This window comes from Cibotium barometz, chromosome 26 (genome assembly GCF_041138505.1).
Source record: "Cibotium barometz isolate CiBa-2024 chromosome 26, ASM4113850v1, whole genome shotgun sequence".
Classification (NCBI taxonomy): domain Eukaryota; kingdom Viridiplantae; phylum Streptophyta; class Polypodiopsida; order Cyatheales; family Cibotiaceae; genus Cibotium; species Cibotium barometz.
The window spans coordinates 28,134,647-28,423,004 of NC_141071.1; the positions used below are offsets into that span (position 1 = coordinate 28,134,647).

Here is a 288,358-nt window from a genome sequence, read left to right on the forward strand (position 1 = left end):
GGGCAATCAAAGCCTCGGGAGCCAAAAGTAAGAATAGGCCAAACCTTTACTCCACCTCTAGCTCGGTGGCCACGACGAGTACGAGAGACTCATCTATCAATCTCCTCTAGCTCTTTGTAGAGCTCCGCATATATGGCCACCTCCTCTGCATTACGCTCTGCATATATGGCCACCTCCTCTACATTACGCTCCCGGGCTTATTAGTAAATCCACAAGTTACAACATATTTCAGTTGTAAATAATAAAATATTGAAAGTTATGTAAGTCTAACATGACAATATACCTATCTAGCTTGAGCCATGTCATGCATTGCACGTGTCACCATTTGGCTCCCTAAACAATAAGGTATCCTCAAATAACTGCAAAGATAGATTCTTTCTGGATCTTTCTATAAATTTAGACACCAGTTTGACTGGTGAATCACCCTCGGGATGTCCAGTATTTGGGCTTTGCTGATATGATCAATAGTCCTATGACATGGACTGATATTTCCAAAGGGATGAGAGCTTTGCTGATATGATCAGTAGCACGTCTGGCAGTGCCAGTGTGACTAGTAGGCCTTGGAGGTGTGACCAGTATGACTAGGAACACTGGAGCTCGGGGTCATCTAGTATGACTAGACCCCTGAGTGAGATACATGGCTTGAGAACGGGGGATTTCCAATGTATATTTGCATATGCACTTCATTTTGTGTATGTGCGAAGATAAAAGATTTACTAGATGCATGACTTGTTTTCATGTCCTGCATGCTTGCTTATGTCTGGTCTCGTAGCGCTAGGCACACCCAGAACTACTGGCTACGAGACTGTGCGGATGCCTTTGTTTGTTGATTTGCAATAAGCTTTTTGCAGGCACCAAAACTGGTCGCCGAAAGGATCTAAAACCATGTAAAAGGCTCAGTTATATATTATAAGGTGGAGTGTTCACATCCACATTAATAATGTGTGTGAACACCCCAAGGGACACCCAAACTTTTAAGTCATTTGTATAAAAGAACTTGTATCATTTACAAAGGCTGGTTGTATTCAAAAGTATAATAATAATAATAAAGCATAGCTGGCCACGTGTAACTTGCCCTCTTCTCCTGCATGGTAGTCAACGTAAGGAAAAGAAGGTGGCCGGCTGGCAAAGAATTGGGAGCCGTTTTGACTCCTTCGCACACAGATAGGGAGAAGCGTGGAAAGCAGCCAGAAACATTCGAAAGGAAATCTTATCTCCCCGTCTCCTGCAGCAGTCGGTGACCGAAGCGAAAGGGATATCTTCTCTCTTCTTGTCTGATTCCGACCGGCAAAGGCGAAGACTCTGTATGCTCTCCTTTTCTCACCCTGGCGGACTGAAGGAAAACCTGTATGCTCTCCTTCTCTCTTTCCCACAGGACTGAAAACTGAACTATGCCTCTCTCTTTTCATAATGGTCAAGAAAAGTTTGGTCTCTCTTCCTATCATGTGGGGCTGAAGCAGAGTATCGTCTTTCTCTTTCATGGACTGAATGAGCGTAAAAATCTCTCTCTCTCTCACACCCCGGAACTGAACCAGCAGGTGTTCACACCCTGTTCCTCCCAAGACTAACATATGGATGGTTGGGAGCAGCTGGCTACAAAGTCCCCCTATACCCAACAAAACAGTATGCTGCACAGAACTGCATAAAAGTTATGAAAGGAGTGTTCCTCTACCACAGTACTGAGCTGCAAACAGGGAGGTACAGCAGGATAAAGTTCTACATCCCTCTCTACTCTTGATTCCACATCCATGTGTACCTTGAAGGCATAACTAATGGGAGGTATGTGCCCTGTAATTGATGTTGCAACAAATGATTCTATTTGAAATTGAAGACCAAGTGACCAAGGCTCTGTAGGAGCATCTGGTTTAGTGTGAGATTTGGAGTGCTTGAGGGATCCACATAGTAGACTACGTGAGACTGGGCTTCTCTTGTGAGATCCACACTAGGCTGGTGTGAAGCTGGAAACACCCCTTGCCTTGGGCTTGGGCGGAGGAACTTGTTTTATATTGTTTTCATCTTAGATACTTGGAAATCCGGTGCAGGAGCACCCTCTACATGTATCTGTAAATGGGAGAGTGCGGTTGTAATTGGTGAAGCTAACTGTACTTAGTGTCTTTAATGTGAAGTTTAATATTCTTAGAAATTTGGATTGTACTACCCACCTCGGTTTCATAGGTATCAGAGCCCGGTTTCTTTGCTCATACCTTGGTGGAATACTAATCCAGTTTCAAGGGATAGCTCCACATTAAGGTTACTAATTGAAGATGGATAATCGTTCACCCTCTTATGTGAGTACTTCTCAAGGGAGACACCTTACGGTTCAATTGGAATTTGACCTTGGGGAAGCACTTAGACTAAAAGAGAAGGAAGTGGCGGAACTTCGAGCCCGGCTTCACATGGAAGAAGAAAAGCTTGAGAAGAGCAAAGCTGATTCGGCAACAGATGGGTTAAAAATTTAAACAAGTTTTTGACACTTCTCATGTAGAGCAAGAGTCTTCTCTATTTGTGGATTTTGCAACTCAATTGCAAGTAAATCCCAAAGATTTATCCCTTTCCTACCTCATAAGGAAAGGTGAAGTGGTTTCAGAAAAGATACCAACCCTAGATTTGTAAAGCCTCCTTGAGAAGTGGAGCTACTGTCACTAATTGGCCGACCATTTGGTCCATCTCCAGATTTTGAGTCTCGTTCACTTGAGGCCAGGCCGGTGTCTCATGTGAAGAGGCCAGTATTTTGCTGACATGGACGGGAGCCAGATTGGTGCCACCCGTGTGTTAGCAGGATGGTGTCGTATGGACAGGAGCCAGACTGGTGCCACCCGTGTATGACCTGGACTGTGTTCGACCCATGGTGTTGTCACGCCATGGAAGAGCCAGTATTTGTGCCGTGTCTTACCTATGGGACTGTCACTCCATAGGAAGACCAGGTTTTTATGTTTTGCGTCGTGCCATTTTTGTGCCGACAGATATTTTGTACTTGTTCCATGAACGGGAGATATGTCCATGATACTATTTGCACATGCACTCATGCTTTGCATGTTTGAAACTCTTTTCCTGACTTGTATTTATGTGTTTGCCTGCTTGACGTGTCACTTACTGAGCGGGGACGCCTGCCAGTGAGTCGTGAAGTCTTCTCTGTCTTCTAACAAGTTTTGGTGCATGTGAACAGGTGGTAAGTGTATTGCCCATGTTGGTTTAACATTTTATATTTCTAACCCTTTTGTTTATAAGGTTTTATATTCACACTCACTTAAAAGTGGGCACCCCCTTTGGGCACCCACTTAGGGGCCAAGGTGGGGAGTCCCACTTAAGTGTGTGTGTGGGGGTGGGTGCATGGTCACCTACCCACACTGGTCACCCACATGCAAGCGTGGAAATCACTATTTGTTTACTCCACTCCAATACTCATAAAAAAAGGCGACCACCTTTCATAGGACTGAACCGGCGACCATCTCTTACGCCTCTGCTCCCAAGCGGCTGAGCTGGTTGCGCATGCTCTCCCAGGCGACTATTGAATTGCTGCGCATGCTTTTCCAGGCAGCTACTGAACAGGCTGCTCTATCCTCTGCACTATAAGGCGACTCCTTTTGTTTCTCTACAGGTTGCGCCTGCCATAACCAGCCGGCTGTTCTTTCTGCACTACAGACAGCGAAGGGTGCAGCCAGGCGCCTCCCCATCCTCACAGGCGGCTGCCACAATTCAGGCTACGTTTCTGCTCCTTCCTGGGCGGCTGCATATCTGTTTAACCAGGCAGCAACTGTATGCTGCGCAGGCTGCCTACTCTGCAGCAGGCAGCTTTGTACTTCTCCAGTCAGGCGCTGCAGGCAGTTGTGTACTTCTCTGCAGCCAGGCGCCCACTATTCATCGGGTGGCTACACCACAAACTGATGGCTGTGCTTGCTACAGGCGGCTGACTGCCTTCTCCTTCACACAACCAACCAGGTGCTTCATCTCCAGCAGGTTATTCTCTGTAGCCAGGCGGTTTCTCTTCAGAGTGGCGGTTATTACTCTATTTCCCTCCTCCACAAGAAGGTGGCTGTGTTCTACACAGCAAGTGGTTAATCTCCTTGGCTGCCGTGTCTCGGTGATTTTCTCAAGTAGCTGCACACAAATACCACGGGTATTTGTGTCTCGGTGATTCTCTCAAGTAGCTGCACACAAATACCACGGGTATTGGTCCTCCATCTATCATCCACAAGTAAGTGAATTTTCAGATTTAAGTAAAGTACTTTGTGATAAATCTGATAAGAAATTCTATCCACGGCAACACCCGTTCGGTGCCGGGTAGTCCAAGCTCTATTGGAGAACCTCGGGTCCAAAGGTGTTGAGATCGGGAGAGCCATGCGTTAGTACGAGAGCGCCTGTTTGTGCGTGGTCTCGAAACACCAGTGAGGCGCTCTCCGCGGAGTCCAGTGAAAGCACAAGACCGTAGAGACTGGACCACGCTAGTGGTCGTTCTGCTTCGAACTTCTACTTCGAACGTCGACTACGAGCCTATTTGTTTGGTACTGTATTCATATGTACATGGACATCATCTGGTTCTTGGAACCCATGGAGCATTGTATTTGTTAAATACTCCCACTAAATATATCATATATTGGGGGGGGGGGGGGAGGTCAGCCCGTTCCGGCCCCAGTGCTGGTGTCCATCTTTCCATTTCTTTTCATTTCAATTTCAAGTTGAATTAAGTTGTCCATTTCAAATTGTGGTTTTAAAGTTTGTGCTATTACGCGTGTGGGTGTCCAACGGAGTCTTCCCACTTGACGGGATCGGTTTCATTGGTATCAGAGCACGTTTGTTTCCCTCTTCCTAGTGGGGAAACGAACCTGTGTACTGGACACCCCACTTTTAGCACACTTAAACACAATGGACAGCCAAGGCAACCCTTTGGAAGTGCCGAATTCGAGGGGTCCATCTAGTGCCTCTCGTGGGTCTGATGCCCTGCAAGGAAGGCACAAGCCCCTTGAAAGGGTTAATGATAGTGAATCAAAGGGTCAACTGTCTCCAGGAAAGACAGTTATGCTTGAACAAGAGCCTAATGTAATGAGGGCTGAAATGGAACATATGAAAAAACTTTTGCAGGCACAAGAGCAAGAAGTAAAATTTTTGCATGAAGATCCCCATGTGCAAAGTGCCATTGAAGCTAGGAAAGCTGATGCAATGGTAGATGTAACTTTTGAGTCTATGGCACGGGAAGTGGGCAAGAAGCCAAGGCTGTTGGCACTTGCCTACCTCCTCCGCAAAGGTGATATCAAAGAGGGGGACGACGGAGAGCTGAAATTCAGAAATCCACCTCGTTTGAAGCATGGAGATCCCGCATCTCAAAGGCTGAAATCTTTTATGCAAAAGGAAGAGGTGACAGTCACCTCTCGACATGCATCTTCTCCACAAGGTACAAAGCCTGACAGATATATGTATGCTAGTGCTCATGGAAGGCATGAAAGTCACATGCATTCAAGATATGTATCCCATGGTAAGGGTGACAGGTCTGCTACTAGAAAAATTTTGCCTTCTGAGCTGTCTCATGGAGAAACATTGCCTTATGCAGGTAAGTCACATGCATCTGAGTTTCAAGTTCATGGAGCACATGCCACCGTGCCTCATGAAACTGCTATGACGGCCCATGGAGCCCATGCAAATAGGGCTGTCCCCTTGGATAAGGGGAAAAGAAAAAGAGAAGACCATGAGCCTCATGCCAGAAAGCTCAAAGAATTTAAAGCAGGTGACAAATCTGTCAAGTTTGATGTCTTTCATGGAGAACATGATGCTTCTAAAGTGTTAGCATTTGTGGCACAGTTCGACATTGCTTTTAGCGATGAGGACTTTACTAAAAAGTCTAAAGTACGCCATGCTAGCATGTTTTTGAAAGGGACTGCTGCTCATTGGTGGATCACTGAAAAGATCACCAAGGATCCCATTTGCACCTGGAAAGAATTTAAAGACAAATTCTATGCTCAGTTTTTGCCACCAAATGCGGAGCAAACTCTCACTCAAAAGTGGGACAAGCTGGAGCAAAGAGATAATGAAAGCGTGCACCAGTATGTTAACAAGTTCTGGAAAGAGTTGCTGGAAGTAACTCCCTTTATGCAAATCACTGAGGATGAAAGAAAGAGGAAGTTTCGCTCTGGACTGCAACCAGCATATCGTTCGGACATTGAATTGCACCCGAAACATACTTTGCAACAGCTCACAGCTTCTGCTCTTGCTACGGAGCAATTGGTGCTCAAGATTAAACAGGATCAAGGAGGTTCAAAGGGGAAAGACAAGGCTGTCCCAAATCTGCAAAAGGGTGGACAGCCACCTAAAAAGAACTTCCGGGTACAAGGGTGGTAAAGCTGAAAATAACACATCTAAAGATCAGGGCCCAAGGAAAAACAAATTCGGCTTAACCCCGAAGCAAAGAGAGCAATATGCCAAGGATGGAAAATGCTTTTCTTGTGGTAGCAAAGACCACATGTTTCGACAATGCCCTGACCGCAAACCTAAGCACGAGGACAAACAGACCAAGGCTAATAATGTACATGCAGTTCTTGATGTGCAAGGAAATACATGTCATGATGCAAAAGAGCGAATGGTTTGCAAGGCTTGGGGACAAATCAAGGATCAGCCGGCACTATTCATGTTTGATGACTGTGCAACCGATAGCTGCATTGGTAAAGAGGTGCAGGTTAACCCATTGATAGGGAAGTTGCGCATCCATATCCAGGGCTACCTTGATAATGAACATTTCCTAGTTGCTCCACTAAATGGATGTGATGTATTGTTGGGCAAGCCGTGGCACCATAGGCTTGAGCCCCGCAAAGACTACAAGTCCAATATGATTTCTTTTATGCATAAAGGCCGCATGCATTTTATTGATGCTCGCAAAGAAGGGGATTCTATCCCACTTGTATCACACATCCAAATTAATAAAGCAATGAAAAAGAGTCTTTCTGCGTACTTGGTTTTTGTGCGTGATAGCCTTGTGCCAAATCATCAAAATGTGGATACTATGTCTAATGATAGGCTGAATTTTCTTTATGCATTCAACGACTGTTTTGCTGATTCATTCCCAGGTGAATTACCTCCCCAAAGGCCCGAAGATCATCGCATAGATCTTGTGCCAGGTAGTTCTCCTCCCAACAAACCCGCATATCGAGTGAGTGCCGCACAAGAAGAAGAAATCATGAAGCAGGTAAACGAGCTATTAGAGAAAGGTTTGGTTCAGCCCAGTTCCTCACCTTACTGCTCTCCTGTGCTTCTTGTTCAAAAGAAGGACGGATCATTCCGCATGTGCGTGGACTATAGAGCTTTAAACAAGCTTACCATCAAGAACAGATTCCCAATTCCGCGTATTGATGACATCTTGGATAAGCTTGATGGTTCGGCTTGCTTTAGCCGACTTGATTTGAAGAGTGGTTATCACCAGATACGAGTGGTGCCACAAGATGTCCATAAAACTGCATTCAGGACAGCCTTCGGATTATATGAATTTTTAGTAATGCCTTTTGGTCTCACCAATGCTCCTGCTACGTTTAATCGTATGATGGATAGGATATTCCGACCCCATCGCAAATTTACAGGAGTATTCTTTGATGATATCTTGGTTTTCTCCAAGAATGAGCAGGAACACAGAACTCATTTGGTCACAGTGTTCGAAGAGTTGCGGAAACATAAACTTTTCATTAATTCCAAGAAAAGTGAGTTCTTCCTTTCAGAGATTCATTATCTAGGACATATTGAATCCAAAGATGGAGTTACAATGGATCCTGCAAAGATAGAGACCATTCGGAATTGGCCCGAATTGCAAAACGTACATCAAGTACGTAGTTTTCTGGGATTATGTTCGTATTGCAGGCGTTTCATAAGGCATTTTGCTATGATTGCCACTCCTCTACATGATCTCACAAAGAAGAAAATTATTTTCAAATGGACTCCAAAGGAACAGGATGCTTTCTTGCAGCTCAAGCATGCTATTATATGTGGTCCAGTATTGATTGTTCCTGACTTGCACAAGTCATTCGTAGTTGAATGTGATGCTTGTGGTGATTGCATAGGAGCTGTCCTAAATCAAGAAGGGCATGCGGAATCTTAACCAATTATGCCACGGTTGAACGGGCGGGCATCCACTACTGGCTTTGACCCCAACGCAGTGAAATGGGAATAGCCTAAACCGTGAAAACGGGGTTGTGGGAGAGCGATGAAGGCTTTGTTTTCTCTACTTACAAGGAGATTTATTCAAAATTATGCGATGATTCGGATATTACCCCTAGATTATGTGCAGGTCCGGATACAGAGATTCCCCCAGCAGGGACCAAACCGATGTTCCCAGCCAACAGTGGTCTTCGCGTTGTCCTATCAATCACAAATTGAATCAATTCTACAAAAGTGGGTTCGGATAAATTCGTATCCTCATCTGGATACGAACCCGATTAGTAATACCCGCTCCTAGTGGGTTGCATACGAGAGCTGTCGTTTGCATGATGCTGAGCTTCATATGGATATCTATGAGAAAGAGCTCTTGGCTGTAATTCATGCTTTAAAGATATGGAAACATTATCTTCTTGGGGCTGAATTTGTAGTCAAGACAGATCATCAAAGCTTGAGATACTTTCTATATCAAACAAAGCTTTCAGAGAAGCAGATGAGAATGGCAAACTTTCTTTCCATGTTTCATTTTCAGATTGTGCATACTCCAGGAAAGAAAAATGTGGTGGCCGATGCACTATCCAGGAGGCCTTATGTAGCTGCAGTCTCAGTGGCCTCTCATGGGGACTTATCTGCTATGCGAGATTTGTACCATTTGGATGCTGATTTTTGCCATGTATGGACTGGTTTGATGGCTGGTGAAGGATTTGCGTCCAAAGGTTATGGACGAATGTCATGCTCCACCTTATGCTGGTCATAGAGGTATTATGCCCACTACTCGCATGATTCAGAGATATTTCTTTTGGCCAAACATGCGTAAAGACATTGAGGCTTATGTACGTGCATGTATTACTTGCCAAAAGGTGAAATTTGATAGGCAAAAACCTCCAGGTTTGCTTCAGCCATTGCCTATTCCCTCGCAACCTTGGGAAAGTATTACTATGGATTTTATTATGGATTTGCCTAGATCCCAGCATGGGAATGATGCTATTTGGACCATTGTGGACAGGTTTAGCAAGCAAGCTCATTTCTTGCCTTGCCTCCACGGGAAAGGCTCCCTTTGAGATTATTTATGGCCGAGTGGTTTTGCCACCCATCCTTCGTACAAAGGATGAGATTTTTGCACCTGATAAATATGTTCGTGACTTGGATGTCGCCTTTGGTCAGGTGCGGACAGCCATTGCCAGATCTCAGGATAAGCATAAAATGGCTGCTGACAAGCATAGAAGGGACATGGAAGTCAAAGAAGGTGATTGGGTTTTACTGAAATTTAAGAAAGCCAGGCTTCGGAAGAGGCCAGGACGCGAAGAATCATATCCTAAGCTTTCTCCTCGCTATTAAGGACCCTTCAAGGTGATTCAGAAGATCAATAAAGTGTCATACAGGCTTACTTTGCCTAGTCACTGGAAGATTCACAATGCTTTTCATGTGAGTCTATTTCGGAAATATGTGGGGCCAGATCCTGATGAGCCTGTCTCACAGAAGATCCACCAGAGATTGAAGAGCTTGAGGAGATCCTCCAGCCAGAACAGATTGTTTTTCACAAGGGGAGAAAGCTACCTGGAGGAAAGCTTTCCAGGAGATACCTTGAGAAGTTTAAAAATTATTTGCCTATTGATGCCAAGTGGATAAATGAGGACTATTTTGTTGATTATCCACAGTTGTTGCAGGCATATCTTGAGGCTTTTCAATTGAGGACAACTCTTTAGAAGCCCGGGGGGATGTCACTAATTGGGATGTCACTAATTGGCCGACCATTTGGTCCATCTCCAGATTTTGAGTCTCGTTCACTTGAGGCCAGGCCGGTGTCTCATGTGAAGAGGCCAGTATTTTGCTGACATGGACGGGAGCCAGATTGGTGCCACCCGTGTGTTAGCAGGATGGTGTCGTATGGACGGGAGCCAGACTAGTGCCACCTGTGTATGACTTGGACTGTGTTCGACCCATGGGATTGTCACGCCATGGAAGAGCCAGTATTTGTGCCGTGTCTTACCTATGGGACTGTCACTCCATAGGAAGACCAGGTTTTTATGTTTTACGTCGTGCCATTTTTGTGCCGACAGATATTTTGTACTTGTTCCATGAACGGGAGATATGTCCATGATACTATTTGCACATGCACTCATGCTTTGCATGTTTGAAACTGTTTTCGCATGACTTGTATTTATGTGTTTGCCTGCTTGACGTGTCACTTACTGAGCGGGGACGCCTGCCAATAAGTCGTGAAGTCTGCTCTGTCTTCTGACAAGTTTTGGTGCATGTGAACAGGTGGTAAGTGTATTGCCCATGTTGGTTTAACATTTTATATTTCTAACCCTTTTGTTTATAAGGTTTTATGTTCACACTCACTTAAAAGTGGGCACCCCCTTTGGGCACCCACTTAGGGGCCAAGGTGGGGAGCCCCACTTAAGTGTGTGTGTGGGGGTGGGTGCATGGTCACCTACCCACACTGGTCACCCACATGCAAGCGTGGAAATCACTATTTGTTTACTCCACTCCAATACTCATAAAAAAAGGCAACCACCTTTCATAGGACTGAACCGGCGACCATCTCTTACGCCTCTGCTCCCAAGCGGCTGAGCTAGTTGCGCATGCTCTCCCAGGCGACTATTGAATTGCTGCGCATGCTTTTCCAGGCAGCTACTGAACAGACTGCTCTATCCTCTGCACTATAAGGCGACTCCTTTTGTTTCTCTACAGGTTGCACCTGCCATAACCAGCCGGCTGTTCTTTCTGCACTACAGACAGCGAAGGGTGCAGCCAGGCGCCTCCCCATCCTCACAGGCGACAGGCTACGTTTCTGCTCCTTCTTGGGCGGCTGCATATCTGTTTAACCAGGCATCAACTGTATGCTGCGCAGGCTGCCTACTCTGCAGGCAGCTTTGTACTTCTCCAGTCAGGCGCTGCAGGCAGTTGTGTACTTCTCTGCAGCCAGGCGCCCACTGTTCATCGGGTGGCTACACCACAAACTGACGGCTGTGCTTGCTACAGGCGGCTGACTTCCTTCTCCATACAAGCTGTGTTGACTCTTCACACAACCAACAGGGTGCTTCATCTCCAACAGGTTATACTCTGTAGCCAGGCGGTTTCTCTTCAGAGTGGCGGTTATTACTCTATTTCCCTCCTCCACAAGAAGGTGGTTGTGTTCTACACAGCAAGTGGTTAATCTCCTTGGCTGCCGTGTCTCGGTGATTCTCTCAAGTAGCTGCACACAAATACCACGGGTATTGGTCCTCCATCTATCATCCACAAGTAAGTGAATTTTCAGATTTAAGTAAAGTACTTTGTGATAAATCTGATAAGGAATTCTATCCACGGCAACACCCGTTCGGTGCCGGGTAGTCCAAGCTCTATTGGAGAACCTCGGGTTCAAAGGTGCTGAGATCGGGAGAGCTAGGCGTTAGTACGAGAGCGCCTGTTTGTGCGTGGTCTCGGAACACCAGTGAGGCGCTCTCCGCGGAGTCCAGTGAAAGCACAAGACCGTAGAGACCGGACCACGCTAGTGGTCGTTCTGCTTCGAACTTCTACTTCGAACGTCGACTACGAGCCTATTTGTTTGGTACTGTATTCATATGTACATGGACATCATCTGGTTCTTGGAACCCATGGAGCATTGTATTTGTTAAATACTCCCAATAAATATATCATATATTGAGGGGGGGGGGGGTCGGCCTGTTCCGGCCCCAGTGCTGGTGTCCATCTTTCCATTTCTTTTCATTTCAATTTCAAGTTGAATTAAGTTGTCCATTTCAAATTGTGGTTTTAAAGTTGTGCTATTACGTGTGTGGGTGTCCAACGGAGTCTTTCCACTTGACGGGATCGGTTTCAGCTACCCGGACAGCTCATACACATGCACAAGAGGACACTCGCACTCTATCTGTGCATCTTTTTGGTGAACCTCGTGGAGGCATGCAAATGCAAAAAGAGTCATGGTGACTCGCAGCCCAAAGCCTATGCATGGAACCCCAAAAGCCACATTTATGCATGATAAAGGCGAGGTGCCTAATTTAAAAGCTAAGAAGAACAAAGGGGAAATGTGGGTGGTGATGCAAGGCCTAAGGATGCAGGAAAACGGAAAGAAAAGTTGGATGTATGTATTGTGGAAGATGCCTTATCTGAGGACTCCACTCCTAAGCATCAAGAAAGTGTAGAATTTAAAACAGGTAATACACGGGTAAAAATTTGATGACTATCATGGGGATTTGCATGTAGACAAGGCATTGGCTTTTATATCTTAATTTGAGATGGCCTTTATGGAAGAAAACTATACAAAGAAGTCAAAGCTTCGACAAGTGGGTCATCATCTTAAAGGAACTGCGAGTTCATGCTGGTTAGCTGAAAAGCTTTTGGGCATTGCACCAAAGACTTGGAAAGAATTTAAAGAGACCTTCCGCACGCAGTTTCTACCTCCCCATTGAGAGAGAGAGAGAGAGAGAGAGAGAGAGAGATCATTAAGGAGTGGGATTCAGTTGGGAAAAAAGAGCATGAAAAGGTACAATCATATCATGCACGCTTTTGGAAAGTTTTCCTTTTCTACATATCTCTAAGGCAGAGAAGTTGAGAAAGTTTGAAGCTGGCTTACAAGCCATCATTCAGGACAGCCTAGACCTCTATCCTCGTGTTAATTTTCAAGAGGTATTTGCTTCAGCCATGGCAGCTGAAAAAGTGCATGTGAAGCATCTCACAGAAAGGATAAATGCATGTTTGGGTAAGGACCATAAAGCTGGTCCGAAATTGCACAAGTCGGGACAACAAAAGAAGTCCGAATTTCGTGATGCAAAGGGACAAAAGAGGGCTGCAAATGCTGAATCAAATCAGCCCCCTAAAAAGAGGGAAAAAAGAGACAATCTGGGCCTCTCTAGGCAGGACAAAATTGAATACATGAAGGAGGGTAAGTGTTTCAAATGTGGCAGTAAAGAGCATGTGCTTAGACATTGTCCACAGTGGAAAAATGAGAAGGAAAAGAAGCCGCAAGTTAATACTATACAGGATGTACAAGGGAAGACTTCTCATGCTCCCGTTGAAAGACAGTTATTTAAAGCATGGGGTCAATCAGCCTGCCCTCTTCATGTTTGACAACTCCTCCACAGACAACTTCATCCATCACACATGGCTGCTTCTTTAAGCCTTAGCATGGATGATATGGGAATAGAGATTGATGCATGTTCCGCATTTGCAAATACGACCATGAAGGTCACCCCTGTGATTGGGAAACTAGGCATTCATATATAGGGTTATGTGGATCATGTGGACTTTTTGATTGCTCAATTGTAGGGATGTGATGTGTGTTATTGTGGATGCTTTGGCATGTACATTTGAATCCAAAGCCAAATTATAAGCAGAAGAACAAAAGTGATAACTCACAAGCATAAGAAGCATATCATTGATGCAAGAGTAGCTGGGGACACTATTCCAGTTGTATCACATATACAGATAAATAAAGCAATGAAAAAGGGCAATCCCTCATACTTGATTTTTGTTCGTGATCTTGTAGAACATAATAATGTACATGTGAATGCTCTAGATGAAAGTAGGCTGAATTTTCTTCGTGGCAGGAAAGCAAATTTTGAATGAAGCCCATGACAGCCTTATACCAGGACATCCAGGTTTCATCAAAACCTACATGTCTGTAAAGAAAAGCTTCTTTTGGCTTGGTCTGAAAACCTTTAAAAGCAGGAGGAAGTATGCGCATGAAGAGAGGGTGGCGGGCAGCAAATAAAAACGTTTTCTTCTCTCTTTATGCTCGGCTTGTGCAGTGGTACAGCAGCTGGGCCATTTTTTTCTCCTCTCTTCACCACTCCCTCCTAGGTATTGGTTCAGGGGATGTGTTTGGAGGTACCAGGGACTGTTTTTTAGAGCTTTTCCAGGATTGTTTTTGGAGAGACCTGGTACTGTTTTGAGAGCCTTTTCACGGCAATTTAGGCACAGAGTTCGGCGTTGGGTTTGACACCACGCCGGGCTGTTGATTCGTATTGGTTCTTGGAGCGGTTTTTGCTTTGATTCCTATGAAAGTGTTTGCTAAGGAAGCTTTGTGGAAAATCCGGTGCAAGATTGCACCCGCACCTTGGTTTGTTTGTAATCCTTTATTCAGTGGAATAAAGATGTTCCTACGAGGGGCCGGCCGTTCTTGCTAAGTGTAGTGTTTTGATATTGTTTATGGTTATTTCCGCTGTGTTTTCATATCTTTGTTGGCATCTGAAATGTCTATCCATTGCATCAAAAGATCATCGATATTCACCCTCTAGGGCAAGGATACCACCAGATGGAGTTCGACTCACCATCGGCGTCAAACCAAGTCACGTAGCTGAGTCCCCTTGCACTGCGTTCGGCACAAGCCTTCTTTGCACGGTGGTAGCACGGCTTCGATCTTGCGTCTAACCCATTGGCTAGCATTTCGGGCTTCCTAGTGACAATTTGCTTCCCAGGCCTTAAGGAGTACCTTCCTCTTCTCCCGGTGATTAGTGGTGCCATCGAGAGAGTGATGGAGTCCCCCCCACCGCCGCCTCGGCCCTCGCGAGTGCAGTTGGGATTCTGTGTGGCCTCACTGGAGTTAGTACCCCATTGTATTTCTATACCTAGCCTCCGTGGAGACCCCATACTACTATTATGGCCTCCCAGGCCAATGCTTCATTTGCAGACAGATGGGTCACTTAGCTAGAGCTTGCCCTCGGCGGCAGTCCAGGAGACCGCCTCTGGTGGTTCCTCCCTCCACTTCTCGTGTTGACCCTCACCAGGGGGTAGAGAGTGGGGCAGGCCCTCACTCAGCAGAGCACCAGGACCCGACTTCGGGTGACCCAACAGATGGTGAGTGGTGGACGGTTGGACCACACCCGGGCCACCAGACGACCACCAAAGCCAAGCGCGCCGCCGAGCGCACCAGGCTGGTAGATCTCAAGAGGATTCAATTCTGTCAGAGAACCATTTCAAGCATTTATCCGAGCACGTTCCCATTGGTGACGCACCCTCTTCAGTCCCAGAGCGGGCCCCACCAGCTTGGAGGCCGAACCCTCGCCGAGATTCCCCCCGACCCTCAGTGTTCTGAGAGGCCGGCTAGCCTCTCTAAGCCCTCGGCGGGCCCCTCCCCCCAATTTTCCTCTACAATGGATCCCCCTCAGCAACACCCCTCCCCAGCCTCTCCACCCCTCCGACCTCTCTCGCCACCGCCTCCCCCATCTCCTCCCCCAACCTCGTCACCGACTTTACCCGCAGCAACGCACTCCGCCCCACCTTTATCATCCGAGCCCTAACCCCACCCACCCCACCCCCCCCCCCTTCTGCCTCTCTAGAGCATGCTCATTGCCCCCCAACAGCCCCTGACCGGTGCGGAGGTAGCCGGCTGGACCAGTCCACTTGATTCACCGATTCTCTGATCCGGTAGAGATGACCATCGTTGCCTCCCCGGTGAGGGCTCTCCCCCCAGAGTCCCCAAGTGGGGCCCCCAGGATCCTGGGACAGTCTGTGGACTACAGTTTCTTCCAGTGTCTGCTCACAAAAGGGACCGACATATTTGAGGAGACAGTAGCCCCTGTTCGGGTATGTGTGGTTTTTCACCACTCCAAGTCCTCTATGCCAGATAATGGCGCGATGATCTTCTCTTTCCCCTTTGGTGCAGCCCCAGGGACAAAGTGGGATCCTGAGTTAGTGGCAACTGCTCTAGCTAGAATGGAGCTTGGAGGTTGAGCCCATCGAGGCCAGGACGGAGAGATGGTAGTATCCAGTCTGAAGGTGCAGCTCTTTGTGTTCATGCATACCTCTGTTGGCGATACCTCTTCCCCCCTCTTACAAATACCTATACTGTGATTGATGGAGTCCGGAGCATGCATATGCACGTGCTCGTACCCTGTGGCGTCACATGGAGGACAGGATTAGTGTCCACCTGGCGCGCCTTCGCCCCCGCATGGATTGTGATTATTCCCCATCTAAACCCTCGCCCAAGACTCTTCGAGTGGAGGGCAGTTCCGCTAGTGCCCAATCACACCGAGATTGATATGTGGATTATTTCATGGAACATTCAGGGTTTAGGGGGGAGCCTTAGTGCTTTTAGAGACGAGGGGGGTTGCAACCGAGAAGGTATGATTGGTATTTTGGCAGGTACTTCCTTTCCTCATCACGCCCCAGTTATTTGGTCCTTAGAGGACACCTGGAAGCATGACAAGCACGTGAGCTCGAGGATTCCAGATAGCCTCATTTAGGACCCTAAGATATGCAGCAAGATAGAACAAATTTGGGCGAGATTGGATTTTCTTTCAGGCTCTACTGCGTGCACATTGGATGAGGGCTTAGGGAAGATCAATGGTTTTTGCAGGAGGCAGCCCTGAGCAGATTACATGGTTTTCGAGAGCAGGAAAGGAGTTTGAGGAGGAGTCTTGCCTCTTTACAGCGACTTCAGGAGAGGTCCCCGAATAGCCAATGGATTGAGAGTCAGCTCATCGCCGCTCGTACAGAGATTAGATCCATAGAGGAGAGGAGGGTGGAGTATAGGTATCATGCTAGGGCCTCTTTCTGGAGACAGGAAGGCGACAGAGTCACATGGGATTTCTTTGAGATAGCTGGATCCCACAGGAGGAGAGATGGTATTTGCAAGTTGCGTGGCCAGGATGGAGCTATTGTTTCAGATCCCCTCCCAGGCGAGAGCCATCGCCACAGACTTTTTTCGATCCCTCCTCACTCGTGCCCCAGCATCTTCACAAGTGGAAGACGCACGCGAGAGGGTCTGGCGGCATACAAGGGAGGTGGTTCCCCCTTCTCTTCGGTCATTTTTATTGACACCATTTACTGCTGAGGAGTTGGTGGAGGCATTGACGACACTTTCCAGGGGTAAATGCCCAAGGGCAGACAACCTTCCAATCTCCTCCTTTCTTCGCCATTGGAAGGTGGTCTTCGAGCTGCCTTCAATGAGATTATGGTTACAGATGCCATGCCAGAGGCTCTCAGAGGGCTTGATTCACTTGATTCCCAAGGAGGGTGGTGAGAGATTGGAGATCCAGTGGAGACCCATCGCTCTCCTTGGGAGAGCCTATAAGATATTGGCCAAGGCCATCAGCAGGAGACTCCAGCCTTTTCTCCCATACTTGATCCATGACACTCAGATTGGCTTTGTTCAGGATAGGAGCATCTTGGGGACAACATTTTTACCTTCTGGGAGGTGACAGCTTTGGCCAGGATGCGGCACCAGGACCTCATTGTCCTTCTCCTAGATTTCGAGAAAGCATATGATAGGGTGGATTGGAGCTTTCAGGAGGGCAAGATGAGCCAGATGGGATTCCCAGAGGAGTGGATTCATGGGGTTTTAGGACTCTACTCAACCTCGCATAACCAGGTCCTCATTCAGGGGGCCCGAGGTGACAGATTTCCCCTTTCCCACTCCGTTCGGCCAAGCTGTCCACGGGCACCTTACGTCTTTCTTTTCGTTGCCGAGGCCATGAGTAGTTTTCTCTCTGCCCAGGAGACCAGGCTCCAGGGATTGCATCTCCCCCTCCGTACGCAAGAGGAGTTGCTGGATTCAGAGTTTGCAGATAGAGATTCGCGGAGGAGATTGAGATTTTATGCCGCGCATCAGGAGCAAAGATCAACTAGCACAAGTCATGTAACTCGCGGCGGTGAGTGCCCGGAGGACTAGGGCCTTTGACACACTTGTTGAAACCATCAATGCATATTAAAACATTTAAACATGGCCACAGCCTTAACACACATCCATCATCACTTTGCATAAAACAGAAAGCTGGACAAACATCCACAAATGCTGAAAATGGAGCTTGCATGTGTGACACCGCATAGAGGCCGGAATGGGCCGACCCCCCCCCCCCCCCTTGGAGTATTTTATTACCCAAGGAGAATAATATCGAAGGTCTCATCGAAGTCGACTCCAAGGCATTGAGCATAACCCTTGGCAACCAACCTCGCCTTGTGCTTGTGCAAGCTGCCATCAGCTCGGAACTTCGATTTGAAGATCCAGCACACACCAATCACCTTACGCTACAGTGGCCTAGGCACCAAAATCCAAGTGCCATTCCGTTCAATAGCATCCAGCTCTACCTGCATAGCACGACGCCAAGGCTCATGTGAAAGAGCCTCGTCCACAGAAGTGGGATCAGGAGGACCATGAATGATGGGACATAAGAGCACCCAAAATCACGAACTATCTGAAAATACCATCCAAGCACAGATCTGCTTGAACTCGCTGGAGGAGGAGCAGAGTCATCATCATCTGGCTGAGAATCCACAACTGGAGGTGTAACAAAAGCAAAGGGGGGAGGAGGAGGAGGAGGAGGAGGCGGAGGCGGAGGCGGAGGAAGAAGAAGCTCACCACCCCCCTCTGAAGATGTACGGGTCACATCAAACAACACATCACTGCTCACAACTTTGCTGGCCTGCTAATCATATAGACGATATGCCTTGGACACAGTGCTGTATCTGAGAAAAAGTCATGCGCTGAGACTTGGAGTCCAACGTGGAGCAATGCTCCTTAGGCACATGTACATACACCAAACAACCAAAGACCCGGAAATAAACAACAGAGAGCTTCTCATCATGGAAAGCCTCATATGGAGTTTTATCTAGAAGAGCAGCAATAAGAGACCTGTTCTGAATGTAGACAACAGTAGAAGCCACCTCAGTCCAGAAACGTCGAGGTAATGAAGAATGCTCAAGCATAGCACGGGTCATCTCCATAATGGTCCTATTCCTCCTCTCTACAACTCCATTTTGTGATGGAGTATATGCTGTAGTAAGCTGTCTCCGAATGCCATGAGCCTTGCAATATTGCTGAAACTCCTCGGATGTAAACTCACCCCCTCTGTCGGTCCTAAGAGCCTTGACCGAGGAACCGGTCTCTTTCTTCACCTCAACTCTCCAATCACAAAAGTGCTGAAAAGCCTCATCCTTGGACTTCAAAAAGAAGACCCAAGTATATTTGGAGAAGTCATCCACCATCACGAGCATGTACAACGCCTTACTCAAAGACGCAGTACTCATAGGACCACATAAGTCCGCATGAACAAGAGCAAGTGATGCCGAAGATCTGTGTGTCGCCTCCTTTGGAAAGGCTCATTGTTGCTTCCCTTGTAAACAAGAGGAACAAACAGAAGATGGAGCCCTGATGGTCAGTAAACCCTCAACCAACCCATCCTTCGAAGCTCGCTGTAGAAGTTGATAGCTCAAATGGCCAAACCAAGCATGCCAAAGAGCAGAAGAAGAACCAGAAGAAAGCAAAGCGGTCAACTTGTATAGACCACTATCTTGGACTCCCTCAGGCAAGATGCTACCAGTCTCCTTATCACGAATGGTAATCTCATAAACGAGAGAAGATCACCTCCGCACCCTAAGCTGTAAGAGCACTCACTGACAAAAGATTAAATGCCAAATCTGGAATATATAGAACGTCAGAGAAGTACCTCTTGTCCTTGGAGAAGCGAAAGATGGAGATGGTGCCATGTCCATGCACTAGCACGGAAGAAGAATCACCCAAGGTGATCTCACTTGTCGTGGCAGTGAAGTCCTCAAACCAATCTCGATGGGGTGTCATGTGAGCAGTAGCACTACTATCCACAATCCACAACCGCGACTGAGAAGTCACAAGAGCAAATACACGACGAGTATCTGCTAATAGAAGAATACCATCATCCTTCTTGGTCTGAGACACCGCTGTAGAGGAAGAGTTCTTTGCTTCTTCATCCCGCTTCTTCTTGTGACATTGGGGCGATTTATGACCCTTCTTGCCACAATAATGACACTCAATGTTCTTGTTTTTTTTTTTTTCAGAAAGGAGACTTCTATTAAGTATGAAAAAAAATTACAAAATGGAGATTTCACACCAAGCAAGGTGGAGATCTCAACCAATCAAGAGCCCTATGCTGCCAATAGAGTCCCGAATGAGAGGATGTGAAAAAGATACCAATGTCCCACTCTCTCATAAACTGGCCGCGCTTCCTCTCCACAGCTCTCGAAGATCCCTGGATTCTGGCCCAGGTAGCCATAATGGTGTGAATAATATCACTCCAAATCCTGCAAAGACACTGAGAAACAAGAACGGGAGTACCCTCAATGGCCTCAGTGCCTCTAGCCTTCTAGATATTCCAGGCTGAGATGCTAGCAATAATCTCCCAAGAACTGTCTAACGGACAAAGTGTGAAAGTGGCAAATCCTAAAGCAACACTGCTGAGCAACTCCTTGCCTAACCATAATGGCCAAGCTTCTATCAGTTCCCTCGAATCTCAGCTGAGGCCAAGACTGTGTCAACCAAATGATAGAACCAAAAGAAATAATAGCATCCCTCTTAATCCTACCAAAGAGGTGTCGCAGACCAAACCCTCTGTGTTTCCCTACATTCCCATAAACAATGGTAAACTGACTTTGAAACTCCTGCACATCTAGGACATGCTGGGCAAGCACCAGTAACAGACCTCCACTGATTGGTGGCCAGACCACCATGAAGGGAAACCCAGATAAAGAAGGAAATCTGTGGCTTCCTATAAGAATGCCACAATCTCCGCCAAAATAACCTCTGAATGTCAATCGAAATGCCATAAGACTCCCAATGGGGTCTAAGAGTAGGGACACTCTGAATGTGTCCCAAGATAAGATGTCTGGCATTTCACACCATATAACTGAAAAAAGGCATGCTTTTCAAAGGGTTACAAGCATCCTTCCACTCCCACTCACCGGGGTCCCAATGCAAATGTCTGATAGGCCAGCCACCATACAACCAAAGGCTAACACTCTCTGTGATTATCCCCGGGGGGGGGGGGGTGTCAACAAAGATGTGCTTCCGTAACCTGCCAACAACTCTGACTAGACGAACCTGGGGGCCCTCAATAAGGTCCTGCACATCACATCTCTCTAGCTGCCATCCATCCTGTACAAAAAAAAAGACCGGTACATCATCCTCCCTAGGCAAGGAGATACCCATAACCTGAAGAGGAACACCTATCCCAGAGAAAACCCCAAACCAAGAATGATGACAACCTTTCAAAAAAGATCCAGTAATCCGGTGGTTGGGAATGGCTGCATCAATCTATGCAATCCTCCAGCTAAAGCCTCTCAAATGTTGCGTGAAATCCAATCTCTGCATCTCAGTGAGGCTCTGAAAACCTCTTCCAAGCCAGCACTGGGGGACATAGGGTCTCTCAGCCAACCTAAAGAATATGCATAGCTGCCCCAAGAGGCCTACCATGCTCATCTAAGATCAAATCATTTCACAGAATGGGTTGCCGGTTAGCTTCCTCCGCCAAACGCGGAGGGATGTGTACCAAAAAACTCCTCAGGCAGTCCCAGGCCCGTAGGAGGGCCCTAACCAAGAGGGACAAAGGAGAGCGGTGACCTGCATCCGAAAAAATAAAGCGTGAGTTAAGAGTCCAGTCGCCTCCGCGAACAGGGACACACCGTGATCTGCTGCATGAGAAAGTCCTTCCACAGCTCAGTGCCTGGAAGAAAGCCCCTAACAACAACCTGACAGAGCAAAGCCTTACATTGCACCTCAAGGTCAATGTCCTTGTTTTTAGAAGATCTACTTTTGTCTATCTTTATCCTTGGAGTTCTTGTCAAAACCCCCTTTCCCTTTCTTCTGTTGATTCTTCCCTTTATCTCGTGCAGCCAAAGCTCCATCAGAACCACTAGAGGTGCCAGTCCACTCCTCAAAGCCAGACTCAATCTGCATAATGGAGGGGAGAACTTTCTCCCAAGTAGCGGGAACCGGACGAGGAGAAGAAACAAGAGACGGAAATTAAGCATCAAACCTCTCTGGAAGCTTGGAGGGAAGCCGAATAGCCATATCTTCTGTAGAGAGATCCTTGCCACAAACAATAAGCTCGTCTAGGAGATCTTTCATCTTAGAGATAAAAGTAAATAAAGATGGAAAGGCAGAAACTGACAAGTTCATAAGCTGCTTTTCCAAAGCCAAAATCCGTCCCGGAGACTTAATCTCATAAAGATCTGCAAATGCCTTCCAAACTTCAAGTGCAGCGTCTGCTGTACGCACATGAGAGAGAATAGAATCCTGACAATTCAACATTAGAAAAGAGAAAACACGACGATCATTTACCTGTCAAATATCAATCTGTGCCTGAGTCACACCATCAAAAGCAAGAGTGGGACGGGTGGCATTGGCAGGTGTAACAAGCTAATCCCAGAGATCCACGCCACGCAAGGCTGATTTCACCTTCACCTTCCACAAAGTGTAGTTGGAACCATCCAGCTTTGCAGACTCAGAGAACATATGAAGCGTAGTCGGGGCAGCCATCACAAGAGCTTCAGCTCAATCTCAGAAGAATGCATAATCTCAGAAGGAGTGTCCACCACAAGTACCAGAAGCCACCAATACTCAACTCAAAACACCAAAAACTGCAAGCGCCATTTGCAGGGAAGAAAACGCAGCAAGGTAGATACTGCAGCCCTGAAAAGGAGCAGCCGACAGGTGAAGAAGGGAATCTCAGAGATCAAACCAATGAGGGAAGACCTGAATCTGTAGTGGAGAGGTGCCGAAAGAAGCCAGCCGACCAGCAGCAGAACTGAGAAGAAAACGCAGATTTGAAGGTGCTGAAAACTCAGGCAAATCTGGGGCAGAAAGTTAACGTTGACTGGGGCAGCAAATTAACACTGAACCGGGAGCGATGGTACCATGAATGAGTGCACAGAGCGGAAGCAAACAAGCACTAGAGTGTGCTGAGCAGAGAGTGCAAGAGAGAGAGAGAGAGATGGAGCAACTATGCTGAATATACTGAAATGATACAGTCCCAAGCAAGAGACAGGAAGAGTCTTGTATCTCATAAGTGAGGGAGCAAAAGGAAAGACTAGACTATGAGAAAAGTGAGAGGCCAGCCCACCTATTTATAGGTAAGAGGGGCTGGCCGACTGGACAAGAAAACCTGGCCGACTGGACATGGATATGCTGGCCAACTGGGAAAAAGGTACCCGACATTGGAAAAATCCCAAAAAAATGTGCAAAAATAGGGTGGCCTGCCCACAATCAAGGGCCATGAAAAGGGACCAAAAGGGACACCAACCATGAACTGGGGATGAATGTACTAACAAACGTTGCCACAATGACCAAAAGAAAATAGGCAGCATCGTGCAACAGCTTGTCGTTGCAATTGTCAGCCAGCAGAAGACAGCATAAATGCTCATAAAATGCAAAACTTCTTGAATATGCCCTCCAGCTCCTTCTGACTACCTTGGGTAAAATCCCTAGCATAAACCCTAGATGTACAATGCCTAAAAAGGTTCCTAATCATAGCCAAAACTAGGGATTAAGCATGTCCACATGCTGTGCATGTGGCATCCTCTCCTGCGAAGTTTAATGACGGAATCCACCTTCCTTCTAGATGATTGTCATCATCCCTTTACTGCATGTGGACTCCATCCTTGGCATCCTGCTTCCAAAACTTGAGGCACTCTTGACCACTTGGATCTTGTCTTGAAAACCTTCTGCCGCAACCTTGGATTGCTCCAATCTCTAATGCTCTGTTCCACGTTGAGAAACGTGAACCTGTTCTTCTTGTCCTCTCCTTCAGCTGAAGACCTGTACCTTTCTTGGGCTGAGAACTTGATCCCTTCTTGAAAACCTGCAACCCCTGTTTCTTCTCCTCATCCTTGTACCATGGCGACCGAGCTGAGCATTAGGGGGCTTCATACCCCATGATACCCACCTGGATGCTCCATACCCCATTGCTGCCATCAATCTGGCTCCACCAGGATACTTGATGTTGAAGAACCGCATGTCTCGACCAAAAACGACCACCGTTATACTATGCGTTTTCAAAATCTACATCAATTCAGCACCTCTAGGTCTTTTGCCAAGCTCTGATACCAATGTCACATGCGGAAGAATTGCATGTACTAAGAACTGTGCAAGTGCAGAAGTAACGTGGTTTTAAGCATATTCATGACAAATGCAAGGGCTTGCTTGTGTGAGAGAATTATATGTGCTGCCAAATATAAAATATTATGAACAAAGGTTTTCCAGCAAGGTGGTTCCAAACATAGTGAACGATACGTTTAGTACGTTTGGAAAACGTGCTGAAAAGATTCCAAACGTAGTGAACGTTGCCCCCGATATATATATATACACAAAATTTATAGTTTACTTATAGAATTTTGAAATATGAAGTTTGAAGATTCATCAATGAACATTAAAGCACTTACTAATACTATACAACCTTTAGTTTCAATTTTGCAAGAGAGAGAGAGAGAGAGAGAGAGAGACTTGAGCAAAGCATAGAGATGCCCGCAGGAGAAGACTTGAGCGCCGCACAGAGGCTGCCGCACACATGTAAGGAAAAGCGAGAAAAAAAAATGACATTGACTTGCGTCCGTTTTTTTAACCTATAAAATCAAAAGTGCACGTTCACTACGTTTCCAAACGTAGGTGAACATTCTAAACGTTTGGAATGTTTGGATTCCATCCAAACGTAGTTTGGATGCAACTATGTTTTCCAGCATGCACTAATGAAGCAGGCTGCAAAACAAAGCCACATAATCAAGAAGACATGGATCTGGGAAACAAACGGAAGTACCAAAAATGTGAAGCATGACCCTAATTTAAAACATGAAATATGAAACCACAAAAGAAAGCTTGGAACATGAGCCAAATATAGGAGCTACTCAAAGGCCCAAAAGTATAGCACCACTCAAAAGATGCAAAGAGGTCATACCTATTTGCTGTTTTGCATTCTCAACAAGCATGTTGCTGCTCATCTGCATGTGCATTCCAAGACTTTGCATTCCTGGTATGGACCCACACGTCTTGGAATGACAGTCACCCAAATTTCTCTTGTCAAAGTCTTGAACTGTAAGCTGATTGTTGCCCCCATCCTTATACAACGGTAAAGGATCACTTGTGTTTTTATTTGAGTTTGTAAAGTATGCTATTGAAAATGCTTCAAAAGAAGTTGCTTTACTAGAACTACATGCAGAGGGGATATTATTCACAGCTCCCGGGGAAGGCTCTCTCGAAGTGCTTGCTGCTGAGAGTGCCTTGCAAGCATCCTCCCACTATAATTCACAAAACAAGGGATATAACAAGTTGAGAAAGCACTGTGAGAACATGACATCCAAACCATGTTAGCATCCAAATCATCTACGAACCTTAGCAGCTAGGTCAAAAAATAATCTTTGAGCCGATCTATGGAATGCCATCAAAGCCTAAAATCACTTAAAATCTTTTGTACGAGTTCCTATCAATAAATTTCAAAGAATACCTTAGCAAGTTCTTCAATTCGAAATGCGTACAAATGCCTTTTTTCGACATCGGCTCCATTCTCGTACCAGAATTTCTTGAGAGTTGCTAAATGCGTGGGGCTTGCAAGGTGCCTTATTGTGTTTGAGCTTTGTTTTTCACCACCCAAGGAAAAGAAAAAAACAGAAGAACTATTATAACATTGAAATCTGGTCCAAAACTAAAAAAGCAATGAGCCATCTAGGAAATCCTAACTTGATTGAGATTAACGCACACCCAATCTACAAGGAGATTAGGGCAGACCTAATTCGTCTTCATCACAAGTTGGTAGTGAGGAATTTAATTGGAGAGTACTCTTTTTTTAGAGAACACAATGGTAGTGAAGGCAAGGAACGGCAGGAAAGAAGACATCACTTTCAATTACACTCACTTTAATAATATTTTTGCTGACCTTCTTCAGCTACAGAAAGCGATGGTCAAGTTCTGTAATGTCACTGCTGGTGTGTTCAAAGAAGAAAACCTCTGCACAATACATGCAAAGAGAATTGGGCTACGATAACGGATAAGGACCTGTGGGATTGGCCATCAGGCTCTGAAATGATCAATCGCGACACAAAGACACTAGAGGTGCCTGAGGTGACCCAACAAGTTTGTGAAGCTTGTAATGTCTTTTTTTGTGAACTATGAGCAGAATTCCCAACGACGTCTATTTGTAATTCCATTGATGTATAGTTAAGAAGTTTACTTTGAATGAAAGATGGAGTAGACCCTAGCTAGATTGATGTAAGGTCCTAGCTAAATTAAGGTAACCCCTAGCTGGATTAAGGTTGGGTCAGACTCTAGCTGGAGTAAACCCTGGCTAGAATGAAGATTTAAAGCAAACCCTATCCTGGATTGAATGTTAGGCTAATTAAGATTAGAGCAGTCTAAGTAACCCTCACCATATTCATTACAGTGCAAATTAAGGCAACCAAGGTTAAGGCAATCTGATGTAACCCTTACTGCTGTGTTAATCAAGTGATATAATCCTATCCGTAATAATTCTGACTTCAATCCATCGATTAAAATATCCATCCAATCATCCCCGAGAACCCAAATGATGAGAAAAGCAGATGATGGAGGGATGCATACATACCATACAAAGACGCTGTTGTCTTCGGAGATCTTCTCTTCACAGAAGGTGCACCAGAAGGCGTTGAGAGGCCTGTCGCATTCTCGCAGGCGTGCGGGGTTGTTGAGGAAGAAGGAGACATCCTTTATCTTGAGGAGAGCCTTAGAGAGAAGAGGCGCGAGGCGCTGCTTGTGGCGGACCGAGTATCTGTGGCCTCTGCCCTGATTGTGGTTCAGCCTGCACACCTTGCAGAGCTCGAACTGTTTGTTGGGCATCTCTCTCTCGATCAACAAAAGAAGCTACATCGGTGCATGAACATAATCCCAGAAACTAGTGGAAATCGGGCGACCATATTAGTAATTTTCACAACATTTTAATTATTTTTTTTGCCCTTCCCATGGCAAAGGCCTTAGTGGTGGGTATGAGGGGTTGCCTTCCTGCCCACCTCCACCATGTGGGCCTGTGCATGGTCATTATGTCACGTGCACATGTTAGTGAGGCTACAAGTGCTTCTCTACATCTTAGTGTGTGGGCCTAGTGCGAGATGTAGGGTTTCGGCTGGGTATGCTGAGTGGTTCTGCGCGCCAATTCTTAGCGTGTGGGCTTTGGCAGCGTGCAGTGCGGTGCCCCTAGTGTGTGGGCCATGCTTGGCCTACTGGAAGCTTCACCTTCTGCAGGCGGTACTATAGGTGCTACGCCTTTTATTACATGGGGCATGGTTTTTGAGCCGTATTTGGTGCATTTCGAGTGTGTAGTTGCAGGTTCTTGGGCAACAGGTATTTCTACCTTGGACTTGCTATTTCATTGCATAACGTTTTATGGGTGTGTGACAGATGTGCGTCGCCTATGCAGAGTTTTGGCTTGTGCCTGCAAGAATGTGGCGCCGTCTGTGCAGACTATTATTTTGTGGTTGTGATGGGTTGTTGTATGTTGTATGAGAGAGGGAAAGTGAGAGAGGAAGACCTGCAGGTACACGAGTCCCTACATATCTGTGTTGCTGAATGAGAGAGAGAGAGAGAGAGGGAGAGAGAGAGAGAGCTCTGCATGCTTTGGAGGGATTGAGATACTGTATGAGAGAGAAAAAGAGAGAGAGCAAGCCCTGTAGGTAGGCGAGTCCCTCCACACTCGTTTTAATATTGTACGAGAGAGAGAAAGAGAGAAAGAGAGTTGCATACTTGTGTGACCTACATGCTTTTGCATGCATGTGCTTTCAACTGTATAAGTAACGTGTGCAGTATGTGGTCACATGTGTGTGTGTGTGTGTGTGATTAGGTGAATGCATGCAGTGCTTGCTTTCAACGTATAAGTAACGTGTGCAGTATGTGGTCATATGTGTGTGTGTGTGTGTGTGTGTGTGTGTGTGTGTGATTAGGTGAATGCATGCAGTGCTTGCAAACTTTTATTAATGTTGTATGAGAGAGAGAGAGAGAGAGAGAGAGGTGGATGCTTTGCATTTGCTCTACACATGCATGCATGTGTTTTTGGTATGTGGCATGTATGAATGTGGTCACATGTGTATGAATTTACTAACTTCTTTTATATTTTATTGATATGCAGCTTGTTTCGAGTGCATGTGAGCAGGTTTTTTACGTTGCTTGCTTGTTGTCTTGGCAGTTTGAGTCGGTTTTACTTGTGCGGTGGAGCCATCGTTGCTTTTTAGCCTGCTCCATGTTGGCGATGTTCGCGGGTGAAGGAATCAGGTCACTGTTGTGTTAGATCTCACTTGGCATCTTTTGCTTTAGGCCTCGCGTGGTGGGTTAGTCTCAAAAGTTACCTATGCCTTGTGCGTGTGCTTTGTCTATTTTCGAGTTTGACCACTTGGCCTCTTTCAGGTGCCACCTGCGTTTCAGATTTACCTACTTTGAAAAGTGAAATCTTGTAATTTGTTGTGATAGTGTGTAGCTTCACGTTGGTCTCAGTCTTTTGAAATTTTGGTATTCTCATGTTGGTGACATTTATATCAAAGCTCTTACATTGTAATTACATCCATCATGAGCTCTTTTGTGAAAGACATGTCAATATTTGAAATATAGTTTAGGGTTCTTTATGTATCTTGTTGTGACCTAAAGGGTAACCATCTTGCGCTCAAGCCAACAGTGTTGAAGCAAACCAGCACAGAGTTTGATGTGATATTCTGCTGCTAGAATAATCATAGTTGAACTTGTTGTGATGTTTTGCTGTGAAGTCAACATGTAAATTATTGCTGTTGTGATGTTTTGTGATGTTTTGCTCCTTAAGCTTTTACATTAGAGTTTTGTGTAATTGCTTGTTGTGATGTTATTGTCTGAAGCTATGCTACTGTGATTTTTTTAAAGGAAATTAGAAGTGGAGCTTGTTGCAATATGTGTTGAAGTATTGTTGTTGTGCATTTTCGTGATCATTTGTTGTTGCTGCCAAAGTTATTATAGCGCAGCTTCTTGCAATAGCTTGTGGTGAAGTTGCTGTTGTTATATGATTGCTTTAAAGCAAATTAGCAGTGTAGTATATTGACATTGGACTTGTTGCTTTTTTTAGGGGTGTAGACAAAAGGTTTTAGATTAGGGAGAGTGTATCTTGTATCTTGCAGCTCTAGCTTTGGTGATTGTTTTTCCTTCAACATGTCGCATGAAAATGATGCAGAGAGCATGGATTTTGAGCAAGGTAGTTAGCATCTTGTTGCTTTCTTGCTAAAGCAACTTTACACTTTAGTTTTTACTTTTAAATCGTTGATTGTGTTGCATCTTATAGAGCTCAACAAGATTGTTGATAACGACTGTGCCACCTCTTCGGTAAACCCAAGGTCGGCGTGGGGAGGACCCCATTGCTTTTGGGCTTATCTTCACCACCTAAGCTATGCAAGCACACTCAAGCTCAAAGTTCTATTGCCAGGGCTCTTTTTACGTTGCGGAATCAAAAGCCAAAGCAAGGTTACTTCGTCAGTAAAAACGACCGTGCCACCTCGTCATCGCGGTCGGCGTGGAGGACCCCATTGCTTTTGGGCTTATCTTCACCGCCTAAGCTATGCAAGCGCACTCAAGCTTAAAGTTCTATTGCCAAGGCTCTTTTTACGCTGCGGAATCAAAAGCCAAAGCAAGTTTACTTCTTGTAGCTTGCATTTTGCTTGTTATTACTTTATGAAGTTCTTTTACTCTTGGTTTCAGATTAGCCTCAAGTTTATAGCTTGCTTTGTGTTAATGTACTCTTTAAGTCATGCTAACATTTAGTGTTGCTTTTTAATCTTGATTTCGCAGTTGGCACATCCTCAACTCCAACTAAGGTCATAACTAAAACCTGTAGCCCTACATTACTTACTAATTTACCTCTTCCTGAGGCAAAACCTAACCTTTCTTTAGTGCCATTTTCCCATGCTGCACCACCTCTATTGCTTATTTCTAATATTTTAGAAAGCAACTCTCACTTTGTTTTTGAAGGAAAGGTGCTAAACCACTATGGCACGTACAAGCAAAACACTCAAGAAGCTAAGTATACTCGCTACCTTAACCTTGACCTTGTAGACAAGGCTAGTGTAGACACTATCACGCTCATAATACCAGATCCCTACATCTCGCACTACATAGATAAGATTTGGTTAGGTGACTATATTAGAGTTGAAGGTGCATCCAGTTCTCATTGCATGGATTAGCCAACTAGATGACTATTTCTCTGACGAAAAGTTCTCAGAAAAGGAAAGAGTTCCAAAAACTCTTAAAGAAACATTTTCTACCATCATAATACAAAGCTAAATCACGTCAACGATGGGACACTCTACACCACATTGAGAAAGAGAATGTCCAAGCTTATATTGATAAATTTTGGGATATTCTTTTACAAGTTCAAGTAATTGAAAAAGTCAAGGAAAAGGAAAAACGTATAAAACTCATTTGCTGGACTTAAGACTACCATTAGGGCTGACGTTAACATGTTTCATCCACATGACCTTAGCATTTCTATGGACCTTGCCTTAAATTTAGAATGTAAAACCTCTATATCTAGAGACTTCAGGATGTAGGATAATTCTTTTACAAAGTCTACTAAATCTTCTAGTACTTTTGATAAATCCAAGATGCAAAAGGGTAAAGATGTGACTAAAGGAGATACTCAGAAGGACAACAACAACAACAAACCTTCAAATGGTCAACCAAAGAATCGGATCTTCAGATGTTACAAATGTCACAAGGGAGGACACCTTGTGCAAGACTGCCCTGACAAAAAGAAGAATTTTGCATCGATGGCTCGACTCAACGTTATTGAAGAAGATGACGAAGATTCTTTCAAGCAAGAGGGTAACTCTGATCCTGACTATTCAGTTAGATGTAAGTTTTCAATTCTTACTTTATTGAGAATTCAAGGCAAAATTAAAGAAAAATCAATTTCTATATTGCATGATGATGATAGTTCGCATGATTTCATTTATGAAAAAGCATTAAGGGAAAGCACTTAACCTAGATGCATCGTACTCTAGTTATAAAGTAAAAGTTGCATTTCAAGGTACTGAAAACAACTGCACAAAGGAGGTTAAGGATTTAGAATTACAAATGGGTTCACTAAAAGAAAAGAGAACATTCCTAGTGGCACCTTTGCAAGGTGTGGATGTCATCTTAGGTATGCCATGGAGACATGACCATAATTCCCAGATTGACTATGATACCCATACCATGTGGTTAATAAAAGGTGACCAAGAAATTTGTCTTCAATGTCAAACCAAAGGTGAATTAGGCTCATTCTTAACTCATACTTAAGCAAAAAGAGCTGTACAGAAAAAGGAGAAGACATTTTTTATTTTTGTCAACCAGCTTACTGCCTAGGATGACTCCATATCAAATGTGTCTCATGACCCTTTCATCTCTAAGTTCTCTAATTGCTTCATAGTTGATTTACCACCTAGTTTACCCAAGCCTAATCCAGAAGACCATAGAATTGAGAAAATTTCTGGTAGCTCATCGCCATGTAAATCTCCTTATAGAGTCAACATGCTTGAGCAAAAGGAGATCCAAAGGCCAGTCGAAGAACTATTAGATAAAGGATCGATTAGACCTAGTAGTTCTCCATTTGGTGCTCTAGTTCTTCTCGTTAAAATGAAGAATGAAACATATTGATTGTGTATCGATTATTGTGCACTAAACAAGATTACTGTTAAGAATCGATATCCGATACCTCAAGTGGATGACTTTCTAGATAAGCTTAAAGGAGCCCAAATCTTTAGCACGATTGACCTAAAGTTCGGTTATCATTAGATTCGAATGGACGAAGGAGATATCTTCAAGACTTCCTTTAGAACCCAAACTGGTCATTATGACTTTTTAGCTATGCCATTCGGTTTAACTAATGCTCCGGCTACTTTCAACAAAATGATAAATAAAATATTCTTGAAATATCAAAATTTGTTGTAGTGTTTTTCGATGATATCTTAGTTTTCAGTAAGAATCATCAAGATCACGAACAATATTTAGAAAAAGTGTTCACTTCTTCAAGAGAATCAACTCTATGTCAATTTTGAAAAGAGCAAATTCTTTCAAGAAGAAATTGAATACCTAGGATAAATTGTTTTGCTAATGGTATTCGAGTAGATCCCAAAAAGATCTAAAGTATTGCTAATTGGCCTAGACCATGTGATATTCACGAACTCCAATCTTTACTTAGACTATGCAGCTACTACAAGAAGTTCGTTAGAAATTTTGCATACATTTCATATCCTTTGACTGAACTTCTTAAGAAAGCTAGACATTTTGATTGGACTAGGAGACATGATCATTCCTTTGAACTTAAGAAAGCATTAACCCATGCACCACTTCTAACACTACCAGATTTTCAACGACCATTCTTTGTTGTAGTTACTGATGCAAGTGGGCAACGCTTTGGTGCTGTTCTTATGCAAGATGGACATCGCATTGCTTATGAAAGTCATAAGCTTAAACCAATAGAAAGAAATTATAGTACATATGACAAAGAATTAGCTACAGTTGTTCATGCTTTAAGACTTTGGAAATATTATTTAATGGGATCTGAATTCTTAATCAAGACAGACTAACAAAGCATTCATCATTTGTTGACCCAATCATTGATCTCTAATCGACATGTTAAATGGGCTTAATTTATTCAAAGTTTTCAACCCATGATTCAACATCAACCAAGAAAAGAAAGTGTTATGGTAGATGCTTTAAGTAGACGTCCTAATGTTCACAACATTTATGTTATTCAAAGTCAACCATTGAGTCCTATGAGAGAATCATATGATACAGACCCAAATTTTACTGAAGTTTGGATTAAACTTAGAGACAATAGTTGGAACCCTATTGGTGATTATTCATACCATGATGGTTATCTTTTCTTCCAAAAGAGATTGTGTATTACACAACCTTTCAGACAATTCATAGTAGAGGAAATGGATCAACCACCATATATGGGTCATCGAGGTGTTCCAGCTACTCTACAATTGGTCTCAAGAGAATTCTTTTGGCCTCATCTTAAATAAGATGTAGCAAAGTTTATGGCTGAATTTTCTGTTTGTTAGAAAATAAAAAGCTACAAAGGTAAAACCCAAGGACTCCTTACTCCTCTACCAATTCCTAATAATGATACTTGGGAACAAATATCCATGGACTTCATCACAGGTTTACCTACTACATTGAGTCATAATTATATGATTTGAACTATAGTTGACCGTTTAAGTAAGCAAGCATATTTCTTACCTTGTAAGAAAACTTTAACTTCTCAGCAAGCCGTGAATAAGCAACACTTTTTTTCTCGCCAATGAACGATTGCAAGCAATCAAACAAGTTTATGACAAACCGTTCAGAGGTCTAGACATGATTCTATGCCAAGATTTACGTGTCAGGCTACCCCAGTTTGTGACCATTGGATCTTCATAAAGAAAATTGAACTTTTAGAAGCATTAACACCTTCCTACTGGCATACCTATCCACGCTGCTATGAACTAAAAGAAATAATGCGGTGGGGAAATCAAAGATTCATAAGCGTTCTTAATAGCATTAAAATTGGGTCACAAACAAATGACGATCTTGAATACTTAAATAGAATGTATTGTCAATCACCAACACCACAACAAAAAATTACGTACCTATATTATGCCAATAAAGATAAACATAATTAAGAGGTATATAACCACACTCCTAGTGACCCCTTTGAATTAAATGCTATAGACAAACGCCACAAAAGCTATAGTAAAACCACCAAAATTCCTAAAGACCCAAAACTAACATCGAGCTTCCACACAACAATACATTTAAAACTAAATACGATTGTAGAGTTATGTGTTGGAAACCTAGATATAGGTGATGGACTTGTAAATGGTGCAGATGCTATATTTAAAGATGCAAACCTGAATCACCCATGCCCATATACTTGGCCCGATTTTAATAATCCAAAAATAGGCCAAAAACAAGATATAGCAATGCTCATTTATACTCTAACACCACTAAACATATTTAGACAACAATACACAAGATTACAAAAGAGTTTCAAATAGGCAAGAACTTATTGATTGAACACAATAACTAGAACACAATTTCTAATACAACCACACTTCAGCAAGAACAATACATTTATCTCAAGGACTAGCCATGCAAACCTTGGCATTCAGCCCCAAAAACATAAGAACACATGACCTCATTTACACGGTGCTCTCTCGTATACGAGATCCTCAAAACCTTTACTTGTTAGAAACCTTAGAACAAAGACATATTAAAGTAGACAATGATGTGATCCAAGAAAATAAATGACTTCAGCTACTACAAGCTAAATGGCAAACGATAAATAGATCTTTCAAAAGTCACGATTTAAAATATCTTCTACTACAATCTCTAAATACTGTATCATTACAAGCACACTTTGAAGATATAACCATGGACCCAAACCTCCTAGTCTCAGACATTCTTTGCCTACAAGAAACAAAACATAAACCACACAAACAATACAACTTACCAAATATTTCTTAAATTAACTCTTTTGGGCTGAATGGCATTTCCACTTGTTACAAAGCATCACTTCCACTCATACAAAAGCACATTACTCCTTAGCAATCAATTAAAATAATTAGCACTCACTTTAAAACATCACATAATTTTTTAATTTACGTAATTAACCTATACAAACCACCATTAGCTCCACTTTTAGCATTGATAAATGCACTAGATAGAACACTTGAATCTACTCATACCAATACCCCAACATTGCTAGTAGGTGACTTCAACATTGATGCAAAAATAGAAAATAGAAACATCTACTTGCCAAAAACTAACTAATTTTCTAAACAAGTGGGGAATTAACCAACAAGTCAATCAAACAACTACAATATATGGGTCTACCCTTGATCATGTTTGGACTAACACTCATATTAAAAAATCCATAACTAGAACAAATTATTGCTATTGGTCAGACCATTTAATTACCTACATACTTATTTCTACAAAATAATAAGGCAGGCCATCTTGATTCCTCACCTTGTTTCAATTATTAATTAATTAGAAAATTTTAATAAAGTGTGTAAAAAGCAATAAATCAATAGATTCATTCAATTTTTTGTTGGTTATAAGGTTTTTAGCAAACTTTATTTAACCTTGTAAAAAATAAAACATAATATATATTAAATCTTTATAGTTACAACGTTTCGCTCGTATCTCTCTCTCCATTTCACTCTTACCAAATGCAAATCTCGTTGCAGATGTGAGTTTCTCTCTTGCAAATGTCTCAACCATCACTTCTCACTTTCAAAAAATGCTCCCTCTCATAGTTTCAGGAAAAAAATGAACAAGGAGAAGACATGGCTTTTCATTTTTTACACACTGCAAACATTCACACATGAATGGGAAAGATTGCTACAATGTTCTAAATTTATAGGTTGCTGATGGAGAGGAAAGCACCCAATGTGAGAACATTTACTCCTCATTCTAGTCATATTACACTATTTCAACCATTTGTTGTTTTCTTTGCTCCATGCTCAAGTTAAATTGGGGGTAGGTGAGATCTTCCTTTGCTAGTAGTCTGATAAATGGTCCTCTACTTTATTAATATTCTTTTTTTTCCTTCTCGGATCATAAAAAGAATTAAATGACAACATTAATCCGGGTGTGGTTCACCACCTTACCTTTTGATAATGAATCTATTTTGGATGTGGGTCACCACCAAAAGGTCAGGTGGTCTCACCACCTTACCTTTTGATAATGAATCTATTTTGGATGTGGGTCACCACCAAAAGGTCAGGTGGTCTCACCACTTGGCATTTCAATAATTAATCTACCTACATTATTGGTAGCTTTGAACTTGTTCTTCAAACTCATTGTGGCAATGGTGTATTCCACTGCCAACGAGGGGCCATGGAGCCTTAGTACATCCTACTATAATGCAACAACAAAATAAAAGACCACGAAGTTTAAATTTTCCTTCATCTCAACAAACCGTGAAGGGCCATGGAGTCCTAGTACATCCTATTGTAATGCAACAAAAAAAATAAAGACCATGGAGTTTAAATCACTAAGATACTTATTATCTAGAGTGTGCTTGGCACCACACTAGTGCCTAGATCTCTGTGTTATCTTAAACTCTCTCTCTCTCTCTCTCTCTCTCTCTCTCTCTCTCTCTCTCTCTCTCACATGAGCTTCTCCTCTCATTCCACCTCTTGCATGATTGATCCATAGTGTAGGAAACCTTCTTCTCACCTTCATCAAAGTGGTTTAAGCTCTTCCATCACACCCTATGGTTATGGAGATCTCCAGTGTGACAATGGAGTGAGAAACTAGACACTAGGTTGGGGAGTTGCATTTCGTAGCTCTAAGGGCAAAGCTCCCAAGTTTTGACATACTAGGTAAGATTTCTTGAACATATATGGTGCATGAGGAGTAGCCTAAGGACTTAGCTCCAAATTCGATCTTAGCTCCAAGTTCGATCCATTTCTAGCTATTGGGATTTCCCAATATTGCCATGTATCGATTAGGAGGTCACACCGTGAAAGGCATATGGTTTTGGAGCCTTAAATCTATTTGTTGTGTTGTTTTCAATCTTGTTGGCATTAGGTTTTAAGACATTCTCAATTTGCATGTTTAAAGGGAAAACCCTAATTTTTCTTGGCCATTTGCATGATTTTAGGTCCAAAAGGCTTGGATTTCATTGCATTATATGAAGGGGTTGCTTAGGCTTAGAGATTTACGAGTGAGATCCACTCTAAAAACCTTGGCTAAAAGCTTCAATCTTGTGTATTAGAGTGTGAAAAGTTGTGTTTTTTTTATTGTTCTTGCATTGCATGCATTCTTTAGCAATAGAGAAGTATTCACACATTCCATACATCTAAAATATGGTCATGGGACCAATGATGTAACAAAAGCCATCCATACGCTTTATATATATGAGTAGAGAAAAGCAATGGGCACCCACTTAAGTTAGGAGGTTGGGCAAGGCCCTTACGTATATATACAACTTTTCATAATGTGAATGGGGAGAATCAATCATTTCTCAAGTGTAAAGATTTCTTCTTCTCAACTTACTTCATTGTTGCAATGTGCATGCTTGTGTGAGTAATTGAAGTGTGTTGAGTGTGCATGCTTGCTAGCTTGAGTGAGAGTGTGATTGAGCAGAGGAGAGTGTGATCAAGCAGTGTGATCAAGCAAGAGGAGAGAGGAGAGTTGTTTAAGCTTTCTAGATTAACCATTGCCTTTTGGAGTGATTACTTAGAGGATTAACAGTAGAGGAAATGCTCAAATAAGAGGGACTGGCACACCTCTTGGCCTCTTTTGCCTCCCTAATTGGGACTTCCACAAGAGTTATAACCACTAACACTATGGTTCCTTGCTAGAGAGGAAGAAAATTCTTGACACCGTCGGGTGTTGAATTATTCTTGGATGAGGGAAGAAAGTAGATCTATCATTTACTCAAAAATCTTTTATTTTTTTCACTCTATCTTATCCTTAGATGCAAATCCTTGGTTAAATGTTAGGGAGATGTGTTATAGAGTAGGATTTAAGTTGATTTAAGTGATTATGTGTGTTATTTATATGTTTGGGAGTGGTTTTGTGTGATCAGAGTAGGATTTCTTTGTTATGAGAATTACTCTTAGTTATTGGGAATTATATTTCTTATTTTATATCGGGGACGCCTGTGTGTGTCGTGCCTATTGGTACGTGTAATTTGATATTATGGTTCCCTATATCTCAGTGGCACATTTCGGTACCCATACTCATAAATACAATCCATGTTAGTTAAACAATCAATTGAACACATCAATTAATCCCAACATTGTCATGAGATATAGGCAACCATAATATCAAATTACACATATCAATAGGCATGGCACACACGGGCATCCATGATATAAAATAAGAAATATAATTCCCAATTACCAAGAGTAATTCTCATAACATTCTTTCTAACTTAACCTCTTTGTGTTTTCTCTCCATTTGGTTGATTTTATCATTACCATGAGCATTAGTCTTAGATTAACTATAAAATCAATATACATTAGCATTTTTTATATTTTTAAACCAAGGTTAGCTTAATCAAGGCACTAATCTTTGTAGTTGTTCTTTTTAGTAAAATTTTGTGAAATCGCGACAATGGAGTGTTGCTAAGCACCCGGATCCTATTTAAAAACCCCAAAACATAAAAAAAAACCCTGAGAAAATCTAAAATCCTTTAAAAACTATGTTTTTTACTCTTTCGAAATTTCAAAGCTTGTCAACCAATATCCTAATTGGCTAGCTTCTTAATTGTTGAATCCACATCTAGATCATTGATTTTCATTTCCATACACTTGAGCTGTAAAAGAGGGGGTTTAGAAGGTACAAAATCAAATATTCTATTGTAAAAGAGTATAAAGTTGTGTAAAGTCTCCTATTGTACCTAAAAAGTTGTATAAAGATTCTTATTGTGCTTGGAAAGTACATATGAACCAATGCCAACAACCACCGTCTTTAATGCACAATTGGATCGTCATTAAAAAAAAGAAGAAGCAAGCAACTACAAGATGCGGTGTATACTAAGAGGCATACGCTAGTGTAGTGTTGCTTGGATGCATAGACTTTGATGATAACTTTATAAGCATCCCATATAGATAGTGGTCTAAAATCGAAATCATTGACCAAAACTAAGAGACATGGGAACCATGAATCAACCAACTGCTACCATGCCTAGAGAGTGATGAGAATGATAGGAGTGCCAGCTTTGCCACACAACCTCCTTAGTAATTAGTTTTGCCAGCACTATCTCCCAGTGGTGCATATGCAGCTTACACCATCCCTATAGGAACAAAGAGATTCCATCTCGAGTGTTAAATCCTCAAGCCTTGCTACTACTATTAGATATATAGTATTACTACACTATGAGGTCGTGCACTTATGCCATGGACACTTTTAAACCAAGGGGTTTTTTCCCATGACCATCCAAGTGTGAACGGGCACCTTAAGATTAGCTAGTATATATGCAACCTCATCTTTGGTTTGGGGTTGTTGTTCATTTTGTACTTCATTGTACATTGAGCTCTTACTCCTAGTGAACTAGCCTTCTACACCCCTTCTCTCTCCCTTGTGTTCTTTTTGATCGGTGAACATTGAGTAAGTGAGTATTTGTAACTTTGCTTCCATTCAAAGCTAACACTAGTAAGAGCAAGGCTTTTCATAACTTGCTTTTTGGTGTTTTTCTCTACACTTGTCCAATCTTCCAAGCGTCCATTACACTTGGTTTCCATTTTAGTGTAGATCGTAGCATACAGTCATGTAAACACGCTCTAAGGTGACAATCTTTTCAAAGACTATAGTCCAATTGTGCACATGCCCAGGTGCAGTCGTGTGCAGGAGGCAACCTATCTACATGCGGCTCAATTTAACTCTACATGCGGCTCAATTTAACTCTACATGCGGCCCAATTTAACTCTACATGCAGCCCAATTGAACTCTACATGCGGCCCAGGTGCAGTCATGTGCAGGAGGCAACCTATCTACATGCGGCTCAATTTAACTCCATTTATAGGTGGTAGCTATACACACAATCGTGCTAACAGTGTCGATATTTCATCAATTGATTGATGGTTTTTTGTCAGATTTTGACATCTAGCCAGTTTCATCCCTCGCTCCCACCACTTCACCACAATGCATCACAGATAAGATAACAATTTGCAATTGTTGGACCCGCTCCATCGATTATCCAACTGTACAATAGTAGATTTTACAATTGCACACCTCTTTAATCATATGTAGGTCTACAAAATCGTTCGTGATCTTCTTCAACCTCGTTACTTGACTGAGCAATCGTATAGTGGAATTGTCTGGCTTCTCCAATTGTAGGGTTTTCTACTAATAATAAAAAATTTTCCAATCACTGTGATTACATTGGTTCACCAATCGCCAACTTCTCCAACCTTTAGCTTCTCCAATTTGTTATGCACAGAGCAATCACTCTAATTTTCTAATTGTGGCTTCTTTAATTGGTCACTCCAATCAATGACTGTACTTTTTCAATTGCTCAATTTTTTCCAACCACTATGGCTACACACTGGTTCACCATCGTCAGCTTCTCCAATTGCTGGCTTCTCTAATTGTCAGTTGCACATAGCAATCGCTCTGATTTTCTAATACTGGCTTCTTTACGGTCCAATCGACCATGACTGTGCTTTTTCAATATTTTTTGATCATGTAATTCTTGTTTTTCAATCGTTTGATTATCTCCAATTATCCACGATTGATGTTCTGTAATCATTCTTCAATCGGATTGATGGTGTCCAATTGTCCGATTATACCTCTCCAATCGTCCATTTCTACAATTGTCTTATTTCACCTTCTGCAATCTCCCCCGTAGCGATTCTTTGTCTCATATCATCCGAATCTTAATTTCCAATCGTTCAATTGAAGCCTCCACCAATCGTTTGATCGGAGACTCCAATCGACGATTTGACTGATATTTTCTAGTACCTTTCTAGAGAGTTCACAATTGTTGACACTCGTTCAAGCTTTATTTTAGCATCTTTCCTTCTCAACTTCTCACAATTAGGTATGGCCAATAACTTTGCATTGGTATTCTTTCCAAAGAGGATAAATTGGATGGGCTGAATTACTTCCTATGGAGTTTTATGGCCATAAATGTCGTTGCCAAGGGTTTATGGGGTCATATCGGGTGACGATCTCCGCCCTAGCACAACTGCTCCTTCTTACTCCTCAAAGAAGACAAGGCAAACAGACCTAGTCAAAAATACTTTTAATAATAAGATTATGCAGTAAATGACTGAAATCCTAGTGTTATTACCTCTAATGACTCCAAACTTTCTTTCATTGGCAAGAATCTTCGTGAGTAGCAAGCTCTTCAAATTACTATTGACCAAAGAAGATGGGGTTTACATAATGCTCAAGCTTTGGCATTGGTTGTCTTGTCACTTAAAAGGTCTATTGTTTCACATTCACTCTTGTAAAAAAACCATGCTTACTTGGAACACTTCAGAAGTTATGTATCAAGCCAAAAATGATCAAAGGATTGTCCTTCTCAAAAGGCAACTTGATAATGAAAATATACAAGAAAAGGGATCCATGAATGAACATTTAGTAAAACTACAGAAATTGAGAGAACATCTTTTAAATATTAATGAAGTCATTCCTAGAAAGGACATGATTAACATCACCCTTAATTTGTTGTATGAATCTTACTTATATGGGTTTCAATACTATCCTCCGACTTTCTTCGAGAGGCGATGCAACCCCTCTTATCTATTAAGAGCTTGTTAGCTTATTGTTGTAAGGGGAACACTCTGCAAAAATAATGTCTCTTAGAAGAGTTCTAACAATGATTAAGCTCTAGCAGCCAAGGACAAGGGCAAGAAATTTCAACAGAAGTCCGATTTTAACAAAACTTATGAGGCTAAGGGTGATTCTGAAAAGCCAAAGAAGGTTACTTTCGAGTATTACAAAAAGCTCGACCATTGAAAATTACTTTAAACTTCAAAATAAGAAAAATAAGAAAAGGAGGATTCCATTAGTTCTACCTTAAATAATCATAGTTCTAAGAAAGAGGACTTTGCTAATGTTGTTGTTATCCATGGAGACTTATCACTAATGGCTATTTGGAGTTATAATCTTGAACAAGATTCATGTCTTAGTGTAACTATTGCTGAGTTGGTTTCTTGACAGTGGTGCTTCTAAGAACATAAATTCTTAAAGAATTGTGCTCAAACATATAGAGACTATGCAAAGTGGTCACATTGTTTTCTGTGCCAATAATGGCTCATACCCAGTGAAGGTATTGGTAAGACATTTCTCGCTACTCCAAGTGGTGCGGATCTTTGTTTTCAAAATGTATTTTTTACTCCAATAATTAAAAAGAACCTACTTTTTATGCCCACTCTAGCAAATGTTTAATTTGTAGATAATAAATGCATTGTTTACGAGCGATAGAGAACATGACAAAATAGATTGTGCTTAACTAGATTTTTAGCCCATCAGTGGTTTGTACAAATTGGACATGACAAGCGTGATGTTTGCTTGTCTAGCAAACACTTCTAATGAAATATGTGAAAGATTCCTAATTGTGGAATGCTAGGTTGGCCACACTTCTATTGGTGGTTTGATGCTTTTGCAACAACATGGGATGTTAAAGGATCTTCCTCAACTTGATCCACCACCAAAATATGTTTGGCAAAGGATGCATCCTCGGAAACTTGCTCACCAACCTTTCCCAAAGAATGTAGTAGATAGAGCCAATCACAAGTTGTAGCTCATACATAGTGATGTGTATGGTCCAATGGGGACTTCTTCTTTGGGAGAAAACTTATATTTTTGTTACATTCATTGATGATTACAATAAGTATGGCTAGCTTTACCCTATGAAGAAAAAATTAGAGGATGTTTCTCTTTTTCAACACTTTGTTGCTATGGCTAAAAATAAAATTGGCTTAACAATTTAAACTCTTAGTTTAGACACGGAGGGCATTAATGTTATGGGCTACCACACCTCCAAGAGGGAACTCTACACATTCACCTAAAGGATGAGCGCAATAGATCACAATTGTCATGGGGCACTTACCAATGCTTTGAACTTGAGTCCCTTGAGGCCTCCAAGCTCACTTGTTAAGCTCCAACCTCCAACCTCCACCTCCATGCTGTCACTGTAGAGTCGCTCGCACCATAGCATAAGGCAATCACTCTCACTCTCTCACACAAGCATGAATCACACAAGCATAAAAGAGGAACAATGCTACAATACTCTCTCTCTTTCAATCTCTCTCAAGACACAAGGGAGAGCTCTCTATAGCACAAAGGGGATTGTGTCTTTTCATTATGAGAAAATGACTTATATACATTTGGCCCTTATTCACACTTGGGTGCCCAAAACTTACTTACTAGGGTTTGGGTGGCCAATATCTCATAATGTATAACTTTTATAGTGCCGTTTCATGACACTTATTAATGTCCTCAATTGGAGGATCATGTTTGTTAATCCAAAATGGGATTAACATCCCTCCCCTTCCTAATGTAGGTTCTGTCTGCTCTACAGAACCTGCTACCGAGGTCTTAAGACCTGGTCACACCGAACTCATGTCGGTAGAAGTTCCTCCTAGATTGGAGCTTCTTGAGTGTGTGTCGGAATGTTGAAAATGATCTCCAGAATCATGTATCCACCATGTCTTCGAAAGTGATATGTATGTAGCTTGGAAGACATCAGACTCGGTGGTAGTAAAGCATGATTCCCTCATCTAATGGTCCTTGGTTCATGTCGAACTTCAGGTTTTCTGCTTCATAGATCATAGGGCTCCTTTGGTTGGTCTATCAGCACCACCACTAATTTTAAAAATCTGACGCTAGCTATAATAGCGGGGTCTGGAATTTTGTGCCATTCCTTGACATACATGTAAGTATATGATGTCTTTGTTCTTGAATGGTTGCAAATGTTACTAATATAAAAATAGGGAAGTTGTAGCACACATGCGATTCGCACCTCTTGGCTTCCTAAAATTCTAACGGTGTCCATCTTCTTTTAATTGGCATGTATAATGGATCAACCCGCAGTGTTAGTGGTGGCAAGCTCATATACACGTGGCTGTATTTCGGAATTGCCAGGTACTCCTTCCTCCAATCTGGCTGTATTCCAAAATCTTGCAGTTGTGGGTGCTCTTCATTGGTGATTATGGTGGTGTAGCCACCTCTCATTCTGCACAGGATTTGCTTTCCTCCATCTTCTAAAATAATAGCTGATCATGAATGTAATAATCTGTATCTCGAGCAAATCAGCTAAGTGAGGATTTGCCAGCTTCGTATGCTTTGCCACATTCACCCATAATGTACCCTCTCCGGCCAATGGAAGTAGTTCTTCTACGTTAGGGCATGGGGCGCGGAGAGGGTATGAAACATTATGCTATTTTGTTGGAGTGATTTGTGAATATGCATATGGCATGATTTGGCATGTGGTCTCAAATGGAATGATCTACATGAGTACCTTGAACATTAACTTTGGCTTCAAAAGAGGATTGCCCGCACGGATGAACCCCTCATACTCTGCAGTTGACAAAGAATCCAAGATGGTATCATCAGTAAATGCTTCAAGACCAGTGTGCGGGATGGTGGTTCGTACCTCTTGAGGAATGCCGTGTTGGAGATGGGTGAGGTGCCAGTACCTCCTAGGGGGCGAGAGGGTTAGTGGGAAAATCTATCTCAGGAGGATAGAAAGATGAGAAAATGCAGTCAGCCGCCTGAGAGGTGTTAGTAGGTGGCGTGTTAGGATATGGGTTAAGTAGCTTACTAGCGACATTAGAATAGACAGGGTGGGTTGATTTTGAAAATGAAGTAGATTCTTCTTGACCCTGACATGTGCTAGGGGGTGGGTGGCTAGGCTTATGAGACTTAATAAAGTCTTGTAAATCTAGAATTTCTTTGGCATTGATAGCGGGATATTCTATGTGGGTAGCATCAAAATTATATTGCACATTGGTTAGCATGGCTTCTAAATGTTTGTAAATATTAGTATAGAGTTCTAGAATGCCAGCCAGCCATGACTTATAACCCATTGGTAACTATGTGCTACTACTTCATAGTTGGCGGGCGTATCTGGAATGTCATCTGGGGCGGCGAACAGGTCTAATTTTTCAACACTGCTGTCCATAATTTCTGAGTTTTGGAGAATGCGACACCAACTATAAAGGTTTAGCATGATAGGATGTAGAGGGTAGAAAAAGATGTCATGGGGATTAGTAAATACTAAGTCTCCCCTCAAAATTCCTATGATTACGGTAGGATAAGCGTCTCTTTCCGTATTTTGTTTGATTAATGTTAGTTCTCCTAGGCCTATATCTTCAGATAGAATTATGTCATATTGAAGTAGAGAGAGGGTTAGTGTAGACAAAAACAAAGAAAGAGTTTAAGGAGGGGCCCGAGGAGTTACTGGCAGCCGTCCCAACTCGGAGGCGCGCTTAAGGAGGAGATGAAGATCATCACTAGGTTCCAGCCGCCGCTGACTTCTTTCTTGGATTGCTACAACTGATGCTCTAATGCTTGTAGGCGGTGACAGTCTATGTTGCTAAGGAGGTTTGAAATGGAAATTTCTCTGACCATCCTTGCAGCATCTAATTCTTCAAATCTTCGTGTTGCATCTTCTTGGGCACGTCGGGCGGTTGCTTCCCTTTCCTGAGCTTCGGTAATCTGTTGAAGTCTTTGGATCGCTAGCCTCTGAGTGTCTTGTAGTTGTTGTATAATTTGTGTCACTGTCTCTTGGTGTGCCAACTCTTTTCTGTGTGCTTTTGCCTGGCTTACACTTATTGTTTCATTAAGATCTCTAATTTTTCTGCATGAGCCTTGTTGGTTTGTTCCCTTTCATGTTGTAGATGGTTTGCCCTCTCCTCCTCTGCTTTGAGTTGTGCTGTTAGCTGCATGATTTGGTATTGCAATGCTTCTTCCTTGGCCCTGGCATTGGCTTGGAACTCCTGTACTTGTTGTGCATGAAGTGTCATGAGTTCCTGTGTGTGGGTGACTCCTTTCTAGAGCTACTCCTTTGCTTGTTCCAATTTGGCGTTGAGGTCAACATTCTCCTTGATCATTGTACTATTGTTTGGCTTAAGACCATGTTATTATTCTGCAAGGTGTTGTACCTCTTCTCTTGCTCCTCTATAGCTTTCAAACTCTTCATGTGATGACCTCTTTATGGGTAGTCTCAGCTGCTGCTGCCAAGTTAGCTTTCAACTTTTGTACCTGTGTGGATGCATCTTTTACCTGCTTCCATAGGGCAGTGTTACGGTCGTGGAGCATATGTGTTGTCAGGAGGTGACATTGCCAAACCTTTTTCTCTTGCTCCCAAATTGCATTTGTGCTTGATTCTATCTCTAGCCCCGTTTGTGGGGTTGGTTGAGCAGCTCGTCAAGTCCTTCCATGGTCTCCTGCAAGAATTGCTGATAGTCAATGTTCTGCAGGGACTCCAGCTGGGGCAGTCTTTCTTCATCTCCCAATCTTCTCCTCTTTCTTGGACTTGATGGCTCTAGAGTTCTTTGTCTTTTACTTGCCTCCATGGGGGCCTCTGGTTCCTATGTACTAGGGCTGTGGCCGTCTCCACATCTTGTCTTTCCTCAGCTTGTATTAGCATTGCTTGTTCTAGAGCTATCTTTGTTGGCGTGTATGCTAGAGTTGATTCTTTGAAGGGCCTCTTGGGGTAAGTGCGGATTTCTGTGGCCACTTCCTCCTTTAGTCTTTGTGACTCAGCAGCAACATTTGTAATAAGCACTCTCCTTATCTTCTTATCTGTTTTCTTTTTGCGACCTTTCTTCATCTGCTTTGTTATATCCATGGTCTCCATCAAGATAGCTTGTACTTCTTGCACATCTTTAGCTGTTATCATGGGTTAATCTGGTAGCAGTGCCAACTGCATATGTTCCTCTGGTTCGGGCTCCTTTGAGAGGTCTCTTTGCTACATGATTGAGAACCTGTGTGAGAAGGTATGGGTTACATATTTTAGATTGGTGTGCTTTCAAGTAGTTCTCCATCCTTATTATGTATATAGTATGCCCAATCTTCTTCTTTCTCTTCATGTACTTTTGCAATCCTGTTAAGACCGACTTTGTTATATCCGTGTACTGGCTTTATTTGCATCATCAAAGACATGGCCCTGCAAGCTTTCTCTGTAGCCTCATCTTGGATATTCTCGTACTCGGCACCATTCGAATTGTATGAATTCTTCTTGAGCATGGCCTCCAAATGGCATCTTGTTAATGATGTGTTGGTGGACCCTGATTGTGGTTGGAAGTTGTAGAGCCTCCTCCCTAATGCGTTGGTGGACCTTGATAGTCGAAGGACGAGAGCTGAGCAAAAGGAAACAGGTGGTTTTAACCCACTCCAGTCACGAGGGAAGAAACCAAAAATAGTTATGGGAAGAAGTGAGGGAGAAATTCCAAACTTGGAACCCATAAATGAGGAATCTAGAATGGAGGAGGGGTTTACAACCATAGAAGAGGAGGGTAACCTAGCAAGCATGGCAGGTGAAGTAGAGGACTGTCTATACACCAAAAAAGATATTGAGCAGATGATCAATCACCCTACATTCCTCCTACAAGACATGGAACTCCTGATTTTGCAAAGACATATGGAGGCGACTAATGAGGAGTCACTCCAAGGTACAGCGGCTGCAAAGACATACGGAGTCACTCCAAGGTACAGCCGGCTGGACCATCCCATGGGCCAGAAATACCTAGAAGAGCTAATACAGGAAGGGGGCCTTAGTCAAAGAGTGCCAATGACTTCATGAAGCCAAGCTAAGGGCCAACCGTGTAAGGGATACAGTTTATTAACGAAACGAGCCAACCCAGGATAGGAAATTGGGCATGCCAACCCCAATTCCAAAAGAAACAAAAGAGGAGTCCCAAGCAAACACATTGTCTAGAATGTTTGAGGAAAATGGGTTGGGGGAGACCATCCATTCCTTCCCTATGGAGGAATACAAGACACATACATGGGAAGAACCCTCTATCTCCAAAGAACCCAGAGACATAGGAAGTCTCTGTCCACGCCTGTATAAATGCCATTAGGACAACTGTTATGCAATTCAACTCTATATGGACATACGTAAAAGAATGGGTAGAAGGCGAGACTAAAGCCAACCGATACTATAGATGAGGTCTGCCATCTCGGCAGAAAGGACCTTGAGGCATACAAGGAAAACCTGAGTCGTTATACCAGTTAATCAACTGGGACACTACTACGCGAAAGCGAAGACACAAATGCTACAATCCCGATTCATCATAATGGGTACCAGGCACTGGCTATCCTGGATGGTGGTGAGGGGTTTAGCATCATCACAAAACGTTACTGGGAAAACTGGGGAAAATCTGATCTGAAAAACGTAGATCTAATCGTTTTAAAATGGCTGACGGAACGTCTTCGAGGCCCATTGGGCTTCTGGAGAATGTTAAATTCAAACTCTTTACATTTTGCTACCGTCATACATTTGTGGTCATGGACTTCCTACGCCAACCTGATTCATATGACATAATATTGGGGAGACCCATCATCATGAGGGAATCCAAATTGGTGCATGATTGGGCCTTGGATCACGTGTATGTACGTAGGGATTCACAAATCTTAAAGATTGATCTGAGAACATGGAAAGCACATCCCATGGAGGGGCAATTGCTTGGTAACGATTCGGTCACAACGAAAGGGACCACACCTCTGTACAGATTTGCCAGCCCTTGGTGGGGGGGGATCCCAAGGATGAAGAGGAAATGAAAATGTATGTCTCACTTCCTCCTCCGGACTTCAGTGAAAACTGGATGCATGTGTTGGCCACCATTGATGTGATGCAGCCCAGGGGGGACCCAGTATTTGGAATCTGGAACCGTCCCCATGACCTCTATCTGTATGGTTAACTGGCAGACCATCGATGAGGAATCAGAAGAGGAGACATCAAGTACAGAAGGTACCATAGTACAAAGCCGTACCAGTGCTCATCAACACCTCAGACTGTAGTGAAAACAAAAACGAAATATAGCGTGATGAAATGCCCTATTACTATGAGTTCTCAAAGGAGTGGGGCGAGGAGTTAAGATATCGTTGGAGAGAAGGCATAAAGAGAAAATCGTCCTTCAAGAGCTAGAAACACCCAAGCTTACAAAAGTTGGGCGCCAAAAATACAATAAAGCCTTGGAAGAAGCAGAACGTGAGGCTAGAAAGATCATGGCTAAAACCAAAAGTGAAAATGAGGACAAACCAGACTTGCTCTCAATACCCAACCACTTCAAAACCTATACTGTTGGCGAATGAAAAGTGGTCCGACTGACGGCAACAAGGATGAAAGAGGATGGGCTATCCACATCATACGATGGCCTCATACGATGGCTCGGCAGAAGTCAAGGAAGTGGATATTGCGGGACCAAGGGAAGAAGCTTGACCTGTATACATTGCTAAGGACTTGAATTCGGCTGAAGAAGATGAGCTCATTGCTCTACTACCTCAAGTGGTACCTCCTTCATCACTTTGTAATTTCAAGTGAAACAATCCTTAAATTCCTTAAGGTAAGGACGACCTCGGCTGAAGAAGATAAGCTCATTGCTCTCCTTAAGGAATTTAAGGATTTTTTCACTTGGAATTACAAAGAGATGAAGGGGGTACCACCTCTGAGGTAGTGGAGTATACGATTCCAATCATGGAAGGGTCGAGACCAACCAGGCAAAAACCATACCAAATGAATCTTAAGTATGAGACAATTTCAAAGGAGGAAATTGACAAGCTCATTACTGCGGATTTCATCTATGAAATTGAACATACGGTTTGGTTGTCACCAATCGTGATAGTGCCAAAAAAGAATGGAAAACTTAGGGTATGTGTTGATCTTAAAAAAGTCAATAGCCACTAGGAAAGACCATTATCCACTACCTTATACAGAATATGTTTTGGAAAGAGTGGTTGGGAGAGAAGCTTATAGCTTCTTGGATGGATTCTCCGGTTACAATCGGGTGTCCATAGCACCAGGGGACCAGCACAAGATAGCTTTCAATACAATGTGGGGGACATTTGCATACAAGGTTATGCCGTTCGGCCTCATAAACACCCTAGCAACCTTTCAACAGTTGATGTGCACATTCAAGGACTACTTACAAAAGTGGTTAAAGGTATTCACTAACGATCTGTGTGCACACTCTCGATGGGCAAACCATCTGGCCTGCTTGAGGAAAGTGTTCGAGCAATGTCGATTGTATCGTATATCCCTGAACCCCTTGAAGTGTTAGTTTTGGGTCAAGCATGGAGTGATATTAGGACAAATTGTCTTAAAGAATGGTATATCCAATAGACGAAAGCAAGGTCAAGCTGATATTGGAGCTACCACTGCCTACCACAACTACAAGGGTGTGCAAAGATTTATGGGCCATGTGGGGTATTATCGCCGCTTCATAATTTTTTATGCTGAAATAGCCAGACCCTTGTACATGCTCCTCATTGTCTTTAAGTGGACTGAGGAATGTCATGAAGCATATGATTGACTGAAGCAAGCATTGGCAAGTGTGCCAATTCCACGGCCCCCCAATTGGGATCTCATATTTCACATGCATATTGATGCATCAAATTTTGCTATTGGTTGCATACTAGCCCAGCCTGGTGAGTTCAAAATGGATTATCTAGTCTACTTCGCTAGTCACGTCAGCTAAATGATGCAGAGGTGAATTACACCACCATAGAGCGAGAAGGATTGGCCATGGTTTACGTCGTCAAGAAATATCGACATTACCTCTTGGCCAACAAATTCGTCTTTTTCATGGACCATCAAGTCTTACTATACCTAGTAAATAAACCTTGCACCACGGGGAGAATCACACGATTGTTGCTAGTGTTGTTAGAAATCGATTGTACAGTCACGGTATGAAAGGGAACACATGTGTTAGCCGATCACATGTCAATTGTTGTTAGAAATCGATTGTACAATCATGGTATGAAAGGGAACACAACATGTGTTAGCCGATCACATGTCAATAATTCCAAATGGGGAACCAACAATTGGTGTTGATGATGATCACCCTAATGCTTGTTTATTCAAGTTGGACATGGTACCTGAACATGGAGTGAAGAAATCTCAGAGTATCTAGCTTATGGTTTTCCCGCAGAAAATACCTTTGAACAAAGATAAGATGCGGCGGCTTATCAAGCTTGCTGCACCTTATCAACTGATTGCGGGGGAGCTATATAATCTAGGAAATGATAATGTGCTCAGAAGATGCGTTAGAGAAGATGAGTTCGTCTCCATATTGGAAGAAGCTCATTCAAGGACAGCAAGCGAGCATTTTGCTAGAGAAATCACAGCTCGAAAAGTGCTTCAAGCAGGACTATGGTGGCCTATGTTATTCAGAGATGCCATAGAATTTGTCAAAAGATGCGAAGAATGTCAACGTTTTGCTAATCCACAACAAAAGGACAAGATGCCGCTCACCCCTATTATTGTAAGACAACCATTCGAGAAATGGGTGGCACATCCATCTCATGCCCAATACGTGATCGTGGCCACGGACTATTTCACAAAATGGGTAGAAGCCAGAGCCTTAAAGAGAGCTTATGCACACGAACAACTGTAAAAATTTTATACGAGTAAATCATCTCAAGGTTCGGCTGCCCATTAGGATTGGTTGGTGATCATGGCTCACATTTTATCAATGAGGTGATTGATCATTTACTTACGGGATTCTTAGTGATCCATTGAAAGTCATCACCTTATTATCCACGCCAATGGTCAAGCAAAGTGTACAAACAAGATTTTGTGTACTATCTTAACAAAAACCTTGGAAGTAAGTCGAACAGACAGGGAACATAAGCTAACAACCCTATGGGCCTATCGAACATCATATAAGGTAGCGACGGGTTACACTCCCTTCCATCTAGCTTATGATGTGGAAGCAGTTATGCTCATGGAATACCTAGTCCCAAGCTTAAGGATTGCTATACAAGAGCATCTAATAGAGAATGAATTAGCGAAAGGCTAATTGACTTAGAGAAGCTTGATAAGACCAGACTGATAGCATCACATGGACTTATGGTTGAAAAACTATGCAGGAAACATTGGTTCGACAAAAACCTTAAGCAAAGAGAACTGGAAACGGGGGACCTTGTCCTCATGTATGGTATCAGAAAAAGAAACTCAAATACCGAGGCCTGGGACCATTCCGAGTATGGGACATGACACCTCAGGGGTCTGTTCGAATTGAGACAATTGACAGCATACAGATGGAGGGCAGTGTCAATGGAAGTAAATTAAAAAAATACTTTGGACCACTAACCCAAAAGATACTCTTGAAAGAACATCTCTTAAAATAGGAAAAATAGCTTGCAAAAGAAAAAATCTAGCAGGCTCAAGAAGAGGCTAAGGCTAGGAAGGCCAAAGCCCAACAATTACGACACAAAAGACTAATACATGTCAACATGGCTTCTGTGACTCTTTTGGATGAAGGGGAATCAAACATTAAGCCAGCATGACTCAAGGTGGGTCTTACTACAGCTAAAGGCCATGCAATAAGCATTACATTAATAGATATGGGGTATATAACTTGATCTCATATGAAATTTGGCTAGCATTAGATAAACCACACCTTGAATCCACTAATGCGCAAGTTCGTAGTGTTCACTTGTTGATAACCACAAAAGCCGAGGGATATTTAAATGTTAACATTTCCATCAGACTCTTGTTTCCTTAAGCTCAATTCTCTTAGTAGGCTGTTGTTTTACCTCATTTTGTTTGAGGTCTAACTCTACTTCCTCAGTGGTGGGGAAGAATATTTGACCTGTCCTGGCCACACTTTCTATGTCCCGCCTTATTTGGGGGGGTGCCGATATTCGTCGATAACCTAGACTTCGGCGTTTGGATGGCCACTTCTTGCCGTGGATTGAGTCCAGCGTTGGTTGATGGACCCATGCCCGCAGATTGTGCTTCTTCATTATTATGACTGGTTTGGAGACCAAAAGATCCCCCGGCGATATCAATGATACCACTGGACCTGGTTGGGGAGGGTGGTTTCTCCTCTTCCCCAAACCCAACGTATCTCAGCCCTTCTTCCATGGACTCTTCGCTACTAGTTTCAGTGGTGGTCAGGTTTCTTAAAACACTCAGGTGTATGCTTGCGGAATGTCATGATTCCACACTTATTTGATAGGAAGATCCTGGGTGATTTGATGCACTATCATCAGGTGTAAGATCGTCTCCGATGAGTTTTCCAGATCTTAAGTGTATGTATGTACGGTTTGATAAGCTATTTGTCGATCCAATTTGATTTTGCTTCCGATTCTATCGCTCTATTTTTAAATCCGTGAAACTGCAGAGAATGGTTAGAATGGTTCACGGGCGTGAAAAAGAAAAGGTTCACAGCGTGAATGTTTTTTTGCACTTTCACGTGCTCAAAGTTTTTTTGCCTTTCGGGTCAGATCCCCTCTCTTTAATATAGGCTGCCCTCCTTTACTGACCTTTGTGGCCAGGTCTAACTAATCATTGGATTTGGCCAACCCGTGAATTTGCAGAGAAGGTTTCAGGTCGTCAAAACAAGAAAGGGTTTCACGCCGTGAACAATTTCAAAAGGTTTCACGTCGTGAACCATAAAGGGTTTCATGTCGTGAACAACTTTAAAAGGTTTTACGTCATGAATGCTTTGCTGAACTTTCATGTGCTCAAAAATTTTGGCAGACTTTGTGGTGTCAGAGGTGTCAGGATAAGGTTGCCTATTTTTGGCAAGGCAATACCGTGAATTCCAACGTTAATTTTACGGCACTGATATTGCGAGCGATTCGCGGCATGAATTTGTAGAAAATGGTTCACGGTGTGAACATTTTTCTGTAGTTTCACGTGGAACTTCCTGCATCAAAAATTTAAGATTTTGGGTGCATAATACTTATCCAATTGATACCAAATTGATTGTGCCACTCCTAAGAAATGGAATGCAAGTTCCTGGCACAGTCAATGGTTCCTTATGTTTTTGATTTTTTTGAAATTTTTAAAAAGAAAAAAAATCGAACACCAACTTGCTCATTCATCGCCACATGTCTTTGGTGGCTATACTAGCTCTTGCTCCCCCTTCCATAATCGCAATTGAATTGGGTTACACCATCCAATTTGATTGGAATTGTAGCATTCATGGCATCACTTTGAAATACTTACCCACCACTACACTGACTAACAATCTTTGTACAATTTGATTGGAATTGTAGCATTCATGGCATCACTTTGAAATACTTACCCACCACTACACTGACTAACAATCTTTGTACAATTTTCATGGGTTTTTCTCATTTTCCTAGCCAGTCCCCTAATGGTTTGGGTCCATTTTTCATCCATTGATGGACTTAATTCTAGGCTTCTAGCTTCCATCATGATAGTGACATGGGAAGAGATAATTACTCTCAAGGCTCATGTTTCTTCTTTCTGCTTTGGCCTTATTAAAGGCACATTTGCTATGATCACGGACTTGTCACATCAGAGCCAATGTATAAAGACATGGTCATATCTTCTTCTGTTTCTCTCTCCTCCTTTTTGCTCCTTCTTTATGGCATGCTTTCTCGTCTTCCTTTGTTCCCTCTCCTACTTTTCTACATCTCTTAGCTTTCATTTCTTTACCTCTCTTTCTTTTTCTTTGCTTTCTTCCCTCCTTTATCTTTGCTTTTCTTTTTCTATCTTTCCTTTTCTTTGCTTTTGTTTCTTTCTCACCTCTCTTTCTTTTTCTTTGCTTTCATTTCTTTATAACCTGTGTTTCTTTTTCTTTTCTTTCTTCCCCCCTTTGTCTTTTTCTTTTCTTTCTTCCCCCCTTTGTCTTTGCTTTTCTATGTCTCTTAGCTTTCATTTCTTTCTCACTTCTCTTTCTTTTTCTTTGCTTTCTTCCCCCTTTGTCTTTGCTTTTATTTTTTTGTCTTATGCTCTCTCTCTCTCTCTCTCTCTCTCTCTCTCTCTCTCTCTCTCTCTCTCTCTCTCTCTCTCTCTCTCTCTCTCCTCTCTCTCTCGATTTTTCCAAATTACCTTGGCCCGCATTTTGTAATAAAATTTATCGATTTTCACTAATGTTCTTTTATTTTTTTGTCTTATGCTCTCTCTCTCTCTCTCTCTCTCTCTCTCTCTCTCTCTCTCTCTCTCTCTCTCTCTCTCTCTCTTATTTTTTTGCTGTGATCGTCAATTTAGTGTGGTGGATCCAAAGGAGTCTTGTCTATTGAGTACTGGACGTTTACTGGGATGGACAGCTTGGTAGGTTTGAGAAAGTGTGGTTTAGTACGCTACAGTCAACTATATTTTCATTTCCAACAATAAGTCAAGATCGGGGGTTCGCATCAAAGGTATGTAGTGCTCTTGAAGCATACCTAAAACCAATTTTAGACACGTTTATTTTGCTCAAGCAACAAAAGTATGGTTTTTTTCAAAAAATAAGGTTTTTTTTCTTTTCTTTCTTTAGGCTTACATCTCTAGGTTCACGTGTGTTGACTTAGGTATGTCGACTCATGTTTCCAGACTTAGGTACATTGACTCACATTCATAGACTCACGCCTTTTTTGTATGAACTACGCTCACATTCTTTATTTTTATGAAATAGGTCTACCTAGGGGGTATCGAATTTCATGCAATAGGCCTATGACAAGGTTGGTGTGCAACTATTAGATAAATTATCTTTTAATTATCCACTTTAATTCCATAATAATTATAAAAAGGACAAGGGTTTTCCTTAAAAATTGTAGCTCGTACAGATTATATAACAAGAAAATAACACATAAGTTGGGATGTCCTTACAAGTCTTTAAGGCAGTAATAATTGTTAGATATGATAACTAAGCTATGAAGATTGATCAAAACGTACTCAAGGTGGATCAGAGATTGTACAAGACATCATGAATATGAGAGACAAAAATTGGTATATGCAGAAAATTGATATGAGATTAACACAAGAAGACACTAATTGTGATTAGACATGAACCAAACTTACATAATCACTTGATCATGACGTACCTTATTTAGAGACTCCTCTATACCCTATTTTTAGTTACATGAGTTACATGAACAACATGCACCAACCATTTGTAGGCTTTACACACCAACCACTGACCACTAGCCTATCAACCACCACATATTAAATTGGACTAAGGAGTTGGGATTACATTTATCCAACAATACCCCCTTAAGACCAACTTCTTACAAAACATGAATCAAGTCTAACAAACCTCATTGACAGAATGAGTAAGAGTCCCCCCTTAACAACAACATAGGGTAGTGTACTCTCATCTACAACTCGTCAAGTTGGAACAACAGAAGTCTTGACTCAACCACATACATGACATAATCTAAAAAGCATACTCCTCATCTACATCTTTTATACTGAGACTAGAATAAAGATTTGTTTCTTCTTGTTGGTTGACTTCTTCAACCACATGTGCCTTTGCTTGCTTTTGATCTTTTTGGTAGCACTTTGAGGATGGATGATTCGTCTTTCCACAATACTCACAAGGATGTTTGGAGAAACAATCCTTAGTAAGATGATTTGTACGACCACAAATAGTACACTTCTTCTTTGTCGATGTCGTAGTAACAGTATATGCATAAGGAGGATCTATCACATCCTTTGTAATCTTCTTGTCTTCTTCCTGCAAAGAATTTATGATACTTTTCAAAGAAGGAACTGGCTCCTCCTCTTTAAGTACCATCACAATTTGTCTAAAACTTGAAGGTAAGCTTTTAAGCAGGATAGCAATAGCATCTTCTTCAGGAATAGGAGATATAACATAAACCAACTGTGTCATTAAGCTCTTCAACTTGTTAATCAAAGCTGCTAAATTTTCATTACTCTCCATGGTTAGATCAAAGAGTTGCATCTTCAAACTGATCTTGGAATGCTTTGCCTTTGCACCAAAAGTACGTTCTAATAATTCCCAAGCTTCCATAGCTGACTCAACATCATCAATATAATGAATAAAATCATCTTCTAAAGCAGTAATGATAATACCAAGTGCTTGTTCATCTTTTGCTTGAAGTGCAGCCATTGTAGCTCTTGTAACTGCAGCAGAAATACCTGCTTCATCTTCAGTAAGTGGCTTGACCATACTCCACAGATTTTTCTTCATGAGGTAGCCCTTCACCTTGATTTGCCAGGTATGGAACCCAGTTCCGTTGAATTTGTCGGGGAATTCGGAACTCATGATGATGAAATATTATGATTAATGTTGAGAACTTGCTCACATAGATGATTTAATCCCAAATAGAAAAAATATCATCAATATAAATCAAAATAGGTATCACCATGTAGTTGGAGCAGAAACTGCAGAAAAGGGGCGACTGGAAAAATTATGCGTGCAGCTGCTACTAAAGTGGACCATATGCCTCCAAATTTTATGTGCTGAATCTCCACATAATAGACTTGCATCACCTTAAAGAAATTGACTCAATTCGAAGCGACGTAGGTGAATTTCTGCGCTGAACAGGAAACGGGATGCGTTGATGGCGATTCAAAATTCGCTGAGCTGCGTCAAAATTAGGCGACGAGCTTGGAGTTGTAGCATGCGTGGGAGCTAAGCTAAGATCCTATATCAAAAGATTAGGGTTTCATCCACTCAGGTGCACACATGGAATCAAACTACAGCATGTGGGTCAAACTGAGAAAAACTGGCTATGGTGATTAAGAAATTGATTAGGATTTTTGCTAATAAACTAACCCTAATTGAGTCAAGCTCTGATACCAAATGTTAGATATGATAACTAAGCTATGAAGATTGATCAAAACATACTCAAGGTGGATCAAAGATTGTACAAGACATCATGAATATGAGGGACAAAAATTAGTATATGCAGAAAATTGATATGAGATTAACACAAGAAGACACTAATTGTGATTAGATATGAACCAAACTTACATAATCACTTGATCATGACTTGTACCTTATTTAGAGACTCCTCTATCCTATTTTTAGTTGCATGAGTTGCATGAACAACATGCACCAACCATTTGTAGGCTTTACACACCAACCACTGACCACTAGCCTATCAACCACATATTAAATTGGACTAAGGAGTTGGGATTATATTTATCCAACAATAAACAATGTATCAAATACATCCCGTGAGCTCACACCTGTCTCTTTGGTACATGATAACAAAGGCTGCACAGCATCTTCCACAAAAACAACATCTCGACTAATCAAGATACGCTTTGACTGTGGATGATACAATCTGTAACCCTTGCTCTCAGCACTATAACCAACAAAAATGCATTTGACAGCCTTATCATCCAATTTTTTGCGTTGTTGCACAGGCACTAAAGCATAGGCCAAGCAACCAAAGACACGCAAGTGACCAATAGAAGGCTTCTTGCCATGCCAAGCTTCGTATGGAGTAATAGACTGCAAGGCCTTAGTGGGACACCTATTGAGTACATATGCAGCACACATGACAGCCTCAAGCCAAAACGCATGTGGCAAAGCTTGGCTCTTGACCATACATCGTGCCATCTCCATAAGTGACCTATTCTTCCTCTCAGCAATACCATTTTGATGAGGGGTATACGGCACTGTACATTGGTGTTTTATCCCAGGATTAGCCAGAAATGCATCAAACTCTTTAGACATGTACTCCCCCCCTCGATCAGAACGGAGGGTGCCCACAGTACAATTGGATACATTTTCAACCATAAGCATAAACTGTTTGAAGCACAAAAACACTTCGGACTTTGCCTTCAGTGGATATACCCATGCATGCCTTGAGTAATCATCAATGAAAGTCACGAAGTACAAGTGTTTACCAAATGACGGAGTTTGCATAGGCCCACATACATCACTATGTACAAGCTGCAATTTGCGAGTGGCCCGCACAGAACCATCCTTTGGAAATGCAGAACGCTACATTTTGCCCAAAATACAGCCTTCACAAACGTGTTTCAATGGTGCCTCAAGAGGGGGCAATGAAGCAACCATATCAAATTTCTGCAAACGCAGCAAACTAGCAAAGTTCAGATGACCAAAACGAGCATGCCATAGTTTTGCATCTGAAACTGCCTTTTCATTAGAAACTGCATTTGCTGAATCTTCCACACACTTGTCATAAGAATTGAGCCTATACAACCCACGAAACAAGGTGCCAGATACAATAATCGTATCACCAGAAGTCAAATCATGAACAGTACATCTGTCATCCACAAATTTGACTACAAGTCCAAGTCTAGCAAGCGCAGAGATAGACAATAGATTCTTCTTTATCCCTGGCACATACAAAGCATCTGAAAGTGTGAAAGCGCTGCCATTTGTAGCAGTAAGCATAATTTTACCAATGCCCTTCAGTGGGTAAGAAGCATTATTGGCACATATGACAGTATTCCCATTAGGGACAGCCTCAAGAGAAGTGAACATATCACGATGCGAGGTAATGTGCTTTCTAGCACCACTGTCAAAATACCATACATGAGAGTCAACAGAAACTGCCAAACATGCATCATGTACAGATGGGTCATACTGACAATACACGCTAAACGCCCATTCTGTATCCTGCACAACATTTGCAGAATCTGCATTTGTAGAAGCATCTACTATTGTGGCTGCATTTGACTCTTTTTTCTTTGCGTCTTTAGCCTTTACCTTAGGGCAATTCTTAATGACATGATCATTTGCCTTACAATAGTTGCACCTGGTCTTTTTCTTGCCTTTATCAAGAGCCTTCTCAGACTTATTGTTGCTACCTGTGGAAGGAGAAGAAGTTGCAGACCTACTAATAGGAGAAGAAACAGTGGAAGGGGCTGCCTTACCACTTCTTCTCTGCTCTGCTGGGCAGCAATAAATGCTTGATCAACTGCACGCTGCCTGGCCCTGTTTTGCCTGGACTGCGCCTCTTGCAAGAGCTTGTTGACTAAAGTATCATACTTGACAGCATCAGGTCTGTCCTCATTAAAAAGTCTCCACGTGGAAGTCTGATATGTCTCAGATATGTCTCAGGTAAAGCATCAAGAACAGTCTGCACAAGAGAATGATCAGGAATAATCTCACCTGCAGAAATCAACTGTTCTTTGAGATCTTTAATCTCAGCAAGAAAAACATTCATGTCATCATCTTCTTGCATAATCTTCAATTCTAGATCTTTACGCAGGTAAGCGATTTTTGCCTCATTATTACGACCTGCATACAAACCAGCTAGAATATCCCAAGCCTGTTTTGCTGTTTTAGCTGAACGAATATGTGGGGTGATGTTACGTTTGACAGAAAGTGCAATCAAGGCATGAGCCTGCGCATCTTTACCATCCCAACGAGCTTGTTCAGCAGTGGGTAAAACAGCAACAACAGTAGAGCTGCTAGAACCTGCAACATCCTCAACAGATCCTACATCCACAGAACTTGGACGTACATCCGTATCCTGCACAATGTTCCACACTCCTTTTGCAACCAAAACATGCTGCATCATGTATGCCCAAAGTGGATAGTTGCTGTCTCTATCCAGTTTGTCTTCTCAGCAGACAACATGCGAAATATATCATTGTTGTTATCAGCCATGGCCACTGACTGAAACTGATGCAAAAGCTACCTGTAATGAAGCAAAGACTGAACAGAAGACAACTTGTGCTATGTAGCACGGTCCACAATAGAACACGTATGCCTGTTTTGCAGAAAACTGCACTGTCGAAATTTTTGCAGAAAATGACGAAAACACCTATGCAGAACTCAATCGGAGAACATGAGTCGGAGGGTGCTGGTAGCGTAGTCCTGGGAGCCGATGCCTGCTCTGATACCAATTGTTGGAATTAGGGTTGCAGGAAAGCACACAAAGCTTGGAGAAGAAGAAGCAAGAATGCACACAACACAAAGCTTGGAGAAGAAGAAGCAAGAATGCACACAACACAAAGTGTATTAGATTGTGTCGATGTACAAAAGATAAGTTAGCCCTAGAAGGATGGGTGTATATACAAGCCGGGGTAAAAAACCTCCTAAAGAGGGAAAAAGTGCCCCGACAGTCCTAAGTGTGTTCACACACATCACTGCCTATATATATGGCAACACTATGATAGTGATGGTGATACGGCTCCGGATTGGCGGAAGATAAACTCAACAATGAAGAAGTGGGTACGCAAAGTGAATCGGCAAGGACTTCAATCACTCCTCACTCTGTGCTTCATATGAAAGGATCTATTAATGGAAACGATATCACTATTTTGCATGATGATGGTAGTACGAATGATTTTAATTCTGAAAAGACAATTTGTAGGTTGCATTTGGAGACTCATCCTTCGTGTTATAAGGTTAAATTTGCATTTCAAGGCACACGCTACACGAGAACTCGTGAAGTACGTGACCTTAAGATACAAATTGGACCTTATAAACAAAAACGGAACTTTCTCATTACACCTTTGCATTCTAGTGACATCATACTTGGTATGCCCTTTATACATGAATTCAATCCACATATTGATTATTCAATGCATACTATAGATTTCACATATAATGGTACTCTTGCAATTAGTTGGTGATCGTTGTCTTGAGATGTATCCATTATTATCCCATACCCAAGCTAAACGTGCACTTCGAAAAAGCAATCACGTGCATACATGATTTTAGTTAATGAAGTGCAAGAATATGAAAATAATCTCACTCCTTCTCAGCAAGCATTCATGGCTAAGTTTCAAGATTATTTTGCAGACAATTTACCTCTTACCTTACCTCTTTCACATCCTGAAGACCATACTATAGAGATTATTCCGGGTAGCCAACTACCTCATAGAGCTCCTTATCGTACAAATCCTCTTCAACAAAAAGAAATAGAACGCCAAATTAGAGAATTATTAGACAAGAAACTTATTCAACCTAGTAGTTCTTCTTTTGGTGCACCTATTCTTCTTGTTGAAAAGAAAAATAAGACTTACTGCATGTGTATTGATTATAGAGCTCTCAATAAGGTCATAGTTAAGAATAGATATCCCATCCCTCGTGTTGTTGATGATTTGCTAGAGACAAGCTTAAAGGTGCATCTACCTTTAGTAAATTGAAATCTAGATATCATCAAGTTCGAATGACTAGTTCTAACATTTATAAAACTGCTTTTCATACTCAAATTGGTCATTATGAATTTTTGGTTATGCCTTTTGGTCTAACCAATGCACCTACTACTTTTGCACATGATGAATCGTATATTTCTTGACCATCAGAATTTCGTCATTGTTTTCTTTGTGATTTGCTTGTCTTTAGTAAGAATCATGCCGAACATGAAGAGCATCTTGCATTAGTGTTTAATCTTCTTAAAGAAAATCAACTTTATGCTAATCCGGATAAAAGTCTCTTTTTTCAAGATCAAATTGAGTGCTTAGGCTACATTGTTTCAGGTGAAGATATCAAATTTGATCCAAAAAAGGTAAAAGTCGTTGAGACTTCGCCTACTCCAACATGTGTTAAAGAAGTTAGATCTTTTCTTGGTTGGCTGGTTTTTATAGGAATTTTATTCATAATTTCTCATTGATAGCACTTCCTTTGACAATGTTACTTAAGAAAGGTCTAGTTTTTCGATGGGGTGAAAGCCAACCAAAATCATTTAATAGACAAAATATTTGTTGACTCATGCCCCTATCCTCCAACTTTCAGACTTTACTCGATCGTTCTTCCTCATGGTCACTGATGCTAGTGGCTTCATGCAGGATGGACATCCTTTGGCTTATGAGAGTTGAAAATTGACACCTTCTCAACTTTCGTACATATGATAAGAAGTTATTAGCAGTTGTCCATGCCTTACGCATGTGGAAACATTATCTTATGGGTTCTGAGTTTATGATTAAGATGGACCAACAAAGTATTAGATATCTTCTTAATTAACCTCTTTTCTCAGACCACCATATTAAATGAGCATCTTTTATTTAGAGTTTTTATCCTCTTATCCACTATCAACCTGGTAAAGAGAATATAGTGGCTGATGCACTTAGTCAACGACCTTCTATTTCTAACATTTTAGTGCTTGACATTCATTCTTTGCATGATATATGTGACTCATATGTTACAGATCCTAATTTTTCTAATGTTTGGCACAAGTTAGAAACTAATAATTGGTTGCCTCTTCATTATTATGCATATAATGATGGTTTCATTTTCTTTCAAAAGCATTTATGCATTACACTTTCTTATAGATCTTTTATTCTTGAAGAGATGCATCGTCCCCCATATGTTGGTCATCATGGCATTCTCACTACTCTTTGCACCATAGAAGAATATTTTTTATTGGCCACAATTAAAACATGATGTTACTTCTTTTGTATCAAAATGTGTGACATGTCAATGAGTTAAAAGACGCCAAGGAAAACAGTATAGGATACTCATGCCTTTACCTATTCCCCCGGCACCATGGAAAGAAATTTCTATGGACTTTATAACTCATTTACCTACCACATCTTCTCGAAATGATATGATATCAAAAATTGTGGATAGGTTTAGTAAGCAAGCTTATTTCATTGCATGTCGTAAAACATTGAATGCTTCACATGCTACACAATTCTTTATCAAAATTGTCTCCACAAATCATAGATTACCTACAATCATTATTTCAGATCGTGATTCTTGTTTTTGTTATCATTTTTGGATGGCATTGTTTTCAAACTTAGACACAAAGATTGATTTTAGTTATGCATATCATCCAGAAAGTAATGGACAAACTGAGGCCACAAACAACACTATTTTAGATCTTTTAAGGTGTTACACTATCTCATCTCCTGCAAATTGGGATCAGTATTTGCATCTTTTGCAATTTGCACATAATAACACACCTCATACAACCACTGGAAAAGCTCCTTTTGAGATTGTCTATGGTAAGAAACTTCCAACTCCAATTACTAGACTTTCTCATGAAGTTCCAACGGCGGCCGATGATTTTGTCATGACTCATAATCGTATTTTGGTCGAAGCTCTTGAGTCTATTCTTAAGGCTCAACAAGCTTACAATAGACAGGCTAACAAGCATAGAAGACGAAAATGATTTAGTTTGGCTTTGCATAGAAAAGCGCAGACTAAAGTCTGTTGAGAAACATCCAGCCATTATCTCCACGATTTTATGGGCCTTTTAGAATTACTGCTAAGATCAATGACAATGCTTATCGTTTGTCCCTTCCTGACCATTGGAATATTCATAATTCCTTTCACATTAGTCTACTTCCTTCTACCCCTGTTCATGAGGGATGACCAACCTCGCCTAGAGGCTGATATAGAAGTTTTAGTTCCTGAAGCAATTCTTGATCGTGAGCAAACTATAACTCGCAATGGTAATGTTTATGTTAGATATTTGGTTAAGTACAAGAATCATCCTGTAGAAGAATCTCAGTGGATTCTAGACCATGCCCTTGCTACACACTATGCCCCGATCGACTCCTTTCACAGACAGTTGTAGTGAATTTTACACTTGGTATTGAGATCGGTGTAATCGTGTGAAGGTCACCGATTTGAGGTATCACACGGTTGGCAGTTTTTTTTGTATTTGATATTGATGTGTGAAAGTCACCGATTTGAGGTATCACACGATTGGCAGCTTATTTTGGTATTTGATATTGATATGTATGAAGGTCACCAATTTGAGGTATCACATGATTGGTAGTTTATTTTGGTATTTGTATGTGTGAAGATCACCGATTTGAGGTATCACACGGTTATTTTTCTGTGCAAAGGTCACCGAATTGAGGTATTGCACGTAGTTGTTTAAATATGCAAAGGTACCAAATTTGAGGTATTGCATGTTTAGCAACTGAGGACAGTTGCTTTTTCACCAGGGAGGAATGTTGGAATTATCCGAATTATTTAGAATTTATGGATTTATTTGATGGTTATTTATTTTATGTGCAAGCGAGACTGATCACCTCTAACTTGTCATATATTTTGAGCTTATATTGTGAATGTCAGTGTAGATCAGTGGTGAATGGATCCATTGGGCTTGCTTCGACAGAGATCTATTGACGCATGGCACGTGGGCGATTATTTATTCGGCAGTGGCAACAGTGATATTTTATGTGCACATTAGTGTGCAACATTTTGATATACATTAGTTCTATTACATGAGTGCACCTTAGAGTGTTCACATTTTTGTATTTAGGCTTATGCAAGCCCAATGTAGAGATCCATATTTTTTACTGCATGTATTTTTGGCTCTTGCTTTTTGTACAAGGAAATATATTTAAATACACCATGAAGAGAACATGAGCCACTCTCATGGTAGGGGAGATTTAACCCATTCTTGTGTCGTGTGCATAAGCTTTTATCTATTTTGAGCTTGAGTATTTGTTTCAAATTGATTTTTTTAGAGGGCCAATTGTGAGCTTCCAATAGTCCAGACTCATGACTCACGTCTCACAGCGCATGTCTCCACCTCAGGTGTGTTGATTCACGTGTTTAATTCATGTCTTTTTTTGCAAGATTGTGGGCTCACGTCTCCCAACACGAGAGCTAGTTTTGGCCTGGTTTTTATAGTTTTTAAAAGAGTTTTAAGAGTTCTTTGAGTTTTTTTAAGGATCCTAATATTAGTTAACATTAGTTATGCAAGTAATTAAATATTTTTTTAATTATTTTTGGTTCATTTTGTATGCTTCTACTCTACCAATTTGAACAATATATGAAAAATATAAAATGCATGAACAAAAATTACCTATCTCACTCTAATCCACACCTAATGGAGCTTAATGTTTTTGGAGTGGATTATTCTACTCTAATCTACACCTAATAGAGGATGATGCTTATATTTTTGAAGTGGATTCCACTCCTAATCACTATTACTAAGCTATTCCCTCAATGCAACAAGATCAAAGCCTTATGGGGGCTTCAAAATCATGCAAATCACCAAGAAACCAAGGTTTTTTTTTTCTTCCAAGATATGAAAATGTACTAATGCAATAAGCTTCAAATCAAAATCAAAAGCAACAAAATTAACACATCCAAGGCTCCAAAACCATATTATGGAGTCCTAATCAACACCAGGAAATATTGGTTGATCCTAATAGCCTAGAATAGATGGAAGACTGGAGCTAAGTCCTATGATAGTCTCCAATAGAAATGCCAAATATGTTTAAGTAAAGAGCTTAATCTTAGCCTTTGGCAAATCATGTGTCATTGTGCCTTGCCTTAGAGCCGTAAATATAACTTCCCAATGTGGGTGTGCTAGCTCATCTTACATGTCCTCACTCCATTGTCACACCAGAATGCTCCATTGCCAATGGGGTGAATGAAGAGCTCTCTATACCTAGATGGAGACAAAAAGAGATCTGACTTTATAGTGGTTCTTTCTCACAAAAGATAGGGGGAAAAGAATAAGCTAATGCAAGAGGAAAACCTACAAACAAACATATCTAGCATGTTTCCATCAAGCAAGTAAGATTCAATAGCATACAAGCAAGCAAGAGTAGTGAAGAAGGGGAGCTCACAAGTATTCTATTGCAAGAAGAAATTATTGTTCATGGCTTAGTGTCAAAAATGACTTATATACAAGAAACTAGTTTTCACACTAGGTCGGCCAAACTTAAAAATGGACCAGCCTTTATTACTAGTCTTAAGTTAGTATACATACAAAGTCCTTAGACTTTCCCTATTTGACATTAAGCTCAAGGTAAGGCTACTTTAAATATTCCAGTGATATCTTACAAAAGGTAAGTTCCTAGTCAAATGGGTAAGATGGCAAAGTGCCTTATGGTAGTAGGTTGGGCCAGTGAAACCATGTTAACCTACGGAGTGGTTAATAGCAATATAGGATTCTTGTTTATATAGATCCTATTCTAGGATTGGGTTCATTTGTTGACATAGCCTCTCTTCAATGCATGATTTCTTTTGCCCTTCTCTTTCATCCTTTTTCTTCTTCTTCGCCTTCTTTGCTTTGTTATGTTCTTGCCTTTTCTTTTCCATCAATCATGCCTACTTCTTCTCTTTCTTCTTCCAATTATTTCCAATGAACTTTCTTAGCTCTCTTCACCTCAAGCTTCCCAATTATATCATCTTTTTGGTGCACAAAGTAGCTCCTTGTTTACTTCCTCTTCTTCTTCTTTTTCTTCTTTTCTCTTTTTTCTTTTTCCTTTTATAACTTCCACCCTTATACTTTTTGGTAGAGGATATTTCGGGCTTCTTTTGATTGCCACCACTTGTGAGTGTGCAAGGAGATCCTTATGCTCTTCTTTCCCCCCAATGACTTGATTGGCATAGCTTATCTAGATTCTTCACATTGCAATCCACACTATGGTGTCCAATTTCTATGCAATAAGCAGAGTGCTTTCTCGTCTTTGACCTCTTCGGTCCTTTCCAATACTCACTATTTTTCTATATGAGATGCAACAAAGTTTCATTCTCAAATTCTTGGCCTCCTTTTCACCGCATTCCTCACATCTTCCATAAAAATTTCTCTCTTTTTGCAGTATATCTTTCACACTTTGCTATCACACTTTGCAACAATAGGGATTTTGCCGTGATCAATTGATCTAATTCTTCTTACTACATAACTCAATTTTATTCTTGATAAAATCACAATCAAGGTAACCATGCCCTTGCTTTTTGCAAAATTCACGTGTATAGGGGTAAATTTTGGAGTGTGGGTATGCTTTGTTAAACCCTAAAATCATGCCCTCCCAATCCAACTGCCCCTTCATCCTCTTCTCCTTCACGATTTCCATGGTGTTGTCTGCTTCATGCTTTTCGCGCTCTTCTCCCTACGAAGACCTAGCTCTAAACCGACGCCAATGGGGCTCTAGCAAGCTGTAGAGCTGTTCTTGCTGAGAGAGAGAAGCTCACGCTACTCTGTGTATAGCCGCCTTGCCATTGGGTGAAGCTCTCTACTTTGTGAAAACTCTGTGGCTATGGCTGTTCCTTGTGCTCCCTTCTCTTCGGGCCCTAGCAGGTCTTGAGCTGATCTATTGCTAGAGATTCACTTAGCCTAGCTTAGAAGCATAACAAAGCCTCACTTAGCTTAAGCTTAGAAGCTTAGCAATCCTTTGAGTTGGCCCAAAAATTCGTTGCTCTGCTAATGATGGGCTTCATTTCTTTCATTTGAAATCATTTTCCTACCAAACTCTTGAGCAAGCAAACTAGTGCAATACTAAATGTACAGATTTCTTGTTTCAAAGTCGCCACCTTTATAGGATTGCTCTTGCACAGCTCCTTGCTTGCACTTTCTCGAAATTACTGCAGCTTTCCAGTCTTACTGGATCTTCCACTTAGCTTTCCCCAAAATTGTATGATCTAAGTGGCTATTTGGTCCCAAAGGACTGCTTCAATTTGCCGCCTTTTCTTCTTGCAAATTTTGTAATCCTAATTTCTTGTCTGTCTTGCATCTTTATCTTCCACACAACCATTTTTCTATTATCTGTCCATAGCCTCCACATATCATTCCTCAAATTCAGCTTACAAATCTCCATTGAAAAAGAAGAAATTAGCTTTGAAAGTCTCATCTTTTACTCAAAAACAGCACAGCAGCTTATCTTAAACTAATAATTCAACAATCCTGCAACAACTAAATTAAGAAAGTAACTTTTACTATGCATTTTGCTCTAAAACAGTATACAAATCCCAAAACAACTCTGAATCTTTTCTTTAATCAACAATTTAACAGAATTGATGTAGCTGTATTAGGAAATTAACTCTACAGAATTGTATTTCTTCAAACAGCATGACAGCCTCCAAGGTTTCACTTTCACAAAGCAACCTACAAATAACGTATATATCAAGGGACTGACCAAAAATACAAAACAGGAAATGTACAATATTCTAACCCACTTCCTCTAATTCTGCCCCCTTTTTGCCTTAGTACAGTACTGAGTGTGAGTGCCTTCGTTATCGGTTTATCTCTATATACAGTGGGCTGTATGGCAAAGCTGAATCATTAGAGGCTGTGCATCATGGTAAGAAGGGTGCATATAGAAGAGAGTGTTCGATGCCACATGAACAAGCGAGAAGCTAGGGTAGCAATCCTTCGACAAAAGACTTTGAAAGGTACAAGGATCTGAATATCTCAGGGTAAGTACCATGCCACCACCCTCCGGTAGACCCCAATATGCAAGTTCTAGAGAGCAATCTCTCTCTCTCTCTCTCTCTCAAGGCTACAAGCCAAGACACAACCTCTATTACATGTAGAGGTTGGGTCTTGGCTTGTAGCCTTGCAAGCCAGAGAGAGAGAGAGAGAGAGAGAGAGAGAGAGAGAGAGAGAGAGTACACACCCTCCATAGAGCAAGACGCCAACAAACAACGAGATCTGGGGCTTCCTCCCGCCAGACAGAGCAGCCCTGCCTTGGGTGGTGAAACATTTCCTCCAGGTATAATGTGGTAGAGGAGGAGGTCGTCTAATGTATTCATTAACATCTCTACTAAAGACAAAAGGGCTTGTGAGACCAAAAAGTGCTACAGAAATTTGGAGTGTAAACTAAAGATCTTAAACATGGAAACTAAAAGTGCCAAAATAAACTTGCATACTACACAGCCCTACACGTACAATGAATACATTAGACCACACACACACACACACACACACACACACATGCGCGCGCGCTCTGTTCTTTCTAAGACAGCTACCCTGTGAATCCACCAGCATTCATGCATGCCTTCACAAATCCTAACGCTACATGTAAAGAGATCCACCAGTCTGGCTACAAAAATCATCTGTACGGCTTGGGCATGGGACACGTTTAAAGACTTTAAATTGACATTATATTATGTATAACGGCAAGCCACTGATTAACATGAATCATAGCAGGCTGCAAAATTTCTCTTTTTATATTGATATCAAGATGTGTTTACATGAATGTTGCAAGCATCATTCGATTGCCCTAACATAGAGCTGGAAACATGACCCTCATCTTAATGTTGACTATCTCCATTTGCAAAATCGCCCAAAGGAATGACCACTTAGTTGCAAAAGCACGAGCTTGCTCTCTGAATATTTAGCCCCTTCTATCCACCCAGTGTTTCCTACTGTGAAGCTGAGGCAGAGATGGTGGTGGCAGCAGCTGCAGATCACAGAAAAAAAGGGGCACCAATTGATCTCCGGAGGCAAAAGCAAATCGAATATCAACTTATCCTAATGAGAAGGCCCTCGGCAATATGGTATGCACCATCTCTCCTCTCTGCTTTGGAAAGCCCAAAGGTCATCATGTACTCTAAAAGTCTCTTTACTTACAGACTAATTGGCCCTGTGAGGTCTCTTCAATTTTTTACACATCAATGCCACAGCCACACCCACTTACGCTGGAGCTTTCTTTAGAAAAACAATTGGATTTCCCTGTACCACTCTGTCTGGAGGTTGTGCACCTGAATGAATCTCTTGGAATCAGCTGACGGGATATGGCAGTTGTCCCCTTGCATGTAGTGGAGCTTATACATAGAAATTTCTTTGTACAAATCAAGCCATCTTATAAAGATAAAGCATCAACTCACTGGCATAAAAGGTCCTTGTGTCTCTTCCATTATAACATTTCGAGCAACTTGATGTTGCCCATTGAGTTTGCTGCTACGAGTGTTTGTGACTTGGGTCTCCAACAAACACTCGAAACAAACTTACCAGTATCATCTTCCATGTTCTTTCCGGATATCGGATCCAAGCAGCCAAATTTATGGGATGCAATTGGCATAGGCAATGACTTGTGGTAGGCAAAAACCTGAAAAATTTGAGCACAAAATATGCACCTCAACATGTCGATTCTGCAGTTCACAGAATAAAGCTAAACACAAGAAACCTGGTCGGGTCAAGAATTACCGCGTTAGTTTCTGAACCGCAAGCAATGTATCCATCTATCACAGAAAGTCCAACAAAATTCTGTGCAAAATAAAAGGCATCACACTCATTAATACAGTACACGTGCTGATGCATCTTCACTTAGGCCCATGTGTGTTTCCTTACAGACATGTGGAAAGAGCAGACAGATAAGTCCAACATCCACGGCTGTACTAAATTTTGTAGGACGGACATGGATATGTGTGGGTACCCCTTTACAGATATATGCATAAAGAGTGCATGTGGGAGACCATATACGAGCAGACAAGAAAGAGTTGGACCTTTTCATTTGTATGCCCAGTGTATGTCAGTGTCGACGTCCTACAAGCACCTCCAACTAAGTTTGTCCTCGATATATCCCAAAGCTTCAATGTGTTATCCGTGGATGCAGATACAATAGTATCAGAATCCAGAAACTTCACATAACTGACAGCTCTGCTGTGATTTGCCAGGACACACCATGGAAGTCTAATATTGCGTAGATCATAGCAGTATACTTTGTAGTCAGCTGAGCCGAATGCTAGCAGGTGCGCAGAATCTCCTGGGAACTGCACACAGCAAACATTTGCCTCCGTCTTGATTGTTCCAATGCTTCCTTCCTTAAAACCAGCAACAAGATGACATGAGTTGTCTTAATCTGAGTCCTCGAAAACCCATTCAAAAACAATATATAAACGTACAGCTAAAGCACCCAGAAGTACCTGATTTATGCTCCAAAGCTTGACAGAACCATCATCACTGCCACTAGCTAACTTTGTCGGATCGGCTTGGGAAAAATCAACCGACCATGCACGCTTGTTGTGTTCCTTATATTGCATTAGAGCCTGGGCAGTGCTGGCATCCCAAAGCTGCATACGCGCATTGAATCAATTCAAACTGGATAAGAAATGCAAAATTTCTAAAAAAGTAAAAGAGATAAAGTGTCTTGCATTACAACATGCACCATAATTAGTTTACAAAATTCAAGTTATTCACTCTTACCTAAACATAACTAGAAAAAGAAAATGTCCCCAATATCCAACAGATTTTATCAAGGATGAGATAGCAAATGTTTCTTAGTCAAAGAAGCTAAGACATATGATCAATCTTTGGATGGCGATCCAATTAAAAGGTGGCCAAATCATTCCATGTGTATGTAATTAGGCCAGATCCAATTAAGCCAGAAACAAGAGAAGAAGGGAAAGGGGGGGGGGGGGGGGGGGGGGGCGCACAAGTTTGGCTAATTATCCACGTGAGTATTCACCATTTTGGATAATTATGCGAGTGAATCCCATGTTTGGCTAATTATCCACGTGATGTATCCACCACTATGGATAATTGTGTGCATAACTCTTATGAATAATGACCAAGTGGCAAGAGTCATTTAGTCAGACTCCAAAGCAAGGTTTTATACCCGAGGAGCTGGATTACAAGTGTGCAATTGTTGAAGACAGGTGGATTATCCAAGGTACAATTGCATTGTGCATGAGCATGCTCCTTACCATATGATTTGCACACGTTGTTAGGCATTTTTTTGTAATGTTTTTCTTGGCATGTGTACATACTCATGCATGGCATTTACAAATAAGGGATGTCCATCTCCGAGGGCTTGAAAGCTAGTGGGACCCACGTGGGTTCAGAGTATGTGTGTGGTATGGTTTTTTGTTTTTATGCACTAGTGGAAATAAGATGGCTTTTCATGCATGGGTAGCGTCACGGAGAAGCCTTATGAATGGTATCTTGTAGAGGAAGGCATGCGGAAAGCAATGACATCAATGACATCAGGATGATAGTGGGGCCCACTAGGCGTGCCTTTGCAGACGGGGTTTGTGATGTCATGTGCAGCGTCAATTGGATGAATTATGCAGAGAGGTTATCAATCGAGACAAGATGGACCCATTTCACATGATGATGCATGCGTAGCATTAGAAGAAATGGAATCGTGGCGGTGACACGGCAAGGGCCGATTGTGCAAAAGGACATGCAAGATGCGATAGTCGATTATCTATGCAGTGTGGGCTCCTCGGAGGTCAACCATGGACAAAAAGGGTGCCCAAGGGTGGCCACAAGGGAGGACCAAGTGTAAAACCTGAAAAAAAGTAAGAAAAGAGCAGAAAATAGTGTGTGAGAGGCGGGGAAGAGGGCGTGAAGAAGTCGCTATCTAGAAAGCTTGTGTAAGGAGTGTAATTTGCCTCTAATTCTCTCATTCGGAGTCAGATAAGGGCAAAGTAAAGTAGTAGGTGGGGGTTTTCCGCCATTCCGGACGCAATGGTGCTGTCAATTTAGCCAAAAAATGAACCCAATTGCTGCTGTCATCAGGGATTTTCACGTGTGTGTGTAAGTGCTCCGTCTGTTTAATTGGCCTCTCTTGTGGCAAAAACTGATTGTGTATGAGCCAGCCCTTCTATTGGGCCCATGTTTCATCTATTTGCTGAGCAATATAAGGGTTTCCTCTCCCCTATGTGTTGATTGGATGAGTGTGTATGTGTGTGGATGTGAGTTGGTTATTTCATTCAGGGTGGTTATTTGAGCGTTTAGTTGCCCGAACCCTTCCTTCTGTGGGTTTCTCGTGACTTTGATGGTAATTGTTGGGCTGAGTTGGAGTTGATTCTAGTGTCTTTAGTGTGTGTGTGTTTGCCAAGGGTGTGGGTAGAGGAACTATAGAGGCCTTGTGTGTATTCTTCTCTCGAGCTCACATTCTTTTGGTGCCCCCACTGAGGAGCTTCTTGGAGTACCTTCAGATTTGACGGTTACAGGTTACAGGTACACGGCTCCGGCCCCGCATTCATTTGCTTCTGCTCTTCCAGGTTGCAGGGTGAGTGTAGCCATTCAGCGGCTGCACTCAGCGGCATGCAGTAAGCAGATTCACATGTATTGTGATTGTGGGTTCGTGGGTTGTGAGTCACGCCTACGGACATACCGCCGTTGCGGTTGTCAGATCTACCTGGTTATTGTGGATGTATTAGACTGTGGTCATTTTTATGTATTTGGGCAGTTTGCATAGCCTTTGTGAGGGCCCTGTGTGAGGTTTGGTGAAGCCGGTGTGTTCTGAGCGTGGCGTAGGAACACATTGGTGGATTAGGTTGCTGGAGCATAACCCTCGAGCACCCCTATTCGGCATCGACATTAGATGTATTTGACTGTGGTTAGTCAGTGGATTGCATCACGTGCTTGTTGACGCCGTTGAGGCATTGTTTTGGTATATGCACAGTTGGTCGGAAAACTCAGTTTTTGAGATAGTTTTTTGGTTTTCCAGAGCCGGTTTACAGGGAAGACTCTGCCGAATTTTTCCCAAAGTTTTCCATAAATCCTTGGTCTCGTTTGGTTGGCTGGTTGTTTGGACTTTTATGCACTGTACAGCCGTTATGCTGCCAAAATTTTGGCAAAAATCAGCAGGTTTCTAGGCATTTATGAATAACCAGCAAAGACCGCCATTCTTGCCCTTTCATGCTACACAGAGGATCAGTGTGAATGTGCATGTGGACAGGAAGATATTTTATCATCAGGGTATTGTGTACATGTTCGGCCCAAAGAGGTTGAGGGATATACTGGAATCTCCCTTGCCAGTCATCATTCCCATTATCTATTACGAGAAATCCTTCGATGTGCATATCTTTATTCTCTTCTAGGGATTGAAGTGGCTGGTGTTATCTTGCAGAGTCTTCTCTCTGGAGTTTGCATTAGAAAGTGTTTTCAGGTGGTCTTGAGAGCAAGTGGCCATGGCATTTGCATACCCAGAGGTCCATGGGAGAAAGGATGAGAATGTAGAGGATTTTATGGAGAGGATGGAGGTTGCTTGGGATAAGCAACCATATACAGGAACCCCCTCAGATCTTGAAGCTTTTGCAGATTTGCTTAAAAGGTGAAGCAAGGGCATGGCTTAAAGGGTATGAAGAGCAATTGCGAGCTAGTGACCCCCCAGTTGCGTTGGAGTTGCAGGCCCTCAAGCAAGCTTTGCTAGTAGAGTTTGTGAAAGAGGAAGATCCTGACAAGGTTTGGCATGAGGTGCAGGGTTTGGCGCAAAAGGAAGATGAACCAGTGGAGGAGTACATTAAGAAGTTTTCAGCCTTGTGGGAGAGTTTGTGCAGGGCATTACATCCACAGGTGCCCCCCCCCCCCCCCCCCCCCCCCCCCCCCCCCCAAGATATGATGAAGAAAGACAGGTTTTTGGCCGGTCTTAGAGAGGGTTTACGTTGGGAGGAATTGAAGAAACCGAGGACATTTGAGGATAGCTTGGAGGTAGCTAGAAACAAGGAGTGGAAGTTAAAGAGGATGAGCCAATTGGGAGTGGAGCCATTGCCTAGGAGGCCAGAATTTAAACCAGTTGAGGTTGTACAGAGGCGGGTTCCAGAAGAGGGACATCATCATATGCATACGGTAGCTCCAGTTGTTTCTCCAATAATGCCAGTGGTTCCCATTGCTCTTGTGCAAGAGGATGGGTTGAGACAGGAAATGAGACGAGTAGTTGACTTAATGAAAAATCTCAGCCTTAACCTTCTAAATAATCAGGGGAATAGTCGCCCTCGTGCAAGGCAGAATAGTGGTGAAGGTGGGCAGCCCAAAAATGGAAATGGCCAAGGTGAAGGTAGAAAGTGGAGGTGGACGCCTACATGTTACAACTGTGGGGAGTTGGGTCACATTAGCCCTCAATGTGATAAGCCACCAAGAATGGGGGGAGACATGTATCCATTGCCCGCATAGCTCCCAAACAGATCAAATGATTTTGGCATTGAAGTAAAAGGTGAAGCAGGTCCTAGTGGTTTGACTGCATCAGAAAAAGGGAAGACAAAGGTTATAAGTGTGGTCTCTTTAGAGAAAGCAGCAATGCCCGAAGATACCTTGGTGATGCCTATTGGGAAGAGGACTACAGAAGAGAAAGAGGGAAGAGGTGTTGCAGGTCCAAGTAAAAAGAAGGGAAGGGCTTATGAAGGTGAAGATGTCAAGGCAAAACGAAAGAGAGGAGCACGCAGGAGGTTTCATGTGTCAGACTTTCCACTAGGGAATGGGCAATCGAGTTACAGCCTCAAAGAAGATCTTTCGAGTAGAAAGGCGGATGTGACGTTTGGGCAGTCGGTGGAAATGGTGCCTAAGCTTAAGCGCCAATGGAAGAAGTTGGTTAGTCCAGCAGAGAGGGAGCCTGAAAATGGCTCAGTAAAGGTTTTCTCAATTGATGAATTGGCGGACATATGTCCAGTGGTGGAAGTCTGGCACAAGCGAAAGAACCTTGGAGAAGGTTATGTAGATGGTGGAGCTCAGATTTGTGTTATTACACAGACATGTGTAGAGAGAATGGGACTCAAAGTTGCGGAAGTGTCAGGGTTCCGCATACGGATGGCTAATCACCAAAAAGTCAAATGCTTAGGGGTGGTCAAGGATCTAGAAATTGAGGCTTATCATGTTAAAACAATGGTAGACTTTCATGTTATGCCAGCAGGGTTGGGAGCCTATCCCATCATTCTTGGAAGGCCATGGCTACGAGCAGTAAGGGCAGTGCAGGACTAGAGAAGTGGCACAATATCTCTCTATGGCAAGGCAGGTGTAAAAAAATCGTTTAATATGGATGGCAGGAAGCCTATGAATGAAGATTTTGAAGATGAAGATGAGTCAAGTGATGAAGAATCATCCACCACGTCAGATGTTGATAGTGACAGCACGACCACTTGTGAAGAGGATATGGAAGTGGCTTTTCTTCTTGTGGATGGGGAGCATAAGAAAAATGAGGTGATGGCATTGGTGAATAAAGAAGAAGAAGAACCTGCAGCAGGGTCATATGAAGTGATTGAGGAATTGATGCAATCAAAAATGGATATGGCAGAAAAGCAAGAGCTTGTTATGAAGATGCTAAGTCCAGATCTCTCAGCCATGGAAAAGGATAGGTATTTGGAGATGTTGTCTGGTTTCCCAAATCTTTTTATCACCTCTTATGAAGAAATTAGGGGGTTCAAGGGAGAAAGTTTACGCATAGAGCTGAAGGATGGGGCAAAACCAATTAGGCAAAGGCTACGAAGAATGGGTGTAGAGCAGATGCAAGCCTTACGTGAAGAGGTGGACAAACTGTTAAATGCGGTTTCATTTATCCAGTGGAGACTGCAGAGTGGATAAGCCCGGTGGTGGTCACGCCAAAGAAGGATGGGAGATGGAGAGTTGTGTTGATTTCAAGCCGTTAAATGCAGCCACCAAAAAGGACCTGTATCCTCTTCCTTTCATTGATCAGATATTGAATTCTGTGGCTGGTCATGAGCGTTATAGTGTTTGTGACGGATTCTCAGGCTATTTTCAACTGAAGATCGCTCCAGAAGATCAGAAGAAGACCACCTTTATTACACCATGGGGCTGTTTTTGTTATAAGGTTTTGCCATATGGGCTCACTAATGGACCAACCCACTTTCAAAAGAGAGCAAACTGGGTTTTGTCTCCATTCATTGGCAGTTTTGTGAAGGATTTTATTGATGATTTCTGCATCTATAGTAGCAGGGCTGAACACTGTCAGAAACTACAGATAGTTTTGGCTCGTTCTGGAAGATGCTATTGGGCCTATGTTACTACAAAAAGGGAAGGAAAGTCAATTCATGAGACCGGTGTATTGTGCTAGTAGAGTGAAAACAATGGCTGAAAGAGCCTTGTCAGAAGTGGAATTGGTAATGGTCAGTGTTGTTTTCGCATGTCGACGTTTTCGCCATTATCTTTTGCCGCGACCATTTGTTTTCTTGACAAGCTATGCTTTCTTACCTCAGCTTGTTACTGGAGTGAACATGTCAAATGCAGTGAAGAAGTGGGTGATAGAGCTGCAGGAGTTTGAATTTTCATTCTTGGTGGAAGAAAGTACAAGGGCAACACTCGCAGATTTGCTGACATATAAGAAGAGTCCTCAACTATTCAAAGAAGATGCTGTCAAGAAAGTAGCGGAAGATGGGAGAGAGATCAGCAATGCACATGTTTTATTCTTTGATGGTTCATATAGGAAAAGTCATGATGCAACCTTTGGTGGCATAGTGTTGTATGACCCACAGGGCAAGCTAGTTTGCAAGCAAGGTTTCAAAGTCAATGCTCATACTAATAATGAAGCGGAGTATTCTACATTGGAGGCAGGGCTACATATTTGCATTAAGCATGGTGTAAGGAGACTATGCATAAGAGGTGATGCTCTACTGGTGGTAAAGCAAGTACTGGAGTATGGAAGAGCAAAAACCCTGCATTAAGGGACAGGTGTTTCAAGATTAAGAGCTTGTTGAAGAAGTTTGAAGCATGGAGCATTCGGCATGTGGAGCGTTCTCTTAATGTAGAAGCACATGAAGCAGCCCAGGGAATGATTGGCGAGTTATATGTGTTAAAGGCCGATCCGCCACGGGTCGTGAATGTTTGATACTAGAGGAGTTTTTGTTGACAGGAGTCATTCCCAAGAGTATTGAGAAGGCAAAGAAGTATGGTTTTGTACGCAGAGCTTCCAAGTACAAGCTCATTGGTGACACCTTATACATGCAAGGGGCTGATTTGGTGTTAAGGCGTGTGCTGTGGAAGGAAGAGTTGTACCGAGTGCTCGAGGAGAATCATGAAGGAGCATGCCGTGGCCACTTTGCATTGAAAATTACATTGCACAAAATTTTACAGGAAGGTTACATATGGCCAAGTATACAAAAAGATGTACATCACTGGTGTAGCTCATGCGAGAGGTGCCAGGCATATGGTAAACGAGTTCTGAAGCCAGAGTTGTGCAAGACAATTTTGGCCTTTGACATTTTTGAGAAGTGGGGAATTGATGCAGTGGGACCGCTACCCATTACTAGCAGAGGGAGGAGTTATATTTTGACAGCAGTGGATTATCTTTCTAGGTGGGCAGAGGCTAGAGCAGTGAAGCAAATCACTGCAAAAGATGTTGCAAAATTTGTTTATGAAGACATCTGCTGCAAATTTGGGGTGCCTTTGGAGCTTCTTTCTGATCAGGGCCTGGTTTTAGAGCTGACTTGCTAGAATACTTGTGTGCCAAAATGCGGATTAAGCATAATTTTACTACTACTCATTACCCGCAGTGCAATGGTTTGAATGAAAGATTCAATGGTGAACTTGTAAAGATTCTTGCATCAGGGCAAGAATTGGGATCTGGAGCTGTCTAGTGCTTTATGGGCTTATCGCACATCAGTGAAGACAAGCACAGGTTTTACGCCTTTTCACTTAGTGTATGGCAAAGAAGCTTTGTTGCCTGTGGAGGTAGAGTTTCCTGCAGTAAAGATGTTAGAAAAGTTACCGGGGCATTCCAGTGATGCGTTCAAAGAGAGACTCTTACATTTGCAAGAGGTTCAGCTGGACAGGATGAGTGCCTTAGAACATTATGAGAAGATGCAAGATAGAGCATTGGCGAAGATAAATGAGAAGATCAAAAAGAAGGGTATTGAGCAGGGTGATTTAGTGCTACGCTATAATAGCAAGTTGGATAAAACTTTCCAAAAGAAGTTCCAAGTGAAGTGGGAAGGTCCCTTCAGAGTGAGATTGCTCCCATGGAGATTCGGTCCATTGAGGAGACGAAGGTTGAGTATAGATACCATGCCAAGGCTTTCATTCTGGACTCACGCTGGTGATAGAGTTACTGGAGACTTCTTTGAGATAGTTGGCCAACAAAGGAGGAGAGACCGTATTCGAAGGCTATGTCGCCAAGATGGAGCTATTGTTTATGATCCCCCGCATGTGACAGCCATCGCCACTGATTTCTTCCGATCTCTTCTCTCCGGTGTCCCATTATCCCCCCAGGTGATGGATGCGTGCGAGAGAGTCTGGAGGCACATGACAGAGGTGATTCCCCCCTCCCTTCGGGCTTTCTTATTGACCCCTTTCACTTCAGAGGAGTTGGCACAGGCAGTGAAGGCAATACCCAAGGGAAAATACCCAGGGACGGATGGGCTTCCTATTTTTCTTTCTTTCTTCGCCATTGGGACCTCATGGAAGGTGGCCTTCGCGCTGCCTTCAATGAGATTATGCTCACATGTGCCATGCCAGAGAGGCTCATAGAGGGCTTGATACATTTGATTCCCAAGGAGGGTAGTGATAGATTGGAGATCCAACAGTGGAGACCCATCACCCTTCTAGGGACGGCCTATAAGATTTTGGCCAAGGCCATCAACGGGCGACCTCAGCCTTCTCTCCTAGACTTGATCCACAACACCTCAGACTGGTTTTGTTCAGGATCAGAGCATTCTGGACAACATCTTTACCTTTTGGGAGGCGACAGCTTCGGCCAAGATGTGGCAGCAGGACCGCATTGTGCTACTCCTAGACTTTGAGAAAGCTTATGACAGGGTGGATTGGAGCTTTCTAGAGGGCACTATGAGCCGGATGGGATTCCCCATGGAGTGGATTCGTGGAGTCTCAGGACTTTATTCAGCATCTCACAGCCAAGTTCTCATTCAAGGAGCCCGAGGCGACAGATTCTCCCTTTCCCACTCGGTTCAACAGGGCTGTTCTCTGGTGCGCATGTCCCAACCACCCACCCTCGCACCCATCCATCCACTCAGCCACTGTAACATGCAGCGGAAGTATTCGTATTGGCGGATCCTGTCACACAAATGCTCACACCATCTTCTGTATCCTGAGTTTCGCGATAATAACTTCAAACTTCACCGTACCTCTTTCTATTTGTCACCGAGGCCATGAGTAGTCTTCTCTCCGCCCAAGAGACCGGACTTCAAGGATTGCGCCTTCCCCTCCACATGCAAGAGGAGCTGCTGGACTCAGAGTTTGCAAACGACACATCGCCTACCTTGCTGGAGATGTTGGGAATCTCCAGAGATTCACGAAGGCGATAGAGATTTTCTGTCATGCATCAAGAGCGCAGATCAACTGGCACAAGTCATGTGGTTTTGGGTAGGCTCAGCACCCACCCCGACTTGGTGACCAATTGAGGCTTTCCGGTGTGGATCCCGAGGGGCACTCTAGTCCGATACCTCGATTGCCAGGTTGGCATTGATCTCTCCCGAGCAGCAGCTCGCTCCACTTCTTCTAAGTATTCGGAAGAAGCTTTTACGCGAGCTCGGCGAGGCTATCCCTAGCAGACAAAGTGGTGGTGGCGAACCACGTACAACTTGCCACCATGTGGTACATCACCTCATGTTGGGACTTTTCTCAAGCATGTATTGGCCAGGTACAACGTTTGATCCGGAACTTCTGGGCCGGAAGTGATGGGAGGCTAGCCAGGGCCAAGGTGGCATGGAGAGTGATCATTCAACCACGTAGCAGAGGGGGGCTTGGCCTCATTGATCCAACTATAAAGAGCCGTGCCTTGCTGGGCAAGTTGATCATCGATCAACTATAAGAGCCGTGCCTTGCTGGGCAAGTTGATTGTCAGGGGACTCCTACCCGATGGTGATCCTTGAAGATTTCCTCTTGGCCCGGATTTCAGCCCGCACTCCGAGCCTTAGAGGCCCGTGGCCGCAAAGTACTAGATGGATCTTCACAAAGATGCGAGCCCATGGTTTTAGTCCTGCCTTTGAGGATAGATTCACAGCCAATCTACTTCGTGCTTGGGATCATCTCAGGCCAGACTTAGACAGATTGTTCCAGTGGCCTCAGATGAGAAGCTTTGGCAGATTTGTTCCAGTGGCCACATGCAAGGGACCCAACCGCATATATCCTGGGGTGCCTTGAGCATGGGACCAGCCAGGTCTCTCGAAGATTGGATTACACATAGGCAGTTACCTCAGGCAGAGCAGAGAGAGGCCTAACCGGGATTCAGGGTAGAGATATGCTCAACATCGACATTGACTAAGCTATTCCTCAGGAGTGGCCGACTCCTATTCTAGACCCGACCCCCCTAGTGTGGCTAGGTGTGTTCACCAGACACAATATCCTCGTGGCGGTCCATGGAGCAGATGAGGACCGTGCTCTGCTCACTTTTTCTATTGGATCCCATGGAAGACTAGAGAGATCAGAGCAGCCCTTTGGAGGATTTCAAAGGCTGCACCTTGCAGTGGGTGAGGGTGATTGGTTTTCAGGCACGGGCATGGCACATAGATCCAGCACCGGGGTCCCAATGCAAATGTCTGATAGGGCAGCCACCATACAACCAAAGGCTAACACTCTCTGTGATCATCCCTTGGGGGGGGGGGTCAACAAAGACGTGCTTCCCTAACCTGCCAACAACTCTGACTGGCGAATCTAGGGGCCCTCAATAAGGTCCTCCACGTCACATCTCTCCAACTGCCATCCATCCTGTACAGAAAAAAAGACCAGTACATCAAGGGGAGACCCATAACCTGAAGAGAACACCTGTCCCAAAAAAACCTCAAACCAAGAATGATGACGGCCTTCCAAGAAAGATCCACTAATCCAGTGGTTGGGAATGGCTGCATCAATCTGTGCAATCCCCCGGCTAGAGCCTCTCAAATGCTGCGTGAAATCCAATCTCTGTACCTCGGTGAGGCTCTGAACCTCTCCAAGCCAGCACTGTGGGGCATAGGGTCTCCCAGCCAGCCCAAAGAATATGCATAGCTGCCCCGAGAGGCCTACCATGCACATCTAAGATCAAATCATTCCACAGAATCGACTGCCGGTTCCTTCGCTGAACGCAGGGGGATGTGTACCAAAAACTCCTCAGGCAGTCCTAGGCCCGTAGGAGGGACCTAACCGGGGGGATGAAGGGGAGCGGTGAGCTGCATCCGAAAAAATAAAGCGTGAGCTGAGAGTCCAATCACCTCCACGAACAGGGACACACTTCGTGATCTGCTGCATGAGAAAGTCCTTCCACGGCTCAGTAGTGCCTGGAAGAAAGCCCCTAACAACGAGCTTACAAAGCAAAGCCTTACATTGCACCTCAGGGTCAATGATATTCAATCCCCCTTCCTGCTTAGGCCTGATAATGGTTTCCCAAGCAACTCTAGCCTTGGTGTGTGCATTCCTGACCAAAGAAAGTTCCGAATAAGGCGACAAAGCTGGCCAATACAGCCCTTATGAAAAATCCAGCATGAAGCGATAAACCAAGTCGTGGCTAAGAAAACTTGGTTAACCACCAAAAGCTCTAGAGGCCAAGTCGAGCTTCCTCCTACTCCAATGATGAAGTTTGCTCTAGAGGCTCAGTAGATTTGGCAGCGGATTCTCCGCTTCTTCGCTATGGACAAGACACCGACCCGGATCATCACTTGGGATACTTGTCGCTTGGGCCACCGAGGCTAGAGTGGTCAAGACTTACGAGGAGGATAAGGGAGGACTAGCCCTTCAAGTCTCCCACCATCGTATTGCAGCAATACTAGTCACAGCCCCACCGCAGGTGTCTGGCGACCAAGCTCATGCCAGCGATGGAGATTTGCAGTAGCATAGCAGCCCGGCACATCTGGCGTGCTAGATGTAGCGAGGCCATCGAGGGTACCCACACTCCGTCAGTTGAGACCATCAGGAGCATATGACTCGATATCATTCACACCCTCCGCAGTCAGTGGGGGAAGCTGCAGGGAGGTTTTGACTGCATGCGGAAGCGGCGGGAAGCCTTCTTGAGACTTTGGAGGCCTAGCCCTTTCCTCACAGATAGAGGCGGTGACCCCATTTGGCATTACAGACCACCTGTATGGTTGTTCTCCTCCCCCCCTCCTCCCCCCCCCCCCCCTTGTATGAGATAGCCTTCTCCTCACTGAGCGGCCAACCAAAGGAGAAGCATCTCTCTCTTTGATCATTTGTCTCCCGTCCCTATATGAGGTGAGGCAGTATTTCGCCCGTCATGGTTGTACTTAGCCCTTGGCGTCTGTTTTTCTTTAACTAATTTAAGGATCTTTTTTCCCAGAAAAAAAAAAAGAATAGACCTTGTTTGAGAGACAGCTTACAACCCCAAATTATTCGAAGTCTTTGTTTCCACCATTTAGTAGTCATATGCAAGTCCCATAAAGCAGCAAAATGAGGCTGAATCCAAGGTGAAGGAAGCAACACTTTGTACACATTACTTGCCAAAAGCGCATTCAATTGAAGAGAGTTGGTATGACCAACAAGTTGCCAATCATGAAGTCTGTCTTGATCATCCAAGGGTGGGATGGGTTCAAAAGGCCGCAACAACATAGTAATAGTTTTCCAAACTCGCCTGTGATGCAAACCCAAGTTAAGCTTGTAGGAAAGTCATCACAAATCCACCATCTGTGACAACATCCGCCACAGTGGTAACTCCAATAGAGGCCAAAAAGCATGCCTTTCGTGGTTCATGTACTGCAAGTGGTCGAGGAAACACCGAAGACCAATGGATGCTCTTTCCATACGAAAAGAATTTCCAATCGCCACATCTCTTCCATGCCAACAAACAAAAGACAAAGCTAATTTCAATCATGATTGCCATAAGCTCTAGTTTCGATAGAAGCACACATGCCTCCAACCATTATGGTCCATGCTGCCAAAGTTGAAAGAAAGTGGAAATCATGGTGGCCTTTCTTGCCAAGAGATGATAATGCAAATGAAGTATACTTAATCCACCATGCATTTTAGGTGTGCAGACCAAAGATCGTCTCAAAAGATGTAGCGCTCTCATATGATACTTGGTTTTCTACAACAATTCCAGGGCATTAGACATAAAAGAATCAATATCGATTTTACGCCAAATCTCCATGGCCAGTACGCATTCCTGTGCGTAGCCTATACTCTGCAAAAGGCTGTGTCGCCATCTGTACTGCCCTTCTGTTCCAGTGCATAGTGTACTTGCTACAGTACAGCCATCCCTTGCTACCGCCCCTCGCAACACCCGCTCATCTGCCACTTTTCAAATAAGCCAACTTTTAGAAAGCCCACCCTTGTTAGGAGGCAGTGTCATTAACAACCCCCCCCCCCCCCCCCCCCCCCCGGCGTGTGGAGAGACTTACAACAGTACCCCTCTTCCCTCATCAAAACGTTTTTGCCTTCTCCTTAAGGACATCTCAAAATCCCCCCCCCCCCTCCCCATTTGCGTGGACTTTAGCAAGAGGTTTTTTTACCTTAGAGAGGGTTCGTGTGCTATGGATTTTTGCTCATATAGTGAGCAAACAATCTCGGAGAATCGAGATCTGACTGAAGCATTACGACCGTGGAAGCGAGCACTACAAGGCGACGTCCAAGGTTACAACGGCAAGTAAAATTACACATAGGCCATAATGATTGATCTGAGACGCACATGTAAAGGCCATGTAGGAAAGCTTCGAATATGCTAGCTTGGCCATCAATCACGAGAAGTCAACAGAAGCAGTTTAGACTTAGAAAAGTTGATATAAAGTCCAACCGCTTTACCAAACAATTTCAAAGGTCTCATGATGCACTTGAGATCATTTGGATCATTTTTAGGCAAGACCAAAGAAGGCTTGGGCCACAAAATGCAAACCATCGGGTAATCGCAAACCATATAATTACCCCTGTGCAATTAAGAGATCCATTACATCAAAAGTGGATGCGTAGCAATCGCATAGTGCAATGACTAAGAGAGCATTCTTGACGCACAGATTTTTCCAATGTCCACTTCGATAAAAGATCACGACAAAAACACAATAGGCAGTACTATCTCTATATAACCAAAAATAGCTTGTTGCATTTTACAACCAAAGTCCATTGCAGCCATAATCTCAGCTATGTAATCCCATTGAGCTATATCAAAAGCTTTTGCTACATCCACCTCTAGAACAAGAACATCCTGAGAAGTATATTTCGCATATTCCATCACCAGGTATACATTAAAGGATTGTCCCTAAACTTTTTTAAGTACCAAAGTCACAAGGCCTTCTTTCCAAGAATTAGGCATATATCCTGTTTCCCATGCAACATTAATCATGTTCAAAATCGGAAGCTTAAGCTCATTCCAAAAGGCAACAAAGAATTCAACCGTCAAACCATCCCAACCAAGTGACTTCCAACGTCCCATACCATATAACGCATGTGTCAAGTCTTCCTCAGTGAAGGGGAGATTTATGCCTCAAAGCAAATTCATTGTCAACAATGGAATGCACACAATTTAAGAAAAAATTTCAAGCATCAAGGACATCAAAATCCACGTGAGATGATCTCTGAAATATGTGTTGATAATGATGACACATTCAATTGCAAACTTGCAAGCTCCCTACACACACACACACACATATATATATATATAGAGAGAGAGAGAGAAAGATGTATGGATTTTCTTTTCACAATGATTTCTTGTGTTCATGCTTTTTCTAGCCACTACCAGTCATGCACATACTTTTTCCCAAATTTGCTAGGCTAAGGTCAATGACGTTTATGAGTGTAATGTCCAAGATTCCAGGCACCGAAAATAATGAAGAGGTGTAAAAGCTTTACTCATAGGGAGACCAAAATAAACTTGTCCACCAATCTAATAACGGTGTAAACAAACACAAATAACGTGTTTTAGCCTATTTCTCACACACGTGTCCATCCCGTCATTCCGAAGACCTGTCGACGGGCATCCATCCAGTGGAAACCAGGCCTAAATACTATGCTGGAGCACCCACGAGTATGTGCAGAGTGATCAGAACCCAATCCTGGATAATCTCTCCTTCCCAAAGCTTGTCCAAAAGTTCATAAATCCCTAAACTCTTGATAATCTTTGGTTGTATTAATATTTGTTAGTGCTCTTTCATGCAATCAATAGGACCAAACACACCACCACCTTAAGTTTCTGTAAAGCCCGTTTCAACATACATTCAGTTACCATGTAAGCTTTTTGCTTCAACAGCTACATACTCATGGTGCAGCCTACTTCCTTTCCATACACGTGATTTGTGTTCTCTCAAACACACATACAGACTCTACAATATGTACAACCATATAGCTCTCTTAGTACAAGGGAGACAGTGGCTAGTGTGGATCATGTGCACTGAGCTTCTCCTTGATACAAGTGTGAAGTGGTGGTTCAAAAGGTAGTTTATTCTGCGTACTTATGGACTTCACCAAACATTGTTTTTGTTAATCATTAAATTTATCACACAGTCAAAGATGGATCAACCCCTCCTTATGGCATTTAATTACCAAAAGAGAAGCTTGGAATGACCGGAAGCCATCGCCACCACTTCGATAGCCAACATGCTAATTGACATGTGCCAAAGACCATGAGACAATTCAACAGGGAAAACATCAATCTACATGAGTCTGCCTTGATGCTTTCTAAAGCAAATCTCCCAAGCATCTAATTTAATCGTATTTAATTCATAGTTACATCAGATGAAAGGGAATCAAGAACACGCTGAAACACTTCACACTCAAAATGTCATTATATTATGAAGCTCTATTGAATTTACAAGAGTAGAGGATGATGGGAAAGCAAAATCACACTCTTAAGACAAACTGAAGCATCATCCATTACAAAGGACAAAATATAACGACCCCATCTACATGGACATCATGGCTAAAATCAATTCCTTTTCTAGAATAAACATCGACTCTATCTAGATTCATTAAAAAATCTAGACTCTGTATAATCTTGGATAAATATTAGTAACTCAAACACAAGCCGGTCGCAGATCTATCCATGTTCCGCCGCTAGGTTCACACAATACGCACAATCACTTGGCTACATCTCCACTCCTCGGGTGGGCTTAATTGCGCTACGTGCTTGGTGGAATTTCTTACTACTCTCTGAACTGAGGATTGGACATCATTCAAGCGACCTTTCTCTTGACCGCCGCTCGAACCTCGTCAGTATCTCACGAGAAATTTGCGGATTGAAGACATGCTTATATGTTTCAAGGATTTCATGGATTCACATATGTCCCATCTTGGATGTCCCAAATCGCTTTGTAGTAACATTCTCAAGGGTGTCAAAGAAATAGTGTCATATTACATTATGGAGAACTTATGTGTGAAAATAAAGCAGTATGATACGTGGATATCTTTTGGGACTTTGAGCTTGGTTTCTTGGATAACTTGGTGAGAGGCCCCCAAAGCTTGTAATAGATTAATACTCCTTGTAAAAATGACATAAATTCCTACGGAGCCATTCGTGCCACATGGAAAGATATCATTCATACCTTCTGCCGCAGCCAGTGTGTGGGGGAAGCTACAAGGAGGTTCCGACCGCATGCGGAAACATCAAGAGGCCTTCCAACACATATAGCACCCCCCCCCCCCCTTCTCTCCAAACCCCGCTGGCACATATGAGGTAGTTCCCTCCGAGAGGAGCCAGCCATGGAGGGGACTATCCTCTCTCCCGTGTTTTTTCCTCTTTTAGAGATTATGTACTTGTAATTCAATCTATTCGCTCGTTTTTCATATAACTAATAGAAGGATCTAAAATTGCTCCTTGATTGCATCCCTAACCCATGTGAAAGTAGAGATTATGTACTTGTAATTCAATCTATTCGCTCGTTTTTCATATAACTAATAGAAGGATCAAAATTGCTCCTTGATTGCATCCCTAACCCATGTGAAAGTTCTAACTCATAGCTAATTAAGCATGTTAATCAAGATTAAATAAGAGACAAGAGTTTAATCAAATGCAAAACATGAAGAGCCAAAAGTGAAGGCCAACGAGTGATTGTTCATTCCATTCCATAATGCCTTTTTTATACAAAAAGATAGGACTAAGGCTATCTCCCACCTAGCACTAACCCTAATCCACCAAAGCCTACACTTAAGCACCCTATTTGGTCCTTTTTAGTGAAACCGGCCTCTGGTAGAAACCAAAGTGCGGTAGACTAGTTAGTAGTCACCTATCCAATTGTAGTCTAGACAATTAAACAAATAAACCAAAGCTAGAGTGCTCCAAAAACAAAAAGGAGAACGACACCTATTGGTCCCAAAGCTTGGCATCCCTTTCAGTATTTCTTTATTCAATTTCAATGGAAACGCTTAACTGAGTACAACAAAGCCAGTCAAGGAAAGAAACCTGCATGTCCAATCTGGCAACCCTCAAGACCTCTTAGCATAGAGGATACATATACAGATCTGTGTCCCACAAAAGCAACACACTGTTGTCTCCTTTAATCAACCAAGACAATGCAACAGGGAAGCCTTGAGCATGCATCTGGCTGTTCCATGATCATAGCCTCAAACTCAGCCAAAGAACAAATCCACCATCTAACTCTGTTTCCACCCTTCAAACTGCCACACCCCTCCTCTTACAAAGGGCCAGAAGAAACAACTCCGAAGCAATCGTAAGCCAGTGGAAAGAGGGAGAAAGATATTCAGCAGATTCACTGTGGTCCCTCAGTCCAATCCTCCCTCAAAAACCCCAGCCCTGAGAGTATAGAGTATGCTGTTCTGAAATTGCAGCCACCCGCCTTTGCCTTCCAGAGCTCACACGAGGGGAAGAGAAAGAGAGAGAGAGAGAAAGAAAGAAAGAAAGAAAGAAAGATTTTATTAACGTCTTCCAAAAGACCGAACTCGGCCTATGAGACAAATCAGAGTACCTGTATGGGGTATCCTCTGTCATCCCAACAAAATGAAAAAGTACTGAACAAAAAAAGCTGAATCTAGGTGTGCAGGGGATGGAGCTCTACTACTAGGAGAATGTAAAGCTACATGCATGGAGTATACAATCATGATATGCAACCTAGCTAGCTCCATCCTGTACCATACTGGGGGTATAAAATGGTATACATCAGTGAAGGGGGTGTCCACAGCTCCCTGAAGAACATGCCTGAGAGAGAGAGAGAGACACAGAGAGAGAGACAAAGAAGGATTCACGCTGTGCCTGCTGTCCTGTCACCCGCTTCTACTAGTTATCCCGCACCAGCTGTCCTGTACAAACCTGCACCAGCCCACCTGCGCCAGTTGCCCTGTACAGATCTGCACCAGCCGACCTATACCAACTGTCCAGCAACCGCCTGTCAGCAGCCGCCTGTACCTGCTGGCCTGCACCGCCTGTACCAGTCGCCCTGCAGCCGGCCTGCGCCAGATTACCTGCAACAGCCACCTGTACCAGCTAACATGCAGCAGCCGCCTGTATGAAACGCCGCCTGTACCAATTGGCCTGCACCGACCTGCACCAGCCTGTACCTGCCAGCCTGTACCAGCCGGCCTGCAGCTGCTGTTCTGTACGGCTCCCCTTCAGGCAACCTGTACCAGCCGACCTGCATGTCCTCTTCTCCACGCAGCCAGCTGCCTTTCCCTTTTCCAAAAAGCAAGAGAGAGAGAGAGGGGAGAGAGGCGTGTATCTCCAAAAATGGAGTAGCCTCTCCCCAAATTTATCCATAAGAATATCTAAGGCCCTAAGGCCCTTTTAAGTTTATTAAAACTTATGCGTCGGGGCCACCCAAGGTTAAAACATTAGAATATTAAATCCCTCGGTCGCCCTTCACACTTGGGGATGTCCACACATGTTACCATTTGTCCGGGCACCCAAGTATGAATCGTGAAATATTTATCTTGCTCACCGACCACCATGCCCACACTTGTGCTGTTCCAATTTCACAGGCTCATGACATACCCCCCTCTTGAAAAATGGCAAGCGTCCTCGATTGCAACCTGGTGATACAACAAGACATGCAAAGTGAAAAGTACAATATGGCAAGATCAACGTCCCAATCTCTCTAAGCCATGCATATGTAGCAACATTCACTGCAAACCAATGGTGTGTAGAAATAGTCCAAGTTGTATACCACTGTGAACCATACACAACCACAACATCCAATGTGACTAGTACACATATATCATAGAAGTCCCATAAACAGATGTACTGTCAGCCATCAGTACCTTCAGGTGAGACAAAAGCTGCACCAAGCGACCTCTAGATGTCATCTGAGCCTGTCTGTATCAAGGGAGTGGAGGTGCTCCCCCCTCTTGAGCATCAGGCAATGCTCCAGACCCATGCTCTGCTGAACTTGAATGAGCCGTAACAAGAGTCGGCTCCAACTCAAAGGCATCGAGATAAAGCTGCAAAACCTGAGGTGAATCTGCAAGGTCACCCTCCTCCATTCACTTCGCATCCATCGGTGAATAGTTCTTGAACTTCACAAGATAGCGACCAGAAACTTTACCTCGTACCTTTCTTTCCTTATGTGCCAGTATCTGCTCTGGAATAAGAACCTCATCAAGTTCCTCAACTTCTGGCTGAGCCTCATCTGATACATCCTCATGCACATCCCCACGGAAAGGTCTATTTAGACTCACATGAAATGCATTGTGAATCCTCCAGTGGTCTGGTAGCTTCAAACGATAGGCCACCTCACCAATCTTTTCCAATACCTGAAAAGGTCCATAATAGCGCTGCTCAATTTAGGGAATAAGCACTCTTTACCCTTCATCTTTTTGAGCCTAGCTTTCTCAGATAGCAAAAGAACCCAAGCACCCAATGCAAACTCTAATGCACGTCTGTGACGGTCTACTGCTTTCTTTTGCTTTTGCTGAGTTTTCTGGAATGCCAACTTAACTCTCCAATAAGCTTCATCCATGTTCTCCACATACTAGTCAGCCTCAAAGATCTTATCCTTTGTGTGCAAAATAGGTGGTACCTTCTTCCCTCCTTCCACAATCTTAAAAGACGCCTTGCCCGTCGAGGTATAGACGGTGTTGTTATAAGCAAACTCCACCAAAGGAATTTACTTTTCCCATTGTTGCGTGTGCTCTGACACATAACACTTAAGAAGATATAACACTGTAGAATTAGCCTCTTCCGATTGACCATCTGTCTGTGGATGAAATGATGATGAAAACTTGAGAGTTGTACCCATGTTGTCAAAAAACCCTCTCCAAAATAAACTCGTCATCCGTGGATCACGGTCACTAATGATAGACGAAGGCATGCCATGATACTTGAAGATGTTCGCGATGAACAACTTCACCATGTGATCAACTTTGATCGTCTTACGCACGGGAATGAAATGGGCCTGCTTACTGAACCTGCATATGATAGTCCAAATGCCATCATTCCCCGTTTGTGTCCTCGGATGATCAAATATAAAATCCATGGCAATGCTCTCCCATGGTCTATCTGGAATAGGTAAAGGCTGAAGTAACACTGGTGTCTTTTGACAGTCAAACTTTACCTTCTGACATACGATGCATTGCCTAACAAAAGCATCAACATCTCTTCTTAAGGTCAACCAATAAAATAAAGCCTCAACTGCCTTTACTGTGGCGTCAATACCTCTATGACCTGCATACGGTGGAGCATGACTTTCAATCATAACCTTGAGTCGTAACTGCGTGGTAACACACAGTCTACCATGCATCAACAAAAAGCCATCCCTGAGAGTATAATGATCATGCCACTGACCCTCAGACATCTGATCATAGAGCCTTCCAAAATCCTCATCTTGGGCATACTGCTCTTTCATCTCATCAAGCTCATGATGATAAGCAAGTGAAACTGCTGAGACCTGTGGCTTGCGTGACAAAGCATCTGCCACAATATTCTTTTTGCCTTCCACATGTACAATCTGAAAGTGGAACATAGACAAAAAGTTGGCCCATCTCATATGCTTCTCAGAAAGTTTAGTTTGCGTGAGGAAATAACGCAAGGTATGATGATCTGTCTGCAGAGTGAAATCAGCCCCAAGCAAATAGTGTTTCCATGTAGAAAGAGCATGAATTACAGCCAACATCTCTTTCTCATAAACCTGTAAATGCTTCTCGGCATTCTATAATATATGACTCTCATAGGCTATCACATGTCCTTCCTACACGAGAACTGCCCCAATGCTGTTCCCACATGCATCACACTGGACAACAAAAGCCTTTCGGAGATCCAGTAATACCAATACGGGATCCGAAGTAAGCTTTTCTTTAAGCTTTTTAAAGGCTGCAATTTCCCGATCAGCCCATCGAAACGGAGTTCCCTTCTTAGTTAACGCATGAAGGGGCGAAGCAATCTCAGCAAAATACCGTATGTACCGCCTGTAATAGAAACACAATCCTAAAAAGCTGCGTACATCATGCACGGTCCTCAAATCTGGCCAATTGAGAATTGCTTCCACTTTCGAAGGATCTATACAGACTCCATTTTTAGACACGATATGCCCCAAGAAGTGTATCTGTTCCAAGAAGAACTCGCTCTTCTTGCCATTAATGACCAACCTATGCTTTCGGAGTTCTTCAAACACAATGGCAAGTGCTTCCTATGCTCCTTCTCTGTGCGTGAATGCACAATCATATCATCAAAGAATGTGCCCACAAATGCTCTATGAGGCCGGAAAATCCTGTCCATCATCCTGTTAAATGTGGCAGGAGCATTCCTCAAACCAAAGGGGGCATAACCAAGAACTCGCATAGCCCAAAAGTGATTCGAAATGCTGTCTTATGCACATCCTCTGGTCTAATGCGTATCTGATGATACCCGCTTTTCAAGTCTATCCGACTAAAGACTGTGGGGCCCTGTAAGCGGTCCAATATGTCATCGATCCTCGAAATAGGGAATCGATTCTTGATGGTGTTCTTGTTTAGCGCCCTCTTGTAATCTATACACATGCGCCAAGAACCATCTTTCTTTTGCACTAAGAGCACAAGTGAGCAAAAGGGTGATAAGCTAGGCTGGATCAACCCCTTTTTTAACAACTCCTATACCTGGCTCATAATTCCCTCTTGTTGGGCTGCACTAACACGGTATGGCAGTCTATTTGGTGGGGTACTCCCCGGGATTAGATCAATAGCATGATCTTCTGGCCTTTCCGAAGGAAGTTCTCCTGGCAATGACTCGGAAAAACAATCCTGGAACTCACGTAAGAAATCAGTCCTATCTTTATCTAACATAGACAAATTAGATTTAGACTCATCATCTTTTGCATCCTTTACAAAAACCAAGTACGCGGAAAGATGCTTTTTCATTACTGATGAAATGGCCGAAGCTGATACAATAGGAACAGATTCCCCTTTAAGCTTTACATCCAAAATATGCTCTTTCTCTCTATGAGTCAAACTAATCTTCCTGTTGTACGTATCCACCACTGCATGTACTCTATGGCACCATGGCATACCCAACAAAACATCACACCCATCAAGTGGCATGATAAAGAACTCCTCACTGTCCACATGACCCTGCACATGAAGCCTGAGCTTCCCAATAATAGGGGTAATGGGTTCTGCATACCCAGGACAAGCCATATTTTCCTCATACAAAGGCCCCATCTCCTCTGCGCGGATCCCCAATCGGCCAGTCAAATCCGGTGAGATAAAGTTGGCTCTAGCACCTGTGTCAAAGAAAATCAAGGCATTCTCATCTCTCACTTTGCCCCATGCCCTGCACAACTCAGTCTCTTTACCACCTCGCTGTTCCCCAACAAGATCAGGAACTAACCCTGCAAAAAGCTTTGGTTTCTTAGACTTGGACTCCCCTTTAGTGTCAGAGTCCTTTTGGGACTTACGCTTGGGACAACTAAAAGACATATGTCCCTCCTCAGTACAGAAAAAGCACTTCCTAGCATCCATCAAAGCCCGTCTCTCCTCAGGAGTTCTCTTGGGCATTGGTAACTTCTTATACCGCTTCTCTGTAGACCCTTTTGCATCACGCGAAGCATGCCCTGACTTTCCAGATTTCTTGCTTGAGCTTTTACTTCCTTTAAATCCAAATGAGACTCCAGTGAGTAATGCATTTGCCGTCATAGCATTCTCTATCGTCTGCGATATATTTGTTACTCGAGTCTTTATGCAATAGTCACGCACTTCCTTAGGCAGCCCACAACAATACTTCTCAACCTGCTCAGACAAAGGCACTGCACGATAAGAAGTAACTGGGAGTAAAGCTTCCCAAAACTTCTTATTATAATCCTCAAGATTTTCACACTTCGATGCATCCAACTTGTGCCATGCTATCATTACATCCACCTCAAAAGTAGATGTGAGCCACACGGAAGAGAACACCTATTTAAACTGTATCCAAGTAGATGTGAGCCACACGGAAGAGAACACCTGTTTAAACTGTATCCAAGTAGATGGTGCTATGCCCTGCAAAAGAAGAGTGGACCACCACTGCAATGCATTGCCCTTGAGAAAAGTCGCAGCTTTTCTCACCTTAGAGGATTCAGTGTAATTTCCACCAGAAAAAGCAGCATCAAACTGCTGTAAAAAGGTAAGTGCCTTTAGCTTGTCTTTGGTCCCACTGAACGTGTCAAATTTCACTGCAGCTCTCCCTTCCTTATAATCCTTCACCTTACCCATAGGCGTTAGATTATCGTAAGGAAGTGGCTTCACAAGATTGCTACCCCAGAATTCATGCCCATCATAGGGTCAACATTGCGAGTTCCCACACCTAGCATACCATACATTCCTGCTGATCCCCCCATGTTTCCAAACATACCACTATGCATACCGGGCTGCATGCCCCCATACATGTTTCCTTGCATTCCGGGCTGCATGCCCCCATACATGTTCCTTGTATTCCGGGCTGCATACCACCATACATATTCCCCTGCATACCAAGCTCAAAATTAGCTCCAAAATTCCCTTGCATTCCCATGCCTCCCTGAGGGTATCCCCCAGTCATTGATTGGAACACGAAACCACCGCCAAAATAGCCTAGATGCATAGACTGTTGCGGAATAGGTGGCTGTCCGAAAAAGGAACTCTGTGGGTTTGCACCAAAAGTGTTATGCATGTTGGGAAACGGTCCAAAAGCAAGATCCTGTGGGAAGGCACCACTATTGCCCTAAGGTGGGTTCCTAGAACGCTCTTTCTTCTTCTTCTTAGGTTCAGAAGGGGCTCTCATAAATTCAGCAAACTTCATTCACTTTGTGTGAGCTGCATAAACACATCCGCTGCGCCTGCCAAACGAGCTTTAAACATGGCATCATCTTCCTCTTGACTTGGCATGTCTTCTGGCTGCGTTACATCCTCATAATGTGCATCTTCTGAAGCCTATTCTCCTTCATTTGGTTTAGTTGGGGACATGCATACCATGCTAGTTATTTGAGACAGGTTTCATGAGGTGACACCACAATAAATACTTGCGATGTTGGTATTATATCTTGTCTACCATGCTATTTCAATGCTAGTGTTATTGGTATTAGATCTTATCTACCATGCTAGCGCGATGCTAGTGTTATTGGTAGTATGCCATGCTAGATGATTGGTCTTGTGGGTGATCTCCATGCTGATACTAATGTCACCAAGTAAACCAGAGCTAGAGTGCTCCAAAAACAAAAAGGAGAACGACACCTGTTGGCCCCAAAGCTTGGCACCCCTTTCGGTATTTCTTTATTCAATTTCAATGGAAAAGCTTCACTGAGTACAACAAAGCCAGTCAAGGAAAAGAAACCTGCATGTCCAATTTGGCAACCCTCAAGACCTCTTAGCATAGAGGATACACATACAGATCTGTGTCCCACAAAAGCAACACACCGCTATCTCCTCTAATCAACCAAGACAATGCAACAGGGAAGCCTTGAGCACGCATCTGGCTGTTCCATGATTATAGCCTCAAACTCAGCCAAAGAACAAATCCACCATCTAACTCTGTTTCCACCCTTCAAACTACCACACCCCTCCTCTCACAAAGGGCCAGAAGAAACAACTCTGAAGCAGTCGTAAGCCAGTGGAAAGAGAGAGAAAGATATTCAGCAGATTCACTGCAGTCCCTAGTCCAATCCTCCTCAAAAACACCAGCCCTGAGAGTATAGAGTATGCTGTCTTGAAATTGCAACCACCTGCCTTTGCCCTCCAGAGCTCACACGAGGGGAAGAGAAGAAGAGAGAGAGAGAAGAGAGAGAGAGAGAGAGAGAGAGAGAGAGAGACAAAGAAGGATTCAGGCTGCGCTTGCTGTCCTGTTAACCGCTTGTACTAGTTGTCCCGCACCACCTGTCCTGTAAAGACCTGCACCAGCAGACCTGCACTAGCAGACCTACGCCAGCTGCCCTGTACAGATCTTCACCAGCCGACCTGCGCCAGCTGCCCTGTACAGATCTTCACCAGCCGACCTGCGCCAGCTATATGCACCAGCCGACCTGCGTCGCCTATACCTGCTAGCGTGCACCGCCTGTACCAGTCGCCCTGCAGCCGCTTGCTCCAGATAACCTGCAACAGCCACTTGTACCAGCTAACCTGCAGGGCAGCCGCCTGTATGAAACGCCGCCTGTACCAGTTGGCCTGCACCGACCTGTACCAGCTGACCTGCAGCTGCTGTTCTGTACGGCTCCTCTTTAGGCAACCTGTACCAGCCGACCTGCACGTCCTCTTCTCCACGCAGCCAGCCGCCTTTCCCTTTTCCAAAAAGCAAGAGAGAGAGAGGGGAGAGAGGCGTGTACCTCCAAAAATGGAGTAGCCTCTCCCCAAATTTATCCATAAGAATATCTAAGGCCCTAAGGCCCTTTTAAATTTATTAAAACTTATGCCTAGGGACCACCCAAGGTTGAAACATTAGAATATTAAATCCCTTGGTCCCCCTTCACACTTGGGGATGTCCACACATGTTACCATTTGTCCGGGCACCCAAGTATGAATCGTGAAATATTTATCTTGCTCACCGACCACCATGCCCACACTTGTGTTGTTCAAATTTCACAGGGTCATGACATTTAGAGCCCCTTATGCCCAAAGATCCTTTCTAGCCATCTACAAGTACCCCGGGACTTAAAGTGTTTCACCGCCTCCCGTGAAGAGACACAACAACACATGCTTCCATGAGCATTACAATACATTTGATGTTTACATGACCACCATCTAATAAGCATGATAAACTTATGGAAGTATGCATATAACGACAAGTATCCTAATGGGCCCTCACACCAACACACCTGGTCGGGTGGCACCAAGCTCCCATCTGATCTAGATGTGATCCACGGAGCTCTTACAACTAAACTCCACCCATCATCATAAACATCCCAAGCATGGTTTTATACACACCAACTGGCGGGAATCATAAACAACAAAGAAATGAATTACAATTTTCTTTGAAACGATGTTCAATTTCCCGATGTCAAGGATGAAGCACCACCAAAAATCTCAAAGTCCATGGAAAGGCTTACAACAAGGAAAATTGGTTAAAAATAATAGTTTTTTGAAAATATTGAGAGAGAGAAAGAGAGAGGCAATAGTTAATGCAACAAAGAAGGGGGACAATGTCATTTTTGAGAGAGAGAGAGAGAGAGAGAGAGAGAGAGAGAGGCAATAGTTAATAAAGATATACTAAACGTCTTCAAAAGGACCAAAGGGTCTATGAAACCAAAAGTGATTTTTGAGAGAGAGAGAGAGAGAGGGGGGGGGGGGGGGGGGGGGGGGGGGGGGACAAAGGGAGGCGGTAAATTTTGAAAACGGAGGAAAGAGAAAGGATTAAGATTTTAATTTTTCAAAAGTGAAGAGGGGGGTGGTAACGTTGGGTTTAGGGTTATCAAGAAAACCTATTTGTTTAATAATTTTGTTTCTTCTTCTTCGCTTGTAGGCGCGATGACGGCTACAACTGTCTCTCCGCTCGACGATGACAGCGGAGGAAAGAGAAAGGGTTAAGATATTAATTTTTCAACACTAAAGAGGGGGTTAATAAGATTAGGTTTAGGGCTATTAAGAAAACTTATTTTTTTAAATAATTTCGTTTCTTTTTCTTCGCTTGAAGGCTCGACGACGAATGCAATTGTCTCTACGCTTGACGATCTGCCTGCATTGATGACACCCACCAAGCTGTACACTCTGCACCAACAACCGCCACCACCAAAGCTTTGTTGCACTTGAGAATGGCCAAGGCCTACTCTGCTCTCTGACGACCATGCTCCTGGTCTTCTAGTCGCTTCTGCTACACTTGATGGTGGATGTCCACACCAAGGAGGGGAAAGTAGTGCCGGTGCCCATGGTGGCCATCGTGGTTGGCATGCAACACGCAGAGCACTTCTACACTCTGCACCAACGACGGCCACCACCAGAGCTTTGTTGCACTTGAGAATGGCCAACGCCTGCTCTACTCTCTGACGACCATGCTCCTGGTCTTTTGGTCGCTTCTGCTACACTTGATGGTGGATGACCACACCAAGGAGGTGGTGCCCATGGTGGCCAACGTGGTTGGCATGCAACACGCAGAGAGGACATCACACACATGAATGATGGAGGCTGGCCCCTTTTCCAAAAACAGCTCGTCCTCAAAGGGTGGGAGCCCGCCGACACAACAAAGCCAGTGGGCAAAGGCACATTCGCAGAAGATGGGTCCGAGCAATTGCTCCAAAATGGTGATGAAGGCTTTGCAACAATAGTGGGTCACTAAATGGTCTGCAACTTCCACGGATAGTGGCCGTCAACGCTAAATAAATAGTTATGCTTGCTTCAAGCAAACCTGGTGTTGGTGCAACCACGATGTGTAGGGCTGCCACAAGAGCCCAAGGATATGTGCTAGTAGCAGCACGGCAAGTCATTAGGCACGGCAAGTCATTAGGCACTGCAAGGGAGCCAGCTCAAAGGCGGCAGCTAGCTAGTTGGAATGCTGCCAGGTGGCATGTGGCAACACCGGCGGCTGGGTATGTGACTTTGAAGATGGGTGTGGTGTGGCTCCTGAAGGCACCGCACACAAGTAGAAACCAGTGGTCCATGACTCCAATAGTGCAACAATGGGAAACGCTAGCATCCCCCGTGAGGTACATAGCCGCTAGCATGGTCCTCTCTTGGTTGGACTTCTTAATAACCAAAAAACTTGCAATGTATTGATGTAAAACATTAGCATCACACTTACCAATGTGGATTTCTCAAGAAGTACCGATATACTTGCTGACGCTGGTTGAGGGACCAATTGTATTGTGAGGAGCAAGGCTTTGAACTCTTGTTGTCGTCGATCCGCCAATGCGTTAAGATGCTCGTCCCATGGGTTCCACGTCCTAGCCACACTACGGATGACATGAGGCTTGGCCTCCCGTAGGTGACGCGAGTCCTAGGCCTCAATACAAGCAACGCGAATCTGCCTCGCCTCCTATACCTTGGCACGAAATAGGGGAAGACCACTCGGGCAGCCAAATGGTGACAAGCGCAACATGACTCAACCCTAATGACCTAGATGGTGCCTCATGACCTGTCCCTGGACTAGGGCTCACAACATGCTCTTGACCCATGCCCTGAGACCTAGCTAGTGCCTAGTGACCTATCCCTAAACTAGGGCTCACAACATGCCCTTGGCCCATGAAAAAGGTTGCTACTATGTCTTAGATGAAGAAGAATGTCCACGTGGCACCCTGGGGCAGATGGTGCACGTAACACATGGCACATCTACCCCTCCCCTCTCAAGGTTGCAGACAACCCCTCGTGGTATCCCTAGCTCTCAGAGAACCGCACTCTTACTCTTACTTGGCTACAGTGAGACCCAGGAGAGTGGCATCGCAGAGACCCCACCATAAGGTGGCCAAGCATCCCTTCTTTCACTATCTGACCAAACTCAGCCGCTGCATTCTGCTCCAAGAGATTAGACGGCACACCCGTTGTCATCGCCGCTAGAGAGTCCAAGACCTCTCTACCTTGTTCCTCAGTTTTTTGGCATAGGCAATTGCAAGTCGCCCTACCTGCATCCGATGTGGCACTCCCCGGCAGTCACAACATCACTACCTTAGGATTGCTGGTCCACAGATGGCTTTACGTTACGAGGAGGATGGCATGGGCATTGAACTCCAACTTGCTTGCTTTCGGATTTTGGCCATTCTTACCTCTTCAATCCCGGTGCCTCCTTGGATAGCAGAGGCCAAGTGGACCCAAGATGGGAGCTCATCTGTAGCATCACCGTCTGGCACATTTGGCGGATGAAACAACACAATCGATGGTTCCGTAATCCCAGCTGCAGAGGGAGACCATCCACTCCATTTGGACTAACTTCACTTGCACACTTGGAGCCTGGGTCCCTTTTTTAATCAAAGGGACTCCAAAACCCTTTGGCCATTCAAGCCCCCAATGTGAATCTTTCCCCCCACACCTGGAGCCTGGGTCCCTTTTTCACTCAAAGGGGACTCCAAAACCGTTTGACTATACACCGTGCCAGTGTGGCTCTTCTGCCCTTCCCCCTCCGATGTAGCCTCCTGGCCGGACACAGAGAGAGCCTTCCCTTTCCTTTCTTCTTTGGTTCTTTGACCTCGTACAAGGGTTTTTCTTGTAGCATGTACCGCTTTTCAGGGTTGTCGTCTACATTGAGCAGACACCATTTTGGACTAATAGAAGGAGTTTTTCTCGGGGATTTGTTTTGCCATTCTCAGAATGTATGTAGTTGTATTTGATCATATACACGAATACATTACTTTCTTATGAAAAAAGAAACTGCAGTTTGAGCTGGCTTAGAAGAAAAAGATCTCATAACCTATGGATCACCACGAAAGTAACATTCAGGTAAATGTTTGTTAGTACTAGATTTGCGCAACCACAAACTGGATTTAAATTATATTTCATTACACTATATCTGAGATCTGTTGAAATCTTTTGAATAAATAGAAGCAACTCCTACCACATGCAAAGTTACATTCACGGGGGAGAAGACCAAAAAAAAAAAAAACGACAACATCGATTGATGCAAAAAAGAACCTGTTGACAAGATTTTACCTGCACTACACCATCGTAATCGCTAGACGCAATGTGGCTTTTGATATAACTGTTCCAGCAAATGCTGCTAAGCTTTGAGTTGGCCATCATCTCAACAACAGGATAGTGTATATCCACATTCTCATTCAATACAGCATCACAATCAAATACTCTGATCCGCTTGCATATACCAGCTGTTGCAAAGTACTCTTGATCACGATCAAAGCTTAGCGAGCAGACCATGTTGGAAGTGTTCAACAAGTTGCCATGTAGAAGGGTGGCTTTTACCTCAAACCTGCTGTACCTTGCATACTTACATATGCTATCGAAGAAACACCCAAGTGAGTCCTTTCCTTGAGTACTACCAGATCCGGCCTCAGACATTTTATTGACCTCCAAAACAGCATTTCCAGCCCCCATGGGCACACTGGCACTGCTGACTTCCTGTGTGGTTTGGCTTCCCAAGCCTTGAGGCTGAACTTTCCAGCGCATAGCAAAATAGGCTTCCTCAAACTTATCGAAATTACTCATCATTCGAGCAGATTTCGTGCGTATTTGTTCTCGCCTTTGCTTGGTATCACAGCCCCCATAGCTCTGCTTGTCTATAGAATCAACAGCAATCTCATTGTCTTGCCCTTCACTGAGGAAATCTGTGTCCTCCTCGTGTGTCTCCAAGCCCCTTGACAATAAGGCTTTTGTGTTCCATTGACCTCCTCCAGAGGCTGTTATCTTGCTTGAAGGGTCTTGATCATCAATGGGCATGCAGGACTGCTGCGAATAAGATTGCCTTCTTTTCACTTCCATTATATCTGAAGTGAGACAAGAGATCTCCTCCGCCAATTTGCTGACAAGAGTTTTCTTTTGCTGCTGCATACGCAGAAGAAAGTCCAAGAGTATCTCTGCTTCTGCTTCCTTTTCCTCTATATTCATGGCATCCTGTCTCTCTGCAAGTGCCTCACCAGCATCATTAAGAATCTCTGATTGCAAGACATCCCTGTATAGCTCAACCAAAAGAAATAGGTGTTCTCAAATAAATGCTCTCATCGAAGTAAGAAGGTTCCAACACAAACACTTAAGACATTGAATAAATCCTCTTTTCAATCAAATTAAATGAAAGACAAGGTACTTATTTAAGAAACGGCAAAATGCCGGCACTTTCTTAGCCAGTAACACACCACCATATGGTAGAGCAAAAACGAAGATTTCTCCTGTCAAGGAAAACACCTCAGAGGTACACAAAAGCGTTCAATATTTCCAATGTAGAGAAGCTCTGTTCCCCACACTTCACCACAATCCTTATCTCCACCCTTAAGCAGTGAACTAAGCTAAGATTATGCACCTTAGACTAGGCAAGCATCCTCTCTAAAAGAAATCTGCGAGTCCACAAATGTTTCGATTAGCAAAGAACGGTTTTATAAATATGAATCCTGAGGTACATCATATGGGATGTACATTGCCTCATAGGTCAGCAACCATGCGTTTGGTAGTGAGCATGATGCAGTTTTTGCCTTGTTTCAACCCCTACGGTGTTAATAAACAAGGTCTTTTTCTCATCCCTAGACTAACTATGTTCGATATGTCCTTCCTTCCGTGCAACATTAAGACAGTTACTTAAAACCCACCCCCCCCCCCCTTTTTTTTTTTAAAATCCAGTGGGTACGGTTGAGGAATTATAAAATTCCACAAACAGAAAAATATTGCCTTTCCTTCTCTTTTTCCCTTCTCCTGGTGGGATTTGTGAAGTATCCTAGTCTAAAGCCTGTTTCAACATCATACAGATTGCATAAGTGGCATAATTTTACATGTATGCCACATAAAAAACATTTCTCAAGAAGGGAAAAGAGGAGGGATTTTTTTCTTTCTTTTGGGGGGGGGGGGGGGAGAGAGAGAGAGAGAGAGAGAGAGAGAGAGAGAGAGAAAGGAAGATTTTATTAACGTCTACAGAAGACCCAATGGGTCTATAAGACCAATGTAAACCGGCCTTCAGAAAGCAAAGGGCGGTGAAACAAACACTCGCACATAAAACACTTCAACACCATTGAGGACCTAGAAAAGGAAAACAAACAGGGGGAGCTAGAGTGCTCCTGCAAATAGTACACGGACACCGATTGGCCCCAAATCGCAGTGGCGCCCCTTGCGGTATTTCTTTAATTGATTATAAGAGCTTTGATTACAGTATAGGGCTGAGAACTCAGCCGTCCCAGTAGAACTCCTGAAGCCTGCAAAGAACCTGCATCTGGCTTCTTGTCCACACGGCATCCACAAACAAGTCCAGCCATTGTTCATATCAAAAGGCTCTCTCACATTGAGTCTGCATACAGAAGCTTTCTCCCATGATCAAGGCTGCCACAACCATCCATAGCCTCTCACACTATGAACAGCATCACACCCTGACACATCCAGTGCTCCTGCATCACAACACAGACTCCCAAACTGTCTCTCAAAAGAGAACTCGTATCACAGCACAGCATAACATACAGTCGACACACCTGTACAAACCCTCTCTACCATCCAAGGGTACTATCCATCTCTGTCATGGATTCCCTGACCCCTGTCTTGTCAGTAGCAAGGCTGTACCAAACATGTGTCCATTCCTGTACCCTTTGCCTGCATGTGACCTATCTCCTGGAGAAACCCAAAAACATGTTTCCTCGCCAACAACGGCATACATCTAGTTACCTGTTCCCTCATGAAACATCTGGCAACATAGAGATGCCCATAGCTGTAGTTCCCACTGTTCCTTACTAGCAAGAGAAAACAATCTGCTCCATGAGCACGCAGCCATGCGAGCTTGCATCACTCCCATGCCAAGAAACATAACCACATGACCTTGTACTTGCAGCCAAAGACCCAAGCACATAGCTGAATTTGCTACCAAACAAAATCAGCCCATAAACTGTCCCAAAACAGTCCCGAATCAAAGCATAGAAAGCTGAAAGTTCCATCAGTTGAACGCCATCGTCATGATGTCTATGTTCATGGAAAAACAGCCCTTGTCCACCTTTGTGTCACGAGAAAACCAACCCTTGTCTACTCTTCAGCAGAGGGAGAGAGAGAGAGAGAGAGAGAGAGAAAGGAGAGCATGTGCCGCAGCTTCCGCCCTTCTACTATTTCTCCTGCAGCTTGCCACCCTCTGGAAGAGATCTTGTCGGCCAATAGTCCTGACCACATGGAATCCAAGGCTGTACTTTTCTGCAGACCAGCCAGCCGCCTTGTACCTGCAGTTCAGCCCACGTGCATCATCCATGCAGCCGACTAGGCCCTGCAGTCCAGACCCTTGTGCATAAACAAAAACATGCGCTGCTCTATCCAGCGCTGCCTGTACACGCCTGCAGCAGAACTGTCCTGCGCCAGAATCTGTCCTGTCCGTACAGTCGTACAGACCAGCCTGAACTCTCCTATGTGCAGCCCACGTGTCCCTTCAGGCGACCAGCCCTCCTCCGAAAAGCACACCCGCCTGCTGTAGGGATAGGCGCCTCTTTTGCCTGCTAGCCCTCCTTTTACCCAAAAAGCACACGTGGCCCCAAATATAGCATAAGGGCCACGTTTCTTTAATAAAGGGCTTAATAAATGATTTTAATGGCTTTTAAACCTTCAAAGCTAAAATCTCTTTGCCCCCTTCCACACATGGGGTTATCCACACATGGGCTTCCATCTTCACTCCCACCTGATGCCATTTCACACTGTCCACCATGTCCCCGTGCACATCTGCATCTTGTCCAGAGAAAAACACAGGTTCATGACATACCCCCCTCTTGAAAAATGGCAAGCGTCCTCGATTGCACTGAATGGCACAGTAAAGCATCTCATGAGCAAAGACACCCCATATGGCAAATACAATGGCCTTCCAATGCATCTGGATGATAGAACAATCATCCTGCACAATAAGCCACACTGTCCTCTTGCTTGTTCCTTCAGAACCTACAGCAAAAGTCTAAAACCAAATGGAAACACGTTAACTGTGTTAGCCAAAAACAAAACCATGCATCATTCTACATATGACAAGCATATGCATGACACGCATATGCATTCGCAAACAATATGCTCCTCAAAATGCTCTACCTACTCCAAAGTAACAGTCTAAGGGCTGCTCGCAAGTCTTACGCCCATGGGCATCCCGCAGGACCCACGACTGATGGTACAACATGAGCATATGTAAGCACTCAATGCATCCAAACACTACATCCAGTAAGTACTTTCCCACATATGTTCGCATGGCCATCCCGCAGGAGTTACACCCAGTGGTGCATCCATGAACATAATAAAGCACTTGATGTATCATACCAACATACATGCAGCACATGACACAATGCAGAGTATTTCCCAATGTATTCTCAATGGTACCAGGATCCAATGGCACCAGAATACAAAAATACCTCTACCTCAAAAAGTGTATGCATACATGCACAAACAGAGTTCGATCCATATTTCCATGAACCAAACCAACTCTAGGACTGCTCGCAAGACTTATGTCCTCCATAGAGTTATCCATAGTTGCAGTTAGAGTTCCAGGTGCGCGCGACTGTGAACCTTACTCAACCACCATCTCCTGTGACTAGTACACAATATCATAGAAGTCCCATAAGCAGATGTACTGTCAGCCTCAGTACCTTCGGGTGAATACAAAGATGTCACCAAGCGACTCCTAGATAACAAATGAGCCTGTCTGTAACAAAAAGGGAGCGGAGGTGCTACCCCCCTCTTGAGCATCAGGCAATGCTCCAGACCCATGCTCTGCTGAACCTGAATGAGCCGTAACAAGAGTCGACTCCAACTCAAAGGCATCAAGATAAAGCTGCAACTCCTGAGGTGAATCTGCTAAGTCACCCTCCTCCATCCACTTCGCATCCATCAATGAACCTCCTCCATCCACTTCGTATCCATCAGTGAACAGCTCTTGAACTTCACAGGATAGCGACGGAAACTTTACCCTGTACCTAATGTGCCAGAATATGCTCAGGAATAAGAACCTCGTCAAGTTCCTCCACTTCCATCTGAGCCTCATCTGATACATCCTCAGGCACCCAAAACCTGCTTGCACTCCACCCAAGTGATAAGCACAAGTCCTCGATGAAGCATAGTAGATCACCACTAACATAGAAAGAAACCATGAAGCCTCTATGAAGATACCACCGGTGACAAACTGTCGAAAGCCATAGCCTTCAACGCATCTCCTGCACCATAACACTTCAACTGCTTCTTGTTCCCGGCCGACTACTTCTTGTCCTTGGTGTCTTTTCTCCTGAGCTTCATCTTCAGCTCTTGCTCTTCACCTCATATAGGCAAAGAAACAAAATCCTGTACTGTGTCCTGCACTTCCTTTTCACTTTCCTCATGTTGAAGCTTTTGATGTGACTCTCATGAGACAACCACGAGCTCGCCCCCTTAGGAAAGTTGGCGATTGTCCCGACCAAAGCAACCACGGACTCGCCTCCTTGAGAAAGTCGACGATGTGTCCCGGCAACGGAACCTTGTAAACCGGCCTTCAGAAAGCAAAGGGCGGTGAAACAAACACTCGCACATAAAACACTTCAACACCATTGAGGACCTAGAAAAGGAAAACAAACAGGGGGAGCTAGAGTGCTCCTGCAAATAGTACACGGACACCGATTGGCCCCAAATCGCAGTGGCGCCCCTTGCGGTATTTCTTTAATTGATTATAAGAGCTTTGATTACAGTATAGGGCTGAGAACTCAGCCGTCCCAGTAGAACTCCTGAAGCCTGCAAAGAACCTGCATCTGGCTTCTTGTCCACACGGCATCCACAAACAAGTCCAGCCATTGTTCATATCAAAAGGCTCTCTCACATTGAGTCTGCATACAGAAGCTTTCTCCCATGATCAAGGCTGCCACAACCATCCATAGCCTCTCACACTATGAACAGCATCACACCCTGACACATCCAGTGCTCCTGCATCACAACACAGACTCCCAAACTGTCTCTCAAAAGAGAACTCGTATCACAGCACAGCATAACATACAGTCGACACACCTGTACAAACCCTCTCTACCATCCAAGGGTACTATCCATCTCTGTCATGGATTCCCTGACCCCTGTCTTGTCAGTAGCAAGGCTGTACCAAACATGTGTCCATTCCTGTACCCTTTGCCTGCATGTGACCTATCTCCTGGAGAAACCCAAAAACATGTTTCCTCGCCAACAACGGCATACATCTAGTTACCTGTTCCCTCATGAAACATCTGGCAACATAGAGATGCCCATAGCTGTAGTTCCCACTGTTCCTTTCTAGCAAGAGAAAACAATCTGCTCCATGAGCACGCAGCCATGCGAGCTTGCATCACTCCCATGCCAAGAAACATAACCACATGACCTTGTACTTGCAGCCAAAGACCCAAGCACATAGCTGAATTTGCTACCAAACAAAATCAGCCCATAAACTGTCCCAAAACAGTCCCGAATCAAAGCATAGAAAGCTGAAAGTTCCATCAGTTGAACGCCATCGTCATGATGTCTATGTTCATGGAAAAACAGCCCTTGTCCACCTTTGTGTCACGAGAAAACCAACCCTTGTCTACTCTTCAGCAGAGGGAGAGAGAGAGAGAGAGAGAGAGAAAGGAGAGCATGTGCCGCAGCTTCCGCCCTTCTACTATTTCTCCTGCAGCTTGCCACCCTCTGGAAGAGATCTTGTCGGCCAATAGTCCTGACCACATGGAATCCAAGGCTGTACTTTTCTGCAGACCAGCCAGCCGCCTTGTACCTGCAGTTCAGCCCACGTGCATCATCCATGCAGCCGACTAGGCCCTGCAGTCCAGACCCTTGTGCATAAACAAAAACATGCGCTGCTCTATCCAGCGCTGCCTGTACACGCCTGCAGCAGAACTGTCCTGCGCCAGAATCTGTCCTGTCCGTACAGCTGTCCGTACAGTCGTACAGACCAGCCTGAACTCTCCTATGTGCAGCCCACGTGTCCCTTCAGGCGACCAGCCCTCCTCCGAAAAGCACACCCGCCTGCTGTAGGGATAGGCGCCTCTTTTGCCTGCTAGCCCTCCTTTTACCCAAAAAGCACACGTGGCCCCAAATATAGCATAAGGGCCACGTTTCTTTAATAAAGGGCTTAATAAATGATTTTAAAGGCTTTTAAACCTTCAAAGCTAAAATCTCTTTGCCCCCTTCCACACATGGGGTTATCCACACATGGGCTTCCATCTTCACTCCCACCTGATGCCATTTCACACTGTCCACCATGTCCCCGTGCACATCTGCATCTTGTCCAGAGAAAAACACAGGTTCATGACATACCCCCCTCTTGAAAAATGGCAAGCGTCCTCGATTGCACTGAATGGCACAGTAAAGCATCTCATGAGCAAAGACACCCCATATGGCAAATACAATGGCCTTCCAATGCATCTGGATGATAGAACAATCATCCTGCACAATAAGCCACACTGTCCTCTTGCTTGTTCCTTCAGAACCTACAGCAAAAGTCTAAAACCAAATGGAAACACGTTAACTGTGTTAGCCAAAAACAAAACCATGCATCATTCTACATATGACAAGCATATGCATGACACGCATATGCATTCGCAAACAATATGCTCCTCAAAATGCTCTACCTACTCCAAAGTAACAGTCTAAGGGCTGCTCGCAAGTCTTACGCCCATGGGCATCCCGCAGGACCCACGACTGATGGTACAACATGAGCATATGTAAGCACTCAATGCATCCAAACACTACATCCAGTAAGTACTTTCCCACATATGTTCGCATGGCCATCCCGCAGGAGTTACACCCAGTGGTGCATCCATGAACATAATAAAGCACTTGATGTATCATACCAACATACATGCAGCACATGACACAATGCAGAGTATTTCCCAATGTATTCTCAATGGTACCAGGATCCAATGGCACCAGAATACAAAAATACCTCTACCTCAAAAAGTGTATGCATACATGCACAAACAGAGTTCGATCCATATTTCCATGAACCAAACCAACTCTAGGACTGCTCGCAAGACTTATGTCCTCCATAGAGTTATCCATAGTTGCAGTTAGAGTTCCAGGTGCGCGCGACTGTGAACCTTACTCAACCACCATCTCCTGTGACTAGTACACAATATCATAGAAGTCCCATAAGCAGATGTACTGTCAGCCTCAGTACCTTCGGGTGAATACAAAGATGTCACCAAGCGACTCCTAGATAACAAATGAGCCTGTCTGTAACAACAAGGGAGCGGAGGTGCTACCCCCCTCTTGAGCATCAGGCAATGCTCCAGACCCATGCTCTGCTGAACCTGAATGAGCCGTAACAAGAGTCGACTCCAACTCAAAGGCATCAAGATAAAGCTGCAACTCCTGAGGTGAATCTGCTAAGTCACCCTCCTCCATCCACTTCGCATCCATCAATGAACCTCCTCCATCCACTTCGTATCCATCAGTGAACAGCTCTTGAACTTCACAGGATAGCGACGGAAACTTTACCCTGTACCTAATGTGCCAGAATATGCTCAGGAATAAGAACCTCGTCAAGTTCCTCCACTTCCATCTGAGCCTCATCTGATACATCCTCAGGCACCCAAAACCTGCTTGCACTCCACCCCAGTGATAAGCACAAGTCCTCGATGAAGCATAGTAGATCACCACTAACATAGAAAGAAACTGTCTTCCGAACCCATGAAGCCTCTATGAAGATACCACCGGTGACAAACTGTCGAAAGCCATAGCCTTCAACGCATCTCCTGCACCATAACACTTCAACTGCTTCTTGTTCCCGGCCGACTACTTCTTGTCCTTGGTGTCTTTTCTCCTGAGCTTCATCTTCAGCTCTTGCTCTTCACCTCATATAGGCAAAGAAACAAAATCCTGTACTGTGTCCTGCACTTCCTTTTCACTTTCCTCATGTTGAAGCTTTTGATGTGACTCTCATGAGACAACCACGAGCTCGCCCCCTTAGGAAAGTTGGCGATTGTCCCGACCAAAGCAACCACGGACTCGCCTCCTTGAGAAAGTCGACGATGTGTCCCGGCAACACGGAACCTTGTAAACCGGCCTTCAGAAAGCAAAGGGCGGTGAAACAAACACTCGCACATAAAACACTTCAACACCATTGAGGACCTAGAAAAGGAAAACAAACAGGGGGAGCTAGAGTGCTCCTGCAAATAGTACACGGACACCGATTGGCCCCAAATCGCAGTGGCGCCCCTTGCGGTATTTCTTTAATTGATTATAAGAGCTTTGATTACAGTATAGGGCTGAGAACTCAGCCGTCCCAGTAGAACTCCTGAAGCCTGCAAAGAACCTGCATCTGGCTTCTTGTCCACACGGCATCCACAAACAAGTCCAGCCATTGTTCATATCAAAAGGCTCTCTCACATTGAGTCTGCATACAGAAGCTTTCTCCCATGATCAAGGCTGCCACAACCATCCATAGCCTCTCACACTATGAACAGCATCACACCCTGACACATCCAGTGCTCCTGCATCACAACACAGACTCCCAAACTGTCTCTCAAAAGAGAACTCGTATCACAGCACAGCATAACATACAGTCGACACACCTGTACAAACCCTCTCTACCATCCAAGGGTACTATCCATCTCTGTCATGGATTCCCTGACCCCTGTCTTGTCAGTAGCAAGGCTGTACCAAACATGTGTCCATTCCTGTACCCTTTGCCTGCATGTGACCTATCTCCTGGAGAAACCCAAAAACATGTTTCCTCGCCAACAACGGCATACATCTAGTTACCTGTTCCCTCATGAAACATCTGGCAACATAGAGATGCCCATAGCTGTAGTTCCCACTGTTCCTTTCTAGCAAGAGAAAACAATCTGCTCCATGAGCACGCAGCCATGCGAGCTTGCATCACTCCCATGCCAAGAAACATAACCACATGACCTTGTACTTGCAGCCAAAGACCCAAGCACATAGCTGAATTTGCTACCAAACAAAATCAGCCCATAAACTGTCCCAAAACAGTCCCGAATCAAAGCATAGAAAGCTGAAAGTTCCATCAGTTGAACGCCATCGTCATGATGTCTATGTTCATGGAAAAACAGCCCTTGTCCACCTTTGTGTCACGAGAAAACCAACCCTTGTCTACTCTTCAGCAGAGGGAGAGAGAGAGAGAGAGAGAGAGAGAAAGGAGAGCATGTGCCGCAGCTTCCGCCCTTCTACTATTTCTCCTGCAGCTTGCCACCCTCTGGAAGAGATCTTGTCGGCCAATAGTCCTGACCACATGGAATCCAAGGCTGTACTTTTCTGCAGACCAGCCAGCCGCCTTGTACCTGCAGTTCAGCCCACGTGCATCATCCATGCAGCCGACTAGGCCCTGCAGTCCAGACCCTTGTGCATAAACAAAAACATGCGCTGCTCTATCCAGCGCTGCCTGTACACGCCTGCAGCAGAACTGTCCTGCGCCAGAATCTGTCCTGTCCGTACAGCTGTCCGTACAGTCGTACAGACCAGCCTGAACTCTCCTATGTGCAGCCCACGTGTCCCTTCAGGCGACCAGCCCTCCTCCGAAAAGCACACCCGCCTGCTGTAGGGATAGGCGCCTCTTTTGCCTGCTAGCCCTCCTTTTACCCAAAAAGCACACGTGGCCCCAAATATAGCATAAGGGCCACGTTTCTTTAATAAAGGGCTTAATAAATGATTTTAATGGCTTTTAAACCTTCAAAGCTAAAATCTCTTTGCCCCCTTCCACACATGGGGTTATCCACACATGGGCTTCCATCTTCACTCCCACCTGATGCCATTTCACACTGTCCACCATGTCCCCGTGCACATCTGCATCTTGTCCAGAGAAAAACACAGGTTCATGACATACCCCCCTCTTGAAAAATGGCAAGCGTCCTCGATTGCACTGAATGGCACAGTAAAGCATCTCATGAGCAAAGACACCCCATATGGCAAATACAATGGCCTTCCAATGCATCTGGATGATAGAACAATCATCCTGCACAATAAGCCACACTGTCCTCTTGCTTGTTCCTTCAGAACCTACAGCAAAAGTCTAAAACCAAATGGAAACACGTTAACTGTGTTAGCCAAAAACAAAACCATGCATCATTCTACATATGACAAGCATATGCATGACACGCATATGCATTCGCAAACAATATGCTCCTCAAAATGCTCTACCTACTCCAAAGTAACAGTCTAAGGGCTGCTCGCAAGTCTTACGCCCATGGGCATCCCGCAGGACCCACGACTGATGGTACAACATGAGCATATGTAAGCACTCAATGCATCCAAACACTACATCCAGTAAGTACTTTCCCACATATGTTCGCATGGCCATCCCGCAGGAGTTACACCCAGTGGTGCATCCATGAACATAATAAAGCACTTGATGTATCATACCAACATACATGCAGCACATGACACAATGCAGAGTATTTCCCAATGTATTCTCAATGGTACCAGGATCCAATGGCACCAGAATACAAAAATACCTCTACCTCAAAAAGTGTATGCATACATGCACAAACAGAGTTCGATCCATATTTCCATGAACCAAACCAACTCTAGGACTGCTCGCAAGACTTATGTCCTCCATAGAGTTATCCATAGTTGCAGTTAGAGTTCCAGGTGCGCGCGACTGTGAACCTTACTCAACCACCATCTCCTGTGACTAGTACACAATATCATAGAAGTCCCATAAGCAGATGTACTGTCAGCCTCAGTACCTTCGGGTGAATACAAAGATGTCACCAAGCGACTCCTAGATAACAAATGAGCCTGTCTGTAACAAAAAGGGAGCGGAGGTGCTACCCCCCTCTTGAGCATCAGGCAATGCTCCAGACCCATGCTCTGCTGAACCTGAATGAGCCGTAACAAGAGTCGACTCCAACTCAAAGGCATCAAGATAAAGCTGCAACTCCTGAGGTGAATCTGCTAAGTCACCCTCCTCCATCCACTTCGCATCCATCAATGAACCTCCTCCATCCACTTCGTATCCATCAGTGAACAGCTCTTGAACTTCACAGGATAGCGACGGAAACTTTACCCTGTACCTAATGTGCCAGAATATGCTCAGGAATAAGAACCTCGTCAAGTTCCTCCACTTCCATCTGAGCCTCATCTGATACATCCTCAGGCACCCAAAACCTGCTTGCACTCCACCCAAGTGATAAGCACAAGTCCTCGATGAAGCATAGTAGATCACCACTAACATAGAAAGAAACCATGAAGCCTCTATGAAGATACCACCGGTGACAAACTGTCGAAAGCCATAGCCTTCAACGCATCTCCTGCACCATAACACTTCAACTGCTTCTTGTTCCCGGCCGACTACTTCTTGTCCTTGGTGTCTTTTCTCCTGAGCTTCATCTTCAGCTCTTGCTCTTCACCTCATATAGGCAAAGAAACAAAATCCTGTACTGTGTCCTGCACTTCCTTTTCACTTTCCTCATGTTGAAGCTTTTGATGTGACTCTCATGAGACAACCACGAGCTCGCCCCCTTAGGAAAGTTGGCGATTGTCCCGACCAAAGCAACCACGGACTCGCCTCCTTGAGAAAGTCGACGATGTGTCCCGGCAACGGAACCTTGTAAACCGGCCTTCAGAAAGCAAAGGGCGGTGAAACAAACACTCGCACATAAAACACTTCAACACCATTGAGGACCTAGAAAAGGAAAACAAACAGGGGGAGCTAGAGTGCTCCTGCAAATAGTACACGGACACCGATTGGCCCCAAATCGCAGTGGCGCCCCTTGCGGTATTTCTTTAATTGATTATAAGAGCTTTGATTACAGTATAGGGCTGAGAACTCAGCCGTCCCAGTAGAACTCCTGAAGCCTGCAAAGAACCTGCATCTGGCTTCTTGTCCACACGGCATCCACAAACAAGTCCAGCCATTGTTCATATCAAAAGGCTCTCTCACATTGAGTCTGCATACAGAAGCTTTCTCCCATGATCAAGGCTGCCACAACCATCCATAGCCTCTCACACTATGAACAGCATCACACCCTGACACATCCAGTGCTCCTGCATCACAACACAGACTCCCAAACTGTCTCTCAAAAGAGAACTCGTATCACAGCACAGCATAACATACAGTCGACACACCTGTACAAACCCTCTCTACCATCCAAGGGTACTATCCATCTCTGTCATGGATTCCCTGACCCCTGTCTTGTCAGTAGCAAGGCTGTACCAAACATGTGTCCATTCCTGTACCCTTTGCCTGCATGTGACCTATCTCCTGGAGAAACCCAAAAACATGTTTCCTCGCCAACAACGGCATACATCTAGTTACCTGTTCCCTCATGAAACATCTGGCAACATAGAGATGCCCATAGCTGTAGTTCCCACTGTTCCTTTCTAGCAAGAGAAAACAATCTGCTCCATGAGCACGCAGCCATGCGAGCTTGCATCACTCCCATGCCAAGAAACATAACCACATGACCTTGTACTTGCAGCCAAAGACCCAAGCACATAGCTGAATTTGCTACCAAACAAAATCAGCCCATAAACTGTCCCAAAACAGTCCCGAATCAAAGCATAGAAAGCTGAAAGTTCCATCAGTTGAACGCCATCGTCATGATGTCTATGTTCATGGAAAAACAGCCCTTGTCCACCTTTGTGTCACGAGAAAACCAACCCTTGTCTACCCTTCAGCAGAGGGAGAGAGAGAGAGAGAGAGAGAGAAAGGAGAGCATGTGCCGCAGCTTCCGCCCTTCTACTATTTCTCCTGCAGCTTGCCACCCTCTGGAAGAGATCTTGTCGGCCAATAGTCCTGACCACATGGAATCCAAGGCTGTACTTTTCTGCAGACCAGCCAGCCGCCTTGTACCTGCAGTTCAGCCCACGTGCATCATCCATGCAGCCGACTAGGCCCTGCAGTCCAGACCCTTGTGCATAAACAAAAACATGCGCTGCTCTATCCAGCGCTGCCTGTACACGCCTGCAGCAGAACTGTCCTGCGCCAGAATCTGTCCTGTCCGTACAGCTGTCCGTACAGTCGTACAGACCAGCCTGAACTCTCCTATGTGCAGCCCACGTGTCCCTTCAGGCGACCAGCCCTCCTCCGAAAAGCACACCCGCCTGCTGTAGGGATAGGCGCCTCTTTTGCCTGCTAGCCCTCCTTTTACCCAAAAAGCACACGTGGCCCCAAATATAGCATAAGGGCCACGTTTCTTTAATAAAGGGCTTAATAAATGATTTTAAAGGCTTTTAAACCTTCAAAGCTAAAATCTCTTTGCCCCCTTCCACACATGGGGTTATCCACACATGGGCTTCCATCTTCACTCCCACCTGATGCCATTTCACACTGTCCACCATGTCCCCGTGCACATCTGCATCTTGTCCAGAGAAAAACACAGGTTCATGACATACCCCCCTCTTGAAAAATGGCAAGCGTCCTCGATTGCACTGAATGGCACAGTAAAGCATCTCATGAGCAAAGACACCCCATATGGCAAATACAATGGCCTTCCAATGCATCTGGATGATAGAACAATCATCCTGCACAATAAGCCACACTGTCCTCTTGCTTGTTCCTTCAGAACCTACAGCAAAAGTCTAAAACCAAATGGAAACACGTTAACTGTGTTAGCCAAAAACAAAACCATGCATCATTCTACATATGACAAGCATATGCATGACACGCATATGCATTCGCAAACAATATGCTCCTCAAAATGCTCTACCTACTCCAAAGTAACAGTCTAAGGGCTGCTCGCAAGTCTTACGCCCATGGGCATCCCGCAGGACCCACGACTGATGGTACAACATGAGCATATGTAAGCACTCAATGCATCCAAACACTACATCCAGTAAGTACTTTCCCACATATGTTCGCATGGCCATCCCGCAGGAGTTACACCCAGTGGTGCATCCATGAACATAATAAAGCACTTGATGTATCATACCAACATACATGCAGCACATGACACAATGCAGAGTATTTCCCAATGTATTCTCAATGGTACCAGGATCCAATGGCACCAGAATACAAAAATACCTCTACCTCAAAAAGTGTATGCATACATGCACAAACAGAGTTCGATCCATATTTCCATGAACCAAACCAACTCTAGGACTGCTCGCAAGACTTATGTCCTCCATAGAGTTATCCATAGTTGCAGTTAGAGTTCCAGGTGCGCGCGACTGTGAACCTTACTCAACCACCATCTCCTGTGACTAGTACACAATATCATAGAAGTCCCATAAGCAGATGTACTGTCAGCCTCAGTACCTTCGGGTGAATACAAAGATGTCACCAAGCGACTCCTAGATAACAAATGAGCCTGTCTGTAACAACAAGGGAGCGGAGGTGCTACCCCCCTCTTGAGCATCAGGCAATGCTCCAGACCCATGCTCTGCTGAACCTGAATGAGCCGTAACAAGAGTCGACTCCAACTCAAAGGCATCAAGATAAAGCTGCAACTCCTGAGGTGAATCTGCTAAGTCACCCTCCTCCATCCACTTCGCATCCATCAATGAACCTCCTCCATCCACTTCGTATCCATCAGTGAACAGCTCTTGAACTTCACAGGATAGCGACGGAAACTTTACCCTGTACCTAATGTGCCAGAATATGCTCAGGAATAAGAACCTCGTCAAGTTCCTCCACTTCCATCTGAGCCTCATCTGATACATCCTCAGGCACCCAAAACCTGCTTGCACTCCACCCCAGTGATAAGCACAAGTCCTCGATGAAGCATAGTAGATCACCACTAACATAGAAAGAAACTGTCTTCCGAACCCATGAAGCCTCTATGAAGATACCACCGGTGACAAACTGTCGAAAGCCATAGCCTTCAACGCATCTCCTGCACCATAACACTTCAACTGCTTCTTGTTCCCGGCCGACTACTTCTTGTCCTTGGTGTCTTTTCTCCTGAGCTTCATCTTCAGCTCTTGCTCTTCACCTCATATAGGCAAAGAAACAAAATCCTGTACTGTGTCCTGCACTTCCTTTTCACTTTCCTCATGTTGAAGCTTTTGATGTGACTCTCATGAGACAACCACGAGCTCGCCCCCTTAGGAAAGTTGGCGATTGTCCCGACCAAAGCAACCACGGACTCGCCTCCTTGAGAAAGTCGACGATGTGTCCCGGCAACACGGAACCTTGTAAACCGGCCTTCAGAAAGCAAAGGGCGGTGAAACAAACACTCGCACATAAAACACTTCAACACCATTGAGGACCTAGAAAAGGAAAACAAACAGGGGGAGCTAGAGTGCTCCTGCAAATAGTACACGGACACCGATTGGCCCCAAATCGCAGTGGCGCCCCTTGCGGTATTTCTTTAATTGATTATAAGAGCTTTGATTACAGTATAGGGCTGAGAACTCAGCCGTCCCAGTAGAACTCCTGAAGCCTGCAAAGAACCTGCATCTGGCTTCTTGTCCACACGGCATCCACAAACAAGTCCAGCCATTGTTCATATCAAAAGGCTCTCTCACATTGAGTCTGCATACAGAAGCTTTCTCCCATGATCAAGGCTGCCACAACCATCCATAGCCTCTCACACTATGAACAGCATCACACCCTGACACATCCAGTGCTCCTGCATCACAACACAGACTCCCAAACTGTCTCTCAAAAGAGAACTCGTATCACAGCACAGCATAACATACAGTCGACACACCTGTACAAACCCTCTCTACCATCCAAGGGTACTATCCATCTCTGTCATGGATTCCCTGACCCCTGTCTTGTCAGTAGCAAGGCTGTACCAAACATGTGTCCATTCCTGTACCCTTTGCCTGCATGTGACCTATCTCCTGGAGAAACCCAAAAACATGTTTCCTCGCCAACAACGGCATACATCTAGTTACCTGTTCCCTCATGAAACATCTGGCAACATAGAGATGCCCATAGCTGTAGTTCCCACTGTTCCTTTCTAGCAAGAGAAAACAATCTGCTCCATGAGCACGCAGCCATGCGAGCTTGCATCACTCCCATGCCAAGAAACATAACCACATGACCTTGTACTTGCAGCCAAAGACCCAAGCACATAGCTGAATTTGCTACCAAACAAAATCAGCCCATAAACTGTCCCAAAACAGTCCCGAATCAAAGCATAGAAAGCTGAAAGTTCCATCAGTTGAACGCCATCGTCATGATGTCTATGTTCATGGAAAAACAGCCCTTGTCCACCTTTGTGTCACGAGAAAACCAACCCTTGTCTACTCTTCAGCAGAGGGAGAGAGAGAGAGAGAGAGAGAGAGAAAGGAGAGCATGTGCCGCAGCTTCCGCCCTTCTACTATTTCTCCTGCAGCTTGCCACCCTCTGGAAGAGATCTTGTCGGCCAATAGTCCTGACCACATGGAATCCAAGGCTGTACTTTTCTGCAGACCAGCCAGCCGCCTTGTACCTGCAGTTCAGCCCACGTGCATCATCCATGCAGCCGACTAGGCCCTGCAGTCCAGACCCTTGTGCATAAACAAAAACATGCGCTGCTCTATCCAGCGCTGCCTGTACACGCCTGCAGCAGAACTGTCCTGCGCCAGAATCTGTCCTGTCCGTACAGCTGTCCGTACAGTCGTACAGACCAGCCTGAACTCTCCTATGTGCAGCCCACGTGTCCCTTCAGGCGACCAGCCCTCCTCCGAAAAGCACACCCGCCTGCTGTAGGGATAGGCGCCTCTTTTGCCTGCTAGCCCTCCTTTTACCCAAAAAGCACACGTGGCCCCAAATATAGCATAAGGGCCACGTTTCTTTAATAAAGGGCTTAATAAATGATTTTAAAGGCTTTTAAACCTTCAAAGCTAAAATCTCTTTGCCCCCTTCCACACATGGGGTTATCCACACATGGGCTTCCATCTTCACTCCCACCTGATGCCATTTCACACTGTCCACCATGTCCCCGTGCACATCTGCATCTTGTCCAGAGAAAAACACAGGTTCATGACATACCCCCCTCTTGAAAAATGGCAAGCGTCCTCGATTGCACTGAATGGCACAGTAAAGCATCTCATGAGCAAAGACACCCCATATGGCAAATACAATGGCCTTCCAATGCATCTGGATGATAGAACAATCATCCTGCACAATAAGCCACACTGTCCTCTTGCTTGTTCCTTCAGAACCTACAGCAAAAGTCTAAAACCAAATGGAAACACGTTAACTGTGTTAGCCAAAAACAAAACCATGCATCATTCTACATATGACAAGCATATGCATGACACGCATATGCATTCGCAAACAATATGCTCCTCAAAATGCTCTACCTACTCCAAAGTAACAGTCTAAGGGCTGCTCGCAAGTCTTACGCCCATGGGCATCCCGCAGGACCCACGACTGATGGTACAACATGAGCATATGTAAGCACTCAATGCATCCAAACACTACATCCAGTAAGTACTTTCCCACATATGTTCGCATGGCCATCCCGCAGGAGTTACACCCAGTGGTGCATCCATGAACATAATAAAGCACTTGATGTATCATACCATTATACATGCAGCACATGACACAATGCAGAGTATTTCCCAATGTATTCTCAATGGTACCAGGATCCAATGGCACCAGAATACAAAAATACCTCTACCTCAAAAAGTGTATGCATACATGCACAAACAGAGTTCGATCCATATTTCCATGAACCAAACCAACTCTAGGACTGCTCGCAAGACTTATGTCCTCCATAGAGTTATCCATAGTTGCAGTTAGAGTTCCAGGTGCGCGCGACTGTGAACCTTACTCAACCACCATCTCCTGTGACTAGTACACAATATCATAGAAGTCCCATAAGCAGATGTACTGTCAGCCTCAGTACCTTCGGGTGAATACAAAGATGTCACCAAGCGACTCCTAGATAACAAATGAGCCTGTCTGTAACAACAAGGGAGCGGAGGTGCTACCCCCCTCTTGAGCATCAGGCAATGCTCCAGACCCATGCTCTGCTGAACCTGAATGAGCCGTAACAAGAGTCGACTCCAACTCAAAGGCATCAAGATAAAGCTGCAACTCCTGAGGTGAATCTGCTAAGTCACCCTCCTCCATCCACTTCGCATCCATCAATGAACCTCCTCCATCCACTTCGTATCCATCAGTGAACAGCTCTTGAACTTCACAGGATAGCGACGGAAACTTTACCCTGTACCTAATGTGCCAGAATATGCTCAGGAATAAGAACCTCGTCAAGTTCCTCCACTTCCATCTGAGCCTCATCTGATACATCCTCAGGCACCCAAAACCTGCTTGCACTCCACCCCAGTGATAAGCACAAGTCCTCGATGAAGCATAGTAGATCACCACTAACATAGAAAGAAACTGTCTTCCGAACCCATGAAGCCTCTATGAAGATACCACCGGTGACAAACTGTCGAAAGCCATAGCCTTCAACGCATCTCCTGCACCATAACACTTCAACTGCTTCTTGTTCCCGGCCGACTACTTCTTGTCCTTGGTGTCTTTTCTCCTGAGCTTCATCTTCAGCTCTTGCTCTTCACCTCATATAGGCAAAGAAACAAAATCCTGTACTGTGTCCTGCACTTCCTTTTCACTTTCCTCATGTTGAAGCTTTTGATGTGACTCTCATGAGACAACCACGAGCTCGCCCCCTTAGGAAAGTTGGCGATTGTCCCGACCAAAGCAACCACGGACTCGCCTCCTTGAGAAAGTCGACGATGTGTCCCGGCAACGGAACCTTGTAAACCGGCCTTCAGAAAGCAAAGGGCGGTGAAACAAACACTCGCACATAAAACACTTCAACACCATTGAGGACCTAGAAAAGGAAAACAAACAGGGGGAGCTAGAGTGCTCCTGCAAATAGTACACGGACACCGATTGGCCCCAAATCGCAGTGGCGCCCCTTGCGGTATTTCTTTAATTGATTATAAGAGCTTTGATTACAGTATAGGGCTGAGAACTCAGCCGTCCCAGTAGAACTCCTGAAGCCTGCAAAGAACCTGCATCTGGCTTCTTGTCCACACGGCATCCACAAACAAGTCCAGCCATTGTTCATATCAAAAGGCTCTCTCACATTGAGTCTGCATACAGAAGCTTTCTCCCATGATCAAGGCTGCCACAACCATCCATAGCCTCTCACACTATGAACAGCATCACACCCTGACACATCCAGTGCTCCTGCATCACAACACAGACTCCCAAACTGTCTCTCAAAAGAGAACTCGTATCACAGCACAGCATAACATACAGTCGACACACCTGTACAAACCCTCTCTACCATCCAAGGGTACTATCCATCTCTGTCATGGATTCCCTGACCCCTGTCTTGTCAGTAGCAAGGCTGTACCAAACATGTGTCCATTCCTGTACCCTTTGCCTGCATGTGACCTATCTCCTGGAGAAACCCAAAAACATGTTTCCTCGCCAACAACGGCATACATCTAGTTACCTGTTCCCTCATGAAACATCTGGCAACATAGAGATGCCCATAGCTGTAGTTCCCACTGTTCCTTTCTAGCAAGAGAAAACAATCTGCTCCATGAGCACGCAGCCATGCGAGCTTGCATCACTCCCATGCCAAGAAACATAACCACATGACCTTGTACTTGCAGCCAAAGACCCAAGCACATAGCTGAATTTGCTACCAAACAAAATCAGCCCATAAACTGTCCCAAAACAGTCCCGAATCAAAGCATAGAAAGCTGAAAGTTCCATCAGTTGAACGCCATCGTCATGATGTCTATGTTCATGGAAAAACAGCCCTTGTCCACCTTTGTGTCACGAGAAAACCAACCCTTGTCTACTCTTCAGCAGAGGGAGAGAGAGAGAGAGAGAGAGAGAAAGGAGAGCATGTGCCGCAGCTTCCGCCCTTCTACTATTTCTCCTGCAGCTTGCCACCCTCTGGAAGAGATCTTGTCGGCCAATAGTCCTGACCACATGGAATCCAAGGCTGTACTTTTCTGCAGACCAGCCAGCCGCCTTGTACCTGCAGTTCAGCCCACGTGCATCATCCATGCAGCTGACTAGGCCCTGCAGTCCAGACCCTTGTGCATAAACAAAAACATGCGCTGCTCTATCCAGCGCTGCCTGTACACGCCTGCAGCAGAACTGTCCTGCGCCAGAATCTGTCCTGTCCGTACAGCTGTCCGTACAGTCGTACAGACCAGCCTGAACTCTCCTATGTGCAGCCCACGTGTCCCTTCAGGCGACCAGCCCTCCTCCGAAAAGCACACCCGCCTGCTGTAGGGATAGGCGCCTCTTTTGCCTGCTAGCCCTCCTTTTACCCAAAAAGCACACGTGGCCCCAAATATAGCATAAGGGCCACGTTTCTTTAATAAAGGGCTTAATAAATGATTTTAAAGGCTTTTAAACCTTCAAAGCTAAAATCTCTTTGCCCCCTTCCACACATGGGGTTATCCACACATGGGCTTCCATCTTCACTCCCACCTGATGCCATTTCACACTGTCCACCATGTCCCCGTGCACATCTGCATCTTGTCCAGAGAAAAACACAGGTTCATGACATACCCCCCTCTTGAAAAATGGCAAGCGTCCTCGATTGCACTGAATGGCACAGTAAAGCATCTCATGAGCAAAGACACCCCATATGGCAAATACAATGGCCTTCCAATGCATCTGGATGATAGAACAATCATCCTGCACAATAAGCCACACTGTCCTCTTGCTTGTTCCTTCAGAACCTACAGCAAAAGTCTAAAACCAAATGGAAACACGTTAACTGTGTTAGCCAAAAACAAAACCATGCATCATTCTACATATGACAAGCATATGCATGACACGCATATGCATTCGCAAACAATATGCTCCTCAAAATGCTCTACCTACTCCAAAGTAACAGTCTAAGGGCTGCTCGCAAGTCTTACGCCCATGGGCATCCCGCAGGACCCACGACTGATGGTACAACATGAGCATATGTAAGCACTCAATGCATCCAAACACTACATCCAGTAAGTACTTTCCCACATATGTTTGCATGGCCATCCCGCAGGAGTTACACCCAGTGGTGCATCCATGAACATAATAAAGCACTTGATGTATCATACCATTATACATGCAGCACATGACACAATGCAGAGTATTTCCCAATGTATTCTCAATGGTACCAGGATCCAATGGCACCAGAATACAAAAATACCTCTACCTCAAAAAGTGTATGCATACATGCACAAACAGAGTTCGATCCATATTTCCATGAACCAAACCAACTCTAGGACTGCTCGCAAGACTTATGTCCTCCATAGAGTTATCCATAGTTGCAGTTAGAGTTCCAGGTGCGCGCGACTGTGAACCTTACTCAACCACCATCTCCTGTGACTAGTACACAATATCATAGAAGTCCCATAAGCAGATGTACTGTCAGCCTCAGTACCTTCGGGTGAATACAAAGATGTCACCAAGCGACTCCTAGATAACAAATGAGCCTGTCTGTAACAACAAGGGAGCGGAGGTGCTACCCCCCTCTTGAGCATCAGGCAATGCTCCAGACCCATGCTCTGCTGAACCTGAATGAGCCGTAACAAGAGTCGACTCCAACTCAAAGGCATCAAGATAAAGCTGCAACTCCTGAGGTGAATCTGCTAAGTCACCCTCCTCCATCCACTTCGCATCCATCAATGAACCTCCTCCATCCACTTCGTATCCATCAGTGAACAGCTCTTGAACTTCACAGGATAGCGACGGAAACTTTACCCTGTACCTAATGTGCCAGAATATGCTCAGGAATAAGAACCTCGTCAAGTTCCTCCACTTCCATCTGAGCCTCATCTGATACATCCTCAAGCACCCAAAACCTGCTTGCACTCCACCCCAGTGATAAGCAAAAGTCCTCGATGAAGCATAGTAGATCACCACTAACATAGAAAGAAACTGTCTTCCGAACCCATGAAGCCTCTATGAAGATACCACCGGTGACAAACTGTCGAAAGCCATAGCCTTCAACGCATCTCCTGCACCATAACACTTCAACTGCTTCTTGTTCCCGGCCGACTACTTCTTGTCCTTGGTGTCTTTTCTCCTGAGCTTCATCTTCAGCTCTTGCTCTTCACCTCATATAGGCAAAGAAACAAAATCCTGTACTGTGTCCTGCACTTCCTTTTCACTTTCCTCATGTTGAAGCTTTTGATGTGACTCTCATGAGACAACCACGAGCTCGCCCCCTTAGGAAAGTTGGCGATTGTCCCGACCAAAGCAACCACGGACTCGCCTCCTTGAGAAAGTCGACGATGTGTCCCGGCAACGGAACCTTGTAAACCGGCCTTCAGAAAGCAAAGGGCGGTGAAACAAACACTCGCACATAAAACACTTCAACACCATTGAGGACCTAGAAAAGGAAAACAAACAGGGGGAGCTAGAGTGCTCCTGCAAATAGTACACGGACACCGATTGGCCCCAAATCGCAGTGGCGCCCCTTGCGGTATTTCTTTAATTGATTATAAGAGCTTTGATTACAGTATAGGGCTGAGAACTCAGCCGTCCCAGTAGAACTCCTGAAGCCTGCAAAGAACCTGCATCTGGCTTCTTGTCCACACGGCATCCACAAACAAGTCCAGCCATTGTTCATATCAAAAGGCTCTCTCACATTGAGTCTGCATACAGAAGCTTTCTCCCATGATCAAGGCTGCCACAACCATCCATAGCCTCTCACACTATGAACAGCATCACACCCTGACACATCCAGTGCTCCTGCATCACAACACAGACTCCCAAACTGTCTCTCAAAAGAGAACTCGTATCACAGCACAGCATAACATACAGTCGACACACCTGTACAAACCCTCTCTACCATCCAAGGGTACTATCCATCTCTGTCATGGATTCCCTGACCCCTGTCTTGTCAGTAGCAAGGCTGTACCAAACATGTGTCCATTCCTGTACCCTTTGCCTGCATGTGACCTATCTCCTGGAGAAACCCAAAAACATGTTTCCTCGCCAACAACGGCATACATCTAGTTACCTGTTCCCTCATGAAACATCTGGCAACATAGAGATGCCCATAGCTGTAGTTCCCACTGTTCCTTTCTAGCAAGAGAAAACAATCTGCTCCATGAGCACGCAGCCATGCGAGCTTGCATCACTCCCATGCCAAGAAACATAACCACATGACCTTGTACTTGCAGCCAAAGACCCAAGCACATAGCTGAATTTGCTACCAAACAAAATCAGCCCATAAACTGTCCCAAAACAGTCCCGAATCAAAGCATAGAAAGCTGAAAGTTCCATCAGTTGAACGCCATCGTCATGATGTCTATGTTCATGGAAAAACAGCCCTTGTCCACCTTTGTGTCACGAGAAAACCAACCCTTGTCTACTCTTCAGCAGAGGGAGAGAGAGAGAGAGAGAGAGAGAGAGAAAGGAGAGCATGTGCCGCAGCTTCCGCCCTTCTACTATTTCTCCTGCAGCTTGCCACCCTCTGGAAGAGATCTTGTCGGCCAATAGTCCTGACCACATGGAATGCAAGGCTGTACTTTTCTGCAGACCAGCCAGCCGCCTTGTACCTGCAGTTCAGCCCACGTGCATCATCCATGCAGCCGACTAGGCCCTGCAGTCCAGACCCTTGTGCATAAACAAAAACATGCGCTGCTCTATCCAGCGCTGCCTGTACACGCCTGCAGCAGAACTGTCCTGCGCCAGAATCTGTCCTGTCCGTACAGCTGTCCATACAGTCGTACAGACCAGCCTGAACTCTCCTATGTGCAGCCCACGTGTCCCTTCAGGCGACCAGCCCTCCTCCGAAAAGCACACCCGCCTGCTGTAGGGATAGGCGCCTCTTTTGCCTGCTAGCCCTCCTTTTACCCAAAAAGCACACGTGGCCCCAAATATAGCATAAGGGCCACGTTTCTTTAATAAAGGGCTTAATAAATGATTTTAAAGGCTTTTAAACCTTCAAAGCTAAAATCTCTTTGCCCCCTTCCACACATGGGGTTATCCACACATGGGCTTCCATCTTCACTCCCACCTGATGCCATTTCACACTGTCCACCATGTCCCCGTGCACATCTGCATCTTGTCCAGAGAAAAACACAGGTTCATGACATACCCCCCTCTTGAAAAATGGCAAGCGTCCTCGATTGCACTGAATGGCACAGTAAAGCATCTCATGAGCAAAGACACCCCATATGGCAAATACAATGGCCTTCCAATGCATCTGGATGATAGAACAATCATCCTGCACAATAAGCCACACTGTCCTCTTGCTTGTTCCTTCAGAACCTACAGCAAAAGTCTAAAACCAAATGGAAACACGTTAACTGTGTTAGCCAAAAACAAAACCATGCATCATTCTACATATGACAAGCATATGCATGACACGCATATGCATTCGCAAACAATATGCTCCTCAAAATGCTCTACCTACTCCAAAGTAACAGTCTAAGGGCTGCTCGCAAGTCTTACGCCCATGGGCATCCCGCAGGACCCACGACTGATGGTACAACATGAGCATATGTAAGCACTCAATGCATCCAAACACTACATCCAGTAAGTACTTTCCCACATATGTTCGCATGGCCATCCCGCAGGAGTTACACCCAGTGGTGCATCCATGAACATAATAAAGCACTTGATGTATCATACCAACATACATGCAGCACATGACACAATGCAGAGTATTTCCCAATGTATTCTCAATGGTACCAGGATCCAATGGCACCAAAATACAAAAATACCTCTACCTCAAAAAGTGTATGCATACATGCACAAACAGAGTTCGATCCATATTTCCATGAACCAAACCAACTCTAGGACTGCTCGCAAGACTTATGTCCTCCATAGAGTTATCCATAGTTGCAGTTAGAGTTCCAGGTGCGCGCGACTGTGAACCTTACTCAACCACCATCTCCTGTGACTAGTACACAATATCATAGAAGTCCCATAAGCAGATGTACTGTCAGCCTCAGTACCTTCGGGTGAATACAAAGATGTCACCAAGCGACTCCTAGATAACAAATGAGCCTGTCTGTAACAACAAGGGAGCGGAGGTGCTACCCCCCTCTTGAGCATCAGGCAATGCTCCAGACCCATGCTCTGCTGAACCTGAATGAGCCGTAACAAGAGTCGACTCCAACTCAAAGGCATCAAGATAAAGCTGCAACTCCTGAGGTGAATCTGCTAAGTCACCCTCCTCCATCCACTTCGCATCCATCAATGAACCTCCTCCATCCACTTCGTATCCATCAGTGAACAGCTCTTGAACTTCACAGGATAGCGACGGAAACTTTACCCTGTACCTAATGTGCCAGAATATGCTCAGGAATAAGAACCTCGTCAAGTTCCTCCACTTCCATCTGAGCCTCATCTGATACATCCTCAGGCACCCAAAACCTGCTTGCACTCCACCCCAGTGATAAGCATAAGTCCTCGATGAAGCATAGTAGATCACCACTAACATAGAAAGAAACTGTCTTCCGAACCCATGAAGCCTCTATGAAGATACCACCGGTGACAAACTGTCGAAAGCCATAGCCTTCAACGCATCTCCTGCACCATAACACTTCAACTGCTTCTTGTTCCCGGCCGACTACTTCTTGTCCTTGGTGTCTTTTCTCCTGAGCTTCATCTTCAGCTCTTGCTCTTCACCTCATATAGGCAAAGAAACAAAATCCTGTACTGTGTCCTGCACTTCCTTTTCACTTTCCTCATGTTGAAGCTTTTGATGTGACTCTCATGAGACAACCACGAGCTCGCCCCCTTAGGAAAGTTGGCGATTGTCCCGACCAAAGCAACCACGGACTCGCCTCCTTGAGAAAGTCGACGATGTGTCCCGGCAACGGAACCTTGTAAACCGGCCTTCAGAAAGCAAAGGGCGGTGAAACAAACACTCGCACATAAAACACTTCAACACCATTGAGGACCTAGAAAAGGAAAACAAACAGGGGGAGCTAGAGTGCTCCTGCAAATAGTACACGGACACCGATTGGCCCCAAATCGCAGTGGCGCCCCTTGCGGTATTTCTTTAATTGATTATAAGAGCTTTGATTACAGTATAGGGCTGAGAACTCAGCCGTCCCAGTAGAACTCCTGAAGCCTGCAAAGAACCTGCATCTGGCTTCTTGTCCACACGGCATCCACAAACAAGTCCAGCCATTGTTCATATCAAAAGGCTCTCTCACATTGAGTCTGCATACAGAAGCTTTCTCCCATGATCAAGGCTGCCACAACCATCCATAGCCTCTCACACTATGAACAGCATCACACCCTGACACATCCAGTGCTCCTGCATCACAACACAGACTCCCAAACTGTCTCTCAAAAGAGAACTCGTATCACAGCACAGCATAACATACAGTCGACACACCTGTACAAACCCTCTCTACCATCCAAGGGTACTATCCATCTCTGTCATGGATTCCCTGACCCCTGTCTTGTCAGTAGCAAGGCTGTACCAAACATGTGTCCATTCTTGTACCCTTTGCCTGCATGTGACCTATCTCCTGGAGAAACCCAAAAACATGTTTCCTCGCCAACAACGGCATACATCTAGTTACCTGTTCCCTCATGAAACATCTGGCAACATAGAGATGCCCATAGCTGTAGTTCCCACTGTTCCTTTCTAGCAAGAGAAAACAATCTGCTCCATGAGCACGCAGCCATGCGAGCTTGCATCACTCCCATGCCAAGAAACATAACCACATGACCTTGTACTTGCAGCCAAAGACCCAAGCACATAGCTGAATTTGCTACCAAACAAAATCAGCCCATAAACTGTCCCAAAACAGTCCCGAATCAAAGCATAGAAAGCTGAAAGTTCCATCAGTTGAACGCCATCGTCATGATGTCTATGTTCATGGAAAAACAGCCCTTGTCCACCTTTGTGTCACGAGAAAACCAACCCTTGTCTACTCTTCAGCAGAGGGAGAGAGAGAGAGAGAGAAAGGAGAGCATATGCCGCAGCTTCCGCCCTTCTACTATTTCTCCTGCAGCTTGCCACCCTCTGGAAGAGATCTTGTCAGCCAATAGTCCTGACCACATGGAATCCAAGGCTGTACTTTTCTGCAGACCAGCCAGCCGCCTTGTACCTGCAGTTCAGCCCACGTGCATCATCCATGCAGCCGACTAGGCCCTGCAGTCCAGACCCTTGCGCATAAACAAAAACATGCGCTGCTCTATCCAGCGCTGCCTGTACACGCCTGCAGCAGAACTGTCCTGCGCCAGAATCTGTCCTGTCCGTACAGTCGTACAGACCAGCCTGAACTCTCCTGTGTGCAGCCCACGTGTCCCTTCAGGCGACCAGCCCTCCTCCGAAAAGCACACCCGCCTGCTGTAGGGATAGGCGCCTCTTTTGCCTGCTAGCCCTCCTTTTACCCAAAAAGCACACGTGGCCCCAAATATAGCATAAGGGCCACGTTTCTTTAATAAAGGGCTTAATAAATGATTTTAAAGGCTTTTAAACCTTCAAAGCTAAAATCTCTTTGCCCCCTTCCACACATGGGGTTATCCACACATGGGCTTCCATCTTCACTCCCACCTGATGCCATTTCACACTGTCCACCATGTCCCCGTGCACATCTGCATCTTGTCCAGAGAAAAACACAGGTTCATGACAACCAACATGTGTTACAAAAGTTGCATGTGTAAACTTTGATCTCCTCATCCAATACTAGTACCATCCTCCTCCAAAATCAACCATAGAGCTGCGATGGCATCCCCTGCCCGTGGTGTAAGCCCAACGGGTCCTGCCGTGACAGACTCATCCACGTATCCAAGATATAGAGAGAGGGGGAGTGAGAGAAGAGGTTGGGGAACTTTGCACGGTACACCACAATGAGCGGGGAACAAGCCCCACCCTCTTTCAAGAATTTATTCAGGAACAATCTACAGGCACGATGGCCAGGATTAATACAACAATGAATACAAAAGCAAACAAATATGCCGATGTAGAATCCCAAGTTGAAGTCGGTGTCGAGGCACGAGCTCTCTAATGCCGAGCACACCACGGGGGTCCGGGTCCGGGTCCAAGTCCGAGTTACATCATCCTTCTTTCTACAACAGATCTCTCCGAATTAACCTTGAACCATAAAAGCAATCTGCTTTTCAAGATAGAACTCTCTGAAGTAACATGTGGATATGGAAAACACCCTTGGTCCACAGAAGCATACTGCTTTCCACGACCAAACTGTCCAAAACATCTCTAAATCCACTTGTCCAATAGCAGGCAACCCCTATATAAGTTCTAGGATGGAAAGCACCATAAAAGCACGGGATAAACCTCCTTGCTTTTCTTATATACCTGCTGTCCAGTCCTGTATTCCCTGTTTTAAGCACCTAGGTAGCCCATAGAATCAACGATGATGTTTGGAAAGTTCTACAAACATGCGAACAACCTATATTTGCACACTGCCATAGGCAGCTGTTTACGATTCTGTCCAGCCCTGTGGGTCAGTGCTTCAGTCAAAAACAGCATGTAAAAAGGATGATTTTCAGCCCGGGAGCCTCAGATATCAACGATCAGCACATGTGTGCTTTCCTTGCACGCGCTCAACCTTGTGGAGCTCCTGCACGTATACAAACAGCCTTGAGAGAGTCTAGGTGGCGCAAACGGGTGGCTGAAGGTGGCTGAATCAGGGCGGTTGTAAACGGAAGGGCAACCGTACACGGAAAATCTAATCAATCATGAAATTTGAAAATACACATAAGCATGCCAAATAAAACAAGATGACAAATCTGCACAGTACACCACACTAGGGGCCAGAAGATGGGCTGACAATTCTCAGCACAAGTGAGCATTCCCGGCATAAAGCATATGTAGGACAACCATGGAAAGCCCATAGCACTCCCACATTGGCCTGGGACAGCTCTGCATCTTCATCTTCCTCCTGTCTGGCTCATAGAACTAGTCGACCAGCCTTATAGGGCTGTTAGCAACAGTCGACCAGCTCTCAGAAGCCACAGAAGGGGTCACCGGCAGTAACATACATTCAAGGAAAACTCCGACCTGCAAAAGATGACTCTCCCTCCAATCGGCCAGCTTTCTCCCCTCTTTTTTGTGCCCTGACCAGCAGCCTTTTAAGAGCTGTAAACAGGCGGCCAGCAGCAAGAAAGGCTCCCGGGAGTAGTTGACCAACTTCTACCATACACCTGGATGGTTTCCATCACGATGGATGGTGAGCAAAGGCTGTTCACAGCTGCAAAAACTGCTCGAGCAGCTCCCATGCACCCAGAAAAGCAAGCGCATGCTCCAAATCTGAGTTTTCTGCCAGTGATAAGGGCTCCCCGCCAGAAATAGCTCAAATGTGTGCTTTTTGGGTCCAAAAAGGGGGCGCCTACTAGAAGTGGGTATGAATGAAGTCCGGTGCCCACCTTATGACTGCCACATGTATTGAATAAGTCTTGCCAAGTGTGAATACCTTATAAGTTGTCCGGCCACTTATAAGTGTGTGTGAACCGGCACCCATAATTATTAGTATATGAAACCATAAAGCTGTAAATTGGGTTTTTGGGTACACTTACCACCTGCAAAACACATGTAGACCACCTATCAGTCCCAATCAGGTGTGCACATACACGTCCACAGGATTCCCAGGCGTCCCCGGCCCCATGGACAACGCAGGCAGAAATCTCAGGCATTGTCCAAGCATACAAGACAAGTCATCCAAAGATAAAATCAAAGTCATGCACACACATGTGTAGGTAGACTGGAAGAAACACCCATCTGCTCAGTTATATCCGATAAAATGTCCAGGGCTCATGATCCTTTAGGAACCTTCCCGGAACATAAATACAAAAGATCTCCAAGATAGCTAGTCCCAGAGAATTTCATCATGTCAAGCTCCATGGGCCATACATGTACACCATGTCAGGCCCCACAAGCCACACACGTACTATCATCATGTCAGGCTCCATGGGCCATACATGTACACCATGTCAGGCCCCACAAGCCACACATATACTATCATGTCAGGCTACACCTGCCATACATGTACTGTCATGTCTGGCTCCATATGCCACACAAACACACCATGTCAAGCTACACCAACCATACATGTATGTCATGTCAGGCTCCACATGCCACACATGAACAGTAGAAAAAAATAGAAGCTGTAAGGAATTTTGTGACATTCCCCCCAGCTTGTAAGCAGTTGACCGCAACTGAAAAGCTTCCAAGTAGGCCTTCAGAAGTTCCGGATAATCCGCAAAATAATCCTCGTCCATCCATTTTGCATCCATAGCCGAATAGTTTTTAAACTTCACAAGATACCTACGCACTAGCTTGCCACTTGCATGCTTGCGCTCTTTATGAAAAACTATCTGCTCAAGTTGCAATACCTCCTCAAGTTCATCCACTTCTGGTGGATCTTCCAGAACTGGTTCCATAGGAGGTGGTCCCACATAAGGCCTCAACAAACTGACATGAAAGGCATTGTGTATTTTCCAGTGATCGGACAATACCAATCTATATACCACTTCATTTATTTTCTGCGAAATTTGGAATGTCCCGTAATATCTATTTGAAAGCTTAGGAAATCGGCCTTTCTTACCTGGCCGCATCCGAAGACGTGCTTTCTCAAACTTAAGTAAGAACCAATCACCTTCCTTGAAAACCACCTCTCGCCTGTGTTTATCAGCTGACTTTTTTTACTTAGCTTGAGATCTTTCTATGGCTGTCCGAACCTGTGCAAACGTAGTATCGAAATCACGGACATACTCATCTGCTGCAAAGATTTCATCTTTTGTTCATAAGATAGGTGAAAGCACCACCTTGCCATAGACTATCTCAAATGTGTTATTGTATGCAAACTCAACCAATGGCACAAGGTTGCATCCAAATGCCGTTTGGATATGATCCAAACATTTGGAACGATTGAAATGTTCACTAACGTTTGGAAACGTTAGTGAACATGGGATTTTGATTATTGTAGGTTAAAAAATGAACGCACGTCAACATCAAGTTTTTTTTCCTTCTGTTTCTTACGTGCGTGCGGCTCTCTCTCTCTTCGGGAGCGAGCGCTCGTGGGCTAGTCGTGTTGGACTTCGCCGCTTCTCCGGTCGTGCTGCGCTCATCGCAAGTCAGCCTATCACTCTCTCTCTCTCTCTCTCTCTCCCAGTATGGTACAGGATGGAGCTAGCTAGGTTGCATATCATGATTGTATACTCCATGCATATAGCTTTGCATTCTCCTAGTAATAGAGCTCCATCCCCTACACACCCAAATTCAGCTTTTTTATTCAGTACTTTTTCATTTTGTTGGGATGACAGAGAATACCCCATACATGTACTCCGATTTGTCTCATAGGCCGAGTTCGGTCTTTTGGAAGACGTTAATAAAATCTTTCTTTCTTTCTTTCTTTCTCTCTCTCTCTCTCTCCCCCACACAGGCCGTCAGGCTCAAGAGTCCACGACTACACTCTCTCTCTTTCTCCCTCCTGCACACGCTCAACTCTCTCTCCCCCCCTCCCCCTCCCCCCGCCACTCTCTCTCTCTCTCTCTCTCTCTCTCTCTCTCTCCCCCCCCTCCCGCAAGTCTCTCTCTCCCGCAAGTCTCTCTCTCTCTCTCTCTCTCTCTCTCTCTCTCCCCCCCCCCCCCCCACAAGGCTCTCTCTGCTGCACCTCCCCGGACCCCTACACAGGCTGAAATTTTATTCGTATTGTGCTTGAATTTTGAAATATATATTATAACTCTCGAGTCATGACTCGTCTTGACACATTTCTCCATTTTCTTGATTACTTTTTGTGCATGTCATAGATGCCTCGTGTACCGAGTTCCGTATGGGAAAAGCACACCCAACACCCCAGGTGTCGGTCGCTCCAACACGCGTGTGTGGAAGTGCAAATATTGTGGAGGAATATTTACTAGCACATCCACTCGTGTTATTTATCATGTTGGCCAAGGTACGGGAGGCAGCATTGGACCATGTGCAAATGCACCATAGGAGGCGGTTGATGAGATTCGGCGGGAGAACCCACAGATCTTCATTGGATCACAGCTTGGTAGGGATAGTAGAGTCATCATTGAGGATGAGCAGCTAGATACACCTGCGCATATGGGCCCATCAACTGTTGGGGGCCAACATGTTCATATGTGGGTGGACAGATGTTACAGTCATAGTTTTTTCATACGGCAAACACATACAGGTATGGAAGTACGAAAAAAGTACAGTTCACACCCCCAAGAAATTCCATACGTTGGATACCATACGGCACCCTAAATTTAAGGAAAAACATGCTACATATGACACAAAAAACCAAAGAAACTTCAAATTACAAAGATTTTGGGATTAGAAAAAACATAAATGATCTAGAGCCAAAATCCAAACTCCAGACTTTATATTACTGTAGCTTGTTTACATCATACATGTATGATCAATGATGTATCATGTAACATGTTACATAAGTAGGACTAGGGAGTGTGGAGTGGGCAAATGCCAAAACCTGTCACCTGTAGGCATAGTTTTTTCATACGGAAACCATACGACATACGTGTATGAGTCTGGAACTATGGAATAAGTATGGTTCAAACCTTGGAGAAATGATGTATCATGTAACATGTTACATAAGTAGGGACTAGGGAGTGTGGAGTGGGCAAATGCCAAAATCTGTCACCTGTAGGCATAGTTTTTTCATACGGTAACCATACGACATATGTGTATGAGTCTGGAACTATGAAATAAGTATGGTTCAAACCTTGGAGAAATTCCATATGTGGGATTTCATACTGGATTCTTAAATTTAAGGGTAGACATGCCATTTTCAAAGAAGTGAACCATGAGAGACTTAAAATATGTGAAAGCCATGATAGATGGTCTATCATGGTTTTCACAAATTGACCATGTTTCATCTGTCATGACTTTCACACATTGACAATTAATCTCTATGTCTAGAAAAGATGCAAAACATTTTCTTTTTTGGCTTGAGTATGAAAAGTTTTTCCATACTTGACCTTACGCATACGGGCATGGAAGTATGGAATATTTTCCATACGAGTATGAAAAAAACTATGGTAACAGTCAGGCTCAGTGGAAGGGCCATCCACAGATTCAGGTGCACGTCCTAGCCGAAAGAGGGCTAGAGTAGATGATGGACAGTCTCATGTGGAGAATATTGCAAGTGGTAGTGCAGGACGACACCATCAGACCACTCTACGTGGTACATTGAACCAATCCTCATGGGTGAAGGAGAGGCAGCGGAAGGCAAAGATAGAGATAGAGCGCACTCTCATTGAGTGCAATATCTCTTTCAATGTCCTTCGCAAAGATCAGTGGAAGAGAATGATTAAAGCCATCTCCGATGTAGGTCCATGTGAGAACTAGACTGGATTAGACTACCAGAAGATGCGGACAACCATGCTAGAGGATGAGAAACAGCACATAGAGAATTCACTAGAGCCAATAAGATCATCTTGGAAGAAGCATGGTTGTAGATTCATTTCAGATGGATGGAGTGATGTGCGGAGAAGACATATCATCAACATCCTTGTTTCTAGTTGCATGGGCACATATTTCTTGCGTGCAGTGGATGCAGAGGATCACTACAGCATTCATCTTCCAGCACATCAGGCGGGCTATTATTGATATTGGCCCAGAGAATGTGGTGCAAGTCATTACGGTCAATGCGTCCAACTGCAAGAGCATGGGAGAGATGATTGAGGCAAAGTTACCATCCATTGTGTGGACTCCATGTGCTGCACACTGCTTGGACCTCATGGAGGACGTAGGGAAGCTTCATTGGGTGAAGCCAGTTGTGGATGCCATAGGTCAGACACATACCTAGATGGTATTTGAGGACATTACAGGACAGCCATTTAGAGGGTCCTCTTGCTGGTCGTACTCGTAGGGAGACAAAAACCAATGAGCATGCACACATCATGGATTTGAATCTGGTTATGGCAGCCAGTTTACAGGATGATGATGAGCCTGATTCATTTGTGGATGCACGAGATAATGTGCATTGGAACAAAGCCATGCACGATGAGCTTGATTCTATTAAAAGGAATCAAACATGGGATTTGGTTGATCTGCCCAAAGGCAAGAAAGCAATTGGTACTAAGTGGGTCTATAAGTTGAAAAGACATGCAGATGGATCCATTGACAGGTACAAAGCCCGTCTAGTTGCAAAGGGCTATGCACAGAAGAAGGGCATTGATTATGAGGAGACATTTGCTCCTACATCCCGTATGTCGACACTTAGGTGTGTCATTCCATTGGCTGCACATCGTGGTTGGGTTGTTCACCAGTTGGACATAAAGACTGCATTCCTACATGGGGACCTCGAGGAGAAAGTTTATGTATTTCAGCCCATGGGATTTGCAGAACATGGTCATGAGGGGAAAGTTTGCAGGCTGAAAAAGGCCTTGTATGGTTTGAAACAAGCTCCACGAGCTTGGTATGCAAAAATAGATGCTTTTCTACTCACTCAGGGATTTGTGAACAGTCCATCAGAAGCCACTCTGTATGTAAAGAAAGAAGAGACAGATCTGCTGGTCATCAGTCTTTATGTGGATGATCTCTTGCTCATGGGATCAAATGATGACAAAATTGCAGCTTTTAAGGAGATACTGCAACAGACATTTGACATGTCTGACTTGGGGCTTGTACATTACTATTTGGGCATACAGTTTGTGCAGGATAACAGAGGCATTGGGTTGTTGCAATCACGGTATGTTGCTAAACTTCTGGAGAAGTTTAAATTTCAGGATTGCAAGCCTATTAGTACTCCGATGGAGCCTGGGATGAAACTGTCACTACAAGATGACAGTATTTCCTTTGATGCCACTACATATGCTCAGGCTGTTGGGTGCCTCATTTACTTGTGTAATACAAGGCCAGATATTCAGTATGCAGTCTCTCAGTTGAGCAGATTTATGCACAGCCCGCCGTTGTCACATTGGCAAGCTGTGAAGCGTGTATTCCGTTATTTGCAGGGTACCTTGTCTCTTGGATTGCTTTATCCTGGGGGGGGGGGGGGGGTGACATGCAGTTATACGTACAGTGATTCAGATTGGGCTGGTGATTTTGATACCAGACATTCCACTAGTGGAAATTGTTTCTTTCTTGGCTCTTCATGCATTTCTTGGCTAAGCAAGAAACAGACCACAGTGGCCACTTCGTCTTGTGAGGCAGAGTACAGAGCAGCCTACACTACTACTGTTGAGTGTGTTTGGCTGCGTCGTCTCATGACTGATATGGATATTTCAGTGGAGGAGCCTACACCTATCTATACTGATAGTCAGAGTGCCATTGCTGTGGCCAGGAATCCTGTGTTTCATGCTCGCACGAAACACATTGAGATTCACTATCATTTTGTTCGGGAAAAGACTCCAGGCAGGAGATATCAGTCTAATCTACTGTCCTACAGATCAGAATGTGGCAGACATCTTCACCAAGGCATTACCACGTCCGAAATTTGAAGCATTCCGCAGTGCTTTGAATTTGTTTCCTTTTGGTGGATGATGTACAGTGATCACATATCACTCCAAGGGGGTTTGTTGGGTTTTACGCTGTGTATGCACCCAGAGGAGTGCTAGTGATCATCAGTAGATTACTGGGGCACTTTTTACTTCAGTTAGTGGAGGTTTTTTCCCCCAGTTTAGCCTAGTTTCACTTATATTCAGTTTATAGGTGTTTTGGTCCACCCGGCACATTTTATGGCCGGACAAGTGAACACATATCTTTAGGGTCACTATTATGTGGCTATTGTACTTCACTTTTCAATCAAGCATAATACTGAAGTCGTGTTCTCCCTCTCTGTTGCTCTCCACGCTTGTTTGCAGCATCTCCAAACCCTAACCCTAACACCTTCATTGCCTTCATCTCTCTATGCATTTGGACACCAATTTGACTGGCGAATCACCCTCGTAATGTCCACTATTTGGGCTTAGTTGATATGATCAGTAGTCCTACGACATGGACTGATATTTCCAGAGGGATGAGAACTTTGCTGATATGATCACTAGTACGTCTCGCAGTGCTAGTGTGACTAGTAGGACTGGGGGTGTGGCCAGTATGACTGGGAACACTGCAGCTCGGGTCATCTAGTACGACTAGATCCCTGGGTGAGATACATGGCTTTAGAACGAGGGATTTCCAATGTATATTTGCATATGCACTTCACTTTGTGTATGTACGAACATAAAAGATTTACTAGATACATGACTTGTTTTCGCATCCTGCATGCTTGCCTATGGTCAGTCTCGTAGCGCTTAGTGCTAGGGACGCCAAGAACTACTGGCTACGAGACTGTGTGGATGCCTTTGCTTTTGTTGATTTGCGATGGGCTTTTGCAGGCACCAAAACTGGCCGTTGAAAGGTTCAAAAACCATGTCTAATGCTTAGTTACATTTCATAAGGTGGAGTGTTCACACCCACATTAAAAATGGGTGTGAACACCCCAAGGGACACCGAAACTTTTAAATCATTTGTATAGAAGGACTGGTGTCATTTACAAAGGCTAGTGGTATTTTAGAATTAAATAAATAAAAAGGACATCAATGGCCAAGCGGGTAACTTCTAGAGCCCTCACACGCTTATAGTATGGTAGTCGACGTGGAGGAAAGAAGGATGGCTGGCCAACGATTGACGGGTTCTCTCACCGACGGGCTTAATGATGCGATGCTATTTTCTCTTCTCTCACCGATTGGGCTGAACCGGCTACACAAAAACGTCCGATTATTGCTCCATCTCACAACAGACCAAGCGAAAGCAAATCACTCTCTCGGCCAAAAGAGTTCAATATTTTCTCTCTTACACGCCAACCGACTGAAGTGATTGAAGCTCTCTCTCTCTCTCACATAGAGGCAGAATGCAAGACATCTATATGCTCGCTGGCTAGAATGCACCACAAGTATCTCTCCTTCCCTTCTTTCTAAACTGAACCAGAGGGATACTCCATCATTTCTATTCTTGGCTTTTCCAAGGCTGCGCACAAAGACGAGAAGAGGGACAGCTTGTCAAAAACTCTTTCTTTGTTCCCCATTGGGTAGTTACTGCATACAGGGCTGCATACAAAGTGTATCACTCTCTCAGCATTCCAAACACAGTATTACAGCAGGTTACTGTTTCCCTCCATTCCTACTCATATACTAAGGCTGAATACAGGGAGGGACAGTTAATTGTCAACATAAATCTATCACATACACACAAATGGGTGCAGAACCATTGATAAAATTCAAATGTAGAATCAGCTGAAGGCTCTTCATCGAATACTTCACTTAATACAAGTACTTTGAAGGAGAATCCAAAAGGAAGGTATGTGTTAGAAAGTGATGTTGTAAAAATGTTTCAACTTCAGTTTGAAGACTAGATGAGCAAAGCTCTCTAGGAGCATCCGGCATAGTGTGAGACTAGGAGTGCTTGTGAGATCCACATAGCTGACTATGTGAGACTTGGCTTCTCCTACGAGATCCACGCTAGGCTGGTGTGAAACTAGAGAGAGAGAGAGAAGAAAGATATATTAACATCTGCAAGAGGCCAAAGTGGCCTATGAGACAAAAGTACCAATATATCCAAAACTCAAGGAAACTAAATGTCCCGAGTTGAAAATGAAAAGCATAAACTGAAAAAAAACTAGCTATAACATGTGGCCAAAGAGGAACTAGTGGCCTGATACAACTGCCAAAAAAAGGCATATCTGATAAAAGTGTGGAACTGGAAAAATGGTAGGCTATGGGAAGCGGCTAAGATAGACTCATCCCATAATGTCTCGCATAGGTCGATGAAAGACCCAAAGGGTCTATGAGACCAAAATTAATACATGTGAATTATGAGTAATTGTATGCCAGCAAAACATGAAAGGAAAACAACTAGCTACCCAAAGAACAGGACCCATGTATTGCGTGAGTCCTACATGTACAATGTTCAATGTGATTAACCAAACTAGCCATGTTATATCCTCATCCAATACCACCCTCCTCCATTACAGAGGAGGATGTGATAATCATTCACAAAAAAAAAAGCGCATTTCGAGCAACTGAAACGCCTGATACGTTTTTCTATGGCAAAACATGTTGAAACAAATACCAATCCTGTGCGTTCGTCGCTGGCAACATTTCGTCTCTTTTAGCCCCTTCACGCTACCTATCGTTCGCTGGCCAAATCTGCAACATTTCGCCTCTTTTCACCCCTTCATGCTACCTGTTTGTCGCCCTCTATTGCCCAAGAACAGCCACCACGAGCTTCTCTTCTTCCTCTATTCTCTTCTCCCTGTCTCTTCTTCTCCCCTCTTATTTCCCCTTTCTCTTCTTTCCTCATTCTTCAATGTCTTGAATCTTTCCCAACTTCTTCTTTCTCTTCTTAGATTTCTTAAGAGTCTTCCTTTCTTAAGAGTCCTCCTTTCTTAGATTTCTTAAGAGTCCTCCTTTCTTCTAAGAGGAGCACCCCATTGGCTCCGACCCTGGGTGTTGTCTAAGCAGGTGTCCCGATGACTACGGAGCTCCATTAGGTAGATACCCAATCATCATTGATCTGCGTACTGCGTACCCCATGAGAGGGCCAAATCCATCTGGAAGAGACAATGAAATCTCTCGCAAATCTCATTATAAGGAGGACATCCACACACAAAGCGTTCCTCTCTCTCCAATTCCTCGATCATGCACACCCTACATGTCATGGATTTGCAACTGATGGATGGAAGGTCTAGATCTGTTGGGGCGGGGTCGTTTCGGGCTCTATCTCAATGACTCCACAGGTCCATGGGGCCAGAGGATCACGCGCTCTAGCATAGCGATGGAATGTGTAATCCCTTTGTCCATGTGGGGCTTTTGTGGCCTCCTCTATGGTAAGCTGAGGCACACTAAAGAAGTTTGTATAATCCCGCTGGTTGTGACCTCTTGGACATTGTGTGTGAGCAAGGTGTCCTGATAATAACCGAGCTCCAGTAGGTACATACCCAAGCAACATTGATCCGCATACTGCATGACCCATGAGAGGGGGCCGAATCCATCTCGAAAAAGGCGACGAGACCTCCCGGTAATCTCATTATATAGTGAGCATCTACACAAAAAGTGTTCCTTTGTCTCCACTTCCCTGGTCGTGCATACCCTGCATATCCATGCTTCTCAGAAGATGCCCTTTGCTCTGCCAGACTCAACCCATAGACGGTGTGACGGTGTGATGATACTCTCAACTGGCTAAACACCAAGATCAGGTCTATCTCTCTTCTGTAAGCTGTATGGAAGATTCAAGGTAGGCAGGCCGCATCCAAAGTGTACACGTGATGGTAGGTGATGGTCTGAAAAAGTGCATCTGTAACTGTGGAGGAGACTCCTAACTCAGCCCAAATAATCTCATGCGGCACTTATAGCTTCCTCCAGATCATGCGTAAGAGCATCATCACCTGTAGTTTCTCCATCTCCCTCCAATCCTCCTCTGCTAGATCGTTCCCCCAAAAAGAGGCACCGTATATCACTACCGAGCACACCAGTGTCGAAAGGCCAAGACTTGGTGAGAGGCTCCTGGAAGTGGGCCTGCAAGCACTACCTCTCCAAGCAAGCCAGGCTATCCTCTCATCATGCGAGAGTGGGCAGCCTTGTTTGACCCCAATCGTGCTACTGATAGTCCTTGAGAGCCCTCCTGGTGCCCCAACCTTGCCAGTCAGGGCCTTGTATAAGGCCATCACTCCCCATATCATGTCCGATGGCAACTCAAGTGCCTGAAGGCAATCTACAAGTCAGGAGCGAGGACCTTCCAAAAATGCATGAAACCGCAATGTACCTTTTGCTTCTGTGCCCTCGTCTCCTCTATAATGGCATGAAGAGTACATATATGATCGAGAGTAAAGTAATCCCTCCTAAAGCATGCTTGGCCCTATCTAAGCTGCCCCATATATCTTGGCCATTGTATGGCCTATCATGATGGTCCAATAGTTATTGGGTTCAGTGGAGTCTCCTACTTTATGGATGGGGACAATAGTGTTGGTGGTCCAGGAGGGGGGGGGGGGGGGGGGGGGGCCTCACACAAGGCCCTATAAAAGAGATCTGCAAGAATGGGGGCCAAGGTGCTATGCCCATGTGCAAAATGGTTGGCACAAAGATCCCCATGCCACATGGTCCTTAGCCCGACCCTTATGCAACTTTAACAGGCCAAGTGACATTGGCAATGTTAAAAGAGGATGACCGAGGTAGGGTGTGGCATGTGCGCTTGTGGTGTGGGCTGGTGTGTGTGTGTGTGTGTGTGTGAGAGAGAGAGAGAGAGAAGAAAGAAAGAAAGTTATATTAACATTTTCAAAAGACCCAAAGGGTCTATGAAACCAAAATGATATATATACAGTGTTCATGAAATCTCGTCATGGATGAAAAAGAAAAAGCAAGAGTAAACTAAAACTGAAAACTGAAAGCTAAGATCTCAGACTCTAAGATTATACAAGACGAAAAGTCTAGATCCTACTATGCCAGGTATAGAGTACAATAAGTGATGACTCAGGTGTTTGATCTCATAGACACTGCGTCCCTACTTACGTCTACAAAAGGCCAAAATGGCCCACTAGACTCAGGTAATACAATGTGTGGAGAGAGAGACTCATTAACATCTAAACAAGGCCAAAAACCCTATTAGACACAGGTAATACAATGTGTGTCACATTTTTTGAAAAACGGTGCTTGTTATGATATATGAGCATTCATCACAACCAACTCCAAATTATTGAGTTCATCACAGCCAACTCCAAATTATTGAGATAATAGTTATACCTGGTTTTGGGCCGCGAAACTGGCTCTGGATGAAGCAGCCAGAGACAAAATGCAGCTTCTTTGGGCCGATCGGAAAGCAAGTGAGGTGGTAGTATTCTATGGCGAAGATCTAACATTAACCTTGAGTGTTCCTCCCAAGAGCTAAAAGGGCAAAAAAGCTGTCACAAAGAAAAGCTGTTGTGTGTTACCATTTGCCTTCAAAACAAAACAGCACGCATGACCTTCACAAAGTTGACACATCTTCATGTTCGATAGAAATGCAGTACAGGCAACCAAAAAAACTATTTTTGATTATGATTATCTAAATAGGATTATTTTAACTCAATTTTAAAAAACTTAAAAGGGAAAGCATATAAAAATATGTTCAAAAGATTGAGGAGAAAAACTTGGCAGCCAATGTTTGCCCTTGGACAGCATCACAACAGCGATCATTTGCAACTTGGGCTGGAATTGGCAGTCTGATCATTTTTTGTATTTTGTGTAACAGGTTGGTACTTCTCATGATCATGAGACACAGTCAATCACATACGTGTCTTTACATTCTAACATCACAAAGTTTGCTAGGTTAGGGGACATCCTCCTACAGGAAAAAGAAAAAATTGTCACTGGAAAAAAGCAAGGAGGGTATCACTGGAGGTTACCTCCAGCCTTACCTCCAGTCGGATGAACAGACACGGTTCAAGGCAAAGAACCGTTGTTTCTTCTGACACACTGTGGGCCACGGGAAGAAAGATTGCACTGAGTTTCACTCCCAAGGCATCCCCTTCCGCAATAGCGACCGTAGCAGCCCCATCCACACCTCCGCCATCAGCCTCTAATGCCGATCAGCTATTGCCCGATTTGGATTCGGTGCCACCAGTGGTATTCCATGATATGCAGGAGGGTGAGGCGGAGGGATAGAAGAAGGCTCTCATCCGTGCCTATGGCACTGCAAGGGGACAGCAGTTCATTGTCCTCTTCGACATGGGCAACTCTGAGGATGCCATCTCTCCGCAATTGGCAAAACAAATGAGCTGCACCTTGGTTCCTTATCATCTAGATGTGGATGGTTTACACCTGGTCTACATACACACCACTCAGAAAGCTCAGCAGGACAGCTCAACAGTTTGAGTTTCACATTCAGAAGGCAACACTCCAGCGGGATTTCATTGCTTCCCCTCTTTTAGGGTGTGACAAGATCCTCAAGATCCAGTAGTTCAGATAGTATGCACCTGTTACGACCCTGTGTTTTTCCCTCTGGACAACAAGCAGGTGGGCACGGGCACGGGATGGACAGTGTGAACAAGCATCAGTTGGATATGAAAGGAAATTCATAAGTGTGGCCAGCCCAAGTGTGAAAGGGAACATAAAGGATTTTAAAAGTTATAAGGTTTAATAACCTTTGATGACTTAAAAATAATATTATTATTATTATTGGAGGCATGCGTTTTTGCTCATCGCTTTTGGCATTTTTAGAGAAAGCGAATTGTCTCTTTATAAGGTGAAGGGTGGCGCATGGAATATTCAGCATGGCGTATCCCTTTGAGGTGGTCGCCGTGTGATCAGCAGCGAGTGGCGGGTGGTGAGCATCGTTGGGCAGGTCACCGTATGGAGTGGAGGCTGCTGCGCGTACATGTGGAAGACCCGGGTGCTGTTGTGCATGGGCTATTACAGGCTGCTGTGCGCATGGTCTACAACCGGCAGGTGCTGTTGTGCATGGGTTTCAGGAGGGCACTACTGTGCGCATGGGCTGCAGCCAGCAAGCAGCGCCAGCAGGCAGGCTGCACATGGGCTACAGCCAGGCGGGCTGCAGCCAGCAGAGGGCGCCAGGCAGGTTGCGCATATGGATACCAGGTAGGTGACTAGGCAGCTACAGGGTGACTGCTGCATGGGCTACAGGGTGCTGCGCACATGGGCTCCAGGGCGGCTGCTGCGCGTATGAGCTACCACCAGGCGGGCTACAGTCAGCTACCGGGCGCGAGGTGGGCTACAGCCAGTCAGGGCAGTCAGGCGGGTATCAGGTGAAGGCTCTCCTCGCCAGGTAGTTGCACGTATGGCACGTATGGGCTTCGGCCAGCAACGGGCGCAAGGCGGGAGACTCTCTACAGCCAATCAGGCATCCAGAAGGACTGCAGGAGACCATAGAGACGCAAGGGCTGAACAGCATGCTTGACTCTCTCTCTCTCGTCGTGGATTGCAAGCCTTGTTTACAGGATTGGGACACAGAGGATCAAGTTAAGATGCACAGGATCATGTTCTTGGAAGAGATGTGTTGTTGCTCTTCATCTTGGACTTATGTGTATTCAGGGATGGCTTGACACATCCTCTATCTTTCTCTCTCTAGGTTTTTGGCACATTGGATGGTGCATATGTGGATTTATCTGTCATGGAAACAGGACATTGGTCTTTCGAGAAGAAACTGGACTTTGGTATCGAGGAAACAAGCCTATGATTTATGGATACACGTCTATGGTTTATCACATACAGGTCTTTGGTTTCGTGTGGAAAGCATGTCTTTGGATTCATGTGAACAGGTTCTAGTCTTCTCGAGGTTACATGCAAGCTGTGACTATAGGAAGGGACATGAGGTTTGGTACAGCCCTACTGCTGTTTGGGAAAGGGTTGTGGGATCCATGATAGAGATGGAGAAGACCTTTTCAAGCAGGGAGGTGTCGTACAGGTGTGCCTTCTCTATGGAATGCTTTGCTGTAATAACGAGAGTTCCACCAATGACGTTTAACAAGATGATGTATCAAGTTTTTTGAGATCTCACTTGTAAATGCGCTAGATGTTATCCTTATCTTCTTAGGGACTACAAAGCAACATGAGCAAGATGTGGCAAAAGTTTTCAAACTCTTGTAGGACAATGAGTTGTTTATCAATGCCAAGAAGAGTGAGTTTGGAGTACTGGAAATACATGACTTGGGATACATCATTAGCTCGTCAGGTACTAGCCTCAATCCTGAAAAGATACAAGCCATTCTCAATTGGGATATTCCCAAGACAGCCCAAGAAGAAAAGTCGTGCAAATCCAACAGCTCTCCCCCATGCCCCGAGCACCCTTCCTCACCATTGCCTCTGCTCGACCCCCCCCCCCCCTTCACTTTCCCCCCGCCTCACCTGCTCTGCCCTTGTTCTCCCCCTTTGCCTGCAGCCCTCGCCCCCGTCCTCCTTTCCGCCTCCCCCTGTGGCACCCACCTAAGTCCCACCTCTACCCATCCCTTCGCGCCCCCCCCCCAAACCCCGTGGTGCCTCCCCCCCCCCCCCCCCCCCCCCCCCCCCCCTTTTTTCTTCCTCTCACGTTGCCCCACCCTCCTGTCCACCTCCTCGGCGCCGCCTCTTTCTCTTGTTTGTGCCTGCCCATCGCCCTTACTCCCCCTTTTTCGCAGCCTTTTCAGCCCTCTCCTTCCACGCTTCACCCAACTCAAACCCCCCTCTTCTCCCTAGTTTGGTGCTTAGAGCTCTCGGGGTTAGTTTTATCGGTGGCAAGTTTTGGCATTCTCTGGTCCTATCCCCCCTAGGAGGACTCCATGCCAGCCGCTCTGTCATTTCCGACCAAGGCCGCAGTTACTTTTGCTTATCCTTTTCGGAAGCGAATCTTCAACTTCTCACTACACTGTTGCATCACTAGAGGCCTCCACTCTGGTATGTAGGATTGTCAATAGCCGCCCAACACGCGGACAACTCAGAGATCTTTTGCAGGCGAGCCTCATCAGTGGCATGCAAAGATCACAGACATTCATCCTCTAGGACGTGGCTACTATCAGGTTGAGTTCGACTCGCCAACGACGTCAAATCAAGTCATGAAATTGAGCCCTGTTGCATTGCGTACGGCCCACCATGCCTTCTTTGCACGATGGCAGCATGGCTTCGACTCCACTTCCGACCCACTAGTTGGCATGTCGTGCTTCCCAGTGACAATCTACTTTCCAGGCCATAGGAAGGAATACATTCCTCTTCTCCCGGTGACCGGTCAAGAGTGATGGAATCCCCCCCCCCGCTACCTCATCTCTTGTACGGGCGGCCGAGATTCCATCCCTTCACATTTGTATTGCCTCGCTAGAGACACTGTCTCACGTCATATCTATACCATGTCTTCGGGGCGACCCCATCATCCAGTGAGTGGAGTACTCAGGCCTCCCAGGTCAGTGTTTTACTTGCATGCAGATGGGCCACCTCGCCAGAGCTTGCCCCCGACGACACGCCAGGAGACCGCCTCCGGTGGTTCCCTATGTCCTCATGAGGGACAGGCTCTCAAACAACGGAGCACCAAGACCCGGCCGTGGATGACCCTACTGCCTGCCGTCGGAGGGTGGCAGACCCCCCCCCCAAGCCGGTCACGAAGAGTGTCCCCACCCGACCCCTCCGGTATGGAGGCTGTTTTTCCCCCGAGATTCCTCCTCCGGTTCTCAGATCCTAGTGAGGCCAGCTAACTACACTAAAGTCCCGACAAGGCCCCCTCAGCAGCCTACGGATCACCCCCAACCACTCCCTTCTCCTTCCTCTCCGCCTCCCCACCCCCCTCCTCCTCCTCCCTCCCCCTCCTCTGACTTTCCCCCCTGCAACAGTTCCCTCTGCCTCGTCCTCTTCCTCCAAGCCAGCACCCCCCTCCCTCCACCTCTCCATAGCGTTCCCGCCGCCCGGGCGAAGAAGAGTATGACGGTTGGGCCGGCCTCAACGGCGCCCGACCCAGAGCGGAGGCAACCGATGTGTTCCGTTTGCCAACTGATCCATAGATTCTCGGAGCCGGTAGAGATGACCATCACCGCTTCCCCGGTGAGGACTCTCCCGCCAGAGTCCCCTGGTGGGCCCCCAGGATCTTGGGGCTTCCAGTGGATTACAATTTGTTCCGCTCCCTTCCGGTGGAAGGGACATCTTTTTGAGAAGACCGTATCGCCCATTCGGATATGTGTGGTGTTCCATCATTCCAAACCTTCTACGCCTGAGTGTGGCGCAATAATGTTCTCCGTTCCTTTGAGTGCAACCGAGACATATGTGGGAAGTACTTAGTGGATGTATTGTTTGGATGCATTGAGAGCTTTGATATGCTCAGGTTGTACCACCAGTCGTGGGTCCTACGAGATGCCCATGGGCGTAAGGCTTGCGAGCACCCCTTAGACTGTTACTTTAGAGTAGGTAGAGCATTTTGAGGAGCATATTGTTTGCAAATGCATATATGTGTCATGCATATGTGTGTCATCTGTAGAATGATGCATGGTTCTGTTTTTGGCTAACACATGTTACGTGCTTCCACTTGGTTTTAGACTTTTGCTGCAAGTTCTGAAGAAACAAGCAAGAGTTGTTTGTCACTTTGACGTGACAGTGTGGCCATATTGTGCAAGATGATTTTTTTTTTTCATCACCCAGATGCACTTGAGGGCCATTGCTTTTGTCATATGGGGAGTCTTTGCTCATAGGATGCCTTACTGTGCCATTGAGTGCAATCGAGGACGCTTGCTATTTTTCAAGAGGGGGGTATGTTACGACCCTGTGTTTTTCTCTGGACAATATGCAGGTGGGCACGAGGACAGAATGGACAGTGTGAATGGCATTAGTTTGGAATTGAGAAGGAAACCCATGTGTGGACAGCCCCAAGTGTGAAGGGCATAAAAAGAATTCAAGTATAAAGGTTTTATAACCTTTGGGACAAAAGGATTTAAGTTTATAAGGTTTTATAACCTTTGATGATTTAAAATAATAATATCTTTGGGAGGCTGCGCTTTTTGGCTATTGCTTTTAGTTTTGCTTTTTGAGAAAAGCGGGCTGAGGCGCCTCCTTATTAAGGGGAAGGGTGGTGGAGGCGCACAGAGGACTGCAACGCGAGCCTTTATGGAGACGAAAACCTATTCGTCTGGAGTGCTTCAGTGTTTGGTTCAAAAGACACTCCATGGGAAGGCCACGATGGAGGCTGTGACGAAGGAGATAGTGGTTGAGAGCAAGAAAGCTGTGTCAGGAAAGCTCTGGTGACATGAAGCTTGGAAAGAAGAGTTTTTGGGATTGTTTCAGAGGCATGAGCCGCTATGGATAGAGTGGGAGCATGAGGCTATGATTCCCAAACACGAACGCGCGCACTCTTGGAAGGAAAAAGCTGCAGATCAGTTTGTATCTTGGGCTGCTTTCTCTTTGTCTTGGGTCACGATATTTTGGGTGGGTTAGAAGTGCTCTCTAGTGCCAACCCTGTGTGAGCAAGGGTGCTATGAAAAGTGCTCGCTAGGAAGTGTTAGGACTTGGAACATGGGACGCATCCAAGGTAGACTTGCAAGAAAGCAAGGGCGCCATGAGAGGTGCCAGCTAGCCAGACTTGAGCCTTGAGTGTGTACGAGGCCCTCGAGCACTTAACTTGAAGGTTTTTTAAGACAAAGATCAAGGGTTAAGGCTTTGAGAAGGGCTCTTGATGAAGAAGACATGGGGTAAGGCTTGCTAAGCACTCATTTGGAAGACCTAGGTGAAACTTCAAGGGATCCTGTTGGTGGAGAATTCTACAAGTTGTACTTTGTACTCAAATTTGAATAAATTCAAGAAATACCGCAAGGGGCGCCACTGCGATTTGGGGCCAATTGGTGTTCATGTACTATTTGCAGGAGCACTCTAGCTCCCCCTGTTTGTTTTCCTTTTCCAGGTCCTCAAAGGTGTTGAAGTGTTTTCTGTGCAAGTGTGTCACGATTGTGACGTATGTATGTATTAGATCCTCTCTTCATTGTTGATTCCTGTTGCAGATGCAAAGAGTAACCAGCCAAGGGAACTCCTACCCTCGACTGGTTGCGACTCTTCGCCAAAGGATGTACCTCTTCATCGAATAGCCACATCCCTTCGACGAATGGTTGTATCCCTTGATGAAAGGTTGTGCCTCTACATCGAATAGACACATCCCTTAGCCTAAAGCTGTATCCTTTCGTCTATGGTCATGTCCTTTCATCAAAGGACATGCCTCTTCAAATGTGTCTCTTCATCTCCTATATAAGAGACCTATTGTACTCAGTTTAATCAATTCAATTCAATCTTCTCTCAAGTGTTCTTCTGAAGTCTCTTGTTCTCTAAGTTAAGTACTTAAGTAGTAATTCAATATGAGGGATTAACAACATAATCCTCACATTGGTATTAGAGCAAAATTTTTTCCTACCCGTGGGTTGTGAAGCCCTCACCCTCTCCGCGGCACTCCCTCGTCCACCCCTCTTCTCGGTGTTGTATGGAAGCAACAGAGCGATGGTGGACTTGGCGTAAATCTTTGCCCATGGTGATGTTTTAAAAAAAAAATCCGCATCCATACACACGCACCGTGTGTGTTTCAGAGAGGGAACCCTTGCTGCATACCTGGATTACCCCCCTCCCTGCTGTCGGTGGTGGTAGTCGTTCGCTGCATGTCAGGAACCCCCCCCCTCTCTGCTGAGTATAGAGCACCCCCCCCCCCCTCTCTGCTGAGTATAGAGCACCCCCCCCCTCCTTGCTTCGTTCGCTACCGGCTGTGAGCCCCTTGCTCGCTTCGTGCAGCTACCGGCCCTGAGCCCCCCTCGCCACTGAATCTCGACCGCCCTCCCCCTCTTCGCATAGTAGCTGGCGGCGCCCTTTCGAAGCAACGCACCCCCTCTTCCGGTCCGATACGTGATCCAAGCCACCGCCACCTTTAAGCCATTTAAAAATAAATAAATAAATAAAAATTGGCACGCTACGTGGCATTTGAGCCTCTAATCAATTTTTTTTTTTGTTTTAACGTGTGCGCGAGTGTGAAGCGCCCCCCCCCCCCCCCCCCCCCCCCCTTTCCCCCTCTTCCGTTGGCGATTCAACGCAAGTGTGAAGCGCCCCCCCCCCCTTCCGTTGGCGACCCCCCCCCCCCCCCCCCCCCCCCCGCGACTGTCATGATGCCACCAACTGCACATTCCTTCATTCTCTCTCCCGGCTGTGCCCACGCCACACTGCGTGTGCGCTCTCGCCATCCACGTGCATGCTTCATGGACAATTTTTCGGAGGAGCCCTACATGCACATCTCCTACCTGAGTGACATCGACGAGATCCCCAAGGCTCTCCTTCCCGAACACAGCCCTCCTCGTGCCCCCACTCCGGAACCGGTGCCACTTTCTGCCGATGCTAGGTGGATTCCAAGTCTCCCGGACTCTCCTATCCCAGTAGCCCCGGCTTCAGAGGTGTACCGCATACATGTCAGCAGCCCGCATGTAACCGAACCCGACACTTGGGCGATCTGGACTATTTTCCTCACCTACGAGCCACTGCACCTTGCTCATTTCGAGTACTTTCTGTCACGGTACCCTTAGTTGGCACACTTTCTTCCAGAGTGCAGTGTGGATGGCCTCCGCAATATCTCCTCCACGCGCCCTCCTGCAACATTCTACTTCGAGATCTTCGTCCTCGATTATACTCCATTATCTCCGGTGCCCAGCTCTTTGGCGGAACCAAACGAAGAAGTGGAAGCAGACGAAGTAACCTCCGAGGACGATCCCGAGGAAGTGGAGGACCCCGACTTCGAGTACGAGGATCCCGTTACTGCCTCTCCAGCAGCTCTTACTTCCATCCTACATTTCGGGTACACCTTTCCTGCTTCACCTCAGTACTCTCTCTGAGTTCTTCAGATGTCGACTTCGCACGACAACGTGCCACCCGCCGATCCTCAGATGGAGGCCTTGCGGATGACCACTCTTCAACAACAGATGGAGGACTTGCAAAGGGCCCTTTTCGACGGTATGGCATCAATGCGATCACAAATGGAAGCCATGCAACAACAGCACCAACACCAGCGCGAGGGATCCACGAAGTCACAGCGAGCGCGCCGATCGCGTTCACCGACTTCATCATCATCCTCGGTGGGCCAGCAGGACGATCCCTCAACTCCTCCCGATCCAACCGCCGAGGTAGACAATGTTGAACTCAAACTTTTGTGCAATGATCACTGAATGTACGTGGGGTTTCCTAGATAGAGCATCTACAACCACACTCTTCTTACCAGGTGTATGAATAATCTTGAAACAAAACATGGACAAAAATTTTGCCCACCTCATATGCTTCTTGGAAAGCTTAGTTTGGGTTGGAAAAATGTCTCAAACTTTGATGATCCGTCTTCACCATGAAATCAGTCCAAAGCAAATAAAGCTTCCATGAAGTAAGGACATGAATTGCGGTGAGAAGTTCTTTCTCATAAACCTGCAAGTGTTTCTCGGCATGTTGCAACCTTCGGCTCTCAAAGGTGATGTCACCATTTGGTCCCTTCACCAATCTTGACCAGTGTTTCACACACTGAGTGGAGCCAAGGTGTGAATGGGGATTTTCCACAAAACAAAGCTGAAGCATTAATTGGCAAAGTTTGGCCTGAAAGATGGCTATGCAGCATGAGCACCATGGGATATTTATCAATAAAGTGACTTAAAATGTTTATAAGTTGGTGTGTTCACACATCATTAAAGACGGGCTGGATTTATTATTATTTCGGGCATGTATATGTGGACAGAAGAAGGCGCCTAGAGCAAGCTTGGGTTATAGGCGTGGGAAAAGCATAAAGTTGATATTTTTGGGCAAGTTCAGCTATTTTGGGCAAAAAGGAAGAGCACAACTATTTTAGAGTTGGTCGGCTCTATTAAAGCAAGGCAAGGGGGGCTGATTTTATCAGAAAGCGTTCATCTCTCTTGGCCGACTACAGCTCTCTCTCTCTCTCTCTCTCTCTCTCTCCTTGCGCTGGCCGTACAACATCTCTCCATCTCCCTTGAACGTTGGCTGTACAACTGGTACAGCAGTCGGCAGTTCTTTCGGCTGTACAGCAGTTAGGGCTGGCTGTACACAGCAGCCACACGTGTGATTGACATCTTCTGTTCTTCACTCATAGTTTTGGCCTTGTCATGGGCAGATTTGGGGATGTTTTGGAGGAATCTGGGGGAGTTTTTTAGAGCTCTTGTAGAGCTGATTTGAGCCTCTGTTTTGGGGTTGTCTTGGTGCAGAGTTCAGGGTTGTTTTGGGCTCCGTATCGGGCTGTTTTATGGACTGTTGGAGAGCATTGTTCGTAATATGGGGATGAAATTGGATTTTTCTTCCTCGTATCATCCACAGACGGATGGCAAGAGTGAGATAGCAAATTCAGCCATATTGGATTTGGTAAAGTGCTATGTGGCAAAATAGAAAACAGAGTGGGAGAAGTATCTTCCACTAGTAGAGTTCACCTACAACAATACACCGCATAGTTCCACAAGAAAGGCACCGTTCGAGGTTGTTTATGGCAAAGTTATACTACCACCATTTCTAAGGACTAAGGATGAGATCTTTGGAGCAGATAAGTATGTCAGAGATTTGGATACGGCTTTTGCACAGGCGTGGACAGCCATAGAGAGATCAAGGGCTAAGCAGAAAAAGGTTGCAGAGCATAGAAGGGTGGTGGTGTACAAGAAAGGTGATTGGGTATTGTTGAAGTTTGAGAAAGCAAGGCTTTGCAAGAAGAAGAGCAAAGAAAAGGTTTATCCTAAGTTGTCAACAGGTACTATGGACCTTTCCAAATATTGGAAAAGATCAGCAATGTGGCTTTCAGACTAGCATTACCCGATCATTGGAGGATTCACAATGCTTTTCGTGTTAGTCTCCTATCTCCTAAGGGCTTACAAGGGTTCCGAACCTTTGGAACCAGTGAACGAGGATCCACCGGAAGTTGAAGAGCTAGCCTCACTACAAAGATAAGAGATGCCTAGGACTATACTTACTAAATCTGAGTCATCATTGAGATAAAACTACTGAGGCAAAAGGGTTGACGTACATCTTCATCAAAAAACACCTCTTTCAAAAGTCATGTGTCCCTTCATAAAAAGTTGTGACCTTTCGTCATGTCCAGTTATGGAAGGATGTCTCTTCATGAAAGACTCTTGATGAAAGGTGTGTCTTTCTGCAAAAGGGCCCTTCATAAAAGGTCTTATCTTTTCATGTGACCCTTTATGCAAGATTGCGTCTTTTCATGATTTCTTTTCAATTAAATGGAGTTTTAGTTGTTAATGGAGAGTATTATCCTGAAAACAGGATTTTCATCTCTGTCAGCCTTAATGCACTGCATCACGTCGTCGTGTCCATCACTTGAAGTGCAGAGAAGATCACTGATTAGAATTAGGCTGACCAAGTGAGTTTTCTTAGCATCTACGCACAAATAGATTACACAAGGCCTTCCTCCAGCCGACAACTGCATTGTAAGAGGGGATCTCAACACGTTGGAAGCACCTCTAAACAAAGAGGGAAGGGTGGCCTCTGGGTTTTGGAAGAATACCTGCTGCTGAAACGGTCTTCAGTCAACAATAACAATGAGCAGCATATGCATGCAATATGCACAAAGAAAGTGCAATAAAACTCAGTACCTCAAAGAACAAAACTCCTAAACTGTAGATATCTGACGCGTAGGAGCATGTCCCATCCTGAACTTCTTCAGGACTTGTATACCATGTATCCTCCATAAGCCGTGTAGAGCGTACAGCAAAACAATCCTTCTGTTGCAGCTTATCATTCAAAAGACTCTGCAAACAGTCCATGGAGTTCCCTTGCATTCCTGATTTCCCTGCACCAAAGGCATACCAGCTTAGCTTCTCAGACTGGACAAACCACAAGCAAGAGCTAACAAGTTTCTAGTAATTACCTACCTGATTCCCAAGCCTCAAAATCAGAGCCATAGTGTCTTCTGCTGTCGGCTGAAGTCTCATTTTGAGCTGGGGATATGGGTACCTGCTCCAGATCAATCATACTCCTCCATCCAGCCGTGTGAGAGTGCTCCTTTGAATCTCGACTTTGAGGTGCTAACGAGTTTGCCATTGAGAAACTCCTCTCCACACTCTGGGAAGTAATCTCATCCCTCATAGTTGCTGTATCTGCCAAAAGAAAAGCTTGGACAGATGCTGCACCTGTAGATGGTTCAGATGAACCAGAACTAGAGCTTGAACTTGCAGAATCTAGAAAAGAGACCCGATGCAATGAAGAGAGAAGAAATGACGATGGGCGGACATTTTTCAGCACAACACCCTGCATGTGAGCAAGATCCACAAATTGCAGAATTTGTTTGAATATATTTAAGGACTCAAAGCAATCCACGGCACGTCCAGGCCTACTCAGCCACTGACGCAAAGTCACCTCGGTCCCACTACCTCCGTCCCTGAAATCTAATCGTTCCGAAAATGCTGCTGCATTTAGCTGTTCTGCTGCTACAGCTTCATTTGGAAACTCTTGGTCTGTCCCAGCTTTCAAGTCAGCCAGTTTTCGTTTCCTTAAAGAAACCCCTTCAGATGCATGCAAACTGCCTGAGTCATCAATAATGGCATCACTAGAAACAAAGTGAACCTGCTTCTTAGTGGACTCCACATAACCTACATTGGAAGGATCTTTGTGAAAAAACTGCTGCTGCCCTACAAGTTGGCCAGTATCCAACCCCTGACCACTTCCAAGTATCTTAACTGAGCCTGAAGTTTCTGGCCCACCAACAGCTCCTCTTGGTTGAGGAAACACACCAAGCCAATGATCTTTTGGTAGACTTTCGTGAATATAGCTGTGCTTTGAGACCCACTGTTGTATGTGATGTTCACGAAACTCTTGCCTGTAGTTCTCAGCCTGCTTACTAAAAACCCTTGAGTCAGGGATCCTATCTGAGAGATCTCTTTTGCAAGAGGAAATATTGCAAGCATTGACAGATGAGGCTTTCAATGTTGAGTTGTAAGGTTGATCAGGTTGTATGTTGTGTGCAACCATGCCTTCAAGCATTCCCCGAGAGCGTGAACCTTCTGCTGCACAAGTTTCTGAATGTTGAAATACCTGTTGCACATCAGAAATGAGTTTTGTGCAATCAGTATCAGCTTCGCCACATTCACCCTCAGCTGTTATCCTAGTGCTGCGATTAGCCTTGGAATTCCAAACACGACCGGCACCACATTTCTCCATTGAAGGCATCCAGTAAGGGTGTGCATGCCTGCGAGGGATTTCAAACAAGACTGACCACTAAAGAAGAGAGCGATGCTGTCACAAAGGTGATGTCAAACAATTTTCCTGTTATCTCCATCATTAGGAAGCTGTAGGCACCACAAGTGCCTCATGATCAATGGATTATTGTACACATTCATCATCTTTGTGCTGAGATTTCAAATGACTGCAGAATTCCGACATCAAAAATCTCTATGGAACATGGTACATTTACCAGCTAGGCATAACATACAAACCAATGAAGAAGTTGGCAAGCCAATCTGAGACATCGATTTCTGTAAAACAAAACAATGTTGAGAAAAAGAAAACTTTAGATTGCCACTCATCCAAAACAAAAAGTAGTGCCCAAGTACCAAACAAGAAAATTAGTTCATCTAATGTCACACAGTCGACCATATCAAGAGAGGTTGCCCAAAAAAAGGCAATCAAATGATGGCACAAGCTTCATTGTTCCACTATCTTTGTCAAAGCCTTCTTTCCACCCACCTACATCTGCGTTGAGAACATAGTTTCCGGGGAATGCCATTCCCCCTCTAGGGAACAGGGGAACGCCGTTCCCAATCCTTGACATTCCGTAAAGTTCCCCCACAAGAAACGGCCAGGGGGAAACGTCCCGTTCCAAAACATTCCCCCACGTTCCGCAATGTTCCCCTTGGTAACAGGCCCAAAAACCCTTTTAAAAAAGGGCAAAATGTTTTTAAAAAAACAATTTTCCTCTATTTTTTCCACTCAACTATGCATATATAACATGAATTTTCAAAGTTTTAGCCTATCCTACTTAAAATTCATCATTTAAAATGACATTTTCAGAATTCTATTAGTTTTGTTTGCTGACGTGGCGTTCCCTTGTTCCTGTTCTCGTTTTGGAGGTTCAAAACGTTCCCATTCCCAAGGACCAAAACGTTCCCTTGTTCCCGTTTCCTCGTAACTATGGTTGAGACGTTGAAGGTAAGGATGAACAAACAAGAAGAGGGTGCAAGGTACGTGAACTGGAGAACACAGAATGTGGTTTCAATAGGGTGAAGAATGTCATAGAAGAAGGACACTCACTGTGGGGAAGCACTTAGTAGATTTGGGCGGCCATGTACCACTCCGATGTCCATGAGGCAATTGCTAATTGCCTACAAGGGTGTGGTCCCAAGAACAGATGGAGACTGAAGGGCGTGACATTGGACCCCACCGGCCTAATTTCAAAGCAAGCAAACACGTAAGTGCTATCAGATGCTCTAACCAAAGCCATTAATCTTCGAAAGCATACAAGCATAAACTGAGAGATATGTAGTACTAGGGCTCCAAATATATCCTTATTGGTTCTAGATCAACGTGCTAAATGGTCTAGAAACACAAGTCAAGAAACAAGGCTACTTGGGAATGCACAGGTTTTGAAGAGTCAGTTCCCTAGTTTCATTGTTGAGGACATCAATGATTCTTAAAAGGGGGAAGTACATTACATCTCTGGCCTACGACAACTTAACATGAGGGCCTGAGAATAGTTAGTAATTGGATTAAGGCATCTAAATGGGAGGGCTAGTGGTTAATAGAAGCACTACGCTAAATATAGTACGTGGTTATTCAGTCGTCGTATCCGTCAAATCAAGGCTCAATTATAAAAAAATTGAACATCCCATCTTGGGCTCATGACCTGGCAAAGACTACTCCATTCAACAACACCCTCAAGATGTGTCTTGGCAGTATCGACCACTAGGGCTTCCTGCACCTGAGTCATGTTTCTAGACACTAAAAGTGTTTGTAGCAACTCACTGGCCCTACATAAGGCTGGCTAGATCCTGATTATGCTACCACATGTAAACCCTATGAACATGAGTTCGAAATTTGAGAGGGGGTCTTGTACTGAGTGTATCCTCGTGGTATGGGACACTAGGATCCACTATATGCAAGGTTTCTAGATACATCTATATTCCTATTTGAAGTATCGAGAAACTTTTCAAGTCCCAACGCAGTCTACTGTGTTAAGCGCAATCTGCCAACATCAACACTCTACTAGAACTAGGTTGATGTAGAATAACCCCACTAGCCAATACCTTACTACATAGCCCTAGATATCAGCCATAAAAAAAATGGACGATCTGGATATCTGCCTCGCCAAAGGCTAGTGCACTCACCCCATGAACTTGTATCTTGCAATCTTGAGTTCTGGATAACTACCCCATCAGAAGCTAAAACATTTGCCTTGGTGGAACCATGTAAACCCGCACATGTGATACATCCTAGCGTCCCATACCACTAGAACATATCGGTTTGAATCTAGATCTCTACAAAATATACGTGCACACGCAAGGATCCATTAGAACCGTGTCTGCGAAGCAAAGAAGATTCACCTCACATCTGGCAGGGCATAGGCGCTTTACCCAAAACATATATAGACCCATCATAGTTGCAAATACCAAGCCACAACATAACACTCTCCGATCATCTGCAATCCACCGTCTCATTCTTCCTTCCTTCCTTTAATTGATTTCTCAAATCAGTTGTCGCTTCCTCTTAGTCTAGAAATCCATATGTGCCCAAGAAAGTGAATCTCTTGCATGGAAAATTCACTCTTCTTTCCGTTGACAACCATTCTATGCTTTCTGAGTTCCTCAAACACTTTGGTCAAATGCTCCCGATGATCCTTCTCTGAATGACAAAACACAATCATATCATCAAAGAAGGTGCCCACAAAAGCACGGTGTGGTCGAAAAATTCGATCCATCATCCTGTTGAAAGTCGTTCGATTCAGTCTCCTAGCAATTAACTTAGTGCCATATTCAACTAATTTTGAAGGAAGTGGAGCCTCCACAAGCGTCATGGTAGTCATGAGGGTGCAACGTCCAGTAATTGATGAAGAAAATTAGGATCAACCAAGGACAAAGGATAAACCCCAGAATTTGGAGGGGCACCGATGATGGGTCCACAACCGCCAAGTTGGTGCAAGAAGCATAGGACAAGGTTTGGAACATGCATATCGCTCCGCGGCCAATCACGGGATGTCCATAGAAGACAAGGTGCAAAGAAGAGACAGAAAGTGCCAAAGCAACAAAATTAAGAGGAAAGGGTGCGAAAAAGAGCTAGAAAGTGTCGGAAGCAAAATAAGCAAGTAAAAACGGTGTGAAAAGGAGCCAGAAAGTGCTAGAAGCACCAGAAGGATGTAGGAAAGGCGTACAATAAGTCCAAGAAGGGTTGGAAGTATCATTACTGAGTTAGGGAACCTATAAGATAGCAAGAGTGAACTCCAAGTAGAATCTGGAGGGATGTAGCAAAACGAGGGATGCAAAGAGTCACGTGCACCCTACACTACGGTGCACAATGACACAATGGCATCATCATCAATGAAACATTTGTCCAGAAGTAATACCTTTTCGAGGAATATTTGTCACACGCCGTGAGCCCTCAATCTAGGGACAATCAGGCACGAGTTACATAGGTCAGTCTTCAAGCCATAGAGGTTAGTCTGGAGTCGGTCCTCTTAACCCGCTTGGAGAATTAATCCTATAGGTGCATGTAGCAGTCAGCCTTAGCAATAGGGTTGCATTACGAGCATACCACAGCATATATGTCAGGATGGCATGCCCATGGGCTAGCCAAAGGCCAGCCCATGGCTAGTGGACTTGTCGGCAGCCCGGTCAAGGGCTGTTTACAGCCCCGAACCCCTATTAGAGGCAGCCAACAGCAAAAAGGGAACTCTATGTCCCTATCGGCCAGCAGAAGGGGCTGCCTTAGGGGCTCCAGTAGCAAGTCGTGGGCCCATGTGCACTCGGCCAGCAGGCTGGCAGCAGCAAACATTATCCGCCAACGTTAAATGTTAGTTTAAAGCTTTTTTGTCCAATCAGGAACTGGCCAACAGCATCTTCTAGCCGACCAGCTCCTCCTAGGGCTATATAAGCAAGCGCATAAATTCAGCATAAATCATTCAATCATCAGCAAGTCTCAAGAAGATTTCATGCAATAAAATCAGAGATAGTCTTCCTCCTCTCAAGGCTAACAATGAAGCTCCTCTTCCATTCTCAGCCAGCATATGTGCAGTCCTACAGCTATTCTGGACTTGCATAAGTGGCCCAAAGAGTCTTCTGCAGAGCCCTTGGACTCGTGGATACTCAGCCGACATACGGTCTTCCACGTCCTTGCGTTGGGTAGTCATATCGCTTGTTCTCAAGCATTGTGCAGCAGTTCTCCAAAGAGTTAATACAAGCAAATACTCTTATTTGCAAGAGAGAAGGAGGGGGAGGGGGGGTTGTGGGGGTGCTTTCAGTGGGTAATTGGAACCCAATACTGTGTCATCTACTTCTCTTCTATTCTCTTCTCTCTCTCTCTACTCTGTGAATTAGATGGTAAAGATCTCACCACATAAAGGTATAAAGAAGACCCTCTTGTGCGTTACCACCATGCATGTAACAGTGTGAGACTGAATAGGTTCTTACTCATGATGATTGTTCTCAGTCAGGACCTATGATAATATTGAACAAGTTATGCTTGGTATGGGTGTCAACCCAAGTTTCCCTTGAGGATTAGAACTTGAAGATGGACTTCAAGTTCTAATTCTCAAGATGTAGTTCCAATTTTCCATGTTTATTTCCAAGATTGGGAATGTCTTCAACTTGAGAGATGGTAGCTTTCTTAGATGGATTTTGTTTCCAAGAGTGGAAACATCTAAGGAGAGGAAGTATGTTACGTACCTAGTGCTAATCGTCGAGATTAGTAGCCTAATCCGACAAGGTTAGGAAAGCCCTCAGATTAGGAGTCAGCAAGTTAATACGGGCGGCTAAGATTGTTATTAATAAATCCATATGTACTAACAATTATGTTATTTATAACAACAGTGTGGGCACTATATAAGTGAAACATGGGTTATTGTTGTCATAACCTCACTATTGGTCAGAGTTCGATCAAGACTCCGGCTACGCGTGTGACAAAGCATAGGTCGGCTTGCCGAAGGTGTTCACACATATGGACTCCAATTTCCCATCATCCCTATAATCAAAAGAATGAACCAGGTCTCCATGAAGCTTGGACTTCCGCCTAGTTGACCATGCATGACATGATCCATGTCAGTTGGTTGAAGCACTACACAGATCCACCTCCGATTGAAGTTCACAACAAACCCAAGGCAAACTTAATCAACAACGCTGAAGTCATGATACCATAACAGATTATACTCCACGATTTGAAGCATCGCTCCAGCCATAAGGAGTGTAAGCACCTCACCAAATTCCAAAACCGAGGGACACACAAAGCGGTTTGGGTTGACAAGGACTTCTTTGAAGATTATCAAACTTTGTTGATGGTTTACCAAGAGGCTATGCAAGTGTGTCCAAGTCAAATGTGCATGTTCCACATAGGTTGTTGATCATGCTAGTCCCACACACAAATGTAACCTCTTGAATGATGTATAGTCTCAAGACTCCCCGTTTAGTTGCTAGGCTACTTTGACAATGAGGCGGGCACCTCCAGAGTCAAGTCGTCGTTAGAAGTCGTGCCTAGGTGTGTGTATAAACCCATTAAAAATGATACTAGTAACATCATGATTTGGGGATGAATGAGCTATGGAAGCTCAGCTGAAACACAGTTAGGGTTTCATGTGGGAGACATACATAGAGAGAAGGAGAGAGAGAGAGAGAGAGAGAGAGACATGTGGGGATAAGTCAACTCATAGTATGAGTGTGTGACTCCCCTATCACACATGTATATTTGCTCTAGTACACATAGTGCACTTAGTACATTAAAAGTACTAAGTGTACTATGTACTATAAAACTTATGGGCTAGTACACACTATAAGGGTGGGCATAATGCCTTTACCCCAACAACCTCCCACTTAAAGGCAAAGTGCCCTTAAATGAAGGAAAAGAAAAAAACAGCATGTACATGATAATATACAAGGCCATATCAAGGCTGAAACTGGCCTCATCCAATGCCCATCAAGTGTCTGCAATGAGCAAACCGCTCTGGAGGCAAACTCTTTGTCAACAGATCAGCCAGGTTGTCATCCGTATGAATCTTGACAAGCTGAATCTGCTTGTTCTCTATCACCTCTCTGATGAAGTGATACTTCACATCCACATGCTTCGTCTTTGCATGAAAGACACGGTTCTTTGCCAACTGGATGGCACTCTGACTGTCACAATGCAACAATGGAATATCCCCTGTATAACCTAAATCAACCACTAACCGAGATAGCCATAATGCCTCCTTGCAAGCCTCTGTGGCTGCAATATACTCGGCCTCTGTGGTAGATAAGACAGTGCACTTCTGCATCCTGGATATCCATCACACAACACCTCCTGTGAATGTAAACACATAACCGGTAGTAGACTTCCGGTTATCTGGATAACCGGCATAATCCGAATCCGTGTAACCATGCACTAATGCATCCTGTTTGCCAAAGCATATGCACATATCATGTGTGCCCTTCAGGTATCTCATGACACCTTTCACTGCTTCCCAATGCTTCTTGCCAGGTTTGGCCATGTATCTAGAAACCACTCCCACTACAAATGCAATGTCCGGCCTGGTAGCAACCATGGCATACATGAGACAGCCACAAGCTGAAGCTTACGGAATCTTGGCCATATCAGCCCTGTCACTATCCGACTGTGGGCTGTCCATAGCACTGAGTTTCACATATGGAGGCAAAGGAGTACTAGTCTTCTTCCCCCCGTCCATATTGAACCTCTGCAAAACTTTGCCAATGTATTCCTTCTGAGACAAATACAACACATGCTGATTTCTGTCCCGAAGTATCCGCATACCCAAAATGTGATTTGCATCACCCAAATCTTTCATATCAAAGGTTTGATGCAGCCTCTTCTTCAAGGCATCCATCTCTTTACGAGATTTCCCGACAATCAACATGTCATCAACATACAAGATGAGGATCAATAGACTGCCATCCAAAGCTTTCTTGGTGTATAAGCAGTGATCTATGTCACTCCTCCTGAAATCCTGGGATTTCATGAATGTATCAAATTTATGATACCATTCCCTTGGTGCCTGTTTGAGCCCATAAAGACTCTTTTTCAGCTTGCATACAAGCTTCTCCTTTCCATTCACTGCATAACCTTCTGGCTGTTGCATATATATCTCCTCATGGAGATCACCGTGAAGAAAAGCAGTCTTCACATCCATCTGAATCAAATCCAGATCATCATGAGCAACCAAAGCTAATACAGCTCTAAGTGTGGTCATTTTGACCACTGGAGAGAAGATCTCATCAAAGTCCACACCATATTCCTGCTTGAAGCCCTTAGCCACTACCCTGGCTTTGTATCTTGGCTTTGCATCAGGTGCAACTTTGAGCCTGTAAACCCACTTGCATGGCAAAACCTTCTTGCCTGTAGGCAAATGCACCAACTTCCATGTTCCATTTTTGTGCAGAGAATCCATCTCTGACTTCATAGCACGTTCCCAAAGAGCCTTGTCTGCCCTCTGTAAAGCCTCCTTATAACATGAGGGCTCCCCATAGTCAGTGAGCATCAAGTAGTCAACCCCTGGAACAAACCTGTCAGGGGGTCTGGAGGGTCTTGTGGACCTCCGTACCCAATGACCATCATTTGCAGGTTGCTGTCCAGCCTGCATATCACCTATTGGTGGCTCCTGTTCCATGCCATAAGGTTGAAAGATCATGCCCGGTATCTCCTCTAACTATGGGATATCCATAGGGATATCTTCTGCCATCTCTGGCTGTCCATTTGGACCATTTTCAGCACCATTTAAGGGCTGGTTTTGCTGCTGTAATGGCTGATTTACAACCCTTGGTTGTTGTCCATGATGTCCATCATCATCAAAGATGACTCTGCCAAGCTCTTGTTGCCTTGCAGGCTCCTTATACATGCATGTTTCATCAAAAATGACATCATTGCTACGTATAATCTTTCTATTAACTGGATCCCAAAGTCTATACCCCATTTCACCTCTGTCACCATATCCTAGGAATATGCATTTGTGAGACTTAGGATCAAGTTTGGTGCGTATTTCCCTGCGTATGTGCACGTACGCAACGCAACCAAACACTCTCAACTGCTTGTATGACGGAGGCTTCCCTGTCCATACTTCCTCTGGCACTTTCCCACCAAGCCTCGTGTTAGGTGACCTATTTATAAGATGAACGGCTGTCATAACAGCTTCAGCCCAAAAACCATGAGGTAACGCAGCATGTGACAACATAGAACGGACCTTCTCCTGAATGGTCCTGTTCATCCTCTCTGCTGTCCCGTTTTGTGGAGGATCATAAGGAGTAGAGAGCTCCCTCTTGATGCCTTTAGCATCACAAAAGTCCTGAAACTGTTTGGACATATACTCTCCACCATTGTCGGAACGCAAAGCCTTCAGTGTTTTGCCAGTTTGATTCTCAACATGAGCAACAAACTTCTCAAACACTGAGAATGTATCACAAACGGAGAGGATAAACCCACACCTTGCGTGTGGCATCATCTATAAAAGACACAAAATATTTTGCCCCTCCCAAAGAAAGCTGAGGCATCTCACATACATCTGTATGCACAAGCTCTAACTGAGCATCTTTCTGTCCAAAAGCTTTCTTGTGGGGGCACTCGAGTTGCCTGCCATATATACAATGCTCACAAAACTGAAAACTTGAAAACTTTAGAGAAGGCAAGTAACCATAACGAGACAATTGCTCCATTCCTTTGACACTCATGTGTCCCAACCGGCTATGCCACATAGAGATTTCCGGCAGCTCGGTTGCATTTACATTAGCATGGTGACAAACACCAGCATGCATGAAGTAAAGAATGTCCACCTTAGAGCCTCTGGCAACAACCAGTGAGCCCTTACTAATCTTCCACTTTCCACGACCAAATGTGGTAACATAATCAGCATCATCAAGCTATCCAGTAGAAAGCAGGTTCTTCTTGATCTCAGGCACATGCCTGACATCATGGAGCATAAGCCGTGAGCCATCTGAAAACACAAGCCTCACATCACCTCTGCCAAGAATCTTGCATGCATGGTTGTCACCCAAATAAACTACTCCTTCATTGCCAGCAGTATACCTGACAAACAAGTCTCTGCAACCTGTGACATGAAAGGAGGCACCTAAATCAATGATCCATGAGTGCATACCATGACCATCTCCTGCAAGTAGTGAATGGGCATCAAGTGAAGACGTGAATAGGACCTCATCCTCACTGTCACTTGCATGTGACACATTGACTTCTTCAATCTTGACTCCACTTTTGCCCTTTGGCTTTGCATCTTTGGCTTCATCTTTGTCTTTGTCTTTTCCTTTGCCCTTTTCCTTTTGATCATTCTTCCATTTGTAGCATTGCTTTTTTATATGTCCCTTCTTGCCACAATAATGGCATTCCAAGTCCTTTTTGGAGCGGGACTTGCTCCTTCCCCGTTCTTGGCTTTTACCCCTTTGCTGGGATCTCCCACGTGCATTCATTGCATTGGACTTTCCAACAGAGTTGTTCTTCCTGTTCATCTCCTCTTGAAGGAGAGCACCCTCCACATCTGCATATGACAGCATAGCATTTGAATTGCTAGTGGCTGTCCTAAATGTGTCCCAACTCTCTGGCAAACTGCATAAGAGAAAGGTGGCTTTGAACTCATCGTCCATTGCCAACTTTTGATTGATGACCTGGCCTGACAACACCATTAAACTCATTTAGATGGGCTGTCATAGACGCCCCTTCCTGCATTTGAAGACCTATGAGTTTCTTCAACCAATACACTTTGCTTGAGGCACTTTGCTAGGCATACAAGTCCTGCAATCTTTGCCACATTCCCCAAGCTGTCTTCTCTTCACGTATGCTGAAAAGTAAAGAGTCTGACACAGACAACATGATGGTGGATCTTGCTAGCTCATCCATATCTTCCCATTCTTCAGTACTAAGAGAAGCGGCCATTACACCCCTTTCTTTGCTGGGCTTGTGCTGCTTCTTCTGGAGCAACACATTATAGCACTGGGTTTGCCAAATGTCATAATTATGCGAGCCTTCAAGCTTCTTGATGTGAAGCAGTGAAGAGCTCTCACCTGTGGTTGCCATAGCAATATGCAACCTTTGTCAATGCCCGACTCCCTGCAAGATGTGCAAACACTGCACCAAAGCACACAAAGTGCTCACAGTTGTTCTCCCAAAGTTTATCTCCCACTGCGGAAGCACGAATGCAATTCTACTCCCACTGAATGTGATAAAATCACCAAAATCTGGTTGCTGCAGATTTAGGACAGCACCTTAGATGTGCTCTGTTCCCCTTCCAAAGTATTGTACAACAGTACTAAGTGCTCACCAATGATGTACCAAATCTATACCTGCAAGTACAGCAACTGAAAATGAGCCTTTTCTTCACTCAAATCAATGTACAGCCATACCAAAACTTGTACAATGTTGTACCAAATCTGTACCAACAAGTACAACAGCAATAAATGCTCTCCTGGCTGTCCAAATGAGTGAAAATCAGACCTTGACAGTCCTCACCACTGCATACAACAGTCCCGGACAGAAATTGAGCAAAAGCCCCTTGACTGCAAGTGGATTTCTGAGTGTTCAAGGCATAAAAGTCTTCCCTGCTGCTTTGCCAAGCTCAACAAGCATAAAATCTTGAAAAGCCCCTTGATTCAAGATCAATTTCTGATCATACATGGTACATTAACGCACATGAAGGCATCCAGAGTCTTCACAATGCTTCCCCCTGGCCACATATACATCCAATAAATAAAAGCCCCTTGATTTACAATTGAGTGCTTGACAGGCATCAACACATTGCCCAAAGCATCAAATGCCCGTGCCTACATGCAAATCAACCCAATCGGCACAAAAGCCCTTTGATCTGCACTCCAATTTCCTGCAATTTTGCCCCAAATGTGAGATTGCTCACATCATACAGCATGTATGAATGCCCAATGGCACAATTACATCAAAAGCCCCAAATTTTGACATCCAATTTCCTGCAAATTGACGCGGAATGTGACCAATGTCACCTAATTGTTGCCAATTTTGCTGACCTGTACCTGCTCAATTGATGATTGTACCTGCTCAATTGATGATTGGACATGCAAATTCCAAAATTGAAGCAAATACCTCAGGCAATTTCTGATTAATGTTACAGAAAGGGAGGAGTCAAATTTGCTGCTTCGTATTTGCTGACTCTGCAGGTACGGATGGTTGCTGATGTGTTCGTAGGCGGTAGCGGAGGAGCTCTGGTCGTATGCCTGGTCGCTTCTTCTCCAGGCTCGAAACTCCAGTAGAAGCTCGCGGGTGAATCTCCCGAGAAGCAGGCGTATGCGTGCAATGTTGGCGTTGGTGTGTAGCTCTCCTCGTGGGCGACAGGACCTCCACGGGGACACGTAAGCGTGCCCTTTGTTACGCCTTGGCCAGCGCTACACACAACGGGACCTCCACGGGGACACGTAAGCGTGCCCTTTGTTACGCCTTGTGGCTAGGCGTCTGACGCCCAACGGCTTGCTGCAGCTCGTGGCTAGTTCTGCACACAGACGACTAGCGACCAGTCCTGCACACGCAGCACACCCAGGCGACTCCACACGCAGCTCGTTGACCAGCGACTAGTTCTTCTACAGTCGACGTGCTGACACCAACGTTCTCAACGGCCAGCGTAGAGAGTCGTGCAGCAAAGCAGCTGCTAGAGAGTCGTGCTGTCAAGGGAGTGCAGGCGAGGCAGAGTTGCAGAGGCCATATGGCATGAACTGTGTTGTAGGCTCTGATACCAGTTGAATGAGCTATGGAAGCTCAGCTGAAACACAGTTAGGGTTTCATGTGGGAGACATACACAGAGAGAAGGAGAGAGAGAGAGAGAAATGAAATGAAATGAAATGAAATGATATATTAACGTCTTCAAAAGGCCAAAATGACCTATGAGACCAAAAAGGTTACAACAATTGGTGGATCTGATACAATGTCTGTGTAAGAAAAGCTAAAAACAACTAACTGAAACTGAAATAACTATGAGGAAAAGTACTGTACTAGGAGCTCCTAATGGATAACATCTGGGAGGAAAACTCCAGCAACAAAGGTAAGCATCATACACATCACTATCCAAAGAGAGAGAGAGACATGTGGGGATAAGTCAACTCATAGTATGAGTGTGTGACTCTCCTATCACACATGTATATTTGCTCTAGTACACATAGTGCACTTAGTACATTAAAAGTACTAAGTGTACTATGTACTATAAAACTTATGGGCTAGTACGCACTATAAGGGTGGGCATAATACCTTTACCCCAACAGGGGACACAAAATAATATAATTTTTTTTAAGGTTTTACATAGGTAGTTTGGGAGGCTATGGACCCATAGGGGGCCCATGCCCAAGGCATCTGCCTAGAGTGTCATGTGCAAGCCCGTGCCATGGCTAAACCTCTGCATAAACAGTCTTAATCATTGATTAGTCAACAGTTAAGTCAGCATCTAGGTCACCATCAGTAGCCTCCCATCATCAGTATCAAATCATTAGCATCATCATCAACAGCACATCATCATTACCATGAGCATTGGAGTATGAAGAAGACCAATCGACAGCCAACCCTCGAACCGTAGCAGTAGGCGGTAACAGTATGTCAAAGACCAACATCATTTCGGACACAATATGCATGAAGCGCAGTAGTTAACAGGAGGAAAACAAATATATGCATGTCCAAAGCTGGCCGACAATAGTTTTGCTAGCCGACCAGCACTCCAACAGTATATATAAGCACAATTCATAGTCATTCCATCAAGTTCATTCAAATCATTCGAGTCAATCATCAATAGAAGTCATGTAGAAAAGGCCATGGGTCACTCCTCTACGACTAACCAAGAGCCTGACCATGTACATACTACATACATTTAGTCACTTTTTGTACCAGATAAATACAAAGAAAAACCCTGACACCAATCTCTCTCCTCTGTCTTAATCATGTTTAAATCAGCATCTTGTTCTTAAACAAGCTTAGGGCTGTGGATCAATACAGCAAAGGCTTCCGTGCATGCAACCTAGAGGGTGCCTCTGGCCTAGAGGGTGCCGAAGTGTAGAAGTAAAGGTAATAAACGATTATGCTTAATCGTGGAAGCCCTATGTATGAAGGAAAAACATTTTCCTTAGTCGCATGCAAATCAGCCAGCACACGCACTCCCCTCTACGCAATATAAGAATGTGCTCAGCCCCCATACAAGCATCTTTCAACCTTGCAAGAACCCATTGCTATACGCAGGCCAGAGGCCGCTCCCAAACAAGAAAACAGAAGGTAGAAAGCCCACGAATCTCACAACTAGTAGCTGTAGAGAAAAACACAGCCAGCCTGGTGCCTACAGAGGTCAACGCAAGCACCTATATGGTTGTCTAGGTCAGAGGCCGCCAAAAGGGTGTCTCCACAAGTCATATCAAATTCACGGCAGAGACAGTCCCTGCAAGTCAGTCTTTACTCATTCAGCAATAAAATAAATACACCTTCACCGTGGGGGGCCTTGAAAGGATTAATTGGGACCCAATCTAGTGTGCTATCTCTGTCTCTCTCTCATTTACTCATGTGAAATCTGTATTTTGGAATGCTAAATTTTTGTTCTTACCAAGTTAGCCAACCCTACTCCAAGGTTTAAGGAAATTCCCAACTTTGAAGAGACTTATCCGATTGAATGAATGGGAATTTAAGAGCCCACATAGCTGAGCGAGCCAGGCCACATTGAGCGCTCTCCTTCCATATCCAAGAACAAGGACTGTCGAAGGTGTCCATGAATAAACTAGGAGACTATTTTGAAAGCGATAAAATGAATGTTGTATTATCTCGTGTTTAAGGGAAAGATGGTCTCCCCAATCTTGGATGGTAGTGTTGGTGTCCGCATGATCACCAAGGATTGTTAGGAGGCCTGAAAAAGCCTACCACTTGTAAACATTAGTCGCGTGGGCAAGCTTGCCAATGAGAACACAACAAAACCATTGGGCGTCCTTCACAATGTGAAAATCAAGACCTTCGCATTAGGCTTCCACCATCATTTGTGGTGATGGATTTCAAGCAACAGGGTCTCTGGAGCCCCCAATCAAGAGCAACTACTTGACGGCTGATTGGGGGATCTACAACAGGGCATTCGGCTGAGCACTGGGATCTAACAACAGCGTTTGGGCTGAGATCAAGGATCACATTTTGGCGTACTTGGAGAATACTCTTGTATCTCATTTTCTTGACCATAAATCTACATTAGTTTAGATAGTTGTATGTTGTGCATGTGTCTCTCTATTGGTCGTTGGGGTAGCAAGCAACAGTGATGGGCGGCAGCAACAAGCAATGGCGACAAATGGCATCAACAGTCGTCGAGCAAGAGCCTTAGAAGGCAACGACAAACTATTGGGCGACGATGGAGCTGTTGATGCAACACTGTCGCACAAAGGGTAGCTCAGGGTGTTACATGCACTGAGGTTGATCGTGGTAACTGTCACATGCATCCCGCACTTGGATGCCACGTGGACATATCTGAACAAGAAGGTGCAAGACCTGGAGTGGAAACTAGTCCCATGTGAGCCCAGTCCGAGACAAGTCAGCCAGGGTTCCACTGTATGCGTCCAAGGTCAAGTTTGCATTGTCTGCATTGTCCTGCACATGCGCCGTGCCAATCCGCGTTGTGAGTCTCCCTCTGGAATGATGTCAAATGTTCTGTGTATCTGGTTTGCAACTGGATGCCAGACTTCTGTTTAGGTGCATTTAGGTTGCATATAGAAGAGGGGGCAACCCTTATGGCTCCCCCAGAAAAGGAGGTAAGACTCCTTGCATATCTCATGGGAAGGCTTGGAGGCCATCCTAGAGGGGGCCAAGAGGCCCATGCTTGGGCCAACATGCTGTCGGCCAGCCCCAGGGGGGCTTGGACAACAAGGCGGTGAGCCTTAGGGCCTGGCCAGCCTGTCGACCAGCATGGCAAGCCTAGGCAGCCCAGTCGACCAGCCCCAAAGGCTAGGCCAGACTGTGGGCCAGACCAACAGACAGCCTGCGTAGGCTGTGGACAGAAGGAAAGGAAGGCCAGTAACCCACAGTGTGAAACGAATACATAAAAGAGCATTAAATACAATTTACACAAGTCGTGGGAGTTTTAGTTGCTAGCCAACTAGAAGCTTTTGGGAGGATAAATACTCCAGCCAAGAAACGATGAAGGCATCTCATATTTTCACAACAGGTGGACGTGTTCCAAGGGCCAGGACAGCCAAGGGAGTGCTCTACCAGGTGAACATTGCAGGTCAAGATTTCAGCCTTTATTTTCAGATTTTAATCATTCAAATACACCATTTGTGGTGGGGACCCTATAGAGGGTGTATTTGGGACCCAATAATGTGTCTCTCTATTTTCTACACATCTACTTCAGTTTTGTGCGTTATATTCGTCATGAAAGATTGCTGAATTCTGAGCATTAAAGTCACCGATTTGACCCCGAAGCTTCCGCATGTTACATTGGTATCAGAGCATTCTTCAAGTGTGAAGATTCAACCAGAAAAACCAAAAAAAAAAATCACTCATGTGGTTGGTTTTGTGTGGTACGTGTACGGTATGAGTACGTAAAGTACGCAGCAAGATAAGTACTTTAAGTAGGTTCGCGATTTTTACTATATATATATATGTATATATATATATATATATATATATATATATATATATATATATATATACCTAGATGAATCCAAGAACATGCCCAAATTCACCTTTTAGGATCATATACATATACATATATATACATACATATATATATATATATATACCTAGATGAATCCAAGAACATGCCCAAATTCACCTTTTAGGAACGTGCATGTTCTATACTCATGGTAGTCAACCCACAAGACTATATAACTATCAACTCCATTATGCATAGTATGGACTATATACTATGACATCCCCACTAATGTCATCAGTGCCCAATAGTGGGTGTAGAACTCTGTATCAAGATAAGCTCTCACACACGCACTCCACACACACACATAAGAGCATATATACACACAAAGCCCTTCGTACTGAGTTTTTGTCAAACCTCCGGAAATGCAAGGTAGACTCAACCATAATGAAGCCTAGCACTAAGGGAAGTAGCAAATAGAAAGAATTAGTACAGCAAATAAGTAGTTGATAGGGCAAATGCACCGCTAAAGATAGAAAGAATAAGCACAATATCAACTGGCTGCAACTCGGACGAAAACTTCACAATGTGAAATCTGCATGTTCGCTAAAACCGGCTGAATTATATACCTAGATGAATCCAAGAATATATATGTGTGTGTGTGTGTGTGTGTGTGTGTGTGTGTGTGTGTGTACCTAGATGAATCCAAGAACATGCCCAAATTCATACAGTATATATAGATATATATGTATGTATGTATGTATATATGTATATATATGTATATGTATACATGTATATATATGTATATGTATACATACATACATACATACATACATGTATGTATATAAAATAAGAAATATCTAGCATCCATACAAAAATAGCATGAGAGACAATGGTAATACTGAAATGAAAACTAATCTATTAACTATTGAGCCATGATCACTGACTAAAATAATTATAAAACGGGCAAATAAGTGTTGTACATTGAACCTCATATTTGGTACGAAGACCTTATCCGTACGAGGTGCGGTACGTATGGAGTGGTACGGAAAGTGCTGAAGGTACACAACGGATGAGTACGGGTACGGAATGCAACTATGGATTGTGGCTTTGGTGGCAGTTTGGTACTTGAGGAGGACACTGAATTTCTTATTTCAAGTCAACGTTTTGCTGATTTTGGAGCATCTATACCTGTGTTTTGTTCTTAGCCTACACAGTTACCTGGTTTCTTCATGTTCCTTGCCTTTTGTTGGCGGTGAAGTGCTATTTTTTGCTGGATAACAGTATTTTTTGTTGCGTTTTGCTTCCCACAGGAGTTTTCTACACTCGGAGGGGGGCCATCTCCAGCTACTTCCCTTGAGGATCAGTTTCGGGAGCTGTTTTGTATCTGGGGAGACTTTCTTCTGTGACAAGAGTTTACAGATTTTGGAGGAGAGTAGTGATCTTTTCAAAGATCCTGAGCAGAGTTTATTTTGTCCGAGCTTGTGTTCTTTGCAGTGTTCGCAAAGAAAGGAGGGTGTTTTGCCTGTGAGGTGTGATCCTTTCACATAGATCATTTGTTCGTTTGCTGATTCTTGGGATCTGATTCTACTTATGAAACAGTCTTCTGCTATTAGTGATGCTCTTGAGGACTTTGTTACCACTGCAGTTTATATTCCTGCTTCCCTTCCTCATTGGGAGGAGTCTACCTCTGTGTCTCTTTGTGATGCTTCTGAGGATGCCCCTCCCCCTGCCGGTTCTGCATTTGGTTTGCTGCGGTGTGAAAGTTTGTTGTTTTGGAGGTTGGACTTTTGGACCCAGTGGGATGCTTTGGATCTGTGGTTGCCAACCATGCCTGGGGTACAGTGGTAATTCTAGAGTTTTTTGGATTTGGATCAGAATCAGGTTGGGCTTGTAACAATCCGACTTCTTCTTTTTTCAGAGGGGAATGTGGAGTCCTTTCATCTGGCGATGCCCACCTCAGTGGAGTGTGCTTATGGACAACATTGGGCAACTCATGGTACGGAGTTTCGGCAGATGGACCCCATCTTTTCTATAGAGTCTTTACATCTTGCGATGCCGACTTTTTCAAAGGATGCTTCTTTTCAGCGTGGCAACAGAGTTTGAGCAGATAGACTCGGAGGGTTCCAATGAGGAGCACCTTGCTTCTCCCGGGATTGATTATCTACAAGATCTGATCTTGGTTGGTTTAGAGGTTTTTCATACCTTCTCGAGGCTGGAAACACGACATTCGACTTCAAGGAGTGTTCTTACACTTGGGTTTGGAACCATTTTTTGGAGAAACACGTCACAGCCTACATGTTTGTTTTCTTCAAGAGGAGCGGTGTACCTAGTAGCTTGTTCTGTTGCTTTTGTAGCTGAGTTGCCGAGGAGATTGCTTGTGGAGCTTTCCTAGTACCTGTTTCAGCAATCTTTCATCTTTGATCGAAGACGGCGTCTCTGGCTTCTTGGAGTTCACTCAGCATCCGGTGCTGAGAGGGGGTGTTCGACATCATCCTCCCCTTACTGTTGGCTTCTTGTGTGGGGTCCTATTTTAGCCTTTAGGGCTAACCATGTTAGCTACAGAGGCTGGTCACCCCTCACATCTTTTCCCATATTTTATCCCCATTTTGTGGAGTCTTGGACATTTATCCTAGTCGTCGACGTCTAGTCGGCTGCCTCTACATGGGCATATATATAGCCGGTCCTCCCCTCACTCACTTAGCATTGTTTGCTGCAGTCCCTCACATACGAGGCCTTCTCCCCTCTTGCTCAAGACTTGTATTCCTGGTTGATGATATTGAGAGCAGGTCTATACCCATGTTTCCTCTCTCTCTCTCTCTCTCTCTCTCTCTCTCTCTCTCTCTCTCTCTCTCTCTCTCTCCTGTGTTTTCACTTTCCCTTCTTCTGCTGTGCATTCTATCAAGTTGGTTCCCAGCCTTCGGAAGTCTCCCACACTGTAAGCCTAACGCAGCATGCAGTCACAAATTCAACTACGTGTACAAGAGAGATAGATAGAGAGAGGGAAGGGGGAGAGAAAGATGGGTATAGGGGTTTCACACAGTACACCATGCTGAGTGCCCCACCCCCTCTTCAAGAATTTATTTCAAGAACAATCCACGAGCTTTTCCAAGCCAAGACCAATACAACAAATGAATACAATATCAAACAAAGTGCCAATGTCGAGGTTGAAGTGGATATCGAGGCACAAGATATCTGAAGGAAAGCTCACCACGAGGATGACCCACAAGAGTCTTACACCGAGCTAGTACCAATATCCAAGATCTGAAACAAATCTAATGCTCCTAAATATCCACAAGGTTCTTTCACCCAATCCGGACAAAGACAATTCCCAAGAGACTCACACCACGGTGGTGGTAGAACAACAACGAAGTTTTTAGGGAAGCAACGCTCTGAGATGGGACAGTCGGCACTGCTAGAGGCGTGAGCGACAGCTTTTGTTGGTGGCAGCGCTGGCGGCGCTGGAGGTTCTGCACAGAGGTGGCTGGCAACGCTTGTACTAGCGCCACTGGCTTTGCTAGCACTACTAGTTCTGGCGACGACATGAGGCAGCAGGCGGTGCAACTGGCAACGAAGGCACTACAAGGCAGAGGCACCACACAAGGCAGTAGATGGAGGCTCAGGTGACGGCACTTCTCACTGGGTGGTGCAGAGGTGGCGACAGGAGGCGGAGCAACCAAGAAGTGGGCGCTGCAGAGGTGATGCCGCCAACAGAAGTGGAGGAGCTAGGTGTCGTATGGAAGTGGAGAGGGAAAATGATGATGCTCAAAGATTAGTCTTGCTTTCCCCAGAGTTAAGCTCCAAGAATTTTCTAAGCTCCGTCATGAGGATACAAGCTTCTTATATACTTGATGGAAGGTCCATACTTTTGCCTTGCCTTGCTGTTGCTTTGCCTCTTTGATTTTGTTTTATTTTCTTGGATTTGTTTTGCCTTTATGCTTTTGTTTTGCCTTTATGCTTTTGTTTTATTAAATATTAATAATAGTCAAAGTTCTTGATTTGTGCTTTTACAAAATCCAATTCGATGTCTTCTTTCCAATGGTGCCCTTAGCTTTTGGTCAACATAGTTTTGACTTTTTGCTTTTTTTTGCTTTTTGACCAAGAATGGTGCTTTTTCCTATGCCAACCTGAGAATCCCTATTCCATGTGTCCATCAAGTAGTCCAAGTGTTCACACATGAGTTCCATCATGTGAAAAGAGCTTGGAGGACCAAATAGTTACATTCCCTCCCTCTTATATCATAGTTGTCCTCAACTGTGGGGTTCAAATATTCCATATGTTCGTGGTACTAGCCCCATATGGTGCTCTTGTGCATCTGATCTTTCCTCATATATGTAGTGCCTTCTGCTCCTTTAGCAACATCTTTATGCCTTTCTTTGACTGATGTCCTTGTTCTTGATGGTACATGTTCTTCATAGCCTGTCACATGTTAAATATAATAAATGCACTCACCTTCTACAAAAACTAGACACAAGCTAGTCAACAAACAAGTATGAATCATTCGCGTCTACTAAGTATTCTAGGTACTAGCCAGGTAGTCTAGAGCCCAGTGAACTATCACATGTCATAAATCCAAGGATTGTCCACACATCAAAAAAAAAAAAACACAAAGTCAAAGAAATTCAAACATACATCAATATGCAATGCATAAGTACTGATCCTCCTATTCATGGATTGTCCTGTCTAGTTTCATCGAAACCATGCTGAGCTATTTGGTTCCCAAGGGAAATCGCTCAGAATATCCTCAAGGTCATCTAGTCGCAATGACCGCCCGAGCAGTCTTCCATAGTCATCTGGTTGCATTGACCGCCCGACTATGAGATCCAATACAATCATATGGGCCATCTGGTCGTAATGACAACCCGACTGCAAAATCCAATAGTCATCTGGGCCATCTGGTCGCAATGACTGCTCGACTGTGAAATCCAATACAATCATCTGAGCCATCTGGTCGCAATGACCGCCCGATTGTGAAGTCCAAAATATCTAGCATCGTTGTTGTCCTATGGGTCTTCTGGCATCGTTGCCTCCCATAAACAAATATTGCTCCTTGGGCTTTCGGACATCATTGCCACCCAAACTAGAGCATATCCAATCAAGACCATTACATATACAAGATAATGATCAATTCCATTTTAGTATAAATATATACAATGAAGAGGGCTAGATAGACAATCCCTCCCTCTTAAATCTGTCTTGATCACAAGACGCTTCAAGCCTATACTTCAAATACATCTGGAACAACTACTTCTTCATAAGCTCGAAGAATATCTAGATAGTCGTTGAAGTACTCTTCCGGCATCCGTTTCGCATCCATAGGTGAATAGTTTTTAAACTTCAAGAGGAATTTCTTGACCACCGTTCTTCCTCTTTTTCTCACGAAATGGAACACAATCTATTCCAGCTATAAGATTTCTTCTTGTTCTTCCACTTCTAGTGGATCCTCCAATACAAGCTCCTCTAGGGATAATCCTGTACATGGCTTCAATAAACTGACATGGAAGGCATTATGTATCCTCCAATGAGGAAAGTCCAATTGATAACATACATCATTGATCTTCTTGGTAGCCTGAAAAGGTCCATAATATCTAGGAGCAAGCTTAGGTTCTTTGTGCTCCTTTGCTTTTGACTTTCCAAATCTTGCTTTTTCAAATCGCAATAAGACCCAATCCCCTTCTTCAAAAGTGACCTTCCTTCTATGCTTATTTGCAGCTTTCTTTTGCTTGGCTTGAGATGTCTCAATAGCCTTTCAAACCTGTGCAAAGGCCATATCCAAATCTCAAACAAACTCATCCACATGAAAGATTTCTTCTTTGGTCTTTAGAATAGGCAACAACAATGGTTTGCCATAAATAATCTCAAAAGGAGCTCTGTCTGTCGAAGAGTGAACAGTGTTGTAGGCAAACTCAACCAGTGGCAAGTACTTCTTCCATTGATCTTTGGCTTCGAGAGCATAACACTTTAGCATATCCAAAATAGTGAGGTTTGCAATCTCACTTTGTCCATCTATTTAAGGATGATAAGCTGAAGAGAAATTCAGCTTTGACCCCATGTTGTCAAAAAAGAAATTGGTAGTCCGAGGATCTCTATCCCCTACAATGGATTTGGACAATCCACGATGCTTGAAAATCTGCTAAATAAACAATCTCGCCATATGATCTGTGCGGATGGTCTTCTCACTGGAATGAAGTGGGCTTCCTTATTGAACCAGTCAATAATAGTCCATATTCCATCATTCCCAAATCCTGACTTTGGCAACCCAAAGATGAAGTCCATAGCAATACTTTCCCATGGAATATTGGGAATTGGCAAAGGTTGCAATAATCCTACGGGTTTTTGTCAATCAAACTTGACCTTATGACAACCCAAACATTCTCGAACATATTTATTATTGATCAATGTTCCTTCTCATGCTAGGCGAATAGAAATAACTCTTCAAAGCTTCAGTTGTTATCATGATTCCTCTATGTCCCATATAAGGTGAAGCATGGCATTCTTCCATTACCTTTGGTCTCAAATCCTTGGTCACACATAAACGGGTTTGCATCATAAGAATCCCTTCCTTGATGACATAGGAGGTCACCAAGTCTCCATTTTGCAGCCTGTCCCCAGATGTGCTTGAAATCTTTATCCGTAGCATAAAGATCTTTCATCATAGTAAAGTCTAAATGATATCCCATAGAAACTGCATGGGTCATGGGTCATGGGTCTTCGAGATAGAGCATATGCTACTTTGTTGTCTTTACCATGGGTATGCATAATCTGAAAATGAAATCGGGCCAAATAACTAGCCCATCTTATATGCTTTTCTGATATCTTAGGTTGAGACATAAAATACCTATGACTTTGATGGTCCGTCTTGACAACAAACTCTAACACCCATAAGATAGTGCTTCCAAATCTTTAAGGCATGAATGATAGCCATCAATTCTTTCTCGTATGTAGGTGCGGTCTTTTCAGCTCCTTGAAGTCTTCAACTCTCATAGGCCACGGCATGGCCCTCTTGGTTCAAGACTGCTCCAATGCAATCTCCTAAGGCATCACACTCCACCATAAATGGTTTTGATAAATCTCGAATAATCAATGATGGTCCTTTGCTAGCATAAAACTTTAGTGCTTCAAAGGATTCTTTTTCAGCTTTGGCCCACCGAAATCCCACGGCTTTCTTTGTCAAATCATGCAGTGTACTTGCTACCACGACAAACCACTTGATGAACTTCATGTAGTAAGAGCATAAGCCAAGGAAACTTCAAACTGCATGCACACTAGTCAACTCTAGCCATTCCATAACAGCCTTGATCTTATTTGGGTCCATCCTGACCCCTTCCTTGGACACTATATGGCCCAAGTAGTGAATCTCTGACAAAAAGAACTCTCTTCTTGCCATTCACATACAACTTGTGCTTTCGCAATTCTTGAAATACCATATCCAAGTGCTTTCGATGCTCCTCTTCATTCTTTGAATGCACAATAATGTCATCAAAGAAAGTAGCTGCAAACTTCTATGTGCTCGGAATATTCTTTCCATCATTTGATTGAAAGTAGCCGGACCAAAAGGCATCACCAAATACTCATAGAGTCCAAAGGTTGTCCTCAATACAATCTTGTGAATATCCTCTGAAACAATCCTGACTTGATGGTAACCACTCTTCAAATCGATCCTGCTAAAGATAGTGGCTCCATCCAATCTATCTAGGATATCATCAATCGTAGGAATAGGAAACATGTTCTTTACAGTGATCTTGTTAAGAGCCCTATAATCAATGCACATATGCCAAGAGCCATCCTTTTTCTAAACCAATAAGACTGGGGAGCAAAAAGGTGATGAGCTAGGTCGAATCAAACCCTTTTCCAAAAGCTCGATCACTTGCTTCATAATCTCCTCTTGTTTAGCTTGACTCACTCAATAAGGAGGTCTGTTAGAAGGTGAGCTTCCTGACATGATGTCAATCTGAGAATCTTTGGAGGTAGCTCTCTTGGAAGAGTATCTGCAAAACAATCTTCATACTTCTTTAGAAAATCCTTCCTTTCATGATCAAGAGTGGACAGGGACTCATCACTCTCAGTTTCCTTAGGATTTCTTATATATATCAAGTACAAGGAAATAGATTGCTTTATTTCTTTAGAAACTTGTACATGACTAATGAGCGGAATGGAATTTCCCTTAAAAGAAAACCTAACCTTGTTTCCAGCCCAATCAATGGCCAGGTATATCTTCTTATGCCAGGGCATACCCAAAATTACATCACAATGTCCAACTTTGCCAACAACAAAGTTCTCATGATCCACATAGTCTCCAATCTGTAAGCAAAGCTTTCCCAAAATAGAAGTCACCTCAGCTGACATTCCCTCAAAAAAAAGCGGCACCTGCAGTAATAGAAGTTCCAAACCTATCCGAAGGAAGGTTCATGACTTCAACCACTCATGGGTGAATGTAGTGGTGGATAGCACTGAAACCGGCCTCTGATAGAAAACCAGAGTGCGGTAGAAGCAATCACCCGTCCACTTGTAGTCTAGATGAGAAACAAAACACAGATTGGAGCTAGAGTGCCCAAATCTGAAAACACAGCGACACCTGTTGGCCCCAAAGCTTGGCGCCCCTTGCGGTATTTCTTTATTCAATTATAATAAAATGAATGGCTGAGTACAACACAAAGACCAGCCAAGAGTTTACACCTGTAAGTCCAATCTGACGGCCCACAAATCCTTCTCAGCACAGAGGATCTATGCACACAGATCTGTGTCTTCAAACAACACACTGTGCCTCCCTCTGATCAGCCAAGATCACTAAGCAGGCCATCCATGGGCATACATCTGGCATAACTCAAGTGCATGATATATCTTCTCAGCTCAAACATACATGTGCTGACCAAACTCTGTCTCAACCCTTGTCAATCTGCCATACCCCTCCTCTCACAAGGGGTCAGATAGCACATATCTGCAACAGACATCAAGCAGTAGAAAGAGAGATAGATGAACAGAAACAGAGCTTACCAAGTTCAGCTCGTGAAACAACACGGGAGGAAGCAACAGCACCAATCTGTGCTTGCAGGCACTTGTATCCACAACCCTGCTTCACACGTGTGCTTGTACTTGCCTGTATCCTCCTCCTGATGTTCACTCTTATGCTGTCCTTGAAATTACAGATCTGAAAATCAGCACAGTACCCGTCTGTACCGCCTCGGGATATGTGCCAAGAGTCGTACTTGCACAAACAGTCCGCTGTCCACTCTTGTACCTGCCTGAATCTGAGTACACAGACCTGTCCAGCACCTGTTTACGCCGCCTACAGCAGTTGTACTTGCTGTACCTGACTGTCCGTACACTGTACGGCAGTCGTACAGTAGGGTACGGGCTGTGTACTTGCTGGTGCAGCCTGTACTGGCCTGTGCGCAGAGTATCCAGCAGAGGGAACACGACATTTGCAGCAGAAATCAGCAGCCACCTGTACTTGCACTGTACGGACTGCACACGTGGGAAGTGCGACTGTTCATGTAGAAGAAAAACAGCAGCAGTACACAGAAAACAGCAGCCGCCTTCCTTCTCTTGTGCTTTTCCACGCTAGAGAACATGCGCATGAAGGCTTCTCCACTTTTGCTACACTACTCCCCAAAAAGGGAAGAGAGAGAGAGAGAGGAGAGAGAAACACTCCTCCCCAAAATTAATCCCTAGGGCCCCAAACTTTAATAAGTTCCTAGGGCCACTAAGGCCTAGGGGCAAACTTTAATAAACATTAAAACTTAATGTTTCTAGTTCCCCCCTTCACACCTAGGGATGTCCACACATCTTAAACTCTGTCCGGGCACCCCCCATGTGAATCATAAAATATTCTGACTCTGCAACCACCATGCCCACACTTGTCCTGCTCCATTTTCACAGGGCCATGACATACCCCCCTCTTGAAAAATGGCAAGCGTCCTCGATTGCATTCTGGTGATGCATCAAAATATCCAAAGTGAAATATACAATATGGCAAGATCAGCGTCCCAATCTCTCTAAGCCATACACATGTATCATCATTCACTGCAAACCAATGGCATAGTAATAGTCCAAGTTGTATACCACTGTGAACCATACATATCCACAACAATCTCCATGTGACTAGTACACATATATCATAGAAGTCCCATAAACAGATGTCTTGTCAGCCTCAGTACCTTCGGGTGAGAGAAAATCTGCACCAAGCGACCTCTAGATGTCATCTGAGCCTGTCTGTATCAAGGGAGTGGAGGTGCTACCCCCCTCTTGAGCATCAGGTAATGCTCCAGACCCATGCTCTGCTGAACCTGAATGAGCCACAATAAGAGTCGGCTCTAACTCAAAGGCATCGAGATAAAGCTGCAAAACCTGAGGTGAATCTGTTAAGTCACCTTCCTCCATCCACTTCGCATCCATCGGTGAATAGTTCTTGAACTTCACAAGATAGCGACGGGAAACTTTACCTCGTACCTTCCTTTCTTTATGTGCCAGTATCTGCTCTGGAATTAGAACCTCATCAAGTTCCTCAACTTCCAGCTGAGCCTCATCTGATACATCCTCAGGCACATCCCCACGGAAAGGTCTAAGAAGACTCACGTGAAAAGCATTGTGAATCCTCCAGTGATCTGGTAACTTCAAACGATAGGTTACCTCACCAATCTTTTCCAAAACCTGAAAAGGCCCATAATATCGCATACTCAACTTAGGGAATAAGCGCTCTTTACCCTTCATCTTCTTGAGCCTAGCCTTTTCAAAGCGCAAAAGAACCCAATCACCCAATGCAAACTGTAAATCACGTCTGTGACGGTCTGCGGCTTTCTTTTGCTTCTGCTGAGTTTTCTGGAGGGCCAACTTAACTCTCCGATAAGCTTCATCCAAACTCTCCACATACTGATCAGCCTCAAAGATCTTATCCTTTGTATGCAAAATGGGTGGTACCTTCTTCCCTCCTCCTACAGTCTCAAAAGGCGCCTTGCCTGTCGAGCTATGTACAGTGTTGTTATATGCAAACTCCACCAAAGGAAGATATTTTTCCCATTGTTGCTTGTGCTCTGACACATAACACTTGAGAAGATCCAACACTGTAGAGTTAGCCTCTTCTGACTGACCATCTGTCTGTGGATGAAATGACAATGAAAACTTGAGAGTTGTACCCATGTTGTCAAACAACCCTCTCCAAAACAAACTCGTCATCCGTGGATCACGGTCACTAATGATAGACGTAGGCAAGCCATGATACTTGAAGATGTTCGCCATGAACAACTTCACCATATGATCCACTTTAATTGTCTTCCGCACGGGAATGAAATGAGCCTGCTTACTGAACCTGCATATGATAGTCCAGATGCCATCATTTCCCGTTTGTGTCCGTGGAAGATCAAATACAAAATCCATGGCAATGCTCTCCCAAGGTCTATCCGGAATAGGTAAAGGCTGTAATAACCCTGGTGTCTTCTGACGGTCAAACTTTACCTTCTGACATACGATGCATTGCCTCACAAAGGCATCAACATCTCTTCTCAAGGTTGGCCAATAAAAGAAAGTCTCCACTGCTTTGACCGTGGCGTCAATACCTCTATGACCTGCATACAGTGGAGCATGACTTTCAATCATAACCTTGAGTCGCAATGGCCTGGTAACACACAGTCTGCCATGCATCAATAAAAACCCATCTCTGAGAGTGTAATGCTCATGCCGCTGACCCTCAGACATCTGATCATACAACCTTTCAAAATCCTCATCATGGGCATACTGCTCTTTCATTTCATCAAGCTCATGATGATAAGCAAGTGAAACTGCAGAGACCTGTGGCTTGCGTGACAAAGCATCTGCCACTACATTCTTTTTGCCTTCCACATGCACAATCTGGAAGTGAAACATTGACAAAAAGTTTGCCCAATGCATATGCTTCTCTGAAAGCTTAGTCTGCGTGAGGAAATAACGCAAGGTCTGATGATCTGTCTGTACAGTAAAATCAGCCCCAAGCAAGTAGTGTTTCCATGTAGAAAGAGCGTGAATTACAGCCAACATCTCTTTCTCATACACCTGTAAATGCTTCTCGGCATCTTGCAAAACTCTACTCTCATAGGCTATCACATGTCCCTCTTGCATGAGAACTGCACCAATGCTACTTCCACATGCATCACACTGGACAACAAAAGCCTTTCGGAGGTCCGGTAACACCAATACTGGGTCCGAAGTAAGCTTTTCTTTGAGCTTTTTGAATGCTGTAATTTCCCGATCAGCCCATCTAAACGGAGTTGCTTTCTTTGTCAAAGCATGAAGAGGCGAAGCAATTTCAGCAAAGTGCCGTATGTAACGCCTGTAATAGGAACACAATCCTAGAAAACTGCGTACATCATGCACGGTCCTCAAAGCTGGCCAATTAAGTATTGCTTCCACCTTTGCTGGATCCATACGGACTCCATGACCAAACACAATATGCCCCAAGAAATGTATCTCCTGCAAAAAGAACTCACTCTTCTTGCCATTTACAATCAACCTATGGTTTCTGAGTTCTGCAAACACAATGGCCAAATGCCTTCTATGCTCTTCCTCAGTTCGGGAATGCACAATCATATCATCAAAGAATGTGCCCACAAACTCTCTGTGAGGTCTGAAAATCCTGTCCATCATTCTGTTAAATGTGGCAGGCGCATTCGTTAAACCAAAGGGCATAACCAAGAACTCATACAACCCAAACGTGGTTCGGAATGCTGTCTTATGCACATCCTCGGGTCTAATGCGTATCTGATGATACCCGCTTTTCAAGTCAATACGACTAAAAACTGTGGAGTCCTGTAAGCAGTCCAAGATGTCATCGATCCTCGGTATGGGGAATCGATTCTTGATGGTATTCTTATTCAACGCCCTATAGTCAATACACATGCGCCAAGAACCATCCTTCTTCTGCACTAAGAGCACAGGTGAGCAAAAGGGTGATGAGCTAGGCTGAATCAACCCTTTATTCAAAAGCTCCTGCACCTGACTCATAATCTCTTCCTGTTGGGCTGCACTAACACGGTACGGCGGTCTATTCGGTGGAGTACTACCAGGAATCAGATCTATGGCATGATCTTCTGGCCTCTCAGGAGGTAATTCTCCTGGCAATGACTCGGAAAAACAGTCTTGAAACCCACTTAAGAAATCAGCCCTGTCCTTATCTAACATTGACAAATTAGACTTAGACTCATCATCCTGTGCATCCTTTACATAAATCAAGTACGCGGAAAGATGCTTTTTCATTACTGATGAAATCGCCGAAGCGGATACAATAGGAACAGATTCCCCTTTGAGTTTTACATCCAATACATGCTCTTTCCCTCTATGAGTCAAAGTGATTGTCCTATTGTAAGTATCCACCACCGCATGTACCCTGTGGCACCATGGCATCCCCAACAAAACATCACAGCCATCCAAAGGCATGATGAAGAACTCTTCGCTGTCCACATAACCCTGCAAATGAAGCCGAAGCTTCCCAATGATAGGAGTGACGGGTTCTGCATACCCTGGACAAGCCATATTTGCCTCATGTAACGGCCCCATCTCCTCTGCGCGAATCCCCAATCAGCCAACCAAGTCTGGTGATATGAAGTTGGCTCTAGCACCTGTGTCAAAGAAGATCAAAGCATTCTGATCTCTCACTTTGCCCCATGCCCTGCACAACTCTGTAGCTTCACCACCTAGCTGCTCCCCCACAAGATCAGGAACTAAGCCTGCAGAAGGCTTTGGTTTCTTTGGCTTGGGCTCTCCTTTATTGTCAGGGTCCTTTTTGGACGTTCTTCTGGGACAATTGAATGACATATGCCCCTCTTCAGTACAGTAAAAACACTTTTGAGCATCTCTCAAAGCCTGTCTTTCCTCAAAAGTCCTCTTGGGCATTGGCAACTTCTTATACTTTGTCTCTGAAGACCCTTTAGTATCACGAGAAGCATGCCCAAATTTTTCAGCTTTCTTGCCCAATTTCTTACTGCCTTTAAATCCAGATGAACCACCTGTGAGTAACGCATTAGCTGTCATAGCATTTTCAATCATCTGTGACATGTTCGTTACTCTTGTCTTTATACAATAATCTCGTACCTCCTTGGGCAACCCACAACAATACTTCTCTACCTGCTCAGATAATGGCACGGCACGATAAGAAGTCACTGGGAGTAAAGCTTCCCAAAACTTCTTGTTATAATCCTCCAAACTATCACACTTTGAAGCATCCAGCTTGTGCCATGTGGTCATAACATCCACCTCAAATGTAGATGTGAGCCATACGGAAGAGAAAACCTGTTTGAATTGGACCCATGTGGTGGGTGCTATGCCCTGCAAAAGAAGAGTAGACCACCACTGCAAAGCATTGCCCTTGAGAAAAGTGGCAGCTTTCCTCACCTTAGGGGACTCTGTATAATTCCCACCAGAAAAAGCAGCATCAAACTGCTGTAAAAAGGTAAGTGCCTTCAATTTATCCTTGGCCCCACTGAAAGTGTCAAACTTCACTGCAGCTCCCCCTTCCTTGTAATCCTTCGCCTTTCCCATAGGCGTTAGATTGTCATATGGAAGTGGTTTCGTGAGATTGCTGCCCCCAACATTCACACCCATCATTGGGTCAACATTTCCCATTCCCATGCCAGGCATACCATACATTCCAGCCATGTTTCCATACATTCCATTATGCATACCTGGCTGCATGCCACCAAACATATTGCCTTGCATCCCAGGTTGCATGCCTGCAAACATATTTCCAGCCATACCGGACTGCATACCACCATACATATTCCCTTGCATGCCAGGCTGAAAATTGGCTCCAAAAGGCCCATACATACCCATGCCTCCCTGAGGGTAACCCCCAGTCATGGATTGGAACACCGAGCCACCACCAAAATAACCTGGATGCATGTTCTGCTGAGGAATAGGTGGCTGTCCATAGAAGGAACTCTGAGAGTTTGCACCATAAGCATGCTGCATATTCGGAAACTGGACAAAAGATGGTTCCTGTGGGATGGCACCACTATGACCCTGAGGAAGATTCTTCGAACGAACCTTCTTCTTCTTTTTCTGGGACTCTGTGTGGGGCTCTATGCGAGATCTCAAAAATTCAGCAAATCTCTCACTCTGTGTGAGCTGCATAAAAGTATCCATAACACTAGCCAAGCGATCTTTGAACCGAGCATCATCATCCTCTTTACCATGCACATCTTCTGGCTGTGTTACATCCTCATAAGGCTCAACATCTGCAGCCTGTTCTCCTGCAAAAATATCCTCAGATACATCTCTTTCAGGAGAAGTCTCTTCCTCTTCTTCTTCATGATAGAAGTACTCTTCCTCTGTATCAGACATGTTTGCTGAATTTTCAGCGATGGCTTTCTTCAAAGCAACCACGAGCTCACCCCCTTCAGAAAGTTGATGATTGGTCCCGGCAACGGAACCTTGAAACCGGCCTCTGATAGAAAACCAGAGTGCGGTAGAAGCAATCACCCGTCCACTTGTAGTCTAGATGAGAAACAAAACACAGATTGGAGCTAGAGTGCCCAAATCTGAAAACACAACGACACCTGTTGGCCCCAAAGCTTGGCGCCCCTTGCGGTATTTCTTTATTCAATTATAATAAAATGAATGGCTGAGTACAACACAAAGACCAGCCAAGAGTTTACACCTGTAAGTCCAATCTGACGGCCCACAAATCCTTCTCAGCACAGAGGATCTATGCACACAGATCTGTGTCTTCAAACAACACACTGTGCCTCCCTCTGATCAGCCAAGATCACTAAGCAGGCCAGCCATGGGCATACATCTGGCATAACTCAAGTGCATGATATATCTTCTCAGCTCAAACATACATGTGCTGTCCAAACTCTGTCTCAACCCTTGTCAATCTGCCATACCCCTCCTCTCACAAGGGGCCAGATAGCACATATCTGCAACAGACATCAAGCAGTAGAAAGAGAGATAGATGAACAGAAACAGAGCTTACCAAGTTCAGCTCGTGAAACAACACTGGAGGAAGCAACAGCACCAATCTGTGCTTGCAGGCACTTGTATCCACAACCCTGCTTCACACGTGTGCTTGTACTTGCCTGTATCCTCCTCCTGATGTTCACTCTTATGCTGTCCTTGAAATTACAGATCTGAAAATCAGCACAGTACCCGTCTGTACCGCCTCGGGATATGTGCCAAGAGTCGTACTTGCACAAACAGTCCGCTGTCCACTCTTGTACCTGCCTGAATCTGAGTACACAGACCTGTCCAGCACCTGTTTACGCCGCCTACAGCAGTTGTACTTGCTGTACCTGACTGTCCGTACATTGTACGGCAGTCGTACAGTAGGGTACGGGCTGTGTACTTGCTGGTGCAGCCTGTACTGGCCTGTGCGCAGAGTATCCAGCAGAGGGAACACGACGTTTGCAGCAGAAATCAGCAGCCACCTGTACTTGCACTGTACGGACTGCACACGTGGGAAGTGCGACTGTTCATGTAGAAGAAAAACAGCAGCAGTACACAGAAAACAGCAGCCGCCTTCCTTCTCTTGTGCTTTTCCACGCTAGAGAACATGCGCATGAAGGCTTCTCCACTTTTGCTACACGGCTCCCCAAAAAGGGAAGAGAGAGAGAGAGAGAGGAGAGAGAAACACTCCTCCCCAAAATTAATCCCTAGGGCCCCAAACTTTAATAAGTTCCTAGGGCCACTAAGGCCTAGGGGCAAACTTTAATAAACATTAAAACTTAATGTTTCTAGTTCCCCCCTTCACACCTAGGGATGTCCACACATCTTAAACTCTGTCCGGGCACCCCCCATGTGAATCATAAAATATTCTGCCTTTGCAACCACCATGCCCACACTTGTCCTGCTCCATTTTCACAGGGCCATGACATAGCACCACTATCGAAGTGGATAAGCACGGGTTGGTTTCCCACTTTACCCCAAGCTTTGAAAAGTTGCCTCTTCTCTGGTGGTGTGTCATCTCTTTCGATAATGTGATACTGTGGGGCGGTTTGACTTCTTGATTTGGTCTATCAGGACATTTTGCAACCATGTGTCCTTTCTTTCCACATTGGAAACATTTACCTTCTTTGACATACTCCTCAAGTCGCTTGCGGGATAGCTTTCTATCGTACAATGGTGTTTTATCCTCATTTTTGTTCTTCTTTTCTTGTGGCTCGTTCCTTACTTAAGATCCTCCTTTGAATCTCTTCTTTTGGATGGAGTCTGGATTCTCATTCTTTGATTTGTCTACCATCCAAGACATGTGTAGAGCTTCGGCTTGCACGGCTTTGTCTTGGGCTTCTTCCAAGGCTTTAAGTCCCGCCATATAAACTGCTTGCATAAACTTTGGTTGCAATCCATTGACAAACTTACGCATTTCCATCAATGATGGGATGGGAGTATATGAGGTAAACTTCAATGAGACGGCTGAAAATTTATTAAGATATGTTGCCACGCTTTCTCCGGCCTTTTGCTTTACCTCATCCCATTCCTTCTCCACATCTGCCTCAAAGTTTGCGGGAAGGAACTTCTTGTTGAACATGGTTTTAAAATCGGTCCGTGAAGTAGGCTCAGTCCGATCTTGTACCGCTTTTAGCCACCAATTCAAGGCGGCATCCTTCAAATGCATATGGACCATGCAGAGTTGAGACTTTTCGGAGAAGTCTTCTCCTCCAAAGGCAGTGTCAAACTGTTTGATGAAGGATAGGGCTTTTTGGGTGTCCCACTTTCCATAAAAGGTATCAAACTTTACGCTTTTCTCTCCCGGCTTGAAGTCCACTTTGCCGGTTGAAGGCTCCTTTGCCTTCTTCTCTTTTGCTAGGCCCGAGGAAGCTACATCAGATAGAATGGGTCTAGGGGTAGCTTCTCTCTGTCCTCCATGAGTGATGGATTGAGTGGCTTTGGGTTCCTCTCCAATGGCAAAGAGGCCAGTGTGAGAAAGACAGCCTGCGCAAAAAGAGGAGAGAGAGAGAGAGAGAGAGAGAGAGAGAGAGAGAGAGAGAGAGAGAGAGAGAATAATAATAATAATAATAATAATAAAGCAGTCATAGTGGCAAAGAAAAGGAAAATAGAGAAATTTCGGTTAGCATTAGCATGCATAGAAGAGAGAGATAAAAAATCTTCTTTCAAAAAAAGCCCTCCACCGTTGAATATGGATTTGCTCCATAGTGAAGCTCTTCAAATTTTGAAATTAGGGAATAGAACGGAACCTATGAATGTATGGAAACCTGTAACCTAGGATTTCGTCAGAACGTTCTCCTTCCAACTACGTCTAATCTGGTCTAGTTACAACGCCGAGAAGAGGGGGAGGCCCTTTCCTTATGCCAATGGCCGCACGGCCTAAGGGACTTCAATCGGCTCCTCCTGTGACGTTGAAACTAATTACAAGGACGAAACCAACTCCCTTGAGAAGTGCAACCAAAGGAACTAGCACCAAAAAAAAGAAGCAGCATGAATAGTAAACTCGATCCCACAACTCTTTATTCCTGGTTGCATCAATTTGAAGCATATTTTGCCACAATTAGAAAAAGTGATACTGACAGAGTGATCTTGGCTAGTTGGTATTTGAAAGGCGAGGCCATTCCTTGGTGGACCCAGTGGGCTCATGCCCACACCAGATTAGGTATGGCAGCCTATGTTTGGGACGAGTTTGTCCTCGACCTTAAGCGGCGATTTCTACCGCCCATTACCTTAAGCAACCCGAAGACGAGTTTAAGGGAGCGCGTCAAAGCCCACAACCAATCCTGCAGTTTGCCAATAAGATTTCAGAATTATGTTTGCAGTTGGGCTTATCTGACAAGGACAAGAAAGGGCAGTTCCTTTATGGCCTTGACACGCAAATCCAATGGGAGGTGCGTATGTTTAGGGCAGCCACATTCGAAGACGCACTCTCGCTTGCACAAAGTGCTAAAATGAAGCACAATGGCGAAAAGCCCAAGACTTCCTAGCCTGTTACTCCCAAGGCTAATGCCTCGGGGAAAAAAGGCCAGAACCAGACGAGGTCTTCCACAAGACAGCACACGGAAGCCTCTGGCTCCAAGAACTCGACCAATGCGCCCAAGCTTACTCCAGACCAGAAAGCTCAGGCAGGTAAGACAAGTGGTAAATTGAGTGCTGAGGAGATAGCTCGGTACAAGAAGGAAGGTTGGTGCTTCTTTTGTCATACAAAAGGACACACTTCTAGGGAGTGCCCCAAGAAAACTACCACTCCATAGACAAACTCCCTAGCCCCCACGGCTTCACTGGTGAGCCCATCTCCCACACAGACCCCAACGGCAACCCCTAATTCTTCAGATCCCAATGCTTCGGTTGGTGCAATCATTAGCCGGGCGCTCGAAGATGAGTAGAAGGGCGCCCATGACCAGGAGTATGAGTGCAGCAAATTGCTCAAGACCTTTGGCTATATATGTGGCCAGAGAGTCGTCTTGTTTGACAGTGGCAGTACGGAGGATGTAGTCACGGAACAAGCCGCTCGATGAGCCCGTTTCGTCTTGACTCCAGTGGACAAGAAAGTTCAGGGATTTAGCACAGGCATGACGAAGAGCATCAAGTTTGAAGCTCAGAGTGCTGGGTTAGTCATTCACAGCGTAGAGTTTATGCGTAATCTTATGGTTGCCCCTATTGTAGGAGCGGACATAATTTTGGACATTCAATGGTTTCACAAGTTCCAGCCAAATATCAAGTGGGACAAGCACACTTTCGTGATTAATTGGAATGTGTCTAAAGTCCCAGTGACCATTAAGTGTGAGCCAAAAATCCCGAGCTTTCCTCTTATAAGCCATTTACAAGCTAAAAGAGAAATTTAAAAAAATGCAGAGTGAGATGATTTACATCCAAACTCCCCAGATGGCAACCAGGGCTTCAGAGAAGTACCAGGTTCTCCATGACAAGTTCCAGAAGCTTTTTCTTCGGGACAATCTCCCTCCCCAACTCCCCCCCATCCAAATCGGAGGACCACAGAATAGACCTCCTTCCAAGCTTGGATCCCCCGAGCAAGTTTCCATACCACCTTTCCAAGGCAATGGAATCGGAGTTGGACCGCCAACTGTTGCAATCTAGCTTCATGCGTCCCAATGTGTTGCCATTTGTAGCTCCGATCCTGTTTGTCAAGAAGAAGGATGGGTCTTCTCAATTGTGTATCGATTATCGTGCACTCAATAAGCTGACTATTAAGAGTAAGTTCTCGATGCCTCGAATAGATTACGTTCTCGAAAAGTTGAATGGGACCAAGGTGTTCTCGAAGTTAAATTTGAAGAGTGGGTACCACCAAGTGAGGATTGTTGAGGGAGACATCCCCAAAACAACCTTCCGTACGGAACGAACCCACTATGAATTTGTTGTCATGTCTTTTGGCTTGACGAATACCCCAACCACATTCAACCGCATAATGATACGTGTGTTCAAGGACTTAATAAGAAAGTGTGTTCATTTTTCTAGACAACATACTAGTATTTTCAGCTACCGTTGAGCAACATGACATTGATGTGGAGAAAGTCCTAAAGTTGCTGAAAAGCAACAAGCTTTACGTCAATGAGAAGAAATCAAAATTTTATTTGTTCGAGGTTCACTACTTTGGATACATTATCAGTGCCGAGGACATCCGACGACTTGATCCGTCCAAGGTGATCGAGATTGTCAATTGGAAAGTACCACAGATTGCATTTGACATCAGATCCTTTGTGGGTATATGCCAAGAATACTCCACCCACATAGACAAGTTTTCTGACCTCTCGGCGGATCTCACTGATCTACTAAAGAGCGTCAAAACTACAAGGCAACGGATTCGAATGATTCCACAAGCGTTGGAGACATTCCAGAACCTCAAGGTGACTTTGTCAAAAGTGTCTTGTCTAGCGTTTGCCTCGTGGAACGAGCCGTTCCAAGTGACCACCGATGCGAGTAACATCGCAATTGGAGGTGTTTCACAACAAAATGGTCATCCAGTAGCTTGCATGTCTCGTAAGTTACTGCCCACAGAAAAGAATTACTCGGTCTACGATCGAGAACTCCTAACAATCATTCAAGCCTTGAAACATTGGAAACATTTTCTTTATGACCGTGAATTTGAGGTTCGCACTGACCATCAAGCATTACGCTGGATTCAGACAATGCCAAGTGCACGATGGAGTGACCGCCAACACCATTGGAGCCAAATCTTCCAACAATTTGGTGGTATAATCGAGTACCTTCTAGGAAAGGCCAACCCAATGGCCGATGCTTTGAGCCGGAAGGGACAAGTGACTTTGATTCGACCTCACTGGTATGGGACTAGCTGACATAAAGCACACGTACGTGGATTCCGAGGAATTCGGTACACAATGGAAACAGGCACAACATGTCACATGCACTCTGCACTGTAGTGCATGGTGACAAGATGGCTCATCATCATCAGTGCAACATTGTACAGTATTAGTATCCTTTAGGATGATAATTGTCATACGTCGTGACTCCATTGTAATCCTCAGACCAAGATATGTCAGGCACAAGCTACGTAGATCATTCCTCAGCCACAGTGAGTCAGTCAGTCAGTCAGTCACTCAAGTCCCTTAACCCATTTGAAGAGATTCATTCATGCATGTAGAGTCAGTAGAAACCTTAGGGTTTGCATTAGAAAGCACTCTACATATTACATATCATTCATCCATTGCACTTGGATCATTGCAGGAGCCTTGAAATAGCACTTGGTATCCTTAGGATATTTATTAGTATTTATCGGGCATTTTTTCATATTTTACAGCATTTAAATATCATTATTTGACATGAACAAGTCGTGTAGCACTTTATGCTACAGTCGGCCAGCATTAAATGCCAGGCGACCAGCACTTGCGCATATAAATAGCATTCCATAGCACTCATTCCATCATCTCATAAATCAGCCATCAAACGTTGGAGCCTTCAGCACTAGGAGCATAAGAGATTGATCATTCAGCCCTAGATCACCTCAGCCTTCAGCGTTTTCAGTTCATAACACAAGGAGCATCAACGCATGAAGCATTCAGCCATCCATCATCAAAACGCAGCATAGAAGCAATTCAGTACCTTGCGTTTTCAGCACACATTCGGTTTTCAACATACATATCATCATCGTTTTGCTACAGCACTTCGGTGAAGGTAACCCGCATTCATTCATTCATTTTCAGCATTCATACATAGCTTAGAACAGTCCCAAACAGCCCATACCTCAGGCTCAGATTTACAGCCTTCCCTCATTCCATTGGGAAGAGTGCATAGACTCCAGATTGGTCATCATTGGTGCTTCTACAGCTGTACAATTCAGCCCGACTCTTGGTCCTCCAAGATCTTGCATTTGGCTTATCGTCAATCCAAAGTCAAGTCTCTTCAAAGTAATAAAGCAAATACTATTCCGGTAACGGGATAGGGGGCCCTTCAGTGGGTAATTCCGGACCCCATGCGGTGTACAGTTTCTCTCTCTCTAAATCTCTTAAAGTTTGAAGTCGTAAAAGTGAATTGCTAAACTCACGAAACTCGAGATAAAGAAGGCGGTGTGAGACTTGTGTGACATGATCCTTAATTACGAATACTTCCGCTACATGTTACACTGGTATCAGATTCAGCTTGTCCACATACACCGCATCCTAGCGTGAGAACATCCTTGGATGGTAAGATTACGTTCCGGCACGACAACCGACTTCAGTATCATGTCTACAGTGGAGAGTACACATCAACCGGAAGACATCTCCCCCAAAGGAGACCTTGCTCTTCCAACTACCGCAGATACCATAGCTCTACTCAGAGCTCAGAACCAGCTTCTTATGGAGCATCTCCAACTTTAGGAGGCAACAGCAGCACAACCTCCTCCTCCTCCAACAACCCCCGACTACATCTCTCTCTTCTTTCAAATGGAACAACAAAGAAGGAAAGACAAGGTTCGATGGAGAGAATGAAAAGCTGGAGCTGAAGTAAGAAAGCAAGAAGAAAAAGCAGATAGACGACACTATGAGGAAGCCCAACGCAAGATCGAAGAAGACCAACGTCAGGCCAAACTCGTCGCTCAAGAGCTCAATGAGAACATATATTACTCGAGCACCAAAGGAAAAAGGAAGCCATGCATCAGAGATATCAGCACCTCTCTTCAATTTTCCCAGTCTTAGGTGCCACCAACCAGCAGCCCGCGACATCAACTACCGTCATTCCAACTCAACCAAATTTTAGTAAGTATGATGGTAAGTGTGATCATTTAGCAATTAATCAATTCATTCATCAATTTACTGCTCATTTTCCTTTAGCTAGGATTACAGATTGTCATGTGCACAGTGTGTCTACCGTGTGCTACACGCACACAAGACTAGCTTCGAGGTTTGGGGAAGCTTGGAGCTAGGCAGATAGATTGGCGAGCTGAGTTAGGGATAGACTAACGGCGGTCACCCAAGTATGGACGGGCAGGCACCCAAGTGTGGACACCCGATGACCGGCCAAGAGCCTATAAAAGGGTGGCCAAGGTTAGTCATTAGTCATATAGAGTCGCGTGATTTGTGAGAGCTCTATGGTCTGGAGCCTGGATCTAGTGCATGCATGCACATGCTTCATGCAACCGAGGCCGACAGCAGTCTCAAGGCCCGCGAGGGTAGCTTCGTGGCGGTATGGGACATCGCAAGGTAGAGATTGGTCAGTACGTCCATCTAATTAGCTCAGCTCGTGGCGGTATGGGACGTCGCGAGAGGTAGAGATTGGTCGGCACATCCATCTAGTTAGCTCAGCTCGTGGCTCGGTGGGAACAGTCAAGTCTGTGGGCTTGCCCACGGCTGTCGTGGTTGGGAGGTGAGTCAGGCCTACACTCCATTTTTGTTTGTTTGTTTGTTTGCAAGTTTGGAGTTCGTACCAGGAGCGTTCTACAAGGAGATCCGTTGGGGTTTTGACAGTGGTATCACAGCGTTCTACGAGGAGATCCTTTGGGGTTTTGACACATACCCCTAGGGTAGAGTCCACGTAGCAGCTCCCCGGGCATAGTGTTGCAGCTGGATCACCACAACGTTATTACTACCCCACAAAAACAAACACCCCTCTCTCTCTCTCTCTCTCTCTCTCTCTCTCCCCTTGCCAACCGGTCAGAAGTAAATAGTGAAAATTTGAATTAAATTTCTTTATGCTGGCATGCCACGCGCACATATTGCACATGAGTTCCGGCTGTCGACATGTCACCTCCCAAGTCATCTGCAACGTCATAGCAAGTGGTCGCTGGGAGCACATTTTCCAAGGCGGACAACCAGCGACAGCTTAGAGCTCTTTCATGATAACAGATGCGAGGAGTATGCAACACCAGGCAGTCATATCAGGGGTCAGAAGGTTTGTTTGGGGCATAAAAATTGGCAAGTTGACACACTTTCCCAACATTCATGACGGCCGGGAAGGAGATGCCTCCAGCCCTGCCCTCCCCGCTGCGCCTCTCTACCGCCTGCTCTCCTCCACTTGATCATGTGGTAAGCCTGTGGCCATCTCTCAACAAGAGGCAAAGACTGTTGATGAGTTAATGGGCGCCGGGATGCCTATTCGAGCGTGTGGTTGTTCGGTGCCTTCTTTCTCATAACGTGAAGAAATAAATGCCTGTAGATGTAGAATTAGCATGGAAGGGAGAGCATACCTGTTTGTTAATTCATGTCATCACCGCATAGGTCTGTGCAACCGTAGCCGTAAGCTGTGCGTACGTCTTGCCGCCATAGCCATTGTGTTGAGAAGCTTTCTGGCGACGAGTTTTTTATACTCCCCTTTGTTTGCGAAGCGCGCCCACAGGTCTGTGTCTTGTTAGGATACACTCTATTCGACGCACAAAACTCCACCTCAGCCCGGTCCCGGCCCACCTGCCGAATAATTCCCAGCCACATGATCCATCATGTCTCCCACGTGGTCTCTTCCCACGTGGCTTAGCCCAGCCTTTGCCATGTCAACGCTACACGCCTCTAAAGCTCAACTTTTATTTTTAATGCAACACCACAAAGCTTTGTGCTAAGAGTGGGTCCCATGCTCCATCACTAAGGAGAGTCTTTAGTGATTGCACGGAGATGGACAAGGGAGACTCCCCGTCAATGAGGATGGTTCAAAGATAGAGGGGGAGACTCTCCAGTCCCCGTCTCGATGAGGATGGGTGGGAGAAATCTACCCCCTTTTACAGAGATTGTCTCCATCTCCCCAAACTTGGTGGAATCTCTTCCATGGTCTTCCATCATTTGGTCCTACATGACTTGGTAAGTTCAGCCAAAGGCATGTATCCTTATTCACTCAAATCTAATATCTTGTATTAATTAATCCATAGACTTCAATCCTAACGGAACGTCATCTTCCTCAAGCCACTCGACAACGCACGCTATGGCTCTGCCCCTACATCCAACGAGTAACACATTCTTTTTTAATTTTTTTTATTTTTATTTTTTATTTTTTTAAATCGAAACGATATGGTTAGTATTACTCAAAAAGGGTCTTCAACACATACTTTTTATTGTTCTTACATGTAGCTCAAGCTTTATTCCCAATTCAAGGCAACATAATAGAAGGCCCAAACTTGCTAGCATATGCATTCAAGACATTGAAATTATTATTTGTATAGAAACTAAGTGAGATATACACATGTTACTATTAGCAACATGTGTGGATCTCTTTTATCGAAGATGTTATGGATCAAATGCACTATCAAAGCATAGGTTTTCATGAAGTTCTATGTCTCAACCCTCCAACAAGTATGGCCTTTGGAGCTGAGTATCCATTACCTATAATTTTAAGCTCTATGGCCTACCTTTTAGTCCACTTAGCCTCATGATGAAAGTGTACATTTGGAAAAAACCATCATATTATATTGTAATTGTAGGCTCAAACAATAGAAGTGAGGGAAGAGATATAGAGGGGAAAGATCCCTACTTTGTACCATGTGCACTAGAGAGAGAGAGAGAGAGAGAGCACCATGTACTTTTTTGCACTTATTATCAAAATTGTTTTTGTTTTCCAACCAAAATGGGATACATTCTCTTAAAAAGGATAGGTGCCCTGGATGTTTAAATGGGATACATTCTCTTAAAAAGGATAGGTGCCCTGGATGTTTAAATGGGAAAATCGCCTTCTTAAAATGGAAGATTACATGAGCGTTAATGTACACCTTAGCCAATTTCCCACTTGAAAATGCATTTTTTTCGAGTGAAGATCACTGCTTGCTTCATTGTACAATGGTGTACATCTACTTGAAAATAATAGGTCCCCTATATGTTGAAATTAGAGGATGGTCCTCTTAATTAGGTAGATTACATAAACCTTGATGTACGTCTTAGCTAGTGTCCCAGTTGAAAACAATAGGTGCCCTAGATGTTGATATGGGAGAATTTCCTTCTTATTTAAGAAGCTTAATGTACATCTTAGCCAATAAAATAATATACGATCATAGATGATGACCCAATGTTCCACTTGAAAATGATAGGTGCCCTAGATGTTGATATGGGAGAATTGCCTTCTTATTTAAGAAGCTTAATGTACATCTTAACTAATAAAAGAATACGCTATCACAGATCATGATCTCAATGGAAGTTGTAGCCAATAAAAGAATATGATATCGCAGATGATGACGATCTCAATGTAAATCGTAGCTAATAAAAGAATACACTATCACAGATGATGACCTCAATGTACATCTTAGACAATAAAACAATATACTATCTAAGATGCATTTTTATTTATTTATTCCTAAAAGTGCAACAAGGGGCAAGGGGGAAGGAAGGGGGGGCGGTTGGGGAACTATCCTTATGAATTTTTAACTCGTGTTTCTATGCATTATATGCGCTTATAGTCTCTCTATATAGAGTAGAGCCCCACGTTGCTCCTTACAAGACTTATGAAGAAAGAACAAGGGCATTAAATAAGTTGGTTTCTTATGGCTAATTTATATAAGACTTGGTTTCTTATGGCTAATTTATGCAAGACTTGGTTTCTCATGGCTAATCTATATAAGACTTATGAAGAAAGGATAAGTGCATAAATTTTTTTATCATGGCTAATCTATTTAAGACTTGGTAAATAAGGCCCCTTAATGTTGTTTTTTGGGCATTAAAATAGTTTACAATCAATATCCTTTGCTTTCTTTTTCTACATTAAACTTTTTTGCACCTTAACTTCTTGAAATTTAATGTAATCATCACTAGCATTGAAATCCGAGATTTTCTGCTTACCATGATAAAAACGTGTCACTCTCAGACTCATTGCATGCTCTCTCTCTCTCTCTCTCTCTCTCTCTCTCTCTCTCTCTCTCTCTCTCTCTCTCTCTCTCTCTCTCTCTCTCTCTCAACTGAGTAACTTCTTCCCAAGGATAGGTCCTTGTGTTCTTCACACTAGTTTTTATGGATGGGCAAGCATAAAAATATGAAGGGCGATTTTTGGCAAGAACCCTTCAAGATTCACAAAAGCTAGGCGAATATTGTTAAGTTCTTACTTGTCTCTATGTAATGTTTGTAAATTTTGGGAGTATTCAACATCCGAAAGCACCCAAAATGAATAGTGAGGAGCATTAAAAATCAACCCTTTGCCACTTTACAAATTGATATGATTCTCCAAGAAACTTAAATGCAACTAACCAGCATTTTATTTTTTTCATAGCATAACAATGTGATTTTTCTATGTGTTTGTCATTTTTCTCTTTACCCTTATTTCCACACAATTATTTGTTGTGCTCTCCACACTCTTCTTCTATTAATTCTTGTTTCCTCTCCTAGTTTTTGTCATTTTTCTCTTTACCCTTATTTCCATATAATTATTTTGTGCTCTCCACACAAAATAATTATAATTATTTTATGCTAAGCTATTAACCATAAACACATTGACATGGGTTCATAGCTTAGCTTAACATGCATGAATATAGATTTCAAGGGTCAAGAGACATCACATGAACATCCAAAAGAGGCACTATTACAAGGGTCATGTGAGGCATCGTTAGAAAAACTAGGAGAGGAATAACAAGAATTAATAGAAGAAGAGTGCGAAGAGCACAAAATAATTATTTCCAGAGATTTCAAGGGTTAGGAGACATCACATGAGCAGCCAAAAGAGGCACTATTAGAGGGGCAATGTGAGGCATTGTTAGACAAACTAGGAGAGGAATAACAAGAATTAATTGAAGAAGAGTGTGGAGAGCATAAAATAATTATTTGGAAATAATTATTTTATGCTCTCCACACTCTTCTTCTATTAATTCTTGTCAATCATCTCCTAGTTTTTCTAATAGAAGAAGAGTGTGGAGAGCATAAAATAATTATTTCTAAATAAATATTTTGTGCTCTCCACACTCTTCTTCTATTAATTCTTGTTATTCCTCTCCTAGTTTTTCTGACGATGTTAAGCTAAGATATTAACCCATGTCAATGTAATAATTATGGTTACTTAGTCAAAATAACACTTTCTATAAATAGTAAATTGGCCAACATTGCTCACATAGGTGTTCAAGATGCTAAGGGCAAATCATGGACAAACTGGGTAAAATCCAAGGCCCTAGCGAGGTGTTTTAAGCTTAGGAGTGCTATCACATTAAAGGTCATATGCCCGAGACGTGTCCACACTATAATTTCAACATAACTAAGGTGTATTGCACTCTTGTAAATAAATAATTGAGAATTTGAATCTGAGATTAATGTTAATGCCAATGGGAGAACTACCCCAAACTCAATGAGATGCTCCAATCCCAATAAGATACAAGAATATTGCTAAAGAAAATCCTAAGGGTGAACTAATGAAATCTATGGGTTTCTTTGAACCCCTTACGATTACTGAAAAAGAAAACATGTTCACTTATGCTTTTTCTATCCTCCAACTTTGATGTATAATCAAAATCTTTAAAATCATTAAGTTTCATGTTATCTCCTACATAATGTGCCCCCAAATGCTTAGTGCCATTCACATACCTAAGGATTCCCTTGGCTGCACTACTCTAATGAGACATCCTAATTTTTTACATAAATTGAGGAAGTATATTTACAGCAGCATAACAAATATCTATGGCTACTGCCAAGTATATCAAAGAGCCAATCAGCTTCTTATAATAACTGGCATCATAAGATTGTTCGTGCTCATCCTTTGTTATTTTCACATTAGATTCCATTGGGGTTGAGACAGTTTTGCAATTAAGGTTTTTCAAAATAGATTGTATTATTGATGTGAAATGAAGGTACCACCTTCACGTGTTCTCTTACCTTGATGCCAATGCCAAGTATATAGTACAGATATCCCATGTCCTTCATCTCAATTTCTATTGAGAGTTTGGCTTTCACTTTAGCCACAAGCCATCATTTCTACCTATCAAATAAGGTCATCAACATAAAGCAAAACCAATGCAATGTCATTGTATTAGTTTCAACTACAAAGATAATTGCTACTAATCAAAATAAGGTCATTAACATAAGCAAAACCCACATAATGTCATTGCTCCTTACCATGTAGTAAAGAGTAGAATTTGCATCACTCTTTTGGAAACCTTAAGCTATGAAGTGTTCATCTATCCCACCATAGTGTGCTCGTGGGGCTTGCTTTAAGCCATACAAGCTCTTTCTCATTGCAAACTAAGTGCTCTTTGTCATTTCTCACATAGCCTTTGGCCTAATCTGTATATTCGTCTTCTAAGTTGCCATTAAGAAATGTATTAGTTAAATCCATTTACCAAGTATTCCATTCATAAATGGAGATAGAGAAATGAGTAGCCTTAAAAAACTCATTTTAGCACGATGTGCATAGGTTCCTCATAATATGTAAAATACCTTTGTGAAAACCCTTTGGCAAAAGCCTAGCTTTGTGCCTTTCTATGTGACTAGCCTAGTTATACTTTAATTTGTAAATCCGTTTGTAGCCTATAGTTTTTTTTCCAATATGGAAGCTCACGTAAATCATTGATGATGAACCATTCACATAACCTTCTCCTAAACCATTGATGATGACTGTGGCCTAACATTTTATAACAGCTTTTGATAAAGTTCCTTCACCCCTAATAACATAGAATAATCACAGTGAAAGACTTAGACTAAGGGTAGAGAGACTCACTCGGGGCCTCCATACATCAATATCCCATTGCTCAGAAGTCTAGCAACTTTCTCTTTGTAGCTAGATTGGAATAGACCTTATGGTAGGAATTGAGTACGATTCCACCAAGTTAATGTCTGCTTCATAATTCTCACAAATGAGAGGCATCGGGGACTCCCTTGGGCTCAACATGACGTCTTATTCCTCAACTATGAAGGGGACATTTCTACCTTAATTCCACGAAAGACTTCTACAATCTAAAGCCAATTCCTAGTACATATATTAGATTCAAAACCTTTTTTGACTATATATTTTGGAACTTTTGACATAAAAAATGAGCTCAGAAGGCCCAAAAATGGTAGAATTGGTTGTAAACATGCATATGTTTTGACCATCTTTCTTTGGTTGTGATATTCAGAAAGAGGGGTACTGCCAGCCCCTCGTACCCTCACCGTTGGGTTTTGACCATCTTTCTACGGGCTGCAATGTTCAAGAAAGAGGGGTGTTATCAATCCTTGGACCGTCAATGTTGGTCAGGAAAGAGAGGTGCTGCCAACCCTTAGACTGTCAGTGTAGCGTTGTTGGTTTGGAAAGAGTGGTGCCACCAGCAGTAGAGCAGACTGTTGAAATATACAAGTGAATAGGGTGTGTGCAGGAACAAGCCCTTGGTTAGAGGCTGTAAAAGAGAATGTGTAAATGTGAAAGAACCTGTGAAAAGGTGAGAAGAATCTACGAGGAGAGAATAAAGGGTAGCATGAGAAAATTTAGGAAGTGTGGAGATATTCTGGAAAAAGTGAAGAGGTGGAGAGAATCAAGCAAAAGAGGTGGAGTGAATCAAGGAGAAATCAGTGGGATTTGATGCTTGTGGATGTAAACTCTATAAATTGAGGCATTGGCCTAATGAGAATTTGCTGGTTTTTTATTATCCATGCCTACATTAAGCTATTTGTTAATTACTCACTACTCACTAATCATGTCTTAATTATTTGCTAATCACTTTGTTAATGATGTTGATTCTAGTATTTGATCCACCATAGCTCATCACATTTGCTCTAATTTCAACATGGTATCAGAGCCATGCCTAGAATCCATCAGGTTTATGAGCCCATTATCTAATTAATTAGGATTAGGATAATTAGAAATTAATCAAATTTTTAGTTATTTTTCGACTCATCTCTGTACCCCCAGCTCGTGGAGGAGCTCTAGCTCCTTGCACACTCAACCATTGCCCAAACCCTTCTAGCCCACGATAGCTAACCCATAGGAGCTCCAGCCAAGCCAATCACAAGCGCAAACCGTCGACGCATCTAGGAGGATTTACGTTTTTTTCCAGCGCAGTTTTTTCTAAGAAATTTACAGATCTTGTCTTCATCCAATCAAATTGCTCTAATTCCTCATAGCCCCAGGGGTTTTCAAGCATGCTCTACAAGCTGGTGAAGTCAGAATTCAATTTGATCAAGTCTACAGTGAGATCCAAGCTCTTCATCAAATCTGCAGGTGACTTTGGTAAAACAGAGATTAAGCATTCAATGTTTGGTCAAATCTTGTGTTTCTTGGCTTAATCCTCTACTAGACTCATTGCTATTGATGGCCTTGAAAGCATTTCAGCTCATTTGAAGTCTAAGGCACCAAATCTGGACTCCCCGCATACTCTGTTTTCTACACACAAAATAGTGGATTAATTTGCTAATCAATGATTAATCAATACTAATCACTATATTTTGGTGTAATTAAGGGTTCAAATTAACCATTAGGTATCTGATACAGATCTCTATAACTTCATATTTCAATTCGGAGTTGGTTTGATACTCCAACCATTCCGTACAAATTGGTTACCCTTAATTTAATATAATTTCTGGTAAAATTGTGCTGATAAATTTGTGATAATCATCATTTTGTATTTAACCCTTGGTCAATGCCTGAAAATCTCACTCAAAATCAAGATTATTCACAGCCAGAGTTGCATTTGAGAATGTGCATAAGAATGAATGCTATACGCATTATGTATTGGGTACATTACATTAGTGTAAAAATGGGATAAGACACTGCCCTTGTCCAGAATAAGGCAAGAGGTAAGACCTTCCGCATAAATTTGGGTTTGCATTGCATAATGACACAATATAAACATCAAAAACCCAAAGGAACTGTTAGCCAAACATTTAAACATGCTACTCACATATGGAGCAAGAAGACCTGACGGACAAGCTCATGGCCCCAGCCACCACGAAAGAAGAAGAACATCTCCTTCCAAGAAGAAGATCCACACCAAGAAGATCTAAAGGAAGACATGGACACGAGAAGAGAAGCTGCCACAAGAAGACTGAAGGAAAAGGAAGACACGAACGCGTGAAGAGAAGCTGCCACACGACAAGAAGACTGAAGACAAGAGAAGATGTGAGGCTCCAAAGAGTGAGGAGCCATGTGAACATCTCAGAGAGAGAGAGAGAGAGAGAGAGAGAGAGAGAGAGAGAGACCCCACAACCCAATGTAACCTGCCCCAACAAAGTAAAACCACCTTTGAGTCACCGATGATGTAGGCCACGTGGTAGATGTATGTGTGAGCACTTTAGTCAAGGTCGCGGGCACTTGTAGTAAGCCTTGTCACATAGAGAGAGAGTGTCAAGGACTATGAGTTTAGGGACTTGAGGCATTGGTCGCGGGCTATCAAGTAAGAGAGAAACTTGGTACAGGGTCCAGGTGTGCTAAGTTAACTTGAGGGGAGGTGTGCTAGGCACTGGTCAATGGACTATCAAGTAAGAGGGAAACTTGGTATAGGGTCCAGGTGTTCTAGGAGTATTCACTTGAGGGGAGGTGTTGAAATATACAAGTGAATAGGGTGTGTGCGGGAACAAGCCCTTGGTTAGAGGCTGTAAAAGAGAATGTGTAAACGTGAAAGAACCTGTGAAAAGGTGAGAAGAATCTACTAGGAGAGAATAAAGGGTAGCATGATAAGATTTAGGAAGTGTGGAGATATTCTAGGAGATATTTTGAGAAAAGTGAAGAGGTGGAGAGAATCAAGCAAAAGAGGTGGAGTGAATCAAGGAGAAATCAGTGGGATTTGATGCTTGGATGTAAACTCTATAAATTGAGGCATTGGCCTAATGAGAATTTGCTAGTTTTTTATTATCCATGTCTACATTAAGCTATTTGTTAATTACTCACTAATCACATCTTAATTATTTACTAATCACTTTGTTAATGATGTTGATTCTAGTATTTGATCCAACATACCTCATCACATTTGCTCTAATTTCAACACAAACAACAAAACGGTCAAGAAAGTGGGGTGTTGCCAGCCCCTAGACTGTCAGCAGTGCTTTGCTAACGGTCTAGGGACTCGCAGCACCCCACTTTCCTAACCAACGCCCCCTGGACCGTCACCGTTAGTTAGGAAAGATGGATGCTTCTAGTCCCTCGATCGTCAGAGCGGCACTGCTGATGGTCCAGGGTGTTGCCACCAGGAAAGAGGGGTGCTGTCAACCCCTGGACTATCAACAACGCAGAGGGGTGCTGCCAGCCCCTAGACCATCGGTGGCGCTACTGACGGTCCAAGGACAGACAACACCCATCTTTCTTAAACATCACAGCCAGAGAAAGATAGTCGAAACATAGGCATGTTTACAGTCGATTTTACCATTTTTAGGCCTTCTGAGCTCATTTACGATGTCAAAAGTGCTAAATTCTACACCCAAAAAAAAAGTTTTAAATCTAATGGTGGAATTTTGGGACTCCTTGAGCCCATCTTTTTAAAAGCATGCTTCTTTCTTTTAAAAAATTTCCGTAATAAAAGCTTGTCAATTTTACCTAACTTATTTAATTAAGTTATTACTCACTTATAAAAGTCCTAACTATACCATTGGTTCATTCCATTGCAAGGACTTTGGTCTTTATGACCCAACTTATTTGATTACGTGCTTGGGTTTGATTGCTTCACTTTATCTCTCCTAATTTAATTAGATTAAGCCTTCATTGTCAATATTTACTTTGATGTACTCTCTATTTACTTTGGCAAGGGATTTGGTCTTTATTACCCATTTTATTTGTTTAAGTGCTTGGGTCTGATTGCTTTTCTCTCCTAATTTGATTAAATTAAGCCTTCATTGCTAATATTTACTTTGATGTAATCTCTAATCTAAGGATGAAGATTCCACTTATCAATTAGCCCCAACAAGTGTCTTATCACTTTCCCTAAAAATTATGACTCCATATCACTCTAGAAATCCCACTTTCTTAGACTTAATTTAAGACTTTCTCTCTCTAGATTTAGACTGAGATCCAATTCATCGTATTCAACCCTTGATTCTAATCCCAAGGGCTCCTTAATTAAGACCTAAGTCAAGGATAAGTTCTATGTAGCCATTTATATGGTACTAATATGTGGATGTAGGACAGGTCCTTTTTCCCTCTTTAGGAGTTTTTTTTCCCCGAGCGTATGTATGCACTCTTATGAGTGTGTGTAAGTGACCTTATCACGTCACTTCACTTGTACTTCACTCACTCTCATCAATCTACTTAAGTGTTGTGCTTTCATCTATCACTCCTTGCTTGCTGCATCTATGTGTGTGTTGCTACATTGATCTCCACTCCAACAATTGGTATATTTGAGCAGGTTTTCTTGGCTCTTACCTCCTTGTCATCTTCTCCTCGAGTTGCTTCTTTTGATTGTCTCAAATTGAGCTTTCCTTTTAGGTGGAGATGATATTCCATATAATATGTTGATAACTACATTATAATATATGTGTGCATTTCGAGGCTTGTTTGCAAAGATTTTGTTAACTACATTAACAACATTGTCACACGTTTTAGGGCTGGTTCGTGTGTTGCAAGGTTTCCTCAGGCATCTTAGTGTCTCTTTTAAATTGTTTTTGTTCGATTTTGGGTTTTTTTTCCCATAGTAGTAGTAGTAGCCTTTGGTGTGCAAACAAGCCCATCGTCATCTTTGACATCGCATCTTTGGGCTCATCTTCAATAGCTTTAACAACATCATCAACATTTTCATCGATTTTTACATTCCTACTAAGTACCATTTCCACACTTTGCAACTTTTCATACACTTTGCCGGTTTCCATTGTCGTCGTCGTACACTTTACAACTTTTCATACACTTTACCGGTTTCCATCGTCGTCATTAGTAGTGATCTAGTTGCAGAAGCCATTTCAATTACATTCAGTGGACATTGACAGTACCTCTAAGTAGTTGAGATATTTACTTTCATTTTGTCAAAGATTAGTTATTTATGGACATAATGATAGACATTGATGTATTTGGTATGATTTTTGATGAGGATAAGCTTGACGAGTTAGGTACCCATTGTGGTCCTATATGATGTGCCATGCAAGGGCTTTGGAATGTTGTTATTGGCATAGTTCTTTTTAAAATGAAAAATTTAAAGATCAGAGTAGATATTTTCTTACAATTGTTTTATTTGTAGTCACCATTGGAGTCTTGTATTCATTGATGTTTTTGATCTCTCTCCCCCCCAAAGAATGGTCATTCCTATGACCTATTCTATATTCAAATGAAGCTTCTCATGAAGCAATTCTCTAATCTAAAAGTAATTTCTATGCTTGAATTGAGGGCAAATAAGTGGCTTTTTAATACTTTTATGCTATTTAATTCATGAAAAAATTAGGAAACAAGTCCATAATTGGATATTGATCCAATTAATGGTTATTCTATCATATGATATTACTAAACTTTATGTTTTCAAAATTATTGAGAATTATCAGTAATAGCAGCGAAGCTATGGCAAAATTTCTAAAAAATTAACACATAAATCATTTTCATTCATATTCATTGATGTTTTTGATCTCTCTCTCCCCCAAAGAATGGTCATTCCTATGACCTATTCTTTATTCAAATGAAGCTTCTCATGAAGTAATTCTCTAATCTAAAAGTAATTTCTATGCTTGTCAAATTGAGGCCAAATGAGTGGCTTTTTAATGCTTTTATGCTATTTAATTCATGGAAAAATTAGGAAACAAGTCCATAATTGGATATTGATCCAATTAATGGTAATTCTATCATATGATATTACTAAACTTTATGTTTTCAAAATTATTGAGAATTATCAGTAATAATAACATGCAAAATTTCAAAAAAATCAACACATAAATCATTTTCATTCATATTATGAAAAGAGGACTCCCTACCATATTCTAGGATTAATCATCCTAGATTAATTGAATGATTCTCATTATAATCATGGAAAATTTGATTTTATGTTTATGCATAAATAGTTAATTAGAAAAAAGAGAAATTTCTAGTAATTCATTTTTATGTTAAAAGAGTAATCCCCGTGACAATGGAAATCCATGTATTCCAATGAAGTAAGAGAAAATTTGAGATGCTAAAATAATATATATTTTATTTAAAAATAAAGAAGAATTTTAGTTAAATTTATCTTTTTGCATAGATAAATTTAAATGATGAAAGAGGAATTCCCACCATATTGGAATTCAAATATTTAAATGAGGAAAGTGTAATTTTTAGCATATTGAAAATTAATGTGTATTTTATTTAAGTTCAAAGATGAATTTTAGATAAATTTATTTATCTATGAGAAATATTTAAATGGTAAAAGAGGAATTCCTATGACATTTGGAATTCCATCATTTAGATGGGAAAAGAGAAATCCCTAGCATATTGAAATTAATAGGTATTTTATATAAGTTCAAAGATAAATTTTAGATAAATTTATTTTATCTATGAGAAATATTTAAATGGTAAAAGAGGAATTCTTATGACATTTGGAATTCCATCATTTAAATAGGAAAAGAGAAATTCCTAGCATATTGAATTAATGGGTATTTTATTACGAGAAATATTGATGATAAAAGAGAAACTCCCATGACATTGGAATGCAAATAATTAAATACAAAAAAGAGAAATTCCCATGGTATTTGAGATCCAAGAAATCAAATGGAAAGAAGAGAAATTTTTAGTATAATTTAATTTATTATTATTTATCAAAAGTGAAAATATGGGTATAATTGATTTATGTAAATCCCATGAACTCTTTTATTCAAAAGAAGAATATTGAATATAATTCAATTGAGGAATTGAGAAGGAATATAGAAATAGTCGTTCGAGAAAAGGAACCTTTAATTAGGCCAAGCAATTGGTATAAATTTAGAAAAAGTTCCATTATCGGAATCAAACTAGAAAAAGCTACTAAATAGCATGTGAAATGGATGTGATAAGATGATGTAAATAGGATGCGATAAGATATGAATGGATGTGATAAGATGTAAATGGATGTGATAAGATGTGAAATGGGATGTGATAAGATGTAAATAGGATGCGATAAGATGTGAATGGATGTAAAAAGATGAAAATAGAATGTGATAAGATGTGATGTAATGGAAATGGAAATGGATTGCGATAAGATGTGAATGGATGTAAAAAGATGAAAATAGAATGTGATAAGATGTGATGTAATGGAAATGGAAATGGATGTGGGTGTGTATGTGAAAGAATGGATGTGGATGTGTATGTGAAAGAATGGATGTGGATATGTATGTGAAAGAATGTGATGTCAATGTGAGTGAATGGATGAGATGTAATGTGATGTGAATCAGGATGTGAATGAATGAGATGTGATGTCATGTGAATTGGATGTAAATGAATGATATAGGATGTGAATGGATGAGATGTGAATCGAGATAAGAATGAATGAGATGAGATGTGAAATGAATATGATGAGATGTGATGTAAATTGAGATAGATGTAAATGAATGATAGGTGAATCGGGATAAGAATGAATGAGATGAGATGTGATGTAAATTGAGATAGATGTGATATGTGAATAAATGATATGTGATGTAAATGAATGAGGTGTGATGGGATGTGAATATGGGTAGATGCGAGTGGATGAGATGTGATGAGGATAAATGAGGAAAGATGTGATGATGATTGGATGAGAATAGGAATACATATAAATTGGATATGGATTAAGTAATATGGACAAATGTGGAACAATGTGAAAGACGAGAGTTCATTATAGAAACTATATTTATGACCTGTTTTTAAATGACTGTTTTATGTCAATAATGCTGGGGAAGCATTTTGACCGTCTTGAGAATGAGGTCGTGGAGACCTAACTGATAAAGTTGCAACAACTGACGGAGAGTCAACGGAGGATGTCTCGCATAGCAAGGTCGACCGAGGTCTTGACCAGCCTCAGTTCGATTTAAATGGTAAGCTTCCGGTATGGTGGATGAGGGACCAAGGAAGCGATATATGAGTGAAGTGCTAGGTAACCTGCGAAGGATCCTAGAGGGTGCTCACCATACGGTGCTCGGGCTCTGGGTCGCCGAAGATACCCACATGTGCGTCGGGGAATATATTGGAACAAGGAGTAAGAGTTGTTTTCTGAAACTGGGCATGGATCTGGTTGATTGACCTTGCTGGTCCTCAACGGATGAGTCCATGGCTCTTTTATATGGATCTATTGGTTGATCTTGCTGATCTTCACGGTCCCAATTTTTCTCTTACTTCATTGGAATACATGGATTTTCATTGTCACGGGGATTACTCTTTTAACATAAAAATGAATTACTAGAAATTCCTCTTTTTTTCTAGTTAACTATTTACGCATAAACATAAAATTAATTTTTCCATGATTATAATGAGAATCATTCAATTAATCTAGGATGATTAATCCTAGGATATGGTAGGAAGTCCTCTTTTCATATTATGAAATGAAAATGATTAATGTGTTAATTTTTTAAAAATTTTGCCATAGCCTCGCTGCTATTACTGATAATTCTCAATAATTTTGAAAACATAAAGTTTAGTAATATCATACGATAGAATAACCATTAATTGGATCAATATCCAATTATGGACTTGTTTCTTAATTTTTCTCATGAATTAAATAGCATAAAAGCATTAAAAAGCCACTTATTTGGCCTCAATTTGACAAGCATAGAAATTACTTTTAGATTAGAGAATTGCTTCATGAGAAGCTTCATTTGAATATAGAATAGGTCATAGGAATGACCATTCTTTGGGGGAGAGAGAGACATGCTTTAAAAAAACATTTAATTTAAGCATAAATAAAAATTTATGTGTTTTATCACTACAATTCATTAAATAACTTCAATTGTATTAAAAAGCCATTCAATTTAATGCTTCTCAAGCTTGAGAGGGGTTGAGAAGAGAGAACATTTGGAGATTTAAAAAAAAAAGACCATAAATCACACTTTACCTCCTAGATTTCTTGATTCTTTAATCAATGTAGAGGCCCCCAACCAATCAATTGGTTTGGTATGTTGATGAAGACTCCAAGGAAGATTGAAGAGAGAGAGAAACTCCAATCTCTCCAACTTGTAGAGGATTTTTAGAGGATAATAGAAAATATCATTATTTCAGTATAATACTGGCATGGTATAGTTCTCATATTTTTTTACAAAGGGCTAAGGATCTATTTATAGGTGAGGGAGGCCTCTAACCAAGTCCAACTAGTTTCTAGAATTTTCCAGGTTCAGTTTGGCTGAATTTGGATAAGATTTGGACCTAGTTTGGCTCCCTTTTGATTTGGTTTAATAGGAGGATTTTTATATCCAACAATATCTCAATTTCAGATTACCTCTCTCTAGACATTTTCTCTCTCTAGGTCAAAACAAGGTAAAACAAAATCTTTCTTTTATTTCAAAGAGGGGAATAATTACAAGATCAGAAGGGGAGGTTCTTACACTTGTACACCTCAAAAGCTGGAGGGAGGAATCTTACATCCTACCCCACTTTAAAAAAACGCGAGATGTCCTCATCTCATAGGTGGAGTATGATCTCTTTCATCTTCTTCTTCTTCTTCAATCACTTCTAGCGTTACTGCCTTGGAAGTGGATGGCCGATTTGGGAACATCTCTCTTTGACTTCCCCTATTCTGAGACAGAGGTCTTGCATTACTTTGGATTAAAACTGTGGGTTGGTTAGAGGGTCCACCTTTGGGATTTCTCTGATTTTGGCGAAAAGAAACCTGATTACTCTGGAAGGAAGGAGCTGGAGTCTGGAATCTTGATCCCTGATTTTCTCGTCATCCTGAAAACCTTGTTCTAAAAGGAGTTGGGCAATCCATACTGCGATGTCCAAAACCTTGACAGTTATAGCATTTCACTCCCTTGTTCTAAAGTTAAATTCCAAGGGATTGAGTTTTGAAAAAAGGACATTTCTTCCATTCTGGAACTTCCCATATCCTCGGCTTGACCCTTATATCTCTTAGATGGTGGTGGAAGGTTAGAATCACCTTCTGGAGCTAAAAACCTTTTGAAAGGTGATGGTGCTAGCTTTGGCGGGACCTTGACATCGAAGGCCTTGGCGAAATCCTTCGCCATCCGCACTGCTTCGGCCATGGAAACTGGCTTGGCATTCTTCACTAGGATATTTAAAGGTTCATTCAATCCCCGAATGAACCTAGCCATCAGTTGTTCTTCATCTAGCGGTGGCGAGTATTTGAGGAGGAGAGCGAACGCTTGGTGATATATATACTTCAATAGTTATGCTCCCTTGGGTTAACTCTCAGAATTCGTTCATCTTTGTTTCCAAAAAGCCAGGAGGACAGAATCTCTTCCTTAGTTTTCATTGTACCCGGTGACATCGAAGTACTCTTCCATTGCTTCGATCCACTTCTCCACAGTCTCGCCCAAGTTTTTCCCTTTACCCTTGAAAGGTCCAGGCTGCGATCTATGAAGAGTTTTACAAATATCCAAGTCGAGCTCTTCCTCATCGAGTTGGGGGTTATCATTCCTACCACGATGACCTTGATCCATGATCCTATCATTACGAAAATTCTTGTTAAGTCCTTTTATTTACAATTCAAATCCGACTTTAGATCCAACTGATTCTGGGATTCTTGAGATTGGTCAACTCTCCACAGAATCATGGGATAAAGATCCCTTATATAGAACTCATTATCAGATAACAATTCATTCAGAACATATCATTCATAACAATTCATTCAGAACATATCATACATATTTTTAACATAATAATGGTCCATCATCAGACCGAAAACTCCATCTGAACATTCCTCCATGGAAGTTTCAGTTATGCAGGTTTTTAATTTGTCATCCCTTAACTGGATCCACTAGGTCAAGTGTTAATATTAGCAATCTGTCAGCACAATCCACTAATCTCGTAGTGATTTACTGAAGTCATTATCGTCATTCCAGTTACGAACATCATCACGGGGACTCGTCCCATTCATCCTCATTGTGGCTTTGTTCAGCTGATCGCTTTTCGACCAAATTTCAGGAATCATCTTTTTTTTATTTATCAGAATCCAAATCAACTCATCAATTCTTAACCAGAATTTTAAAATCATATCAACCACATTTGAATTCATCATCTGGATAGCATTTTTACTTATAATTTCAAGGTCCTAGATTTACTCGTATATACTGCTAGTAAAGAGCTACAGTTATACCCTCGGTATATACGGGTAGTCACGATCCTTGGAACTATAAGGTAAATACCATCATGTCTAGGTCTCAAGCAAGTCAGTGATTCAATATAATTGTGGTACTTCCATCTGAAGACCCAATTACTAATTTATGAATTTCAGTCTGAATATCAATTTGTATGAATTCCATCACGCAATTATAACTTTTTACTGTTACTTCATAAATTTTTGACATTTTTGGCTTCTTAGTTGATCCACTTTAGCTAATTCGCTCTGATACCAGCTGAAAGATCCCTACCCCCTCCGCGTAACGAATTTGCGGGTGCTACCAGCAGAAGTAGCACTTCTTGAGCGAGGCAGGATCCCTCACTCGGGGCCTCGCCCACGGATATCCGGACAAGAGACTAATCCCTTGGTTCTTCAAAAACCAAACCCGAAAAAACTTTCCCCTACCAAAAAGCACGGGCGATTCCTCCAGGATATTTGTACTCTAGCGTAGTTAGGGTCATTACTGACCAAATTGATCCGACCGAACCTGTGTCACTTGGTTAGATCAAGGAAGAAACTTGCACTTGGATCATAGAAACCAATGCTTTTTTTCCCATCGAGAGACATAGCCGTTGATTCTTTTTCCATAGAACAATTACTATCCGAGATTTACTTCATCTATGGTACTATAACAGAATTGAGTCTCATTTTACGGATCCATCAGTCCAGCCTAACCCCATCTAGTCCCATGGGTTTGCCAACCTCCCAACCAGTGTAGTGATGGGATCCAATTAGGAATTTGGTTAGGTTTTGTCCTGGGTACCAAGGAAAAGAATTCCCAGGCCCCCTAGCTGCATATTCATGCAAATTTAACGCCAGTCACACCACTTACACACCCAATATAAAATTACCTTTTTCACAGATTGAGATATCTTTAAAATAATCATTTAATGAAACCATAGTGTCACTGATCATAATCCTCCAAAATATCCGAGTGAATCCTAATTTCCGATCATTCCTTCATCGAAAGTTTAGAATTAATTCTCATTAATGAAGCTAAAGGAATGAAAATACAATACGTAAATGCACTTTCTGAGTTTTTACTATTCAATATTCTGAATGATAAGGTTTATTTTCCCTTTTTAAACCTTCAACAACACTTTGATACGTAGATTCAATGGGATCGAGAAAAAGTACCTTTAACTAGGCCAAGCAATTGGCAAAAACTTAGAAAAGTCCTATTAGTATCGAAAGTAAAAAATGCTACTAAATGTGGATGTGATGTGGATCTGAATGAATATAAATGAATGTGATGGGATGGGATGTAAATAGATGTGATGTGATTAGATGAGATGCGAATGTGATAAGAGGAGATGTAAATGTGTTGTGATAAGATGTGAATGTGATGTGATGAGATGTGAGTGGATGTAATGAGATGTGGATGAGATGTGATGTGATGTAAATAGATGTGGATGTGAATGTAAATGGATGTGGATGTGAATGTGATGTGATGTGATGTGATTTAAATAGATGTGGATGTGAATATGATGAGATGTGAATGAGATGTGATGATATGTGAAAGGATGTGATGTGATGTAAATGGATGAGAACGAGATGTGTTGTGATAGATGTGCATGTGAATGAATGGATGGATGTGGATAGATGTGAATGTGAATGAAGGAATGGATGTGGATGAATGTGATGAGATATGAATGGATGTGGTGTGATATGGATAGATGTGGATGTGATGTAATGTGGATGGAATCAATGAGATGTGATATAGATAGATGTGGATGTGATATAATATGGATGGAATGAATGTGATGTGATGTGGATGGATGTGAACGAGATGTGATAAGATGAGGATGAATGTGACGAGACGTGAATGAATGTGGGATGTGAATGGGTGTGATGGATGTGATGAGATGTGAGTGGATGTGATGAGATGTGAATATGATGTAATGAGATGTGAATGGATGTGATGTGATGTGGATCTAGTTAGATATGAATGGATGTGATGTGATGTGGATCTGGTTAGATATGAATGGATGAGATATGATGTGGATAGATGTGATGAGATGTGATGTGGATAGATGTGATAAGATGTAATATGATATGGATAGATGTGATGAGATGTAATATGATGTGATTGGATGAGAATGGATGAAGACGATGGGAATACACATGATTGGATGTGGAATAAGCAATGTGAATTGATGTGGAAGAATGTGGAATAACGAGAAATGATGTGCAACAATGTGGAAAGATGAGAGTTCGTTAGAAACTGTATTTATGAAACCTGTTTCTAAATGACTATTTTATGTCAAGAATGCTGGGGAAACATTTTGACCATCTTGTGAATAAGGTCGTGGAAACCTAAGTGATAAAGTTGCAACAGCTGACGGAGAGTCAATGGAGGGCGTCTCGCGTAGCAAGGTCGGCTAAGGTCTTGACTAGCCTCGATTTAAATGGTGAACTTTTGGTATGATGGATGAGGGACCAAGGAAGCGGCCTATGAGTGAAGCGCTAGGTGACCTGCGAGGAGCCTAGAGGGTGCTAACCATACGGTGCTCGGGCTTTGGGTCGTCGAAGATACCCACGTGTGCATCGAGGAAGAAAATGGAACAAGGAGTTAGAGTCGTTTTCTGAACTCGGGCATGGATCTGGTTGATTGGCCTTGCTGGTCCTCAACGGATGAGTCCATGGCTCTTTTATATGGATCTTTTGGTTGATCTTGCTGATCTTCAATGGAGAGTCCATCTGGATTTTCTTATGTGATTATATTTCCAGGTACTATGAGCTAAGAACTATTGAAAAGGCCCCTGAGTGAACAAGTGGTGAGCGTTCTGGTTGCCAATTATGCCATAGGTACACCGATGAAGGAATGATTGGAAATTAGAATTCAAGCTAGATATTTTGGAGGATTATGATCAGTGGTACTATGGTTTCATTAAAAGATTGTTTTAAAGACAGCTGAATCTGTGAAATAGGCAATTTCATATTGGGTGTGTAAGTGGTGTGACTATCTTGAAGTTTGCTTGAAGCGCCGGCTAGGGGGCGTGGGAACTCTTTTCCCTGGTACCTGGGGCAAAACATAACCAAATTCCTAAATGGATCCTATCACTACAGTGGTTGGGTGGTTGGCTAACCCATGGGATTGGATGGGGCTAGGCTGGACTGATGGATCCCTAAAATAAGACTCAATTATGTTAAGTTACGATAGTTGAAGTAAATCTCGAATAGTCCTTGTTCTATGGAAACGAATCAACGGCTGTGCCTCTTGATGAGGAAAAAAGCACTGGTCTCTATGATCCAAGTACAAGTCTCTTCCTTGATCTGACCATGTGACTTACGGGTTCGGTCACGGATCAGTTTGGTTAGCTAAGGTTCTTGACTACGTTAGAATAGATTTTTTCGATGGAATCGCCTATGTATGTTGGGTGAGGGAAGTTTTTCTGGATTTGGTTTTGAAAGAACCGAGGGAAGTTTTTCCGGATTTGGATTTGAAAGAACCGAGGGATTAGTCTCTTGTCCGGATATCCGTGGGCGAGGCCCCGAGTGGGAGACTCTGCCTTGCGCAAGAAGTGCAACTTTCGCTGCACCCCAAAATTCATTGCACGGAGGGGGCAGGGATCTTTCACTACCATAGCATGATCTTGGGGCTTTCTTTAAGCCATACAAGCTCTTTCTCATTGCAAACCCACAGAATGTCATTGCTCTGCATCACTATTTTGGAAACCTTAAGCTATGAAGTGCTCATCTATCCTACCATAACATTCTCTTGGGGCTTTCTTAAGCCATATAAGCTCTTTTCCATTGCAAACTAAGTGCTCTTTGCCATTTCTCACATAGCCTTTGGCCTACTCTATATATTCCTCTTCTAAGTTTCCATTAAGAAATGCATAAGTTACATCCATTTGCCAAGTATTCCATTTATGAAATGAGTAGCCTAATACAACTCGTTTTAGCACAATGTGCATAGGTTTCCTCATAATATGTACCATACCTTTGTGAAAACCCTTTGGCAAAAACCTAGCTTTGTGCCTTTCTATGTGACTAACATGGTTATACTTCAATTTGTAAATCCGTTTGTATCCTATAACTTTTTTTCCATGTGGAAGCTCACGTAAATCATTGATGATGAACCATTTACATAATCTTCTCCTAAACCATTGATGATGATTGTGGCCTGACATTTTATAATAGCTTTTGATGAATTTCCTTCACCCCCTGATAACAAAGAATAATCACAAACAAAAGACTTAGACTAAGGGTAGAGAGACTCACTGGGAGACTCCATACGTCAATATCCCATCACTCAAAAAACTAGCAACTTTCTCTTTGTAGCTGGATTGGAAAAGACCTTATGGTAGGAACTAAGTACGATTCCATTAAGTTAATGTCTACTTCATAATTCTCACAAATTAGAGGCATCGACAACTTTCTTAGGCTCAACACACACGTCTTATTCCTAGAGTATCCTTAATTCCATGAAAGAATTCTATAATCTAAAGCTAATTCCTAGATTTTCTCAAGTTTCTAAGTTTACAATCAGGTTTGGAAACACCCATATCTTGGGTCCGCCACCCGGCTACCCGCTTTCTAGTGTTTAAACCCTTTATCAACTTTTACCAGTTCCATTGACTCAACACTAGGCCTATGGAGCCGGTGTGAACTCTCACACCCACGATTAAAATTCCCTTTTTTGTTATACACACACCCAATGAAAAATAAGTTCACACATGCACTTCACAGCATAGAATTCTTTTCAAAATGAATGACTAAAAGATCAATACATAATAAATAAGTCTTAAAACATCATAATGTCAATGCAACACTTAGCAGAATCCATCAATATCTCTGTACACCATGACGGTGTTCCTTAGACCGGGAAGGTATGCACTACTGATGAGCACGAACACTCCTGAACCACTATATCATGCAAAGGATCCCACAAGCCTCACATTTGAATCCAACAGCTATGCCAAAACCCAGAGAGCTACTTCTGACAACCATACCACTCTCAAGGCAAGAATGCTCTGGCCAACTCTAGTCATAAAAGCCACATGAAACTAATACACATGTCCAGTCCCAAGACATGCTGTGCCCAATACAACTGGTGCCACCCCTTGTCCATCACATCAACTGTGTTGAAAGCACACCCACATTTGACCAAGATGGGTTGTCTTGGACGAGAGTTCTACCATCCTCTGAGCAAACAAAAACAATTGAGCAAAGCGTGGTAAAGGAGACCCCAAAAAGAAGGGGGAATTTATAAATAGCTCCTCATTGTTCCTTTGAATTTCAATTTTTATTTGTGACATCCAAAATCAATTTGAATGCAACCACCCATTAAGGGACACATACTACATGAAGAGAGTATGAACAAACACATGTACAATTGTAAGTGAATTCACCACCATAAAATTAAGCTACTTCCAAAATGGCGTCAGAAGCTCATGAATGGGAACAATCACATGAAACCTTTGAAGTAATCGGCAAAACTATGGATGACAATGTCTAGAAACTCAATGATAGGCAATCACGCAGAGACACACTCATCGTCTCAATAAACAAATGGTGGATGTGGTGTCGCTGCTTATGTTCCGTCTCAAATCTTGGGTCTCCAACCATTGTCCTTGCCATCGCCTCCACATATTGGGAAAGTTGACTTTGAATTGAAATCAACAAAAACAAATTTAGGGCAAACAAGTTTGAACATTCCAATCCCTATCTCACATAGCCATGCTATCAAGTTGTGTCAACCAACCCTTATTAGAGGTACGGCCAATTCACTATCACCATATACACGAATTTGACTAGCAACATAGCATCATTAATAAGGCTATAATAACACACCTATGTTGACCATTAAGTGAGATAACAATCATTGGAATCTGTAACATGAATCATAACATCCATAATCATAGGAAACCACAATGTAAACCTAATGTGAAATCCACATCTAAAAACTAAGAAGAATGTGCAAAACACGAACAAATAGTCACCCCACTACTGAAACCAAGAAGAAGGTGCAGATGCTCACTAGTTGTACGGATTATCTCCCGCACGTATGTCAATATCATTAGCATGGGAAGCCTATGAACTACTAGCCTCTGCATGTCTTTCCCACTTCCTAGAAAGAAGTAGGGGTGCTTATATGATGCAATAAGTCTCTCATCATTGTCCACCATCAAGGCACACACACGGCCTATCTTCAAACATGCCTTGAGAATAGGGGTAGTACCACATCCCAACTCAAGGCAAATACCACCATAATGTCATAATAACTCAAGAAAGCCAGCCATAAATGTGACGCTCCTCTCCAAGGCTCCATGAATATCCTCCTCGACACGTTCCCTACTGCATGAAACCTCATGCAAATGGTGGAAAGCCACTGAATCTAAAGGCCGCATATGCAGAGCCTCAAAGAGTGGCAAACTCTCTAAGAAAAACAAAGGAGGCACCATCCCTTGTCTACAAACCACAAAGAGCATAGATGAAGCATACTAAAAATCAAGAAAGACAAATGCTCAAACCAAAGAAAATGCCTCATTCACGCATTAAGCATAGAGTAGCAAGCAAAACTAGCAATAGTACCTCTATTCAATGAAACCATTGTGTCACTGATCATAATCCTCAAATCTTCGGTTGAATCCTTATTTCCAATCATTCCTTCATCGATGGCATCATTGGCAACCAGAACCACCTATCCACTCAGGGGCCTTTTCGATAGTTCCTAGCTCATAGTAACCGGCAATATATTCACATATCCAAAATGGAATCTCTGTTGAAGATCAACAAGATCAACCACCAACGGATCCATATAAAAGAGCCATGGACTCATCCGTTAAGGACCAGCAAGGTCAATCAACCAGATCCATGCCCGAATTCAGAAAACAACTCTTACTCCTTGTTCCAATATCTTCCACGACGCACGTGTGGGTATCGTCAACAACCCAACCGAGCACCGTATGGTCAGCACCCTCTAGGATCCTTCGCAGGTGACCTAGCGCTTCACTCATAGGCCGCTTCCTTGGTCCCTCATCCACCGTACTGAAAGCTCATCATTTTAATCGAACCGAGGCTTGTCAAGACCTCGACCGACCTTGCTACGCGAGACATCCTCCAATGACTCTCCGCCGTCAGCTGTTGCAACTTTATCAAATTAGGTCTCCACGACCTCATTCACAAGATGGTCAAAATGCTTCTCCAGCATTCTTGATATAAAACATTCATTTAAAAACAGTTCAAAAATACAGTTTCTATAACGAACTCTCATCTTTCCACATTGCTCCACATTGCTCCACATTAATTAATTCCACAACCATTTCATAAGTATTCCTATTCTCATCCAACTCATCACATCTTTCCTCAATTTATCCTCATCAGATCTCATCCACTCGCATCTACCCATATCCACATCTCATCACATCACATTCAATCACATCTCATCACATCACATCTCATCACATCACATTCAATCACATCTCTTCCATTCAGACCACTTTACATACACTCGCATCTCATCACATCACATTCAATCACATCTCTTCCATTCAGACCACTTTACATTCACTCACATCTCATCCATTCATACCACTTTACATTCACTCACATTCACTCACATCTCATCCATTCAGACCACTTTACATTCACTCACATCTCATCCATTTAGACCACATCACATTCACTCACATCACATCTCATTCATTTTACCTCACATCTCATTCATTCACATCTATCCCGATTCACATCCCATCACATCACATCACATTCATTCATATCCATCACATTCACTTTCATTCACATCCATCACATTCATTCTCATCACCATTATATCACATCACGTCTATCCACACCATATCTCATTCATACACATCTCATCTCATTCATCCACATCCATCCAATCGTTCACATGTACGACTACTTGCATCTATCCATACATTCATATCTATCACTTCACATCCACATCTATTCATGTCACATCTCATCTCTTTACATCACATCACATTCTTTCACATACACATCTCTATCCATTTTTTCACATACATCCACATCCATTCTTTCACATACTCATTCACATCCATTCTTCTCATACACCTTCACATACATTCTTTACATACACATCCTTATCCATTCTTTCACATACTCATTCACATCCATTCTTCACATACACATTCACTCACATCTCATATCATTCATTTACATTCTGATTCAGATGACGTCACATCTCATCCATTCATTTACATTTATCTGATTCACATAACATCTCATCACACCTCAGATCTCATCACCTCTATTCACATCACATCCATCCATCCATTCATTCCCATCTATTTGATTCACATCACATCTATTCACCTCACATTCTCATCATCTCTATTCACATCACATCTATTCACCTCACATTCTCATCATCTTTTTTCACATCACATCGATCCATTCATTCATTCCCATCTATCTGAATCACATCACATCTCACATCTATTCACCTCTATTCACATCACATCCATCCATCCATTCATTCCCATCTATCTGAATCACATCACATCTCACATCTATTCACCTCTATTCACATCACATCCATCCATCCATTCACATTTATCTAATTCACATCACATCTCATCTATTTACCTCTCATCTAATTCATCTCACATCTCATCACATCTATTTACCTCTCATCTCATCACCTTTATTCACATCACACCCATCCATCCATTCATTCACATCTATCTAATTCACATCATATCCATCCATCCAATCATCATCTATCTGATTCACATCTTATCTCTCTATTCACCTCATATTCTCATCACCTCTATTCACACCACATCCATCCATCCATTCTTCTCATCTATCTAATTCTCATCACATCTCATCACATCTATTCACCTCATATTCTCATCACTTTGTTAGACTTGCATATTTGCAAGTCTTGAATGAATATGCACCTATCAAAAAAGAACGCCTAAACGCATAGGAGAAGCAAGAAAGAAGACAGCAGGGTCATTGTAATGTGAATCTTTGGGTTGATGGGTATTTATATCCTAATGATCCTTCTTCAAATTTCTCTCCACCTTTCACAGACCTACCCTCATTCATTCATTTTGTTGGAGAGGGTGAGAATGGGCTCCTTGGATATTGCAAACGCTTAAGTATATATGATGCATGGAAGGTTCTATTTCTAAACTCACAAATTCATAGCTTGTAAGTCACTTTGAGTAGTGTGCAACAAGCTCTTGAAATTACACAAAATAATATTTTACAACTGCAGAGAGAGGGCAAAGAGAAAGAGGACCAAATCGTGAAGTTACGAGATACAATCTCGCGTATGAAGAGCACACCCATGGGAGCTAGAGAGAAAAAGAGGACAATGAATAACATTCATAACTTGCGATTGGTGGTGGTGCTCTCTCAAGCAAAGAATTCATGCAGCAAGGTGTGTTTTCTATTCATCTTTTTGGTTATAAGTTATTCTTATTAGAGTGTATCTATTGTTTGATTTTTTTCATTAACTGTTAATTCATTGTATAATATTGCTGCTATAAGTAATCTTTGTTAGTTCATTACAGGACCTTTCATAAAGATGCGTGTGGTGACATTGGTCCTCAAGATATTGGAGATATGCTACGTAGTTGCGTGAGAAAACATGACATTCTTTCCATAGTTCGAGATCCACGCTGCTGCAAGAAGGTATGAGAGATACTTGCAAATAACTAACATTTTAGGCATTGAGGAAGTTCAGAATGCATGCGATAAAGTGGGCATAAGCACAAAAGGATACTAGATCAATATACACTTCGCAAACAAGGCATCACATGAAATATTTTTCTTGCCCCAAGAAGATTAAGATTAGCAAAGAGGACATGCAATGAAGATGTGCAACGTAAGATTGGAGAGTACTACTACGTCAATGATGTGCTGACCATTCGAGCTTGGGGGAAAAAGCAAGGCAACAATGGTAATATTGTGGTTCCTTACACAAGTTCAACAATATATTTGTTGATCTACAACATCTTCAAAAAGTTATGATCTTATTCTATGGATTACCTAATAATTGTATAAGTAACTTTTATATCTCTTGCAAACTAGTTAAAAAAGTCTATGAAAAATCAAAGCTTATTTAATTTTGTTTGTCATGCAAGGTGACAAAGTTAGCTTTGTGTTACAAATGGATGAGTGTCAGATTGTGAAAGGAAAGAGGACAGAGCGAATGAGTATCACACTCATGAATGAGGCTATGGCATATGCAAAAAGTTCAGAGTTATCGTCTTTTCTTAGGTGAAGACACATTTGAGGGGAATACTGAGATCAACCAAACTCCTAATAGGGAGAGGATTTGCAAGCAAGACTTTCCCTCATATTGTGTCCAATCTGAGAAAGAGATATGGTGGCTTAGGGCATTTGAAGTACCAAAAGAGACACATGAAGTTCTCGCTTGGATGTTAACCCTAGATTACCACTATCATCAAAGCGGATATTCAGGGAGAAATACTTGAGGTAGAGGGAAAGGGTACTTGTACAGTAGATTGGCATTTTGGGGGGTGACCTGAAGATAATAAAGTGCTTGCTTGGGTGTCCAGAAGCTGCTAACACCCCAAATCCTTGTCCGTGGTGCATGAGAATGGTGAGGGAAAACAAAAAAAAGTCGAGAAAGAAGAGGATGCTTGAGAATCAAGATATTGAGCACGACCCCATGGACGATGATGTTGGCAATTGGGTTGGAGGTGTCTTGTCTGCCAACATGCTAGCTCTACCAAACAGGCATTTAAGAGACCCAGAATGGAATCCCATAATTCCATTTGAACTAAAGAATGTCCACTTATGTACACTGCATGCATTCATGTGTGTGTTTGAATGTTTGCTCAAGTGTCACATAGATTATGCATTTACCATGCAAGGCAAAGAACGACATTTACTTGACAAGTCCATGTCATTAGACACTCTATTCCCCCCCCCATCATAGGAAGTCCTCATTATTTAATTAAAAAGTCTATTTTAATAGACACCCTATGACCTCTCCGTCCCAATCCTTGCCCTCATTATCTACTTGACAAGTCCAAGTGAATAGACACCCTATGGTTGCTCAGTCATAGGCCTTGCCCTCATACTTTACTTGTTGACAAGCCCAATTGAAAATATCCAACTTTATGACTCTGTGGTCACAAGCCTTGCCCTCATTATTTGCTTGAAAAGTCTATTTGAATAGACACCCTATGACCCCCCAGTCACATGCCTTGCCCTCATTATTTACTTGACAAGTCCAAGTGCCATTATTTACTTTACAAGTACAAGTGAAGAGGCATCCTATGACCGCTCTATCATAGGACATGTCATCATTATTTAATTGACAAGTCCAAGTGAACAGACACCCTATGGCTGCTCAATCATAGGCCTTGCCCTCATGATTTACGACAAGTCCAATTGAATATACACGCTACTTGCCCTCATTATTGACAATTGCATTTGAATAAACACTCTATTGCCCCCTCTATCATAGCACATGTCCTCATTATATAATTGACAAGTCCATTTGAATAGACACTCTATGACCCCTTGGTGTCAGAGGACTTGCCCTCATTATGTACTTGACAAGTCCAAGTTTGAATAGACACCCTATGGCCCCTTTGTCATAGGCCTCGCCCTCATTCTTTACTTGACAAGTCGATGTGAATAGGTACCCTATGGCCCCTAGATCATTAGCCTTATCCTCATTCTTTACTTGACAAGTCCATGTGAATAGACACCCTATGGCCCCTTGGTCACTTGCCTTAGCCTCAGTATTTACTTGACAAGTCCAAGTGAACAAACACCCTATGGTCGCTCGGTCATCGGCCTTGCCTTAATGATTTACTTGTCAAGTCCAATTGAATATACACCATATGGTCCCCTTTATCATAGTACTCTTATAATCAAGATAGGCTTATAATCAATTCTGAATAGACACCCTATGGCCCTTTGGTCATAGGCCTTCTCCCATTCTTTCTTTACTTGTCAATTCCATGTGAATAAGCACCATGTGGCCCGTTGGCCATAGGCCTTGCCTTCATTGTTTACTTGTCAATTCATTGTGAATAAGCACCCTTGTGCTTTGCCTTCATTCTTTACTTGACAAATCTATGTTAATAGACACCCTATGACCTCCCGATCATTTGCCCCTAGGGTGTCTATTAACATAGTTCTCTTGTAATCATGATAGGCCTTAATAGACAATGGGACCCCCTTGGTCATAGTTCTCTTGTAATCACAATAGGCCTTATAATCAATTTTGAATAGACACCCTATGGCCTCTTACTTGTCAATTCATTGTGAATAAGCACCCTTGTGCTTTGCCTTCATTCTTTACTTGACAAATCTATGTTAATACACACCCTATGACCTCCCGATCATTTGCCCCTAGTAACCAATTCATTGTAAGCCTTATCATCAAGCCTAAATAGACGACCTATGGTCCCATTGGTCATAGGCCTTGCTCTCATGCTTGATTAACAAGTCAACGTGAATAGGAACCCTATGGTCCCTCAGTCATACACCTTATCCTCATTATTTACATGACAAGTCCAAGTGAACAGACACCCTATTGACACTTGGTCATAGGCCTTGCCCTCATGTTCACTTGACAAGTCCAAGTGCACAAACACTCTATGGCCACTCAGTCATAGGCCTTGCCCTCATGATTTACTTTTGACAAGTCTAAGTGAATATACACCATATGGCTGCTCGGTCATAGGCCTCTTGTAATCAAGATAGGCCTTAAACACCATATTAGATAATTTGGAAAAAATCACATTCCCATTTGAAAAATGGGATCATGGTGAACTTGTCCAAAATTTTGTCACAAAACCCCCTCATGTGACATATTATTGGAAAGATCTTGAAGAGTAGAATCTAGATCTAGAATCTCTGACAAATTTGGAGTTGGCATGTTTAACACTAGTTTGGTACCAAAACAGGACACTTAAGTGTCCTTTTTTGGGGGTTGTGAAAAAAAAAATCAAACTCCTAATGTAGGCTTTAAAAACCAAAATGCTTCATTGGGAATGTAGAACATAACCCTATGCTTATGTAAAAAATGCTAAACATATAAAATGCCTTTTTATTTGGAAGTACATAAGCAACAAAGTAGCATATGTCTTGAAAATGAACATTTTTCAGGTTTTTTCCAAATATGCAAGCATCATTCTCTCAAAAAAAAAATCCAATGATATCAATAGCATTTTTCCCAAGATATTTTGATAGCATACATCAGTCCAAGGAGGTACAAGTTCACCAAAAAAATCATTTTCCTTTCCTAGAATTTTTTTCAAAAAAGTTGCATAAAATCAGCAAAAGTAACGCGTATTATCAAAACTCAATCACGCCACTAAAAAATAATGTAGCCCTATCAATGAGAATGTTGATTATTGGTTTTCATGCTTGAGATGAGATAAATAAGCCATAATTTGATGTGTATGACACTAACTTAGCCTCCACTTAAGTAGGTTCTTATTGCCTAGTTCTAAAAAAACTGTAAAAAATAAAAATACAAAATTTGATCATCTTTTATCAAAAACTAATCATAACTATGCTTGCACAAGTAGTCTACACCTATTGTTACAACAAATAATGCACTTACACAGCTTTCCCCTTTGATGAAAATCAAAATTAGGCTCATAATTAGACATTTTATGTATTAAAAATAGGTTGCGCAAAAGGCCATGTATGAGAAGAGGCCCAAAAAGTGGCTCTAAAGTTTTGGAAAATTCAAAACAAAGTAGTATTTACCCTATATAACATGGGTGCACCTCAAGTTTTACATTATTAGCTTGCATATGGAAGGAGAAAAATTCATGCTCCACCTGTATAAAAAACGTCATTTCAATATTAGCAAGTCAAAAATTTATCCAATAATTGTCGTTTGATGATTCCAGGATTTAGTTTACATCATGGGCTTTCCATCAAGCCAAGTTTCATGATCAAACTATGTCCCTTCTAAAAGTTATGTCCAAATTACTACTATTTTGAAAACAGTAAAAATCATGCATTTTATCAGCATGTGTCTAAGAAAATTAAAATATTACCTTGCAAAAGCTAAGAAAAGTGCAATTTAAAAAATCTCAAGGATTTTTTGGGTCTTGAGGAACATCTGTGGATGTTAAGCATTTCAAAACTCTTAATAGATTGCCCACAAAAATTCAAGAACTTTTCAGAACACTTTAGTGTCTCAGGACACTTAAGTGTCCAATTACAGAACTAGTGTTAAGAAATATCCAAAATCAAATGGAGTGAATGATTCTTGAAATATGAGATTTTTCCCAAATTATCTAATATTGACTTCGTATATTAATTTTTGAATAGACACCCTATGGCCACTTGGTCGTCCTCATAGGCCTTCTCCATTTGTTACTTGTCATAATAAGCACCTTGTGGTCTTATAATCAAGTACTGGAGGCCTTATAATCAATTCCTAGAGGTCTTAGAATAGACATCCTATGGCCCCTCTGTCATGAGAATATATTTTAAGTCCTCTTTAAGAATATTATTTTCCTCTCTTGAGTAATTTGGGGACGCCTAGGTTACTCTTGCGTCATGCCGGCTAGGTTAATATCATGGGTGACACCACTATAAATATTAATACGTGCGATATATAATGTATACTTGGGGTCGTCTATGATTATTTCAGTTAGGTTTGTATGGCAGGGTGATTCCTGGGGTACTTACGCCGCCTGGTAGTCATGAGTTGGTGATGGTTTATGCCTGTTAAATATTTATGGGATTAATTTAATTATTAATTGGGCTCATATTTTCAGGTGATGAAGATTACGAGGATTGATGAATAATGTCAAGGAGAATGTTTCTTATCCGCATCATATTTATTTTGACAAGCATCGCTTGTAACCTTAGTAGTTGATTTTTCCATTTTGATACATTGGGAAAAATACATTTATAATGTTGAATTTATTAAAGCCTAAAGGCTAGCCCCAATTTTTGGGACACTCTATTTTTGTTGTGGAAGAGTGTCGTGCTCTCTAAAAGCACACTTTGTATATTTTGGGGGGCTATGGCCTATTTTTGGTGGAAAGCTAATAAAAAAAATACTCTTGTGTGGGGGAAGGCCACGCACAAGGGGGGGGGAAGATTGCACCCAGCATGTTTGTCTTGGAGCTAAGTATTATGTTTGCTATGCTTTTGTTCAATTTATTTGATTTTGTTGAAACCTGCAAAGCATGTGTTTTCATGGTTGAATTTATGTGTTGAGTTTCTCAAGTGTTCCACAAGCTATCCTAGAGAACGATTCCGTTTTCAGTGGTATCAGAGCTTGGGCTAGGAGATTTGTGGAAAGGTGGGAAAGGTCTTCATCAACACAACTCTCAAGAAAGTTGCAGGCTTTTAACCGGTGGGCAAAAGAAGGGTTTGTGGTCTTTAACCAAAAATTCAAATTCAAAAAGAAGGGTTTGAATTTTTGGTCTTTAACCAAAAATTTAAATTCTCAAACTAGCTCTACTTCTCAAACCCACTTACCTCTTCCCAAAACCATTCTTCTTCATCAAAAAGTGGTTTTTCTCAAAGCTTTATGAATTTCAAATCCAACCATATAGATGGATTCCCCATAGCCAAAAACCTCATGTGATTTGCTCAGTTTTTGCAAAGGTTCAAGGTAGAAGCAACCTATAATGGATGGACTGCATGCTGTGTGAGTTTTAAGCCATGAAAAATAAATAAAATCAAGAAAATTTGAGGTGCCGATTTGCAGCCTCACGGGCAAAAAAACGCGAGAAGAAGACCACAAAAATCAATTAAGCTACTAATTACTTAATCTCAATTAAGCCAAATCCTCAACTTAACCCAATTCTACTTTTCCCAAGCCCAATGCATGTCACATCAACTTTTGGAGCTTTCACACTACCTATTTTCCTATTTCAAGGGAAATTCCAAAGAATTACAATTTTCAGATTTTTGGGTGCAGAAAAATGATTTTTTTAGGGCTCAAAGAGGCTTAAAAAGGCTAAATAAATGCCAAAAAATTCCAAAAAAATTTCTAAAAATTCTCAAAAATTATTACAGAGGTTTGGCCAAGTTTTAAAAATTGTTTGAGGAGTGTTCAAGGTGCAAAAAATTATTTCTTCAACATTTCGACTAGCCCAAGTCTCCTAAATCACTCGGAATTGCTCGGGACTTGTGCGAAACGAAGGGAATTCGACCCAACCATTGAACCAAAGTCTTTGTTCACTTTCAACACAAATCAAATTGCAAGAGAATTGAGATAAGTACAATCATTTGCTTTATTTACATACATCAAATAATATCAATTTTACTTATTTACATTGTTTGCATGAGCACTATGGCAAATTTTCCTATTTCACCTTCAATTCAAGAGCAACTCCAATCTCTACAACAACAAATTGTAGAAGAGAGAGAGATGCGAATTGAATTGGAGCGACAGCTCACGAGTCGAAGGCGTAAGCGTGACTCTTTGCCATCTTATGATAACGAAGACGACATCATCCAAAGAGCTGTCAATGCTACACTTCAAGCACAAAATTCACGGAAAGATTCTAAAATCAGTCGTAAAGCTTTTTCATTTCTGAATTATGATGGCAAGAAAGATGCTCGAGTTCAATTTTTAAAAAACCTGGAAAGGAAAATGTTGTTGCCGATGCTTTAAGTAGAAGACCACATATCTACAACATTTTCGCTATTGAAAGTGAACCATTTGTACTTATGAAAGAAACTTATGAAGTAGATCCAGATTTTTCTGAGATATGGATCAAATTGCGTGAAAACAATTGGACACCTCAAGGAAATTATTCTCGTAATGATGGCTATCTTTTCTTTGAGAAAAGATTATGTGTTACTCAACCCTGGTCATAGGCCTCTTGTAATCAAGTCCAATTGAAATGTCACCATGTTCCCCCCTGATCATATACATCTTGTAATCAAGTTCTAGAGGCCTTATAATCAAGTTTGAATAGACATCATATCGCCCCTCAACTGTAGGCCTTTCCATCATGCTTTACTTGACAAGTCCATGTAATTAGACACCATATGGCCCCTCAGTCATAGGCCTTGTCCTCAAAGACCATGTATAAGAGGCTTATAGCCGAGGCGCCATAGGGTTAGTTAAAACACACATCTCTCTTTAGGAAGAGGGAACTACAATTCTTTTTTGGAAGAGAGGTGTAATCTTGATAGTAGGTCCTTCTACAAGAGGCGTATGACCAAGAGGCCATAGGGTCTCTTCCACTAACATACATGCACTTTGGCAAGAGGGATGCAAATGATAGCAAGGCCTACCATAAGAGGCCTATTATCGATGCAAATGATAGCAAGGCCTACCATAAGAGGCCTATTATCGAGCAAGCATAAAGTCTCTTGAAACACACTCTTCTAGAATGGGAAAAAGGCGTTTCTTTGGCAAGAGGGTGTGGGCTTGATAGTTAGGCATATGGTCCTAACAATGCATGGTGTCTGAACAATACATGGTGTCATCATAGATACCAAAAGTTTTAAAAGAGTCTATTTTGAGGAAGTAATTGTCTGAAGATAAATCGATGTGAAAATTTCAAAATCTTCTCGATGATAAATACATTCCCAAAATATAATTTTAATTACAACAAGATAATTAAAACAATATACAAAAATGATAATCACTTTTTCACTTAGAGATACAAATACATAGAAAAGTGACATCAAAGAGTAATCATAATCTTTCTAACAATCTTGTGGAGTGTACAATGTCACTGGATTTCATAGCTGGAAAACAACTCTTCCCCAGTTGGAATGTCACATAAGATTTCAACAGTTACATAACCATACTCGGCTAAAACCACAATTGTGTCTTGTTCATACCAAGGTAGTAAATCTGCGACAAGTGTAAAACATACATTTGGGCTTATTGTCATGCCTTGACAACTGTTTATATAACCCGCCACATTTCCATCTTGTACCTTCCTCACAATCCACTTTTGGGTCCTCTAAGAATGAGTACTTTGAAGCCCGTGGATAAAGATTGCACAATTCCTTCCAAATATTAAAAGGATATTCATGTCCTCCATAGTGGAGAATAGTTGCACCGCTCGCAAGAGGTGTGTGCACAAATAGCCCGACCTACTCCTTGTATTGTTGAGAGATGGACCATAAATGCTACACTATTAATCTCAAACATGTCATCGATTGGAATTGGGAAGATGTGTGTTCTTAGGGGATCATCCTTTCTCACATACTATGAAACATAAGAGTCTAATGGACTTCTTTTATTGAGTGTAATTAGCAAAAAAACTACCTCTATATATAATGCACAAGACGCCTCATGATCAAGGTTGTATAGAATTCTTATAGAGATATCCATACATATAAGACAACTTTTAGCATGCTTGAAGGCCTCTAAGTGAGAGCTTATCACTAGTAAACCCATCTCCATGCATGCTATCATAAAGTATGGCCATTTGACTAGTTAGTCATCACCACTTAGGCCTATGACCGAGGGGCTATAGGGGTATTCTTAAAAATTATATTCTTTGGGTTGTAACGGAAAAGGATTTAATAATGAGGTCAATGTCTACGCATCACTAAAACACTCTCCGCCTTGGGAAGATTCCACAAATTTGGTGGATATGATGTTGACATATCTTTCAACATTAAGCAATCATAGGAAGGAACTATGACGGTCTCTCTCAAAAATCAATTCCTCTAGTCTAAATGGATATACACATTTCAAAAAGAATAAATCTCATTGGGATAAGACCCCTAGGCCCGTGTAGAACATATTTGTCTATTCACAAGGTCTCTCTTTTGTAAAAGGCATTTTGACTTTGATTTCAAGGTCTTTCACATAGGCATACCATCAAGAGTCCATAAGTTTTCTTTCTATGCAAAACTCGTATAGTCTTAATAGGTCAATGCATTTCTTAAAAGAGTAGAACTATCTTTTGGAACTATAACCCTAAGCCTATGACAACCAAGAGGCTACAAGGTTCCTTTCTATGCACATCTCCTATAGTTTCAATAGGCTAGTCCATTTCAAAGGTTAGAAATATTTTTACGAATTATCATCGCAAGCCTATGACCAAGTGACCATAGGGTGTCTATATACAAGGATTGTATAAATATTAGAGTAAAAAGTTGATCACAAGACCACATACTTCACAATAAAGAATCCAACACAAGGATTTTATGCAAGAGGTATTTTGATTGTGATTAGCAAGGTCTTCCACATAGGCATACCATCATCAAGAGTCCATTCTATGCAAAACTCATACAGCCTTAATAAGTCAATGCATTTCATAAAAGAGAACTAATCTCTTTTGGAACTAACCCTAAGCCTATGACCAAGAGGCCATAGGTTCCTTTCTATTCACATCTCCTATAGTTTCAATAGGCTGGTGCATTTCAAAGGTTAGAAATATTTTTGTGGATTATCATAGTAAGCCTATGAGACCGACTGGCCATAGGGTGTCTATATACAAGGATTTTATAAATGTTAGAGCAATATTTTATTTCTGGAGCTATTAAAAGTTGATCACAAGACCACATACCTCACAAAAAAGAATCTAACACAATGATTTTATGCAACCTTTAAAATAACACAAACATAAAAAGATAATAAAACCAATTTCATCACAAGACCACATACCTCACAAAAAAGAATCTAACACAATGATTTTATGCAACCTTTAAAATAACACAAACATAAAAAGATAATAAAACCAATTTCATCATTCTAAATTCAAAACCCAATGTCATATATTAAGCTACATCAAAAGAAATTACAAAATAAAAAAGATAGCATATGTATTAATCAATAGAGCTAGGTGATATCAATTTAACATGGTCTCTCTAATCGTTGAAGAAAAGCATCAATATTTTCTTCCAAATCATCATCATTCTCTCCACTGTTGTCCTCATCTCTCCCCCCTCGGATGCTTCCTCTCGACCTTGCTTGTCCAATCCTGCCCACTTTCTAAGAAAAGGGTCTATCTCAATCGTTGCCATGCAAGTAGATTGTAGTTGTATAATATGCTCATTAGAACACACAATAGAAATAGCCCTTCTTTGCTGCTTACGTGCTTCCCTAGCACCATATCCCAATGAGAAAATATCCACCACACGGTCATCCTCCTTGATGCACAAACATTTGATGGCATGCCTAACTAAATAGGCCTTTACCATCATAATTGCATCACGATCCTCACTCGCAATGTAAATATAGTTCACTGGCATCATGATGGATTCTTTGATGCAAGAAAAGTCAATGTATTCCTCTCCTTGGTGGCTAAAGAAAACCACCACACCAAAGTAAACCTCATTCACTGTAGTCAAGGACTTCACCTCTATAGCAATCAAAGAGTCAATGCCCATAATTAGCATCTCATGCCAACTCACCTTTGCTGTTAAAGCCTTCTCCAATGCGGCAACGTGTTGATACCAAAAAAAGGCAACAATAACAAATTGAGCTGGCTAAAATAATATGTTGAAGACACCATCAAGAACCTTTCCAAAGTTAGTAGAAGACCATCTACCTTTTGCAAACAAAAAAATAATGTGATATTTTTATCTCTCCTCTCTCTTGAATCAAACCAAATCAAAATGGAACCAAACCGAATAAAAAAGGAAACTATGTGTGGCATCTAAAAGGTAAACACCAATAGAGAGTGGGGATCCCTCTTCATCACTAAGAAATTTGATCCCCTCTAGGTTGTTGCCTACACTCTTTACAGTCCATGGGAAAGCAACATTTGAAGATGAAGCACCATTCTTTTGAGCAATGATCGAATAAACGTATCCCCTAGTGACACTAGGAAAATCAGGTGTCTCTTAGTCTGTTGTAGCTTCAACTCTAGCCAAGGTGTGCAACTGATAAATAGTGACTTGTAGATCTTTTCTGTGATGTTGTAGAAGGTGATACAATCATCCCATGTACTTACATTTGAGGAGGGATCAGCTTCCTTAAAGACCTTCACAAGCTCTTCAATAAAGACCTTTGTTTGCTTTATCTCCCTTGCGCGTGTAGTGATGTCAACAATGTCACTCTGATTCGCTTGCTTCACAAGAGTAATCTTGCCCTCTAATAGCTCAAATTGTATGAGCTTCACATCTTTGTCTTCGAGCCCTCGCAAGCATCTAAAAATCAAAATGTTAGGCTATCGCCTAGACATTGTTGCATGTTTCTTCTCAAGGATATCTATCCATGCATTATAGATATCAGTGTTGAAAATAACCATCCGTGTATAGAGTTCTAGTAGCAAATGTCAAGGTGTTGAATGTGATCATTTCCATGCCCATGAAGCCCTTAAGATCACCAAAATTTTTAAATTTAGTAGGTATACTTATGTAATGAGCACTCGGTCAGAACGAAAAGAATTTTGACACTTACATCCCAAAGCTTCCTGCTTTTGTAAGATTCCTCCTCAGCCCTGAATATGTATAAGCTTTTACCTCAATCCCTTGTAACCATCCCCTATTTCAGAATGCAAGAAAAATATTATTTTTCCTTGGCCTAGAGAGAGGAAATATTCTAGAGAGAGGTAATTTAGAATTGAGATATTTCTTGATATAAAAATTCTCCTAACATATAAGATGAATTCCCCTGAAACAGAAGTTTAAAATAAACTTTCCAATGTGCATTAGGAATTAATTAAATATGTGTATTAAAGACCTTAGTCTAAGGGTCCACATTTTTAGGATTAAGGTCCAAATAAGGTTCCAGAGAGCCAATAAAATTAATCCAAGTGTTGGGATGAGATAAATACAAAGAATAAAAGAAAATACCCCAAAAATGAGTAAATGCTCACATAAGATGAAGAGGAGTTGACTGAGTACAAGGTTTATTAGTTAAAAATTAAGGCATATTAATTAAAAAAAATGAGATATTTAGGAGAAACAATGCATTTTTGAAACCTCAGTAAGGTGGGAAACCCACTTGAGGTAGACATCTTTTTTTCATCATTGTTTGGGTTTTTTAATTCAATTTAATCAAGATATTTCATCTCTCCTCTCTCCAAGAGCAAACTAGATCAAAAAGGGAGCCAAACTGAATCTTGTCCAAATTGGGTCAAACTGAAGCTGGAAGGCCCTAGAACCTAGTTGGGGTTGGTTAGTGGCCTCCCTCACCCTATAAATAGACCCTCATTCCTTTGTATTTTCATATTGGAGCATTATCATGCCAGTATTTTCTCTAAATTAGCTTATTTCTATTATCTCTCTAATTTTCCTCTTCTCTTGAAAGCTTTGGAGCTTCTCTCTCCTCCAACCTCTCTTGGAGATTGCTCTCTCTCTCTCTCTCTTGGTGGCCAAGGATTGCTTGGGGCTTCTCTTAACCCAATTTTCATTGTATTTAAGTAGAAAAATGTCTAAATTAATTTTGATATTAAAAGAGGAGTTTTCACCATAATTTCACGTAGAAAATTATGGTATTGTAAATGTTGAAGATCAAGTTGATGGAAAGAATATTTTAAGATAATTCTATGCAGATTAATCAGTAAAAAGATGCATATTCATAATTGAATTATTTGGAAAAAGGGTTATTTTTATAAAATCGCATTATTCTCAAAAAAGAACTATTTTTGATCTATTATGGTCAAAAAGAATATATTTGTAAAATTGGATTTTTCCTTTGGTGAGAAATCACCGTTAATTTATCTGAAGAAAATCCTTAAGAATTAAAGTTAGAAGTAAACCAAATAAATTTTGGTTAGACCACGACTACGAGAATGGTGAACCAGCAAATTACTTGCCCATCTCTCAAATCTGAATCAAGCAAAACCTCGAGACCAATTCCAAATCTTCGATTCAAAGAATAGACAACCAGCTGATTTAGGGAAGTTTTCCTAGACCGATATCATCGAGAAATGAGCTAGAAATTCATTGAAATTGATGGGTAGATTACCCTGATAAGAGATTCATGATTTCCATGAAGAAAGTTGGGTTTTCAAGAAAAAGGGTTTTTTGAATCAAATCGAAAAAAATTCTTACTTGCATAGAAACTCTGTTTTTGAAAGGATTGTTTTATGCCAGAATGCTGGATGTCAAAGGACGTTGCTCGCGGCAATGTAAGATTCCTCCCCAGCCTCTCAAGATGTCCAACATCTTCCCCTGTAATCAAATCCCTCTTCAGAAATATAAAAGATCTTGTTTCTACCAGTTTTGGTCTAGAGAGAGAAAATCTTCTAGAGAGTGGTAACTCAATTTTTAAATACTTTTGGATAGAAAAATATCTCATCTTATTAAAATAAGTTCCCTTAAATAGAAGTTCAAAAAGATTTTCAAAAGATGCATTAGAAATTACGTATAATCTATTCAAGAAACATTATCCTGGGGGTGAAGATTTTTTTGAAATTTTAAATTAAGGTTCCTATGGACAATAAGATTCATCCAAAGGTAGGGAGGAGATAAATGAAGAAATAAAAGAAAAATCTCCCAAAAATGAGTAAATACTCACATAAGATGAAGAGTTGACTAAGGGCAAGGTTAATAGTTAAAAAAGAGAGATATTTAGGTGAAATGATGCATTTTTGACACCTCTGCATGGGGGAATTCCCCTCATGAAGGATGCGCCTATTTCACATGCTTGAATGAGCTTTAAACTCCCAAATAATGGGATATTTTTATCTCTCCTCTCTCCTGTTTCAACTAGATCCAAAAAGTGAGCAAAACTGACCTAAAAATGGTCAAAAATTGACCAAACTGATCTGGAAAATTCTAGAATCAGTTGGCTTAGTTAGAAGCTCACTTTTTCCTATAAATATAAGCCCTCCCCTTTGTTGAAACTCAATAGTGTTTTGCACTATTACCCTGCCTCTCCCAAGTGCCAGAAAACTGTGAATTTACTCATAATTCATTAGTTTTTTGACCTTCCCTCTTCCAAAAGATTGGTGGCCACATGTTAAAGCTGAAAATGGTGCGTGGCATCATTCTATATCATTTGACGCCTCGAAATTTCAGACTTTCATGCCAAGTCTACAAACTCCTTAGTTGTTTTATTCCTAAGGAGAAAATAATAGCTGTCAGTAAGTGAAAGTTTGTATCGGGGCATGCCTATGGCCCAGTACCGTCGTCTTATGCAACTCCTGAGGAGATTTTGAATTTTGGAGCCGAGCTGCTCTATGTACATATTGCAACTTTTATATAAATAAAGAAATGTTTTCCAGAGAAAAAAATTCCCTGTTGTATAAGTGATTGTTTATAGACGACCTGATAAAGAAAAATCTGTTATCAGACATATGTCATAAGATCTCCCAATAAGATCATTGTCTTGTTTAAGGAATTGTTTTCCGAACCTCTTAAGTCTTAGGATCTCGTGGATAATATCAAAATAAAAATTTAATAATATATAAATTTTTGACAGAATCATGAGACGAGGAAACCGTGGCCGTCAGCCAGACCCTCTCTCTGAAGATGACGAGCTTGACCCTGATGTTCGCAAGGCTCCTCATAGGACTCAGCCAGGACCCTCCAAAGGAGAAGGGGAGAACCTGGGTGAGGCTGTGGAGAAATGGGTGGAAGCCATGGAAGAGTATTTTGACATCACAGAATTCTTAGAGCTAAAGCAGGAGAGCAAAACCATCAAGGAATATCACCAGGCCTTTGCTCTTCTACTCAAATATTCACCACCTCTAGATGAAGAACAACTCATGGCCAGGTTCATTCGGGGAATGAACGAACCCTTGGACACACTGGTCAAAAATACCAAGCCAGTGTCCATGGCTGAAGTAGTAAGAATGGCAAAAGATTTTGCCAAAGCGTTTGTAGTAAAGGTCCCGCCAAAGCCTGCACCCTCTAACTTTAAAAGATTCCAAGCCCAGGGAAGTACTTCAAACTTTCCACCCCTAAAGAGGCAGCAAGGCCCGAATCAGAATCAGGATGCAGGAAGATTCAAAAGTGAAGGAAGACCCTTCCCCTAGAATACTTTCTCAGGAACCCCACCTCTTTCAAGAAATCAGAGGTATGAGCTCAGAACTGAAAACCGATGTTTTGGATGCCAGGGTTTTGGTCACCAGTTAAAAGACTGCCCGACTCCTGCCATGTCAAGGGGACAGGGAAGTCAAGGACCCCGAATTCAGAGACCAACCACTTCATACCAATCTAATCAAGGTCCATCTCGCCTAAGCCAGGGAAACCCTAGAAGAACTCCAGCTCAGCCATCTGCCTCTGTCTAGAGTAACCTCAGAACTCCTTCCCAGAACTGGGGCAACCAAAGAGAAAGAGTTCCACCTCAGACTGCAGCAGCCAGAGCAGTCACAATTTCAGATATAGTAGAAGAGGAAAGAGGGCAGATCTATGCTGCCATTGAAAATCAAGGGCCTAACCAGCAGTTCTCCGTCATCCATACTCTAGCAGAGTATCAAGGTAAGCCTTTTAAACTTTTGGTTGATTCAGGCAGTTCTCAATTCATTCATTTCCCCTGGATGCTTGCATAAGCTAGTCTTAGAACAGAAATCAGGAAAACCTATGCAAGTGGAATTAGCCAGTGGGAAGACTCTTTTCACTCACCATGAGACAGATCTTATCCAATTCAATCTAGATGGTAATGTAACCGACTGTTAGTTCAAAGTCTTACCTCTGGGAGTTTTTGACGGGATCCTTGGAATGGATTGGCTCCACAAAAATCAAGCTGACATACACTGCCACAATGGAACCATATCCTTCCATGACCTTCACGGGAACAAAGTTCAAGGAACTGGAGTTTCCGATCCCCAGACCTTCAGTTAGTAAAAGCTTCTAGGTTGCTGAAAGGACTTAGGAAGAAGCAGCAAATTTATGTTGTCAAAATGAACCCATTAGACTCAAAGCTTAAGGCTAAAGAACCAAAATGGTTAAGTGAGTTTGATGATCTATTCCCAGCAAAGCTAACTGAAATGCCTCCAATCCGGGAAGTAGATCATGTGATTGAATTGACCCCCAGAGCTCAGCCAGTAGCCCTGTGCACGTACAAAATGCCATTTCTTGAAGCCATTGAACTCAAGGAACAGCTTAGACAGTTGTTAGAACAAGGGTTTGTAAGACCCAGTGTTTCACCTTGGGGTGCACCAGTTCTCTTTCAGAAAAAGAAAGATGGAACGCTTAGACTCTGTGTGGACTACAGAGGTCTGAATCAGCTAATAGTTAAGAATAAGTATCCTATCCCAAGAATTGATGAGCTTCTGGACAGGCTAAATGGAGCCCAAATCTTCACAAAGATAGATCGCAAATCTGGGTTTACCAGATCAGGATCAATGATCAAGATATACCAAAAACAGCCATCAATACTCGCTATGGGCATTATGAATTTATTGTCATGCCGTTCGAATTAACTAATGCCCCAGCTACATTCAATCGCCTAATGCAGGACATCCTCAGAGAATACTTGGATGATTTTGTTCTAGTTTTCTTTGATGAAATTCTGATTTACTCAAGGAATGCAGCTGACCATGAGACTCATGTCCGAAAAGTTCTTGAGATTCTAAGGAAGCACCAACTCTTTGCCAAAAAGAGCAAATGCACTTTCTCTGCCAACCACGTTGAATGCTTGGGCTTTTTGGTATCCAAAGATGGAATTTCTCTAGATTTCGCAAAAGTCCAAGCAGTCATAGATTGGCCAGAACCAAAGACAGTGAAAGAAGTCAGAGGATTCTTGGGATTGATTGGTTGGTATAGAATTTTTATACCAAAATATGCTCTCATAGCTTCCCCTGACTAACCTTCTTAAAAAGAATACCCCATTTCAGTGGTCTGCAAGGTGCCAGAGTGCTTTTGATAAGCTGAAGGCCGCCTTGGTAACTAGTCCCATTCTGAAGCTGCCAGATTTCTCTCTACCCTTTGAGGTAGTAACTGATGCCAGTGGTTTTGCCGTGGGAGGTGCACTTATGCAGGAAGGTCATGCAGTGGCCTATGAATCCCGAAAGCTCAGAACGCATGAGAGGAATTATGCTATCCCACGACCTGGAATTACTTTCAGTAGTCTATGCCTTCAAGTTGTGGAGACATTACCTACTGGGAAAAAGATTCACTTTGATGACAGATCATCAGAGCTTAAAGTGGATCTTTACTCAGAAGGACCTCAACATGCGCCAAAGAAGGTGGATGCACACCTCAACATGCGCCAAAGAAGGTGGATGCACACCCTGCAGGAATTTGATTTTGAAATCAAGTACCACCCAGGGAAAGAAAATGTGGTAGCAGATGCCCTCAGTAGAAAAGCCTCCTTGCTTGCAATTACTGTGATATCAAATCCTTTGATTATTGAAGCAAGAGAGAAGATCATGCAGGATAGATTCTTTGGCCCTATTGCTACCCTACTTATGCATGAAAGCAAAACTCCACAGGAGTTGAATAGAGTTCAAGGGTACAGCCTAGATGATGGCATTATGTATTATAATCGCAAGCTATGCATTCCCAATGATGAGGGAACCAAGGGTCGAATTCTGAATGAAGCCCATGATAGCCTTATAGAGCAGGACATCCAGGTTTCATCAAAACCAACATGTCTGTAAAGAAAAGCTTCTTTTGGCCTGGTCTAAGAAAGGATGTACTGAATCATGTACGTCAATGTCTAACATGCCAGAAAGTCAAAGCTGAAAGAGTAAAAATGCCTAGGAAGTTACATCCATTGGACATCCCCCCAGATGAAGTGGAAATGTATCAGTATGGATTTTATTACTGGATTACCTTCAGTGCAATCAGGTTACAACTCCATTTTTGTGGTAGTTGACAGACTAACCAAAGTTGCCCATCTGATTCCAGTAAAAGAAACCTACACTGCAATGGATGTGGCCAGAGTGTTCCTCAAAGAAATCTTCAGATTGCATGGCCTACCCAGGAGAATAGTAAGTGATCAAGATCCCAAATTTACTTCAAGGTTCTGGACTGCATTTTTCGAAGCAGTGGGAACTTTCTTGGATCTCAGCACAGCTTATCTCACTTTGAAATACTTACCCACCACTACACTGACTAACAATCTTTGTACAATTTGATTGGAATTGTAGCATTCATGGCATCACTTTGAAATACTTACCCACCACTACACTGACTAACAATCTTTGTACAATTTTCATGGGTTTTTCTCATTTTCCTAGCCAGTCCCCAACTCATGTCCGAAAAGTTCTTGAGATTCTAAGGAAGCACCAACTCTTTGCCAAAAAGAGCAAATGCACTTTCTCTGCCAACCACGTTGAATGCTTGGGCTTTTTGGTATCCAAAGATGGAATTTCTCTAGATTTCGCAAAAGTCCAAGCAGTCATAGATTGGCCAGAACCAAAGACAGTGAAAGAAGTCAGAGGATTCTTGGGATTGATTGGTTGGTATAGAATTTTTATACCAAAATATGCTCTCATAGCTTCCCCCTGACTAACCTTCTTAAAAAGAATACCCCATTTCAGTGGTCTGCAAGGTGCCAGAGTGCTTTTGATAAGCTGAAGGCCGCCTTGGTAACTAGTCCCATTCTGAAGCTGACAGATTTCTCTCTACCCTTTGAGGTAGTAACTGATGCCAGTGGTTTTGCTGTGGGAGGTGCACTTATGCAGGAAGGTCATGCAGTGGCCTATGAATCCCGAAAGCTCAGAATGCATGAGAGGAATTATGCTATCCCACGACCTGGAATTACTTTCAGTAATCTATGCCTTCAAGTTGTGGAGACATTACCTACTGGGAAAAAGATTCACTTTGATGATAGATCATCAGAGCTTAAAGTGGATCTTTACTCAGAAGGACCTCAACATGCGCCAAAGAAGGTGGATGCACACCTCAACATGCGCCAAAGAAGGTGGATGCACACCCTGCAGGAATTTGATTTTGAAATCAAGTACCACCCAGGGAAAGAAAATGTGGTAGCAGATGCCCTCAGTAGAAAAGCCTCCTTGCTTGCAATTACTGTGATATCAAATCCTTTGATTATTGAAGCAAGAGAGAAGATCATGCAGGATAGATTCTTTGGCCCTATTGCTACCCTACTTATGCATGAAAGCAAAACTCCACAGGAGTTGAATAGAGTTCAAGGGTACAGCCTGGATGATGGCATTATGTATTATAATCGCAAGCTATGCATTCCCAATGATGAGGGAACCAAGGGTCGAATTCTGAATGAAGCCCATGATAGCCTTATAGAGCAGGACATCCAGGTTTCATCAAAACCAACATGTCTGTAAAGAAAAGCTTCTTTTGGCCTGGTCTAAGAAAGGATGTACTGAATCATGTACGTCAATGTCTAACATGCCAGAAAGTCAAAGCTGAAAGAGTAAAAATGCCTAGGAAGTTACATCCATTGGACATCCCCCCAGATGAAGTGGAAATGTATCAGTATGGATTTTATTACTGGATTACCTTCAGTGCAATCAGGTTACAACTCCATTTTTGTGGTAGTTGACAGACTAACCAAAGTTGCCCATCTGATTCCAGTAAAAGAAACCTACACTGCAATGGATGTGGCCAGAGTGTTTCTCAAAGAAATCTTCAGATTGCATGGCCTACCCAGGAGAATAGTAAGTGATCGAGATCCCAAATTTACTTCAAGGTTCTGGACTGCATTTTTCAAAGCAGTGGGAACTTTCTTGGATCTCAGCACAGCTTATCACCCTGAGACCGATGATCAAACTGAAAGGGTAAACCAAGTAATCGAAGATATACTTTGTTCATGCTGTGGTGGCAGGGAATCCAAGAAGTGGCTAAGCTATCTGCACCTAGTTGAGTTCGCCTACAATGCTTCTTATCACCGAAGTATCAAGATGAGCCCTTTTAAAGCCTTGTATGGACAAGATTGCTTAACTCCATTAACTTGGTCCGATCCACTGATTAGGGTCGAGATGTCCATACAAGGCTTTAAAAGAGAGATAAATGAGATTCATCCAAATGTAGGGAGGAGATAAATGAAGAAATAAAAGAAAAATCTCCCAAAAATGAGTAAATACTCACATAAGATGAAGAGTTGACTAAGGACAAGGTTAATAGTTAAAAAAGAGATATATTTAGGTGAAATTATGCATTTTTGACACCTCTGCATAGGGGAATTCCCCTCATGAAGGAGGCGCCTATTTCACATGCTTGAATGAGCTTTAAACTCCCAAATAATGGGATATTTTTATCTCTCCTGTTTCAACTAGATCCAAAAAGTGAGCAAAACTGACCTAAAAATGGTCAAAATTTGACCTAACTGATCTGGAAAATTCTAGAATCAGTTGGCTTGGTTAGAAGATCACTTTTTCCTATAGATAGAAGCCCTCTCCTTTGTTGAAACTCAATAGTGTTTTGCACTATTACCCTGCCTCTCCCAAGTGCCAGAAAACTATGAATTTACTCATAATTCATTAGTTTTTGACCTTCCCTCTTCCAAAAGATTGGTGGCCACTCTTGTTTCAAACAAGAGTAGAACCCTCAAACCATCAAGCCAAAGGAAAGCTCTCAAATTCATTAGTAAGTTGGAGATTCTTCTCTTTACCATTCATTTTATGGTTTTTTATGATTTTTGTCTTCTCTTCATTACAAATGATGTTATGCCTCATTGCAAAAGGCATTCCCCTCTCTTCTCTAGTAAATCCAGCCATTCTTTATCCTAGGTGAATGATTAATGAATAAAATCAAGTTTATTCATAATGTTTCTCTTAAATAAGTAGAAAAATGTTACTTTAGAATGATTTAAATACTCTTGATGCATTTCTAATTAATTTTAGAGACTTAAAATTGAAAAATGGTCAGCCATACAAAGGAGGTTATGGCAAAATTTTTCAAAAATTTAGAAATAAGTATTATCTTTTATTATTCTAAAAGAGTAATCCTTATGATTTCTATATTCTAAAGTGTCATTTTCATGCATAGAAGATGCATTTTGATTATTTGTATAAAAGAAATTTAGTTTTATTATAAAATTATTACTTTCATTATTATTGATTTTTATGCATAAAAGTACGCATAAAAGATTATTATTTTTATTATAAAAGTGTTACTTTTATCATATTTGATTTTTATGCATAAAAGATTATTTTTTTATTATGAAAGTGTTACTTTTATCATATTTGATTTTCATGCATAGAAGTATGCATAAAAGATTATTATTTTTATTATGCATAGAAGTATGCATAAAATATTATTATTTTTATGATGCATAGAAGTATGCATAAAAGATTATTATTTTTATGAAAGTGTTACTTTTATCATATTTGATTTTCATGCATAGAAGTATGCATAAAAGATTATTATTTTTAATGATAAAAGTGTTACTTTTATCATATTTGATTTTCATGCATAGAAGTATGCATAAAAGATTATTTTTTTATTATAAAAGTGTTACTTTTATCAAATTTGATTTTCATGCATAGAAGTATGCATAAAAGATTGTTTTTTATTATAAAAGTGTTACTTTTATCATATTGATTTTCATGCATAGAAGTATGCATGCTTATAATTATGGTGATAATTATGCTATGAATGCATAAATCTAATTTTAGTTTAAAAGAGAAGTTTCTATCATATTTTCATTACAAGTTTTTAATTTAATTAGAAAATTGAATATTCCCAATAATTATAGCAAAGATAGTGAAATTTTCAATATATATATATATATATCTTATTTTATGCATATTTTTAATAAAACAAAAAGAGAAATTCCTACCATATTCTAGGTTTAGATATTTTATGCTAAAAGAATGATTATTATCATATTTATGGAAAATACTTTTTTATATTTATGCATATTTATTTAATTAAGAGAAAAGAGAAATTTTTGATAAATTTATTTTCATGCAAAGAATTTAGATGCAAAAGAGAAATTCCCATGATATTTGAGATACGAACATTTAAATGATAAAAGTGAAATTTTTGGCATATTCCAAATTATGGATATTTTTATTTATTTGAAAGAGGAATTTTCATTGTATTTAAGTAAAAAAATGTCTAAATTAATTTTGATATTAAAAGAGGAGTTTTCACCATAATTTCACGTAGGAAATTATGATATTCTAAATGTTGAAGATCAAATTGATGGAAAGAATATTTTAAGATAATTCTATGCGGATTAATCAGTAAAAAGATGCATATTCATAATTGAATTATTTAGAAAAAGAGTTATTTTTATAAAATCACATTATTCTCAAAAAATAACTATTTTTGATCTATTATGGTCAAAAAGAATTTTGGTTAGACCATGACCATGAGAATGGCGAACCAGTAAATTACTTACCCATCTCTGGAATCTAAATCAAGCAAAACCTCAGGACCAATTCCAAATCTTCGATTCAAAGAATAGACAATCGGCTGATTTAAGGAAGTTTTCCTAAACCGGTATCATCGAGAAATGTGTAAGAAATTCATTGAAATTGATGGGTGGATTACCCTGATAGAGATTCATGATTTCCATGAAGAAAGTCAAGTTTTCAAGAAAAATGGTTTTTTGAATCAAACTCAAATCGAAAAAAATTCTTACTTGCATAGAAACTCTGTTTTTGAAAAGGACTGTTTTATGCCAAAATACTAGAGGAAGCATTTGGCTTATGTTTAACTAAGGAGAGATTTGTTGCAACAGTTGGCAGGGAGTCATCAAAGGACATCGCTCTCACGAGGGACAAGGCCTACCAAGGTCTTGACCAGCCTCGGTATGGTTAAAATTGTGCGCTTCCGGTACGATGGGCGAGGACTGACGAAGCGGTTCCTGAGTGAAGTGCTAGGACACCTAAGTAGGATCCTAGAGGGTTCTGACCAGGTGATGCACGGGCTCGCGGGGTTACTAGGACACCCATGTGTATGTCAAGAAAGATATGGATGGACTAGAAAGGAACTATTTATGTGAATTGGATTTTGGATATTGGATCTCGTTTGGTTGACTAGCTGGTCTTCAACAGACAGTCCGGATGAGATTTTTGTAAAACAATGGACTGGATATTTTGGAGGATTATGATCAGTAATATTATGGTTTCATTAAAAGATTGCTTTAAAGACAACCAAAACTGTGAAAAAGGCAATTTCATATTGGGTGTGTAAGTGGTGTGACTACCTTGAATCTTGCTTGAAGTGCCGGCTAGGGGGCCTGGGAACTCTTTTCCTTGGTACACCCGGGACAAAACATAACGAAATTTTATATAAAGGAATCCCACCAATACAGTGGTTGGGCGGTTGGCTAACCCATGGGCCGGTTGGGGTTAGGTTGGATCAAGCGATTCCTGCGATACAAATAGATACGACTAAGTTACGATTGATGGGATAAGTCCCAGGAAGACCCTTATTCTATGGGAAAGAATTCAGCGGCGGCTGTGCCTCGTTTAAGGGAAAAAAAGCAGTGATTCTATGACCCAAGCGCAAGTCCCTTCCTTGATCTGGCCATGTGACCTACTCGTTCGGTCGGATTAGAAAAGTTAGTTAGGGCCTTGACTCGTTAGGTTAATTCTTCTGTTAGATAATTTTTCTTGGTGGAATCGCCCGTGCCTTCTGGGCGAGGGAAGTTTTTTCGGGCTCGATTTCGGAGGAACCGTCGGGCTAGTCTCTTGTCCCGACCGACGTTCGCGGGCGAGGCCCCGAGTGGGAATCTCCCCACCCTGCGTGCGTGGGGCCGAAGCTACTACTTCCACTACCAGCCGCCCGCGGAGAGGGTAGGGGGGATCTCACAGCTTTCATGGCCGATGAGTACTCCAACCTTTGGCTTTGTTGGCTTTGAGTAAGCTAACCATTGTCCACGTGCATGTTTTAGGATCTCCACATAGGGTTGGGTCTTCATTGCACTTTGTGTCTCGATGTTCTCCATCCGAGATATCCGCACGACAACCTCTTTGGAGCATCGACAATTATCCTAGCAATCCTTCTTTCATAAAATACTTTCCTCATGGCATACTTCTTGCTTGTGTTATGCAAGAAAGCTTTAGCAACCATGATTGAGTGTTGGCTTAAAAGAATCCAGTAATAGTACATGTCAAGCTTGTCCAATTGCACATCTTCTGATTTGAGAGGCTTGTTTGTCAAGGGATCATAAGGCATCAAATCTATCGCAATAGAGCCTAGCCTTGAATGCTCTGCAAATATCTTCAGAAGATATTTGACATATGCATTTGATAAAGGCCTACACTTGAAAGCATTTGGTGCAAGGTTGCATGAGTACATAGAGATTAAGGAGGTAAAATGCACTCCAAACTTGAAATACTGCTCTATTCCCATATATCCATCAAGACCGCTTTTAGAGTTCGTTGTAACCTGTTTGTCGAACTCCTTCTCCAGTGGCTGAACAATAGAGTCAAGTAAAACACTTGAAGCTGGGTCGGCCACAATGGCTACATTGGTACTAGACAAAAATGTGTGCTCCATTGTTGGTTGAGACTCTTGTGGAACAATTGTTAAAGCATCTTGTACTTCAATAATGTCTGACACTCTCATAGTTGTTGCCTTTGCAACTACCTCTTCATGTTTGCATTTCTTCTTCTCCATAGACCTCTTTTTAGAGAGATATTGATTTACTCTCTTTAATGATTCTATGAAGATACTGGCAGTACACCCATAATCTTTCTCCTAGTAGCTGACATCTACCCATCCGACCGTTAGCACTGTGAACTCATTGTCACAATTAAGTGACCCACGATCAAAAGCCATAGGATCCACTATGTAAGATGGGCCTTCGATAATGTTGACTTGAGACATGAAGTCATATCAAGACCACACGTATCCTCCTTCATATCTTTTATAACTCCATAGTTCTTGAAAGGATACCCATGGCGATCTTTAAAAAACAAGTGCACCTTCTCTAGAAGGTCACCATTAGGCAAGAAGACATCCATGTACAATGGAGAAGGATGTTCACCGGTACCATCTACTGGTGATTTACTAGATGAGCTCTTCTTTGGTGGTGGTGGAGACATTTTCTCTGTAAATGCATCAAAAAATATCTCAAAACTATAAGTATATAGTTAACCTATAGACTAGACTTGATTACAACAGGCCTATGACCAAAGGGCCATAGGTTGTCTATTTAAACTTCATTATAACACATATAGGACCAAGTGGATCAAGGCAATGGATTGTGGATCCATCACGTGCGGGTTCAATCCCCATCATTCTCCCATCCAATTAGATAACTCGTTCTTATTTCTTGGAATAGGAAAAGTTGTGAAAAAAGTTGGATAGGGTATGTACAGGTCTCCTCAACAATAACGATTGGAAATTTCCGATCCAATTTTGTATTTTTTTCACCAAAAAAGGTTTTGAAAAAAAGGTAAAGAGATTTTGATTTTTTTTTAGAGAAAGTTGTAATTTAAGTCTTTATTTTGTATTTGAACATGCATTCCTCACCTGGTGCTTCAATGATGTAAACATTAAAATTAACAAGAACAAACAGTGAAGATCTATCCTAAGACCACTCCACCACAAACATACATAATATCACAACCAATTTCTCACGATTTCTTCCTACCACACACACACCTTATCCATTCATTTTCCACAAAATGCACTACCAGAATGCAAGGGCAATAACGTATCCTATGCAATGGGAGCTGAAACTCCAAGAGGATGGAAGAAACAAATGTGTTTCCCCAGTAGCAGTGCCAAAAATGTTATGGGCTACCACACCTCCAAGAGGGAACTCTACACATTCACCTAAAGGATGAGCAATAGATCACTACTGTCATAGGGCACTTACCAATGCTTCAAACTTGAGTCCCTTGAGGCCTCCAAGCTCGCTTGTTAAGCTCCAACCTCCAAGCTCCACCTCCACGCTATCACCGTAGAGTCGCTCGCACCACAGCAGCATAAGCCAATCACTCTCTCCCACACTCTCTCACACAAGCATGAATCACAAAAGCATAAAAGAGGAACAATGCTAGAATGCTCTCTCTCCTTTAATCTCTCTCAAGACACAAGGGAGAGCTCTCTATAGCACAAAGGGGATTGTGTCTTTTCATTATGAGAAAATGCCTTATATACATTTGGCCCTTATTCACACTTGGGCGCTCAAAACTTATTTACTAGGACTTGGGTGGCCCCAATATCTCATAATGTACAACTTTTATAATGCCGTTTCATGACACTTATTAATGTTCTCAATTGGAGGATCATGTTTGTTAATCCAAAATGGGATTAACAATTAAAAGTTTTGTTGGCACAAAAAGACATTAAGCATTAGTGTATAACTCCTTAGACACCATAGAAAAATGGTGTTACCTAAGACAGACAAAACAAGACTCTCACGGAGGTGGTTAAAGATCAACAGCTTCCACACAAGTTTTAGATGAGTGTAGTTTATTTTACTAGCTATATGTTGAATGGATGCCCCACTAAATATTTGAAGACTCTCACTTCTTATGATTCTTGGTTAAATCAAAAACCTAAGATTGAACACATGTATGTTTTTGGTTGTTTGGCATATTCTTCATATATGCCACCACAAAGAGAAGCTTTGCTGATGGAATTCAATAAACATGCATATGCCAATTCTTCAAACACGTTTGATGGTTTATTACTTGTGCCAGCATCAATGATGGAATCCAATAATGGAATTCAATAAGCGTGCCTATGCTAGTTCTCCAAACACCGGATATTCATGCAAACTTAAAACTAGTCACACCACTCACACACCCAATATGAAATTGCCTTTTTCACAGATTCAGTTGTCTTTAAAACAATCATTTAATGAAACTATAGTATCACTGATCATAATCCTCCAAAATATCCGGTTGAATCCTAATTTCCAATTTTTCCTTCATCGGTGTACCTATGGCATCATTGGCAACCAGAACGCTCACCACCTGTCCACTCAGGGGCCTTTTCGATAGTTTCTAGCTCATAGTAACCGGCAATATTTTCACTTATAAAAATCAAAATGGAATCTCCGTTGAAGATCAGCAAGATCAACCAACAGATCCGTTGAGGACCAGCAAGGTCAATCAACTAAATCCATGCCCGAATTCAGAAAACAACTCTTACTCTTTGTTCCAATATCTTTCACGATGCATGTGTGGGTATCTTTGGTGACCTAGAGCCCGAGCACCGTATGGCCAGCATCCTCTAGGATCCTTCGCAGGTCACCTAGCGCTTTACTCATAGGCCGCTTCCTTGGTCCCTCATCCACCATATCGGAAGCTCACCATTTAAATCGAACCAAGGCTGGTCAAGACCTCGGCCGACCTTGCTATGCGAGACGTCCTCCATTGACTCTTCGTCAGCTGTTGCAACTTTATCAGTTAGGTCTCCACGACCTCATTCACAAGACAGTCAAAATGCTTCCCCAGCATTCTTGACATAAAACAATCATTTAAAAACAGGTCATAAATACAGTTTCTATAACAAACTCTCGTCTTTCCACATTGTTACACATCAATCCACATTATTTAATCCACATCCATTTCATGTGTATTCCCATTCTCATCCAATCACATCATTTTCATCTCATCACATCTTTCCTCATTTATCTTCATCAGATCTCATCCACTCGCATCTACCCATATCCACATCTCATCACAGCACATTCATTCACATCTCATCCATTCACATCACATCACATTCATTCACATCTATCCCGTTTCACATCACACATCACATTCATTCACATCACATATCAACCATTCACATCTATCCCAATTTACATCACATCCAATTCACATGACATCTCATTCATTCACATCCCGATTCACATCACATCATATCTCATTCATACACATCTCATTTCATTCATCCACATCCATCCAATCGTTCACATATATGACTACTCACATCTATTCATACATTCATATCTATCACTTCACATCCACATATATTCATGTCATATCACATTCTCTCACATACACATCCACATCCATTCTTTCACATACACATTCACATCCATTCTTTATATACACATTCACATCCATTCTTCACATACACATTCACATCCATTCTTCACATACACATCCACATCCATACATCAAGATCCATTCTTCACATACACATCCACATCCATTCTTCACATACACATCCATATCCATTCTTCACATACACATCCACATCCATTCTTCACACACATCCACATCCATTCTTCACATACACATCCACATCCATTCTTCACATACACATTCACATTCATTCTCATTACATACACATCCATATCCATCCGTTCATTCACATCTATCTGATTCACATCTATTCTCATTTCTATGCAAGTTTTCGTCTGATTCACATCTATTCACATCACATTCACATCTATTCACATCTATTCACATCACATCTCATTTCTATGCAAGTTTTCGTCTGATTCACATCACATCTATTCACCTCACATCTCATCTATTCACCTCACATCTCATCACCTCTATTCACATCACATCCATCCATCCATTCATTCCCATCTATCTGATTCGCATCACATCTCATCACATCTATTTACCTCACATTCTCATCATCTCTATTCACATCACATCCATCCATTCATTCATTCCCATCTATCTGATTCACATCACATCTCACATCTATTCACCTCACATCTCATCACCTCTTCACATCACATCCATCCATCCATTCACATCTATCTAATTCACATCACATCTCATCACATCTATTTACCTCACATCTCATCATCTCTATTCGCATCACATCCATCCATTCATTCATTCCCATCTATCTGATTCACATCACATCTCAGATCTATTCACCTCACATCTCATCACCTCTTCACATCACATCCATCCATCCATTCACATCTATCTAATTCACATCACATCTCATCACATCTATTTACCTCTCATCTCATCACCTCTATTCACATCACACCCATCCATCCATTCATTCACATATATCTAATTCACATCACATCCATCCATCCAATCATTAACTATCTGATTCACATCTTATCTCATCACATCTATTCACCTCATATTCCCATCACCTCTATTCACACCACATCCATCCATCCATTCTTCTCATCTATCTAATTCCCATCACATCTATTCACCTCATATTCCCATCACCTCTATTCACACCACATCCATCCATGCATTCTTCTCATCTATCTAATTCCCATCACATCTCATCACATCTATTCACCTCATATTCTCATCACTTCTATTCACATCACATCCATCCATCCATTTGCATCTATCTAATTCACATCACATTGATCCATCCAATAATCATCTATCTAATTCACATCTTATCTCATCACATCTATTCACCCCATATTCTCATCACTTCTATTCACATCACATCTATGCAATCATCTATCTGATTGACATCTTATCTCATCACATCTATTCACCTCATATTCTCATCACTTCTATTGACATCACATCTATCCAATCATCTATCTGATTCACATCTTATCTCATCACATCTATTCGCGTCATATTCTCATCACTTCTATTCAGAGAATTTAAACATAGAATTTAAGAGGATTCTAACTTTTGATATAAAGATTCTTTACGCATCTATTTATGCATAATTCAATTTTAAGTAAAATAACACTTTTGAAATGAAATTAAATTCTTTATGCATCTTCCTATGCATAAATTCAATTTTAATGAGAATCAAAATAAATCTTTTATGCATCTTCCTATGCATAAATTCAATTTTAATGAGAATGACACTTTTGAAATAAAAATAAATCTTTTATGTATCTTCCTATACATAAATTCAATTTTAATGAGAATGACACTTTTGAAATAAAAATAAATCTTTTATGCATCTTACTATGCATAAATTCAATTTTAATGAGAATGACACTTTTGAAATAAAAATAAATCTTTTATGCATCCTTCCTATGCATAAATTCAATTTTAATGAGAATAGAACTTTTGATATAAAAAAAATCTTTTAGAATGCACAAATGAAGGGAATTACTCTTTTAGAAGAACCTAATGATAAAATTTAGTTCCACAAAATTTAAAAAAAAATTGCCATAACCTCCTTTGTATGGCTAAAAATCAAGAGAGTAAACAATGAAAAGAGTTTAATCAATATTTTAAATAAACTTTCTAGGATTGAGAAGGTCTGAATTGTAAAGAAAAGGGGTGGCCTTTCCATCAAGGCATAGCATCAGATTTTAATTCAACATTTACAAAGCATAAAATTTGAGAAAACCATAGATTCAATAAGTAAGAATTAAGCTTACATGGAGCTTGTAAGCTTTCCTTTGGCTTGAGGAATTGAGGGTTCTACTCTTGTTTGCAGCAAGAGTGGCCACCAAATTCACTTGGAGAGGATTAGGCCAAAAAACAATTGAATTATCAAGAAATTCAATGTTAAATTGCTTAGGACGACAGAAGCAGAGTAATAGTGCATAAACACCATTAAGATTTTACAAAGGAGGAGGCTTCTTTTTATAAAAAAAAGTGAGCCTCTAACCAAGCAAATTGATTCTAGAATTTTTCAGATCAGTTTGGTCACTTTTTGACCATTTTTAGGTCAGTTTAGCTTACTTTTTGGATCTAGTTGAAATAGGAGAGAGGAGAGATAAAAATATCTCATTATTTGTGAGTTTAAAACTCATCCACATATATGAAATAGGCGCCTCCTTCATGAGGGGAATTCCCCACACTGAGGTGTCAAAAATGCATCATTTCCTCTAAATATCTCTTCTTTTTTAACTAATAAACCTTGTCCTTAGTCAACTCTTCATCTTATATGAGTAGTTACTCATTTTTGGGGGATTTTCTTTTATTCTTCAATTTTCTCCTCCCTACATTTGGATTAATCTTATTGGTCCATAGGAACCTTAATCCAAAATTTTTAGAAAATCGGGACCTTCAATAAGGTCCTTTTTTAACTATTTTCAATTAATTTCAATTGCTTATTGGAAAGTTCTTTTTGAATTTTTGTTTCATGGGAAATCATTTTAAAAACTAGGAGGATTTTTATATCCAAAAATATCTCAATTTTGAATTACCTCCCTCTAGACATTTTCTCTCTCTAGGCTAAAACAGGATCTTTCTTTTATTTCAGAGAGGGGAATAATTATAAGATAAAAAGGAGAGGTTCTTACACGTGTACACCTCAAAAGCTGGAGGGAGGAATCTTACATCCTACCCCACTTAAAAAACGCGAGATGTCCTCATCTCGCAAAATTAGAGGATAACTCTTTTCCTTAAGATCCAACTGATTCTGGGGTTCCTTATAGTCTGGTGAACCCAACAGAATCCTGGGATAAAGATTCCTTATATAGAACTCATCATTAGATAACAATTCACTCAAATTATAACATTCAAATTCTTATCACAATAATGATCCATTAGACCGAACTTTCTATCTGAACAGTCTTCCATGGGAATTTTCAATTATAAAAATTTTGAATTTGACATCCCTTAACTTGATCTATTGGGTCAAGTGTTAAGAGCAGCAATCTGTCAGCACAATCCACTAATCTCATAGTGATTTGCTGAAGTCGTTAACGTCATTCCAGTTATGAACATCATCACAGGGACTCGTCCCATTCATCCTCATTATGGTTTTGCTCAGCTTATTACATTTCATTCAAAATTCAGGAATCATTATTTTTTAATCAGAATCCAAATCAACTCATCAGTTCTCAACCAGAATTTCAAAATCATATCAATCACATTCGAATTCATCATCTGGATAGCATTTATGCTTATAATTTCAAGTCTTAGACTTACTCGTATATACTGCTAGTAAAGAGCTGCAGTTATACCCTCAGTATATACGGGTAGTCAACGATCCTTGGAATTATAAGGTAAATACCATCATGTCTAGGCCTCAACCAAGTCAGGGATTCCATGCAATTATGGTACTTCCATTTGAAGACCCAATTACTAATTTATAAATTTCAGTATGAATAATAATTTGTATGAATTTTATCACCCAATTATAATCTTTTATTGCTTCTTCATAAATTTTTGACATTTTTGGCTTCTTGGTTGATCCTCATTAGCCAATTCGCGCTGATACCAGCTGTAAGATCCTTGTCCCCACTGTGCAATGAATTCAAGAGTGCTAGCAGCGGAAGTAGCACTTCTTGCGCGGGGCAGGGTCCCACACTCGGGGCCTCGCCCACGGATATCCGGACAAGAGAATAATCCATCGGTTCTTCCAAAACCAAACCCGAAAAAACTTCCCTTGCCTAGAAAGCACGGGCGATTCCTCCAGGATAAATGTTTCTCTAACGTAGTCAAAAGCCTTAACTAATTGAACTGATCTGACTGAACCCGTAAGTCCCATAGTCAAATCAGGAAAAAGATTGCACCTGGATCATAGAGACCAACGCTTTTGTCCTCATTGAGAGGCACAGCTATTGATTCTTTTCCATAGAACAATTTTTGTCCGGGATTTACTTCATCTATCGTACCATAACAGAATTGAGTCTCAATTTAGGGATCCATCAGTCCAGCCTAACCCCATCTAGTCCCATGGGTTAGCCAACCGCCCAACCACTGTAATGATGGGATCCAATTAAGAATCTGGTTAGGTTTTGTCCCGGGTACTAGGAAAAAGAGTTCCCAGGCCCCCTAGCTAGATATTGATGCAAACTTAAAACTAGTCACACCACTTACACACCCAATATGAAATTGCCTTTTTCACAAAATCGGCTATCTTTAAAAAACAATCTTTTAATGAAATCATTGTGTCACTGATCATAATCCTCAAAATCTTTGGTTGAATCCTTATTTCCAATCATTCCTTCATCGGTGTACCTATGGCATCATTGGCAACTAGAATGCTCACCACCTATCCACTCAGGGGCCTTTTCGATAGTTCTTAGCTCATAGTAACTGACAATATATTCACATATCAAAAATGGAATCTCCGTTGAAGATCAGCAAGATCAACCAATGGATCCATATAAAAGAGCCATGGACTCATCCAGTCAATCAACCAGATCCATGTCCGAATTTAGAAAACAACTCTTACTCCTTGTTCCAATATCTTCCACGACACACATGAGGGTATCGTCGGTGACCCAGAGCCCGAGCACCGTATGGTCAGCACCCTCTAGGATCCTTCGCAGAGGTGACCTAGCGCTTCACTCATAGGCCGCTTCCTTGGTCCCTCATGCACCGTACCGGAAGCTCACCATTTTAATCGAATCGAGGCTGGTCAAGACCTCGGGCGACCTCGACCTTGCTACGCAAGATGTCCACCAATGACCCATCAGCTGTTGCAATTTATCAGATTAGGTCTCCACGACCTCATTCACAAGATGGTCAAAATGCTTCTCCAGCATTCTTGACATAAAACAGTCATTTAAAAACAATTCAAAAATATAGTTTCTATAACGAACTCTCGTCTTTCCACATTGCTCCACATCAACCACATTAATTAATTCCACAACCATTTCATAAGTATTCCTATTCTCATCCAATCACATCATTCTCACCTCATCACATCTTTCCTCAATTTATCCTCATCAGATCTCATCCACTTGCATCTACCCATATCCACATCTCATCACATCACATCTCATCCATTCAGACCACATCACATTCACTCACATCTCATCCATTCAAACCACATCACATTCACTCACATCACATCTCATTCATTTTACCTCACATCTCATTCATTCACATCTATCCCGATTCACATCCCATCACATCACATTCATTCATATCCATCACATTCACTTTCATTCATATCCATCACATTCATTCTCATTCACCATTATATCACATCACTTCTATCCACATCATATCTCATTCATACACATCTCATCTCATTCATCCACATCCATCCCATCGTTCACATGTACGACTACTCGCGTCTATCCATACATTCATATCTATCACTTCATATCCACATATATTCATGTCACATCACATTCATATCTATCACTTCACATCCACATATATTCATGTCACATCACATCACATTCTTTCACATACACATCTATATCCATTCTTTCACATACATCCACATCCATTCTTTCACATACTCATTCACATCCATTCTTCTCATACACATTCACATTCATTCTTCACATACACATCCTTATCCATTCTTTCATATACTCATTCACATCCATTCTTGCCCGTGCAAAGTTTCATGACCATCCGACAATCTCTTTTCACATCACATCCATCCATTCATTCATTCCCATCTATCTGATTCATATCACATCTCACATCTATTCACCTCACATCTCATCACCTCTATTCACATCACATCCATCCATCCATTCACATCTATCTAATTTACATCACATCTCATCACATCTATTTACCTCTCATCTCTATTTACCTCTCATCTCATCACCTCTTTTCACATCACACCCATGCATTCATTCATTCACATCTATCTAATTCATATCACATCACATCCATCCATCCAATCATAATCTATCTGATTCACATCTTATCTCATCACATCTATTCACCTCATATTCTCATCACCTCTATTCACACCACATCCATCCATCCATTCTTCTGATCTATCTAATTTCCATCACATCTATTTACCTCATATTCTCATCACTTCTATTCACATCACATCCATCCATCCATTTGTATCTATCTAAATCACATCACATCCATCCATCCAATCATCATCTATCTAATTCACATCTTATGTCATCACATCTATTCACCTCATATTCTCATCACTTCTATTCACATCACATCTATCCAATCATCTATCTGATTCACATCTTATCTCATCATATCTATTCACCTCATATTCTCATCACTTCTATTCACATCACATCTATCGAATCATCTATTTACTTCATATCACATCTATTCACCTCACATCTCATCACCTCATCTATCTGATTCACATCTTATCTCATCACATCTATTTGCCTCATATTCTCATCACTTCTATTCACATCACATCTATCCAATCATCTATCTAATTCACATCTTATCTCATCACATCTATTCGCCTCATATTCTCATCACTTCTATTCACAAAATTTAAACATAGAATTTAAGAGGATTCTATTATTTGATATAAAGATTCTTTACGCATCTATTTATGCATAATTTAATTTTAAGAAAAATAACACTTTTGAAATAAAATTAAATCCTTTAATGTATTTTTCTATTTATAAATTCAATTTTAATGAGAATCAAAATAAATCTTTTATGCATCTTTCTATGCATAAATTCAATTTTAATGAGAATGACACTTTTGAAATAAAAATAAATCTTTTATGCATCTTCCTATGCATAAATTCAATTTTAATGAGAATGACACTTTTGAAATAAAAATAAATCTTTTATGCATCTTCCTATGCATAAATTTAATTTTAATGAGAATGACACTTTTGAAATAAAAATAAATCTTTTATGCATCCTTCCTATTCATAAATTTAATTTTAATGAGAATAGAACTTTTGATATAAAAATAAATCTTTTAGAATGCACAAACGGAGGGAATTACTCTTTTAGAATAACCTAATGATAAACTTTAGTTCCACAAAATTTAAGAAAACTTTGCCATAACCTCCTTTGTATGGCTGACCATTTCTCAATTTTATCATTCAATTTATGACTTGAATTAATCCAATTTGAATTCTAATATCTCTAATCTACTCCATTTTCCAAAAATCAAGAGAGTAAACAATGAAAAGAGTTTAATCAATATTTTAAATAAACTTTCTAGGATTGAGAAGGGCTGAATTTTAAAGAAGAAAAAGGGGGTGGCCTTTTCATCAAGGCATAGCATTAGTTCAACATTTACAAAGCATAAAATTTGAGAAAACCATAGATTTAAAAATTCACAATAAGTAAGAATTAAGCTTACATGGAGCTTGTAAGCTTTCCTTTGGCTTGAGGGATTGAGGGTTCTTCTCTTGTTTACAGCAAGAGTGGCCACCAAATTCACTTGGAGAGGATTAGGCCACCAAATTCACTTGGAGAGGATTAGGCCAAAAAATAATTGAATTATCAAGAAATTCAATGCTAACTGGCTCAAGACAGAAGCAAAGTAACAGTGCATAAACACCATCAAGCTTTTACAAAGGAGGAGGCTTCTATTTATAGGAAAAAGTGAGCCTCTAACCAAGCAAACTGATTCTAGAATTTTCCAGATCAGTTTGGTCACTTTTTGACCATTTTTAGGTCACTTTAGCTTACTTTCTGGATCTAGTTGAAACAGGAGAGAGGAGAGATGAAAATATCTCATTATTTGTGAGTTTAAAACTCATCCACACATGTGAAATAGGCACCTCCTTCATGAGGAAAATTCCCCACACTGAGGTGTCAAAAATGCATCATTTCCTCTAAATATCTCTTCTTTTTTAACTAATAAACCTTGTCCTTAGTCAACTCTTCATCTTATGTGAGTGTTTACTTATTTTTGGGGGATTTTCTTTTATTCTTCAATTTTCTCCTCCCTACATTTGGATTAATCTTATCGGTCCATAGGAACCTTAATCCAAAATTTTTAGAAAATCTGGACCCTCAGGATAAGGTCCTTTTTTTTAATACCTATTTTCAATTAATTCCAATTGCACATTGGAAAGTTCTTTTTGAATTTCTGTTTCAAGGAAAATCACTTTAAACACTAGGAGGATTTTTATATCCAAAAATATCTCAATTTTAAATTACCTTCCTCTAGACATTTTCTCTCTCTAGGCCAAAACAGGGTAAAACAGGATCTTTCTTTTATTTCAGAGAGGGGAATAATTATAAGATCAAAAGGGGAGGTTCTTACACCTGTACACCTCCAAAGCTGGAGGGAGGAATCTTACATGCTACCCCACTTAAAAAACGCGAGATGTCCTCATCTCGCAAAATTAGAGGATAACTCTTTTCCTTAAGATCTAACTGATTCTGGGGTTCCTTATAGTCTGGTGAACCCAACAGAATCCTAGGATAAAGATCCCTTATATAGAACTCATCATTAGATAACAATTCACTCAGATTATAACATTCAAATCCTTATCACAATAATGGTCCATTAGACCAAACTTTCTATCTGAACAGTCCTCCATGGGAATTTTCAATTATACTGATATTTAATCCGATATCCCCCTTAACTTGATCTACTGGGTCAAGTGTTAACAACAGCAGCAATCTGTCAGCACAATCCACTAATCTCATAGTGATTTGCAGAAGTTATTAACGTCATTCCAGTTATGAACATCATCACAGCAGGGACTCGTCCCATTCATCCTCATTATGGTTTTGCTCAACTTATTACATTTCAATCAAAATTCAGGAATCATTATTTTTCAATCAGAATCCAAATCAACTCATCAGTTCTCGACCAGAATTCCAAAATCATATCAACCACATTCGAATTCATCATCTGGATAGCATTTATGCTTATAATTTCAAGTCTTAGACTTACTCGTATATACTGCCAGTAAAGAGCTACAGTTATACCCTTGATATATACGGGTAGTCACGATCTTTGGAATTATAAGGTAAATACCATCATGTCTAGGCCTCAAGCAAGTCAGGGATTCCATGCAATTGCAGTACTTCCATTTGAAGACCTAATTACTAATTTATGAATTTCAATCTGAATAACAATTTGTATGAATTTTATCACGCAATTACAATCTTTTACTGCTTCTTTATAAATTTTTGACATTTTTGGCTTCTCGGTTGATCCTCATTAGCCAATTCGCTCTGATACTAGCTGTAAGATCCTTGTCCCCACCGCGCAACGAATTCAAGGGTGCTAGCAGCAGAAGTAGCACTTCTTGCACGGGGCAGGGTCCCACACTCGGGCCTCGCCCATGGATATCTGGATAAGAGAATAATCCATCGGTTCTTCCAAAACCGAACTCGGAAAAACTTCCCTTGCCCGAAAAGCACGGGTGATTCCTCCATGATAAATTTTTCTCTAACGTAGTCAAAAGCCTTAACTAATTGAACTGATTTGACCGAACCCGTAAGTCCCATAGTTAGATCAGGAAAAAGATTGCACTTGGATCATAGAGACCAACGTTTTTTTCCTCATTGAGAGGCACAACCGTTGATTCTTTTCCATAGAACAATTTTTATCTTTAACGAACTCTCGTCTTTCCACATTGCTCCACATCAACCACATTAATTAATTCCACAACCATTTCATAAGTATTCTTATTCTTTTCCATAGAACAATTTTTATCTTTAACGAACTCTCGTCTTTCCACATTGCTCCACATCAACCACATTAATTAATTCCACAACCATTTCATAAGTATTCCTATTCTCATCCAATCACATCATTCTCATCTCATCACATCTTTCCTCAATTTATCCTCATCAGATCTCATCCACTCGCATCTATCCATATCCACATCTCATCACATCACATTCATTCACATCTCATCCATTCAGACCACATCACATTCACTCACATCTCATCCATTCAGACCACATCACATCTCATTCATTTTACCCCACATCTCATTCATTCACATCAATCCCAATTCACATCCCATCACATCACATTCACTTTCATTCATATCCATCACATTCATTCTCATCACCATTATATCACATCACTTCTATCCACGTCATATCTCATTCTCATCACCATTATATCACATCACTTCTATCCACATCATATCTCATTCATACACATCTCATCTCATTCATCCACATCCATCCAATCATTCACATGTACGACTACTCACATCTATCCATACATTCATATCTATCACTTCACATCCACATATATTCATGTCACATCACATCACATTCTTTCACATACACATCTATATCCATTCTTTTACATACATCCACATCCATTCTTTCACATACATCCACATCTATATCCATTCTTTCACATACATCCACATCCATTCTTTCACATACATCCACATCTATATCCATTCTTTCACATACATCCACATCCATTCTTTCACATACATCCACATCTATATCCATTCTTTCACATACATCCACATCCATTCTTTCACATACTCATTCACATCCATTCTTCTCATACACATTCACATCCATTCTTCACATACACATCCTTATCCATTCTTTCACATACTCATTCACATCCATTCTTCACATACACATTCACTCACCTCATATCATTCATTTATATTCTGGTTCACATGACATCACATCTCATCCATTAATTCACATTTATCTGATTCACATCACATCTCATCACATCTATTCACCTCACATCTCATCACCTCTATTCACATCACATCCATCCATCCATTCAATCCCATCTATCAGATTCACATCTCACATCTATTCACCTCACATTCTCATCATCTCTATTCACATCACATCCATCCATTCATTCATTTCCATCTATCTCATTCACATCACATCTCACATCTATTCACCTCGCATCTCATCACCTCTATGTACATCACATCCATCCATCCATTCACATCTATCTAATTCACATCACATCTCATCACATCTATTTACCTCTCATCTCATCACATCTATTTACCTCTCATCTCATCACCACTTTTCACATCACACCCATCCATCCATTCATTCACATCTATCTAATTCACATCACATCCATCCATCCAATCATCATCTATCTGATTCACATCTTATCTCTTCACATCTATTCACCTCATATTCTCATCACCTCTATTCACACCACATCCATCCATCCATTCTTCTCATCTATCTAATTCCCATCACATGTATTCACCTCATATTCTCATCACTTCTATTCACATCACATCCATCCATCCATTTGTATCTATCTAATTCACATCATATCCATCCATCCAATAATCATCTATCTAATTCACATCTTATCTCATCACATCTATTCACCTCATATTCTCATCACTTCTATTCACATCACATCTATCCAATCATCTATCTGATTCACATCTTATCTCATCACATCTATTAACCTCATATTCTCATCACTTCTATTCACATCACATCTATCCAATCATCTATTTGATTTACATCTTATCTCATCACATCTATTCACCTCACATCTCATCACCTCTATTCACATCACACCCATCCATCCAATCATCTATCTGATTCACATCTATTCGCCTCATATTCTCATCACTTCTATTCACATAATTTAAACATAGAATTTAAGAGGATTCTAACTTTTGGTATAAAGATTCTTTACGCATCTATTTATGCATAATTCAATTTTAAGGAAAATAACACTTTTGAAATAAAATTAAATCCTTTATGCATCTTTTATGCATAAATTCAATTTTAATGAGAATAAAAATAAATCTTTTATGCATCTTCCTATGCATAAATTCAATTTTAATGAGAATGACACTTTTAAAATAAAAATAAATCTTTTATGCATCTTCCTATGCATAAATTCAATTTTAATGAGAATGACACTTTGGAAATAAAAATAAATCTTTTATGCATCCTTCCTATGCATAAATTTAATTTTAATGAGAATAGAACTTTTGATTTTAAAATAAATCTTTTAGAATGCACAAACGGAGGGAATTACTCTTTTGGAATAACCTAATGTTAAACTTTAGTTCCACAAAATTTAAGAAAATTTTGCCATAACCTCCTTTGTATGGCTGACCATTTCTCAATTTTATCATTCAATTTATGACTTGAATTAATCCAATTTGAATTCTAATATCTCTAATCTACTCCATTTTCTAAAAATCAAGAGAGTAAACAATGAAAAGAGTTTAATCAATATTTTAAATAAACTTTCTAGGATTGAGAAGGACTAAATTATAAAGAAGAGAAGGGAGTGGCCTTTCCATCAAGGCATAGCATTAGATTTTAATTCAAACATTTACAAAGCATAAAATTTGAGAAAATCATAGATTTAAAAATTCACAATAAGTAAGAATTAAGCTTACATGGAGCTTGTAAGCTTTCCTTTGGCTTGAGGGATTGAGGGTTATACTCTTGTTTGCAGCAAAAGTGGCCACCAAATTCACTTGGAGAGGATTAGGCCAAAAAATAATTGAATTATCAAGAAATTCAATGTTAAATGGCTTAGGATGACAGAAGCAGAGTAACAGTGCATAAACACCATTAAGCTTTTACAAAGGAGGAGGCTTCTATTTATAGGAAAAAGTGAGCCTCTAACCAAGCAAATTGATTCTAGAATTTTCCAGATCAGTTTGGTCACTTTTTGGTCAGTTTAGCTTACTTTTTGGATCTAGTTGAAACGGGAGAGAGGAGAGATGAAAATATCTCATTATTTGTGAGTTTAAAACTCATCCACACATGTGAAATAGGTGCCTCCTTCATGAGGGGAATTCCCCACACTGAGGTGTCAAAAATGCATTATTTTCTCTAAATATCTCTTCTTTTTTAACTAATAAACCTTGTCCTTAGTAGTCAACTCTTCATCTTATGTGAGTATTTACTCATTTTTGGGGGATTTTCTTTTATTCTTCAATTTATCTCCCCCCCTACATTTGGAGTAATCTTATTGGTCCATAGAAACCTTAATCCAAAATTTTCAGAAAATCTGGACCCTCAGGATAAGGTCCTTTTTACCTATTTTCAATTAATTCCAATTGCACATTGGAAAGTTCTTTTTGAATTTCTATTTTAAGGAAAATCATTTTAAACACTAGGAGGATTTTTATATACAATAATATCTCAATTTTGAATTATCTCTCTCTAGATATTTTCTCTCTCTAGGCCAAAACAGGATCTTTCTTTTATTTCAGAGAGGGGAATAATTATAAGTTCAAAAGGGGAGGTTCTTACACCTATACACCTCAAAAGCTGGAGGGAGGAATCTTACATCCTACCCCACTTAAAAAATGCGAGATGTCCTACTCTTTTTCTTGTGATCCATCTGATTCTGGGGTTCCTTATAGTCTGGTGAGCCCAACAGAATCCTGGGATAATGATCCCTTATATAAAACTCATCATTAGATAACAATTCACTTAGATTATAACATTCAAATCCTTATCACAATAATGGTCCATTAGACCAAACTTTCTATCTGAACAGTCCTCCATGGGAATTTTCAATTATACAGATTTTTAATCTGACATCCCTTAACTTGATCTACTAGGTCGAGTGTTAACAACATCAATCTGTCAGCACAATTCACTAATCTAATAGTGATTTGTTGAAGTCATTAACGTCATTCCAGTTATGAACATCATCACAGGGACTCGTCCCATTCATCCTCATTATGGTTTTACTCAGCTTATTACATTTCAGTCAGGGACTCGTCCCATTCATCCTCATTATGGTTTTACTCAGCTTATTACATTTCAGTCAAAATTCAAGAATCATTATTTTTCAATCAAAATCCAAATCAACTCATCAGTTCTCAACCAGAATTCCAAAATCATATCAACCACATTCGAATTCATCATCTGGATAGCATTTATGCTTATAATTTCAAGTCTTAGACTTCTTAGACTTACTTGTATATACTGCCAGTAATAAAGAGCTTCAGTTATACCCTTTGTATATATGGGTAGTCACGATCCTTGGAATTATAAGGTAAATACCATCATGTCTAGGCCTCAAGAAAGTCAGAGATTCCATGCAATTGTGGTATTTCCATTTGAAGACCCAATTACTAATTTATGAATTTTTGTCAGAATAACAATTTGTATGAATTTTAGCACGCAATTACAATCTTTTACTGCTTCTTCATAAATTTTTGACATTTTTGGCTTCTCGGTTGATCCTCATTAGCCAATTTGCTCTGATACCAGCAAGCTGTAAGATCCCTGTCCCCACCGCGCGACGAATTCAGGGGTGCTAGTAGCGAAAGTAGCACTTCTTGCGTGGGCAAGGTCCCACACTCAGGGCCTCGCCCACGGATATCCGGACAAGAGAATAATCCATCAGTTCTTTCAAAACCGAACCCAAAAAAACTTCCCTTACCCAGAAAGCACGGGAGATTCCTCTAGGATAAATTTTTCTTTAACGTAGTCAAAAGCCTTAACTAATTGAACTGATCTGATCAAACCCGTAAGTCCTATAGTCAGATCAGGAAAAAGATTGCACTTGGATCATAGAGACGAACGCTTTTTTCCTCATTGAGAGGCACAACCGTTGATTCTTTTCCATAAAAAAATTTTTGTCTGGGATTTACTTCATCTAGTGTACCATAACAGAATTGAGTCTCAATTTAGGGATCCATCAGTCCAACCTAATCCCATCCAGTCCCGTGGGTTAGCCAACCACTGTAGTGATGGGATCGAATTAAGAATTTGGTTAGGTTTTGTCCTAGGTACCAGGGAAAAGAGTTCTCAGGCCCCCTAGTCAGATATTCATGCAAACTTAAAACTAGTCACACCACTTACACACCCAATATGAAATTGCCTTTTTCACAGAATCGACTATCTTTAAAAAATAATCTTTTAATGAAACCATTGTGTCACTGATCATAATCCTCAAAATCTCCGGTTGAATCCTTATTTCCAATCATTCCTTCATCGGTGTACCTATGGCATCATTGGCAACCAGAACGCCCACTCAGGGGCCTTTTCGATATAGTTCCTAGCTCATAGTAACCGGCAATATATTCACATATCGAAAATGGAATCTCCATTGAAGATCAGCCAGATCAACCAACAGATCCATATAGAAGAGCCATGGACTCATCTGTTGAGGACCAGCAAGGTCAATCAACCAGATCCATGCCCGAATTCAGAAAACAACTCTTGCTCCTTGTTCCAATATCTTCCACGATGCATGTGTGGGTATCGAAAATGCCTCATAGCTCCACCTTTAAATAGGTGAGCTAGTGGACCTTAAGTCCATTCACAGTCACACCCTTCTCTTCCTCTTCTACATAACCTTAGTCCCTTAATAGATTACTGAACTGGTCACATCGTCTATTCTTGAAACTGACGAAGGAGTTATGTCTTGGTCATAGTCTGATTCATGTTTTTAGACTCGAAAGGTTCTCTCTGAACTCTCTTTATCGAAGGGTAATATTTCAATTACTACTTTATTGAATTTCATTCATGGAGTATTTGCTTAACTGAATTCATTCATGGAGTATTTGCTTAACTGAATTTAAAACTAATCACGAATTCCTATGAGGGATAAATAAATCATTCAACTAAAATTTTGACTTCAATAGATTTTTTGAATTTTCTCATTATCATCCTAGAGAATATGAAACGGTAAAATTTGGGCTTGGTACATACTTTTTAAGAAGGCTGACATGAAATACATTATGTCCTTGAGATGAGGAGGTAGAAGAAGCTCGTAGGCTAAGTCACCTACTTTCTTTGTAATCAAATATAGCCTACAATATCTGGGGGATAACTTCTTCTACTTCCCAAGAGATAGAGAACTTCTTTTGGGGCGTACTCGAATGAAGACCATATCTGCTTCTTCGAATTCTGTGTCTATCCTCTTCTTATCTGCATACAGCTTCTGCCTATCCTGGGCAGCTTTTATATCTTTGCAAATTGCCTGCATCTACTGCTCCATGTCGTCAAGCATCTGTCTGGACATCTCGACCCTAATCAATGGGTCAGACCAAGTAGTTAAGCAATCTTGTCCATACGGAGCTTTGAAAGGGCTCACCCAATACTTCTGTGATACGAAGCATTGTAGGCGAACTTGACTAGCTGCAGATAGCTTAGCCACTTCTTGGATTCCCTACCACAGCATGACCAAAGTATATCTCCGATTACTTGGTTTACCCTTTCTCTTTGACCATCGGCCTCAGGGTGGTAAGCTGTGCTGAGATCCAAGAAAGTTCCTACTGCTTCGAAAAATGCAGTCCAGAATCTTGACGTGAATTTGGGATCTCAATCACTTACTATTCTTCTGGGTAGGCCATGCAATCTTAAGACTTCTTTGAGGAACACTCTGGCCACATCCACTGCAGTGTAGGTTTCTTTTACTGGAATCAGATGGGCAACTTTGGTTAGTCTATCAACTACCACGAAGATGGAGTAACCTGATTGCACTGAAGGTAATCCAGTAATAAAATCCATACTGATGCATTCCCACTTTATCTGGGGGACATTGACGTACATGATTAAGTACATTCCCACTTCATCTGGGGGATGTCGAATGGATGTAACTTCCCAAACATTTTTACTCTCTCGGCCTTGACTTTCTGACAGGTCAGACATTGACGTACATGATTAAGTACATCCCTTTTTAGACCAGGCTAAAAGAAGCTTTTCTTCACAGACATGTAGGTTTTGATGAAGCCTAGATGTCCTGCAATAAGGCTATCATGGACTTCATTCAGAATTTGACACTTAGTTCCCTCATCATTGGGAATGCATAGCCTGCAATTATAATACATAATTCCATCATCCAGGCTGTACCCTTGAACTCACTTCAACTCCTGTGGAGTTTTGCTTTCCTGCATAAGTAGGGTAGCAATAGGGCCAAAGAATCTACCCTGCATGATCTTCTCACTTGCTTTTATAATCAAAGGATTTGACACTACAGTAATTGCAAGCAAGGAGGCTTTTTTGCTGAGGGCATCTGCTACCACATTTTCTTTGCCTGGGCGGTACTACTTGATTTCAAAATCAAATTCCTGCAGGGTCTGCATCCACCTTCTCTGGTGCATGTTGAGATCCTTTTGAGTGAAGATCCACTTTAAGCTCTGATGATCTGTCTCATCAAAGTGAATCTTTGACCCAGTAGGTAATGTCTCCACAACTTTAGGGCATATACTACTGAAAGTAGTTCTAGGTCGTGGTGGACAGCATAATTCCTCTCATGCGTTCTGAGTTTTTGGGATTCATAGGCCACTGCATGACCTTCTTGCTCGAGTGCACCTCCCAGGGAAAAACCACTGGCATCAGTTTTACTACCTCAAAGGGTAGAGAGAAATTTGGCAGCTTCAGAACGAGATTGGTTACCAAGACGGTCTTCAGCTTATCAAAAGCACTCTGGCAACTAGTAGACCATTGAAACAGAATATTCTTCTTGAGAAGATTTGTCAGGGGGGAAGCTATGAGAGCATACTTTGGTATAAAAATTCTATACCAACCAGTTAATCCCAAGAATCCTCTGACTTCTTTCACTGTCTTGGGTTCAGGCCAATCTACTATGACTGCATAGACTTTTACAAAATCTAGAGAAATTTCATCTTTTGATACCAGAAAGCCCAAGTATTCAACATGGTTGGCAGAGAAAGTGCATTTGCTCTTTTTTGCAAAGAGTTGGTGCTTCCTTAGAATCTCAAGAACTTTTCTGACATGAGCTTCATGGTCAGATGCATTCTTTGAGTAAATCAAAATATCATCAAAGAAAACAAGAACAAAATCATCTAAGTATTCCCTGAGAATGTCCTGCATTAGGCGATTGAATGTAGCTGGGGCATTAGGTGATTGAATGTAGCTGGGGCATTTGTCAATCCAAACAGCATGACAGTGAATTCATAATGCCCATACCGAGTATTGATGGCTGTCTTCGGGATATCTTGCTCATTAATCCTCATCTGATAATACCCTGATTTGAGATCTATCTTTGTGAAGATCTGGGCTCCACTTAGCCTGTCGAGAAGCTCATCAATTCTGGGGATAGGATACTTATTCTTAACTGTCAACTGATTGAGACCTCTGTAGTTCACACAGAGTCTAAATGTTCCATCTTTCTTTTTCTGAAAGAGAACTGGCGCACCCCAAGGTGAAACAATGGGTCTTACAAACCCTTGTTCTAACAGCTGTCTAAGTTATTCCTTGAGTTCGATGGCTTCAAGAACTGGCATTTTGTATGTGCGCAGGGCTACTGGCTGAGCTCCGGCGGGGGTCAATTCTATCACATGATCTACTTCGTGAATTGGAGGCATCTCTCTTAGCTCTGCTCCTCGGAATAAATCATCATAATCACTTAACCATTCAGGTTCTTTAGCTTTTAACTTTGAGTCTACCGGATTCATTTTGACAAGATAAATGCGCTGCTTCTTTCTAAGTCCTTTTAGTAACTTAGAAGCCTTTACTAACTACAAACTTGGGGATCCTGAAGTTTCGGCTCCTTGAACCTTGTTTTCGTGAAGGTCACGGAAGGAAATGGTTCCATTATGATAGTGAATGTCAGCTTGATTTTTGTGGAGCCAATCCATTCCAAGGATCCCGTCGAAAACTCCCAAAGGTATAACTATGAACTGATAGTCAATTAAATTCCCATTTAGATTGAACTGAATACGATCTGTCTCAAGGTGAGTGAAAAGAATCTTCCCACTTGCCAATTCAACTTGCATAGGTTTCCCTGATTTCTGATCTAAGACTAGCTTATGCAAGCATTCAGGGGAAATGAAAGAATGAGTACTATGTGAATCAATCAAAAGCTTAAAAGGCTTACCCTGATACTCAGCTAGAGTATGAATGACAGAGAATTGGCGATTTGGCCCTTGGTTTTCAATTGCAGCATAAATCTGTCCTCTTTCCTCTTCCACTACTTCTATAATTGTGACTGCTTTGGCTGTTGCAGTCTGAGGCGGAACTCTTTCTCTTTGGTTGCCCCAGTTCTGGGAAGGAGTTCTGAGGCTACTCTAGACAGAGGCAGACGGCTGAGCTGGAGTTCTCCTGGGATTTCCCTGATTTGGGCGAGATGGACCTTGATTTAACTGATAGGAAGGGGCTGGTCTCTGCACTCTCGGTCCTTGACTTCCCTGTCCCCTTGACATGGAAGGAGTCGGGTAGTCTTTCAGCTGGTGACCAAAACCCTAGCATCCAAAACACCGGTTCTCACTTCTGAGCTCATCCCTCCTTGAAAGAGGTGGGGCTCTTGAGAAAGTGTTCTGGGGGAAGGGTCTTTCTTCACTTCTGAATCTTCCAGTATCCTGATTTTGATTTGGGCCTTGCTCCCTCTTTTGGGGAGGAAAGTTTGAAGTACTTCCCGGGGTTTGGAATCTTTTAAAGTTAGAGGGTGCAGGCTTTGGCGGGACCTTAACTACAAAGGCTTTGGCAAAGTGATTCGGTGGGTGATTTGAGTGTAGATTACTGAACTGGTCACATTGTCTATTCTTGAAACTGACGAAGGAGTTATGTCTTGGTCATAGTCTGATTTAGGTTTTTAGACTGGAAAGGTTCTCTCTGAACTCTCTTTATCGAAGGGTAATATTTCAATTACTACTTTACTGAATTTCATTCATTGAGTATTTGCTTAACTGAATTCAAAATTAATCATGAATTCCTATGAGAGATAAATTAATCATTTAACTAAAATTCTGACTTCGATAGATTTTCTGAATTTTCTCATTATCATCCTAGAGAATATGAAACGGTAATTTTTTTTTTCATAGAGTATTTACTTAATTCATTTACCCATATTCATGGGATTTAAACAAGGATTGAAGAGAACTCTTATTTTGATATAAAAATTATGTATGCATTTATTTATGCATAAAATCTAACTTCTATGGGAATAACACTTTTATATAAAAGAAAATCCTTTTATGCATTTATTTATGCATAAAAATCAATATTAGTGAAAGTAACACTTTTATAATTAAAAAAATTCTTCTATGCATAAAAATCCATTTTGATGAAAGTAACACTTTTATAATAAAAAAATATTCTTATATGCATCTATTTATGCATAAAAATCCATTTTGATGAAAGTAACACTTTTATAATAAAAAATATTCTTTTATGCATCTATTTATGCATAAAAATCTATTTTGATGAAAGTAACACTTTTGTAATTAAAAAAGAATCTTTTATGCATCTATTTATGCATAAAAATCTATTTTGATGAAAGTAACACTTTTGTAATAAAAATCTATTTTGATGAAAGTAACACTTTTGTAATAAAAAATAATATTCTTTTATGCATCTATTTATGCAAAAAAATCCATTTTGATGAAAGTAACACTTTTATAATAAAAAATATTCTTTTATGCATCTATTTATGCATAAAAATCCATTTTGATGAAAGTAACACTTTTATAATTAAAAAAATATTCTTTTATGCATCTATTTATGCATAAAATCCATTTTGATGAAAGTAATACTTTTATAATAAAAAATATTCTTTTATGCATAAAAATCCATTTTGATGAAAGTAACACTTTTGTAATTAAAAAATATTCTTTTATGCATCTATTTATGTATAAAAATCCATTTTGATGAAAGTAACACTTTTGTAATAAAAATATATTCTTTTATGCATATATTTATGCAAAAAAATCCATTTTGATGAAAGTGACACTTTTGTAATAAATTTTTTTTAGCCAATATGCATCTTTCTATGCAGCATAGAACTTAAATCTAATGAAAATCACTCTTTTATAAATTAAAAAGAATAACCAATATGCATCTTTCTATGCATAGAATTTATATCTAATAAAAATCACTCTTTTATAATAAAAAAATAACCAATATGCATCTTTCTATGCATAGAATTTATATCTAATGAAAATCACTCTTTTATAATAAAAGAAAATAACCAATATGCATCTTTTAGAAAACCATTAAAAGAATAAAGAAAAATATAAGATTTCTAACTTACATGAATTCTGGGAGCTTTCCTTTGGCTTTATGGTTTGAGGGATCTACTCTTGTTTGCAACAAGAGTGGCCACCAAATCTTTAGAAGAGGGAATGGTAAAAAACTAGTGAATTATTAAGAAATTCATAGTTCTTGGCTCTTGGTGGGAGGAGTAGAGTAACACTGCATAAAACACTATTAGGCTTCAACAAAGGGGGAGGCCTCTATTTATAGGAAAAAGTGAGCTCCTAACCAAGCAAACTGATTCTAGAATTTTCTAGATCAGTTTGGTCAATTTTTGACCATTTTTAGGTTAGTTTAGCTTACTTTTTGGAACTAGACTTGAATTAGGAGAGAGGAGAGATGAAATATCTCAATTTTTTATAATTTAAAACTCCACCACACATGTGAAATAGGTGCCTCCTTCATGAGGGGGGAATTCCCATTGTGAGGTGTCAAAAATCTATTTTTTTAGTATTTCCTTTGGTCCTTAGTCCACTCTTCATCTTATGTGAGTATTTCCTTTGGTCCTTAGTCCACTCTTCATCTTATGTGAGTATTTACTCATTTTTTTGGGGGGGGATTTTCTTTATTTCTTCTATTTATCTTCTCCACACATTTGGATGAATCTGATTGGCCCCTCAAAACCTTAATTTAAAATTTTTAGAAAATTTGGACCCCTAGGATAAGGCCTTTTGAACAGATTATAATTGATTTCTAATGCACCTTCGAAAAATCTTTTTGAACTTCTATTTCAAAGGAACTTATTTTAATAAGAAGAGATATTTTTTCATCCAAAAATATTCAAAATTTGAATAATCTCTCTCTAGAATATTTTCTCTCTCTAGGTCAAAACAAGTAGAACAAGATCTTTTATATTTCTGAAGAGGGATTTGATTATAGGGGAAGATGCTGGACATCTTGAGAGGCTGGGGAGGAATCTTACAATCATCTATAGCATTTATGCTTATAATTTCAAGTCTTAGACTTACTCGTATATATACTGATAGTAAAGAGCTGCAGTTATACCCTCGGTATATATGGGTAGTCACGATCCTTGGAATTATAAGGTAAATACCATCATGTCTAGGCCTCAAGCAAGTCAGGATTCCATACAATTGCGGTACTTCTATTTGAAGACCCAATTACTAATTTATGAATTTCAGTCTGAATAACAATTTGTATGAATTTTATCACGTAATTACAGTCTCTTATTGCTTCTTCATAAATTTTATTACAGCTTCCAAACCACTAACAGTGGTTCCCTTCCCAAACATAAAACATCCTCCCTGAAAGACTATGTAATTCTAAGATTCTCTGAATATCCTCCTCAAACTCCTTGTTGATGTCTTGCCAAATAGGATCCTATTCTACCATTATCTCCTCACTAATCATTATGCTCTCTCTCTAGCATATGTCCACATAGACACTCTGAAAGAAAGATCATGTTCTACCCTGTTTTGGCCTAGAGAGAGAAAATAACTAGAGGGAGGTAATTCAAAATTGAGATATTTTTTGATATAAAAATCCTCCTAGTGTTTAAAATGATTTCCCTTGAAACAGAAATTCAAAAAGAACTTTCCAATGTGCAATTGGAATTTATTAAAAATAGGTAAAAAGGACCTTATATCGTGAGAGTCCAGATTTTCTAAAAATTTTGGATTAAGGTTCCTATGGACCAATAAGATTAATCCAAATGTAGGGAAGAGATAAATTGAAGAATAAAAGAAAATCCCCCAAAAATGAGTAAATAGTCACATAAGATAAAGAGTTGACTAACGACAAGGTTTATTAGTTAAAAAAGAAGAGAAATTTAGAGAAAATGATGCATTTTTGACACCTCAGTGTGGGGAATTCTCCTCATGAAGGAGGGACCTATTTCACATGTGTGGATGAGTTTTAAACTCACAAATAATGAGATATTTTTATCTCTCCTCTCTCCTGTTTCAACTAGATCCAAAAAGTAAGCTAAACTAACCTAAAAATGGTCAAAAAGTGACCAAACTGATCTAGAAAATTCTAGAATCAGTTTGCTTGGTTAGAGGCTCACTTTTTCCTATAAATAGAAGCCTCCCCCTTTGTAAAAGCTTAATGGTGTTTATGCACTATTACTCTGCTTCTGTCCTAAGCCATTTAACATTGAATTTCTTGATAATTCAATTGTTTTTTGGCCTAATCCTCTCCAAGTGAATTTGGTGGCCACTCTTGCTGCAAACAAGAGTAGAACCCTCAATCCCTCAAGCCAAAGGAAATCTTACAAGCTCCATGTAAGCTTAATTTTTACTTATTGTGAATTTTTAAATCTATGGTTTTCTTAAATTTTATGCTTTGTAAATGTTGAATTAAAATCTGATGCTACGCCTTGATGGAAAGGCCACGCCCTTCTCTTCTTTACAATTCAGCCCTTCTCAATCCTAGAAAGTTTAATTCAAATATTGATTAAACTCTTTTCATTGTTTACTCTCTTGATTTTTGGAAAATGGAGTACATTAGAGATATTAGAATTCAAATTGGATTAATTCAAGTCATAAATTGAATGATAAATTTGAGAAATGGTCAGCCATACAAAGGAGATTATGGCAAAATTTTCTTAAATTTTGTGAAACTAAAGTTTATCATTAGGTTATTCTAAAAGAGTAATTCCCTCCATTTGTGCATTCTAAAAGATTTATTTTTATATCAAAAGTTCTATTCTCATTAAAATTGAATTTATGCATAGGAAGGATGCATAAAAGATTTATTTTTATTTCAAAAGTGTCATTCTCATTAAAATTAAATTTATGCATAGGAAGGATGCATAAAGATTTATTTTTATTTCAAGTGTCATTCTCATTAAAATTGAATTTATGCATAGGAAGATGCATAAAAGATTTTTTTTTATTTCAAAAGTGTCATCCTCATTAAAATTGAATTTATGCATAGGAAGATGCATAAAAGATTTATTTTTATTTCAAAAGTGTCATTCTCATTAAAATTGAAGGAAGATGCATAAAAGATTTATTTTTATTTCAAAAGAGTTATTCTCATTAAAATTAAATTTATGCATAGGAAGATGCATAAAGGATTTTATTTTATTTCAAAAGTGTTATTTTCCTTAAAATTGAATTATGCATTAATAGATGCGTAAAGAATCTTTATATCAAAAATTAGAATCCTCTTAAATTCTATGTTTAAATTCTATGAATAGAAGTGTTGAGAATATGACACGAATAGATGTGATATATCAAAAATTAGAATCCTCTTAAATTCTATGTTTAAATTCTATGAATAGAAGTGATGAGAATATGACGCGAATAGATGTGATGAGATAAGATGTGAATCAGATAGATGATTGGATAGATGTGATGAGATAAGATGTGAATCAGATAGATGATTGGATAGATGTGATGTAAATAGAAGTGATGAGAATATGAGGCGAATAGATGTGATGAGATAAGATGTGAATCAAATAGATGATTGGATGGATGGGTGTGATGTGAATAGAGGTGATGAGATGTGAGGTGAATAGATGTGATGAGATAAGATGTAAATCAGATAGATGATAGGATAGATATGATGTGAATAAAAGTGATGAGAATATGAGGTGAATAGATGTGATGAGATAAGAGGTGATGAGATGTGAGGTGAATAGATGTGATGAGATAAGATGTGAATCAGATAGATGATTGGATGGATGGGTGTGATGTGATGTGAATAGAGGTGATGAGATGTGAGGTGAATAGATGTGATGAGATAAGATGTGAATCAGATAGATGATTGGATAGATGTGATGTGAATAGAAGTGATGAGAATATGAGATAAGATGTGAATTAGATAGATGATTGGATAGATGTGATGTGAATAGAAGTGATGAGAATATGAAGTGAATAGATGTGATGAGATAAGATGTGAAGTAGATAGATGATGATTGGATGGATGTGATGATTGGATGGATGGATGTGATGATTGGATGGATGGATGTGATGTGAATTCGATAGATGTAAATGGATGGATGGATCTCACTCGTGTGATGAATTTGAGGTGTTTGTTATTTCTTTGAGTGCCATAGTAGACACAATGGAAGATGGTAGGTAGCTTGGATCCCAAAGAGAAGCTTGAAAGAGAGACCTACTACAATGAGAGAAGGGCTTGGGGGGAGAGAGAGAGAGAGAGAGAGAGAGAGAGAGAGAGAGAGAGAGAGAGAGAGAGAGAGAGAGAGAGAGATCTTTTAGTTGTTGAGTCGGACAGAGAGGAGATGTGATAGTAATTAATGAAGAAAACGATTTTTAGGTGGGTTTGCTATAAAATATAAATTTTAAATTGCTAACCTATCCGTCAAAAATTTAAATTTAAATTAAACTTTTTATTTTTTATGCATTTAAAAGTGAAAAAATAAAAAACATAAGTTTTCCTTGTCTTTTAATGACTGTTGATTTAGAATTTGTGGGAACTTCAAAAACGCAATGAAAGTCTTAAACGAGATTATCTTTTAATGAATGTTGATATGGAATTTAGAGGGAACTTTAAAAACGCAATGAAAGTGCATTAAATGTGATTGAAAGTTATTTTGCGACAATTATTTTGAATTGTAAGAAAAAATATTTTTGGGACCCCTATATGGACGAGATTGATGAGATATTTTGGGAGTTTTAGTGGGGGCTAGAAAGAGAATTCTAGAGTGAAAATCCTAGAGAGATCTCCTACTTTTAGGGCCAAAAGTAGGCTTCATTATGACTTTGTCTCCTTAAACCTCAAAAAAATTAGTCTTAGTTCCTTAAAATTAAGGATTCTTACAAGGTTCTTTTTATGCTCAAATGCCCTCTAATGAATACAAACCACATTTTCTTACTTATTTGTTCTTATCTAGGTACTTTAAAGTAGCTATCTACTTAGTTTCTTGTCAAGAAAGATTTTGAGCAAGAGAGCTTGCAAATTTTAGAACATAACCTCATTTGGCCATGGAGTTAATTAAAAAAGTTTGATAATTTTCCACATCAAAATATTGGTATGACGAAGTCATACCACCTGGTTGGGAATAAGGCTGACCCTATGGCCATGCAGTCAGCTACATGAATTCCAAGGATATGAGGAGTGGAATGACCACTATTGTAGTCCTCTAAGTGGATGTTTTTAAACCACACATTGATGTGCAAAAAGGTGACTTTATTCTTGTGAGGCCAGGAGAGCCAGGGTACCCAATTTGGCTAGGAGCTGCAGAGTCAAATGTTGAGTTGGATAGCTCATCCCCTAACTATAAGAAAGTTTTCATTCAGTATTGGGAAGCAAAACATAGGAAGAAAAAACCCTACAATAGCCGAACTATATGAAGGTTGTTGGTAAAAGAATTGGTGTTGTAACTTACCAGACCCAAAAAGTGATGGGAGTTTGTTGATGCTGTGGTTTGCTCATGATTCCAAGGGGAAATTGTTTTTTTAAATAGTTAAAACCCCAACCAATGCAATGGAGAAAGCACAGGCTAGCTTATTGGTAGCAATTGAAAACTAGATTACTTGTGTTTCTCCTATGATATATGTTGGCTCACACTTTATTCTAGAGAATTCCTAATTTATTTTGTAGTTTCCCATATGCTCTTATTTCTACTTTTGATTATGGTGAATGGTAAGGCCTATGACCACATGGTCATATAGGTTTTTATCTAATTGTTTGTACACTACATATGACCTTTGTTTTCTTAATTGAATTGGAGTATTGTTGTGTGCTATTCTTGGAGGTTGATTTTATATAAAAATATGTAGGTACAATGGATCATATATGGATGCTAGGGATTTATCAACTCTTTTATGAAAGGACATCATTTTATGAGGTGTTTTTCAACACCTGATTCAACATCGACTCTCTACAACAACAAAAAAGGTGTTTCTTAACACCATCAATTTCATGAGAAGCTATCTCTTTGCCTACAAAGTCACCAACCAAGTCACAAATCCTACACACAACTTTCTAAGTTAATTTTTAAAAAAGCCCCAAATTACATGAAATTTTTACAAATTTAACACGGAAAAAGGGGTAAGGAGACCTCGAAAATGGTCCCAAAGTTGTGGGATTTTCCCAAATGATCTAAAATGGTGTTTTTAGTGTAAAAATGGCCAATAGTTCAAAGGTTAAATGTCTTGGTGTGATTGAGAGCATGGAGTTAAATGTTCTTGGACAAAAGGTGGTCATTGATATGCATGTCATGCTAGCACGGGTTGGGGCATATCCCATCATTTTGGGAAGACCTTGGCTAATTGCAATGAAATCTAGGCAGGATTGGTACAAAGGTTGCATTGATTTGTTTGTTGATATGCCTAAAAAGAAGAGGATAAGATATGATTTAAATACTGGAAAGATTCTCGAAATTGGAGTTAAAGCAAAAGCACAACTTTGTGCAGAGTTTAATATGAAAGACTTTAGGAGAGCGTAGATATTTCCTTGGAGTAGAAATAATCAAAAGTGAGAAAGCTTATGTACTCTCACAAAGAAATCACCAAGCAATAGTGCAAAGTTTGGTTGAAAAGGTGAACAATTTGAAGCTTGGATCTTGGCATCATAAAGCCTTGAGTTTGGAATCATATGGTTTGATAAATTGCAAACCTATAGCCACGCCTTTGGAGGTGAATGTGAAGCTTGAAGCAAACAAAGGATCAATATTTGAAGATGAAACCATGCATAGACAACTTATGGGAAAACTAATTCATCTCACAATTACAAGGCTAGATATTACTCTGTCCGTGGTGTTGGGGTGACGTAGCAGCGTCAAGTGGTGTCGTTTGTGTGCCGATCACCCCTGCATCACATCACATCCTATCACATCCACATCCACATTCATTTATATTACATCACATCTTATCACATCCACATCCACATCCACATCCACATCCACATTCATTTACATCCCCTCACATCTTATCACATCCACATCCATTTACATCACATCACATCCTTTCACATATCCTCACATCTCATTCTCATCTCATCATTCACATCCACATCCATTTACACCACCTCACATCCCGTCCACATTCATTTACATCACACCACATCTTATCACATCCACTCACATCGTATCACATCCCATTCACATAAAGATAAAATTTTCTTAATTATTCATTACAACTCTTAAGAAAAGATTGATTTGCATTATAAACACTTAATTAGAAACTTCTCAAGCTTGAGAGGGGTTGAGAAGTGAAAACATTGAGAATAGTAGAGAAAAACCATGATTCAATTGCATCTTACCTCTTGATTTTACTTGCTTCTCTATCTTAGAAGAAGCTCTCAACCAATAAATTGGTTAGTGTATTGAGAGGAAAGCTCCAAGGATGGTTGAAGAGAGAGAGATGCTCCACTCTCTCCAAAAGTAGAGGATTTTTAAGGGATAATAGAAAATATGAGTATTTTAATGTAATACTAGCATGGTATAGCTCAAAGATGATAATACAAAAGAATGAGGGTCTATTTATAGGTGAGGGAGGCTCCTCAGATGAAACTGATAAGGAATCAGCAATGGATCAAAGTCTTTTGGAATTTGATACAGATATCTGTGGCATGCAAACTAACCACATAATGGGGCCACCTTGTCCTCAAGGTGAGAAACCCAACATTCCAAAAGCTGAGCTAATGGAGATGCTTGCAGGTAATCTAACTAGTGGAGGAAAGAGAGCACTCTGGACTCTCCGTTGAGACCAGCGGGTCAGCAATGAGATCTAGTAATAGATTACAATAATTTTCTCGTCATCATTCTTATATACATCTTCCACGACATACGCATGGGTGTCCTAAGCACCGCGAGCCCGTGCATCGCCTGGTCAGAACTCTCCAGGATCCTCCTCAGGTATCGTGGCACTTCACTCAGGGACCGCTTCATCTGCCCTCACCCATCGTATCCCGGAAGCACACCGTTTTACACCATACCCAGGCTGGTCAAGACCTGGGCAGCAGGTTTTTGCCATGTGAGCTGTCCTTTGAACACTCCTCGCCAGCTGTTGTTGCAACTAAACTTCTCTTAGAAAAACACACATGCCAAATGCTCCCTCCAGCATGCATTTTAGCGTAAGACAGTCCTTTAAGAAAATAGGGTTTCTATGCAAGTTTTCAGTTTTGATTTTCTTTTGAATACAATGGATATATCTTAAATCCATATCCCAATACTTCTAGATCAGAGGTATGGATTCCTAAGCAGAATTCCTTGAATTCTGTAATCAAAATCAATTTTGATGAAAGTAACACTTTTATAATAAAAAATATTCTTTTATCCATCTATTTATGCATAAAAATCCATTTTGATGAAAGTAACACTTTTATAATAAAAAAAATTCTTTTATGCATCTATTTATGCATAAAAATTAATATTGATGAAAGTAACATAAAAAAAAAAACCAATATGTATCTTTCTATGCATAGAATTTATATCTAATGAAAATCACTCTTTTATAATTAAAAATATGCATCTTTCTATGCATAGAACTTAATTCTATTGAAAATCATTCTTTTATAATAAAAAAATTATCACGCGTGAGCTGTCCTTTGAACACTCCTCGCCAGCTGTTGCAACCGAACTTCCCTTAGAAAACACATATGCCAAATGCTCCCTCCAGCATTCTAGCGTAAGACAGTCCTTTAAGAAAACACGGTTTCTATGAAAGTTTTCATTTTTGATTTTCTTTTTGAATACAATGGGTATATCTTAATTCCGTATCCCAATACTTCTAGATCACAGGTCTGGATTCCCAAATAGAATTCCTCGAATTCTGTAATCTTGATCCTCAAATCAAAATCAAAGGTCTCAACTTAGTTTCAGATTCGGTGGGGTGATTTGAGTGTAGTTTACTGAACTGGTCACATCGTCTTTTCTTGAAACTGACAAAGGAGATTGAGTCTTGGTCATAGTCTGATTCAGGGATTGAGTCTGGAAAGGTATCCTGAACTAACTTTCTCGAAGGATAATATTTCAATTACTACATTACTAAATTAAATTCATTGAGTACTTTGCTTATTTGAATTCAAAACTAATCACATTAATTCTTATGAGGAAATAAATTAATCATTTATATGAAATTCCGACTTCGATAGTTTTTCAGAATTTTCTCATTACCATCCTAGAGAATGTGAAATGGTAGAATTTTCCTTCACAGAGTATTTACTTACTCATTTACTAATATTCATGGGATTTAAACATAGGATTAAAGAAAACTCTTATTTTGATATATAGAATTTCCGTATGCATCTATTTATGCATAAAAATCATTATTGGTGAAATTCACACTTTTATAATTAAAAAAAATTCTTTTATGCATCATTCTATGCATAAAAATCAATATTAGTTAAAGTCACACTCTTATAATAAAAATTTTCTTTTATGCATCATTCGATGCATAAAAATCAATATTAGTGAAAGTCACGCTTTTATAATAAATTTTTTTCTTTTATGCATCATTCTATGCATAAAAATCAATATTCATGAAAGTAACACTTTTACAAATTAAAAAATCCTTTTATGCATCCTTTTATGCATAAAAATCAATATTAGTGAAAGTCACAATTTTTTAAAAATTTTCTTTTATGCATCATTCTATGCATAAAAATGAAAGTAACACTTTTATAATAAAAATTATTCTTTTATGCATCTACTTATGCATAACTTAATTCTATTGAAAATTACTCTTTTATAAAAAAAATCAATATGTATATTTCTATGCATAGAACTTAATTCTATTAAAAATCACTCTTTTATATAAAAAAAATCAATATGCATCTTTCTATGCATAGAACTTAATTCTATTGAAAATCACTCTTTTATAAAAAAATAATCAATATGCATCTTTCTATGCATAGAACTTTATTCTATTGAAAATCACTCTTTTATTAAAAAAAATCAATATGCATCTTTCTATGCATAGAACTTAATTCTATTGAAAATCACTCTTTTATAAAAAAAAATCAATATGCATATTTCTATGCATAGAACTTAACTCTATTGAAAATCTCTCTTTTATAATAAAATAATCAATATGCATCTTTCTATGCATAAAATAAAAATGATACTTTTAGAATACACAAACAATAGGGATTACCCTTTTTTATAAATAAAGGATAAAATTTATTTCATAAATTTTTAGATAATTTTCCCATAACCTCCTTTGTATGGCTGACCATTTTTTAATTTTTCTAACCTTAATCTACATAGGAATCATCCCCAATTAGTTTATAGCAATCTAAGCTAATTAATTTTTCACATTTAAAAGAGAACAATATGAAAAGCTTAATTCCAACAATTAGATTAGTTAACTAGGATAGAGAAGGGCTGATTTTAAGAAGAAGAGAGGGGGAAAGCCTTTCCAAGAAGGCATAGCACCTGTTTAACATTTAAGGATAATAAACAATTTAGAAAACCATTAAAAGAATAGGAAAATTAAGATTTCTTACTTATATAAAAGTTTGAGAGCTTTCCTTTAGCTTGATGGTTTGAGGGATCAACTCTTGTTTGCAACAAGAGTGGCCACCAATTCTTTAGAAGAGGGAATGGTCAAAAACTAGTGAATTATTAAGAAATTCACAGTTCCTGGCTCTTGGGAGGAGTAGAGTAATAGTGCATAAAACACTATTGAGTTTCAACAAAGGGGGAGGCTTCTATTTATAGGAAAAAGTGAGCTTCTAACCAAGAAAACTGATTCTACAATTTTCCAGATCATTTTGGTCAATTTTTGACCATTTTAGGTCAGTTTAGCTTACTTTTTGGAACTAGACTTGAATTAGGAGAGAGGAGAGATGAAATATCTTAATTTTTGAATTTTAAAACTCCACCACACATGTGAAGTAGGCGCCTCCTTCATGAGGGGGGAATTCCCATTGTGAGGTGTCAAAAATGCATCATTTCCTCTAAATATCTCTTCTTTTTTAACTAATAACCTTTTCCTTAGTCAACTCTTTATCTTATGTGAGTATTTACTAATTTTTAGGGGATTTTCTTTATTTCTTCCATTTATCTCCTCCACACATTTGGATGAATCTAATTGGCCCCTTAGAACCTTAATTTATTTTTTTTTTGAAAATCTGGACCCCTAGGATAAGGCCTCTTTAACAGATTATACTTGATTTCTAATGCACCTTCTGAAAATCTTTTTGAACTTCTATTTTGGGGAAACTTATTTTAATAAGAAGAGATATTTTTCCATCCAAAAATATATTCAAAATCTGAATAATATCTCTCTAGAACATTTTCTCTCTCTAGGCCAAAACAGGTAGAAACAAGATCTTTTATATTTTTGAAGAGGGATTTGATTACAGGAAAAGATGCTGGACATCTTGAGAGGCTGGGGAGGAATCTTACATTCTCTCCCACTTGAAAAATGCGAGATGTCCTCATCTCGCAAACTGGGGGTAATCCCGTAATAGTTCGGCTTCTTTTTCCCAGGTGGCATCTTCAAAAGGATAGAACTTCCATTTGACCAATAATTCTCTCAGAATTCTATTTCTGAGAACCTTTTCTCGAACATCAAGGATTTCTTCAAGTTGGAGTTCCATCTGCCCTTGGGTTGAAGAAGTTAAGATTTCATCATCAAGCACATGATTCGGGCTTGGTATATACTTTTTAAGAAGGTTGACATGAAATACATTATGAACTTTGAGATGAGAAGGTAGAAGAAGCTCGTAGACTAAGTCACCTACTTTCTTTATGATATGGTCCACAATATCTAGGGGATAACTTTTTGTGCTTCCCAAGAGATAGAGAGCTTCTTTTGGGGGGTACTCGAATGAAGACCATATCTGCTTCTTCGAATTTTCTATCTGTCCTCTTCTTATCTGCATACTGCTTCTGCCTATCCTAGGTAGCTTTTATATCTTTGCAAATTGATTGCATCTACTGCTCCATTTCATCAAGCATCTGTCTGGACATCTCGACCCTTATCAATGGGTCAGACCAAGTTAATGGAGTTAAGCAATCTTGTCCATACATAGCTTTGAAAGGGCTCATCCCAATACTTCGGTGATAAGAAGCATTGTAGACAAACTCGACTAGGTGCAGATAGCTTAGCCACTTCTTGGGTTCCCTACCACAGCATGACCAAAGTATATCTTCGATTACTTGGTTTACCCTTTCAGTTTGACCATCGGTCTCAGGGTGTTAAGTTGTGCTGAGATCCAAGAAAGTTCCCACTGCTTCAAAAAATGTAGTCCAGAATCTTGATGTGAATTTGGGATCTTGATCACTTACTATCCTTCTGGGTAGGCCATGCAATCTGAAGATTTCCTCGAGGAACACTTTGGCCACATCCATTGTAGTGTAGGTTTCTTTTACTAGAATGAGATGGGCAACTTTGGTTAATCTATCAACTACCATGAAGATGGAGTTGTAACCTGATTGCATTGAAGGTAATCGCGTAATAAAATCCATACTGATGCATTCCCACTTCATCTGGGGGATGTCTAATGGATGTAACTTCCCAGGCATTTTTACTCTCTTGGTGTTGACGTTCTGACAGGTTTGACATTGACGTACATGATTAAGCACATCCTTTTTTAGACCAGGCCAAAAGAAGCTTTTCTTCACAGACATGTACGTTTTGATGAAACCTGGATGTCGTGTAATAAGGCTATCATGGGCTTCATTCAGGATTTGACCCTTACTTCCCTCATCATTAGGAATACATAACCTGCGATTATAATACATAATTCCATCATCCAGGCACTGTACCCTTGAACTCGGTTCAACTCCTGTGGAGTTTTGCTTTCGTATATAAGAAGGGTAGAAATAGGGCCAAAGAATCTATCCTGCATGATCTTCTCTCTTGCTTCAATAATCAAAGGATTTGACACTACAGTAATTACAAGCAAGGATGCTTTTCTACTGAGGGCATCTGCTACCACATTTTCTTTGCTTGGGCGGTACTTGATTTCAAAATCAAATTCCTGCAGGGTCTGCATCCACCTTCTTTGGCGCATGTTGAGATCCTTCTAAGTGAAGATCCACTTTAAGCTATGATGATCTATCAACAAAGTGAATCAACATGCCCCACCTTCTTTGGCATATGTTGAGATCCTTCTGAGTGAAGATCCACTTTAAGCTATGATGATCTATCAACAAAGTGAATCTTTGACTCAGTAGGTAATGTCTCCACAACTTCAGGACATATACTACTGAAAGTAGTTCCAGGTCATGGACAGCATAATTCCTCTCATGCGTTCTGAGTTTTCGGGACTCATAGGCCATTGCATGACCTTCCTGCATGAGTGCACCTCCCAGGGCAAATCCACTGGCAGCATCAGTTACTACCTCAAAGGGTAGAGAGAAATCTGGCAGCTTCAGAACAACGAGATTGGTTACCTAGGCGGTTTTTAGCTTATCAAAAGCACTCTGGCACCTGGCAGACCATTGAAACGGGATATTCTTCTTGAGAAGATTAGTCAGGGGGGAGGCTATGAGAGCATACTTTGGTATAAAAATTCTATACCAACCATTCAGTCCCAAGAATCCTCTGACTTCTTTCACTGACGTTGGTTCAGGCCAATGTATGACTGCTTGGACTTTTGCGAAATCTGAAAAAATTCTATCCTTGGATACTAGAAAGCCCAAGTATTCAACATGGTCGATAGAGAAAGTGCAATTACTCTTTTTTGCAAAGAGTTGGTGCTATCTCAAGAACTTTTCTGACATGAGCTTCATGGTCAGCTGCATTCTTTGAGTAAATCATAATATCATCAAAGAAAACAAGAACAAAATCATCCAAGTATTCTCTGAGAATGTCCTGCATTAAGTGATTGAATGTAGCTGGGGCATTTGTTAATCTAAACGGCATGACAATGAATTCATAATGCCCATACCGAGAGTATTGATGGCTGTCTTTGGGATATCTAGCTCATTAATCCTGATCTGATAATACCCTGATTTGAGATCTATCTTTGTGTAGATCTGGGCTCCACTTAGCCTATCCACCAGAAGCTCACATCAATTCTGGGGATAGGATACTTATTCTTAACTGTCAGCTGATTGAGACCTCTGTAGTCCACACAGAGTCTTAGCGTTCCATTTTTCTTTTTCTGAAAGAGAACTGGCACACCCCAAGGTGAAACACTGGGTCTTAGAGTTTGATGGCTTCAGGAACTGGCATTTTGTACGTGCACATTGTACGTGCACAGGGCTACTGGCTGAGCTTCGGGGGTCAGTTCTATCACATGATCTACTTCCTGAATTGGAGGCATCTCTGTTAATTTTGCTAGGAATAAATCATCGTATTCACTTAACCATTCAGGTTCTTTAGCTTTTAACTTTGAGTCTACAGGATTCATTTTGACAAGATAAATGCGTTGATTCTTTCTAAGTTCTTTTTGTAACTTAGAAGCTTTTACTAACTACTGACTTGGGGATCCTGAAATTTTGGTTCCTTGAACTTTGTTTCCGTGAAGGTTACGGAAGGAAATGGTTCCATTATGTGATAGTGAATGTTAGCTTGATTTTTGTGGAGCTAATCCATTACAAGGATCCTGTCAAAAACTCCCAAAGGTATAACTCGTCAGTTAAATTCCCATCTAGATTGAACTCAATATGATCTATCTCAAGGTGAGTGAAAAGAATCTTCCCACTTGCCAATTCAACTTACATAAGTTTCCATGATTTCTGATCTAAGACTAGCTTACGCAAGCATCCAGGGGAAATGAAAGAATGAGCACTGCTGCCTGAATCAATCAAAAGCTTAAAAGGCTTACCCTGATACTCAGCGCTGGAGTATGGATGATGGAGAATTGACGGTTTGGCCCGATTGTTGCTGCATAGATCTGACCTCTTTCTTCTTCCACTACTGCTATGGTGACTGCTCTGGCTACTGCAGTTTGAGGCGGAACTCTTTCTCTTTGGCTACCCCAGCTCTTGAAAGGAGTTCTGAGGCTACTCTAGACAGAGGTAGATGGCTGAGCTAGAGTTCTCCTGGGATTTCCTTGGTTTGGGCGAGATGGACCTTGATTTGACTGATAGGAAGGGGTTGGTCTTTGCACTCTCGGTCCTTGACTTCCATGTCCCCTTGACATGGCAGGAGTCGGGCAATCTTTCAGCTAGTGAGCAAAACCCTAGCATCCAAAACACCGGTTCTCACTTCTGAGCTCGTTCCTCTGAATCCTTGAAAAAGGTGGGCCTCCTGAGAAAGTGTTCTGGGGGAAAGGTCTTCCTTCACTTTTGAATCTTCCGCATCCTGATTCTGAATTGGGCCTTGCTGCCTCTTTGGGGGAGGAAAGTTTGAAGTACTTCCCGGGGTTTGGAATCTTTTAAAGTTAGAGGGTGCAGGCTTTGGCGGGACCTTAACTACAAAGGCCTTGGCAAAGTCCTTTGCCATTCTTACTGCTTCGGCCATTGAGATAGGTTTGGCATTCTTCACTAAGGTGTCCAATGGCTCGTTCATTCCTCAAATGAACCTGGCCACATCAGCTGCTCTTCATCCAATTGAGGGGAATATTTGAGGAGAAGGGCAAATGCCTGATGGTACTCTTCAATTGTCCAACTATCCTACTTTAATTCCAAGAACTCATTCATTTTAGTTTCAAGGAAGCCCGCTGGAGGACAAAACCTCTTTCTAAGGTAAGCTTTAAGATCAGTCTATGTCTGGGTATTCTAGTCGAGACGGTTAGTCTCGCAGTGATTCCTCCAAGCGACTCTGGCCATTTCCACAATCTTTAACCTGGCGAGAGCCATCTTGCTTCTCTCATTGTAACCAGTTACATCAAAGTATTCCTCCATAGCTTCAATCCACTTTTCCACTACTTCACCTAACTGCACCCCTTCACCCTTGAAGGGACCAGGTTGGGATCTGTGTAGGGCTTTTTGAACATCCGGATCTAACTCCTTGTCATCAGTTAGAGGATCCGATTACCTTGCACGGGCCGCGTGCCTCATGACTCTGATAAATGATATTTTTGTCAGCTTAACTTTGACAACAGATTTATGATTATTTAATTTTTGAGATTTATGTTTAAACAGATTATTAATTCATTATACGTCTTGAAACCAGATTAACCATATTCACAATCATGAAGACAATTTCTTAAACAAGACAATGATCTTATTGGAGATCTATGACATATGTTTGATAACAGATTTTTCTTTATCAGTTTGTCCATAAACAATCACTTATACAACAGGGAATTTTTCTCCAGAAAACATTTCTTTATTTAAATGAAAGTTATAATATGTACATAGAGCTGCTTGGCTCCAGAATTCAAAATCTCCTCTCGGGAGATGCATAAGACGACGGAACTGGGCCATAGCCATGCCCTGATACAAACGTTCTCTTACTCACAAGGGAGGTATTATTTTCTCCTTAGGAATAAATTGACTAAGGAGTCTATAGACTTGGCATGTAAGTCTGAAATTTCGAGGCATTGAATGATATAAAATGACACCATGCACCATTTTTAGTTTTAACAGAATCATTGCCAAAGAGAGGTTCTGCCTTAGCATTGCACTAGCATTGCACGCTGGTCATAAGAGGCGTGGACATACTATCCTGCAAACCACTTATGCAGTTGTCTCTCCGTTGGGTCAGGAAAATATAAATCCTTGAAATGGCGTACGAGTCTTGCTCGGCTTGTTCGAGTTGAAGCGGAAGAGATGAGATGCTCAAAGGTAAACGCAGTCATGTCTTGTGACTGGGTGAGGTCAGGGATACCAGATAAGTACAGAACTTCCATCTATAAAAACAATTTCTTTGATTAAAAATTCTTCATTAAAGAAGCTTATGGAATGAAAATATATTATGAAAAATGTTTTTTCTGTGTTTATTATTATCAATTTCTGATAAGAATTCATTTATCGTTATTAACTTTCAACAAGCTGTGATACCAACTGTGAGATCCCTTTACCGAATTCCCGATAGCTGACAGCAGAAGTAGTTTCCTCTTTCACGGGGCAAGGTTTCCCACACTCGAGGCCTCGCCCTCGAATGTCCGCACATGAGACTAGGCTGGTGGTCATTCCAAAAACCAAAATCAGGAAAAATTCCTATGCCTGAAAAATGGGGATGATTCCACCATTTTTATTTTCTTAACGATTTTTTCTAACGAGGTCAAGGTACTGGAACTACCCTCATCTGATAAAACCAGATAGAAGGGAAGCTATTACAGACTTAACTTGAAGGAATCAACGCTTTTTTCCTAAATTGAATCAGGCACAATCGTTATTAGAGAAGTCTCTAGGCTTTTAATTAACTACTCGAGTCTAAGCATATTCCTACTGATCACTTTTAGTTATTATTAAAACTCTACTGATTCTAGCCTAACCCCATCCGGCCCATGGGTTAGCCATCGCCTAACCACTGGAATAGTAGAACCAGACAAGTACTCACCCATCCATAATTGAATGCCTTTCTTAACTTTTGCTTTAGAAAACAGATACGCACACACACCTCTTTAAACTTTAACTTATAAAACAATCCATTAACAAACAATTATAGGTTACAGATATAATAACTCAAAATTTACATTCAATCCTTGTTTTCCACAAAATGGTGTCACTCTGGACTCTCCATTGAGACTAGCTAGTCAGCAACGAGATCCAGTAACAAATTACAATAATTTTCTCGTCATCCTCCTCCATATATACAATATATCTTCCACGACATACGCATGGGTGTCCTAAGCACCGCGCGCCCGTACATCGCCTAGTCAGAACCCTCCAGGATCCTCCTTAGGTGTCCTGTCACTTCACTCAGGGACCGCTTTGTTGGCCCTCGCCCATCGT

The 288,358-nt window shown here is 42.0% G+C and overlaps 3 protein-coding genes across 6 annotated transcripts in view; all 3 read right to left on the reverse strand.

Moving 5' to 3' along the window:
• The window catches only part of LOC147623841 (coiled coil protein), a 56,005-nt gene extending 29,260 nt beyond the window's left edge, over positions 1–26,745 (reverse strand). For all 4 annotated transcript variants that reach the window (XM_086820481.1, XM_086820479.1, XM_086820478.1 and 1 more), the window contains exons 1-3: positions 26,430–26,745; positions 25,317–25,443; positions 24,771–25,110 (exon numbers count right to left, since the gene is read on the reverse strand). In XM_086820481.1, coding sequence (XP_086676607.1) covers positions 24,771–25,110; positions 25,317–25,443; positions 26,430–26,680 — 718 coding nt within the window. In that variant the 5' untranslated portion in view covers positions 26,681–26,745. The remainder of the gene's footprint in view (positions 1–24,770; positions 25,111–25,316; positions 25,444–26,429) is intronic.
• A 42,245-nt stretch (positions 26,746–68,990) lies between these two features.
• On the reverse strand, positions 68,991–195,051 carry LOC147623842 (protein SPA1-RELATED 4-like). Its single transcript, XM_086820482.1, has 9 exons — positions 194,753–195,051; positions 153,341–154,939; positions 153,062–153,258; positions 141,756–141,913; positions 100,319–101,291; positions 70,711–70,857; positions 70,291–70,608; positions 69,992–70,051; positions 68,991–69,893 (listed from the first exon to the last, which is right to left on the reverse strand). Exons 2-9 carry the CDS (start codon positions 154,632–154,634, stop codon positions 69,702–69,704), a joined length of 3,339 nt encoding a protein of 1,112 aa, XP_086676608.1. The 5' UTR covers positions 154,635–154,939; positions 194,753–195,051; the 3' UTR covers positions 68,991–69,701.
• On the reverse strand, positions 84,441–94,069 carry LOC147623843 (uncharacterized). Its single transcript, XM_086820048.1, has 4 exons — positions 93,746–94,069; positions 93,100–93,697; positions 88,653–88,804; positions 84,441–84,599 (listed from the first exon to the last, which is right to left on the reverse strand). The coding sequence occupies exons 1-4, from the start codon at positions 93,992–93,994 to the stop codon at positions 84,441–84,443; spliced, it is 1,158 nt and encodes a 385-aa protein (XP_086676174.1). The 5' UTR covers positions 93,995–94,069.
• Positions 195,052–288,358: the final 93,307 nt, after the last annotated feature.

Bases quoted from the DNA above. Each gene is read 5' to 3' on its own strand.
- LOC147623842 (XM_086820482.1), bottom strand. From the start codon at position 154,634: ATGCCTTCAATGGAGAAATGTGGTGCCGGTCGTGTTTGGAATTCCAAG. The intron at 141,914-153,061 runs GTACTGAGTTTT...TCTTTGTGACAG, and splicing joins TAGGAGTTTTGTTCTTTGAG to CTTTTTTGCCCTTTTAGCTC. The intron at 70,052-70,290 runs GTCCAACTCTTT...TATTTTGCACAG, and splicing joins CTGGGCATACAAATGAAAAG to AATTTTGTTGGACTTTCTGT.
- LOC147623843 (XM_086820048.1), bottom strand. From the start codon at position 93,994: ATGGGTAAGGTGAAGGATTATAAGGAAGGGAGAGCTGCAGTGAAATTT. The intron at 88,805-93,099 runs GTAAAGAGACTG...TGGCTGTTGCAG, and splicing joins TGTTGGGGAACAGCGAGGTG to GTAATCTGGCGCAGGCCGGC. The intron at 84,600-88,652 runs GTTTGTACAGGA...TATACTTCTCAG, and splicing joins GCGCAGGTGGGCTGGTGCAG to GATGTTCTTGTTCTAGAGGT.